The sequence below is a fragment of the Chionomys nivalis genome, chromosome 17, assembly GCF_950005125.1.
Source record: "Chionomys nivalis chromosome 17, mChiNiv1.1, whole genome shotgun sequence".
NCBI lineage: Eukaryota > Metazoa > Chordata > Mammalia > Rodentia > Cricetidae > Chionomys > Chionomys nivalis.
Genome location: NC_080102.1, coordinates 52,858,564 through 53,146,921, shown reverse-complemented (window position 1 = coordinate 53,146,921; position 288,358 = coordinate 52,858,564). Strand labels below are relative to the sequence as shown.

Sequence of the window (288,358 nt, the reverse complement as noted above, 5' to 3'; positions counted from 1 at the left end):
TTTCTTGCAAACAGCAGACTGTTGGATCCTGTTTTCGTATCCAATCTCTTAGCCTGTGCCTTTTTATTGGTGAATTGAGACCATTAATATTAAGTGATATTAATGACCAGTGGTTGTTAACTCCGGTTATTCTTACTGCTTTTGGTAGAAGAGTTTGTGTGTCTCCCTTCTTTGAGTTGTGCTGTTGAAGGGTCGCTAGATGCCTGGGTTATTGTAGGCAATGTTGGCAATGTTGGATTCCTTGGGTTGTGATTTTCCTTCTATTACTTTCTGTAGGGCTGGATTTGTGGCAACGTATTGTTTAAATTTGTTCTTATCCTGGAATGTCTTGTTTTCTCCATTGATAGTGAACGATAGCTTGGCTGGGTATAGTAGTTTGGGTTTGCATCCATGGTCTCTTAGTTTCTGTAGTACCTCTATCCAGGACCTTCTGGCTTTCATGGTTTCCATAGAGAAGTCAGGTGTAAGTCTGATCGGTTTACCTTTATAAGTTACTTGGCCTTTTTCCTTTGCAGCTCTTAATATTCTTTCTTTAATCTGTATATTTTGTGTTTTGATTATTATATGGCGAGGGGACGTTTTTTTTTGATCCAGTCTGTTTGGTGTTCTGTATGCTTCTTGAATATTCAAAGGAATATCTTTCTTTATGTTGGGGAAGTTTTCTTCCATAATTTTGTTAAAAACGTTTTCTGGACCTTTGAGCTGTGCCTCTTCTCCTTCTTCTATCCCTATTATTCTTAGGTTTGGTCTTTTTATTGTGTCCCATATTTCCTGAATGTTTTGTGATGAGAATTTGTTGGTTTTGGTGTTTTCTTTGATCAGTCCGTTTATTTTCTCTATGTTGTCTTCAGAATCTGAGATTCTTTCTTCTATCTCTTGTATTCTATTGATTATGCTTGTTTCTGTAGTCTCTGCTCGTTGACCTATATTTGCCATATCCAGCTGGTCCTCAGTTTGTGTTTTCTTCCTTGCTTCCATTTCAGTTTTCAATTCTTGGACTGTTTCCATTACCTGTTTGATCGTTTTTTCTTGGCTTCCCAGGGTATCATTTACGTATTTACTCATTTCTTCAAACTTTTTGTTATACTTCTCATCCATTTCTATGAGGGCGTTTTTTACATGTTGTTTAAGGGACTCTATTGCTTTCAAAAAGTCAGTTTTTTCCTCTTCTCCTGTGTTAGGGTGTTCAAGTCCTTGTGTTGTAAGATCATTGGGTTCTGGTGTTTTCATGTTGTTTTTCAGATTGTTGGGTGAATTCTTGCCTTGGCGTCTGCCCATCTCCTCTTACCGATGCTATCTATTGGGTTTGATTTAATTGTAGCGGGGCAATCTGCTCTCAGTGCAGGCTTCACTGTTTCTTGCCCGCACTATCCTGCATCCAGTGCCTCCGCCGCCCGGGCCTGCCTGCCGGTGCCTCCGCCACCCGGGCCTGCTTGCGCGCCGGTGCTTCCGCCGCCCAGGCCTGCCTGCCGGGCCTGACTGCCGGTGCCTCCACCACCCGGGCCTGCCCGCACGCCGGTGCCTCTGCCGCCCGGACTTGCCTGCGTGCCGGTGCCTCCGCCTCCCGGGCCTGCCTGCGCGCTGGTGCTTCCGCCGCCCAGGCCTGCCTGCCGGTGCCTCCGCCACCCGGGCCTGCCTGCCGGTGCCTCCGCCTCCCGGGCCTGCCTGCGCGCCGGTGCTTCCGCCGCCTAGGCCTGCCTGCCGATGCCTCCGCCGCCCGGAACTGTCTGTGCGCCAGTGCTTCCGCCGCCTAGGCCTGCCTGCCGGTGCCTCCGCCTCCCGGGCCTGCCTGCGCGCCGGTGCTTCCGCTGCCTAGGCCTGCCTGCCGGTGCCTCCGCCGCCCGGAACTGTCTGTGCGCCGGTGCTTCCACTGCCTAGGCCTGCCTGCCGGTGCCTCCGCCGCTTGGGCCTGACTGCCGGTGCCTCCGCCACCCGGGCCTACCTGCGCTCCGGTGCCTCCGCCACCTCAAAAAACCATTTTAATTTTTAGACTAAAATAGCTGAAAATTGCAATTTTACATTTCACAATATAAGCAAAAAACTGAAAAAAAATCAGCTTCTCCCCACAAAACTGTTCTCTTTAGGAAGGGCTCGGAGAAGCGTTCTTGTTATGCCGCTAAAGGCCACTCAGGCACAGTACTGTGCTCTTCGGTGAAATAGAAAAAATTATACAAAACTAATAAGAAAGAAAGAAAGAAAGAAAGAAAGAAAGAAAGAAAGAAAGCCCACCCCTCTTATCTGTCTGGCCAAGTCATGCCAAGCAGAATGGCACCAGCACGGGACCAGAGGGAGATCTCGTCGTTGGAGGTCTTCAAAGCCTTGTGGTCACCCATGAGTGACCTCATTTCAGGAGCAAGTACCACAGGCATGGTCCCAGGAAGTGGAGGCTGGCATATTGGGAGGACCTCCCGTGTTGGGTTTGGGCATCATAGCAGGGCACACCTATCTCTGTAGACAACATCAGTTTTCCTCACAAAGGCTGCTGATTCCCATACGGGCCGAGTGTGAGGACCTAGGCGCTAAACAGCTGCTTCTCTAGTCAGTGAAACCCCGGGACTCCTCTGGGGCTAAATGTTACCATTTAAATAGTTTTGTTCACTTTGTGGTTGAAAATTTGTACAATGTAGTTAGTTTTTCTGGGTAACTTGAAAAATTGAATAGCTTATTTTGTTTATGGACATTTAGGAATCTTATCTAAACGTTCTGATAAACTTGGCTCATGTTCCTGTTAAATTTTTTTAAAATTTGTCTTGCCTCTTTGTAGAATTCCCCCTTCTCCTATATACAATACAATTTTTTTAGTCTAATTTAATATTTTTAATTTTGCTTTCAAGTTGCCACCCATGCCTGCTTTTTTCTTTATGACATCTGCGCTCCTCTTGAATTTAAAAAGAAATGTTTTTAGACTGGTCTGTCATAAAAATAAATAAGGTTTAATCTCAGAAAAGAATCTAAATTTGATGTAGTCTGGGGCATACAACAATATACCATCATGTATTAAGTATTCTGCTCTTTCCCATTGAGTTGGGATGTCCTCACTTTTACTAGGAAACTGCATCTGAACTCTGCTCTCTTCCGGTTCAGTTCCATCCGTCCTCGCTGAGGCTGAAGAATTGAAATCCAGACACAGTGGGTTTATGAACAGGAGCTTTTAAAAACTGAAGGTTTAGATCCCACGTCTCCAACTTCCTGATCTCGGCCACGTTACCTCAGTGTGCAGGAAAACAAGCCGTGGGGCGGTCAGAGGGCAAAATGACTTATTCTTGTAGACTGTAGAACAGTGTCGGGCTCATGGTGGTGCCCAAGTTAACTGCGGTTTTTAGAACACCCTTCGCCATCCTTGTGTATTAGAGGTTTGGTTTTGTTTTCTTCTTGATTTTTTCATTATTGACCCTCATAAAATTTGGGGGCTTCCTATTTTTGTGCACACAGGTATGTGTCTGGAAGAACATGAGTGGTAACGAGCATGTCCTCCATAGAGGGCATTGTGTTTCAATCTCACAGACCTAAACTTTCTAAAGTGTACATTAAAAGATTAATTTAATCTTTAAAAAGTCAGTATTTTAGTGGGGCTCAGGGCTGCATTACTTTAATCTCAGCACTTGGAAGGCAGAGGCAGGAGGAGTTCTGTGAGTTCAAGGCCAGCCTGGTCTACAGAGTGAGTTCCAAAGACAGCAAGGACTACATAGTAAAACTCGGTCACAAACAAAAACCTTAAGTATTTTGATTTGGCTTGTTTTCTTGGGTGTTTTGTATCACCTAGACTGGAAAGGTAGGTAGCTAGTGTGACGGAGGTATGGGAAGCTTCATAAGCAAAGAGCTTCTTATTTAGATCTCAAAGGATAAATGGATGTTTTTTGGACCAAAAGGTCTGTAGGAGAGACCAGAGTTGGAAATGGGGCCAATGGCGATCTGCATAGACGACATTACCTGTGAGCAGCAGGCATAGACACCACCTGTGAGCAGCAGGCATAGACATCACCTTGAGCAGCAGGCATAGACACCACCTGTGAGCAGCAGGCATAGACACCACCTGTGAGCAGCAGGCATAGACACCACCTGTGAGCAGCAGGCATAGACACCACCTGTGAGCAGCAGGCATAGACACCACCTGTGAGCAGCAGGCATAGACACCACCTTGAGCAGCAGGCATAGACACCACCTGTGAGCAGCAGGCATAGACACCACCTGTGAGCAGCAGGCATAGACACCACCTGTGAGCAGCAGGTTCCTGAGTGCTGGCGACGGAGGTGAGAGGGAAAGTAGGTGACCCTAGTGGAAACTGTAGTCTTAGGAAAGCTGAAAAACTGCACTGGGAAGCATGCCCATCCCACAGCACCCAGGGGCTCTCAGGTTGGGAAAAGTCAGAACTGAGGCTGTCAAAGCACGGTGCAATTTTAATCTCCAAAGACAAGGACTGAGCTGGTCTCGTTCAGCACCCTGTTCAGACCCGTGAGCCACAAGTGTTTGCTACGTGCACATACGAGCATCACATCCAGAAAGGCGACTGTTTGACGAAGAAATGAAATCAAGTTGCAGTGGTGAGTGGCCATAAACAAACCAACGGTAGCTCAGCTAATGAGAGAGCATCACGAAGCCGTCTCCTGAGACACTAGCTGCCAATAAACGTGGTGGAGGCCGGCTAAGTCAACAAATGCATACCAAATAGGACAGTTTCGCTGGAGAAACAAAACTGAGGGGCGGTAGACACAAAGACGCAAATCTGGCCAGACCAACGTGAGTGGAACGGCTGTCGATGCCCTATGGCTTCCACTGCTACACTGTAGGTGACAGGAACCGGGCGATGGGAGGCTGCTGCTGAGTCTGGGGGAGTCAGGAGACCTGGACTCCTGTTCCTGTTCTTACTGCTTTCCCCTCAACGTACCACTGAGTTCCCAGACGGCCCTGGTCGTCTGTGATCCGAGGTCCTGGGGAAAATGGGAATCTGGTCTACTGTTTGTAATCTCCTTGACTGTCACTCACCAGTCTCGGCGGACAGGTTAATCAGCAAGTACTTGTAAGCCAGTGTGTCCGGCAATGGGAGGTTATGAAACACAGCCTCCACTTTCAGGGACCTTACGGTTAGTAGGAGATGGGGAACCAAATGAGCCTACATATTAAAACCCAAGGCGGAGTGTGGCGAGCACCGTGGCAACGAAGTGTTCCTGAGCATCGGGAGCTTATGAAGCAAGGCTCCCACACCAGCACCAAGCAGGAAAAGGACTTGGGACTCGATTTACCATCCTGTCTGTGCTGTGCCCACTCCAGGTGCAGATGGCACCAGTCCACAGAGCTGAATGTACCCACAATGCCGCAGTTTCCAGTCTGAACACACTGAAGTCCAGAATGCGGTCACGAGTTAGGCCTTGGGTGCTCAGAACCCAGGCACGATTCTCTCCTGGTGGTGAGGTGCCCAGACTAGACAATCCATGCCCATTTTAGCCACAGGATAACTGAACTATGCATTGGTAAGACAACTGCAGCATCAGTTAGTGCCAGACACTTAATAGTATACAAAATGCAGTTCTGAATCACAAGTAGGCAGCTTCAGAGAACATAGACTTCTCCAAAATGATTCTAACAAGATTAATCCAGGTACTTGGTGCACTGTACCAAATCACCCACAAGTTATGGTGTAGCTCAAAACAGCCAATTTTGTTAGACTTCAAGTTTTATAGATTTAAAAACAAAAATCTCTCTCTGTAGCAGTTCATACTTGGAGACTTTATATTAAAAACTATCTTTTTAAATGAAATACACTTACTATAATGGTTGAGATGGAATGGAAAACCATGGGTTTTTGTTTGTGTTTTGTTATTTGTTTGTTGGTTTGTTTTTTGGTTTTTTTCATGACAATGTTTCTCTGTGTAACAGCCCTGGCTGTCCTGGAACTTGCTTTGTAGACAAGGCTGGCCTTGAACTCAAAGAGATCCATCTCCCTCTGCCCCTCAAGCGCTGGGATTAAAGGTTCGTGCCACCACCACCTGGCAGAAAACAATGTTTTTGTGGGCTTTGGGGGTCATCTGTTTCTCACCATGTTGATGAGGTGGCCAGCTGGTGGAGAGTGAGGTTGAAGGATCCAAGACGGTTCATTCTTGTGTCCGGTGACTTAGCAGGGAAGTCTAGAAGCTGGGACTATCCACTACAGAAAACACATATATGCTGTCTCTTCCACATGGTGGTCACAGGGCAGTAGGATTTCTTACATGGCTGCTCAAGAGACAAGAGTCTCCAGGAGTCATATTTGCAATATATATTAACTAATATATTAGGGGCACCTCGTTTCCTGTCACCAAAGCCACACTGCACTGCTCTCCCTAAGCCAGAAGAAATGTAAATGCCTCCTAAAAAGATGAGTAAAAGAATTTAAATCCTGAGGTAAAATTGCCAGAGGAGTGGAAGCCATTAAGTAAGAGAGGCGCGTATACCGAAGGGCAAGGGCTGACTCGTTCTGTGATGGATCGTAGGGAGAGACGAAGTAGCAGTCAGCCAGAATGACTCCTTTTGCACGTGTGGAGGCATCTGCCAATTGTTTAGAAGACAATGGTAGAGAAACAACACACACGTTAGAGAAATCAGAAGCTATTATCCCCAGGAACAAATGTGCTCTAGTGCTTTCTATACCACGACTATCACAGCAAAATAATATTAACCACAATCCCTGCCAAAATTATCATCAGCGTGACATTTTTTTCAAAGCAACTTGGGCAAATGAGACATTCTCTGAAATGAAATCCATCAAATAAATAAGGCAAAGTGTGTTGAATTTCCCTAAGCGATTTGTGCGCTTGCGTCTGTAACAGGACAGGCAGTTCACACTAGAGCCGAGGTGCCCTGGTACTGTCCCTCTGAAGGCCACATATGCAGGACAACAATGGTGTGCCAGTGTTCCCTCACCCCAACCCAGAGCAGGGAGCACAGTAGTGACTCCCTGTGACTCCCAGTGCCCAGCCTCCTGCAGGCTCTGCTAACAATGGTGTCACTTTGTACCAGCTGTGGGCCCTGCGGTGCTGAGAAGGGGCACCTCATTTCCCGTGGATGAGAAAACTGTCTGCGGGTGCCAAGTCATCAGCAACCTAGACTGGATCTACGTGCTGCACAGAGACCCCTTCAGTCAGCCTTTGGAACAATGACGTTGCTTAGTCAAGAGTCACTCATCAAAGAATATATTTTTGAGGTAATTCCTATACAGAGATCCGAATGCTTGGCCTGAATACACATTGCAGAAAACGAGGAAATACAAAAATGCCTGGCTCATCTCAACCCTCACATAATAATGGTGCCCAGTAGAGGGGTAATATAGCATACTTATAATCACAGAATGGATTGTGCATTCTTCTAAACCTTTGCAGATGAAATTGGAGATGCAGACAAAAATTCATTCTGAGGAGAGAGGCAGCCTGGCTCTATAGGGCTCAGGGTTAACCCTACACACTGACGTCAGTTCTAAGTGCTAGCCAACTCGGTTGAACAGTAAGTCATTCAAACCAAATGCCTATCTATTTTTCCATGAATTAACTGATTGCTTGATGAAAATGCTCAGAAGGGCCCTGATAGTTTAACATCAGTAGATACAAGTCAGATCTTCATTGATTTTTTTTTAAATAAAAAGGGAGCCTGAACTGCCAAGTGTAGCTTATAGAGTAACTTAAAGGTGGCACGTTAGCTAAAGCAGAGCCAGGACCTCTGCTGCTTTCTTACATAGAGAAATGAGAGAAATGCAGACTTTTTTACCATCACCCCCAGCAATAGAATGGAACTAAACCACTGGTCTGACCAAAGATTATCTACTAGAAAGAGATTAGAGTAGAGCATTGTGGGTAACTCATTGTGCACTCAATTCAAGTTCCCTCCTTGGTCCCTAAAATAGTAGTTTTTGCCTATTACCAGGAAAAAGGCATATCTCTCCCTTCTCCCTCCTTTGCCACCCCCCCCTTTTCGAGACAGGGTCTCTGTAGTCCTGGCTGTCCTGGAACTAGCTCTTGTAGATCAGACTGGCCTTGAACTCAGAGATCCACCAGCCTCTCCCTGCCAAATGCTGGAATTAAAGGCGTGCGCCACCACAGCCTGACTGAACAAGGCCTTCCTTCCTCATCTTTATCATCTTCTCTGCCAGAAGGCTGCTCCACTAGGACCCCCGCAAAGCAGGAATAAAGTAGGCAAGCAACAACCTCTGCATCTTGGTCTGTTTTGGTCCTCCTGTTACTCAGAATAGCTTGACTGCAGAACAAACACATTTTCTACCCCAACATGCAGAAAGAGAGGCATGTGTGAAGGAGACTCGGAACCTGTCATGGTCCAGTGCAGTCAACGATCACATGGGCTTGTTCTGTTTAGCAGCAAGGAATAGGATGTCCATTTGGCCCAGTTCCACCTTCTAAGTTCAAGTTTGCAAACTCGGACTCTCCATGTGCCCAACGTATTGGAGTGATAGTAGCAAAGGTGGGGGTGAGGGGTTTCTAAATTGCAACTTCTAATTGGGTTTATTGGTAATTAGGTGGAGATATTGATTTTCTATCTTCCACTTTGTTTCAGGGAAAGAAAGGAAGGGAAGAGAGAAGCATTATTTATTGTTCTTTCCAGGAATCAGTTCTTTTAAATAATCTATTCCAGTTGATACGCCGATTCTTCATCAGATTCTTCCATCGTGGCAGGAATAGGAGAGTGTCATATGTTTCCCTATGAATATCAGCAGATTGGTGACCACCCAGGAGCCAGCTCTCTGAGAAGAGGAGGCCCTGTCTGCAGTATTTTCTTACTTCTGCCCTATGAATATGTCTGCCATAACTGATTGCAAATGGTCCTTGTGTAGATCCCAAACTCAGGGCAAGAAAGAAGCACACAGCTATTCCACAAAGTGGTAGCTTGGTGTGATCTGCAAAGAACGCCGAATTTCTGCAGGTACTCAGAAATCAATTCCCAAGATTATAGTGCGCCTTTGCCCATTTTGTTCTTCTGTAAAGAATAACGGAGCCTGGGGATTCATAAAAACTATAAATGTATTTCCTCACTATTCTAAAGTCAGGGGAGACCAAGATGGAGACAGGGGAATCAGGTAGAAGGCATCTGGTCGTCCCCCAGCCCCTGCAATTTTGGAAGGCAGAAGGGTAAGATGAGACAGAAACACAAACAGGAAAGACCACATTCTTCTCATCCTTTTATAGTGCCAATTGCCCTCTAGTAGGGCATAGCTCAGGGACAGAGCATTTCCTACCAAGCCCAATGCCCAGGGGTTTGACCCCAAGTGCCATAGGCAAATAACAAAAGGTCTTTTTTACTATTAATTAAGGGAGGAGCTAGAACCCAAACACCTCCTGTTTGGCCCATTTCTCACCTCTATAACACCTGGGAGAGGGGGGTTTCTCTGTCTCCTGGTTGTCCTGGAACTCGCTTTGTAGATCAGGCTGGCCTCAAACTCAGAGTTCACCTGCCTCTGCCTCCCGAGTGCTGGGATTAAAGCTGTGCACCACCACCAACACAGGGAAACTTTTGAGTGCATGAATTTTAGTGACCACATTCCAGTTATGTCACATTTGTAAACAAGGTACCATATTATTATTTATTGAAATTGTTGTGTGCATATAATCCTGACTTAACCTCCTCCTGAAGTCCCACCTGCTATGCCCAGATCACGGAGTCCTCCCAAAACCAACTAGGAGACCGAGTCTTGTGTGGAAAAGCAAAGAGCCTTTATTCTTACACAAGTTTGTAAACTCGGACTCTTCCATGTGTCTGTCGTATTGGAATGGCAGGAGAGCCCCAAGCTCAGTTAGGGTTGGGTTTTTATAGTAACAAAGGTGGAGGTGAGGGGTTTCTAAGGTTCAGGACCCCTGATTGACTGACATTTGTCTAGGGGTGGCCTGGTGAAAAGCGATGGGTGTGTGCTGGCAGGTGATCCTATCTACAATGGTTGGAACATCAGGAATTTCCTTTGGATGGTCTGTTCCTGGGTGGTGCCTTGGGTGGTCTCAGTTTGAGGTCTTTCTTAGAACCAGGGTAAGCTACTGAGACTCAGGCCTCTAGTGAGCTTGTCATGACTGGGTCTTATACCACCCATGTCAGCATCCAGTTCATGTTACAAGTTCCTTCCTGCTGTCTCCCTTTTCTTCTAAAACTCAGACCTTTGAGCTGATCCAGCAGCAACACCTCCCCAAGGACTGTTCACAGCATCTGGAGAGATGTTGTTGACAATACTGGATAAAACCAGAGATGCAGAACATGGAAAGACAGCCTCTGCTCAACTCTCCAGCTTGGAGAGAGCGTGGTGTCTTGCAAGGGTGGACTACCAAGTGAGGCAGAGCTGCGCTTGAGTCCTGGCCCTGAAGTTTGCCAGCTACCTCTTCCAGAGGAAATCCTGGGAAGGAAAGGGGACAGTAACGCTGAAACTGCCTTGAAAGCAGGGAATGGCAGCCCTCCAGGTAAACAAGCTGACAGAGGTGCCGAGAACAGTCCTTATCTAAGGAATTCTGCCAGCCAGCAGGGGAACTTGATTCACAAACTATTGAAAACTGGGCTGTTCTGGAATTGTCTCCCTAAATGATGTCATAGAGCCCACATGACCATAAAAGTGTAAATGAGATGTGTCAGGTAAGAAACAGCTGCCTCCCGCGTAAGGGCTGAGAGAGTACACATCATAAGAGAGTCCACTTTTAGGGCCAGAACTAATCAGAACCCTGCAAAAAAATCAGCTGGGGATCTATACTGGCTCCTGTGTGCCACTCAGGTTCAGGAGATGACAATGACCTTCTCTTCCTTGTCCTCCTCCACGCTCTCCTTCTCTTCTAGACAGGATCTTGCTGTGAAGCTCAGACTGGCCTCAGGATCAGAAGTCCCATTGCCTTGGCCTTCCTGTAGACTGTAGTCGTGGACTGACAAGCCGAGCAGCTGGGTGTTTATTCTTTTATTTTATTTATTTATTTATTTGGGTTTTCGAGACAGGGTTTTTCTGTAGTTTTTTTTTTTTTTTTTTTTGGTGCCTGTCCTGGAACTAGCTCTTGTAAACCAGGCTGGCCTCGAACTCACAGAGATCCGCCTGCCTCTGCCTCCCGAGTGCTGGGATTAAAGGCGTGCGCTACCACCGCCTGGTGGGTGTTTATTCTTGAAACCACTGGAAGAACTTGGAGTCGACTGGGAACGAGTGGGTCTGGCTTGATAACCTGATCCTTTGTGTTATCCCGTGCCCTCAGCTAGATGTTTCATCGTGAGGTAATAATACCCAACCAGAAGAGCAAAGCAGAGGCTGCAAGACAAGAACCCAGTATGTAGCAGTGCAGTGGATGCTAATCACAGCTTCTGCATGTGGCTTCCCGGCTGTGACGGTATGACTGTGATGGCAGAGCCTCCAGGATGCACTGACGTCTTTTGTTCAAACACCTCAGAGAGATCAGTTATACCAGGGGCTGTTGTTTGGGTTTTCTTTTTTGTTTGTTTTGAAACAGTGTCTCACAATGTAGCCCTGGCTGGCCCTGGACTCATAGAGTTTGTCTGTCCCTACCTCTAGAATACTAAGATCAAAGGTGTGTGCCCCACACTTGGTGTAAGGGGTTTAGTTAGCCACCTTGCATACACCCTATCCCCAAAGTTACAAATGCACTCAGCAGAGGGCCAGTTACAGGTGTTAAAAAAGATCCCAGCCAGATGATGGTGATGCACACCTTTAATCCCAGCATTCAGGAGGCAGAGGCAGGCAGATCTCTGTGAGTTCGAGGCCAGCCTGGTCTACAAGAGCTAGTTCCAGGACAGGCTCCAAAAATACAGAGAAACCCTATCTCGAAAAACCAAAAAAAAAAAATCTAAAACATACCAAATTTAAAGAGAAATACTAAATTTTCTGTGGCATACACAGTTCAAAGATAAATGAACTTTGTTCTTACCAGATGTGGCCAGAACCATAATCCCAACACTTGCAAGTGACCTCAAGAAGGAATGTTTCTCCTAAGCATTTAACAGGCATTCACTGAGCACCACATGCAAGGCCATGAGAGTACAGACGTGAACCAAACAGCATGACCTCTGCCTTTTTACGTGGAGCTTACAGGCTAGTGAAGGAACAGCCTTTCGACAAGCATCACACAAACAAACGGGCTAATATGCAGCCCGTGTGGTGTTCTGAAGTGAGAAACCGGAGCTTGAGAAAGTGGACAGAGTGTCTGAATGCCGGAAGCTGAGAGAGAGCAGCCTTCACTCTGGGACACTGGGGCAGACATGTGAAGGGGAGAGCCTGAGAGAGAAGAAATCCCTTTAGTGACCGGTTAAGGTTCCCGGTTAATTTTGGCACAGGGATGGAGTGGGGCATCATTTATGCCAATTGCCTCTTTCCTCTGTGCGCTGTGTTCTCACCGTGTCTCTGCCACACCATTCTTTGGGTGCTGTTCACATTTGCGTCCTTTCTAGTCTTTCTGTTGACAACTTCATAGACCCCTGACCTCAAATCCCATCTGTATGCTGGACATGTGGACACTCTTACCACCTTACAGGCTACAGAGTGAAGTATCTGCCCAGTGTGTCAGCTTCTACTCGGGCACGGGCGCAAACATGACAGAGCAACATGGAGCTCTCTGTCTCCATCTGTCTCTTTCTACAGTTTGTCCCCTTGCCGTGGTTCCTGTGTCTTGACCAACAGTCACCCATCACCTGTTTCCCACGCCAGAGACCTGTGAAAGCATTGTGCCCCCATCTCACACCTCTCTTCTGGAATCTACTCCCCCTTCACAAATACCTCCTGTCTCTCTATCTCTAACGCTACCATCCTGACTTAAAAAAATAATCAATGTGTTTGTATGTGTCTCTGCATATGTATGTGCCCATGAACACAGGTACCCTCGGAGGCTAGAACACGGTATTGGATTCCCTGGAGCTGGAGCTACAGGCTGTCAAGAGCCGTGGCATAGGTGCCGGGAACTGAACTTGGGTCCTCTGCAAGAGAGGTGTGCTCTCTTGACCACTCTGGCACCTCTTCAGCCCCCATCCTAGTTTGTGTCAGTCGCTTATCAAATTATGTTAGCACCCTGTAAAAGCCTGGGGCCCTGTCCATTATCCTTAGGAAGAAGTTCTACCCCATACCATCTCAACCATATTGCATAGGATTTTGCCAAAATTCAATATTGGTTCATTGCCACTTTGTTGTTGTTGTTGGTGGTGGTGGTGTGTGTGTGTATGCATGTGTGTGTGTGTGTGTGTGTTGCTGTCCTGGAACTCACTCTGTAGACCAGGCTGGCCTTGAACACACAGAGATCCGCCTGTCTTTGCCTCCCAAGTGCTGGGATTAAAGGTGTGAGCCACCATGCTAGGTAGGTCAATCTTGTCAGTGCAATTGAGTGTTGAAAGGTCTTGCTTTGCCTTGGGAGGCAAAAACTCCCAACCCTTAAGGTGGATGGGAGTAGGGTGAAGAGTGTGGATGAGAAGTGAGGAAATGGTGAATAAATTGAGAGATAATTCATCTCAAAACCTAGCTGTCAGCAACAGAGAGATGGTTTGGGGTTTTAGCTGCTTATACATTGAGTGGGATTTGCACCCATCTCCCCGCTGAGCTAATTTTCACTAACATGAGACTGTGGACAGTCAATCAGTTCCCTCAGGAGGAGGAGCAGTGCTTGGGAAGGGCCTGGGTAGGTAATTGGAAGTTCTCCTCTCTCACCCAGCCCTGTGTGCCCTTGATGTGTGATCACAGCCTCCTCTTCCTGTCTCCCAAAGATGCCAACACATCTCTTAGCATCACTGACTGATGAATAGGAGGGAAGAAGTAAGGGAAATGTGTTCTCTGAGTTCTTCCTCTGGTCCTCTAGTGCCCTCATGTGGCTTCCCAGGGAGCCTAGAACACACCCTCTCTTGCAGCTCAACATACCTTTGTCAGTTCTAGAGCCTTTGCTTCCTCACTGAAATTCAGTCCATTATTCACCCCTTCATCTTCCAGTCTTAATCTAGCTGGTGAACTGGAGCTAGATAAACTAATGTCGAAATAAGGCACAGCCAGACTATGTATATACATTAGCAGCCTGGATTCCTAGCCCCCCGCAGGCAGAATCAGGAGGGTCATCTTGAGCTTGCGGTCACCATGGGCCACATAGTGAGACCCTGTCTCAATAAACAAATGAAAACCCCAAACTCAAGTCATGTCGAGTTCTGGATAATATAAGTGCTTGGCTAGTGGAGTGTTTCAGACTTAACATAAGGTGTTAACTAAAGAATGCATTTCGAACCCAAGGAGGAGGAGGGAATGATCCATTTCTCTTGTAAATTACACACAGTTAAACCTGTCTCCAATCTCCTGACTTGTCCTGTGTGTGGTTTAACCACCGTTTGCCACTCTGTCTGTGACACAGCAGCAAACATATCGCATCACCTGCCTCAAAATATTTTAGAGGATCTTTTCTGTTCTCCACTCTACCTCCCTTCCAGGGCTGATGCCCCATCCAATGTCTGGGGTGGAATTATTTGAAGATAATATGTAGTCATCCCTCCATATTTGTATTACATTGTACTAGGTATTATAAATAACCTATAAATGATTTAAAATACAATAGAGATTGCAGCAGTTGCATGTCGAGTGTGTGCTATTTTATAGCAGGAACTTGATTGTCCTTGGATTTTTGGCATCCACGAGTGGTCCTTGGGCCGATCCCTCTGCATTCCAAGAAAACACTGTTTCCCACACTTCCTCCTCCTCCCTCCGAGACTAGATGATCATCTTCCATCCAAAAATATGAAGACCTCAAGGTCAGAGAAAGGTTTATATGGAAGAAGTGGTCACGATGAGAGCTGATACAAACTTTTCTCTTTATTTTAATGCTACTTCATTAATTTTTCTTTTTAATGTTATTTCATAGTTTTCTTTTTTGAGACTTGTGTTGTTATTGCTTAGGCTGGCTTTCAGTTCCCTCAGATGTCTTGTGATCCCCCTGCCTCTGACTCCAAAGAAGCTGGGTTGTAGACATGTGCCTTGTGCCTGGAAATTTCTGAGGTTATTACAGGTCATCCTGAATTTGTGAGAAATAAGGTGCTATCCCTTGGACATTCTGCCCAGGTCCCAGCAACGATGACATTCTAGAAAACTACAGATGATGTATATAGATTCTGATACCACTTACCCACTTTATTAAGACTTTCCCAATTCCCCTTTTGAGTTTTACCCATGTGTGTTTGTGCTTGCATGTGCGTGTGTGTTACAGTGTTCACAACCTTATCACTCATGTAGGTTTGTGTATGTATAAAGTGAGGGCGTGACCACTCCAAGGTATGGTCAAGGGAAAGATTTTCTTTGTAGACGTGAGGGAAGGTACAGCCCAAGGCATCTGGAAGAGTCCAGAACAGGGAGAGAAAGTAGTAGACTAAACATGGCCAGGAGACTGAACAAACCAAGTCAGATAAGGTCGGGGTGGGAGGAGAGTATGGGCGAAGGATACCAAGATAGAGAGCAAGAGAGGGGGCAAGAGAGAGGGGGGAAGAGAGGGGGCAAGAGAGAGGGGGCAAGAGAGGGGGCCAGAGAGAGGGGGAAGAGAGGGGGAGAGAGAGGGAGCCAGAGAGAGGAGGGAAGAAAGGGAGAAAGAGAGAGGGGGCAAGAGAGAGGGGCAAGAGAGGGGGAAAGAGAGAGGGGGAAAGGGAGGGGGCCAGAGAGAGGGGGCAAGAGAGGGGGCCAGAAAGGGGACCAGAGAGGGGACAAAGAGAGGACAAGAGATGGGGGGGGGCAAGAGAGAGGGGACCAAGAGAGGGCATGGTTAAAATGGCAGGGTTATATAGGAATGAGAAACTGGGGGAAGGGAAGCCCACAACCTGGAGAAGCTTAGGGTATGGGTCCTGAGTGAGTCTGAGTTCTTTGGTGTGCCAATAGGCACCCCAGTTAGCCATTTGCCCTGAATTTCTTTTGGACCTGAGAGTGCATCCACCCCCACAGTCAAGAAAAAGAAGCCGCCATATCTTGTTATATCTGCGTTAAACTCTTCGTCCATTTCACACCCCCAAGACCCAACCATCGCTAATTCGGCCTCTTCATTTGTAAAGTTTTGCCTTTTGAAGTGATCTATTAGGGGATCCTAAGCACGTGATCTTCTGGAGAGGCTCCTCCCACTCCCGGCTTCCTGTGTCGAACGCCCGGGAGATTCACCCAAGTTGTTGAATTCATGAACAAATATTTTAAAATTCGTTTAATCTAATATTTGCTTAAGGACATCTGAGCACGCTGACAGATACTCGAGTCACTGAGCAGAAAAGCAACAGAAACGTGAAAGCGTGAGAAATACAGGCGGGTTTGAACAGGACTTCAACACCAGGCCAGCGTCCTTGACGGGGAGAGCCTGGCCTTTACCGGTTTGCTGGGGTGGGTTAGTAGGAGTTCATCTCATCTGAAGGACTAGACTCTGCAGGGCTCAGAGTACCCACACTACAGCTGCAGCAAGAGCTTAGCTAGAACGACGACAAAAGCAGTCTTCAGGGACCTGAAAAGTAACCTAGGCAACTGCCACTGTAACCCATAATGTCACCTACCTCAACAGAAAAGCCAAGAGAAAACATAATTACTGCCTAGCGTTGTGGTCTAGCTGGTGAAGTTAGAGGGTTTGTTTGCATTTTCCCTGGTAACAAGTTGATTCCTTCTCCTCTGTTATTACATTAAATAACAGTATCATGGACATCTGTGTACAGATTTTTTTTTTCTTTTTAAGTTCTCTAGAGTAAATATACAAGGGTACAATTGCCGGGTCACATGGTCACTGTGTGTTTGGGTTTTAAAGAAAGTGCCAGTCTGCTTCCCAGGCCAAACCCGTTCACACTCCCACCAGCCATGTATTAATGGCTCACACATTTAGTTTTCAGTCTCCTTTTATTTCTTGCTCAGTCAGTCCATACTGTCAGAAGGTGGGTCAATGTCTGTCATTCATAATGACTCCTGCTCAAAGACTAAGAACGGAGGATTGAACCAAAGGAAACGGTTACTGTTTGGGACAATCGTGAACGCTAACTGCATGCTTGCTGTTTGCGAGGCTCTGTATTTGTATTTATTGTATTACCTATAGGCTGGCCCTATTATCACCAGTACAGGTCAGACACCCGGGGCTGTAAAAAAGAGCAGCACCTTGCTCATCATTACAGGTAGTAGATGGCAGAGCTGGGACTTCAGTCTAGGGCAGCAGTGATCCTAGCTACATGACTGTTGTGTCTCCTGTCTGATGATGAGAACAAACAAACAAATGAATAAAACCCTTCTGTGCTATGCAGGCTATGTTATAGTGAGGGCACTCTCTTTCCAAATGCCAACATTGCCTTCTACTGTCTCTGGGAATTAAGATATAGCTTTTATAATGTGTGTGTGTGTGTGTGTGTGTGTGTGTGTGTGTGTAGGAGAGAGAGAGAGAGGAAAAGAGAGACCCAACAGATATACAATGATCTTCGCTCCAAAGTTATGAATATTTCCAGCTGATGTGTTTCAACCCAGGCCTAATCTGTCACTCGGGTATGACAGCATAGCCTAAATAGTGTGGGCAAAGAATCAAGGAGAAATTACCCATAACACAACACACTAAGTAGACTGTCTCAGTAAACATGTCCCCTATTTAAGCAGAAACAAAAGGAAAATAAATAATGCAATGGTTATTCAGATAACCAAACACACACACACACACACACATATGCTCATGTATATGCATGTATATATGAGCAGATAAGAACAATCATTTAAAACACAAGGCAAAGTGAAGTATGGAAGAAACTATAATTCAGATTAAGAAAACTTCACAAAGTATAGAAAAACTTACCAAGACCTCAAAAGCAAAGAAATAAAACGAGAGGTAGCGTGGGAAACAGATGAGTTAAGAACACAAATCGAGGACCAAAATAACACCCAAGGGAACTAACGTATTGGAAAGAACAAAAGCTCGTAAGGGAACAGGGGTGCAGGGATGACAGCGAGGGGCGCCCGAGATCAGTGTCACACATTCAGAAACACGAGAAAGCCTTCAGACGGAAGAAGCCTGTAAGTCAGGCACAATTCTGCGTGGGGACAGCAGTGTCTCTTAGGTACAGAATCATAAAAATGAAGCTGAAACAGACCTCAGAAAAGAAAATTTTCTCTACAATAACTGAAGAACTAAATATATATCTATATATAAGCTATCCGAGTCCCAGAAAATAAGTGATACAGGATAATTAAAGCAGATGTATGACCTTGTTAGGCGGGTGACCTTGGGACTCAAAAGGAAGAGTTAGAAGGGCCAGTGTGGGGAAGTAAGTCCCCTGCACGGGACAACCATGCTGAAATGATCTAGACCTCTCTTCAACTCTCAGCGTTGTGATGAACAGCGGTATCCGGTACCAGCATGGTATCAAGAACTGTACATGGGTCATCCCACTTGATTCCCATACAAATTATCCATCTTCGTGTTATCAGCAAGAGAACAAGGCACGCTAAGTGATCTGAGGCCTAAAAGGAGGATGGGCAGAACCTAGATTCACATTCAGTGGGTCTAATTCCCCAGCTGCCCGTGGCATGCTCTGTTGTCTCAAATGAATACAGTACCTTAGCATGCTCTATCTTAGCATGTTTTATCTTTTTTTAAACTTTCTTATTTATTTATTTATTTATTTATTTATTTTTATTATGTATACAGTATTCTGTCTGCTTGTATGCCTGCAGGCCAGAAGAGGGCACCAGACCTCATTACAGATGGTTGTGAGCCACCATGTGGTTGCTGGGAATTGAACTCAGGACCTTTGGAAGAGCAAGCAATGCTCTTAACCGCTGAGCCATCTCTCCAGCCCTGCATGTTCTATCTTCACATGTTTTATCTTAGCATGTTTCATTTCTTGTGTTGCCCTACTTCATCTCTAGTGGGCTTCCCCAGAAGAACCACACTTGCTAAGGCCATTCATGTTTAATAAGAATGTGCTCACTGCCGTTATTGTCAAACAATGGGACCTGTTGAGTACTTTCACTTTTAATTTTATTTTGTGGTGCTCTAGGGAGTCAACCCATGACCCTTCATCTCTAGAAGATCCCACCATTCATAATGACTTCTTTAAAAAAAAAAAAAAAAAAAAAAAAAAAAAACTTTAAATTTTAAGGATGTGTATAACGTTTTCTTTTAATTGGGAACCAGTGATTAATGATAAAAAAAAACCTCAGAGCTTTCTGGAGAGGTGGACCTTCTTGTCATAGTAATGTCACTGATGCCCATGGGGAAGCAGCCACAAGAAGAGAGATTTTCACCAGTGGGCAGCTTTTGCAACTTGTACCACATGAATACACTTCCGCACTTTGCTTTCCTTTAAAAGATTAACTGAAGTTCTGCCGGGCAGTGGTGGTGCAGGCTTTTAATCCCAGCACTCGGGAGGTGGAGGCAGGCAGATCTGTGAGTTCAAGGCCAGCCTGGTCTATAAGAGCTAGTTCCAGGACAGGCTCCAAAGCTACAGAGAAACCCTGTCTCAAATAACCAAAAGTAAATAAATTAATTAATTAACTGAAATTCAATAAATATTTAAGTGACTTCCCCAGTTTCTCCATCTTTATCACAGCTTTACTATAGTTCAGTGGTGTTTGGTTTGTTCCCTCCCCCACTTACTGCTACCACCATGTTAAAATTTGAAAATTCAAGGATACTATATTGTAATACTTTAGTATAAAATTAATACAAAGTAAGGTTCCATTTTGGCAAAATTATTCCTTCTAGCGAGACATCTGAAGTGATGAGTGATGTTAACTACGGTTCTTTGTAAGTGAAATTTGGGACATGCTTAAATTAATAGTTTTCACTATTGTTCCTTATGATGGTTAATTTTTTGTTGTTGTTTTCTGGTTTTGTTTTTTGAGACAGGGTTTCTCTGTGTCACAGTCCTAGCTGTCCTGGACCTCGCTTTGTAGACGTAACTGTCCTGGAACTCACTGAGATCCGCCTGCCTCAGCCTCCCATGTGCTGGGATTAAAGGCGTGCGCCACCACCGCCCGGCTTGATGGTTAATTTTAATTGTCATCTCGACAATCTAAGATCACCTGGGCAGGGAATGTCAATTTGGAATCATTTAGACCAGGCTGGCCTTCAGAGGTGCCTAAGGAAGATTTTCCTAATCAGGTAAATCAGGTGGGAGGACCCATCCTGACCGTGGGCAGCACCATTTCCTAGGAGGGGCCTTGGGGTAAATGAAGCAGGAGAGAACCAGCTGACCGTTCCCTCTGCTCCTGATTCTAAGCGTGATGTAACCGACTCTCTCAGAGTCCTGTGCTGTGACTTCCTTACTAACTGTGAGCTGAAATTAGTGCTTTCTCCCCAAAGTTGCCTTTGTTGGGGTATTTTATCACAGCAAAATACTTAAGAAGTGCTTTAAATACCTCAATACCTTTAAAATAAGCATTATTTTAAAGCCACTGTACTAAATAAATTTCGTAACTTACTGGTTGACTAGGAATCATAGGGCTCGCCTGCCCTTCACTGTGGACTGGTCTCTGAGTGCCGGAGCCACAGAGGTTCCAGGGAAAGCTCTGCCTGAAGGAATCTATGTCCAGCTCCTGCCTCGGTGAAGACGCCAGTAAGAGGTGTTATGCCCCGTGGTGTACCTTGCTGGTTCTTTAGTGGGAGGCTGATGCAGGTCTGACCTACCCTCCAGTCAAACTGGCTATCTGTCATTTCCCAGAAGTTTTGATTTTTGCCTTTCTCCTCTCCAAGCCCTAGTCTGTGTGTTTCCTTTAAGAAACTATGCTTATTTCCCAGCCTGACTAGCTGATTTCCTTCTCTGAATCCCCACGGCACTGTTTACAACCATCTTGCAGCCATTCACCCAAGCGACACGTTCACTGAACATGAACTATATGCATTATGGCACCAATGTCTGTCTGCATTTCCCATCCTTTCTCAGGCTAACTCCCCGGGAACAGGAAGTGTACACTGTACTCATCTGGCAGGTCTATAGTATCTAGCGGACTGCCATTCAAAGACAAGGGCTTCAGAAGAGGCTCATTGGGTGGCCAAATGATTGAACGCTGGTAGACATTTGGTGAATTGGACTCACTGCCTTGTCTTTAGCTTTGGAAGCTGGGGCCTGGGGAAATAGCCTGATGACTTAAGTACTTGCTGTGCAAACACAAACACCTGGTCTGATCTCCAGCACCCACGAAAAAAGTAACTATAACCACAGTGCTAGACAGGTTCAGCCTGATCAGGTCCCAGGTCCTGAGAAAAGCTCTGGGCAATGAACAGGCTGAGGACCAGAGAGATGGAGCAATGAATAAAGACACCTGCCACTTAGAAACCTGAGTTCACTTCCCGGGATCTGCATGGTGGAAGGAAGGATCTGACTCCTGAATGCTGTCCTCTGACCTCCACATGCAACACATACACACATACATATACACCACACATACCTCACACACATGCATACATGCACACACACACATACATACACACATCACACACACATACATATACACCAAACATACCTCACATACATGCACACACACATACACACATATGTACATGCACACACATAGACACACCACACACATACCACACATACACCACACCATACAGTCACACACCCACATACACATGTCACACACATACATACATGTATACACATACACACACCACACACACAGACACACATACAACATATCACACTCACACACACCCCACACCACACACACAGGCACACACACCACACCATACATAGACACACACCACATACACATGTCACACACATACATACATGTATATACATATACACCACACACATACACACACCATACACATACCACACATACACTACACACACACCACACACACATAGTACACCTCACACACATACACACACCATACACATACCACACATACACCACACCACACACACACTTACTTTTGGAAGCCTGTAAATTTTTAGTTTTAAAATACAAATGAGTTTCCTTGAGGAATGTCTAATCTTCCTCTCTCCGAAGACAAAGGCACAGACATAAAGTCCAATAGGCTAAGTGGTTTTCCTTTCTGTTCTGTGGTGAAGTGGTGCCCTGTCTTGAAAGTTAACACAGGAAAGAGGTTCTCCTTAGTTTTCCAATATGGCTCAGAGGCAGCTTTCCAAAATAAGCCTCCTCTCCATGGGGTTCCAAGCTCCTAAGCTGTATTGCTCAAAAACAAACAAACAAATAAACAAACAAAAAAGCTATTTTAGCACACATAATGGCACACAGTGATATTGTGAGTGGATCGTGAACAAATATAAAATAATGCCTAGAATTAAATGGACGTTCCTGCGAGACAATTTGCATTCCCCATGGGAAAGGCCGTGCCCTTTTAAAATCATAAAGTGGGATTGTTGAAGACAACCTCGTCCCCAGTGAGCTGGGAGGAGAATGCTGCCACCTACTGACAACTGAAAGAAAGCGCAGCTCAGGACATTCCATTTTTGAAACCCTTAGAGCCTACTTACTTGAAATAGGAACTTGAAATGCAAACATTTTGCACCTGAACGATTCTTCCCCGGAAGTAGACCATCACACATGTTGATGTAGTTGGAAAAGGTCCTGCTGGCCATAGTGACCCTCACTTGTGATCTCAACTCTGGAGAGGCTGAGGCACAAGGATTTAACTTCAGTCTTCATTTGGGGAGTGAGGGAACTTTTGATCAACCCATTAAGAAGAGCCGCGACAAGAGGGCGGGAGCATCCCCAAACTGAAGAAGTCTGAGTTCTGGTCAGCACTACTGTGAATGAAAGATATGGTTTGCATGCCCCTCCTCCCAAGAATAGGACCCTTTCTCAAGCTCTGCCTGCGGTCACTCTTCACATGTCTAGTGAAGGAAGGAGTCTTTGCTGAGAGCCCCCTGCAGCCCTCGGTGAGCAAAGTTCCATCATCACCACTTGGAGTGCCAGCAGCGGAGGAGCGAGGCAGGGGCTTGACTTTAGTATTCTCCAGTGTCTCCCTCCTGTGTACTGTCCCCAACACACAGCAGGGTAACAAACAGAACCTGACTGAAGACGTAGATGTTCCGCTTGTGTCTTTTCCATTTTCTTAGCTCGAACTCCAAGGAGTACACGGGCCTCTAGCATCTCAAGACTCAGTGTGTATGACTCTGGTTCATGTTTCGTTACTTGTTTAGACTCTCAAAGTGAAGGATTAGCCTATTCCTGAATCGGTGGCTAGCCTCTGGGTGTTCCAACTCACTTGAGTTATTTATCAATTAAAGTTCTACTCTACTGTAAGTTGAAGGGTAAACTTGGCTTGATGCTGAAGGTTAGCTTTTCAGGAGCTAACCCCGGGGAAAGTTGGAGTGGAGCCTACACCTAGTGAGGATTAAGAAAAGCTTGGAAGCCAGGTGGTGGTGGCACATGCCTTTAATCCCAGCACTTGGGAGGCAGAGGTAGGTGGATCTCAGTGAGTTCGAGGCCAGCCTGGTCTACAAAGTGAATTCCAGGATAGGCAGGACTGTTACAGAGAAACCCTGTCTCGAAAATCCAAACCAAAGAAAAGGGGCGGGGGCAGGCTTGAAAAAAACCGGCTTAGATTTCCTTTCTAAGAAAGTTATTCAGTTTGGAGAGATACTTTACCCTTTTATTCATCCATAAAAATGGTATTCACGTAGCCAAGAAATGGGAGCACACATGCTAGTCACCCATTTCCATTGTTAGAGGTCCAAAGAAAGTGCAGCCCGGGCGTCTGTGTTGTGTCTACTCTACTCAGATCTATAGGCAAGGATGTGATTGGTGAAGGGCCTGTGACCAGAAGCAGAGCCTAGTAGCTTCGGCCACAGTAGTCCTTCTGGTGACTTTGTATCCAGTCATCCAATCGAATGCACTTCACAGTGTGCATGAGAGAAAGCTCCTACCTTGGAAAGCAAGCAAATGCAACACTGGAAGATCCAGGTGCTGGTGTACTGACTAGTACTCTGGACCCCAAAACTTCCTAAGTTTAAAGGGATCATCAGGTTGGTGGGATTGTAGCCAGGTTTATTTGAGTGAGGGACTTTGAATGTGTCTACAGAGGTAAATAGCTTTATACTGGGAGTGGAATGGTCTAAGCAGGGATAGTAGGAGTGGGGGAAGACGGGTCAGGAAGTTAACCAAAATTAGGGATATATGAAAAAGCTTTATGGAAACTACCTACATTGTAACGTAATTAAAAATATAATTTTAAAAAGAGTTTGAGGAGCTGGATAAACGACTCAATAGTTAAGAATTATTCCTGCTCTTATAGAGGACAGATGTTTCTAGCAAACACACCGGTTGGCTCACCACCATGCCCAGAAGATCTGATGCCTTTGGTGGCCACTGGCCATAACACATATGTGCCCATACACACACATAAGTGAATAATTAAAGAAATCATTTTTAAAAAGTTCGAACAGAGGTACCCTGCATGGATGGATAATAGTGGTCCCAGAAGTCATGGTTTTTAAAGGAAGATCTCAGTGTCAGGCATGGAACATCTCCTCTCTTTGAACTGTTGGTCAGGAATTATCCAAGGCCCCCAAAACAATACAAACTAGCTAGACAGTAAGCCCCTACTGCTGAAGACACCACATACTTTGGTCGCAGGGCGTGAAGATCCTGTGCTGAGATGGATGCTTCTCCCTACCGACTCTGTTCATCAAGCAGGACAAGGCTACACAGGCTGCTGAAGGAGAAAAGTCATCGTTGGTTTTACTCTCCAGGGAAGATATGACCACTGGTGCCATGGTGGCGTGACTGATACGGGGGATAGCCAACCACTGTGTTTGGGAGCGAGGCTTCCTCCACAGGAAGGAATTCATGCCTGGTGCTGGAAATCTCATGAAAAGTTCAAGGCTGGGGAGGTCATAGGCCGTATTGTGGAACTCAACACTAAATGAACATGTCGTCAAACTGCCGAATGCTCGTGTTTATGTTTTTACACATAGATTTGTGTTGCTCACGGCCTTGGTCAGAGAAGATTCTTTCTACAGTGGGCCATGAATGCAAAGATCCATAACTGGTCAAACGGCTAAGTAATAAGTTACTGTTAGTTCTCGGCCTAAGCACAGCACCTAAAGCAGCCCCGTTCCAAGGCTCAGGAAACATTCAAAGAGGGGTTGGGAAGACTGTAAGGGACAATGACAGGGAGGAGCTGTGATATGGTGTGGGGGTGGGGTGGCTGTGAAATGCTGTCTTCTGGACATGGCACAGTCTTTGTGCTCATGACCTCAGAGCATCTGTGGTTACCTGCACACGACTGGACTCTTCAGCCTTCTAGTAGGTATGGGAGTGGGGTTCGCCAGGCACCCCTAGTGAGGAGCAAGTGGTAGGTGGGAAGAGTCATTCCATCACTATGACAACATACTTGACAACAGAACTTAGGAGGAGAAAGATTTGTTTTGCCCACAGTTTCAGAGATCTCAGTCCATATGTGCTGGTTCTATTGACTGAGTTTGGATAAGGTGGAGGTTCATGCCAGGGAGGGTTGGAAAACCAAATTTGGTCAAAGTTGGTCACTTCATAGTGGCCAGGAAGCAGAGGGAGAGAAAGAGACAGAGAGAGAAGGAGAGGGAGAGGGAGAAGGAGAAGAAGACGACAAAGAGGAAGAGGAAGATGAAGAGGAAAAAGAGAGGAGAGAAGGGAGAGGTCTAAAAAAAAGATCGACCAAGAAAAACTATACATGCCCCGTCCCCATTTGTTTCTTTCTCTAGATAGGCTCAACCTCTGAAATCCTTGGGCACCTCCTAAAACAGTACCAACCATCTGGGGGAGCAAGCTTCAGAACATGAATCTGGGGTGGGGGCATCTCCTACTCAAGTAATAATCAGTGTGTGTGTGTGTGTGTGTGTGTGTGTGTGTGTGTGATTGGAAGATACTGAATGTCTGTGGACAGGGCACATTTAACTTGGCCGTCATAAAACATGTACCAGAGAAGGAGAGTCAGGAGTCATTTGGTGCATGTGGAGAGATTCCACATAGCCCTTGCTAGCCCCACCTTAGAATCCTTCTTCCTTCTCCCAAGTTGGGGGTTACAGGTGTGTGCCACCATGCCCTGCTAAACATTATTCCTTTACCTCCCTCATGAATTCTCTCATTTTGCATTTTGTTGTTCACAAAAATTCTCATCCTTAAACGACATCTAATCTCAATGTATTAGTCTCAGCATACATAAGGGCTGTCAGTTAAACCACACCCCCAAATACAGTTAGCATTCCTTATACTCTAACACACACACACACACACTGCCTGTGCAGAAGAAAAGCTATTGACCTCTAGTGACCGCAGAGTCAGTTGGACTGTTGGGCTGGTCTCCCTCTCCTCTCCTCAATAACATCCTCTCAGCAAGTGGGTTTTCCATTTGTTTAATTTCACAGGACTGACCCCAGGACCCCCGGAAATCTATGATTTCTATTTGTACGATAGCTCAGTAGCTGCTTCCAGGCTTCCTGTGAGTGCTCTACACCAGGACGACTGTCAGCTTCCAGGAAAGCCAGAAGGCTCTTCTGTACTCTTCCAGCAGTGAGCTATCATTTGAGCAGCTTTGGAAGCCTGCATTTTGGTTTTCCTGCCCATTCATTAGCCTGACAAAGGCTTGTAATCACCTGAAGTATTTACACTCCAGGCCTGCTGTCAGTTTCCGGGGAACATCTCTTTGCCCTCTGGAAACCTTCTGGGTCCTCCGAATGGATTTTTCTAGAAAAAGAGCCCTAGAGTACATGCAGCCCAGTGGACTCCCAGGTTCTCACTGCAGACTTCAACAGCAGCATTGACAGTGTCCTTGGCACATATCCTGCACCATACTGTAAGTGGCACAGCTATCGCTGGATACCCAAGATGTACCCCATGCTACAGACTGGGGTGAGAGATTCAGAAACAGAAGTAAAGACCATGTGTTGTTGTTGTTTTGAGGCAAGGTTTCACTCTGCACCTTGAGTGAAAAGGTCACTCTCCAGGTTAGGCAGGTCTCAAACTCACAGCACGCTGCCTTCAGAGTGCTGGGGTTAAAGGTGTGCTCCACTATACTGAGGGGCTACCTGCTTTGAGCATGACTGTATGCAGCAACTAGGTCTAGGATCTGGCACAGAAGAAAACATAAAACCAATAAAAAATAAACCATGGACTAAGCAAACCGAGCTCGAGAAATCAGACACAGGAGAAGCTACAGGGGGTGACTCAACCTGATTTATATATGTGGGCATCCTTAGACGGGGTATACCCCAAGGAGACTCTGTTCTCGTTCCTACGCTCTCAAGGCCACGTATCTCCCCACTTCTCAATGCTAACCACTTGCACTTGCCTCTCTTAGACCTTCCAAGCCCTGGTCGGATTCCTCAGGCTGTCATAGCTTCTAATTGACCTAAGAAGTGAATGAGCAATACAGGCCCAAGCTGCTGTGGATACCCCGTGGGCTATATTAAACACTGTCCTCCTGCTCTGACAAGACACCATGACCAAGGCAACTTACAGACCACTTTATCTGAGTTTATGGTTCAAGAGGGATAAGAGTACACCATACCAGGAGAGCATGGCCACAGATGGCAGACATGGTGGTCAGAGCAGGGAACTGAGAGCTCATGTCTTCATCCTCAATCACGAAGCCGAGGGAGCAAGCTACAAGTAAAGGAAGCTTTTCACTCTCAAAGTCACACCCAGTGCCATATATCCTCCAGCAAGGCCATTCTACCCAAACCCGCCCAGCTGGTGACTTACTGTCCAAATGTCCAAGACTGTGTGGGACATTTCTCATTCAAACCATCACACGGGTGAACGTGTGTAATCCCAGAGGCCGGGATGCTCAGACACCAGAATTGTGAGACCTGCATAGCAAGATGCTTCCTCAAAAACAGAGGGGAAGAAGGAATACATATTCACCTTTCCATGAGTGTGCTTCTAGGGAAGACACGTCCAGAGGCAGAGCAGAGTGTCTGGTGACAGACGAACAGAAGTGAAGACAGACGCAGGCCATGAAGAAACCAGCTAAGTAGAAGCCGGGAATCGCTGCAGAGTGAGAGCTGAGGTTGGAGACGTGGTGCCAGATGATAAAGCATATTAAAAGCACAGGCAATTGTCAATGGGTTATGTGCTGAAGTCTGGTCCTTACTTGGTTGTTCAGAGTGCAGACTGGTTCAGACAGAAACGTGGCTCGGGTTAACAGTGGTAGGACACTACCCACATGAGCAAATCCTGTGTTTGATTCCTGGCATCGCTCAACACACAAAAATTTCAAGGTAGATATTTTTATATAATCTTTTAAAAAATATTTATTTATTTTTATCATATGTGCATTGGTATGTGCATGTATGTCTGTGTGAGGGTGTTGGAAATCCTGGAGCTGAAATTACAGACAGTTGTGAGCTACCGTGTGGGTGCTGGGAACTCAACCCAAGTCCTCTGGAAGAACAACCAAAGCTCTTAACCACTGAGCCATCCCTCCAGTCTCAGAATAGTTTTTATTATCTGAAACAAGTACTTACATTATGATTCAATTATTGCATAGTCTTCATTGCATAGAATGTTTATTTCCACTGTGTGTATATCTATAATTGTATAGCAGAAGCATGCCTTTCCTTCTTGGAGAATTTTGGTTTGTGCTAGCCTCTCAGAAGAATGTTAGAAACAATCCAAGTTCCAGGTACAAATCAGCAACCACAGAGGAGTGTTTCATGCTGATGCAAAAGCGCACAACCCTCTCCTCGAAGGGAGCAAGAGACAGTTTATTCTGGAGCCAGGTATGAATGACCAAGGCCCAGGAACACAGATTTCAGTTGCTCCAATACAGCATTCCTACACAGTGACAGTTTAATGCTGCTTGTTGAAATAACAAACGAAAGCTTTTGTTTTCAAATATATTAGTGAAAATATCAGGTTGGCAGGTTACAGCAAAGTGTGGACATGAAGCACGATTAATAAAAACTCAGAGACAGATAATGGGGTTCAACCTGAAGACCAGAAAAACAAAGCAGCCAGCCACTGACTCTTACCTCCACCTCAGTCCGAAAATGGCGATCCTGCCTCCAGGAATCTCAGAAAGAGACTGAGTCTTGAGAGCTGTCTCCTTCGGTTTTATAATCCCCTCTAGTTCTGGGATTAAGGGCGTGCACCACTACCGTCTGGTTTACATGACAAACTAGTGTGGTTACTGGGATTAAAGGTGTATATCATTGCCTCCTGGTCTGTAAGCCTGACCAGTGTGGCTGTTTTACTTTTCTTATCCTCAAGTAAGCTTTATTTATTAAAATACAAATGAAATGCCACAACATGGACATCTCTGCTAGCAGCCTCAGGTACTGCCCAAGAACAGCCTTAGCCTTTAGTTTAGTGGAAGCCAGGGGTGTATATACGCATTTCAAAAGGAATTTTATTCTATATTCGTATTTATGTCACCAAATGTGTGGATCCTCTCCACCTCAAGAGATTCCCCAATTCTCTGAACCCTAAATTAAATTTGACCGTGGCTTACCTGGAGTTAGCCTCAGAGCCCACAAGTGGAAGGAAGGCTCCGTGTCACACAACACTCTCTGCTTCAGGAAGCAAACGCAAGCTCATACTGCCTGTGCTTCTCACCAGCTGGCCACAAAATCAGTTCCCACAATGCCCTCCTTAGATCTGATAGCTCAGTAGAATTGTTCACAGAGTTCAGCAGCCACTTACTTGTTTTTACCGTGGGTATAAGTGTAGGTCAAAGAACAATATTACGATTATTCAATTTAAAAAAAGACTTAAACTTCATTGTTTTATTTTGGAATAAAATTAATGTTCAAATGAACTGAGTTCAGGAAGTTGGTTTCTTTGCTGTTGTTTTTGTTTGTTGTTTGTTTGTGTGAGTGTGTTTTTGGGTTTTGGGTTTTTTGTTTTGGTTTTTTTGATACAGGGTTTCTTTGTAGCTTCAGAGCCTGTCCTGAAAACTAGCTCTTGTAGACCAAGATGGCCTTGAACTCAGCACAGAGATCCGCCTGCTTCTGCCTCCCAAGTGCTGGGATTACAGGCATGCGTCACCACTGCCCGGCTGTGTGTTTGTTTTTTAATTAGGGAAAATGGGGGTTGGAGAGATGGCTCAGTGGTTAAGAGCATTGCCTGCTCTTCCAAAGGTCCTGAGTTCAATTCCCAGCAACCACATGGTGGCTCACAACCATTTGTAGTGGGGTCTGGTGCCCTCTTCTGGCCTGCAGACACACACACAGACAGAATATTGTATACATAATAAATAAATAAATAAATAAATATTTAAAATAATAATAATAATAATTAAGGAAAATGGGCTGGAAAAGCAGAAGCACTGAATGGATCAATGGCGTCAAAATAGCTTTCCTCCCAAAGTCATGAAGAGAACACTAGGAAGACCCTTACCAGACATCATGGGCTACTTTAGAATCTAAAGTATTCATATTTTATATGTTTACGTATCATAGAGTTTAGATGCTCTCTTTGACAAAAGGAACTTCATGTTAATGTTGTTTGGAACTGACTGGTTTGGGGAATTTGGCTGCGACCCTGCAATCGGGAATTTAACTAACTGTGACCCTGCAATCAGCCATATCTCAGTTTTGACAAATTTTAGCAATGGAAAAACCTACTTTGGTGTTCAGCCTGGTCTACCAGTGCCCACCAAGGAGCTTAGTCTACAACAATCTTACGTAATTTTTTATTTAATGCTTACCTGAGTGTAGAGTTGTGCTGTTTATTATAAATAACACAACTCAAGAATAGCCAAGTAGAGGAATGGATGAAGTTCCCATGCTGTCTGTGGACACATGGCCCACAGGCCCTTCAAGTGTTTGTGAACTGTTATGGTTTAAATATGAAATGTCTTCCTCAAGCTCACATGTTGGAGACTTGGCTGCCATCATGGAGTGGTGGAAAGTGACTGTATCAATGGATTAATTCTCTGATGGATCCACACTATGGCACTGAAAGGTGGGAGCCCAGCCTCCTTTTTATTTGTGCCCGTTCTTGGTCCACCACCCTGTGAGCTGCTTCATTCCAGCAGCAAGCACAGCCTCCCTGTCCTAGTTGGGAGGGCGATAGATTAGAGAACATTTTGTTTTTCCCAGTACTTTGAAGCATACTGCATGAAACTGAAATACTTAGTAAATTGATGTTTGTCTGAAACACCTCACTTCTGAATCCTTATTAATATATGTGTGCATGTGTGTGCATATGTCTGTGTGTGTCTGTGTCTGTGTGTGTGTGTGTGTGTGTGCGCGCGCGCACCATAGTACAAGCATGGAGGTCATAGAACAACTTGCAAAATTCATTTGTCTCTTTCCTCCATGTGGGTTCCAGGGATCGAACTCAGGTCATCAGGCTTGGTGGCAAGTGCCCTTATGACTGAGCCATCTCCCCAGCTCAGTTATACTCCTTAATCACACTTTTCTCTTTAGCCCCCTTTCTTAGGTGGCTTGTGTTTCATTACATAAAAGACAACTTCTTTGTTATAGTAGTAACTGTTCATTTTCCTCATCTGTCTTTGCTTTTTTCTTTTCTTTTTTTTTTTTTTTTTTTTTTTTTTTTTTGGTTTTTCGAGACAGGGTTTCTCTGTAGCTTTGGAGCCTGTCCTGGAACTAGATCTTGTAGACCAGGCTGGCCTCGAACTCCCAGAGATCCGCCTGCCTCTGCCTCCCGAGTACTGGGGTTAAAGGCGTGCGCCACCACTGCTGGGCCTGTCTTTGCATTTTTAACCTTATTTTTTTTAAAACCATTATTTCGGATGCAAATTAAGAGAGCAGGCCCAGAAACAAGGGTAGCTCCTTCCCCTAGACATTTAAAAAACAGAAGCAAATAAACATCTGAGGAAGAGAGAAAAGGGTCAGGGTGCAAATTTCAGGTGTAGAATGAATCGGGAGCTGAGCGCCAAGTCAGCCATTGCGGGAGTTTTTCTGAGGCAGGCTAGGGAGCGGTTATTAGTTCAGTTAGTCTCCACAACTCCCTGGTTCTTAACTCCCCAAGGAGGAAAAGTAGCAATCTCAGAGTTCCCCCTAAGCGGAAATGCCTTTCAGAAAGACAGGAAGCAGGGGAGGAAGCCTTTCACCTGGTGATGAAAGCAGGCCACTGAGATCAAAGCCCTGGTTCTATGCCTGCATAGATTCAACACAGCTCTCAGGCTAAGAATTCCCACGTGTAGAAATGAGACCGTGGGAAGTGTTTCTCTGTGTACTCAGCCCACAAAACCAGTTTAGACAGACTCTCACAGCACACGTTATCACATTGATGACCTAAAAACACGTAAATTCAGGCAGCACTAAAAACACACAGGAGGTTCCTGCCAGACGGCTCCACAGGTAAAGATGCTTGTTGTGTAAACCTGGGGCCTGAGTTTGAGTCTCCGACCCCATGGAGATATAGAAGAAAAGAATGAAGTTGCCTTCTGATCTCCACATGTGTTGTGGATCATGCCTTGCTCCACACACATCATGCACACACACACATCACACACAACAATAATAACAAGTAATAACAATAAAACAACTAAGAAAATGGAGCTGTTTTGGTGAAAATAGGCCAGATCCCTATTGGTCTGAGATGAAAGGCTTAGGAGAAAACTACAGGCTTGGGGTTCTGTTGAAGACACAGAACTCAGCTCCTGCATTCTCCCCAACAAACCAAGACGTGTGTCACACCCGAGGGATCAGATTAGAAAGAGCAAAACTAAATTCCCCAACAGGCCTATATCACTTGTGCCATACTGACGTTTCTCTCTGCTTTAATCCTCACCTCAAAGAAATAACAATTTGACGTCACTCCCTTAATCTCGTGCCATTCTCTGACCTTGCAAGGGCTGTACTGAGCCTTCCACTGTGGGCTCTGACGCTAACTCCAGGTAAACCATGGTCAAATTTAATTTAGGGTTCAGAGAATTGGGGAATCTCTTCTGCTGTTTCTGCCTTGCCACATACCTAAAAGCAACAGAGGTGGTCAACCCTGAGCGGAAAACGCCACAACCAAGAGCCAAGATGGCTTTTCGTCTTTAAGTTGATTTGCTCAGGTAGGCTGTCGCAAAGGCAAAAAGTGACCAACAGTAACTCATGCCACTAAACAACGCGAATTCTAAGAAGGAAAAGCACCAGGTTGTCAGAAGACAAGGGCAGCAGTCGGGGATAGGAAAAGCGAAATTAGCTGGGAGTAAAGCAAATCCCAGAAACATGTTTCTACCAGGCCGTCGCTAAGGGGCGTCCCCATTCCTCCCGAGAGAAGGCTAAAATCTAAACCCAGATGGTACCCAAAGACTCCAAGGAAGTTTTGCATATTGGACATTAAGCATCTCTTCCTTTTAGTCCCCTTTCCCTTCACTTCCTAGCGTGCTGACAATCAATGCAATGTATGGGAAGAAAGAGGAAAACAGTTTCAGTGGCAGGGAAGCTTTGGAGGCCGTCTGCTGTCTGTTGTACAGGCTGGTTTTTTTTTTTTTTTTTTCTTGGTTTTTCGAGACAGGGTTTCTCTGTGGTTTTGGAGCCTGTCCTGGCATTAGCTCTTGTAGACCAGGCTGGTCTCGAACTCACAGAGATCCGCATTTTTTGTTGTTGTTGTTGTTGTTGTTTTGTTTTTACAAGCTGGTTTTGAATACACTGTTTAGCTGAGGAAAACCTTGAGCTCCTACTCTGGCCTCCCAAGTGCTGGAATTTCAAGCATGTATATTATTCCCATATCCCCCATCTCCAGTTCAAAGAGAAACTCTCAACAGTAAAAATACAGACTACATATGCAATCTGTCTGAATTCAGAAACCACAGAAGGAGAAAGAAGTCTTTTGTGGAAGGAGAGCTAGGTTTGTATAGCCATGATTGGTGTTCGAGGGAAATCAGAAAAGCTAGGCCATTGTCGTCTAAGCAGCAGCAGGGACCACACAAGACAAAGAATGTGCACACACAGGAAAAACACCCTTGAAACCAGAGTCCTGTGACCTCTTGATTAGCATCTTGAGCCTCTGGCCGTGTTGCTTGAGCAGTTCCAGCTGCCTGTAGTCAAAGCAGAGGTGGCAGAGTCCACATTCCCAGGCAGCAGCTGGAGTTGCAATAAGCATGGCCCCCTTTGTGGCCTCCAGACTCCATTTTGAAAAACTCTTTCAATGTTGCTTTCATTATAATCTCCTTCTTATTTGAGTACTTACAAGGGAAAAAAAGAATACACACTTATTAGATTGATCTACGGAAACATTCGTGGTGAGACAAAAAGTTATTCCCGTTTGCTGGGATCAAGGAGCTTCCAGGGACCCTGACATTTTCAGGGCAGCACCAAGGAACACCTTTCCAGCCAGGATGGGTTGGTGACTCTGACTCAAAGCCTGACGACAAGAAAAGTGACTTAGAAGTGTCAGTGGGAAAGGACATGTGTAATCTGTTCTTCACCGGCAAGCTCGACGTAAAGGAGTCCTCCACCTGTGGATTTGCTGAAGAGCTGGTTACGGGTGTACTGTAGAAAGCAGAGAGTTGAACCCTAAGGGGGGGGGGAGCAAGGCACAATTATGAATGAATGTTAAGCTTATAGCTAACAAAACAGTCACTGGCTGTACAGTAGTAACCCGAGAGATATAGAAATGGGGAAAATAAGTAGAAACCAGAGCGGGGTAATGAGAGTCATTTTATCTCTCCAGGGGTTGAATAAACATGCAATTATGTCAGACACTAAGACAGCATGCTAAAATTTTAGGAGTGATAAACAAAACACTAGACACAGAATGTAAAACTTCCTCATCAGTGGGGGATGGTGGGGTGGAGGCAGGGCAGATACCAAACTCATTTCAATAGGAAGATGAAGGATTAGAGGAAAATAATTCAGTTACAGAGAGAAATCGAGAAAGATATCCAACATCAACCTTGGGCCTACACACATATACATGGACACACATGCACGCATAGACACCCACACACACAAGCACATACAGACACACAGGCAGACATACACACAGACATAACCCATGTGCCCGTGCACATACGCATGCACGCATACACACACACAAGCACACACACACATACACACACACACTCATGTGCCCATGCACAAGCATATGGAAAAGAGGGAATAGCAGAAAAACCAATTCAAATGCATTACAAACTTTAAAATATGAAGGCCTGGAACAGAGGAACATATAGGAAAAGCACTTTAAGATACAGACACAAGTCACAAAGTTTTCAACAGGACTCTCAGGTTGGAAATGCCCACAGGTTAATAACAAGGTTGCATGACATTGAAAAGAAGAACAGAAGGAGAACAATAAGCAGAGTGGAGAGAAATCTTTGCTTTCTGTAGACAGGGGCTCATATCTAGAATATAGGGCCGAGATCGCTCAGCAGGCAAAGGGGCATGTGGGGAAGTCCGAGGACCCCAGTTACCTGAGGTCAGTCCCTGGGATTAACATGTTAGTAAGAGAATCAGCTTCTGCAAGTTGTCCTCTGACCTATGGTGACAGAGGTTTGTCCTGCCCTGTCTCACAGCAATTTAGCCCCAAAGAAACACACAGAGTTTCTACATTAACTATAAACTGATTGACACAGTATCTCAAGATTCTTATTAATTAATTCTTACAACTTAAATTAGCCCATAATTCTTATCTGTGTTAGTCGTGTGACTTGGTACCTTTTTCGGCAAGGCAGTCACATCTTGCTTGCTCTGTGTCTGGCTTCCTTTGCATCTGGGTCACAACTGCAGACTGAAACTTCCTTCTTCCCAGAATTCTCGTTGCCCTGCTTCTACTTCCTGCTTGGCTGCTGGCCAATCAGCATTTATTTAAAATACAGGTGACAGGTACAAACTATGGTCCCACATCAGACTTCTTCATTTTCCCTCTTCTCTCATTTATTTGAACTTGCTTTGGGTGGCCGGAGAGCTGCATCCATGGTTAAGAGCACATACTGTTCTTGTGGAAGACCTGCGTTCAGGTCCCAGTGCCAACATGGCAGCTCACAACCACCTGTAACTCCAGCTCCAGGGGATCCGATGCCTCCAGCCTCAGTAGGCGACTGCTCCTGTCTTCATAGACCTCCACACTGTTTTACATGTAACCAATAACATTAGCCAATATTTAAAAGTAATGTGGTATTTTATAGAATTTGGGATCAGGTCTTTAAGTTGTTATATGTGTCTTATATCTGGAGCACTCAGTGACAAGCTATATTTCAGGGACCGAATAGTCACACGTAACTGATGTCTCCAGATTATGAAGAGGGGTCCTGGAGAAAGTCTGACACCTGTATCTCAGGAGAGACATGTGCAAGGCGTTTTCTGAAACATTTTTCTATAAAGAGAAAACGATGTTAAAAAGAATAGATAAACAAACAATGACTTCTTTGTACAGAATAATACTACCCAGCCATCAAAATGAAAGAACCATAGCCACATGTACAGATATGGATAAGCATGTTCAGTGTGAGTTGCAGATCATCACGTGTGTGAATTTAAAACACACAAAACTCTAACCTGTGACATCTCTGACCAGAAGAAGTTGGCAGCTGTAAGTGGGATTGCAGTGCCCATAACTTCAAGAAGATCTTTACTCTGGGGAAGAGAATCGAAGGTCAGGGAAATGTGCTGGAGGCGGAGTACTTCGAGTTCAAGATCAGTGTGGGCCACTCAGTGAGACCTCATCAACAATAAATAAAGCATAAAAGGAAAACCCTTGTTGGGCAACAGGACAGCTGTGCTGTCGACTAATTGTGTGGTTCTCACCTGGCTCTTTGTCCCTGTCCCCTGCACCTCTATACAGGAGGCAGTATCCCCTCAAGGCCGGTGCCTGTGGTAGAAGAGAGGAGGAAAATAGCTGAGAGACCTCACAGGGTTCAAGGGCTTGCTTCCAGCCAGTGCGCCAGGCAAGTACAACAAACCTTCTTCTGTACTGAAGAGGGGGCTAGAGCTAAGACATCCTGAATTACAGATGTTCAAAATTGTGCTTTTCTTTTTTCTTTCCTGTTCCTTCACTTTTTAATATTTATTTATCTGCTCTCCTGTGTGTGGAGTGCATGCCGACTGTGGTGCACATTTGGAAGTCAGAGGACAACTTTCAGGCGTGAGTGTTCTCCTACTATGTGGGTTCTGGGGATTTAAGGCAGTCTGACAGGCTTGGCAGCAAGTGCTTTTACCCACGGAGCCTCTTCGCCCACGCAGAAATTGTGCTTTTCATATTAGAAATTTGAAATTGAGTTTCAAGTTCAGGGTCAGTTATTTAGAAAATTTCAATACACTAAAAAAACAAAATCTACAAACAATTCCACCCGAAGATAATTGCTTATTGGCCAATGCCAAAGAAATCTACACCCTTCCCCAAAGACTCAAGCCATTGCTTATTAACTTGAGAAAAGGAGGAGACCGAGGGAGCAGTCACATGTGTCGTTTTGTAGAAACCATGAGCCAGGACAATCATTCTGGTCCCAAAGCAAATTTCTTGGAAGACAAAGCAGGGCCATTTGCGCTGGAGGTTCCTTGCCTCACCAGTCCGCTCCTGCTGTTTGCCTTCCGGTCTCAGAACAGTACCATCCCTGCCGTCACCCTGCTCACAAGAGTAAAATTCAGTTTTCCAGTTGCTCAATTATTTATGAGCTCAGCTGCTGTTTGGATATTCTATGGAATATTTTCTAAATAAATATTTCAAGAGCAGCCAGAGGCTATCGGTATTTGACGCCTTTCAGAAAATTACAAAATGAAATTTAAACTGCACCGTACAAAGACAAAAAGAGCACAAGTCCTTGTTGATGGCACATGCATTGCACAGCCTGGATAATTTAAGTTAAAAAGGTTGCTTCCATGGATTTTGAATTTAGATAAATTCCCTTTAATAGAGAAATAAAATGGCACCATTTGCCACTCTGGTATTCAGCCCTGAGGTAGAGTGTAATGGTCTTGTGCTTTCAGAGTCAGATGCAGGTCCTGAGTTTTAATCTGCATCTGTGTTTTTGTTGGTTTGCCTTTTTAAAAGATGTATTTATTTTTATCTAATGTGTTTAGGTGTTTTGTCCACATGTATGTGAGTGTCACACATGTGTACGGCGTCTGTGGAGACCAGAAGAGAGTGCCAGATCCCCTGGAACTGGAGTTACATAGAGCTGGCTGTGCACTATGTGGGTGCTGGGAACTGAATTGGGGTCCTCTGCTAGAGCAGCCCGTGCCCTTAACCACTGAGCCGTCTCTCCAGCCACTAGCTCGCATTGTTTCAAAATCATCAAGGTAGTAGCGATACCTTAGCAACAATAAGTTGGATATTACTTTCCAAATTCCCACTACTTTAGCCCAAACGGAAAGTCTCAGTGATTTTCTGGATATGATTCGCAGTATGGAGATTCCGAGATTATGCTCCTTTGAAAAAAATGACCAAAAAGAGGGAGAGAGTGTCAAAGCCTAGAGTCCCCTAGCTCCGTGTCCGGGAGAGTACTGATGCCGTGAGATAGACAGAGGTGCCAGAACAGGGATGAGAGAGAGAGCAAGGGCAGCTGGAACTTGGGCAATGTCTACTTTTCCTATTCCCCAAGTCTTCTTTGTTACCCAGGATTCAAGGTCCCTGTGATGACCACTGAGCTTCCAAGGTGACCTGTTAGTCTTCCCTGCCTCAAGAGCCCAGGAGTGGGGCTGTGTTGTGTATACATTAGGCTGCCCTACTCCTGTTATTACTGTGACCTTTAGCCTAGTGTATGGTGTATGCTCAGACACCGGGCTCCAAGCTCTGGCTTGTTTCCTGTCTGTGGACCACAGGAAGGCTGACTCCAAAACGTACAGAAAGTACATCATAAATGTGGAATAAACTCACTGCTTCTGAGAGGAGGCCTCACTACAGCCCAAGCTGATCTCAAATTATTGGGCTCGAGCTGCCCTCTATTGCTAACATTTCGGCCAAGGGCTCGTGTTTCTGAAGCTGCCAAAATGATAGGAAATTAGACGGAGTGGCCCAAGACGAAGCCACCCACACAATCTCCAGAGAAGGAAACTGCCACATCTAGGCCACAAACATCTTCCCTGAGGTGGAGTTGGGGATTTACATCTAAAAACCAAGCGTAGCACAGACGCGCTACACGGTTGCTATGCACCTGTAAGGGAATGAAGGCAGAAGAGCTGAACTGGTAACAGAATTCTCATTGAACTCTCTTAATTAGCTCACTCCAGGGAAGCGAATGGAATCTGCTCTCCCCATGTGTATAGCCCCACAATGTGTCAGAAGTCTATCTAGTTTTATGTCATGAATTGCTTTACCGGTATCCACAGTGAGAAGCCTTGGTGCTTAGTAAACCTGCATCAATGTATCCATTTATTTAGAAGCCAACGGGAGGAAGACCCAGTTTGGAGAGCTTGTAACAGCCCAGCTTGAACTTGTCCTCACCGACACCATTGAACACCTGCTAGCGATCGTAAGGAAGTTAGAGGCTCCAGAGAACACTGTGCTGTATTCCACACCCAGCCGCCATGATTTGCTTTATGCTGAGCCCCCTATGGCTACATGTTCTCAACAAGTCAGCCTGGGAAAAGCAGGCGTTTTTACCCCCACAGGACTCCAAGATGTCCAGGGTGGGCCAAAATTGGAAAGGAACTAGGTTCAATAAGTCAAGGGATGGCAGGGCGGTCAGCACTTGGGAGGCAGAGGCAGGCGGATCTCTGCGAGTTCGAAACCAGCCTGGTCTACAAGAGCTAGTTCCAGGACAGGCTCCAAAACCACAGAGAAACCCTGTCTCGAAAAACCAAAAAAAAAAAAAATAATAAAATAAAATAAAAATAAAAATAAGTCAAGGGATGGATTGAGAAAAAAAATTAGTTAGGCAGGAATAAAAATATTTTGTGGGCCAGCAAGGTGGCTCAGGAGATAAATGTGCTTGACGCCAAGCCTGAGATCTGAGTTCAATCCTCAAGACGTATGTAGTAGAAGGAGCATCAACTTTCGCAAGCTGTCCTCTGGCCTCCACATTCATCCTGTGGTACACACGTGTCCAGCCCACCCCTAGTCAACAAATAACTGTAATAAAAATATTTTGCTTGGGAAAAGACACATTGAGCAAACTGAAAATAAAATAAGTTGAGAGAAAAAAATATTTGCAGTATTTATCACATGAAAACATTGATACATAAAGAGCTTCTAATAACAGGAAATAAATGTTTTGTTAGCTATCTAGAGGGAAAAAAACAGTCTGAAGCCATGAGAGAATGCGAATAAAAAGTCATCAATATAACCATATCTCCCACTTAGAAAAGCAGCTGTGCAAACATCTGGCAAAGGAAGACAAAATAAAGAGGAAGAAACAGCAGATTTTCGTAAAATTATAGATGATTTTTCCTTTACTCTGTACCACTATTACCAGAGATGAATCCAGAAGGAAACACTGGGGAGACAGAAGCATGTACAAGAATTCATCGCACGGCTGTTTGAGGTAGAGAGAGAATGAGCCCAGCCTGGTGTTCGTCTGGTGAAGTGTGGATTCAGCCACAGCCTGGCATGTTTCTAACCTTCATTCCGTCACAATGACCTGAAACTTTGTTCACATGGTGGTGGCAGAGTCTCCCTGCAGCCCAGGGTGGCCTCCTACCTGCCTCAATCTCCCAACCGCTAGGATTGCAGGTGCACAGCCAGCTTGCACCTGATTTTATAGATTTAATTTGGAGGAAAACAAACCATAAAGGAAAAAAAAATCCCTAAAAGTGGCATGCCGCAAATAAACTCAAATGGCAGAGCTGCACAGAGCAAGGGCGCTCCAGACAATCTTCAAGCACATTCGACTGTGCGGTCCCCACGGGGAAGATCTCCCAAAAAAAGCGAATGCAAGGAATAAAATCCAATTACCCTCGGGCTCTTTCAATGATAGTGCTGTTGGCAGCAACGTGGCTGTGATTCTGAGGGAACCATGTGAGATAAAGCTAGTACCCACTAGGTAACACTAAGATCTCCAGTCCGTCCTTTCTGCCGTCATTGGTGAACGAGACTCTTGCAAGAGGGAACAGGAAAAAGAAAAGTTTTTGTGCAAATACTGTAATCTTGAATTTGAAATGTTAGGATGAATTCATCATTGATTTTTGCCTTTTCCAGTTTGTTTTTGGAACATGGTCTAATGTAGCCCAGGCTGGCCTCAAACTTGCTGGGTATCCAAGCACGATTTTGCATTTCTGATCCTTCCTCCTCTACTCCAAGTGCTGGGGTTATTTGTGCACCACCTTGCCAAGCTTACTATGCCTTCCAAAGAACAACTTAAAACAAAACGCTTCTTAACTCTGTCTCCTAGAAAGGCCACCCAGACTCCCTAGATCCTATTTCCAGGAAAGCAGCTGAAAAACAAAAACACCCCCCCACACAAAAAGATCTATATTATAACTCAAAAAGCACTCGAGGGCCAAGTCCTACGATGTCTTAAATTAAAAAGCACCTGAGAGCCAGCAAGATGTTCAACAGGAAAAGGTGCTTGCCACCAAGCCTGACTACCTGAGTTCAATCCCTGGGCCCCACATGGGGGAAGGAGGGAACAGAAAGCTTCAAGCTGTCCTTAGACAGCTACTCAAAGCTTGAATGGGAACTTACTAAATACTTTAATGCCCACCATCACCTGCACTAGGCATTTTGTAGGCATTATCCGACAGTCCTTTCAACAACACTGGGGACAGATCTGTCACTGTCCCCATTTTACAGGTTAGGAAACGGCAAGCGAACACACAGGTTAGGATAACCCATCAGAAAAGCACAGGCAAGAATTGAACCCTCGCACTCGGCTGCAGACTTTTCAACAACGACAGAGGTTATCAGGGTGAAACCGTGGTCACTGTGACAGACTGGAGAGTGAGCACTGAAGGGGAAGGTGGTCCTCCTTCCAAACACCTGGGTCACCCTGAGTCACCCAATCTCCAGTCTCGGGCTGCTTTCTGTAAAATGGAGGTCTCTTAGGTTTTTCCACTTGGAACTTTTAACTGATAATGACTTTGATGAGGGGTGATGATCTGCTTCTCAATTTTATTCCGTTTCCAGGCTACCTACAGATTTGCTGCTTTGTCTAATGTTTAGGGACCAGATCCTTCATAAGATACCCGGGCACCAGACGCTGCATTCCGTACACTTTTCTTCCCTGCTGTTTACCCTAGAATATTTTTCCTCAATTCCATATCTTTCATATTTGCTTTCATATTTCAATCACAAGAAACATTTCGGGGCGGGGTGGGGGGTGGTTCAGCAGGGAAGAGCCTTCTGCACAAGCACAAGTAACTGAGATGAAATCTCCAGCGCCTTTGTAAAAAGGGGGCGTGGCCTCCTGTAGCCTTGTGACCCCAGCGCTGAGTGGCATAGAGAGGAGGATCCTTGGGGCTGACGGACTGCCAGTCTAGCTCCAGGTCCTGTGACTCTGTCTCAAGAGAACAAGATGAGCGTGACAGAGCAGGACCCTCTGCTGGAGCATGCGTACACGTTCAGGGGCCACATTACCGAAGAAACTGATTCTCCTTCTCCAGTAGCAACCAGCTGGGGTGGAACTTCAAAGGCTTCCCCCATCTAAGCTGGGGTTTATCTGGCTTGAGTCTGTGCAGGTCTCAGGCATGCTGCTGTGTGTCCACGTCCAGAAAACACCGCTTCACTGCGGTCAACCACCTCCCCTGGCTCTCACCGTCTTTCTGTCCAGGAAGAAGCCCTGGACAATCCCTGAGCCTCGGCACGGAGGGTACTGTTGGCACGGACATGACCTCAGACTCGTGGGACCTCACAAAGCCTTTCCTGTATGGGTCAGGCTTAGAATGGCAAAGCCTTCCTCTGGTCCAAGTGTGAACGCTGGCAAACTAATAGTCTCAGCTCCAGCCTGAGACTGCTTGCCTACAGACACTGCCTACCAAGACTAGCCAACTCCTCCCCTCTGTGTTGTACAGAACAGACTCACTGAGGTTCCGGGTCATTTCATAGTTGGTGTGGCTCTATTCGGGTGTGCACAGCCCACTTGTAAATGTGTCTGGTTTTTTCTTCATTTTTTTTTCATACCCTGACACCTCTAGTCAGGTCAAGTCCTGCCCATGCTGGAGGCAGCATGTGTTACTCCCCATCTATTGCAGAAGGAAGCTTCTCAGGTGAGCGTTGAGACACACACTGATCTGTGTGTAGACTGAGAAGCCAACAGGAGCTGGTTTGATACTGTGTACATTTAGCTGAATAGTGATAGCAGATTCTCCCCTAGGGCGTATGACATAGGCAGCCAGGGATTTTTGGTCTGGTTAACCAGGCATGATTTCCATCTTGTAAGTTCCATCAGAAAGTGGTTGGTTAGTCCCATAACATTCCTGACACTATTGCACCCGTGGGAATAGATTGCCAGGATAGTCACTCTGTATCTCTCAAGGCTCGCAGCTATATAAGGTTGTTAATTACTTTTAGTCCCTGGTAGCATCGTCTAGAGAGTGAGTTCTAGGACAGCCAGGGGTATAGAGTGAGACATGTCTCAAAAGAAGGAGAAGGAGGGAGGGAAAAAGGAAGGAAGGAAGAAATGAGAGAGAGAGACAGAGACAGAGACAGAGAAAGAAGCAAGGAAGAAAGGAGAGAGAGAAAGAAAATGAGCTGAATGGAAACCCTCTATATAGAAGCTATACAGAGAGAGAGAGTTTAAGTGGAATCTCCCTATAAAGAGGGTACAATGCCTCTCTCCTAGATACAATAGATTATTAAGTAAAGCCCCCAAGGCCAGGTATAGGACACCTCTGTTTGAATTGTCATTCAGAGGACACCGTAGGCCCCCAATTACAGGCGACTGTCGCTTTGTACTTTTACTGTCTACTCCATCACACACTGTATTATATTAATGAAGTCTCTGAGCATGGAGAGGCCCCTGATCAAGCTCCGCTTGGAGCTTTGCCTGTGATCAGCGGGTTCTCTCCAGGCCCTCAGCCAATTTTCACTGAATTGTTTTGTGGTTGCGGGTGCCTAAGTCAAATCTGAATTATTTAAAATTGCATGAGAAACCTACAAATGATTTGATAACGTTCAGATCTAACTTCCACCCCATAAGGGAACGATTTCATAATCCTATCAAAAACTCAATTGGTTTTGTCAGAAGTGATTTGTTTGTAGACGCATTGCTTATTTCAGATTACAATTCCCTTAGCCTTTTGTAGTTGTTTAAGATATATTATTTATTATGTATAGTTTTCTGCCTGCATAAATGCCTGTAGGCCAGAAGAGGGCACCAAATCTCATGATAGACAGTTGTGAACCATCATGTGATTGCTGGGAATTGAACTCAGAATCTCTGGAAGATCCAGCAGTGCTCTTAACCTCTGAGCCACCTCTCCAACTCTCTTTTAATGTTTCTGACACCATGGTGGCACTAAGGTGAGATGAATGAGTTGTGGGTGCTCAACACACCTTTGTTCCCCAGCACCCTGTTCCAAGTGTGAGAACAGCTGTCCATGGTACCCTGTTCCACGTGTGAGAACAGCTGTCCATGGCGCCCTGTTCCACGTGTGAGAACAGCTGTCCATGGCACTCTGTTCCACGTTAGAGCAGCTGTCCATGGCACTCTGTTCCACGTGTGAGAACAGCTGTCCATGGCGCCCTGTTCCACGTTAGAACAGCTGTCCATGGCACTTTGTTCCACATGTGAGAACCACTGTCCATGACACCATGTTCTTCTACATGTGAGAAGAGCTGTCCACAGCACCCTGTTCCACATGTGAGAACCAGCTGTCCACGGCACACCGTTCCACATGTGAGAACCAGCTGTCCACGGCACCCTGTTCCACGTGTGAGAACAGCTGTCCATGGCACACCATTCCACGTGTGAGAACCAGCTGTCCACAGCACCCTGTTCCACGTGTGAGAACCAGCTGTAAGGCTGAAGTCACCTTCAGTGTTCACCTGGATGTCACATTCAGAGGGTGCTGGCTAAATATGTCTTAACAACCACTGGCATTTGGATGTGTGGTTTTCTCTGGAAACTGCATGGAATTTATGCCGATTTGAGTCTCCTCTCCACCTGTAGAAGCTCAACACAGCTTGTTGGCTTTGGTTCCCAGTATTAATCCCCCAGGCTTTGCTGTTAACACTGCTTTGATTCCTTGGACACTTGCCCTCACCTGTTGCAACTGTGGGTACCCTCCTGTCCCCTGACCTCACTGTTGCAACTGTGGGTACTCTCCTGTCCCCTGACCTCATAGTAACTATGGGGACCCTCCTGTCTCCTGAGCTCACTGTATCTGTGGGTACCCTCCTGTCCCCTGACCTCACTGTAACTGTGGGTACCCTCCTGTCCCCTGACCTCACTGTAACTGTGAGTACCCTCCTGTCCCCTGACCTCACTGTAACTGTGAGTACCCTCCTGTCCCCTGTCCTCACTATTGTAAATGTGGGGACCCTCCTGTCCCCTGACCTCACTGTTGCAACTGTGGGTACTCTCCTGTCCCCTGATCTCATAGTAACTATGGGGACCCTCCTGTCGTCTGAGCTCACTGTATCTGTGGGTACCCTCTTGTCCCCTGATCTCACTGTAACTGTGGGTACCCTCCTGTCCCCTGATTTCACTGTAACTGTGGGTACCCTCCTGTCCCCTGACCTCACTGTAACTGTGGGTACCCTCCTGTCCCCTGTCCTCACTATTGTAAATGTGGGGACCCTCCTGTCTCCTGACCTCACTGTAACTGTGGGTACCCTCCCGTCTCCTGACCTCACTGTAACTGTGGGTACCCTCCCATCTCCTGACCTCACTGTAACTGTGGGTACCCTCCCATCTCCTGACCTCACTGTAACTGTGGGTACCCTCCTGTCCCCTGTCCTCACTATTGTAACTGTGGGTACCCTCCTGTCCCCTGTCCTCACTATTGTAACTGTGGGTACCCTCCTGTCCCCTGTCCTCACTATTGTAAATGTGGGTACCCTCCTGTCCCCTGACCTCACTGTAACTGTGGGTACCCTCCTGTCCCCTGACCTCACTGTAACTGTGGGTACCCTCCTGTCCCCTGACCTCACTGTAACTGTGGGTACCCTCCTGTCCCCTGACCTCACTGTAACTGTGGGTACCCTCCCGTCTCCTGACCTCACTGTAACTGTGGGTACCCTTCCATCTCCTGACCTCACTGTAACTGTGGGTACCCTCCCGTCTCCTGACCTCACTGTAACTGTGGGTACCCTCCTGTCCCCTGTCCTCACTATTGTAAATGTGGGTACCCTCCCGTCTCCTGACCTCACTGTAACTGTGGGTACCCTCCTGTCCCCTGACCTCACTGTAACTGTGGGTACTCTCCTGTCATAAGACTTTCTGCTGCTGTTGCTGCTCTTGCTGTTCTATCTTCACAATCATCACCACCAGGTAAGGTGTGTGATATCTAAATAGTCTCTTGTTTTTTGTCCTGGTGTTGAGAGGTCCAATCCTGTGTGATGGTACAGATTCCAAACTGTCTTTCCTCAGTTTCTTCCTTCCTCTATTCTGACCTCTTCACTCTCTGCCTACCTCCAGGCACAGGGCCTGAGAAGGGCTCACAGTACCACAGGCTGTGGGTTACTGCATCTGACACTCGACACCCCTCCTTGACTCGTTCTCAGATGGCCCCAGCAGACACACACCACTCTATTTGTCCTTTCCCCATTGCCCTCAGCTCTATGGTTCCAGTGTGTTAGCATCCGGGCACCTGGTCCCACCACTTGGGGACCTGGCAAAGTGCTTTGCACCCCTGTGTGCACGGCAGGCAGTACCCTGTCCGTTTAAAAGACAGAACTCCGCCTTGCCTCTTCCTCTTCTTCCTCTCTCTGCCTTCTTCCTCTCTTCCTCTCCCCCCCCTTCCTCCCTCTCTTTCTTTTTTCCTCCCTCCCTCTTTCCCCATGAGGCCACTCTGTGTTCCCTTCCCCCTTCCCTTCCCTTCTTCCCTTCTCTCTCCTTTCCTTCCCCAAATAAAGCTCCCCACATAACCTCTGTCTGCATGGCGTGTTTGTCCCTCACCTGCTGTGGTCCATCTCTCACCGCACCGTTTCATATCGCTGGTTCTGGAAGTCGGATGCTAACGCAGTGGAGCACACGAAAAGGAGCTCATCTCTTCTGGATGCTCTTAGAGAACAGATTCATGTTTTAGATTTCAGGTCAGCTCCCTTGGCCCACTCCCACATAAGATAGTTAATTTTTGGTGCATAAGAAGCATACACATCGGGACTGAAGAGATGGCGCAGGAGTTAAGATCACCGGCTGCTTTTCCAGAGGTCCTAAGTTCAATTCCTGGCACCCACGTTGTGGCTTACAATTGTTTGTATTTGTAATCTCATGGGATCCAATGCTATCTTCTGATGTCCCAACGTACACGCAGACAGAACATCCATATACATAAAATGCATAAATAAACCTTAAGAAGCATGATAGAGCAGGCCTAGAAATGAGGGGAGGTGAAAATCGGCCCTTCTGGGCATGGCATGGAGAGTATGGGGGTGAAGGGAGAGGGTGCAGCTAAAGCTTAGCCATGGAGCCTAGAAAATCACCCAAAGCAAAGGGAAAGCAAGTGGAGTCCAACAGAGGATGAGTATGGTCTTGACCACTTTCTCAGAGGCCCTATGCCTCTCCCTTAACTCTTATTATTTTACTCCCCGGTGCTTCTCATTACTTATCTAATGGCTTTGAATGTGGTTCATGAAAGTAGGAAGTTTGTTCCATAGTAGCCAATAAGCAGTTCCCTCTCCGAACTCACATTCCTGAGCCCCCAGCCTCAGTCATTGTCCCCACCCCCCCAAGGGAAGTAGGAGGTCACTTGGTTCATTACACTCCAAGGCTTTTTGTTCTGCTCCATGTCCAGTCAAATGAGTTTCCATGCAGCCTTTACCCCTCTATGGTCTCTGTTTCTTGACTGGCTAAGGATTCTCCAGGCCACAGAAGATGGTATTTTGGGGTTTGCCAACCTCATGCTCTGGCACCCTCTAGTGGCCATTGCCAGGAGTGCACTGTCAGCATTGAGTTCTTCACCCTGACCTGGCTGGTCTTGAATAGAAAGCATCACTTTCTCCCAGTAACAAAGCAGTAAGAAAGCAACCGCAGGGGGGGGGGGGAAAGAGGGAACTGAGAACTGATTGCACCCTGCTGGTGATCTCTACCCACACACAGGTGGGTCATCTCACCAAAATGTCCAGAGGCAACTATGTAGACATAAGGTAAGATCCCCTCGACTCCCTGGGGTCCTAATAAGAGGAGGCAACATATGTTGCCAGTAGCGAGGACTTGCAGTCCCTGAAAGATCTAGGCTAGCATTCAGACACGCACAGGGCTGCTGGGGGCCCTTCCTTCTGCACAGGTAATTGCAGACTCAGATATACCCAGCAGGGGACGAATCTGGTGTCCCCACCTCATCTGAAACACAGAATGTCACCTCCAACACTGTCCCCCCACGGTCTCCTTAGCACGCCTCTTGTAGAATTGTTACACAGCTTGGATACACTGTTTCCTTTCTGTTACTATAGCAAGGTACGTGAGCCATCAGCTTACAAAGAACAAAGCTGCTTAGCTGACCCATTGCTCTTGAGCCTGGAGAGACACAGCACATCGTGGAGGAAGCAAAACACCCTTGACCCAGCGAATGTTACAGTGGTTCTCTACGATCCTGATGATGCGACCCTTTAACCCAGCTCCTCATGTTGTGGTGAACTCTAATTATAAAAATGTTTTGTTTACATGAACGTAATTTTGCTATTGATATGAATCACAATGGTAATATCTGTGTTTTCCAATGGTCTTAGGTGACCCCTGTGACAGGGTCATTCGATTCCCCCAAAGGGGTCTTAACCCACAGGTCGAGAACCACAAATTTGGAATGATTTTTAACAATTTTAAAGGTTTTGGCTGTGGAAAACCCCTTCTGTACACTGTGAATATGTGATACTGTCATTGGTTAATAAAAAAAGCTGAAAGGCCAGTAGCCAGGCAGGAAGTATAGGCGGAACACCAGCCCAGCCTGCTGCCGAAGAAACAGGGCATATAGAAAATAACTTAAGAAGCAGTGAGTCATGTGGGAACACACAGATAAGAAATGTGGGATAATTTCAGTGTAAGAGTTAGTTAGTAACAAGCCTGAGTTATCAACCAAACATTTATAAATAATATTAAGCCTCTGTGTCAGTTGTTTGGGAGCAGGTGGTTAGACAGGAAAACTCCACCTACAGGGTTTATAAATAAATGAAAAGAATAAAACTTCATAACATGGAACTCCCACAAGATCAGTTTTCCTCTAGGGTTGATAAGAATGTAGCTTCACTCATTTCTTTGTCTATTATGTCTATAGCTACCTAGTGTCACAGGTACAAAGACCACAGGACTGCAAAGCCAAAATATTTACTACCTGGCCCTTTTAAGAAAAGCTGTGTTGACCTAATTTCTCACAGACCTATGCCCTCTAATTACCATGGACTGCATTGGAGCCTTCGTGGAATGTGTTCATGTTGTGAAGGTCATAAGTGAACGATTTTGCATTTAGTCTGGTATGCGGTGGAGAGCCTTCAAACTTGGTTCCAAAGCAAGGCAGCATATTCTAGAGACTCAATAGAGTATTAGTGGAAAACTAAAAGGGGAGAGAATGTGGAGGGAGGGAGATCAGAGCCCAGAAGTAGCGACTGGAGTCATTGAATTTACAGTTAAGAGCATTAGGACGAGGCAGACCTGGTGCCCAGTGGTCCACGGCAGAGACAGCAGGAGATCAAAAAGCAAAGGCATGAACGCTGAGGGCACAAACATGCTAAAAGTTCATGCCTAAGGGAGACACGAGAGCTTCAGAGAGTGTTTTTGCCCCCTGATACAATTCTTAAGAAGGCGACCTGATGTTCTTGGCTTCCTAGTAGTGTCTTCATATCTACAGCTCAGCATCGACAGATTACAGACTGTAGCAAGGGGATGTCTCTGGGACGCACACACTTCAGTGTGTGTTATTGTGTGAAATCAGTTCAGTGCGTCCACCCCTGATCCCAACCCTGATCACAGTCAAGTGTCAGAGGCTTACCCTAATTTCCTATTGGATTGACATTAACTGGTCTGAGCAGAGTAGTGGAAAAGACAATAGTTCCAAAGAAAGAAAGAAAGGCTATATGGTTATCCTTATAAAATTATGTCGTAAGAAAAACAATTATATTAGTTTACAAAGTTCTGTGAGCAGTGTGTTTACTGTGGGCGGGGGGCGTCTGTGAAGTGATTACTTTTAAGATGGAATACATTGCAAAGTGGAAACCTTTGTCACCCAGCACTTGACCTTGACATAAAGCACTATGGTGTAGGAGGGTCTTCTTTCTATGTGTTGCTTTTATTGGTCAAATAAAGAAACTGCCTAGGCCTTTTGATAGGGCAGAACTTAGATAGGTGGGGAAGACAGGACTGGATGTTGGGAGGAAGAAGGCAGTGTGGCAGACGCCATGGCTCTCCTCTCCGAGACAGACACTGGTTAGACTCATGCCGGTAAGCCACAGTCAAGTGGCAACACACATTAATAGAAACGGGTCAATTAAGATGTGAGAGTTAGCCAATATGAGGATAGAAATAATGGACCAGGCAGTGTTTAAATGAATATAATTTGTCTGTTGTTATGTTGGGGTATGAGCTAGCCAGGGAGCTGGGCGGTGGGAAGCAGCCCGCTGCTCCTTATACGACAGCACTGGTTCACTTTTCAGAATTCATGCTCAGTCCATGGGGGTACAGGATGCAGCACTCTTGCCTTCTGGCGGACTGAGAAAGGAGGTTCAGAAATCCCAGGCTAGACTAAGCTATGTAACTGAGACTCTGTCTCACACAAAATAAACAAACAAACAAACAATGTATTAGCAACTGTGAAGTCCAAATAAAGTTTGCGTTTGAGACTTCAGAATGTCAGAGAAAAGGTAGTTGATTTTTACATTCATTTTCCATTTTTAGGGTGGAGAAGATTCTCTGAAAGAATGGTTTACAGCAGCTATTTGCAATAGCACAGGTGAGGCTTTTGAAGTAAAATTCATTTTTCTAAGAGTGCATAGCACCAATTTTGGGATAAAGCTTTACTCTATATGTACAATTTTCTCATATTACCCCCATATTTCTTGTGCTACTTAATCCCATCAACTTTCTACTGTAGGAGCACCTTACTTATTATAGTGTTTTTATGTGAAGTTTATTACGGTTAAGAGTTGATAAGATAAAAAGTCTTCCTGTGGAAGGCAGAGACCACTTGTTTGTTTCCCAGCTGCCCAGACCCGAATAATAACACAGAAACTGTACTAATTACAACACTGTTTGGCCAATATCTTATGCATATTCCTAGCTAACTCTTGTATCTTAAATTAACTTATTTTTATTAATCTGTGAATCACTATGAGGCTGTGGCCTACCAGTAATGTTCTAGCTGACAGCTGGTATCTTTCTCCCTTGGCAGCTACATGGTGTCTCTTTGACTCCACCTACTCCCTCTATAAATCTCTTCCATCCTGACTATATTCTGCCCTTCTATTGGCCAAAGTAGCTTTATTCGTCGACCAATAAAAGCAACACTTATACAGAAGACATCCCACATCATTCCTGAGATGTTTTAGCCACAAAAAGCCAGCAATGCCCATAGATTACCCAATAACTGTAGCACAAATAATAAAAAACCCAGAGGCAGATATTGGGGTTCAACCTGAAGATCAGAAATACAAAGCAGCCAAGCCGCTAGAGAGCTCTTTCCTCTATGAAATCTTCAGACTGAAAGAGAGAGAGTTCCTGTTTCATCCCACCTTATAATCCTCTCTAGAGCTGGCATTAAAGGTGTGCACCACTACCACCCAGCCTCTATGACTAACTAGTGTGGCTGTTTTGTATTCTGATCTTCAGGCAAACTTTATTCATTAAAATACAAATGAAATATCACTACATTTCCCCCTTTTTGTCTAAAATAAAATGAAAGGCTATAAGAAAACTATATGCAATAAGTACCATAACTGTGTACAATATATACAGGCAACAAATAGATCAACAATATCTAGTCCATTTGCATTTGACAAATTCAGAGAAAATATTCCATATGTATCCTGTCTTGGTGAGTCCAAAGTATTGTACCTAATTTACTTTCTATCATAACTTGCTTTCTGCATCTGATAAAGAAGGAAAACTATAACTACGTAGTTTTCAGCTCTCTCAGAGACCAAAGAAGGAAATATTAACTGTGTAAACAGGAAGTGTGAGCAAGTGACTTCCAAAAATGTGTGAAATAACAGAAACAGCTGGCTGCCTGGACAGTTACCTGAAGTTCCTCTGCAACATTGGGGCATCCATTTTCAGCATACAGGCCTAGCATATCCAACAGACTTTTCTGTGAAGCAGGAAATTCTGAAAGGCTGTCTCTCCTTGTCTTGACAATGTTGGGCAGTCACTCTCTTTAGTGTCCTGCTTCTCCAATCAGGACAGCATACTGTAAGGAGTCTTACCCAGTGGTTTACTTTTGCCACAAAGAAAGTAAACTTCATGTGGAGTTTCTTCAATGTCCATTATCTTCTCTGAAGTAAACTGGTGTTGCTGGGAGCAGACAAGTCTCATTGTCATAAAAAAAAAAAAAAGAACTTACATTATCAAAACATCTTAAATATCATATCCTGTAAATCTCTGAAAGGTTTGAAGATAACCTGTATATCTAAAATATACCTTTGTTTGACCTTAAAAACATAACCTAATGTTACTATAAGTTTGATTATAATAGGTGATTAACTATTAACCTGTTTTTCCTTATTATCCTAAACAGTTGATAATAATAATTTTCAAGGACTAGAAATTTGCATTACATTGTTAAATGAGTTGTATAGGCACAATACCTTGAACAAGAGTAGAAATGTATGTACAGTATGTTCTAACAAAATTAATATCAAATTTGTATCACTATACAAAATTTGAATACAATATAGAAAAGTCCAATCCAACATAAAACATTTAAAACTTGCTTTTTAAAAGTAGATTCAATAATCTACCCTTTTATTCTATCATATATATATATATATATCCTCACTTTTTTAATTTCAAAATAAGAACTTTGAATCTAATTTCCTTTGTTTAGCTTTTTTCCTGACCATTACCAATAACAACTTGTAACCAACTCCCCTAAACAATGACAAATAGCCCTAACACATTAAACGACCAAAAATCATCCACCTCACCTCTTGGGAATGTGGTTGTCATGTTCTTAAATTTACTTCCTGTTGTCTGGGGCAACAACATCTTTAGAGGATCCTAAAAAGAAAATTTTGGGTTGTCAAGTCCTGGGAGAGGTTGCTGTATCATTTGTTGTTCAGTCTCTGAGTAATGAGAAGGTGCAGAATTTGTCTCAAGTCCTGGCTAGAGTAGTCTGTGAGGCTGGATCATCTCAGCTAGCCACCTTGAAATTGTGCTGAGAAATTTATAGTTCAAAAGTCGATCATTAGGTGGTGGGTTTTTTTTTTTTTTTTAGCTTAGTGGTTCCATTGTAGTCCTGGGGGATCGTCATTGTGGGGCCCCATCATCCTTTTGGAGACTTCAAATGTTGCTGTTAGGCATGTTCATGGTTCACTGCACAAAACTGATAGAGACTCAAACCCAAAGTCATGTATAGAAAAGTAGATGAAACCTTATTCTAGAATTAGTACTCTATATGACATTAATATCATGACAAAAGGTTTAAAACACACACACACACATCTATATTAATCTTATAAATCCTATACCTTAAGGAAAGCTGTTAAAGAGTCAATATAAAACCAAAGGATTAAGAGATTGGTGGCAATAAAATAGTCCTTAAATATTTGTGTTTCTTTGGTCTGATATCAGGTGGCTCTTCTGACATGAGACAGAGATTTTGGATTTCACTTTAATAAGCATGCTTGGGTTTAGAGAAGGAGAGCCCCACTCTAACTCTAAAGCCAGCTTTGATTTTTAATTAGACTGGGACTATAAAAGACCATTTGTATTATATGTATGTAGAGAACAGCAGAAACAAACATTTGGGAAGATTTACGAAATTTTATCCTGTTGAAAATGTGATATACCAATAGGTCAATTTACTCCTTTTCTTGAGACATTTTTTTCTGGATGATTTGTTCTTTTTTTCAGAAGTCTTATTTGTCCAGTGGTCTTCAGATTCCTTAGCTGTATATCTTTTTTTTTTTTTTTTTTTTTTTTTTTGATTTTTCGAGACAGGGTTTCTCTGTAGCTTTTTGGTTCCTGTCCTGGAACTAGCTCTTGTAGACCAGGCTGGCCTCGAACTCACAGAGATCCGCCTGTCTCCGCCTCCCAAGTGCTGGGATTAAAGGCGTGCGCCACCACCGCCCAACTAGCTGTATATCTTTATTTTCCTAAAAAGACAGAAATGAAACCCTTCCCCAACCCTAATTTTGGGGAGATTCTCCTTTAGCAAGTTATAGCTGATCAAATAAAAAGCATTTGTTAGTTTTATAGGTTAGTTTAGATTAAACGGCCATGCTGTTTGATGAATTATCATCTCTTCTAATTAGGAGGTGTCTCTTGTTCAAATTGGATCTTTATCAATTTTGATGGTATCCATAGCTTTTCTTCTCCCATGGAAACAAAAGCAAAACCCCTTCCCCAACATAAAACATTTCCTGGCTTCCATTATGAGGTCAGTACATCTTTAAAGTATATCGGCTGACTTAATTCTGTAATTTTTTTTCTACTACCCAATGTCTCTCTACAGCTGTTGTTCCTTTCTCATTAGCATTTAGAAAATTCAAAATTAATAAAGCATTTTGCATTTTATTTCTGGGGGTATTCATCATCCTACATCCTGCATGCCCTAAATGCACTTGGCTTCGGGGTTTTGCGGAGAGACTAGAGAATGTTGGCTGGGAAGTCTGAGGGAAGAAATGCAGCAAAGAGAACCAATACGAAAGCTGCAGGGGGAAAGTCCTGGGAATGAGGGAATGTGACATCTCGTGAGGAACTAAGAGACACCCAGAGAAGGAGCTCAGAAGAACTGCACAGCTTGTCACAAGCCATGCAAATGCCTTCGGGCATCGATGGTCACAGCTGTTTCCTGTTTATGTCTGGTTAGTTATTAATAACTAAACCTCTAAATCTAGAACCCTGGGCATGCTCCTCTCACCCAGTGGCCCTCGGCTCACCTGAACCTACCAGAGCCCAGGTCTGCAGAGGCGGCTAAACCATCTGACCCTTTTACCCACATCACCACGAACCTGCCTATGTGATAAGTAAGTTTCATCTTTAGAAATAACCTTATTTAGCACGGGTTTTTTTTTTTTTTTTTTAGAACATTAGCAAATCAGTATGGTTCCACACCCTAACCGTAACCCAAACCCTGTCTTTAGGTTTTGTGTGGACATAGTTTGTTGACACATACTTAGACACACAGTTGCTGGATCCCGTGGTTAGGTTTTGTTCAGCATTTTAAGAGAGTGTTGAACTTGGGGCTTATAGGTGAAGTAGACTGCTAGAGGCTGTGGCCATGAAAGTCGGTGAAGAGGAGAGATGCAGAGACAGTTTAAAAAACAAACAAACAAACATGCTCTACTCTAAAGAGAGACGCAGAGGGAAGAACTTTGAAATGAATGAAAGGGATCCTGAAGAGTCCAGAGAAGGCCAGAGACATTGGGAAGTCGGGAGAATGAAGTTTTAATCTTGCCACTCGCTGGCCGGGGGAGACAACAGCCACTTTCCAACAGGAAGCCTCTGGGACAAGCCCACAAGCCTCGAGTCAGTGGTATGTTTTGGGAGTCGTGTCTTCTCACAGGCAGGCCAGCAGTGAAGATAAGTCTCTATGACTCTGAGGGCCCGGCTCCATCCTGAGAGAGCACCAATTGTTACAGTCTTAGCTGTTCTGGGGGCCTGAAATCATGTAAGAACCGCAAGTCAGCAAGTCTGGTGTAGCTTACCACCCTCCAGTGTGAGGGAAGACTGGATGGGAGGGTACCTGGGAGAGCCAAAGAGATGAACAGCAGAAGGCACTAATCCAGCAAGAACATACGGAGATATGGCCCTCTTTCAGCTGGAATGTGTCTGAACAACTCTGAAGGTTGATAGCACCGAGCCTAAGGCCAGTGGGTAAGCCAGCCTCAGTGTGGTTCACGGATAGAGCCCAAGAACTCTGAAGCCATTAGTTCATTTTCCCTTTGCAATAAAATCCCTAAGGATATTTGGGATCACAATACCTTCTCAAAATAAAGGTTACGTTTGTGTAATCTCTATAGCCAATGTTATTCTAAATGGTGAAATCCTGAGAGGGTGGTCTCTAAACTCTAGAGCTAGGCAAAGGTGCCCAATATTTCCACTCTTATTCGATATTTTACTGAAGTCTTAGTTAGAGCAATAAAAAAGAGAAAAATAAAAGGGGTAGAAATAGAGAGGTTACCCTACCCCTATTTGCATAGTACATGATCCTATGCTTGAAAAATTGAAGACTAAACCAACATACTCTCGAACCCGATAAACATTTTCAGCATTATAGTAGGATATAACATCAAAATTCATAAAGATGTAGTAGCATTTCTGTATACCAATAATAAATATGTCAGAAGAAACCAGGGGCAGGAAATCATATAGTAACATTAGTTAATTAAAATACCTAGGACTCGCCGGGCGGTGATGGCGCACGCCTTTAATTCCAGCACTCGGGAGGCAGAGACAGGCGGATCTCTGTGAGTTCGAGGCCAGCCTGGTCTACAAGAGCTAGTTCCAGGACAGGAACCAAAAGCTACGGAGAAACCCTGTCTCGAAAAATCAAAAAAAAAAAAAAAAAAAAAAAAAGTACCTAGGACTCATGATCACCAAGAAGGTGAAAGAACTCAACAATGAAATCTTCAAGGTGCTAAAGAAAGAGATCAAAGAAAGCAGCAGAAACTGAAAAGATCTCCCAACGCTTCTGGCTTGAATGAATGAATTGAATGAAATTTATGCCCTGGTAATGCTGAAGCATGCATGGGCAGCCTGTACATGGTGGTTCTGTTGAACTTGTCCATATTGGGTTTCATGGATTAAGTTGATGAGGACGACTGACCAGATCTCATTACAGATGGTTGTGAGCCACCATGTGGTTCCGGGAACTGAATTTAGGACATTTGGTAGAGCAGGAAGTACTCTTAACTGCTGAGCCATCCATCTCTCCAGCCCTATGCTCCTGGCTTAGGAGAATTAATATTGTGGGGATGACTGCAATACTGAAAGCAGAGTCAACACAGTCTCCATCAAAACTCCAATGACATTTATTGAAGAAAAGACTGTGGTGATATTTTGTTTGTGATCTAATAAATAATTCTTTCCTGAAGATCAGTGTGCAGAGCTAAACCACTGGTTAGCCATATAAGCCAGGCCATGGTGGCACACACCTTTAATCCCAGCACTTGGGAAGCAGAGGCAGACAGATCTCTGAGTTCAAGGCCACCCTAGGACAGTCCAGTCTAAAAGAGAAACAGAGCCGCCGGGCGACTCGGGAGGCAGAGGCAGGCGGATCTCTGTGAGTTCGAGACCAGCCAGGTCTACAGAGCTAGTTCCAGGACAGGCTCCAAAGCCACAGAGAAACCCTGTCTCGAAAAACCAAAAAAAAGAGAAACAGAGCCAGGCAGTGGTGACTCACAGCTTTAATCTCAGTACCTTTAATGTGAGCACTAGCGAGGTGGAGACAGGAGTGATATGGCTGGGCAGAGAGAGGAATATAAGGTGGGAGGAGACAGGAGCTCAAGGCATTTAATCTAAGGATTTGTAGAAACAGGATCTTGCCCCTTCGGTCTGAACATTTGGAGAGGTAAGAACTCTAGTGACTGGCTGCTCTGCTTCTCTGATCTTTCAGCTTTTACCCCAATATCTGACTCCGGGTTTTTATTAAATAAGACTGATTAGGATTGTGTTACAAAAGACAGCCTCTTCAACAAAATGGTGGGGAAACTGGCTTCCCACACGAACAAAAATAAAAGTAGATCTGTATCTCACACCCTAGATAAAATAATTAAATACGAGGCCTCCATGTCTGCACCATTCTGCTTAGCACAGATATTTTCAAGGTTCATCCATGCCATAGCATATGGGTCATACTTTGTTCCTTCTTACACCTGCACAAGATTGCTTCCTCTAGACATATCACAATTTGTCTATCCCTTGGGATGGTTATTCTTGGCCATCAACTTGACTACATCTCAACTGGAATTAACTAGTGCCCAAATGACTAGGCACACCTGTGACTGATTTTTTTTCTTAATTAAATCATTTTGAGGAGGAAGACAGACCCACTTGAATTCTGGATCCTTAAGGTGAGAAGATCCACCTTCAATCTGGGCCACACCTTCCGCTGGCAGCCTATTATAAAAGGCATGGGAGGAGGAAGCTTGCTCTCTTCACCAGCTTGGACTTGCTTTCACTAGCAAATCCATTCCTCCCATTGCATTAGAGCCTACTTCTTCAGGATTCCAGAGTATACTGAAGACCAGCTGAGACATCCAGCCTTGCAGACTGAACAACTACTGGACTCTTAGACCTTCAGTTGGTTGGTAGGCAGTCATTGTTGAATTAGCTGAACCACAGCCTGTAAGTCACTCTTATAAACCCCCTTTAAATATCTATATATAAAGAGATCCACTCTCTAAGTTTTGTTCATCTTGACCAGTGGTTCTCAACCTTCCTAATGCTATGACCCTTTAATATAGTTCCTCATATTGTGATGACTCCCCAACCATAAAATGATTTTTGTTGCTATTTCATAACTGTATTTTGCTACTGTTATGAATAATAATGTAAGTAACTGATATATAAAACATTGGGTATGTGACCCCTGTGGGGTCATGGCCCATTGGTTGAGAACCACTGCTTTGGCGACTCCTAACTAATACATCCACCCCCCTGTTAATGGAGTTTGAATGTCTAGTTAATAGTGTACTGTTTTTTTTATGAAAAGTCTGTTCTTTCTCCACTGAACTGACTTTGAGTATTTCCAAAACCCAATCTGTCACATTTGTCTCTGTCATCTCTCTGTCCTGTCCCCACATAGCAGTGCGTCTATTCTTTCACCGGTAGGTCGTAATTGGCTGGGTCCCTGAAGTTTCAGAGTTAGGCTCACGAAAGGAAATCCCTCCTGTTTTGTTTTCTTTTCTAGTTTTGTGCAGGTTATTTTTATGTCTTCGTCTTTATCTCGAACATTATCTTTTCCAGACATATCAGAATAGAGCAACTGCCAAGCCTGGTGGATTCTAAACTAAGAAAAAAAAATCAATTAAATGTGCTTGAGAAAGGAAACTAAACTTGGACTAGCTGACGAAACATGAAGTGCAACAGACGGAGCTGTTAAAGACTTAAGAAAGGGTGGAAAATTTAAGAGGCTTTTTGCTCTAAATAACGGTGGGAAAAGTAGCATTATTGGTACTACCACTGTGGATCCATCTATAATTGCCATTCCAAAAGTTGAGTCAGCTACCTGCTTGGCTTGTAAAACTGTTATCCAACCTCTTATAACCCCCTGTCACAACAGAGTTCTAACTCTCCTAAAAGCAATGTGCAAAGACTTCCAAATGGGCACATGCTTTGCGAATAGAATAACCGAAGACATGGGATTTCAACTTAACGATAATGTCTGTGACGAGAATCACCACGTGACAATCTACTGCAGTCCACGTCAGCTTCATCAGTAAAATACACAATGACATCTTACTTAGTTGTAAAGAAAAATGAAACAGTGCAATGTTCAGGAAATTGGATAGATCTAGAAAGTGGATAAATTTTACAAGACACATGTTTCTAGAAAGAACGGGTGCTGAAGTGATGGAGGTTATGCTCTTTTGTCCTGATCTCACCCTGACTCCATTTGTGTCTGAGCAGGAGCTTTTCAGCCCCTAAAATCCCTGAACCTTGTCAATACAGTCAGGACTTTCAATTACCCTGACCCTGACCAGATGCATAACCAAAATACCTGATGAATGTATAGTCAAAGCAAATGTCACCATGCCCCCCTTACCTGTACCTGACGTAGTGCTTTTGTGGTTCCTGGCTTAATAAACACAGTACCCCTGAACTAAAATGCCAAGCATTATTCTGAAGCCATAGCCTGCTTTTGGTCACTGAACACACCCAACAGACAGCCCAGAAAAACAGAAAAGCTTTGTATGCCTAAAAACAGTTAAGAAGTGAAAAATGTCTATGTTCTTTTTTTTTTTTTTTTTTTTTTTTTTTGGTTTTTCGAGACAGGGTTTCTCTGTGGTTTTGGAGCCTGTCCTGGAACTAGCTCTTGTAGACCAGGCTGGTCTCGAACTCACAGAGATCCGCCTGCCTCTGCCTCCCGAGTGCTGGGATTAAAGGCGTGCGCCACCACCGCCCGGCAATGTCTATGTTCTTACAGATGCTCTAGCTCTCAGAGTTTGCCACCTCCAAAATGTCTCCCATTGAAGGTCAGTGGCCTTCTGGAGCCCCTGATGGAATGTAATCCTCAGACCACCCCTCCCCATGAACCTGTAAGACATGGGGGTGGGGGAAGGTTAAAAACTGCGAAATTCTGTCAGGTGGTGGGGGCACACCTTTAATCCTAGCACTCAGGAGGCAGAATCAGGTGGATCTCTGAGTTTAAGAAAAGCTTGGTCTACAGAGTGAGTTCTAGGCCAGCCAGGGCTACACAGAGAAACCCTGTCTCAAATAAACGAACACAACCAAAAACCCTGTAAAATTTGAAAGAGAGAAAAAGTTTCTTTAAAACTTGTGGCAACTGGTCTACAAGAGCTAGTTCCAGGACAGGCTCCAAAACCACAGAAAAACCCTGTCTCGAAAAACCAAAAAAAAAAAAAAACTTGTGGCAAAAAAAAAAAGGTTGATTGTAGCACGAATAATAAAAACCCAGAGATAGGTATTGGGGTTCAACCTGAAGATCAGAAAAGAAAAGCAGCCAGTCACTAGAGAGTTCTACCTCAATTGAAATCTTCAGACTGAAAGAAAGCTTGCCCCTGTCTCATCCTGCCTTATCGTCCTCTCTAGTGCTGGCATTAAAGGTGTGCACCACCACTACCCGGTTTCTATGGCTAACTAGTGTAGCTGCTAGGAAGGTGTGTACCACCACTGCTTGGTCTGTATGGCTGACTAGCGTGGCTGTTTTGTGTTGTGGTCTTCAGGCAAGCTTTATTTATTAAAATACAAATGAAATACCACTACATCTGGTCATCCCTTCTTGTGGCTTCCTTAAAGGCACATGGAAGAAGGAAGCTCTTGGTGGTCACCTGCTTACTTTCACCCTTTACTGGCAAGGTCATATGCCGAGGTGTTACTTTGTGGGAATTAGAACCTAATTCTTCAGGATTCCAACAAAGACTGAAGAACAGCTGAGACATCCAGCCTTTTGGACTGAACACCTACTAAATTCATGGCCTTTCCACCAGAAAACAGTCATTGTTGGAATAGCCGAGCCACAGCCTGAAGCCACAGTAATACATCCTCTTTTGGCGTATGAGCAAAGGAGTCTGTCCTGCTTCAGAAATATTTGCATAACCATGTTTACTGCTGCTTTGTTCACACGAGCTAAGACATGGAAAGAGCCCAGATAGATGTCCATCAAGTGGTGACCGGACAAGGAAAACGTGTTGCGTACACACAATGAGATTTTCTTCAGCTGTAAAGAAAGCATTACAAAAATGCAGGAAAATGGATGGAACTTTAAAAGTATTTAACCAAGTAACCAGGAGCAGAGAGTCAAATGCTGCGTGTTCTCTTGTGGATCACAACTTTGGGCCTTTGGTTTAAGTTGTGATGTCTCTAGAATCCTGTATCTTCTGCAGCCAAGATTTCATTCTGATGGCCAATGCATTGTCCATAGTTCACTAGGTGGTCAATAACAGTAGGGCTTTTGTTGTTACATTCTCAGGGCAATCAAGAACTTGACATAGCAAACTGGTTTTGCTTGCCTTTAAAGATGTCTTTGTCCCACTGCTTGACAATCTTTATCTTTACATCATGGACTAATACATGTTGTGTGATGTTTTACTCTTTTGGCTTTTTGAGGGGCCCACCACGCAGCTCCCAGATAAATCACACACACCGATGCTTATTCTTAGTTATGAATACCCAGCCTTAGCTTGTTTCTTGCCAGTTTTTCTTAAACTATCCTGACTATCTTTTGCTTCTGGGCTTTTATCTTTCTTATTTCTGTATACCTTTCTTTATTTCTTTCTTGTGGCTTGCTGTGTAGCTGGATGGCTGACCCCTGGCATCCTCCTCTCCTTATTCTCTTGCTCCTCTTCTTCCTTGTGTCTCCTGCCAGTTCCATCTATTCTTGTTCCTGCCTTGCTATTAGCAAAGAAACACAGCTTCACAGAGTTAAACAAATGCAGCATAAACAAAAGCAACACACCTTACGATAATATTCGCCAATATTCCTTGTTCTCTTGCTCCTTGATCCTCTCCTCCCAGATTTCTCCTTCTATTTACACTCTGCCTGCCAGCCCCGCCTATCCTTTCTCCCACCTCATTACTGGCCATTCAGCTCTTTATTAGACCATCAGGTGTTTTAGGCAGGCAAAGTAACACAGCCTCACAGGGTTAAATGCAACTTAAAGAACGCAACACATCTTTGCATCATGAAACAAATGTTCCACAGCATAAACAAATGTAACACATCTTAACATAAAGAATATTCCACAACAGTATCACACAGGGTATAGTCATTTATGTGTCTTTGCCAGTGCCCTGGAGGGCTTGTTTTATTGACCACAATGGAGAATGCTCATGGGATACACCCTGACTCCATCTGTGTTTGGCTATGTTGATCAGTGTAAGAGACTGTATGTATGTGGTGGTTCATCTTTCTTGAGTGGAATAATGGCTTTAGTAAAGTTGTATTATTTTGTGAAAATTCCTATAACTGTTCCTTGTAGCATTTGTTTCATTTCTTGTATGGACATTACATATTTGACCATGTGCTGTTCATGAGTCTTAATTGTATGCCTTTGAATTTGTCAATTTTACTGATGCAAACATGCCATGGACATTAAATTTAAAACTTCCTCTGTTATCTAAAAACTGAAGAGGAAAAACATGATGTTATTTGTTCAAAACTGCAAAGGCATTTGAAGTGACCCCTTTCTCACTTATTCCAAGGTCTTTATACTATGATTTCTTCTCTTAATGTGAATTTTATTTTGCATTATATTAATAAAAGACGAAGTATAGCTATTATTTCTGATAAAACTGTCAAGATCGATACATTGACCACATTCATCGTCAAAGATGCTGCTATGGGTGTCTGTTATGCTATGGAAAGTAAGTTGCTGGAAAGTGCAACAGAACAATTGTGCATTTTGATGAAGATATTTTTATGTACATCATTTGTAGTTTTTAGCAAATTTCTTTTGGTGGGTGGATGCTCAGGTGATGGAGGTGGGTCTTGTATTAATCTGTTGCTTTCATTGGTTAATTAATAAAGAAACTGCCTAGGCCCATTTGATAGGCCAACCCTTAGGTGGGTGGAGTAAACAGAACAGAATGCTGGGAGAAAGAAGCTGAGTCAGGCAGTCGTCATGATTCTCCCACTCCAGACAGACGCAGGTTAAGATCTTTCCTGGTAAGCCAGCTCGTGGTACTACACAGAATATTAGAAATGGGTTAGATCAATATGTAAGAGCTAGCCAATAAGAGGCTAGAGCTAATGGGCCAGGCAGTGATTAAAAGAATACAGTTTCCGTGTAATTATTTCGGGGCATAAGCTAGTTGTGCGGGCGGCCGGGTGCCGGGGACGCAGCCCTGCCACTTATATTACAACAGAGTGGCACCCAACGTGCTAATGAACTCCACGTAAAACCTGAGAGGGCTTAAAAAGGACACAGAGAGAATTTAAGACAGCTTTTTGCTGTTTCTGGGTTGCATGCGGCAAAGAAATTGTCCCGACTCAGCAACAGGAAAAAACTGTCTGTTTTAAAATGCCGGCTTTCTGGGCTGTGCCGCCATCACGATCTCTGTCTGGCTCCTGCGGGAGACAGAGTCTTTGAATGGAGCATTTGGAGTAAAGTGCTATGGCTTGCTTGATGGCAATGTGGACTGCTGTGTGCCTGGAACTGTGTGTGGCCAGGGGCACCAAATGGCTCTGAGGCAGGAGGGCTCAGCTCCACCAGTGGAACTCTGCTGGTCTCTGGCAGGAACTACTGTAATTACCATAATAACAGAGCAGTTAAGGTTTAGACTGGGCAGGACACAGGCAGTACCGTAATACCTCTAAATGGTGCAACTTAGGTTTTTAAGAAGTGCTTAACATTTTAAAAAATGCTCCTGGATAGTAAAAAAATTACAGACTCACAATAGAACAGATTTCAGACATAGAAGATCTATAAATGAGTCACAGTGTTGGATGAGTATACGTAGGCTTGAGAGAAAAAAAATATAGAGAAAAAATAAAGTTAATGCCCTTAAAAAAAGGGGGATAAAGTCTTTAAAGAGACAGAGTACAGATAATTATAGATTAAAAGAAATAAAGAAAAATAAGCCACGTAAAAATGGAAAATTCACAGAGAGTCTGGATTCTTTGTATTATTGTGTTTTCTTTAAAATTTTTGACTGTAAAGGAGCTAAGTGCAGAGAGACATTTCATTATATGGGCTGCTAAGCTAAACCAGAATGGATATAAGGGTATTATGATTTCAGAATATGGGTCTAAGGATATGATGCTTTGGAGAGGGTCTTCTTTTGTTTTCACAGAGGATGCGACCCTGTGGATTTCTTCTATCCCAATATGGTATGATAGACCACGCCCTCCTGAAAGGTTGCTGTGAACACCCTCAAAAAATTACTTCACTCAACTGCCAACTGAGATGACCCTGGCACACAGGTTATACCAAGAAAGACCTAATTAACGACGCCCCCATTCAGCAGGAAGCAGTTTGGAGAGAAAAAACTGCGCCCATGTTCCCAAATATTGTTTATAACTGTTCTTTTACATTTAAAGGTGGAAATGATATAGATATGAATAATTTGCATTGGTATGGATTATAAGGTCAATTTTGTTATATGTATATGCATATTTCTAATATTGATTAAGGTATTGTGATTGTGTAGTTCATTTAAAAATGTAACGTATATAGGTTGTTAATGGATAATCATCAATAATAGTCAAGCTTGTAGTCATGTTAGATTTTCTAGATGTGTATAGATATATTTCAGTTAGATAGGCATTCTTCATATCTTTCAAAGGCTACAGAATATGGCATTTAAATGTTTCAATAACTTAGGACTGTTCATGATAGTGAGATACATCTGCTCCTGGCAGCACCAATCTACTTCAAGAAGAAGATGGGCATCGAAGAGGCTCCTTATGGAGTTTGATAGCTATTTGGGTAAGAAACTGCTCTTGCCTGGACTGATGCATAAGCTGGACACAGAGAACCTGCAGGGAGAGGACTGCTGAACTTGCCTGAAGGTGAGATGGTCTTTTGGGGTTCCTGACTCATGAAAGAGTCTGTGAGACATTCTGCAGGACACAGCAGAAAGTGACTGAGCTGTCTTTGGAATTTCCTGCTTGATGAAAATGTCTGCTGGATACTATGGGCCTGAAGGCTGAAGATGGATGCCCCAATGGTACAAAAGAACTTTGGGTGACTGTCCAGGCAGTGAGATGTCTCTGTCATTTCTAGTTTTGGATTTCTTGTTTGCTTAGGTAATATTATATCCTTCTGGAGTCTTTGATGGAGTTGAAGAATGGTTAGTTATAGTTATAGTTTTCCTTAGTTATGATAAAAGATAAAATAGATATAAATATTGTAACTGTAATTCTTGCTTGATAACTGTTTTGCTATATGTAATCTTACTATGTTAAAGTGAAAGCCTTTCTTTTTTGTTTAAACAGAAAAAAGGGGAAATGATGGAGGTGGGTCTTGTATTAATCTGTTGCTTTCATTGGTTAATTAATAAAGAAACTGCCTAGGCCCATTTGATAGGCCAACCCTTAGGTGGGTGGAGTAAACAGAACAGAATGCTGGGAGAAAGAAGCTGAGTCAGGCAGTCGCCATGATTCTCCCACTCCAGACAGACGCAGGTTAAGATCTTTCCTGGTAAGCCAGCTCGTGGTACTACACAGAATATTAGAAATGGGTTAGATCAATATGTAAGAGCTAGCCAATAAGAGGCTGGAACTAATGGGCCAGGCAGTGATTAAAAGAATACAGTTTCCGTGTAATTATTTTGGGTAAAGCCATGCGGGCAGCCGGGTGCCGGGGACGCAGCCCCGCCGCTCTTATTACAACACTCAGGTCTCTTCCGGGGACCTGGGTGTGAGTCCTAGCACCTACATGGTGGCTCATAACATCTACAAATCCAGCCACAGGGTATCTGACACCTTCTCTTGGCCTGCATGGGCACTGCAAGAATGTGGTACAGATCTACATACTGGTACAACACCCAAACATATACAAATAAACTAAATTGTGTGTGCAAATCCCTGTGAGTGAAGGTATGTGTCCCGTAGTACACGTGAAGGTCAGAGGACAACAGTGGGTGCTGATTCTTGATCTGCAGGCAGGGTCTGTTGTCATTGAGAACAGGCTAGTTGACAGGCGAGTGTCTGAGGGCTCTCCTCACCTCACTGTGGGAGCACTCGAATTACAGACACCTGCCATGGTGCCCGGCTTTACATGGATCCCGGGGATTCAAGCTCAGATCCTCATTCTTGTGTGGTACGCGCTTTACTTAACTAGCTATCTCCGCAGCCCTCATTTGTTTTTTATGGTTACAATTAAATTTAAAATATTAACAAGTATGCCAAACTATATCTACTTTATTCATCCATTTAATAGTCCATCCTTTACTTAAAACTCTGACCCTCTTTATTATAAATTTAAAGAATTGAAAACAAAGAAAACAACACATTTTTATTATGTAAACACAGTAAAGAGAATACTATCTATAGAAATAGACATGGTCTCTCTTTTGGGGAGCAAGAGACAGCCTATTAGAGCGCACCCTGTTAAGTGTATTTTGTAGATGAGGAGAAGGTCGTCAAAGGACAGCTTTAGTGAGGGAGGAGGAATCATTTTTGATGCTGTTACACAAACGATGGCTATAAATGTTAAATGTTCTTTTGACATATGCACAAACAATAACGTTGAAGCAGGAGAGCAGGGTTTTGAGGGTAGATTGGGTTGAACAGTGAGATTCTGCCTCAAAAATTCATAAATATAAAATACATACAAAAGGATATTGCATTGTACATCTTCACCAGGAGCTACTCTACCGCTAAGATTCTCTAGGGTGGGTTCCGGAGCTTGGCTGCACACAGGAAGGCTAAACTTCAGCCGTTGGATGGTTAACAGGGCCTTTTATTTGATTCTGTCACGTAACCTTTTCAACAGGTTTTCAGAGTCTCCTAATCACCAGCCTTAACTGTCTTTACTACCGGGGAAAGGTCCTTCAGAGGGGTTTTGTTTCATCAGAATAAAGTATTTTTGCACCCCTAGATCACTGCTCCCTCAAAAACCGCCATCAAATCCCCAAAGCTCCTATGAAGATAACGCACGGCAAAACTGCAGACTTTGGGAGAGACAAGGCTGCCATTCACGCATCCCTGCAGCAGCATTTTACCCAGTCCCTTGTAGGTGCTCGGCTCTGTGAAGAGCTTGGTGAGACACCATCCCACTCTTCAGTGTGACGTGCCGGGCTCTAGGCAGGCAAGCAGCACAGGATGAAGGTGCTAGGGAAGCGCCCAGATCAGAGAGCTGGGGACGTGGCAGACAGCAGTCTGGGAGAACGCGGGCTCGAAGAGGGGAGGGAACAGCCCGGGTCGAGGTGACCCGGCGACAGCAGCGCGCGTGGACAGCAAGAGTACAACGAGAAAAGGCAAGATCGTGGGGGTAGCGACCGACGAGAAGACTGTAAAAACACCTCCGGGGTGGAACAAAAAATCCGAGGATGCTCCAGGGCAGGACGTCGCAGAGTGACTGGAAGCCACCACCCTAGAGCGGAGGCGCTTAAAGCCAGCCGTGCCTGTCTAGCCACGGTGACGCCAGCTCGGGACGCGGGAGGATGCCCGGGACTGGCGGGCCGCCGCGCACGTGCGCCCCGCAGCTGGCTGCATACGGCCTCCGCGCCAACAACGCACGAACTCTTCCCAGGCTCTGCTACTGCAGCCAGGATCGCGGGCTCTCAGAGACATCTTTATTGTCCCCGCGGACCCGGTCGGGATACCCGCCACGGAGAGCGGCCGAGAAGGCGGGCGGGCTGCGCACGCGCGCAGCGCTCCAGGCGGCAGCGGGGGCGGGGCGAGAGGAAGGTTTCCCAGAAGCCTCGGCCACTCGCCGCTGCCGGAGCTCCCGCTCTCGGGCCGCGCGGCGTGCCCCGCCCACCACGTCGGTCCGTCGCCTTCGTAGTTCCGGGCGCCCCCTGGAGGTCCGGTCGAGCACTGCGGCGCCCGCGAGCAGCCAGCGTGCGGCAGGTCCGCCCGCGTCGTCACCACCGCGCGCCGACCTGTGGCGGCGCGGCTGAGCCCCGCGGAGGGAGGGAGGGAGGGACGAGAAAGGGAGGGAGGGGGGGGAGGCCGCCCGACACGGCGGGGGAGGGGAGCGGCGGTGGCGCAAGCGGCGCGGAGCGGCGCTGTCCGGGTCCACGGCTTCGTGGCTGCGTGCTCCCGACCGGGCCGGCTGAACCCGCGGGCTCGGACGAGTCCATGGTGCGGAACTTAGCGGCGGACTGACTGACGGGGAGAGCTGGCCTCCTGCGCTGGCGCGGCCGCCGGAGCGACGCCTGGACCTCGGCCTGAGGTAAACACGGGGCCGGCCCGGGGAGAAGACGGACGGGGCTGGGGCGCAGCGCGGCAGGCGGGCGGGCTGGGGCGCGGGCCGGGCGGCGGGAGGGCGGGCAAAGTTTGGGGTTCGCGCGCGGCTCGGGCGGCGCCGGGCGCTGCGAGCAAAGTTGGAGCCGCGGCCCCGGGCAGCGCCGGCGGCCGCGCGGGGTGGAGGTCCCGTGCGTGCGCGGGGCCTAGGCGCGGGCTGCCGGGCCTCGGCGGAGCCAGGAAGGGGCTCCAGGCCAGGCCCGCAGCCGCTCCCCCACCCCCAGTGGAAACGTGTCGGCCGGGCTTCCGGGCGCTCCCAGGCGGGCCGCTTTACCCCGGAGTGCGCGCCGATCGCCGAGCCTCCCAGCCCGCTAGTGAAACCAAACTTCACTGCGCTGTGACCTCCCCAGCGCCTGACTGAGGAAGAGCCGGCGCCTCGGCTCGCTCGGCCTTTCCCTCAGATGCCCTCAGCTGCCGCCTCCCACCTCCCCCACCTCCACCCCGCCTCGTTTTTAAACCCGCTGCCCGGGCTGCCGACGGACTCCCCGGCTGGGAGATCAAAACTAAAGTAATCGCTCACCCCGCTTTAGACTTAGGGATTTTGTGCCAGGTCGTCTGCACGTTATTCTGAAAATTTAATTGAAAAGACACCTGGTTGTGATTGATGAACACATTCCCAGATTGAAATGGCGAGTTAAGATGTCCATGTGTCAATATGTACAATGCCGTCCTCGTGTGTGATGTAGTAAACAATGCAAAATGTAAGTTTTACACATTAGTTGTACTATGTAAAATGCCGTTCTTAGGATGTCTGATCACAGCTTTTTTCATTCATTTTGGATTACATTGACCACCGTCCTTATGTTAGCGTGAACTAAGGCATGTAGGCAAAACTGATGAAGTTTTTAGTATGCCTTGACTAATAGAAGCTCTCCCAGTTTGGGCTGTTTTCTCTGAATTTTGGGAAAGGCATATTAACAGGTGTATTTTTTTTCGTTTTCAAGGAAACGATAACTCGTGCATGGCTGTTTGCCACAGCAGCAAAACATTGAAGGTAGTAGATTCTTGGCCTTTGTATTTTACTGGCAGTAAAATTTTAATTGTAATCCTGCCTCTCCAGACCAAGTCGTTTCTATCCTGCTTTGGCACTTGGCCTGACCATTTCACTGTTTTGCTATTAAAACCTGAAGGAAAAGGTTACTGTTAATTTCACCTAATCAGAGGGGGGGAAACGAATTTTTTTTTTTTTGTTTGTTTTTTCGAGACAGGGTTTCTCTGTGGTTTTGGAGCCTGTCCTGGAACTAGCTCTTTTAGACCAGGCTGGTGTCGAACTCACAGAGATCCACCTGCCTCTGCCTCCCAAGTGCTGGGATTAAAGGCGTGCGCCACCACCGCCAGGCTGAAACGAAGTTTTGAAAGTATCTTTGGATTCGTGGTATACTAGACTATCAAAGATAATATGAACTCATCTGCCTTTTGTTTATGCAGTCAGGTTTTCAAAGATCAGCGGTTCTTCCTGTAGCTTCACTTTCGCATTAGTGTTTTTGTTTGTCGGTGCTTGTAAATAAGTAAACAGTCATTCACTTTCACTGTAGTGGACTTTGCCTTTCAAATTGAAGTACATTTTAAGTTTTCAGTTGGGTAAAACTTGAACACTTCCCTTCTGTAAATATACTCAGTCTGAAAAGACATTCTTTAATATAACAGAGGAGAAAAATGCAAAAGAAGAAAATGTAAAATTATGTTCCTTAAAAACGTGTTATAGAGGAACTTTAAGAAGAATTTTCTTCCTGGAATTCCTTCATGTGGTTATGGGCCTCCTATCAGGGGTACTCAGTTTTCTCATCATCCTTGGAGCACTGGTCGGCTTCCAGGCAGTTTTCATGAAAACTCGTCCTATTAGCCAGTGAAATGGGATAAGGTACACCTGTCGTGCTGTTGTTGATACGTCCCACATCTTTAGTAATGAAGTATAGTGGTAACCACCCATCAGCCTGGAGCACTGTGCGTTTTAGGAACTTCAGTGCAAGAGAGCTGTAAAACCACACTTAGGGGGTGTGTGTTCAGGTAATAAAAGCTAGTTTAAAAGTTTTGTACACTGTCCACCCCAGCTTCTGCTCCTGTCTTTCAGTGATGTAAATTGCTTCTGCCTTACTTTGCTGAAAATCAGATAGAGTTCATGGCCTTGAACTTGTGGTCTTCCTGTCTCTGCCTCCCAAGTGCTGAGATTACAGTTGTACCAGTTTTAAAGCCTAGATCACTTTAAAAAAAACATTTACTTTATTCTTTATTTTTCTGTATCCATGGAGGCCAGAAGAAGGTGTGGGATCTCCTGGAGCTAGAGTTACAGGTAGTTGTGAACCACCAGATGTGGGTATTGGGAACTGAATTCTGGTTCTCTGGAAGAGCAGCAAGTACTGTTAACTGCTTAGCCATCTTTCTGGTCACAAAACCAAAATCTACCCCTCCCGACCCCCCCACGACAAGGTTTCTCTGTGTATTTATGGTGCCTGTCCTGGAACTCACTTTGTAGACCAGACTGGCCTCTAGGTCAAAATAGATCCACCTGCCTTTGCTTCCTGAGTGCTGGGATTAAAGCATGCACCATCACTGCCCACCTCCAAATTTTTAATATTCTTTCTCACCTTGAGATTTACCTTGTGTCTGAGCAGTGGTGACTGTTTGTAGGAAGCCCTAGAGCTGAGAGTTAAAACAGTCAGTATGGAAGCTGTTATCTGGTGTCAGTGTGTGTGCTGTGGTCCTCTCTGCCCCAGCACAATAGTAATAAGTACGCTGGAAAAAATAGACCCGGTATCACTTGAATTTTATTCCTAAGAATTTCATTTGAATTGTTTTTTTTTTTTTTTTCCCCGAGACAGGGTTTCTCTGTAACTTTGAAGCCTGTCCTGGAACTAGCTCTTGTATACCAGATTGGCCTCTGCCACCACTGCCCTGCTTCTTTTTTTTTTTTTTTTTTTTACGTTATGGCACAATAAAATTCCAGTGTGAGAATTTTAAAAACACCAACATCTCTTGCTTGGAAAATAACTTCCTAAAACAACAACACCGCTTGCTTATCTTTGATAGCCCATAGTCTTTAACATTGAGCAGCCAGAATGAGCCATTTGTATTATTTGTATTATTAGATTGTGTTACTTACCTTCTCAAAAGGCTTTTTTCTTAGTCCTAGTAGAATCTGTAGTTCTCACTGTGGCCTTCACGTAACTCTAAAATTTCTCAAGTCTCTTGTCTGACTTCATCTCTTTACGTTTCTCCAAACCCATTTCTCCAATGTTGCTGAGGTGTTCTCTAACTCTTCCATATGAATCAGCATCCCCTCCCTTCTCCCCATGTTTCCCATTATATTTTATGTCAGTTTTCCCTGTGGCATTTTATCATTTTCTCACATACAACTGTTAATTTACTAACAAGACTTTTGTGGGTTTTTTTTTTTTCAGTCTAATGCAACTTCTATGAGAACAGAGTTTGTCTTAATCTTTTTTGTATTATATTTACTTATATTGCATGTGTATACACATCTGCAAATACAGCCCATGAATGAAGTTCAGAGGACAACTTGAGGAAGTGACTTCTCTCTTATTTTGGATCTTAGGGATCAAACTCAAATCACCAGTCTTTAGCATCAAGTTCCTTTATCTGCTGAGTCATCTCACTGGCCCAGGGTTTGTCATTTTGTCACTGTTTTATTCCTAAAAATTTGAACAGTGTCCAGCATTATAGTAGGTAAATGATATTTAGAGGATTCATATGATTTTTGTTGTAACTATTAAAACTAGTATTATGGTTTTTAAAGTTTAGTAAATTATTTACATTTGTGTGTATAAATCACGTTCAGATAGAGTCCATGTTTTTGTTTTTACTTATTATATGTGTACACATGTGTGTGTATCTGAGTGTCTGTTCATGTGGTGTCTGCTTAGGCCAAAATTGTTGTTACAGGTGTTTGTGAGCCACTTGACATAGGTGCTGGGATCTGAACTCTGGTCCTCATTATTGAACAACAAATGCCTTCTACTGCTGAGCCATCCCTCTAGCCCAGTGTTGGGGGGAGCTGCGGGCTGTGTTCCTGCCGCCCCAGCTCCTCCTGGTCGCCTAGCTAGCTTATGCCCCAAAATAACAACACACAAACTGTATTCTTTTAAACACTGCTTGGCCCATTAGCTCTAGCCCTTATTGGCTAATTCTCATATCCCGATCAACCCATCTCTAATAATCTGTGTAGCATCAGTCTTACCGGGAAAGATTCAGCATGTCCGACCTGGCGGCTTGCTTCATTGCCTCTGCTCTGGAGAGGAGTGGCATCGCATCTGCCCCAGAGAGGAGAGGAAATGGCATCTGAGCTCACTTCCTCTTCCTCCCAGCATTCTGTTCTGTTTACTCCACCCACCTATGTTCTAACCTATGAGAGCCAAGCAGTTTCTTTATTTTTTAACCAATGACCTTCCTCCATCAGCCCAGGAGTCCTTTTAAAAAGAAGAGTGACAGTTTGTGGTCTTGACTCTGTCACTTTTCAATATAGAAACCCTTGAATAAAAGCAAAGTGATGTAACTGTCTTTTGTCTTTTAAAAAAAGTTCCTTTAGAGGTTGTGTTTGCTGTATTTTTGGTAGTTCAGTAGGGTAGATAGGACTGCCATTCTGATGATATGTCTTGAATGGAAGGAGAGGCAGCAGTAGTGAAAATGGGAAGATAAATCTGGAGGCTTTTAGCAGTAGTCTGGGGAGATGAAAAACCTTGAATAGATAATTGAAACAATAGATATGTATGAAATTGTCTAGGGGTGGCAATAACTAGGAAGAAAAGAGAGATGCCCTAGAATGGAAACACAGTGGCCTTAACAAATTTACAGGAAGAATGTGAGCTCCCAAAGAGCACTAAAGGTCAGAGAAGCAGGAGTTGAGTGTGTTGTTACAGAAGCCACAGAGAAGTATCAAGGGGAGTGTAGTCAGTAAGGTCAGATGTGGATGGGAGTTGGTTAAAAGTCACATTTACTTAACGGCTTAATGATCAGGTAGGAATTGAAGTTTATTTTCTAATTGGTGTTTGGTAATTGTTCTACTAATTCTAATAGAACTGAAATCAGTTTAAGAAATTATCCACAGTAGAGAAGACACCTAATGTTAATCAAATAATTACTGTTAGGTTACTGTAGATATTTCACCTTTTAGTTGTAGATATTGCATAAATTCTGTTCAGTAGCTTTGTAATATTAGATGTATTAGTCTATTATAGAAATTATTTTTGAGTTTCTAGAGAGATTGAATATATTAGAGTATCTGCTTCATATCTGTATCTAAGGTTGGGCTATAAATAGTCATTATTATCAGTTGTCCTTCCCACCTGTAGACCATTGCCATCCAGTAGACATTTCTGTGATGCAAATACCATGTATCTCCATTGCCTACTATAGTAGCTGATAGCAATAAGAAATCTGGCCAGTGTAATTGGGGAACTGAGTATGGTGGTTATAGATGAGAAATTACTGAGAATAGTATTGGTGATTTAGTTTAGTTGTAGAGCACTTGCTTAACAGGTACAAGTTTTTTTTTTTTTTTAAATCTCTAGTGTCGGAAGAAAAAAAATGTGAAAATGTTCGCTCTTAAGCAGTGGTTTTCAACCTTCCTAATGCTGCAATCCTTTAATACAGTACAGCTTCTCATGTTGTGGTGACTTCTAACCATAGCATCATCTTCATTGCTACTTCACTGTGTGATATTTTCTTTGTGCTTTTAACAGATAGAGCTTGCCTGAACATTAAAGTGCAGAGCTAGCCGCCATACTAGTTAGCCATAGAGGCGAGGCAGTGGTGGCACACACTTTTAATTCCAGCACTCAGGAGACTTGCAGTTGGATCTCTGTGAGTTCGAGGCCACCCTGAGATTGAATAAGTCTAAAAGAGAAACAGCCAAGAGCCATGATGGCTCAGACCCTCAATCCCAGCACTAGGGAGGTGGAGACAGGAAGTGATTTGGCTGTGAGGAGAGAGAAATATGAGGTGGGAGGAGACAGGAGCTCAGAATCCAGTCTGAGGTTCTGTAGAGAGGACATTCAGTCTGAGGAGTCGTAGAGACAGGTTCTTGTCCACTTGGTTCTAAGGATTTCGTAGTGGTAAGAACTCTAGTGGCTGGCTGCTCTGCTTCTCTGATCTTTCAGCTTTCACCCTTTAATATCTGACTCCAGGTTTTTATTATTAAGACCAATTAGAAATTGGGTGCTGGGAATTGAAGCCGGGTCCTTCAGAAGAGCAGTCAGTACTCATAACTGCTGAGCCATCTCTCCAGACCTCAAAGTTTGCAATTTTTAAGTAACTTACAAAACTTACAGCATCTAAAAGTGGTATGCAATCAAAGCAGTACTTTGGAACGCTGTTTCTCAACCTATCAGTCATAACCTCTTTAGGGGGCAGAAACCCTTTTACAGGGTCAAATATCAGATATTCTGCCTATCAAACATTTTCATTACAATTCACAACAACAGCAAAATTATAGTTATGAGTACTGACTGCTCTTCTGAAGGACCCGGCTTCAATTCCCAGCACCCACATGGCAGCTCACAACTGTCTGTAACTCCAGTTCTAGGGGATCTGAAACCTTGACACCTATGTGCACAAAATAAAGTTAAATGAATTATTTAAAATTTGTAAATAAGATTTGTAAATCTACTGTAAACATTTCCCCTCACAACTACTTGAGATTCAGTTGCAGATGCATTCTATTAATCATCTCAAACAAATACAGGAACAAGGACTTTCTGTTATGTTATTATTGTGTGTGTGTGGTTTTTATTGTTGTTTTGAGACTCATCAAATTACATATATATGTATAGGTTTTTACATTTCAATTATAAGTCAATAACATAGATTTTTCAGAAGGATAAAAACCAGATAAATGTATACAACTTTCTGTATTTTCTTGGAACTTCCCTTTAAGTACAAAATCATTCCAAAAGTTGAAAGGGTTTATTATAAAAGAGTAGACCTAAGTATTACCTCCAGATCTTTGTGAGAAACTCAAGTGGCAAGAAGATTCTTCAAAGAAAGAAAGACTCCAAATGAAACAGGTCTAGACCCTGTTCTCTACCAGAGAATTCAAAAGAAGATGTGGAAAGAATGCCAGATTTCTAGGCCATAGCACTCATTCATTAAACAAATATTTATCTACCTGATATGGCCAGATGTTGTTCTCGACACTGAAAAAAATCAGTAAGCAGATGATAATGTTATTGCCCAAGTTGGATTTATAATTTAATGAAGAGACATTAAAAATCTTAAATGATTATTTTAAACACTATGACAGATGATGGAGAAAACCAAAACAGAAAAGGATTGGAGGATTATTTTGCTGAACAAGGATTGGGTTACATACTTTTTAAATGGGGGGATTAGAGACACTCATACTGAAAATGTGAAAATCTGAAGGTATCTGAGCCCAAAGACTAACCCCAGAAGGGAACTCCTGGAAGAAATTTCAAGGTTGCTAAGGCAAAGGACTTGCCTGTTAAACCCAAGAAAGGACAAGGCATTCAACAACTATAGAAAAAAGAGATCAAAGGTGAAATAAAGGGGATGTGAAACACTACCAAGGTGATGTTGAAGGCCATTGCACAGAATTTAAAAGTTTCCTTCCGTACAGAGTAAAAAGCCATGGAAGCTGGCAAGAGGAGTGTGGTCATCTGACTTCCACGTGTTTTCTGTCTCTGTCTCTCTGTCTCTGTCTCTGTGTGTGTGTGTGTGTGTGTCTGTATTGGAGGGAGGGAGGGAGGCAGGCAGGCAGGCAGGCAGGCAGGCAGTCCTGTTAGAGGACAGTCTAAAGTCCTCTCCTTTTCCCTTGTTTGAGACAGATGGGGACGTGGGGAGATGAGAGAAGGAACACAGTGATGACTTTTCTAGGGGATGTGGCTAGGGAACAGGAACACTAGGAAGCTGTTAATGATGAACATCTTGAGAGGGAGTAGTTTCTCTTTCGGGATGTTAGAAATGTTTTTAAACTTGATAGGGCACATTCTCTTTTACGTGTTGTTGGGCTTGGAATTTTTTATTTTTTTAAGGTTGAATACAAAATGCTAAGTTTTATCGTGTGTCTGCTCACTTGCTCCTGTTTCTCACTACTTCCTCGTTTCTCTCTCCTTCTACTACTGGTTTCCTTTTAGTTTTCCCTTTTGTTTTTTTTTTAAATTTCATCTATTACTTTGTTTCCTGCTTTCTTGAGATCTCTTCTATCTCTTGATTCTCTTTCTATTTTGATGACCTGTGAACACACATGTGTACACACACACACTCATTTATGTTCCATGTATGGAAGAAAACACTATTTGTCCAAGATTAATTTATATCATTTAACATAATGATTTTCAGTTGCATCCATTTTCCTTCAATTGTCATTTCAATTTTGTTAATGACTGACTGCATAAAATTCCACTGTGTATATGTACTATAATTTTTCAGTTGTTATGTTGATGGACATCATTGCTTGTTCTATTCTTCACTAATGTGAGTGGGATAGCTGTAAACATGGACCAGTAAGTATCTCTTTGGCATGTTGACTTAGGAGTATAGTTGAGAGTGGTATTGGGTTATGGGGTAGTGGTAACTCTGCTCTTTTCAAGACCGTTTTTTTTTTTTTTTTTTTTTTATGATCTTCCATGCAAAATTCCATAGTGGCTGTACATGTTTAAATTCATAGCATCAATGAGTAAGAGTTGTGCTTTTTTAAAATCTTAGCTAGTGTTGTCCTTTGTTTCCTGAATATTCTTAACTGACAAGGATGGCAAACACTTTTTTGCAAGCATTTGTTGGTCACTTTTTTTTTGAACTGTTTATTTAGTTCATTAGATAATTGGATGATTTGGATGTTTTGGTGTTTAAATGTTATATCCATGTAGTTGGCATTGATTCCCCTCCCAATTCTGGAAGCATTCTTTTCATTTCAGCGATTGTTTCTTTTGTTGTGCAGATACTTCCTACTTTCTTATGATCCTGTTTATCACATTTTGGGATTATTTCCAGTGCTTTTGTAGGCCCTTTCAGAACAATTCTTGCCCACTCCTGTCTTGAAGTTTTTGCTTATGTTTTTTTCTAGCACACTGATTCTCAACCTATGGGTTGTGAACCTTTGGCATTGTTGAATGACCTTTTCACAGGGTCAGATATCCTGCTTATCAGATATTTACACTAAAATTCATAACGGCAGCAAAATTATGGTTATGAAGTATTAATAATTTTATGTTTGTGGGTCAGCACAACACGAGGAACTGTGTAGCGTAAGGTGGCCTTGAATTCGCAGAGATCCATCTATCTCTGTCTCCTAGATCTGAGATTAAAGGATTTATTTGTTTGTGTTATATATTATATATTCTATAATTTTGTTAATTTGTAAATCCCTGAGCCAGAGCTAGGGGAGAGGCTTAATGTATGTTGGACGGTATTAGACCTGTAGCATGCTTCCCAAATCAGAACACAAGACAACTCCCCATTACCATCCTTCCCTCTTTCCCCAGTCTTCGTTGGCCTTGAATTGGTGATCCTTCCACTTCAGCCTCACAGTGCTGAGATCATAGACAAGATTCACTAAACTTGACTTTTTTTAATTAAAATATTTTTCGACATCAGATACTACAAACTGTTTTCTTTTCCATTTTCTCCCCTCTTTGCTCCCTCTGTTTTAGGCTAGTACTCTACCTCCTAGCTGCATCCTCGTCCAGTGGCTGATATCTCTCCACTATTGGTTTAGTTTTTTATGTTATGTTTTGAAGGTTCAAAATAATTGTGGTATGCCACAATTTGGTGGAACAATAATGTTTTGATTCAGTTTAAGTTACTTTTAGACTAAAAGGGTTTGAAAGTCAACAAAAACAAACCTAAGGGAATGGGACAAGCGATAGTTAGCTATTATTATTATATTACTTATGCAAAATAGTAGTTTAATAAGATACTAAGTGCTGTAGAAGCTGTTATTCTGAAATGTTGGGTGTTGATTAGTCTGTTTCCTGGTACTATAAAATACCTGAGCTGGGTACTTAATTAACACAAGAAATTTATTTAGCTCATAGCAGCATCTGATCTGCTCTGTTAGTTACTTATTTCATGTAAAATGGAGATGCCTTCTGGACAGGGTACTAAGGGAGGTCAGTGAGACAGTTTATCACCTATTAGGAAGTAGCAGCTACACAGAAATCCAGATAATAGACACTTGAGTGTAACATTTTCTTTAGAAGAGTATACTGAGTAGAACAATTTAGTATCTGTACATGCCTGGTACTAATGTATTAAGTGGGTTTTTTTTTTAAAGTTTATATGAATATCTGGGTTAGAGTAACTATTTCATAGGAGTACAATTGTCAAATACTTATTTAAGGAATGTGAAATACTGATTTAAGGACACATTTAATAAGCATCATAAAATACATATATTTTGGGATAACTAGGAAGAGGAGTTTAAGGGATTCACATAGTTAACAGTACTAGTAAAGAAGTGGAAATGTTATTTATGATGTAAAATGACTTTCTATAGTTTATTCATTGTAAGAGATAGCTGCAAATAAGGTGATCATGTGTCAAGAAACCTTTCAAAAAGTAACAGTATTTGTTTAAAAAGACACTGGTTCTGGAGTTAAAACTCAAAGATTTAAAAGTTTTGTTTAAAAAGAATAAAGTACAATCAATTCATAAACAACATTTTGAACATTTTCTTGTTCCCTTTTATTGTAGATGGAAGAGTCTATTCTCATTCCTTATAGTAGTCAAGTCTATTTGATCATGTTTTCTTTAATTTTAATCTTGAACTCTGGGAGTTTTGTTGTAGTTTGAATATGTGTGTCCCCTTCACACATATTCAAATGTGTCCCTTTCACGTTGAATCTCTAATTCCTAGTGCAGTAATGTTAACAGGTGGAGCTCTCAGGGGTGGTTAGGCCATGTGATCTTTTGGATAGGATTAGTCACTTCTTATTAAATGGCTTGAGGGGTGACCAGCCTGGCCATTTTGCCCATCTGTCTGTTATGACATGTGAGGCCACTACAATAAGGCACCATCTTAGAAACAGGAACTGGACCTTTACTAAATACAAACCTGACAGTACAGCACTGTGAGAAATAAGTTTCAGTTATTTAAGGAGAACACAATGTTAAGTATTTTGTAGCACAAGCGAAATAAGACAGATTTATTTTCTGTGCCCTGTTTTTTATTTGTTTGTATTAAGGTTGGTGGTTTGGGGGGAATTACCATTTAATTGATCATTGTCCTTTTTTGGTTAAAAGAGAAGGATTTAACAACAATAACAAAATCACGAAATCTTCTATTTCTATACTGCCGCCCACAGTACCTTTTTCTCTTGTTTTTTTTTTTTTTTTTTTTTTGCCAGGTTTGAGGGTTGAGTGCTCCTACAGTTTTGTGGTAGTGTTTGGTTATAAAATAATATCTTAGTGATCTTTGTCTCTAATAGACATAAAGTTTAATCTGCTAAATGTAAATTCTTTCCTATATATACAGTGTTTCTCTTCAGGTGACATACAAGCATTTATGGAATTAATGATTTAAAAATAATTTTAGGTTTGACTTTGTCATTTAAGTTAGTGATGTTAAGAAAAATGAAATTACAGCATTTTCAGGAAAAGTAATGAAACTGGAAATTATGTGAGAAAAGGCAAATTGAGACAGGTATCACATGTTTTCACTCATGGGGATTTAGAAAAGGTGAGGGAATATATAAAACCAGAAGGGACTATTAGGGAAGATAATAGGGTTAGTGGGAAGATCCGAGGCAGAATTCCATGATTATGGTATGAAATAGGCATATATAGGAAAATGCTGCAATGAAACTCAATTGTTTTATGCAGTTAATATATGCTGAGAAAAATAAAGAGGGACCCTTAATGCATGCATTACTAAAAGAAATAGTTTGAAAAGGATATAAACTATGATTCTAACCAGATAATATTTTAGCAAAGGCAGTATTATGCACATAGTTAAAAAGACCAGTAGTTGTCAGGGATTTGGAGTAGGAAGGAGTAAATAGGTAGAACACAGGTGAATTATAGGGCAGTGAACCCTATTCAGACTCCACAGCTGTAAATGGTTAATAGATGTCTTACATTTGTCAAAACCTAATGGGTGTACAACACCAAGAGTGTACTCTAAGTAGAAACTATGGGTTTGAGTGATAATACCGTATTAAGTAAGATTAATTGATTTTTGACAAACATTCCCCTGGTGTGGAATGTTGATAGTAGGGGAAGTTGTGTGTGGTTATAGATGCCATGTAGCGATTTTTTTTGTATAGATTTTCTGTGAACGTATTTTATCTCCCCATATTTTGCTGTTTCTTGAATATCATAAGTTCCACATACAACATCAGTTTACCAGATAATTCCATTTTAAGTTGATTTTTTTCCATATATAAGACACTATGCTTAAGTCTGTGTTAGAGAATTTATTATCTAACCCATGATAACTAATAGTTATATAAAATGTCTTATGTTAGTTACTTTTCTTGTGTTTGTGACAAAATACCTGACAAGAAGAAACTGAAGAAAGGGTTTGTTTTGTCTGAGAATTCAAGGGGATAAATACCACTTGGTGGGGAAAGTTAAGTGGCAGGAACAGGTTGCTGGCTGATCACATTGATCAGATTGTTCAGTCTGATCATGAAGCAGAGATCTGTGCATTCTGGTTGTTAGCCAGTTTTCTCCTTTTTATGTAGTCCAGAGCGTGCTGCACATTCTCATTTATTTAGGGTGATCTTCCCATTTTAACCTAGTTATATCTAGAAATTTGTTTCCAAGGTGTTTCTAGATCTTACCAGTTAAGCAGCTCTTGATGTAAGTACTATGAAAGAGTAACTGGATTTTGAGTAGGCAAGATGGCTTTAAAATGCACTTACAGCACAACCTATTAGTCTTTGAGTTCAATCCCCAGAACCCACTTAAAAGGTGGAAGGAGAAAACAGCTTTCTGCAGTTGTCCTCTGACATCGCATAATAATAGATAAATAGTTTTATTAATAAGAGTACTGGGTTGTCCATAGACTGACTGATTTGACTTATTCTTTTATGTGTGCAATGATTTCTTTCCGTTCGGAAACTTTTGCTGTGGTTGGGAAATGGCAAATATAAACATTCTCTTGTGACTTTTCTATAGGAGACTCCTTCACAAAGAGAGATGAAGAAGAAATCTTTGTATAACCAGAATGTGGGTGATCAGGAGTGTGAAGATATGGAAGGTAACTTTGTTGTTTATAAAAGCCTGTATGTTGAAAGTCAAACAGTGTCACTAGGCTTTAAAATTATGATTTCTAAAGTATTACTGTCTTGTTTTCATAGTTGTAAGAATTATACACTTTTCTTTTTCTTGGTTTCATTGATTGAGCATTTTTAGTTTAACTGCTGGCTGTATTTTTTTTTTCTTTTGGGTTAAGTGTGTCTATATATGTTTACACATTTGTGTGTGTAGGCCCAAGGACAGTCTTGGGTGTTTAGCGTGTTGTTCTTCAGGTACTCCTCACTCTTTTTTCTTTTGGAGACAGGGTTTCTTAGTGGCCTGGTACTTTTCAAGTTGGTTGGCCAGCAAGCCCCAGCAGTTGGCCTGTCTCTGCCTCCTTAGCACTGGAATTACAAGCATGTGTTACTTGGCCAACTTTTAAAATGTGTTTTCTGGGAATTGGCAAGCACATTACTGACTGAGCTATCTGGCCAGTCTTTCTTTTTAAAGTTTTAAAAGCATCAGTGTTTTCTTATCTTCTAAAGTTAATCTTTTTTATTTGTTTACTTTATGTGTATGAGTATTTCGCCTACATTGTGTGTCTGTTATTATGTGTGTGCCTATTATTATGTGTGTTTATATTGATAAGTTTAATCTGAAACCCTAAATGCCCAGTTCAGGTATTCTTTATCGAGTTTGTATTTCCTTCATCCTAGACTCATACTGGAACCATGTGAGCTCCATTTGAGTGTCTTGGCTTAATACTGATCTCTTTTTCAGATTAGTGTATTCCCATCTGGGGGGCTCCAGGTTGTATTGAATTGTATGTATTGTACAGTACCTACTGCTTGCTTATGGCCCAATATATATGCTTTTAAGTTGATTGTTGTTAGGAGTTTAAATTGGTACAGTCTCACAGAGATAGATTTGGTATATCTATTCCTGTGTTATAAATGTACATGTTAACCCAGTAATTTTTAAGAATTGCTCTGTAGATACACTTTTTGAAATGTTAGATGATTGTGTTACGATATAAGCTCATTGGTAGAGTACATGCTTCATGCATGGAGTTCTGGGCTCCATAATTGTCATTCTTTGTCATAGCTAATGGTTGAAAACAAGTGAAATGTCCATTAATAAATTATTTTAAAAAGCAGATTAGTATGTATAATATTCTGGTGTCTGTGTGAAGAAAGAAAAGAAATATGGAAGAATGTATTTTAGAGTTTACCCTAGCTTGTTGACTCACCCCTGCGACCCTAGTACCTGGGAGCCTGAGATAGGAGTATCGGGAGTTTGAAGCCAGCCTGCCTATTGAGAAGCACTTTTTTAAAAATGTTTTTTGAGGCAGGTTTTCTCTGTGTAGTCCTGGCTGTCCCGAGACTCGCTCTGTAGACCCAGGCTGGCCTTAAATTCAGAACCCCCTACCACTGCCTCCAAGTACTGGGATTAAAGGCATGTGCTACTATTACCAGTCCAAGAAACCCTGATTTAATTGTGGGAGGGTGAGGAAGGAATTTCTTCTCTGTGCATTAAAAAATAATGGAGTACCAAAAGAAACTTAGAGTTATTTTTGGTTTGACAGAAGTGGATGGGTGTATGGGTAGGTTTGTCACTGTAACCATTTTTACATTTGAACCAGGTAAATAATACTTTAAAATTAAATAATCGTTCATTTATGCCCCCATTTCCTCACTGATTAAGAAAGTTGATTGAGAATTTAGCTAAGTGGTAGGGCATGTGCTTGGTATATACAAGGTCTTTGTTAAATTTCCTAGACTCTCCCTACTCCTCCCATAAACACACACATACAGTGCACAAAAGAAAGTAATTGTTGGTGTTATTGAACTTAGAGTATATTTGTCATTTATCTAAGATCTAATTGCAGAGTAGGAGGGCTACCTTTTGAGGATATAGGCAACCATATGCTTATTAAACATAAGTCATTGGTTTTGGGGCTTTTGAAAACATGATCTTTTTCTCTTTTTCTTTACAGATGAAGAAAACAGAAATAATGCTGGTACCTCTGGCCTTTTGTACAGTGGAGCGGACAGATGTCCAATATGTCTTAGTTGCTTGTTAGGAAAGGAAGTTGGTTTTCCAGAAAGTTGTAATCATGTCTTCTGTCTGACCTGTATTCTTAAGTGGGCAGAGGTAATAAATTATTGCATTTAATTTCCTGTTATAGTTTTATTTCACTTAAAGAGTTGCTACTGCCTTTCATGAATTTTTCATATTAAGGTATTTTCCGACTACTATAGTCTGTTCAATTTCTGTCTGCATATTTCCTTCTAATTGTTTTTTACTTAGCGTTTTTATTCTTTTATATAATTAAAGAATTTGTATTTATACTTTGAAGAAAACCTTACAAGAAGAGCAGGCCAAACAGCTTTCTGCCTGCTACTAATAACATTCCTGTGTGCTTTTTGTTTTATGTTTTCACAAAGGTTTGATTTCTTATGTTAACCTATGGAATAACAAGAACAGATGTCATGGTGTCTTTTTACTTTAAAGTTTAGGGATCTTGCATGTTAATGTAATGTAATTTGGCCCAGATTGCATATCTTGGGAGGGTATTATCAATTTAGAATTATATAGTTGTTAATTTTTAATTTATCATAAACTAATTTCAGAGTTTGAGTTACAGATATTACTTTAGATTCTTTATAAAAATAAGAAACAAGATATTTTGGGCTTTGACTATCCTGAATCAATTTGGGCCAAATAAGTTGAAGTGTATATTAACCTTAAGCCCTGTTGTTATAAATTATAAAATAACAAATTTAGTGTTTTTATATCAGGTTTTGATTTATTATTTTGTGAGTATATTAAAAATTAGTAAAGAAATAAGTAAATTAGTAAAAATTAGTTGTGTCTTAAAATTGTTTTTTCTTGTGTTTGAATGTTTTTTAATACCATGAAACACTAACTTCATGTATGCAAATCCTATTTTTCTGGTTAACCTTTATAAGAGGTTCATTAGACTAGTTGAATTAATGAATATATGAAAAAACCTTTAATCTAGATTAAAAACCTAACTAGCCTTTGACAAGAAGAGACTAAGGATAGGTGAAAATGTATTTTTTAGAAAAATAATATGAATTTGGGGAGAATATTGTTAAATGTTCATATGTAACTGCAGTGCTGCTTATTGAAATAATGCCTTTTCTCTACCACTCAACTACAGATGTAAATTTTATTGAATTTAGTGCATCTGTGATATATATGTATTTAACTGGGTGGGAGTTGAGAAACCCTGTTATTGCATGAGTTGAGTTGAAGGTTTCAGTCTTTTTCTTGATTGTGTTCAGTGACTATATAATTATGAACTTCAAAATAATGTGTGTTTTTCTTTAAGACAATTAGAATGTATATACATGATTCTCCTTCCTTCCTTTACCACCTCAAGTGCATCTTTCAACATAAACTTTATCATGATGTACATGTTACAGGTTTCTCTGGGGTACGTATTGAGAAGTTGTAATGGCTATACATACATATAGATTATATGTAATTTAATGGCACTAAACAGTGGTAAATAGCTATATTTTAACTCATTTTAAATTTGAAAATACTTGGCAATATATGTAAAGTCAGCACTTTTTTTTTACATATAATGTATTCCTTGCTTTTTGTTACTTTGTAAAAACTTATTTTTAATTGTGTGTGTGTGTATGTATGTGGGAGTATGTGCCTACAAGGCCAGAAGAGGATGTCTGAGCCTTGGAGTTGGAATTATAGCTAATTGTGAGCTGCAGACATGGGTGCTGGAAACCAAACTTGAGTCCTCCTTAAGAGAATTCTTCAAGAGAGCAGTGCATGTTCCTAACTGCTTAGCCATCTCTCCAGCCCTAGTATTTTTTCAAAAATAAACAATTTATTGAAGTGAAGTTATGTGTACTGTTGTACTGCTGTCTTAAGTTGTGATTACGGGGTAGTGTGGAGTTGTCGTACTGTTTAATAAAGTAAGTAACCTTGGAAGGAGAGAAGAGAGAACATTCAGAACTAGTTCATTGTTCCTAGTGGAGATAGCAACCATTAGTAAACCATTAAATTGACCAGTAACAATAGAGAAATCATATAAAAATATTGTTCATTACAAACATGAATAAATGCAGGCTACAGAGTTACTTAGACTTCTAAATTTTCATTCAGTCTTTTGTTCTGATAACAATTAGATGCTTTTTAAATTATGTAAATGCTTTGGCAAACAGAATCAGATTTTAATTTTATTTTTTTTATTGTCACCATTAAAGGGCTTTCTAATTTTTTTCAACCTTCTGTTTAAAGAGTTATGCAGTCTGTTTCAGATTGAGTACTGGAAATAAATGCTATGTTTAGAGACCCTTGCAGGTTATGTTTTCTATTCTTTCATTTGATTCACTATTTTAATGTTTATTTTATGTACAAAGTAAGCACTCTAGAGTAATTTGCAGACATCTCAAGAATAGCCTAAAGTTAAAATAATTTTTAAGAATCTTTAAAATTTTACTAATGTCCAATTCTAGGAGAGGCATAGATATCAAAGTAAAATTGTGGTACTTGGATAAGAAAAGCATAGATAAGAAAAAGCATAGGATGCGTTCTTGGTCATTTTTCTAGATTTTTGTGTCTTTTAGAGATTCAGCTTTGCTGCAGTTTGTAGTTGAGGTTTACTGAAGTATGATTAAGAATGGGTCTCAAGGCCAGGTGGTGCGGGTGGCAGAGGCAACTGGATCTCTGTGAGTTCAAGGCCAGCCTGGTCTACCAGAGCTAGTTTCGGGACTGGCTCCAAAGCAACACAGAGAAACCCTGTCTCAAAAAGCAAAAACAAGGGGGCTGGAGAGATGATTCAGTGGTTAAGAGTACTGACTGTTCTTCCAGAGGACCCAGGTTCAATTCCCAGCACCCACATGGCAGCTCACAACTGTCTGAAAATCCAGTTCCCAGGGGATCTGACACCTTCACACCAATGCACATAAAAAATAAAGTTAAATAAACCATAAAATATTTTTTAAAAAAAGCAAAAACAAGAAAAGAAAGGGTATCAAGCACACCCTTAGCATTGAAGAAATTCTTATATGAAACTGGTTATTTAGAAAAGTTTCAATGTATTTTAGTCTAATATTTTTACTTTGTACAGACTCCTGAAATTCTTTATATTCCTAAAGTACCTATTCCTTAAATAAAAGTTAGTTTGAATTTCTTGGTACTCTAAAGTCTTGTTTCTGTGGTTAAACAAACAAACAAAATTGAAGTAGTAAAGTAACTGACAGTCTGTGGTCTCTAGGTATGTCATAGAATTCACTTAGGAAGAAGGTTTCAGCTTAATTTCCCCTGTACCATTGTCGAGGCCCCAGAATCTAAAGGCCTGCTGTAGGTGTACTAGAACAGATTGAACCTCTTATGACTATGTTCAGTTAAGAGGTTCTTTAGATGGCAAGGCTCTTATCTTAAAAGTACAACCAGGATACATAAGAGTTCTGAAAAGCCGATATGGTGTTGTACATGTGCCATCCCAGTATTGTGAAGCTGAGATTGGATTGTCACAAGTTAAGAGGGCAGGTAGCTTGGGATACATAGCAAGTACCAGGCTATGCAGGACGGTACACCAAGGCTTTGTCTTAAATAAGGGAAAGGGGGAATAGAAGAAAAAGAAATGGAATATTTAACAAAAATGTAATTGGCAGAAGTACCCTGTTGACAGTTTTAGTAAACCATTACTATTGCAGCTAAGAATCTTGAAATTTAGAAAAAACGTTTGTCCTGATAAGTGTTACAGAGCCAGTGTGCTTTTACCTTTTCACTTAAAAGATTTCTTTTTCTTACACACTGCTGTTTCTCAGCTGGAGATATGACTCGGCGATTATGAGCATTGGTTCCCAGCACCCACATGGTGGTTCACAATAGTTTGTAACTCTACTTCCAGGGGTTTTTACATCATTTTCTGACTTCTGTGGGTTTCTACGCTCACATGGTGCATGCACATACTATCAGTTACATGTGAAAACACACACACACACACACACACACACATATTGTAGGAGGCCACTAGTTAGTTCCTGGCTGCTCAGCCCTGAAATAATCACTCAGAAACTATATTATTTGCAATACTGTTTGGCCAATAGCTTAAGCATATTGCTAGCTAGTTCTTACATCTAGAATTAGCCCATTTCCATTATTTTATATTTTATCATGAGGCTTGTGGCCTACTGGCAAGGTTCCAGCTAACCTTCTTTCTCCTCTGGTGACTACATGGTTGTCTTCTGGCTCCGCCTTCTTTCTTCCAGCATTCAGTTTAATTTTCCCTGCCTAGCTCTACTCTGCCCTATCACAGTTTCTTTATTCATTAACACATAGAAGGACCTCCCACCTCTCTCTCTCTCTCTCTCTCTCTCTCTCTCTCTCTCTCTCTCTCTCTCTCGCTCTCGCTCTCGCTCACACACACACAAATATTTTTTTAAATAGAGCTTTGAGCACACAGAAGTTTAACTTCAGTTATCTGAGCTTGCCCTTTTAAAAATACAAAGGCGAAGGCTAAAAAAGTTGGATGCATCAGTGGAAGTAGTGACTGCTGATCATATTTATGATCCTCCACAGAGGAGATACCTCACCTGTATGTACTGAGTAAGAAGAGTGGCTTTCACTTTGAGTTTGGGTAGAGTTATGGATTGAGAACTTTGCATGAGAATGCTTTGAGAAGTATTGCATGGTTAAAGGTTTAATAGTTCATACTATATTTAGTGTTGGTGCTGAGGATTGAGTATACTAAGTACATCTTCTGCACTGAGCTGGATATGCTGTATTACAAGGGCGTGTGGTATTTGTGCTGTGTGTGACTAGTATAGTCTTGATAACTACTGAGGGTTCTCCTTTTTATCTTACATATTTTTAAAGTATTATTTTAAAAAATGTAATTAATTTCTCTACATAAGGAAATTGTTGAACTTACTTAACTCAATCCTCTATTCCTCTGTAATATGACAACTTTAGTCTGAGAATGAAAGGTTAATGGAGTCAAACTGGGCAGTTAACAAATGCACTCTCCTGAGAATAGAAATGAAGATACCCTCAAGATGACACACAGCTCTTAAGAGCAGTGTGCACACAGGTGCAAGTGTGTCTTTAGATAGATTAAACAGCAAAGGTTAAGAAAGCAGTTGACACCTGTTACCTAAAGACTATAAGAATATATGTGAGAATCTTCATTTAATATTTTTTTACCATTCAGATAAATTAATCTTTAGATACATATTTCTATATAGGCTAGTTGTAAATGTCATAATATTTAAAATGATTTATATAGTCAATTTACTGAATTTTCTGTTTGTATATTAGAAAAAGAGCATTAATTATTAGATGTCAGACGACATTAGAGAAAGTACATTATTACCCTAGTGTTAACAGTGTATCTTGGTGAATGTGCAAATATTCCTTTTGAGTGGGTATATTGAATGCATTCTTAGTGTTAATTTTACTGTTGACAGTCATTAATTTTATGGATATGCTTCTGAACGCTGGTGTAAAGAACCAGATGTGTGCTGGAGGTAGTGGTGCTTGCCTTTAATCTCAGCACCCAGGAGGCAGAGGTAGGCGGTTCTCTGAGTTCGAGGCCAGCCTGATCTACAGAGCAAGTTCCAGGACAGTCAGGGCTCTACAGAGAAACTCTATCTCAAAAAATTTAAAAGAAAAAGAAAGAAAAAAAACAACCAACTGCGCATTGGCAAAGGCTGTTTTGAATGAATGTTTAGATATGATAGAGAACATGTAGCATGGCTCCATGTTGGCAAGCCATGGATAGCTAACTGTGTTGGAACTATTACTGAGAAAGGGATAATGGTCAGCAGTTCTAAAATAAGCACCAACCTCTAATGGTTTGCATCCCTAAATTATCTTTGATTTTGAACTGTAATTTTGTGCATAATATGCTTTATTCCTTAGTGGCAGAGATAGGTGTTGTAGATACCCACGAACAGGAAGACCTACCTGTAAGCATAGGTATTGAGACTTAGTGTTTAAACACGTCCTTTAACACTTGCTTCTCTCTCTCTAGGAGGGGCTATCTATAGGCAGCCTATGTGATTGAGGATAGAGCAGCATCAGGAAGCAAGAAATGTTAGAAACCAAGAATCCTGAATTCCCAAATAAGGAAGGTTTCCTGTTGTTACATTTAAATATGGGTTTGTCTGAGCTGGGAATTTACAACGCTTCAGAATACTAGGGTATGTTTTACTGAAATCATTAGGAAAGATTTTTTTTTAATCAAAATTGCCTCCTATAACAGTACAGAGCATGTGCTGTAAGATGTGTGCTCTGTTTTTAGTACACATTACACTGTAAAACAGTGAGCAAGTTCTGTGAACTATAGTTGTATCATAAAGTTGAATGGTGTTCTTAGATACTTTGGTTATGAAACTAATTAGATATTTAAAATTACTTGAAGTCACATATAAAATAGGTAAATGATATTTTTGTTATATGGTAAAGAATCAAAATGGTGAACATAAAATTTTGCATATAAAAAGTTTAATAGTCTTTAAAGTTAAACTCATTTAAAATGTTAATTTTTATCTATTAGTCTTAAATAGGAGCTTTTTTAAACTTGAAGCTTAAAAATTCAGTTAATATTTGTGGCCAAACAAACCACTTTGAAAACTATACTTTGAAGACCAAAGTGTCTTGGGGTTTTCTCACTATCTACTAAATGTAAGGATGAGAATCCTTTGGGAATGCCTTAAAGTAGCCAGTCTAAGCCATTTAAAAATAAAACAAACCGTGGTGTAAACTTTTTCTATTAAAGCTGTACAATTATCACATGATGTGATTTGATACTTGTACATATTAATGAACTTGATGTCTAAGGGTATATTATGGAAAATAACAGCTCTTAATTTTTTAATGTTTTGATTTTCCCATTGACGTCTATAATTACTTTATTTACATATACTTTGAAAATGGAGACGAGACACGAGATTTCTGTTCTCTTCCTGGAGTGCTCTTCTGTAGTGTGTGTTTTTAAGATGCCGTTGGGCAGCACTGTCCCCAGCAAAGGCTTTCTTATCTTACCTTTCTGGGCTAATTTTTTTACTTAAACTTTTCCTACCTGGAGAAGATAATGCAATTTTAAGATTCTAGTGTTGATTACCTCGTCTTGAGGAAAGTTAAGTGTGTCCATATTATAACACCTACTGGTTGTTTCTCGTTACTGCTACTTTGTTTGTTTGTTTGTTTTCCTTTGTTGTGTGTTTTTGCTATAGCAGTGGAGATCCTTACTCAAATGGGTCTAGTCAGATCCAAAGCGTTAGTCACAGTAGAAAAAGGAATGGCAATCCTGCCCCAAACCTACATATTTGAAAAAGATCAAAGCAGAGTGGCTCAGGTTAAAACCTTGTACTTTAAGTTGCAGAGGAGCCAGGCGGTGGTGGCGCTTGCCTTTAATCCCAGCGCTCAGGAGGCAGTGACAGGTGGGCCAGCCTGGTCTACAAGAACTAGTTCCAAGACAGCCAGGGCTGTTACACAGAGAAACACTGTCTTAAAAACCCAAAGATAAATTAATGAAAAAAAAGCAAGGGAAAGAATGGTGGTTAACTGATTTCGAGAGGAAATTTAATAAGGAGAACAATGAGACTATATAATTTTATCCACTGATTTGGTATATAAATTTCTTTGGGTCATAGATTTATTATACTTAGCCCAGCAAAGTAAATCATTTATGCAATCGTGTTTCTCATTTTTATATGTATCACATTGCAGATTTTCCTGTTGTTAGTTTTTTTAGGTTTTTGTTAGTGTAGTTAAACTAGATCTTATGTAGAAACTAGTGTATACCACTTATTTTTCTAAGAATTGCAAACAATTACCATAGAAAGCTTAAAGCTCTTTTATTCCTATTTTCACAAGTTACATACTTAAAGCACAGAGAATCTTTAACAGGGCCGATATTTGGACAAAACAGGAAATATGAAAGAAAGTAAATACAGAGTTTTTGTGCATCTTATTTTTCAACAAACACTGAAAGAAACTTATGTTTCATTTAAATGAAGTAAATATTTTCATTTATTTGTTTAATCTTCCAAATTGCCTTTAAAATGTAAATAAAAATATTTGAATTTGAAAACTTTGGAAAAATGTACTCTATATAGTTTTAGTATAAATGTTAAGAATGTAACCTCTTAAACATTTCATAGTTAATGCCGACTAACAAGCAGTTGCATTGTTAGGACATCAGTTCATTGAGTTAAAATTATATTTGAAGCCAGGCAGTGGTAGCTCACGACTTTAATCCCAGCACTCGGAGGCAGAGGATCTCTGTGAGTTCGAGGCCAGCCTGGTCTACCAGAGCTAGTTTTCAGGACAGGCTCCAAAGCTGCAGCGAAATCCTGTCTCAAAAAAGCAAAAACAAAAAAAAAATTGTATTTGAAATACATTATTATTACGGTGCAGAGTAATTTTTTTTTTTTTGCTACTTTTAAAATATTTTGGGTAGCAAATTAATAGCATCCTAAATCGCGAGAATTTGGAAGTGCCTTAAGGTGTCTTGTCAGAAGTGGTTTATTGTAGTAAGGCCATGTTTTCTCTTTTCAGGGTGATGAAACATTCTTGTGTGACTCAGTTTATATTTTAGCTGATAAATAACTCCATGAATTTTGTCAGAATGTGTTATACAATCAGGGGCTACATAACATTTTTCAGTAAGGAATTAGTATAAGGTGAACTACTTAAATTCCACAACTATCTTTGATCTTTTAGACAGTTGCATTAAATTGTTAGAATTCTTTTTTTTTTAACCTGTGTAGCTATAGTTACTAGTAATGTCATTAGATTGTTGTTTTTCCTCTTATCCTAGTACAAAACAGTTTGTCTTAATTTCACAGTATAAATACATTCTTCTACATACATTTAACAATAGAATTATAGTTGATATATACAAACTTTTGAAAGCATAAGAATATATATCAAAATTAGGTTAATTTCTAATTCTAAAATAATTAAAAGACAAATTTCCTTACAAAATCAAAAACACTATTAAATTAGAAGAAAACTGGAAACCTAATATAAAAATTAGTATGGATAGCCGGGCGATGGTGGCGCACGCCTTTAATCCCAGCACTCGGGAGGCAGAGGCAGGCGGATCTCTGTGAGTTCGAGACCAGCCTGGTCTACAGAGCTAGTTCCAGGACAGGCTCCAAAGCCACAGAGAAACCCTGTCTCGAAAAACCAAAAAAAAAAAATAGTATGGATAGATTTTTCCTTTAAAGAAACTTTTTAATGTACTCTCTTTAAAAATAAGAAAATATGTTCAAACTTATATGAATTAAAAGAAAACTAAAGTTCATGACATATCATGATGTTAAGAAAAATTGCTTTGAACCAATGTCTGATCATTAATTTAGAAGAAAACAATGCAATTTATCATATGAATTATAATATTAAAAAGATTTGTGTATATTGGGTAGCAGCAAAAGTATGTAAGTACTTCTGGAGGGATTATTTAGAACCAACGAGACTGAAGGAATGCTTCATTCTTCCGTATTTTAATCATGTTCTCATTGCTAACAACTATTTATTCAAAATAATTTGGCAGAAATGTTAAATCATAGGGTATTAATGTAAATGGCTTCCTTAAGGCATTCTTTCTATAGCCGATTTAGAATTTCACAAGCTTAGCATTATAGCCAGCCTTATATGGCAGAGCAGTAGGTTTGAAGTATTCACTGGAGCAGCACGTCCTAATGGTATCTTAGTGAGTATGTGACAGCTCATGGTTTCTTTACTCCAGTTAGTATCGTTTAGTGAGCATTTGAGTGAGTGAAGCAAACTTGAGGTGCTTGTGCTTTTGTGGTATGGTACAGTCATTTCCTCTCTGCTTTGAAATTAGAAAAGTATATTTCTGTGGTAGTGGAAAATTACAACTATTAGTGTAGTTTAATTGTAACCTCTTCTAAATACACAATGTAAATATATAATTTCTAATCACTTCTCAGATATTGGCTTCTTGTCCAATCGACCGAAAACCTTTTCAGGCCGTGTTTGAACTTAGTGCATTTGAAGGTTGTGTTAAGGTAAGCTTAGATTTCATTTAGTTTATGAACTTCAGAATGTTAACTGGAGCTACTTTGTTTTGATAGGTCTCTAGTTAATATATTTTTAAAAATTGTTCATCTTTAGGTTTAATGTGTGTCATCATTTTTCTCTAGCATGGCAAGCTCGTACCTTTCAACACTGGTAACTAAAATACTGGACCTTTTTCCTTTGCCTTCTAGAGTGGGCATACCATAGTGGTTACCTTATTGTACAGATGTGGTAGATGAGATGCTTTAAAAGAAGTGTTGGATTTAACTATACAACTATTGGTATATTATTTGTTTTTTAATAAATAAAACTTGCCTGAAGATCAGAGGGCTAAGCAGCCATACTAGTCAGCCACACAGGCCAGGGAGTGGTGGTGTCACCTTTAATCCCGGAATTTGGGAAACTCAGGCAGACAGATCTCTGTGAGTTCAAGGTCACCTGGGCCACACAAAATTGAAACTGTCTCAAAGAGCTCACACAAAGGTGATCCCACGCCTTTAATCCCACCACTAGGGAGGTGGAGGCAAGAGCTAGGTGACTGGGCTGAGAGAATAATACAAGGTGGGAGGAGACAGATGCTCATTGCAGTCTGAGATTTGGTAGAGACAGGATCTTACCCCTTTGGTCTGAGGATATGGTGGAGGTAAAAGGTCTGTAGTGGTTGGCTGCTTTGCTTTTCTGATCTTCAATATCTGTCTCTGGGTTTTTATTATTTATTTTTTATTATTTGTGCTACAATAGAATACTTACATTTCCAAAGTACCATCAGCATGATTGTTTTCCTGTATTTTGAAACAGTTTTTAGTTGGGCAGCACTTTGAATACATATATTTCATCAAAAAAAGTTTTAATTGGAGTATTTCATTCAAAGATACGTCCATAGATTTTAAGCTCTAAATATCTAAAAACCATTCTTATGAAAAACAAAATTTGGAGACTAGCTAAATAAAATTAAAAGTAAATTCACATCTTTGTACTTCAATGCCATTGATGTTATTTAGTATGAGTCATTATTATATTTAAAAAATTTTTTTAGTTTTTCAAATTAAAATGTAGTTGGTCTTTTTACCCTCTCCTCCCTCCAACTCTTCCCAGGTCTCTTGCTCTCAAATTTATGACCTCTGGCCTCTTTTTCTTAATTGTTATTATATAGATAAGCTTGCATGTATTTATATGTATATATCCCTAAATATATAAACATAATCTACTCAGTATGTAATGTTACTGTATGTATATGATTTTAGGGCTGGTCACTTGGTATTAGATAGCCAACTGGGGGATTGTTTCCTGAGAAGATAATTTCTTCTGCTCTCAGCATACCTTAGGTAGCTGTAGTTCTTTGTCTAGGGTTGAAGCCCTGTGGGATTTCCCACCTCCATGATAGTGTATCTGTTGGGGTCATCCTTGTTTGGGTCTTGTTTAGGCAGCCATGTTGATGAGACTTCATGGGTGTAGCTTCTCTGACGTCTAGGACACTCAGTCTCATAGCACACATCCTGTTCCTCTAACTCTTACACATGATTAATATTTTTATTGTTGATTTTTGGCTTGTTAAAAAGAAGAAAATAAATAGAAACATTCCTGAGTTCATGAGGAAAAGAGGAAGATAGGACAGGACAGTGGTGAGTAAGTAAGATATATGAGAAATATAATAAATATATGACAATAAATGATAGTTTAAATAAAACCATAGACAATGTATGTGATGCATCTATGAGAAAAACTGCTGTCCATTACAGTTTAGTTACTGGTGGGGAGGGTAAAGAGAAACAACTATTTTAGTATTAGTTTTCAGTGTAGGTTTTTTTTAACTTGTTTTGATCTATTTTTATTCATGAGTCTTGATATAAAGTGCAAACAGTATTGCAGTACAAATAAAGTATGTTAGAGAAAGGTTTGTGAGCTGGGGCGATAGCCCAGGCAGTAAAATGCCTAGACGCATAAGTAGTTGAGTTCCATGTCTACATTTAAAAAATAATTGTAAGGGGTAGTGTGTGCTGCGACCTTTGCCTTGGGTCTTGCTGGCCAGCAACATAGCTTACTTAGCAACTAGTTTGAGGCCTATTAGAGACCTGGCCTTGGAAACAAAAATGTGAGTGGTGCTTGTGAGAAAATACTAAGCCTTCCTTTGGCCTTCACAAGCATGCTCATACTTGGAAATAAGCATATATACAAAACAGAAGGATCTGGTTGTTATAATTGCTTATCTGTTTACCAAATATGCATATTACCATAATTATCTTGGAGAAAAGTGTAAAGATAATAAAAGTTTTAATAGAGTCTCCGGAAGACAAACTGTTTTCACCATTTTTATAAAATTATGTTGCTAAAGATATTTGTATGCTGCCCTGACTCGTCTGGGATTCTTGGTTTGTCCTCTTCATTCTCCCGAGTGCACACTGTCAGTCTGTGACTGCACTTTTCAGTGAGATACTTCTGTCTCCTTAATTTGTAATTACAAGGAAGAGTTGAAAAGCTATGTGCAGTGTTGGTATACTTCTCTAATAGTTGTGCTTTTCTTATAGATTCAAGTAAAAAGACAGTTGAGAGAAATAAAAGACAAGGAAAGTGAAAGGTCTTTTAAGAAACAACTCTTCTATCATGAAAGTTCCAAAAGCGATAAAAGGTTAGTGATCAGCTTTACAAGTGGGATTCGGTATGACCATGAGTAGTTGAGTAAAAATAACTTTGGCAGCTTCATATAGTACATTGAGATCTGGTTCACCTTCATTTCTTTTCTCCCTCCCCATTCCTGCTAAGTAAACGGGTGCAGCAGCATTTTTGCCTATATAAAGCTCCAGTTACAGTCGTTAGAGGAGAGAATATTAAATGCATGGAAGGTGACACTCATGCATGCTTTTTTTTTGCTAGGTACTTCCAATTGCTCCTTTAAAAAAGTAATAACCTCTCATACTTCTGTTCTGCATGGCTCAGTAGCCAGTCATGATAAGTCAATAAAATTGCTTTAGTACTGAAATAATACAACTCATATTAAAATCTAGTTTTGCCTATTACTATTTGATCTGAGTTCATGAGAATATTTAACCATTTATTGTCTTCCAGTAGTATTAATAAAATTTATGCATAATAGATTTATTATGATGGGTAGTGAATTAAAAATAAATGAACATGCTGGGTGGTAGAGGTACATGCATTAATCCTAGCAGTATTCAGGAGGATCTCTTGAGTTAGAGGCCAGCCTGGTTTACAGAGTGAGTTCCAGGACAGCTAGGGCTGCACAGAAAAGTATTGTCTTGAAAAACCATTTAAAAAGAAAAAATAAGTGAACAAGGTTTTTAAAAAAATATTTTAAACTTTTATCCATATCTACAGAAAAAGGTTCCTCATTCGAGAAGATCTATTGTGTGAAAAATTTCATGACTTCAAGGTGTTGTATAGTAAGTAACTCTGATCAATTGTGTGTGTGTGTGTGTGTTGTAACTTAGTGTTTGCCAGATCCTCTCCCTCACCTTCCCCCCAAGACAGGGTTTCTCTGTGTAGCCCTGGCTGTCCTGGAACTTACTTTGTAGACCAGGCTGGGCCTCAAATTCACAGAGCTCTGTCTGCCTGTCTTTGTCTCCTGATGCTTGGGATTAAAGGTGTGTGCTACCACTGCTGGCCCTAGATTTCCTAGTAATACTTTGATTTTGAAAATAGTTGATAATGGAACTTTTTGGATCTCTTCACAATGACTTTACATCACCTTGCTTTCATGGTGGTCATTTGTGTGCTGTTCCCCAATTTTGTTCTGTGTGCTTCGGTTGAAGGGAGAAGGAAGGAAAGGAAGTGTGTGTTAAGAGAAAAGTAAAGTTTTCTAATTACTTGGTGTTTAGTAACCTGTATTATTCCACATATTCAGGGGAGGTGGTAAAATGTCCATGAATCTTAGACATTTGGAGTTTGGAGTATTTGCATAGATTGACTGAGCATTACCTTAGGGCTCTTCTACCTTGAAGTGAATTTTAAGTTTGGTTTGTTTTTACCATTCGCAAGTAAATTCAGCTTACAAAAAAATCTCAGGCATTTCCCTTTTTGTTTCCTTTTTTTTTTTTTTTTTGAGGGGGGTGTATGTAGTAACTGAGTGAGTGTGTGTGTGTGTGTGAGAGTGTGTGTGTGTGTGAGTGTGTGTGTCTTGGTGTCCTCTTTAATCAGTCTTTCACTCTTAAGGTTTTGAGACAGGGTCTCTCACTAAACCTGAAACTAGATCATCAACTCAGTTAGGTTGGCTAGCCATTAATCCCTTGGGATCTTCCTGTCTCTATTCTTCCACTCTGGGATTAGAGTCTACTCCCTTAGTTGTTATGTGGGTTCTGGGGATTCAAATGCAGATCCCTGTGCTTGTACAGCAAACATTTTACCACCTGAGCCATCTCTCCAGTTCCTTTCAGGAATTTCTCAAGGACATGCTTTCTCTATATAATTACTAATCTGTTAAATTTGGAATCAATCAATCAGACTTTGAATACCTGTTTATCACTCAGCTCACAGCTGCCTGTAATTCAGCTATGGGGAATCCATTGCCTCTGGACTCTGGGTACCAGCACTTATATGTACAGACTCATACATAGACACACCACCATATGTGCTTAAAAATAATAAAACAAATCTTAAAATAAAAAGAATATATGCTTTATGCTGCCTAATTTGAAATTACACAGAAATAATTTCCAGATGAGACAAAGCAAAAAAGAAAAAGTGACAAGCAACATGGCAGCAGCACTGATGCACCAGATGCAATGCCAGTCAACACTTTAGATTTACCAAGGTCAGCGGAAGAACCGGGTACTTGATCTGAATTGTCAGTAGCCAAAATGACTTATGGCTAACCAGTCCAAGCACCTCACTTCCCCTGGGGCAGCTCCTACTTGAGATGAATACAGTTAACTGTCCTAATAGCTGGATAGGAAGCCCTAAATATGTTAATTGCATGTAACACTTAAAGACTTGTATGTAAAATTTTTTAAAAGTTAAACATTTGCATAAGGTGATAGAAAATGTTGATTAGAAACATACCCATAAGGCTCTAAGCGTGACAGCTCTATTTATTGTAGTCTTACGCATTTTCACTTTATTTGTGGTTTCGTAAGATATTATGCAATTAGCATTTGGGAAGTTTTTTTTTTTTTTTTTTTTTTTTTTTTGGTTTTTCGAGACAGGGTTTCTCTGTGGCTTTGGAGCCTGTCCTGGAACTAGCTCTTGTAGACCAGGCTGGTCTCAAACTCACAGAGATCCGCCTGCCTGTGCCTCCCGAGTGCTGGGATTAAAGGCGTGCGTAATGCAAATAATATTAGATATGAAACACTCCTAGACACTTTGACATTCTTTATCAATGTCAAAGGTGTACAGACTTCTGAAATAAAATGTGAGGCAAGTAACCAGTAACCAGGTTCTGTTTTGTTTGTTTGCTTGTTTTATAGGAAACTTTTCAAACAATAAAATGAGGGAAAAGAAAAATGCCACAGTAAAGACAAAGGTTTGTTGAAATAAAAAAATACTTTTTTTTTAAAGATAATAACATTTATAGTTATTTAGTGTTTAAGGTGCGTACCAATACTTTAAAGTAGTTTTGTTTCTGGTTTTATTAACTTTTTATGTTTTTAGGTTCGAGGATCAAATCAGTGTACGGATCCTTGTATCGGAAATTATGTATCCAGTTTGTTTTCCTGTGGCAGCCACAGTGTGGGACCTCAAACCCATAGAGCTTCCTGGTTAGTATTTGGTCTTTACACTTGGGTTTTAATTAACTTTCGGTAGAAAATTTGACTGGGCTCAGTGAAAGTGATGAGAACTAATTTTTTTATTATTGTTATTCCTATTGAAAAACAAACTAGTTCCGGCAAAGAGAAAACTTGTTATTTTGTGATAGTCTGTGTTTTATAGTGCTTGCCTATGTCAGTGATCTTTGTTTTAGTAGTAAATTGTTGTGTATAATTTTGATATATGCTGGAGAAACAAGGTATTTGTGAAATTGTAAGAGTAGTGCCTATTAAAACAGACCTATTTTAGAGCTGATTCTGTCTTCCTTGGATGTATAGTGATTTACAGATAGATGTTGAGTATATGTTTTTGTGATTTAAATATTCAATTTAAATATTGAATTAAAATTACACAAATTTAACTGAACCAATAAAGTAGAACACAATTGTGATATTTTAGGGCTTGGCAGAGTACTCAAAAAACAGTTACATCTGAATCCCTTTGTGAAAAGCTAAGCTAAATCTAATTTTGGTTAAGATAAACCACACCTCTTTTTATTTTTGTATTTTGTTCTAAAGTAGGACATGATTGTCCTGAGTAAGAATTTCTTTCACCAGTTGGAGTTAATATCTGAACAGAAAGTTGCCTAAAGACCTCATCGTTAAGTACCCATGATGGAGCGCTGCTGTAGTCTGGCAGTGCAGCAGGTCAGCTTAGCTCCATAGTAAGTTTGAGACCATTTCACAAGGCAGACAGTATCCTGCCACACACTGTAGGATTCCAGGTGTATTGTGCATTATTTAAATGTTTTGCTTTGTAGTGTAAAAAGTCTACTTATTGCAGGGATATGCTTATTTTGAAAGTGTGGAAACTATTGCTATTATTTCATATCTCAGTTTTTACACTTGTCAATTGTTGGAATTCTAACGAAAGTTTAAATTTATTTTTTTAGTACAGAATCTGTAGAAGTCAGTGAAATCAATGCATTGATTAGGCAAAAACGACAGGAATTGCAGTTGTCATGGTTCCCTAATACATTACCTGGAATTGGAAGGTAAAAATTGTTCACTAAAATTTATATACTAATGTAAACATAAAAATATCATTAAATTCTTAAGTATATGTTTCGTATTTGATAGTATCGTATCTTCTTAAGGAGTGTCTTTTACAAATATAAATTAAAAGTACATAAAATGAAAAGTGAATTAAACTTTGGTGTTACAAATGCCTAATGAAGACTATCTGTGTAATATCTGCTGAGTCATTGTTTCTGTTTCCGTTTCCAAACATTCTCTTGTGAATAATGATTTAATCGAGTGCCTGCTCTGCCCTGGCCTTCAGACTTTCTATAATCCAGTCCGTTTTAATAGTCCCAGGGCTGGGGCAGTGCCAAATACACACTACTGACTCGAGCTGCTGCATGCATTGATGAGGAGTTCCTGACCTTTGTATTCTTTCTCTGTTAGAAGATCTTGTCACCATGATAGAATTCTGTATCTAATGCCTTCATTGTGTAGAAATGGTGAAAAATAAATATAGAAAATGCTTGAAAAGTGGATTGGGCTTGAATGCAGAAAATCTTGAGGACTCTTAACTGATCCACGCCATTCCTGACAACTTTGAAAAGACATCACTCAGTTTAAGAATTTTAAAATGTAAATGTAGCATAAAAATTCCTTCAGTAGGTGACCTGAGGGAGGGAGAATGGTTCAGAAGAATGGGAGAAAGCATACTGAAAAGATAGAAATGGTCCTTCTTATGTATGAATATACATATTGGCTAAAAGTCATCAACTATATACTTAAAGGAGCTTATCAGTTTATATTGAGTTCACCTCAAAGTTAGTATTTTTTTATAGTAGCAGAAGAGAATAAACGTTAAAATCTTTTTTTAAAGACTAAATTCTTTTATTCTTTTGAAAATGTATAATTATGTCTGCGTGTGAATGTACATATGTAAATACATGTGTGGGTGCCTTTGGAGGCCATGGGAGGGATAGGATCTCTTGGAGCTGGAGTCACAGGCAGTTTGTGAGCCACACAGCATGCATGCTGGGAACTGAACTAGAGTCCTCTGAAAGAGCAGCAAGTACCCTTAACCATTAAGACATTGTTCCATACTCCCAAGCAACATCTTGATAAAATGTTTCATTATTTAAAAGAGAAGGAACTATATTCTGAATTCTTTATCTTGTTTTAACATAAAAATATGCCTTTAACTGGGTGGTGGTGGCTCAGGCCTTTAAATCTCAGTGCTGGGGAGGCAGAGGCAGGTGGATCTCTGTGAGTTCAAGGCCAGCCTGGTCTACAAGGACAGGCTTCAAAACTACAGCGAAACCCTGCCTGACCCCCCCTCCCCAAAAAAAAACCGCCTTTAAACATTGGATTTTTTTTTGTTTCCTTTGCAAATTGTGACCATGTTTGGGTAGTGAATAACCTTGAATTTATATGCTTAGGGATTTGGGCAAAAGCATAAGCTCTGCATTTTAATATTACTAATCTAATTTGGAGAATGCTGTAGTTTTAAATTCCGAGCTCAGTTTTTAGACCACATAACTAAAGAAGCCTTTGCTTAAATTTTCAGAGTTGGTTTTGTACCTTGGAGTATTGAGACAGAAGTCCTTCCTCTGATTGCCTCTGTGTTGCCAAGGACTATTTTCCCAGCAAGTACCATGTCATTAGAAAATTTTGGTAAAGTTTGTGAATTTATTTTTTGTTTTAAAAATAATTATTAGCTCCTTTTACTTTCACAAACATGTGAGTGTTGATGATTTAGAATAACTAAGTTAATTAGAGTAACTCTTGTCTATTTCTGTAAATGGGTATTTTCTTGCTTTAAAATCATTACCACTGTGTGTGCACAGTGGATTATCATGTAGCCATTTAAAAGGGAGGAGCCCCATCTTTTGTAATGAATGAACCTGGAGGACATTATGCTAGATGATAGAATCTAGGCACAAAATGACAGTAAACATAATTACTCTCATGTGGAATTGAGATCACCATGGCAGTTACCATGAAGTGGAGTGGGCTATGGTTGAGAAGTGAGACTGGGAAGTTACTGATCAAAGAGTACAAAGTCTGAGTAAGGAATAAGGGTAGTGGATCCAGTGTATATACGGTGATTATGTTAATAGTATCATCTTGGAGATTGTGAAATTTCTATACCACACACACAAATACAACTATGGGAATGATGTGTTAATTAGCTGGATTTTTCATTTTACAGTCTGTACTTTATAATATCGTATGTGAAAAATACAGCAGACATGGAGAAACTGTCTTTGTTTAGGTTTCTAGTGTCTAAGTCATGGCTATTTAGAAATCACATCTGTGAATTCATTGTAAACAAATAGTCTTCACATTCACTCACAGGTAGCATTTCCTGATTCCTTTGCCTAGAAAGTGTTCTTAAATGGTTTCTGCCTAGAGCCACGCCTTCCTTTTTTTCTATAAAGTTTTCCACCTCCGATCTGGCTGTACCCTTATTTTAGTAGCATTAACAAAACAATGGTGACTGATTGGATGGTGTGGCACATGTCAGCACTTGGGAGGTGGAGGTAGGAGGATCCAGGAGGTCAGGGTCATTCTTGACTACATAGTTTAAGGTTAACCTGGTATATAAGAGACTGTCTCAGTCCCCCAAATATTGACGAATCCACCTATTACTCATTTGTTAGCAGAGACACTAAACAGCTTGATTTACAAATACACTGTGGTACTGTATTCAGGCAGTTGTTATTCTGATACTAACTAGAGTCAGATTATGTTTTGAAACACATTAAAATACCCTTTTATTTTTCAACATTATCAGGTACTTTTCATAAGGGATATGCATTAGCACATGCCCAAGGAGGAGGAGAAAAAAAGCAAACTTCTGGCACATCAAATACCAGAGGATCAAGACGAAAACCTGCATCAACTGTTCCTACAAGGAGGTCCACACGAAACACAAGAGCTGAGACAGTCAGTCAGCCCCAGAAGTCCCCAGTGTCAAATAATTCTGAGTGTGATGCCCCAGGGAATAGTAATTCTTCTGTAAGTATTTCCCCTCCAGCTGAATCAGAAAAGCAAACAAGACAGGCTCCAAAACGGAAATCTATAAGACGAGGAAGAAAACCACCTTCATTGAAAAAGAAACTTCGTAAATCTGTACCTCCCCCTGAAAAAACAACATCTAGTGATTCAGTAGAGGAAGAAACAGCTGACTCTGACACACCACCCATGTTGGAGAAAGAGCAACAGTCAGGTGTAGAAAGTAGTAGCATTTCTTCTGTTCAAACAGATGGAGAAAATCATTCGGTTAATTGCTTGAAAAGTTGCAGTGAACAGACAGAAGAAAATGAACAACCTAAGAATCATGAGATAGAAGAAGAAGTGGAATTTTCATATTCTGAATCTTGTACTCAGGATCCTCCTGTGCTTGTTGGAGAAGATACAGGTATGGAGGCTAAGGAGTTATGTGTAGACCATGAACTTTCTACAGATACTTCTGCAAAAGGAAGTGATCCATTAGAAAAAGAGCAGGCATCTGAAAGTTCAGAGTCAGAGGTTCAGGCACTTGTGTGCACAGAGAGCTCTCCTGATGATTTTCTTACATGTCCAACTTCTGACAATGAAGGACCTCAGCCAGGTTCCAGTCCCCTGGGTGAAGTGTCTGCAAGTACAGGGTCCACAGGTAATGATGAAAAAATAGAAGAGAGTCTTACAGTGGAAAGTACCGATTTGAAAGATTCTTCAGTAAATACAGACGGATTTGTAGTGAGCCCCAAATTGGAAACTTCTGAGGGTGAAATGACACACACATTGGACAGACACTCTGTTGCCAGCTCAGAAACTGAGTTGCCTGCGCATGTTCAGACTGAAACTACAGAAGTAGTTCCAACATGTGACACTTCAGAAAATGAAAGTTCCGGTGCTATTCAAGATTGTGAAGATAATTCATTAAAACATGATCTTGACAACACCCAACTGGACAAATGTTTAGAAGAAAGGACTGAGTCTCTGATTGAACTTCCCCTGCCTATAGAGGTATCTAACACCAAGACTGAACAGAGTGAGAAACATTTTAGTGAAGATAACAATGAAACAGTACCTATGGAGTGTGACTCATTTTGTAGTGACCAGAATGAGTCTGAAATGGACTCATCTGTAAAGACTGACTCCAAACAACTGAGTGAAGATTCTGTGGCACACAGTTCTGAAAACAATTTATCTTCTGATCCTACCGTTGAGAAGACTGAAACTGAGGCTCAGCCAACTGAAAGCCTAGTGGATAAAGCCCCAAAGCCCCGTACTCGAAGATCTAGATTTCATTCTCCATCTACAACTTGGTCTCCTAACAAAGATACTGCACAAGAAAAGAGGCGGACTCAGTCTCCATCTCCAAAAAGAGAGACTGCAATAGAGAGTAAGAGTTCTCAGTCACCATCGCCTAAGAGAGAGTCTGGCAGAGGACGAAGAAAATCTCGTTCTCTCTCACCTAAAAAAGATGTGGCAAGAGAAAGGAGGCAGTCTCGGTCTCCAAAGAGAGAGAATGCTAGGGAAGCCAAAAAGTCGGAGTCAGTGTCTCCAAGAAGAGATGCTCCTAGAGAGAACCAGAGATCTCAATCCAGAGTGAAAGATTCTTCCTCAAGAGAACAGTCTAGGTCCCGGAGCAGAGAGCGAGACAGTGATAGAGATGGGCAGAGGAGAGATCGAGATAGAGAGAGGAGAGCCAGAAGATGGTCAAGGTCCAGATCTCGCTCTCGATCACCATCAAGATTGAGAACAAAAAGTAAGAGTTCATTTGGTAGAAATGAAAGAGATAGTTACTCTCCTCGGTGGAAGGAAAGGTGGACAAATGATGGTTGGAGGTGTCCTCGAGGAAATGACCGCTACCGAAGAAACGACTCAGAGAAACAGAACGAAAACACAAGAAAAGAAAAAAATGACATCGTTACAGATACTAATGATCCAAATTCCACAGATAAGCATAGAAGTGACTGTCCCAGTTGGGTAACAGAAAAAATAAACTCTGGGCCAGATCCAAGGACCAGAAATCCTGAAAAGTTAAAGGATTCCCACTGGGAAGAAAGTAGAAATGAAAATTCAGGGAATTCTTGGAATAAAAACTTTGGCCCGGGCTGGATGTCCAACCGTGGTCGAGGTGGCCGAGGGAAAGGCAGTTCTAGAGGTGACTTTGCCTACAGTGACCAGAACGAGAACAGGTGGCAGAGCCGCACACCCCTCTCAGGGGGTGACTCCTTCAAGTCTGTGGAGCAGCAGCCCTCTAAGCGGAGAAATGAACAAGATCTCTCTTTCGGTACACCTGCAGACAGGTCAGGGTGGACATCTGCGTCCAGTTGGGCGGTAAGAAAGACTCTGCCAGCAGATGTACAGAACTATTATTCTCGACGCGGGAGGAATTCTTCAGGTCCACAGTCCGGGTGGATGAGACAAGAGGAAGAAACACCTGAACAGGGTAACATTTTCTGCTTGTTCTTGATGTTTAACTTGTAGAAAGAGGCTATTAGATAATAGCTTGAGTTGAAATGATCCTTAATGCAATGTACTAAAATTATGCTATTAAACCAAACCCTGGTTATTATAAGTCACTCTTAATTATCCAAACACATAGTAAATAAACATTTACTTTATATATATATATATATATATATATATATATATATATATATATACACACACACACATACATATACAAATAAATGTGTGTGGCCTGGAACTGACTGTAAGAGACAGACTGGACTTAAAAAATTCAGAGATCCACCTACCTCTGCCTCCTGAGTACTGGAATTAAAGCCATGTGCCATCATGCCTGGCTAAGTCAGTATTTCTTTAGCACTAAATTTCAACAAAGTCTGAAATACATTTTTTTAATTTTTATTATTTTGAAATATATATGTATAACAACAAGCTGCATTAGAGGAATTTGTAATGCTACTAATTTAACTTGTATTTCATTTATCTCCAAAAATAAAAGAAAATGCCGTGAATATTCAGTTGGTATAATGTCTATAATTTATGTGATCTTGTTAAACTATTTGGTTGAATTAATAATTCTTAATTTAATTTTATTTTTTAAAAGATAGTGTCTTATTATTTATCCCTAGCTGGAATATTGCTAAGTAGAACCAGGGTGGCCTCAAAACTCAAAAAACTGAGTGCTGGCATTAAAAGCATGAGCTACTACTTCAAGCTTTCTGTGCTAACTTTGATGTTTGTTATGTGAACTTACACTAGTAACTGTGAGCATTTCCTTTTGTTAGAGAGTGATTACATATTATTTATAAATGACAGGATTAAATAAGTAACTTTTGGTGTTGTACCGAGCCTGTTGCTATTTGGTTCTGTGTTTATGATAAGTATAACATTATTTTCTTTTTTAAACAAAGCTTTTTTTTCTTTTGACAGATTCTAACCTGAAAGACCAAACAAACCAAGTTGATGGTTCACAGATACCTGTAAATATGATGCAGCCACACATGAACGTGATGCAGCCCCCAATGAATGCTCAGCCTCAGCCCATGAGTATCTTCCCATACCCAGTGGGCGTTCATGCCCCTCTGATGAATATGCAGCGTAACCCATTCACCATGCACCCTCAGCTGCCCCTGCACCTCCACACAGGAGTGCCTCTCATGCAGGTAGCTGCCCCTGCCAGTGTACCTCAGGGACCACCACCACCACCCCCTCCCCCACCATCCCAGCAGATCAGCTACGTCGCTTCACAACCAGATGGGAAACAAATACAGGTATGTTCTTAGTAGCTTGAGTTAAATCAGCATCCAAACATTTAGCAAATAGGATAAGAAAGGGTTTCCTGGCATTTAGGAACAGGGCTATATTTGGTTGTGTTTTTACTTATTTCTAAATTATTCATCATTATTCCTTTTGTTAATTTCCATTCCTATCCCCAGACAGGAAAATTGACCAGAAACATGCATTATAAAGTGCAGGCTATATGCATGCCATTATTTACATTCAAACTTATCTGTCTGTCTGTCTGTCTGTCTGTCTGTCTGTCTGTCATCTATCTATCTATCTATCTATCTATCTATCTATCTATCTATCTATCTATCTATCTATCTATCTATCTGCTGTTTGGTTTGGTCAAATTAGTGAACTCAAGTTAGGATCAGGTTTGAGTTCACTTTTTAAAGAAATTCCCTAAAATTTTAATGATTTTTTGGGAGCAAGGTGGTTAGGAACTAGTAAGCACTTGTGATAAGGTTTGTGCTGTCTGCTTGGGTAAGCTTTGAACAAAGACATGTCCATTACCGTCTGCTTTAGTTTCATTTTGAGTTTACTGTGCTAAGAGGTGATAAATTCTTGTGCGAGCCAAAACCACGCAGATACTTTGAAAACATGGTGCCTGTAGCTTCCCTGTACTTACTTACTTTTTATTGTTGTATGTTTGTTTTGAGTGCCTACCACAGTAGGCATGTGGGTGTCAGAGAATCTTGTGGGTTCCAGGGATTGAACACAGGTCGTCAGGCTTGTATGACAAGTACTTTCACTCAGAGTCATCTTGCCATCATCACATACATAATTTAAAAGACATTTGATATACTTAAATAAGAGCTCTGTTGAAGAATATATTCACTTTTCTTCAACTGGCCCTTTGTACACTTCTAAAGTAGGTACTTCTCTTAGGAATAAGGTCGAATCACTTTGTCAGGTATTTTGTTTTGTTTTGTTGTTGTTTCTTAGAGACAGGTTTCTCTTTGTAGCTCTGGCTATCCTGGAACTTGTTCTGTAGACCAGACTGTTCTCAAACTCACAGAGATCCCTCTGTCTCCTAAGTGCTGGGATTGAAGGGGGGCGGTCGCCACCATGCCCAGCTCTTTTTTTTTTTTTTTTTTTTTTTTTTTTTTTAGTGTTGGTCCTGATAACACAGAGTAAATTTTTTTTTTTGAATACAGTATTCCATTGACAGATGTTAAACCTCTTTAAAACAGGGCCTTCCCAGTGCTTCTCATGTAAGTAATACCATGGCTACACAGGTCTTGCCTGCTCCATCGGCAGCTCCAGGAAGCACAGGACCAGTTCAGGGACCAAGTTCTGGTAATGCTTCGTCATCAAGTCACGTCCAGGCCTCTAATGCTGCTGTAAAATTGGCAGAAAGCAAAGTAAGTGTTCCAGTGGAGGCCAGCGCAGATAGCTCCAAGACAGACAAGGCAAGTTCAAGGTTGAGAGCAACCTACACAATTCTGTATATTATAAAGATGACCAAATGAGAGCTTTGATTTTATGAGAGATGGAGGGGATTTATTATTGGAAGTTTCAGATTCTAATATCTGAAGGATTGATGCTTGATATGTTACTGGTAATATTGCATAATCATTTTTAAAGATGTTAGATATATGTTAATAAATGTATTATGTCATACTTATATTTGAAAAATTATTCACAATGTCACAGAATACTGTTTTCAGTTTTATAAATTTCTAGAAAGTTTTTGAGATTAAGAGTGGCAGGTAATAATTACACATTTTCTTCTCATCAGAAATTGCAAATTCAAGAGAAAGCAGCACAGGAGGTAAAATTGGCTATTAAGCCCTTTTACCAAAATAAAGACATCACCAAGGAAGAGTACAAAGAGATTGTACGGAAAGCAGTGGACAAAGTAAGTGTAGCTGCAGCATGGAATATTTTAACCACCTCTGCTGTAATAACACTCAAGTGTAGTTAATAAATACTAGATCCTGTTCTCATCTGTTTCTTTACCTTTGAATGGTTTGCATGCGGTGTGCACATGGAAGCAGGATGTTCTCTTTTGGGTTTTCATACTACTATTCACTTGGCATTGAGCGTGAAAAACATTTCCCCCCCTTTCTTTTAGGTTTGTCATAGTAAGAGTGGAGAAGTCAATTCTACTAAAGTGGCAAATCTGGTTAAAGCCTATGTAGACAAGTACAAATATTCACGGAAGGGGAGCCAGAAGAAAGCTCTGGAAGAACCCGTGTCTACTGAAAAAAACATAGGCTGACATGGGGAACGCTATAAAGGACACTGTCAAGATATCTGCAAAGTGCAATTCAACGTGTACCAACTGTGATCAGAATCTGGTTTTGATAAAATTATTTTTTTTATTGTAGGATATAATGTTTTGTTTTAAATATAGCTGTGCACTGCAACTTCTATATCTAACCCCACCCCCCAATAAAATAAATTCAAGGGAAAATTAAGGGTGTAATGGAATGTGCGTTTTTATCAGGAATGTGTTCTAATGTGGATACTGAAAAGATGTACAACTTCTTAAGTGGAGTGCATACATCAGAAACTTGTAGACATATCTATATATCTATGTATAATACATTTATTCTGTCAGGCTGAAAAGTAACATATGATCTTCATGACTCCCCCACCTGACTGTAGAAATTGAAACAATGTATTGCAACTAATATTTCTGATATTAATAGAATAAACCAATTACAGGTCCCTAATGTATTTTTGAAGCACATGTCTGAGTAAATGCTTAGGTAAAAAGTGGACCATCATGAGACTTAGCTTCAAGCCTGCAGGTGCTCCTCTCCTGCTGGCACCAGCTCAAGGTCACACTGTGTGTATTGCTTTTGTGCTCTTCTCTCCCACCCAGAAAAAACAATAGCAGTTTGATTTGCTGGATTACAACTTTGCCAGGTCAAAGCTTTGTTGAATTTAGAAGACCAATATGGGAGAAAGCTAGCTTTTAAAAACTTTGTTCTTTCATTTTATCTTCTGTCTATCAGTGATGGTGAATTATTTGTGTCAATTGGAGAATTGCTCAGAGATAGCGACCTTCTGTTTTTGGGACTAAGAATACTTGACCTGCTTCTCTGGCTTCAGGCTGTTGGTCAACTGTCCGAACACTTCAGAGGTCTCCTAGTGCTTACAGTGTATGAGGTGTTAATCTGGTAATTGATAGCCATGCTGCAGAAATCTAGGTGTAATTGTGTCTGACAGAAGGAGAGAAAAATAAAATAATGATGTTTTTGCTTAGGATATCAGGGACAAGAGGTTTTTGGATTTTTTATTTTTATTTTTTAAAGCATTGGTATATGTTAATGTTTATGAAAGGTAAGTTCAGACTGCTTTGGCACTGTTATTTTCATTGCCATCTAGAAAGAAAAATTTTATGATAAACTTTGATTCCACTTAAAATTTTGAGGACATTTTTTATCTGAAAAGATGTCCCATAGCATGGTGATATATCAAGGTGAACACACGCTCAGTGAGGCCTACCACTCCCCACTCATGGGGGCAGTGTTTTGTGAGTGCAGGTACCTGATTCTCAGCTCCGCAGAGTGCCTCCTGTCTAGTTTTGGTAGGCAGAACCGTTCTGAGATTTCAACCCCAGAGTGATCGTACTAGGTAGATAATAAGTTTTGTTAGGTTATGATTACAGTCCTATACATATTTCCAAAAAGCTTTGATCTTCATTTTTTATATTTCTGGGCATTTATGACGCAGTATTTTACAGACATTTTTAATTTGTGTTTAGATTTTGATGGCAGAAGAAGTTTGGAGATAGTTTCATATACCAGTGGCACACTGTACTCATTTCAGTTTAGAATCCCATAAACAGGTGTGGAACTCTGATCCTGCTTTGACATTTGCGGCAGATTGCTGTTTCCTTGCTGACTAGTGGTGTGCCGTGCGCTTCCCTGCATTGTTTTCACTGACTCCTGGGAAGTAAAGAACACTGTAAAATCTGTTTATACAATTTAGGTCTTGCAAACAAGTTTTAAAGCTTAGAAGAAAAGGTAGGTGATGTGGTGAAGTGTTAAGGTCTTACGTCTTTGGGAGAACTCCACTGTTCTTGAAATTAACAGGTGTGTGTTCCATATCGGGTAGGGCACTGGTTAGAGCGCTTTAAAGTAGTGAATGTTTACTATTCTAATATATTCTAATACTAGAATATATTCTAACTGGATTAAAATACAAACTTTTAAAGAATGGGTTAGAAAATGCATGCTTTGAGTTAAGAAATAACTGCTTTTACATTCTTGGTTTTTCTTTCTTTTTTTCTTAAATTTACATTAGTTTTGCATGTGTATGATGAACTTAACACAGTTAAGTTGCAGGTTCCTCTTGATCATGACTCAGTATTGACTTGACCTTTGGAACCGTGGGCCCTTTAACTTACTAGTCACATTGATCCATGTTTCAAGTTGTAGAAATGCCCAATAGTAGTTACTCATTATTTTAACATTCCAAAAGTTTTGTATTTGTTGCTGTTCTGGTAACGACCACCACATCTTCTCCATTATCTGCCTTTAAATGGCCATGGTGTGTACTGCTGACTGTTCCATCCAAAGAAATGTGGCCTCAGAAGCATAGTGGCTGCCTAAGTCCTGAGACATTGCAGTGTGAGTTGCGGTGCTGTCTGCTGAAACAACACTCTAAGCCAGATTGTGGTCTGTAGTATATCCTAATAAATTCTTTTGCTAAACAAAGTAGTGTCAAAATTTTATTAAGTTTTCTTGGAAATGATGACTTTTATATCATTTAAACCATTTCCAAATGTGTTGAATTATTTCTTGGATTTTTACCAAAGTAATGAGTATCGTGATTACATTAATAGCCAGGCAATAAAGTCAGAGTTAGCTATAAGCATATATTTTAATAGTAGTTTTCCTAAATATAATCACTTTAGGAAATTTAAAACTTTTAGTAATTTCTAAAGATAGACTGGAAACAAAAGGAAAAATCATCTGTAATTCTACCAAAGTTAACCTCTTTCAAGGCTGGCTACAATGCACATTGCTATGTTATAATCCGTTCTTTTCAATTCATGTACTGAGAATATTCCATTTTAATAAAAATTAATTTGACAGCATGACTTTTGGTGACTGCATAGTATTCTATTACACAGATGTACTCTTAAAACAGACCCTTACTGTTGGGTATTTGTTTGTTTGATGTTTTGTTTTTGGAGACAGGATCTCACCATGTAGTCCTGGCTAGGCTTAAACAGATTGGCCTCACACTCAAAGGTCCTGCTTCTGTCTCCTGAGTGCTGGGATTAAAGGCCACCATGCCCAACTTGAGTTGTTTTTACAAATGTAGATAAAGTAAATTAGTGGAGTGTATAAAGTTTAACTAACTTAAAGATGTTTTACCCAGGTGTAACTTATATTCCAGGATTTGGGAGGTAGAGGAAGGATGATCAGGAACTAGAGATGATCGGCTGAGTTTGAGGCTGGCCTGGCTTACAGAGCACTCTCAAAAACAAGACACAAAACAACCTAAAGATGTTAATAGGGAAATGTTTTTATAGATAAATTTTTATACCTAAATCTTTATGTTGTTATTTATGAGTAATTTCTTGAAGAATTGGTTATTCAGTCATTTTTGCTAAACATTCAAAAATTATATAATTTTTGAAAATTGAGTTATTACTAGTATGTAAAACTTGTTCACTTAAAGTCTGTAGAGAGCCACCAGAAAATGTTTTTTTTTTTCCATTGTCAGACTAGTTTTGTAAGACAAAGTACATTTCCTGTCCCTTCCCTGGTGTGAGCACTTCTCTGAATTGCTGTGTCTGCCTCCTCACGGCAAAGACACATCCTTGTCAGTCTGTCTCCACTGCATTCTGTTAAAGCAGGGTTGCGTCCTAGACAGTGTTGGTTTCTGGCTGTCTAGAGAGCACCCTTTGTGACTGACCACTATACCTTCTATTTTTGTGTACTCAAGTGCGTTGAATTTCAGGATATTCATATTTTAAATCTGGATACTTCGTTCTCTGAGAGGAGTTTAAGTTATTAAACCTCTCGTGTCTGTGTTTACATCTTTTCTTTCTGCACATCATGCTATGCCTGGGTCTCATGGAGACCAGAAGAGGTCATCAGATCCCTGGAACTGGAGTCACAAGTGGTTGTGAGCTGCCTGGTAGGTGCTCTGCAGGCAGCCAGTGCTGACTGCCGTGCTGTCTCCCCCGCCCTGGTTCATCAGTGCATACTCACCTCCCGGAGCTCTGAATTTCTTTGCTTCTTCACATGTTGCAAAAATTTGATCTTGGCACATTTGTGTGCCTCATTTAATAAAGCCAATTCTAGTATTTTATATGAAAATTGAGGTGTATAAAGATGAGCCATTATCTAATTTCATGGTTACTTAGTGCTAGATTCAGATGTCAGATTTGTAGACATTGAAGTCTGTGCTTGACTGAGTATGAATACTGGGTTAGGAACAGGAAGAGTAGCCAAGTGAAGGTGGTAGAGGACACAGTTCTGCACAGGTGGTGAGTGAGGGAGTGTGCCTGTCATGTCTAACTGCGCCCCTTCATCTTAGTCCAGAGCTTTGAACATGTTACAGGCAAGTTCTTTACCAACAACTCACCTCCAGGCATGTTTATTTTTAAAAAAACTTTTTAATAATACTTTTGCATATGTGAAACATTTGATCTTAAAGCCATTGGTTTGTTTTTTAAAAAGCCGTACCATTTCCATAAGAAGTTTATAGGAGGTACTGATAGATGGCTCCAGCAGTTAAGATATGTGCTCTTAAACCACAGAGAAACCCTGTCTCGAAAAACCAAAAAAAAAAAAAAAAAAAAAAAAAAAAAAAAAAAAAAAAAAAAAAGATATGTGCTCTTCACTGCTCTTCATAGGACCTGAGTTCAGATCCCAGCACCCACACCATCAGCTCACAGCTGCCTGGAACTCACGCTGCAGGGGACCAACACCTCTGGTCTCAGAGTCCCTGCACTCGTGTGCAGAGACCCACTCACTGAAACACATAATTGAAAACAAATATCTGTTTTAAAGAAGTTTTTTTAAATGAGTCAAAAATAAGCTGTCTCCCTGAAATCAACAGAGCAACTAAATTGATTCCACGTGGATCCCGTTGTTAGTCCTGTCTTTTACTATTAACTCTCTGTTACTGAACAGGCAGCAGAAAAATCTACATTTTAACAAAGGAACGAGAAAGACAGGCAGAACTACAGAAGCTTCTTTGTTGCTGAAGTGTCCTTTGCCCCTCTTCCTCCAGATGCCCAGAGCTACCTTCTGCTTGGTCCAAGGCAGGATTGTTTTGTTTCCATGGCTGCTGTGGAAATCCCTCTACATAAGGGTCAGTTGGTCATAGGCGCTACAGGCCTTGACAATTTGTGTAGTAGCCTCTTGGTTTAGGTGACTGAAATGTTTGAATTCTCTCAATGTATCAAGTCTTTTGCAACAACCCATGCTCCTTTAATTTCCAGAATCATTACATACATGGTGTTTATATGTGTTGTCTTTTGATAGTGCAGTTCATCTTAGGCACTGGAATAGTGATCTAGTAGTGCAGCTGTTTGGTGTGTTTATTAAACCATGAAGGGAAGTAGGTATATAGTATCTATACCTGGTGTGTGTGTGTGTGTATGTGTGTGTGTTGCTCCAAGGACCTGGTGGGCAAGTGATGGCACTTTAGTTAACCAGTAGACAGTGAAACCATGAGAATGATTGAGCTAGAAGAGTATATGGAAAGTGTTTCTAGCCAAAATTAGCGTCAGAGTCCCAAGCCTAGAGTGGCTGCCAGATTTGTGGAGGTTTAAAGCTAAGCTGTAGCTTCAAATTGATTTTCCTTTTGCTGGTAGCACACAGCCAGTACGCTAGAGGTTTAGCTCAATGGTAGGGTGTACCCAGCATTCATGAAGGCATCCTGGGTTTGAGTTCCACCACTGAGGGTGGGTGGTAAAACCACCGCAAGTAATTGTCTCTCAGTAGCTCAAAAGAAGTGGTTAAGTCAAAAGTGTTCAACTTTACAAGGCAATACTTAAATTGATTTTGGCAATAGCATCATAACTATGGTGGGGTGCAAGCCTGTACAACATCTTGAAATGCAATTGGAAAATACAAGCCTTACAGAGGTTATAGGTTTTTTTCCCCTGTGATTAAAATATCCTCGTCCACGTTATCCCTTTCTAGTAATGTAAAGTTGGGGGTTAGGGTTAATATAAACTATGGATTATTTGTATTAAGCTATTTGGGGACTATTTTAAATGTGTGCAGAAATTGGTGCTTTTGTAACAGTAAATGGAGAAAGGGTACACCCAATATACAATACTCTTGTTTGAGATTGGACTGGACAGTCTTCCTGCCTTAGTCTCACATCTTGGATTACAGGTGTAAGCTACAGGAAAAGATTGACCATTACAAACCATAAATAGAAGTTCCTTCTGGGCTACCAACAGATGGAACTCTGTATACTTTTCCTTGGCTTCTACATTACCATAGTGGGAATAAAAAGTATGATCAAAATATAATGCTTCCCTCCCAAAGTACAAACTATGGCTTGGAGAGGCAGGGCAGAAGACTGGAGGCATTCAGAAGAGCTGCCGTGCTTTCCCCTTGAGTGCCTGGGACTTGGTGGACTTGGCGGCTGATGGTTTTGACTCTCGATAGGTTTGTGGCTGAGAAAACTGTTTGTTAGTGGTCAGGTAATAGTCCCAAGTCATAAGCAGGTGGAAGTTATTCCCAGTCCTTTAAGTATTAGGGAAGATCATCTGTAAGTGAAGGCAAGTGGGGAGTCTTGGTTTTAAAACTTTAGAATGAAGGTGTCACCTCCCAGCACAAATTGTCTCTGTGAGTTGCTTGCCTGTTCTGCAGAGTTGTGTCAGGGTTGGAAAATCCCAGCCTGTGTAATCACTGCTGGCTTTCTCAGCCCTCGCACCAACATGAAAGTGTAACTTGTCCCACGGTTTGTAATCTAGGTACACGCACATTTAACCTTCAAGTTCTAATCTTGTTAATTATCTGGGTTTAGACACCCCCTCCCCTTGCTAAGCACTGAAAAATGATGGGAAACTTTTTGCAGAGTATTTGAACAACTGGTACAAGTGAAGCGCTGTAGAGCCCAGTTAGGTGTGTACGCCCACTGGAATCTTTGTAGAAAGGAGTCTTACCTTGTAAGATTATTACATTGTTGCTTTTTAAATCATACACAGAACCTTTTCTTTATACATAGATGCATGTGTCCCAGGTGGACCTGGAGCTTGATATGTAGCTGGGAAGTGACCTTGAACATGATTGTCCTGCCCTTACCTTTGTGCACTGCTGAGTGAGATCTAGTGGCCACAGCACACACATTCTCCATAGCTCTCACATAGTTCTATGGTCACAGCAGCAGTGCATGTCATGGAGTGCTTACAGCCTGTGTTGAGTTTACTTGTCGTCTTCTAAGATCCCTGAGGAGGTTCCACCTACTAATGTCATAGGTGTGAAAATCTGCAGCGAGTTTCCTTCCCACATTAAGCCAGTGAGATTGCCTTAGGCTGGGAAGCAGGCTCTCCATAAGGAGCCAGTGGAATGCCGAGTACTTGGCTGCTGCCCTACGGCTCTGCTGCTGTAGTCATTTAGTCCTGGGACACCATTGCCTGCCCACTTGCCCTCTTCTCTTTTGTAGTCTTGGTTGTCCCAGAACTCACTCTGTAGACCAAGTTAGCCTCAAACTCAAAGAGCTGCCTGCCTTAGCCTCTGGACTGCTGGGATTAAAGGCGTGTGCCATCACACCTGACTGACTCCAATACCATTACAGACTTTTAACTATGAAAAGGGTCTGCTCAGGAGGAGGACTGCTCTGCAACATCCTACAGGCCAAATTGGATTCTGATTTGTAAATTATCATAAACCACTGCATGGCAGTAATTTTTGAGATAGTAACCACATGTCCATCCCAAGTACTACCCAGCAGAAACATGCCCAAGGGCACTAGGAGACAGTTCGCACCGTCATTTGTAATAGGCAATAGGCAAACCCCTTCAGCAGTAGTGCTGAGTTAGACTACTGTCTTTAAACTAAAAAACTAACCAAGAGACGAGTAATAAGCTGTCGAGTGACTGCTTCAGGGCAGTTCTTTCTGATGTGTGAGTGGTGCTCAGGAGAAGGTGGGATCTGAAGCCGTGGGGGACTGTCATTGTATGTGAACAGTATTTGGATCAGGGTTTGCTGCAACATAGTAACACTGCATTTTATGGTTTTTTTTTATGTATGTCTTAGTTCATTTAAAATATTGATTGTAGCTGTAGACCCGTAGTTATTTCATTGTGTGTGTGTATATCAGTCCTGGGCATTTAATTCAGATCTTTGTGTTTGTATTTCATTTTCAGACTGAACCATCCCACTCTCAGTGTGGTTGTATTACCAAAGAAAATGAGTTCATTTGCCTACATACACAATACAGCCCCTCAGTTTTTTGTTTGTTTTTAAGCAATCCAGGGAAGTTAACAGGAATCTTTGCTAGAGAAAGTTTACTGACTGTAATGGTACCAGCCAGTAATGTTGTCCCTTCTGTTTGTGGCTTTCAAAGGAAGCTACTTGTTCAGACAAGAGTTGTACAGTGCGAGAGTGATAAAAACTAACATCAGCTGGATATAAATGCCTTCTCTTTCTTTTCCTGAATTTTAAGATTGAACCAACAACAGTGTGAGGTGCCCTCTGTGGCTGATCTTGACGTCCCACTCTTGCTCCTCTGGGGAAGAGCCTCACTCTTTTCTTTGGTCTTTCAGTACTTTAATCACGGTGTAAGATCAATACAGAAGTCAATTATCCAAAACACTCATTTTAAAAATCAGTTTTATTGTCATTTTATGGTTTAAAAAAACATACATGGCATGGCTATAAAATAATGAGACAAGTTTTCATGTGTGGCTTAGTCTATGAGTCTCATTAATATATAGTCATATCCTGTCTCAAGTCGGAAGAAAAATATGCCTTCACTATATGATCATCAGTTTTGTTACTTAAAATTTATTAAGTGCCAACAGAGCACTAGGCACATATATAACACAGAATTGTACAGTCTCTATGTTGTTGACTATTATTTACATAGATTTCTCAAAGATAACATTAAAGCTTGTATTTACAGAATTTTAGACAAAAATAACAATACTGGAAGTCAGCAAGTTTCTGTCTAGCAAGGAGCACCTTTTCATGACTGCGAGGGTTAAGCAGAACCTAGAGTGCACGAGCACTTTAATTCCATTCCCCACCAAGTCCGCGTTATTCCATTAGAGTCAGATAAAGCTGAAAGAGGGAGATCCTAGGAGGGAAGCTACAGACTGGTTTCATTAGGTCAAATACATTTAGAAAATTCTGCTGAGACCATTGCTTAAAAGCACTAAAGACACATTTACACATTTTAACACAAAGTCTGCAGCTACAGGATGCAATCCAGTGAGGTGACAGGATGACAGTTACAGAAGTCATTTTCCTAACCCTGTCTTTGCTACCGAACATCAACCACCATTGCAATTTCCTGCTTTGAAGACAAGCAAACAGATGTTACAAAAATTGTAGAAAAAAAATTTTAGATAAAAACAGTGAATAGAAAATTCCCCAACTGTCTGCTCTCAGGAACTTGTCTGGATATATCTGAGGGACACGCTAAGGTACCTGGACTCGGGGTCTGCTAGGCAGCCCTAGTCTGTGGAGGGAAGTCAGATGCCATTGTCCTGAGAAATACAAAGTTTTGGTGTCATCACACATTTCTTACAGATAGAACTGAGTGCACAAACTTGGATGCCCTTGGGGAGAAATTACTTTTTGGTACTAATAAGTGATCAAGATATTTAAAATTTATGTCCAGACTGAAGCTCATCTCCAAAGAATCTGCCCCCAATTCACGGTAAACTGAACCAACAGTCACAGATTGCTAAACATTAAAAGCTTTGTCAGATGCATGACACTCAGTAAGGCATACTGAACTTTAACTGCACCAGCTGTCTATCAGTTGCGCTCTGGGATGCTGTTTGTTATATCGTAAACAAGAATTTGGTCTTCTTCCTACATTGACCATGGTGTCTGTCATGTGATATTCTCTACAGTATTAATCACAAAGGATTATAAAGTAGGTAGGTGACCATGGGACCTTGCATTCAGCTAGGTTTAGAAAACTTAATATTTTAGAATGTCTTAAGCATACTCCAGAAATAAAGGACTCAAGAAAATGTTCAGTCTTTTATTTAAAAACTATAAACAGTCACCAAAGTAAATAAAGCCATTCTATAACATAAACTGTCAAGTCTATATTTTATACTGCACATCCTAAGGACACAGCAGAAATGGTGGTTGGGAGGCCCTCCACATTTGGATGCTAATAGAACAGGCAATAGGCAGTTATAAGTGGATACATTTCACGCTTGGGGGGAAAGACAATTTAAGGAAGTGAGCAGTTTCTGAGCAGGAATGTGGTACAGTATTAAGAATGGAAGAATAATACAATAAAATTCCACACTATATTAAGATAGAAAAAGTAGTGAAGAAAATATCATACCTGCACATAATGCATATATAACACAGGAGAAAACCTGTATAAAATTCCATGTATTTAAACCAATTTACAAATACAAAAAAATTCTGTACAAGCTCTGAGCTTGCACATGACAAACGCTTACAGTGGATACATGTTAGGGAAAACCAAAAAAAAAAAAACAAAAAACAAAAACAAACCCCTTCAAATAGTTTTTCTTCTACAAAAATGACATAAGATATATTATTCCATACTCTTTCAGCCAGCAAAATGAGTTCTACAAGGTGTATAATACAAAAAAATCAAAAGGGGGGAAAATCCAAGAAAATCAAAAAAAGAAAAGGAGAAAAAAAAAATCACAGTTCCACAAAACTGTTCTGACTTTACAGCATCAGTACCTTTGCAGAAGTATTTACACAAATGTAAAGAACATCATCCACTGCGTAGAGTATATCACAATTACTTACAGTTGACAGGAAAGTCTAGAAAACTTTAGAGCCTACCAATAATGCTTCTAGGACACCACAGAATGTATTTCCAGTGGCTGCAGTGGTATGAAGGGTGTTCATTCTATTCACAAATATTTACAAGATCTATTCAGACTGGTAAATTTTTATGATAATAAATAAGTGAAAATATATTGGCTCAAGTAAGAAAACCAAGCTACTGATTCTAAACAAAACACACAATCCACAGCTAGATATTGGTGGCCCCTCTGAAGCTGGGGGATAGGTGTGCTCAAACTTTGTCTTTATTCAAACCAGCTTAAATGGTTTTGTAAATATAAAAATGTGCTCCTTTTTGGATATAGATAAAAATATTAATGCTTCTATTTCATCTGCTCACGTAGGTTTCACACTATTCATGTCTATTCCAATGTGGATGGTACTGGATTCTGATCACAGCAGTCTCCATCAGGATGGCAGACCCAAGACATCCTGCAGATAAGCTGGCTGACAATCCCACAGTAGTTTTTTTTTTTTTCCTTTTTAGAATTTTTTTTTTTAAACAGAGGAGAAAGGGATTCGTTCAGAGATCAGAATACGAAGCTTCCTCTCAGCATCATGGGAGGACACAAAATAATTCATTCTATGGTCTCTGCTCCATTAAGACTTGGTGCTTTCTTCAGTAACAGTATGTGAAATGTATCTGACTTTTGAGTCCCCGCTGTGTAAGTGGGATACGATTTACTACAGCATTTCTGAGTCTTTTTCTTGTTCTTTACTCTGAACTGTAAAATTAAGTTCATAAAGGCATTTGGCAAGGGTGGAGGAAGCTTCCATGTTACTAATGGCTAGCACTGATAAGTTGTTTTCATGTCTCTTTAACAATCTAGAAAAAAAACAAACACAACACAGATTATCAGTCTCCAGGATCATGGTTTAGATTCCTTATCACAGATTATGCAACTAAAATAGAAACATCCTACAGTTCCATATCCGGTCAGCATTAACACAGCTTTGTAGAAAGAGGAGGAACAAGCTAGACGTCAGTCAGCAGAGTTCACGAATGAGTACATTAACGCCAACTTCTGGTCCCTGAACTCAATTGACTTTCTAGCTAGGCAGGGTTTGTGTACACAAAAGGTTACACAACCTATTTCTGTATCTTCATTCAGGGTTTTAGAAATTTTACAAATCAGAAAGTTGCAGGCAAGGAACAAAAACATTTATGAACTTGAAATTTTCTGTCACAAAGGCCACAGTATTAATGTGACAGGAGTACTGAGAGGGCTGGGAAGGAAAGAGTGAACAGAAGGACAGGAGGCTAAGGCAAGCATGCTAACTCAACACGAAAAGGTGTGCAATGGTATAATCCTCACTGCACACGTCTTTCAATTGGGCTTAAGTCTGAACACTTTCATTTTAAACAAGTCGAACAACAATGAGAGAGTATCCAAGATCTTCATTATTTTCATTAGAGTGATCCTGGGTAAGGGAGACCAGAGCAGGGGCTGGAGAAATGGCCCAATGTTTAAGAGCCTGCTCTTGCCAAGGACCCATGTTTGGTTCCTACCACCAATATCAGGTGGCTCAGTTTTCTTTATTTCTGGTACCATGGGATCCGATACCTGACCTCTGTAGGCAGAGCACACATGTGGTGCACATACATGAATGTAGGCAAAATGCAGAAAATGAAATGAGTACATCTTAGAAAAATAACAAAATCAGGAGGGAAAAAATGGTGAAAATATTTCTGAAATTATAATGAAAACACTGTAGAGAAGTGGAGCATGGAAACAGAAAAATAATCTAGCTCAACACAGTGTGGAAGACTGCAGAAAGTGGCACACAATGTCCAAGGCCCTAGTTTCATTGCCCATGACTAGGAGTAAAATGTGGACACCAAGGGAACAAAACGGCAAGCATAACTCTATTCCAATATGAACAAAGTGCCGCTGCACGTAACTACAGAAACCAATCTCACAGTTTCTGCTGAAAAACCTCATTGTCTGATACAACTTCTATCAAGTCAAAGTCAGGCAAATCCCACTAAAATCAGGAACACGCCAAGGCTGTCCACTCTCCCCATACCTCTTCAATATAGTTCTTGAAGTCTTAGCAATAGCAATAAGACAACATAAGGGGACCAAGGGGATTCGAATTGGAAAGGAAGAAGTTAAACTTGCGTTATTTGCAGATGATATGATAGTGTACTTAAGCGACCCCAAAAACTCCACCAAAGAACTTCTACAGCTGATAAATACCTTTAGTAATGTGGCAGGATACAAGATCAACTCCAAAAAATCAGTCGCCCTCTTATACACAAAGGATATGGAAGCAGAGAGGGAAATAAGAGAATCATCACCTTTCACGATAGCCACAAACAGCATAAAATATCTTGGGGTAACTCTAACCAAGGAAGTGAAAGATCTACTTGACAAGAACTTTAAGTCTTTGAAGAAAGAAATTGAAGAGGATACCAGAAAATGGAAGGATCTTCCTTGCTCTTGGATTGGGAGGATCAACATAGTAAAAATGGCAATTCTACCAAAGGCAATCTATAGATTCAATGCAATCCCCATCAAGGTCCCATCAAATTTCTTCACAGATCTTGAGAGGACAATAATCAACTTTATATGGAAAAACAAAAAACCCAGGATAGCGAAAACAATCTTATACAATAAAGGAACTTCTGGAGGCATTACCATCCCTGACTTCAAACTCTATTACAGAGCTACAGTAATGAAAACAGCGTGGTACTGGCATAAAAACAGAGAAGTCGACCAATGGAATCGTATAGAAGACCCGGATTTTAACCCACAAACCTATGAACACCTCATTTTCGATAAAGGAGCTAAAAGTGTACAATGGAAGAAAGAAAGCATCTTCAACAAATGGTGCTGGCACAACTGGATGTCAACCTGTAGAAGAATGAAAATAGACCCATATCTATCACCATGCACAAAACTCAAGTCCAAATGGATCAAAGACCTCAATCTCAATCTGAACACACTGAACCTGATAGAAGAGAAAATGGGAAGTACCCTACAACATATGGGCACAGGAGATTGCTTCCTATGTATAACCCCAGCAGCACAGACATTAAGGGCAACATTGAATAAATGGGACCTCCTGAAACTGAGAAGCTTCTGTAAAGCAAAGGACACTGTCACTAAGACAAAAAGGCACCCTACTGACTGGGAGAAGATCTTCACCAACCCCGCAACAGACAAAGGTCTGATCTCAAAAATAAATAAAGGACTCAAGAAACTAGATGCTAAAATGCTAATTAACCCAATTAAAAAATGGGGCACTGAACTGAACAGAGAATTCTCAACAGAAGAAGTTCAAATGGCCAAAAGATACTTAAGGTCATGCTCAACCTCCTTAGCGATCAGAGAAATGCAAATCAAAACAACTTTGAGATATCATCTTACACCTGTCAGAATGGCTAAAATCAAAAACACCAAAGATAGCCTTTGCTGGAGAGGGTGTGGAGAAAGGGGTACCCTCATCCATTGCTGGTGGGACTGCAAACTTGTGCAACCACTTTGGAAATCAGTGTGCGATTTCTCAGAAAAATTGGGATCAACCTACCCCTGGACCCAGCAATACCACTCCTGGGAATATACCCAAGAGATTCCTTATCATATGACAAAAGCATTTGTTCAACTATGTTCATAGCAGCATTATTTGTAATAGCCAGAACCTGGAAGCATCCTAGGTGTCCTTCAATGGAAGAATGGATGAAGAAAGTGTGGAATATATATACATTAGAGTACTACTCTGCAGTAAAAAACAATGACTTCTCGAATTTTGCATGCAAATGGATGGAAATAGAAAATACTATCCTGAGTGAGGTAACCCAGACCCAAAAAGAAGATCATGGGATGTACTCACTCATAATTGGTTTCTAGCTATGGATAGGGGGCCTGTGAGTCTATAATATGTGGTCCTAAAGAAGATAAACAAGAGGGCAAACCCAAGGAAAAACATATAGTTATCCTCCTGGCTATGGGAAGTAGACAAGAGTGCCGGGCAAAAAATTGGAATCTTGGGGGTAGGGTGGGATGGGGGTAAGGGGAGATGGAGAAAGAAAAGTGTGAAGGAAAGGATGAGGTGAACTTGGGGAAACGGGATGATTGGGGATATAGGAAGGTTGGATAGGGGAGCAGGGAAACTCATATCTTAGTTAAGGGAACCACCTAAGGGTTGGCAAGAGACTTGAACTTGGGGTGGCTACTAGATGCCCAGGGCAATGTCCCCAGTTAGTTCCTTGGGCACCTGAGGATAGGGAACCTGAAATGAACCTATCCTATAGCCATACTGATGAATATCTTGCATATCACCATAGAACCTTCATCTAGCGATGGATGGAGATAGAGACAGAGACCCACACTGGAGCACCGGACTGAGCTCCCAAGGTCCTAATGAGGAGCAGAATGAGGGAGAACATGTACAACGAAGTCAGGACCACGAGGGGTGCACCCACCCACTGAGACAGTCGGACCGATCTATTGGGAGCTCACCAAGGCCAGCTGGACTGTGACTGAAAAAGCATGGGATAAAACCGGACTCTCTGAACATGGCGGACAATGAGAGCTGACGAGAGGCCAAGGACAATGGCACGGGGTGTTGATGCTACTTCAGGTTCTGGCTTTGTGGGAGCCTAGACAGTTTGGATGTTCAACTTCCTAGATCTGGATGGAGGGGGGAGGACCTTGGACTTTCCACAGGGCAGGGAACCCTGACTGCTCCTGGGACTGGAGAGGGAGGAGAAGAGGAGTGGGGAGGAGGGGGAGAGGGGTGGGAGGAGGGGGAGGGAAATGGGAGGCGGGGAGGAGGCGGAAAATTTTTTTTTCAATAAAAAAAACAAAAAAAACAAAAAAAAACAAAGTCAGGCAAAATACCCTGTAGTATATATTACTGATTAGGACAATGGGGCGGGGTGGTACTCTACTGTTGTTTCTGTGCGTTATCACTTTCCAAAAATCCAACATAATTCTGCTTTGTGGACTCTATGCATGACTTATTTCAAAATTTTATTTCACAAATTTTAAAATCAACTGAAAATTATCTAATTTTTCTAAAAAAAAAACCTCAGCTCAGCTGAGAGGCATGTACTTGGGAGGCAGATGAACCTCTCTATATTTGAGGCTAGGGTTATAGAAAAACCTATCTCAAAACCAAAGAAAACAAACTCATAATGTTTTGCGGGGGTGGTGGTCCCTGCACATGCGTTACCACCTGGACCCAGGTACATCCTGAGCCTTCATTTCCATAAGGTTAAAAAAAATATAAAAACATAACTTCTTTCTGTTTATTCTCCCCCTGAATTTTCAATTTTACATGCTGGCCTAAGTTGTATTAATAGAAACATTTTAAGATACAAATTATCTTCTAGGAAAACCAAGCAGTTTGAAGAAAGCTTATATACAACCAAAAAAACCAAAAAAAAAAAAAAAACCACCCAGCACCAAGAGATAAATCTGTCTTTGTAGAAGAATGAAAATAGATCCATATCTATCACCATGCACAAAACTCAAGTCCAAATGGATCAAAGACCTCAACATAAAGCCAGCCACACTGAATCTCACAGAAGAGAAAGTGGGAAGTATACTTGAATGCATTAGCACAGGAGACCACTTCCTGAATATAACCCCAACAGCACAGACACTGAGAGAAACAATTAATAAATGGGACCTCCTGAAACTGAAAAGCTTCTGTAAAGCAAAGGACACGGTCAACAAGACAAAACGACAGCCTACAGAATGGGAAAAGATCTTCACTGACCCCACATCAGACTGAGGGCTGATCTCCAAAATATACAAAGAACTCAAGAAATTGGACACCAAAAGATTACATAATCCAATTTAAAAAAAATGGAGTACAGACCTAAACAGAGAACTCTCAACAGAGGAATCTAAAATGGCTGAAAGACACTTAAGGAAATACTCAACATCCTTAATCATCAGAGAAATGCAAATCAAAACAACTGAGATTCCATCTTACACCTGGAAGAATGGCCAAGATTAAAAACTGATGACAACTTATGCTGGAGAGGTTGTGGGGAAAAGGGAATACTCCTGCATTGCTGGAGTACAACCCCTTTGGATATCAGTGTGGCGATTTCTCAGAAAATTAGGAAACAACCTTCCTCAAGACCCAGTAATACCACTTTTGGGTATAAATCCAAAGAGATGCTCAATCATGCCATACGGACATGTGCTCAACTATGTTCATAGCAGCTTTGTTTGTCATAGCCAGAACCTGGAAACAACCTAAATGCCCCTCAACCAAAGAATGGATAAGAAAAGTGTAGTACATTTACACAATGGAGTACTACACAGCAGAAAAAAATATCGACAGCTAGAATTTTGCAGGAAACTGGATAGAGCTAGAAAACATTATTTTGAGTGAGGTGACCCAGACACAGAAAGACAATTATCACATGTACTCACTTATAGGTGGTTTTTAAACATAAAGCAAAGAAAGGCAGCCTGCAAACCACAAGTTCTCAGAGAACTTAGACAACAATGTGGACACTAAGAGAGACTTAGGAAGATCTAATCTACATAGGAAGTACAAAATAGAAAAAGACAAGATCTCCTGAGTAAATTGGGAGCATGTGGACCTTGGGGGAGGGATAAAGGGAGAAGGAGAGAGGCAGGGAGGGGAGCTGAAAAAAATGTAGAGCTCAATAAATATCAATAAAAAATGTAGCCGGGCGGTGGTGGCGCACGCCTTTAATCCCAGCACTCGGGAGGCAGAGGCAGGCGGATCTCTGTGAGTTCGAGACCAGCCTGGTCTACCGAGCTAGTTCCAGGACAGGCTCCAAAGCCACAGAGAAACCCTGTCTCGAGAAAAACCAAAAAAAAAAAAATGTATAAAAGGGGAAATCTGTCTTGAGAAACAAAACAGAAAGGCTTAGGTTTTAGACACGGGCATTATTGGAGATGGGAAGGAGAATTAATTAGAGTGGAAAATAGGATTAAGAGACAATTGAAGGGGGGCTGGAGAGATGGCTCAGAGGATAAGAGCTGCTCTTCCAGAGGTCCTGAGTTCAATTCCCAGCAACCACATGGTGGCTCACAACCGTCTGTAATGAGATCTGGTGCCCTCTTCTGGCCCACAGGGATACATGCAGGCAGAATATTGTATATATAATAAATAAATAAATCTTTAAAAAAAAAAGAGAGACAATTGAAGACCCCTTTCAATCTCATTTCCAAAATGCAAACTCTCATTTTAACTGTCTTCAAAACTGCTTACCCACAAAAGGTGAGAGAATTAGAGGCATTTTCCATGGAGAGAAAAAAAAACAAAATTCCTCTTTACAGAACTGACACTGGGGACGCTAATGGATAAGCTAGCGCACCCAGATCACCTACAGATGTCAACGGCAAGCCGGAACTGCCAGCTCTCACAGTCTTCCTTTGCTGTATTTTGATATGGTCTTGCAATGAGGTCCACACTGACCTCCATCCAGCCTGTGACCCATCCTTCTGTGACAAGTGTCCATCGTCATGCCTGATTTAGAGATTTTATTCTTAAAATATAAAGGAATCCCTAAAGTACTCAAACATTTGAGAAAAGAATAAGTATACAAAAGAGCAGGAAAAAAATCTGAACAATATGAGCATTAGCATCCTCAGCCACCAAACTCAACATTGTCAGGATGTCATAAAACTGCAGCTGGGAACAAATAAGGCCCTCAAGGAACAGTGAAAACCCCACAAGTTTGAGGATTAAGTAAAAAAGATTTCCTGAAGAGATTAGAAAAAATTAAAAGCTAAAAGAAATAAAAAAAAAACATGAAAACTTGTCATTATCAAAGTATATGAATCCATACTCAATACATCCATTCAACTGAAGGGCTCAGTGAAATAAGCACCCAGACCCAGGGAACCCAGAACAGCATGGGACTGGCAGAAACACACAGACACAACAGTGCACCAAATCACTTGTGCATCTGTAGCCAGCTGAAGAAGATGCACAGACACTGCAGAAAACAAGTGATCCTGCAACAATGAAAACAATAAATGCAAAATGGACAAGACAGCTATGAGATATGAAAGTGTTCTGAGAAAATACAAAGGCAAACCCTTGGTCATGGAACAGGCAATGCTCTAGGAGAAAAATCTCTGCTCAGCAACGGAAATGACTATGAGGGTGAGAGAACACGGAGGAGCTACCCCTATAGAGCATGCATCTGACAGAGGAACAGCCAGGCATCTAAGGGACAGCAAAATCTCAACCTCAAAATGCCAACCACCCAATTAAAGAATGGGCAACTCGCTTAAATACTCATTTCTTTAAAAACAGATATAAAAATTGTTGAGAGCTATATGGCCTAGTATCAGTCACCAGAGAAATGCAAAAGGAAACGATACTGTCCTACTCAACAGCAATAGCTATTTTATTATCAAAAGTCAAGCTATGCGCACTGCTGGTGGGACTGTTAATCAGCAGATGCCCAGGAAAACAGTACTGATACCTCAAAAAACAGAAAAGGCAATCTTGTGGTCTAGATGTCAAGTGGTGTGCTAAAGGCTATTCTGTGCAGGGACTGAGCTTTGGGAAGGCAGTTTTTGACTTCATCTATTATCCATCAATGTGCTAATATCTGATTACATCTCCGGGGCTATGTGTGTGCAAGAGCTGGCTGCTGGGCCTGGGCTGGAGGAAAGACAGTCATAGGATGAGTAGCCTCCTGTCACGTGTTCCTGCTCATGACAGTCCTTTAGAATTATTTATTTATTTGTTTGTTTATTTTTTGGTTTTTTTTCGAGACAGGGTTTCTCTGTGGTTTTTGGAGCCTGTCCTGGAACTAGCTCTTGTAGACCAGGCTGGTCTCAAACTCACAGAGATCCGCCTGCCTCTGCCTCCCAAGTGCTGGGATTAAAGGCGTGCGCCACCACCGCCCGGCTAGAATTATTTATTTTTTTATGTGTATTGGTGTCTTACTTGCATGTATGTGTGAGGGTGTTGGATCCCCTAGAACTGGAGTTACAGACCAACGTGAGCTGCCATATGGGTAATGGGAGTTGAACCTAGGTCGTCTGGAAGAGCAATCAGTGCTCTTAAACTGCTGAGCAATCTCTCCAGCTACACTCACAATTCCAAAAGCAATCTTTTTCTTTTCTTCCTCCCTCTCTCCCACCAGGGTATCGTTGTGTAGCCCTGGCAGTGGCTTGCAACTCGCTCTGTATATCCGTACTAATGAAAAGGTAACAAAATTAAAGCACTCTGCCATTTTACCGCAGTACCATTCATAAGAGCAAGAACTAGAAACATCTGAAGTGTTCATCAACTAATGAACAAACAAGGCAACATGATCCACACATAAATGAACTGCTAATCAGCCATGAAAACAAACATCCTACCAAGTGTGTCTACAGTTCACTGCTGTTCACCATGCAGCATGAAAAGTCACTAGGCACAGAAAGACAAGGACTACATGACCTTAGGCATAGAAAGTCTGATCTCAATCAAATTGAGTAGATGGTACTTAGCGGGGTCTAAGGAGGGTATGGGGAAGAAAACTGGGGAAAGGTTGATCAGTGAGTACTAAGGCACTGTTTGGAGCCAGAGGCTCTGGTGCGACTGTATGGAATGTAAGGTGAACTACTGTAATGTAAGGTGGACTACTGGAATGTAATGTAAGGTGGACTACTGGAATGTAATGTAAGGTGAACTACTGGAATGTAAGGTGGACTACTGGAATGTAATGTAAGGTGGACTACTGTAATGTAATGTAAGGTGGACTACTGTAATGTAATGTAAGGTGAACTACTGGAATGTAAGGTGGACTACTGGAATGTAAGGTGGACTACTGGAATGTAAGGTGGACTACTGGAATGTAAGGTGGACTACTGGAATGTAAGGTGGACTACTGGAATGTAAGGTGGACTACTGGAATGGAATGTAAGGTGGACTACTGTAGATTTCAAAGAGGCAGAAGAATGGAATCTGAATGCTTTTACCACAAAAACAAAACAAAACAAAAAGATAAAAGAATGAAGATGGGTTTTACACATTATACAATGTGCGTGTGTGTATCAAAGCATCACAGAACACCGCATTAATATGTACAATTGTTTTGGTAACTGTTAAAACAACCTATAAGATACCACAGTCACTGTATCTTAGAAAGCCAGAAATACGGTAGACTTCGGAGTGGAAAAATAGATCACATGCACAGAAATGTGACCTAGAATGCCACTGAACCCTAACAGCACAGCTGGGGAAGACCTGCAGCAAAAATATTTTTCCAAATCAGAATTTCACATCTAGACAAAAGACAGGGTTTCTCTATGTATCCTTGTCCTGTAGACTCAGGCTGGCCTTGTACTCATAGATCTGCCTCCTTCTGCCTCTGTAATTCTGGGATTAAAGGCCTGTGCCACAAATACACAGATCCATAGGCATATTCTTAATAAACATTAGGAAAATACCAGAAGAATCTGCTTAAATTCATGAAAGCTACTAAGGCAGAGGCGAGGAGGCATGGGACTGCTCTTGGAAGCTCTACAATGACTTGGGATTTCACAGTTCTTCTGATACGTGGTTTATGGTTTATCATCATACACACTTAAAACAATCCATTGGTAATGGTGCAAACATGGCTATAATCACTTTTGAGTATTTTGTGCACCCCAACCAGAACCCAAGCTCATTAGCTGTCATTTCCCATTCTTTCCAAGTCTGTTTTGTTATATTACTTTTTCATTTTTATGAAAAAAAAATATATAATATGAACTTAACCAATTAGATAACATCAAGTATATTGATTCTGTAGTGTAACTATTGTTACTATCTGCAGCCCTTTTGTTTATTTTTACAACAGATCATTCTATATATCAAACAATTTCCCACTCCCCAACTCACATTAATTCAGTGGTTCTCAACCTTCCTAATGCTGCAACCCTTTAATACAGTTCCTCATGGTGTGCTGACCCCAACCATAAAATTACTCTCTTTGCTACTTCATCACTGTAATTTTGCTACTGTTATGAATCAAAATGTGAGACAGAAGTTTGCCAATGATGTTGTGACCCACAGTTGAGAACCATGGGCTTAACTGGTCTGTCTGTGCTTGTTCTGGTAGAAACCACACAGAACTGGGACACCAATCCCACATGCCTGGCTTACTTAGTCAGGACTTCCTCAAGGTTCACAGCTGTGGCCTGCATTAGCACTTTCTCCTTTCTAATGGCGCAGTAGCGCCCCACTTTAAGTCTACCCTATGATGTCTCTCTCCTTGAAGAGCTAGCTGATGCAGGTTTCCACAGCAGCCAGGACATTTGTATATAGTTTCAATAAGGATCTCTTACCAACTATGTGATTTTTCAACAATTTTCTTACTCTATGATTTGCCATTTACTGCTGACAATGTCTTTTGATGTGCAAGATTTAGTTTCATGAAGCTCAGTTTGTCCGGATTCTGTCTGCTTCACTTCTAGTGTACAAGAAGCCTTTGCCTCATGTTTGCTTCTCCTTGGTTAGTAGTGTTAGCTCATTTATGCAACTCATTCATCTATTTTGAGCTAGGATATATACGGCAATAGTAGCTGTTCAATTTCTTTTACAAATATAAGTCTAGTTTTCCAAACATCATTTGCTGAAGACAGCCTGAGACTGAGAAACTGGCAGCCTTCTTCAAGACCTCTCAGCTGTGTGGTGAGGTCCAAGCTGGGGTCTCTCCTCTGCTCTCTCGAGCTGCCTGTCTTTATACCAGGAGCACAGGCAGAATATCTGTGCAGCAAGTTCTAACACCAGGAAGTTACTAGGAGCATTCTGACTTTGTTGTTCTTTGTCAAGATTATTTTTACCTTTTTGAGTCCCTTTCAGGATGGATTAATCTATTTCCATAAAAACCAACTGCTGTCACTTTGATAGGGGAAATCTTAAAAAATAAATTAATATATATTATATTATATATATATGTTTTGCCTGCATGAATGTCTGTGTGCCACATGTGTGCCAGAAGAGGGCACTGAAGCTCTTGGAACTGAAGTTGTGAGCAGCCATACAGATGCTGGAAACTCAACCTGGATCCTCTGGAAGAGCAGACAATTCTCTTAAGCATTATTTCTCCGGTGCCTATATTGGCACTTGACCTTTCGCCCACTGAACATGGGCTATCCTCCCATTTATTCATGTATCCTTTAAATTCTCAGCAATATTTTATTATTTTCAACATATAAACTTCCTGATTTAGCTAGTTCCTAAGTGTTTTGTTCTTCTGATGTTGTCATAAGTGTGATACTTTCTTAATTTCCCTTTGGGATTGCTCATGATTAATGTATCTAATCAAAAGGACTATCTGGGGACAGCAGAGATGGCTCGGTGGTTACAGCATTTCCTGCTCTCTCAAACGATTCGAATTTGGTTCCCAGCACACACATGGAAGCTCTCAGCCATTTCCAGTTCCAGGGGACTCGATACTTTTTATTGACCTCCACTGGCACGAGGCATGCATGTGGTGAACATGTGTGTGTGTGTGTGTGTGTGTGTGTGTGTGTGTGTGTGTGAAGGAAAACCCCATACACATAAAATTAAAAAAGCACTTAGAAAGCATTAGTTGATTTTAGAATAAGATCTAAGTATTATTCAGTTATCAAAAGGAAACAAATTTTGAGACTTCACCAGAGCTGAAACTCAATGAGAAGGGATAAAATGCATCATTCAAACTATCAGATCCTGACATTAAAACAAAAACACCCTCATACACCTCCCATTTTCCATGTGCAGAGCACTGTATGTCGAAGTAAAGGTAAACTAATATCTACCTCTTAACCTAAATATTCTTATTAAGAATAGAAATATGGGGGCTGGAGAGATGGCTCAGTGGTTAAGAGCATTGCCTGCTCTTCCAAAGGTCCTGAGTTCAATTCCCGGCAACCACATGGTGGCTCACAACCATCTGTAATGAGGTCTGGTGCCCTCTTCTGGCCTGCAGACATACATGCAGACAGAATATTGTATACATAATAAATAAATAAATAAATAATTTAAAAAAAAAAAAAAAAAAAAAGAATAGAAATATGTTTTAGTATTATTTCACTAGCAAAGGGATTCCTTACATTCTCCTTCATGTACTGGGATTTCAGAAACAGAAAGGTGCAGCACAGGAAATGCTCACGGGAAGGACACAGTCAAGATGGGCTGGATGTGAAGAACTTGGTGGGCTGCTGTGAGACAAGGTCTCACCATGCATCCTAGGCTGACTTCAAATTTGCAATCCTCTAATGTACCCTTCATAATCTTGCCTGATGGTGGCTTGCATTTGTAGGAAGCCACTATCCCGAGACCCTAAGAACTGACATTCCAGAATACATTTGCATGACAACAGTCTACATGCAAAACAAGAAGTCAATCAGAAGTGAACAGGCAAAGTAATAACTTCTGGCTCTGTGACTTATAGTCAGAGAAATGGGCTTTGTCATACAAGCCCAAGCATGCAACCAGCTTCCATGAAGGAACAGCCCTAAGGAAAAGTTATCTTGGGAACTCTAACCATTACACAAATTCCAATCAGATCTCTGGCAGGAAAGGAACTTGCCAGTTCCCCTTCCTTCTGTCTATCACATACGTACTGAATGACTGTCACTACAAAGCAACAATTTAAATAAACACCCAATCTCTACCTTCAAAGAGCTCCACATGCAGCAGAAAGGACACAGAGTTATCTGAACAGGGCCAGAGGAAGGCACCAGGAATGGGGGTAGGAAGCCCGGATGTAGATTTCCTAAGCTGTGTTTGGGCAGTATTCTAATGTTCATGCTGGAACAGGTACAGTCTGAACATTCAAAATGCTTACAGAACAGAGATTAAAAATCCAAAGACAGACAGTTTAGAGAAACAGAACAAGAATAAACCAGTGGGGAATGAAATGCAACATAAGAAAGGCTACAGGGACTGGAGAGCAGGCTCAGTGAAGAGCACTGAGGACCTGGGTTTAGTTCCCAGCACCCACATGGTGCCTCTCAACCACTATAACTCCAATTCCAGAGGACACAACACCCTCTTCTGGCCTCTGTGGGTACTGCACACATATAGTACGAAGAGATACCTGCAGACAAAACTCCCATACACATGAAAAAAAAAAAAAGGCTATAGAAAGCAGTGCTCATCTGCACAGACTCACAGAGATAGCAGACACACTAACAGGAACCTGCAACAGATGTGCAGAGGCGAAGACAGTCTAATGTGAAGGGGAACGCGCATTAGTTTTTCTGTGGCTGCAAAGCAGGTTACAACAGAAAACTGAGGGTGAGAAGGAAAGTGCAGAAGGAGGAAGAACATACAAAAGACACTGGTGTTCTGACAGAGCTGTGTAAGCCTTAACATTAAAAAAGTCATTATTTAGCCGGGTGGTGGTGCAACGGGGCAGAGGCAGGCAGATCTCTGTGAGTTCAAGGCCAGCCTGGACTAAGGAGAGAGTTCCAGGACAGGTTTCAAAGCTACAGAGAAACCCAGTCTCGAAAACAAACAAAACAAACAAAAAAACAACAACAACAATAACAAAATCATTACTTAAATATTATTAATGTTCAACCTCTAACACCCAAACCAAACACTACCTGCAACAAAACTAATTTGATACTTTTCATGTTGCACATTAACAAAAAATTATTCTTGCAACATTTGTCTTACTAGGTCTGTGTTATTTCATTCCCTATATTTTCTTGTTCTATCCGTCTATCCGCTAATTTCATTTTTCTTTACAGTTTAGTACTGTTCCACAGTGAACCCCACATTCGTTACCTACTGGTCAGCGGAAGGACATTTAGATTGTTTATGTTTCCTGACGACGTGAATGGAGTGGCAATGCACATGGCAGAGCAAGTGTTTGTGGAGCAGAAAGTGTGGTTCTCTGGGCATATGCCCAAGAATGGTAGAGCTGGGTGCTATGGTATTTATTTTTGGCTTTTTAAATTTTCCACACTGATTTCCAGAAGGCCTTACCAGTTTGCAATCTGACCAACAGTGAATGAGGGTTCCCTTTCCCCCACATCTTCTCCAGCATTTGCCGTTACTTTGTTTGATCTTTGTATATGTGGAAAAGATTCTCTCCTACTTCTGTGGCTTCTTCTTTAACTCGATTGGTTGTTTCTTTAGCTGTGAAGAAGCCTTTTTGGTTTTATGAGGACCCACTTGTCAACTGTTGGCCTTAATTCTTGAGCACATAGGATCCTATTCAAAAAGACCTTTTCTATGCCTCTATCTTGTAGGTTACCACCTAGTCATTACTAGTCATTACTCTAGCACTCCCAGTGTTTCAGGTTCAGGTTTTGGTCCACCTGAGTTAGTTTTTGTGCAAGGTGATAGATGCAGGTCTGTTTCATGTTTCTGCACATGGATTGCTAGCTTCCCCAGCACTGTTTTAAAGATGCTTTCTTTATTCCAGTGTATGTTTTTGGCAGATTTGTCAAATATTAGATGTCTGTAGTTATGTGCACTCATATGTGGGTCTTCCGGTTGTTCCCTTGGTCTACATGTGTGCCAGTACCCCATACACTGGTTCTGGTTCATCACTCGGTAGCATATCCTGGAATTAAACTCTTCCAGCATCGTTCTTCTCACGTTTCCTTTGGCTATCCAGGGTGTTTTATGATTCCACATAAATTTCAGAATAGTTTTTTTTTCTGTTTCTGTGAAGAATGACATGGGGATTTTGATTGGACTTGAGGATCTGAATTGGATCTGACCTAAAAGTGTCTTCCCTGAGGACTAACTTCCATAGCACTGGAAGTACTCTGTAAGCTTCCAAGGGAGGGAAGCAACTAATAGCCCTACATGGATGTGAAGCCTATCAACCACAAAAATGGCCAGCACGGCAAGATAGTCTATAAATCACAAGGACAACCAGATATTTCTAAAGGTACAGCATTGGACTTAAGGTCTGCTCAAGAGGAGAAAACCACACCTGGTACTGGAAACTACCTAGGGCTACGGGGGCATAAACCTTAGAAGAGTACCTATTACTACAACTCTATTAGATCAGAATAATTTCTAACTACACTCTAAATGCTCACACCCACAGCTAGATGTAGCTCTAGCTCAGGAATCACTGAAGATCAGCAGAACAATTTTAGAGGCAAAGGAACAGGAAATTTGCTGTGAGGCTGTGTCTCCAACAAATGACAGGGAAGCTTCATTGATGAAGACCAACAACATGGCTGCCTAAACAAGACCTCACCAAGTACAGTACCAAGACATTCTAGTGTGCTCTATCCACAGACAAAGAACTATAGGCAACCATGGACTGCTTGTTGAGAGAGGAAATAGTCTTCCCCAGGAATGAACCCCCTTAATCTGTTATCTAGTACCAAGTCATCAGCCCTGAAATCATACATATACAAGTAACAATACTATGTGTGTGTTGAGTGTTGTATGTGTGTAGCAATAGCAATTACAGAAAATGAGGCCAGGAATGTGGGAGGGAACAGGGCAAGAACAGACATGGAGGAGCTGGGGGGAAGAAATGAAGGAGAGAAATGACGCAGTTATGTTTTAATTTCAAAAATTATCACAAAAATTTAAAGAGCTGATATAGTACAAATATCTTCTTTTGTAATTCCACAATTCTTTGAAAATCTACTTTAAATATTATAATACCTAAAACAATTTGATTGACTGTAGATAGAAGGCATTTGTAGGAGATAGGCCTATTTAGTAAGAGCAGCTTCTAGGCTGCTCAGTTGAGGATATGGGAAGAGTAGCAAGAAGATGGGCTGAGGAGAAACCCTGCAGAGGAGTATTATGACTCATAATAGCAATGAAATAATTTTATGGTTGGGGTCACCACCATATGAGGAATTGAATTTAAGGGTTCCAGCATTAGGAAGGCTGAGAACCACTGCTTTTAGAGGAATTAGCAGGACATATTCTTACAAGGATAAAGAGTCATTTCTACTTAAAAATTTATCTACAGATCATGCTGTTGCTTAAGTCCATTAGAAAGTAATTATAAAACATCAAAAGTATTACAGTGATCCTAATATTCACGGCTTTGATAGGCTTATTAAAAATGCCAAGTGTCAAATGGAACTGAATTGATTTCACGTGATGCAAATGGCCAATTCCCTCTTTTCCCCAATAAGTACTCAGGTTCTGTCCTCAAAACTTTTTTTTCTTCTGTAAATGCTGTAGCCAGGAAGAAAATTGACAATAAAATAAGTTAAAGGCTTGTTTTCTGTAGTTTCTACTTTATTTCTGGCTTTGGAGAGACTATGATACCTGGCCTTACCATAAGCTTTAGGACACATTCACAAATCAATTAAAAAAATAGCAAATAAGAGATAGGTAATATCATCAACTCACATAGAGAAATACAGTAAGTTTGCTTTGATTATGGAAACAGATTACTCACCTGCGCCCACACTCTGAATATTTACCAATATTTTTTAATATTAAGGCAGCTGTTAGTCGGATGTGTTTAGTTATTGGTCCCTCTTTTTCATCCTTAAAAAGAACGGAGAATATGAAAAAGAATAAAGACCTAAATCCACAGGGCCACACCTTACAGACGAGGGTTTAAAGAAGCACTTACTGTAAAGTCCCGGAAGACAAGGTTCCTTGAGCCTCTCCTAAGAGCCATGAGTGCGGCGCTGGGGTGACTGGCAATGGCCTTCTGTGCTCTAGGAGCTGAGCCTGTGCCCCCTATAGCTGGCTGCCTAAATTGATCAGACAGACAATGTTCACTGCACAGACAGACAACTGTGACCCCACTCCCCTTGCCAGCCCACACAAACAGGTCTCTGTTTTAGGGCTTGAATTTTCCACCCTGTTCTTTACAGGGTTTTACTACGCTCAACCTGGCCTTGAACATTCCATGTCCCTGCCTGAGGCAATACAGGAAGCACTACACACCATGCAGTCCAACAGTTTCAAAGCAAACAACAGAGGTACTGCACAATCCATCTCTAAAGTTCCTATCCCGGAAAGGAGGCAATAACAGTAACTTAACACAGCACAAAGTTGTAGAGCTCTCATCTTTCAAAGTACTGTAAAGCTATGTGTTAGGGAGGAAACATCAGCAATTTCAGATTACAAAAGAAGCTGACCTGTGGATCAGAACCTGTGTTAAGGACTGTATTCACATATGGTGCTTTCTTAACAGTCTGACTTTCAACCAGTTCTTGTCCACTATTTTTATTAAAGACATAGGATGGAAGGACTGAGAGACTATAGTATAAACCCCCAACTAAACCACTGCCTGTGTCTGTGGCCAAGCAGACCAGCTGTAGCGCCTGCTGAGCTGGAAGGCAGCATGGAAAAGGCACTGGAGGATGAAGTCTAACAACCTGGGCATCTTCTGAAACTTGTAATCCAGGGATATTTCTGATGTTTTTAAAATAAATTCTGAATTACTAAAAATATAATGTAGAGGGGGCTAGAGAGATGGCTGCTCTTCCAGAGGTCCTGAATTCAATTCCCAGTAACATACTGCACCTCCAAAATATATAATCTTCATATGTAAGCCAGAATGTATAGTATGTGTATGTTTATATGTGTGCATGTATGTGTATAAAGAAATCTCTTTCCCATTGTCAAATACATGTTTACGCCCTTTTAAAAAAACCCTAATAGTTCTTCTAATCCACAATGCTTCCTCCGATGCTATCTGTCTGCCTACTGGTGTCTCTCCAGAGTCAGGGCTGCCTCACAGACCACACAGTGCAACCTCTATGGGAACAGATACCTACGAAGAGGTAGATAAGGAGAGAATGTATGTAGTTTGAGCAGAATCTCATAGCTTGGTAGTGAGAGCTGGGTTAGAACACAGGCTTTGGATTTCCCATATGCTAAGTTTCTTTGTGTTGTTCTCATGTTTTGCCTAGCTGTTTACTTTTTCAGTGCCCTGACCACTGCAGTGACTGCTTGTTCTTTATGCCTGAAAGTAAGGAAACTAATTTTCTTTACTTGGTAGAAGATTTTTGATTTGCCACTTGTCCTGGTTCATCTTGTTTTAATCCTGCAAGCAGAGCATCCTTTGAACAGTGCTTATCCTTAAGGAGAAAAGAAAAAAAATATGTTATAACCTTTAATGTAACCAGATGAATTACTAAGCAAATAGCATCAAGAAAGTATACCTGTAAGTGGGTAATAAAAGAAAACCTCTGCCGCTGAAAAGGCTCACAACCTTCCCAAAGACACTGCCCTGGGTAGACGTCTTTTCCTCCATGTTCAGTAGCTGCATGGTAGAACACCTGTGAGGGTGTCTGAAACCACCTAGGAAAAGAGAAGGCAAAAATATCTGACACTCAGATAAATTCTTTAAATCATGTTGATATAATAGATTTTTAAAAATTCTTAAGAAATCTTGGCTACAGTTTTTTAAAAAGATTTTATTTTTGATCATGTGTAGCTTGTGTGTGCACACGCACATCTGTGCAGGCACCTGCAGTGTCCAGCAGAGGGCACTGGATTCTATTTTTGGCTATTACATAACTGTGTCTATGTTTGACTAAATTAAAAAGTATTTTTAAAGACTGACTTATGTTTCTGTGTATAAATATTTTGTCTGTACACATGTATATGTGTTATCTGTGTCCTTGGTGCCCCCAAAGGTTAGAAGAGGGTGTTGGATCCCTGGGAACTAGAGTTACAGATAGTTGTGAGCTGCCATGTGGGAGCTGGGAAGAGAACCTAAGTCTCTTTTTTAAATGCTGAGCCATCTTTCTAGTCCCGAATCAATTTTTAATGCATATAATATATCCAGCATCTCAAATTAATATCAGTCCAGGATATTGGATATTTAAAAACAGATTTAAAGAAGAATGTAATTACTGAATTAAAAAAGACAATCTTAGTACTCCAAATATCTCACACACATGAAACAAACGCAACTGGACCGCTGTCACAAGGGACATTCTTCTTCTTCTTCTTTTTTTTTTTTTTTGGTTTTTCGAGACAGGGTTTCTCTGTGGTTTTTTGGAGCCTGTCCTGGAACTAGCTCTTGTAGACCAGGCTGGTCTCGAACTCACAGAGATCCACCTGCCTCTGCCTCCTAAGTGCTGGGATTAAAGGTGTGCATCACCAACGCCCAGCCACAAGGGACATTCTTATTATGTTCAAATTTCACTGAGAGTCTATTACATTACTATCTGAAAATAATTTTTGGGCTGTATAATGATGTTTTGATTAATGACAGATTGCATACATGACTTATAAAAGTATGGTGAGACTAAAAACTTCCTGTCACCTAAGTGACATTGTAGCCATTTGGTACAGAAGTTGGTATAAACCAATAGCCACACAAAGGACAATAGTTAATGCATAAAAGACACTTGATAATGATAACATATGTAATTGCTTTATCTATTACAATTTTTTCTTTTACTTAGAGCTTTCGTGTGTAGCAGATATAGGCTTCTATAAATACAGGCTCCATGATGCCTGTACGATGAAGAATCACCTAAGTCCCCATGTCTCAGAATGTATCTTGGTTAAGGGATGCTGTTAATATATACTCTAAATGGAAATGTACTACTAGTGACTTATGAGAAGGACTGGAGTCTTAACCACTTTGCAGAACATAACATTAAACATCTCTGATACATGAAGTTGGCAAGTTGCTAATGATGCGAAAAAAGATGGCTAATTTTGAAAATTTTGCTTTGAGAACAGGTCTCACAATGTAGCCCTTGCTGCTCCAAATGGTCATCCTCCTGCCTCTACCTTTTGAATGCTGGACCACACACCACATCTAGCCAAATAGTGTTTCCTTGCGTCATTTTTTTTTTAAGCCTACAGTACCCGGTATTCCCAGGCAGTCTCCCATCCAAGTACTAACCAGGCCTGACCCTGGTTAGCTTCCGAGATCAGGCACGTTCAGGGTGGTATGGCTGTAGACCCTTGCCTCAATTTTAACTGCTGAGAGATATACACAATTGTGTGTAAATGACTTTAAGATAGCAAAGGTTTGTCACCCTACCCATTAAAGGCTGTACTTGACACTCCTCTCCAGTTCCTTCCCCACCCCCGAGTCGTGTACTGGCTGTGGTAGGTAGTTCAGGATGAAGTTCTAAGGTATCTAGTTCTAATGCAGCCAGTTTCAATGATTGTACAGGTGTGAAAATAGTGAAGGGGTCCACACTAATATGATAAATGATCTGAAGTTAAAAGTTCAAATATAATACAGGGGGAAGAGCTGGGCCTGGTGGCACCTACCTGTAATCCCAACACTTGGAAGGCTGCGGGCCAAGGCAAAACTAGGCTACCTAGCAAGTTGCTGTCTCAATACACCCTCCACCCTCCCAAATGGAGAGCTAATCTAAAGAATGAAGCAAACGTATATGGCCAATACAGATTATGCATTTTTCGGGGAAGGGAATAATCAATGACTAGTTACTGCTTGTTACCGTATCTAAAAGAACTTTCCTCACTCCTTCCTTTCTAGCAGTCACCAAGCTCACTCCTCAAATCATAAAAGCACACTCATGTAATGAACCCGGAGATTAGAGAACAGTAAAGAAAACCAAAGTTTCCTGAGATTCAGTTCCTAGGAACACTGACACCACAGTGTATTTCCTTTGGCCTTCTCTGTACTCTGCTGATTAGATGCTGGAACACTCACCATTCCCACCATAATAGGCATCTTTAGTAAACTGTAACAGTGTTTTCTTTAGCATACTGTACTGTCTTCTGCTGAAAACTAGCAGCATCAACACACATGTCAATGTGCTCCTTTTGACAGGCTTACATGGTGACGTTCTTAAACATTTCACTTACTGGAAATCTAGTCTTGATATTATTTTTAAAACCACCTGATGATAGATGGCTTTATCTATTTATGATAGATAAATAGATGGCAGCAATAATCACTAGTCATTGTGTCTGGTGATATGAGTAGCAACAGAAACCTCCTGTACTCTCACCTCCTATTTTGCTAACTCCTTTCTGTTTGAGACAGTGTCGGGCTGACCTTGAACGATCCCATGTGCCACCACCCCAGCCTGTCTTACTAACTCTTAATTCTGATATAGTCTCAGGATTCCATGACGTGCCACTAAGCTACTGCATCCATTCCTGAGTGATTCATCAGTCAGCACTCATCAGAACTGGCCCACAGTCAATGCTGACTAACTGAGCAGTGTGAACTTGTGAACAATGAATGTCCCAGTTTTACCTTCCTCTCCAAATGAGACACATTCCTGACAGAGCTTAGTGCTTCCTCTCTCCCTCCATAGCCTCTTGGAGCTCGGCTACTGTCCCCAGGCTGGCTCTATGATTTGCTCACTGAGTTCTATATTTTCTTTGACTCTTCTATCTTTCCCGTTCTACTTATCACAATGTTTAAGAAGAATATAGATGCTAGGGCCATCATGCCCGATGTGCATTATTTTATAGTCAAATGAGACCGCGTAACTGGCTGCTAAAACCAGGAGTATCAATTATCTTGGTAGAGGGTTAGGCACATTGTATTGTATCCAGTTGTAAGAGTTTAAGATGAGAGGGAGATGAACAAGTCTAATTTCACTGTTGAAATTCCTTATTCCGAAGCTGGAGAGATAGCTCGTTGGTTAAGAGGACACACTGTTATTACAGACAAGTTCAGTTCTCAGTATCCATAGCAGATGGCTTACAATTGCCTAGTTCCAGCCCTAGGAGAATCAGACGTTTCTCTCCTTGGCAGACACTTGCACTAACATGCATAGACTCGCTAATACATAATTAATTTTCTTTAAACTACAAAAATCAAAGCAGATCTCTGCAAGTGGTATATATAGTAAGTTCTATGCCAGCCAAGGGTATGTGGTAAAACCCAGTCTCAACAAACAAGCAAGCAAACAAAGATTTAGAGACATTAAGATATGTTTATTTGGTTTTTGTTTGTTTGCTTGTTTGTTTTTGAGACAGGGTTTCTCTGGGTAACAGTCCTAGCTGTCCTGGAACTAGTTCTTGTAGACCAGGATGGCCACTAATTAAGAAAATGCTCTACAGGCTTGCCATAGACCGATCTTAGGGAGATATCTTCTTACATGAGGTTCCCTCTTCTCAGATGACTTTAGTTTGTGTTCAGTTGACATAAACAAGCCAGCACAATTGACCCTTGTCCACCTGACACACACCACATCACTGTTAAGCCACCTTTCCTTTCACATCCATCCTTAAGATCTCACATTAAAAACATAATAACTTTAAAAGTCCCAGTCTTTATAAATTCCTTAACATTAAAAACTCCTGTTAAAAATGTCCTGTTAACACATTCAGTATCTTTAAAAGTCCAATATCTCTTAAGAGTTCAAAATCTCTCAACTCTGGGTTTCTGAAAAAAAAAAGTTAAATACTTCTGTATTTCAAGAGGGAAGACCCTGGACACAGTAACAATCAGATCAAAGCAAAACCAAACTCCAACATGTAAATAATGAAATGTCCATCCAGGTTCTGGCATCCACTCACAATCTTCTGGACTCTTCTGGTCACTTCTTTAGCCCTGCCCTCTGTGGCACACAGTCTGTCGTCTAAGCTAGGGCAAAGTCCACTCCACTGCTGGTGGTCATCCCAAGGTACTGGAGTCTCTAAAATGCTGGGATCTTCTGCTGCAACTGGGCTGCACTTTTACCAATAGCTTCTCATAGGCTCTCCTCATGGTACCAAGCCTCAACTTCTCTGTATGACCCCTTCAGTCCTGGGCCTTCAACTTCCACTGAGTTGCACCTTCACCAATGGCTGAGTCTCCTGGCTTCTTAAGTGCCAAGCCTCAGCTGTTCTCCATGATTACTTCATGCCTTCAAACCCAGTACCATCTGGGTCACTCTTACACAGTACCAAGCTCAGCTGCCAGCATGAGGTGCAGCCTTGGCCACCTCTGGAACACAGCTTCTGGGTGCTGACCCTGAGGAAACACTTCCCAGGACACTGGGAAGAAGAGCTCAGTGATGCTGTTTTCTTCTTGGTCACTGCTAATGGCTCAGCTCCAGGTAATCAGCATCCCAGTAAAACAAGGCTTTTCTTTAGCACTTCTAGTTTCTTGTTAATCACAGCTGAGTCTTGAGCCTCCGCTGACCAGCACCATAGACTCTTCACACAAAAGGCCTGGTAGAGTCTTTGCTTCCCTCTGAAACCTCCCAAGCCAGGCCTCCGTCCTCTGCACTGCTCTCAACAGTCTTCTCTTCCAGGCTCCCACACAACACTCAGTGGCTTTTCTAGCTCAAAGTCCCAAAGTCCTCCCATGGCCCCCCGACCCCTGTAACACGGTCAAGTCGGCCACAACTATGCCCACTATAATGGTACCACCTTGTTTTAGTTAGGGTTTCTACTGAGTGATAAAACAGCATGACCAAGGCAACTTGGTGAGGAAAGGGTTTATTTCAGCTTACACTTCCAGGTGACAGTCCATCATCAAGAAACTATCCATGACAGATATACATATACATTCCTAAATATAACCAGTTCCGTCCAGATACTTTTTCTTATATGTATGTTTTCAGAGTTGACCATTTCATATTAGAAAACCAATTGGTGTGCTCATCCCCGAGGAAAACTGTTTCTCTTCCTCTCAGCATTCTTTAGTTGCCTGTAGTTAGTTCTGTGTAGGGTTGGGGCTTATGGGTTTTTGTCCCTTTCACCTGACACATCTACTGGTGCCATCTATGTTCTCATGTTTGGGCATCATGTTGAGACTTTATAAGGTGCAGCTCCTAACATTACAAAGAGACCCAATCTCACTACAAACTCCCAGATCCTAACATTACAAAGAGACCCAATCTCACTACAAACTCCCGGATCCTCTGGCTTTTACTATTTTCCCACCCCTCTTTCTGCAATGTTCTCTGAGTCTTAGGTGCAGGGAGCTGTATGCATATTCTGAGTGGAATAAATGAAGGATCTAAATGAATTTGAATAAAATTCCAGCATGGGTACTCACTTGGTTTTCCAGAAAGTGCAAGGCACTGTGCACAACACTGTTCTTGGGAAGTAGCTCACAGCACAGAGTGCTTCTATCTAAATGTTTCTCAGTACACATAGGCACCAGGCACATTCATATCCCCAATTCCAACCCCCACTTTATGCTAAAAAGTGGGCTCCTGAACATCATTTTCCAGAATCACAGAGCTGGGATTTCTAACTATGTATATATGTTGAACACTAAAGACTGATTTTCTCCCCTAACATAACTTAATATGCAGAAATACATTACTAGGTATAAACTAAGGCATACTTTTATTTTCAGTGTATATGATACTGTAGTTTTTTTCATGTTTGTAAAAATTCTGAAAACAAACTAGATTTAAGAGATTAGTAATGGCTGATAATTTTTCTGTATTCTATGCATAATTTCCCAAGGAATAAATATTAATAAACTACAGGCTAGATTCCCAACCTAGGAAATTATATTTATAACATTTTAAATATTTAACATTAAAACCATTTTAACCCCAATTAATTTTATGTTATATGAACCTTTTGATATTTGGTAACACAGTAATTGGGCTCTTTTGTTTGTTTTTCTTTAGACAGGTTTCTCTGTAGCTTTGGAACCTGTCCTGGAACTAGCTGTTGTAGACCAAGCTGACCTCAAGCTCATAGAGATCCGCCTGACTACTGGGATTAAAGGCGTGCGCCATCAATGTCCAGCAAATAATTGGGCTCTTTGGAACTCAATGTTGAAAGAATGGAGCCTTGTTCCAAACCAACCACCACCCACTCAACCAGCTGATGCACATTATTACCACAGGTAATAACACTCCTGGTCACTATTTTCTTAGCACAGAGGTGGGTGAAGGCTTGGGGAGCATACACTTCCCAAAATAATGCTGCCCATAGCAGCGCTACATGAAATCAGTCTTGCCCTTAGGAAGACTCATTGGCTCTAAATATCAGTCAAATATCATCCAGACTTCCAGTGAATCTCACTAGTACACAGATTCTTGCATAGGCTTAGAAACAGCAAGATTTCATGACTTTCATGATAATGAGTGACACCAAGCCAGTGTAGCTCAGAACTGCTGAGTTCAAGTCAAGCTAGTGATGAAGTTGGTATCTGTTGGAATGGCAATGACATAGTTCAGCCTCAACTCAGCCATTTCTAGGTGCTCAGAAAATACTCAGTTTTCCATCAGAAAGTCAAGAGTTCCCGCTTCATAAGCAAAACAGCTTTAAATTGAAACTTTAATTGGAATAAATCTGGGAAACTTGGCATTCCCAGTGTGAGCTTTAATGATGGAATTCTCAATATAACCACATTACAGATTATGATTCTCTCAGACGGAAATACTCAAGCTTTGGCAGCGAGTGGCTTCATTACTAGTTTGCAAAAGATCAAAAATGTATAAAAAATGTATACAGACTAACAAAAATTAAACACTGCCTAACTCCTAGTCAGATAAAGACGGCATGCTAAAAGTCTGTTCCTTTGGTTCTTATTAGCTGACTTTTAACAAAAACTTAAAACTTGTCAAATGAAACAAACAAACATAAACAAGTGGTGCACACACTGAGTTTTCCATAAAGTGAATATACCTAACACAGAGTATCAAAATTTATCAAGCAAAAATGGATGGAGACTATATGGAGAAGCAGACATATTCAGTACCATAGCTGGGCACTTTAACACCCCACTCATAAGCAACACATAGAGCAGGTACAAGGTCAGTACAGAAAAAACAGAACCAGCCAGCAGCATCGATCATTTCAACCTAATTAACATATACAGAATAAGTCCATCTAATGATATTCCTATCAATCTCCCATGAGACAACCACGTTAGAATACATTTAGTACCATAATACACTCCAACAAATAGAAAAATAGAAACACACAGCATATACGGTCAGATGACTGGAGCTAACCTGTATGTGCTTGTTAACATCACAGAATCTAAAGTCACCTGAGAGAGGGAATCCCAAGCACACCTGTGGGGATTAGCTTGATCACCATTAACAGAGGCGGGATGACCTGCCCACTGTGGTCAGTACAATTCCTCAAGTTTGAGTCCTGGACTATAGCTGTGGTTATGATGTTAGTAACTGCTTACAGCTTAGCTGCTCTGACCTCCCTGCTGGAAGGTCGGTGCCAGAACAAGCCTCTCCCTGCAGTTGCTTTTATCACAGCAACAGGGAAAGAAGTTAAGATAATCTGTAAACAGCAGAATAGCTGCGAAAAACAAAACATCTGGAGAATGAAAAACACTCTTCAATATTCTGAACTAAATGAAAACATAACTCAAACTTTGAGAAATACAGTAAAAGTAAAACTTAGGAAGACCAAATGAAAATGAATATTTTTATCAATAAGATCTAAAATAAGATATAAAACCAGTAAGTTAAGCATCTAGTCTAAGAAACTAGAAAAAGCAAATAGAACAAATTTAAAAAAACATCATAGCAGAAATAAATGAAATTGAATAAAGGAAGTAAATAGGAAGAGAATGACAAAAGGTGTTTTGCATCTATAGTTTGTATGTATTAAAAAGCTCAATAAAGTTCATAAAACTCTAGCCAGCAGGAAGGAAAAAAAGGAGCTATAAATCACTAATATTAGAAATGAATAACAAAGAAGGGCCAATGAGATGCCTCAGAGGGGGAAGGCTCTTGTTGCCTGATAACCCGAATTCAATGTCCCAAACCCACATGATAGAGAAAATTGACTTTTGTTAAGGAGACTTCTCACCTTCACACTTGTTTCATGTAATGTGTGTAAGTGTGCATACACACAAATAAACGTATTAAGTTAAAGAGTACAACATATGGTATTATATTTCTAGGCTCACAAATAGCTATCTTTGAAATAATCCTCCACAACTCACAATAGAAGAAACAGGTGGCCTGAATAGGCCTATAATAACTAGAGAAATTGAATCAATAACCTGCAAAAAGAATCAGGACAAGCTGGTTTCACAAGTAGATTCTACCTAACATTTAAGAAAGAAATACCCCATCCCCATGGGCTCTAATAATGTCTGGCATAACTTAAATATGCCCACTGATGCAAGTGTGGCATGGATATCATAGTACTAACCATCCACTTTCTGCTTGAACTAAAGTTTTGCTCCACAAGATGAAACCTATACTGGTACCATTGTTAGCTAAGAACCTGTGGCTAGACATAGGCTCTAGAGGGGAAACCATTACTATTGGACATAGTAATAACTGATTCCTAAATATGTTCTCACTGTGCCCACAGATCAGGGCATCTTTCAACCCTCATCAGAGAAGTTTCTATTTGCAGTAGATGGAGATTAACATGGAGATTAACTGGTCAGGGTACAGAGGACAAGAGGCTGTGGAATGATCAGTTCTAACTGGGACATCACATCCCTTTCTCCCAAGGCTCATGAACCATTGCAAAAGAAGGGGCAAAAAGAGTCTTAAGCATCAGAGGTGACCACAAGAAAACTGTCCTCCAGACACAACAGGGCAGCTGGACATATGCACTAACAGTAACTGTGACAGCATACAGAAGCCCCATGTAAGTCTCAAGCAAGACCAAATCTCAGCATGGAAAGAGGAGGTACTCATGACTGCTGGCACTCAATACCTGCTGGGAGATGAAGAGCCAGTTTTCTTTAAAAACGTTGCTTCCAGGGGGCTGGAGAGATGGCTCAGTGGTTAAGACCTCTTCCAGAGGTCCCAAGTTCAATTCCCAGCAACCATATGGTGGCTCACAACCATCTGTAATGAGATCTGGCGCCATCTTCTGGCGTATGGGCATACAGGCAGGCAGAATGTTGTATACATAATAAATAAATATATCTTTTAAAAAAAAAAGTTGCTTCCAGGAGGCTGCAGAGATGGCTCAGTGGCTAAGGCCTTTCCTGCTTTTAGAAGACTAGAGTTTGATTCCTTGCACCACACGGGCTCACAGCTGTCTTTAACTCCAGTTCCAGTGCCCTCTTCTGGTCACTCTGGGCACTAGCATGCATGTGGTAGACATGTCATACATGCAGGTAACAAAACACTCATATATATTTGAGAAATTAAAAAAGAACGTTCTCTCTGGTAAGCTGACCACAGTCCGTTGGACTGCCACATGTTGAAGAACAAATATATGGGCAACATAAGTTGGATTTGATGGTTGGGGAGAAAAAAGAGGAGACAAAGGTTGTATGAGCTGGAAAAGGAAGAGTGGACTCGATAAAAACATAGTATGCAGAATTCTCAAAGAACTAAACAAGCAATAACCCAGAAAGGAATGGTACCACTATCCTAAACAGAGATCGTAAATGGAAGGATGTAAACTATATATCAAGCAAATGAAGAGAACACAAGCATGTATACTCTTTCATCTTGTTGCTGATACATGGTGCTATAATGGTGACTTATACATGCTTCTGAGAGGGGCAGACCAAACTGGGTTAGAGGGACAACAGAGAAGAGTACTGCTGACACACAGACCAAATGCAGACTCAAAGTCACTTCTATTTCTATAAGGGGAGGAGAGCACATAGATAGTGATATTTCACCTGGAAATATCAGTGAACTAAATAAGCTTAATTCTAAATACAGTGGGAAAAGTACTCATATTTTTGATAAAATATTACTTAAAAATTCTGAACTAGCAACTTAGTGGACAACGACTGTAACAGATAATTTTTCATTTAGAACAGAACCTGAATTTGAAAAACAAAAGTTCTTCTCTTATCCTGTGCTCTGGTACCCTAAGCTCCTCACAGTCTCCTGGAGAACGACACTTCATACTCATCACAGGAAAAAGTCATCACGATGAAGTCTCAATCCTAAACATCCATAACCCAAATTCAAGAGCACCCCTATATGTAAAAGAAACACAAAGTTTAACTTGCACATCAAACCTCAACACTAATAGTTGAAGACTTCAACACCCCACTATCTACAATGGACAGATCAACCAGACAGAAACGTAACAGAGAAATAAGAGAACAGATGTCATGACTCAAATCGACTTAACAGACATTTATAGAACATTGCACCCAAACACAAAAGAATATTACTTCTCAGCACCTCAAAGAACTTTATCTAAAATTGACCACATATTTGGTAACAAAGCAAACCTCAACACATACAAAAAAAATGGAATACCCCCCCCCCCGTATCTTATTGTATCACCATGACTTAAAGTTAGAATTCAACACCAACACTAATTTTAGAAAACCTACAAACTCAAGGAAATTGAACAGAGTGCTCAACTGAATCACCCCTGGGTCAAAGAAGAAATAAAGAAATTAAAGACTTCCTAAAATTCAAGGAAAATGAATGCACAGCATACCCAAATCTATGAAACACCATGAAAGCAGTGCTAAGAGGAAAGTTCATAGCACTAAGTGCCTACCTAAAGAAAGTGTAGAAATCTCATGCTAGTGACTTAAGATCACACTGAAAGTTCTAGAACAAAAAGAGAAGACTCACCAGGTAGAGCAGATGACAGGAAATAATCAAACTGAGGGCGAAAATCAATAAAATAGAAACAGAAAATAATACAAAGAATCAATGAAACAAAGAGCTGGTTCTTTGAGAAAAATCAACAAGGTAGACAAACCCTTATGCAAACTAACCAAAAAGCAGAGAGACTACCCAAATTAACAAAATCAGAAATGAAAAGGGGGAAATAACAACAGACACTGAGAAAACCCAGAGGATCATTAATTAGGTCATACTTTGAAAACCCGTATTCCACAAAATTGGAAAATCTAAAAGAAATGAACAAATTTTCTGGATAGGTGCCACATACCAAATTTAAATCAAGACCAGATGAACAATTTAAATAGACCTATAACATGTAAGGAAATAAAAGCAGTCATCAATAGCCTCCCTACCAAAAAAAAAAAAAAAAAGGCCCAGACACCAATGGTTTTTATGCAGAATTCTACCAGAACCTTCCTCAAAGAAGAGCTAATACCAATACTCCTCATCAACAGAAAGAGAAGGAACGTTGCCAAACTCTTTTCATAAGTATACCCTGATACTGAAACAATACAAAGATTCAACCAAGAAAGAGAATTACAGACCAATCTCCATCATGAACATTGATGCAAAATACTCAATAAAATACTGGCAAACCGAATCCAAGACTTAAACATCAAAAAAAAAAAAAAAAAAAATCCACCATGATCAAGTTGACTTCATTCCAGACATGCAGGATGGTTCAACACAGAAAAATATATTAAAAGGAATCCACCATATAAATAAACTGAAAGAAAAAAACCACATGATCATCTCATTAGATGCTGAAGAAGTCTTCGACAAAATACAACATCCCTTCATGATAAAGGTCTTGTAGAGATTAGGGATACAAGGAACATACCTAAACATAATAAAGGCAATATACAGCAAGCCAACAGTCAACATCAAATTAAATGGAGAGAAAATCAAAACGATTCCAATAAAATCAGGAATAAGACAAGGCTGTCCACTATTTCTAGATCTATTCAACATAGTACTCAAAGTTCTAGTTAGAACAATAAGACAACAAAAGGAGATCAAGGGGATACAAACTGGAAAGGAAGAAGTCAATCTTTTGCAATTTGCAGATGATATGATAGTATACATAAGTGAGTCCAAAAATTCTATGAGGGAACTCCTACAACTGATAAACAGCTTCAGTAATGCAGCAGGATACAAGATCAACTCAAAAAAATCAGTAGCCCTCCCAATCCTACTCTTAAATTCTTAAAAAAAAAGTTCACAAACAGCTTTAATAGACTACCTACTTTGTCAGTTATTCTTTACCAGAGGACACAGAAAAAGAAAACAAAAATTCATAATAAATAGATATAAAGTAGACACTAGTGAACAAAGTGTCAAATTAGCTTACTACATAAGCTAAAATAATAACAATACCAATAGTAATAATAATGAAAGCAGGTTCTGAAGGTATAGCCAAGTGGCAGAGCCCTTGTTTAACAAGTACAAGGCCCCAAGTACCATGTCAATAACAGCAAAAAGAGACAGAAAAAAATATGGTGAGTTTCACTGAATTAAAGAAGTAAGCAGACAATCTGAAGAATTTCTCTGGGACTTATGTCATGATCAAGTACACAAACATACAGAAGTAAAAACAATTCCTACCCTTACTAACATGATGAATGTGTTTTACTTTTTCATTGAAAAGAAAACAAACAAACAACAACAACAACAAAAACCACTGGTCAGCACACATTAAATTGATATTATGCACCACTGCTGGGTTGAGATTTCGAAACTGTTCTCGAAAAAACAAACAAACAAACAAACATGAAAACCAAATCAAACAAAACCAAAAAACACATAATCAAATTTGGTTTTACTTTTCTTTTTTTCTTTTTGTTTTTCAAGACAGGGCTTCTCTGTAGCTTTGGTGCCTGTCCTGGAACTAGCTCTTATAGACCAGGCTTGCCTTGAACTCACAGAGATCCACCTGCTTCTGCCTTCCAAGTGCTGGGATTAAAGACACCACCGCCCGGCTGGTTTTTCTTTTCTTTGAGATCGATCTTACAATAAACACAGGCTAGCCTCAAAACTATGGTAATCCTATTGCCTCAGCCCTTAAGTGCTGGAATTACAAGTACTAATGACTAAACACTTCGGGCTATAATGGCTTTTTTTTCCCCAAAATGAGATAGGGTTTTATTATGCAGCCTTGGTTGACCTGGAACTTGCTATGTAGAACAGGTTGGCATCAAACTCAAGACATTCATCCATTTCTGCTTTTTGAGTGCTAAGTTGTACCACTATGCCTGGCTTAGAATCAGGTTATTAACTCATTTTCTTCCAGAATTAATGCTCAGACACATTTCTTACTAGCACTGAACAGTAGAGTTCTTCCGACCACTGACACACATCTTTGAGCTGAGGCACGCCACTTGTTCCATCTAAGTGTAATTAGCAACACAAAAGACTTTTCGTTAAAAGTTACTGGTTTCAGAAAAAGAAATTATAAACTATATAAGATAGGAATGTAAATATGAAAGCACTCTAAAACAAATAACGCTTTTGTATAACAAATAAAACAGTCATTTACTTTTTACAAGACTGCCATAGACACATGAAGTTCTGCCCAGGTTTTCTCACGGCATCTGCATGCTGACTGGATGCACTGAGTGGAGAAGGCTGAGAACTGTTAGGCTGGCCCTGTACTTGTACAGCTGCTGAAGGTGGCAGAGGAGTGTTCTGTAGAAAAGGACAAACACAGTTTGTGACTTGACACTGGAAAACAGCATTTTATAGTCTATAAGTTCATTAACACATTTACGCATTTGGAATATAAAATTTACATTTTGTAATTTTAAGTTATTGATTATATTTAAAAATAATTTTTATAAAAAAATTAAGAAGTATGCTTCTTTAAAATATGGAACCAAAGAAGAAAGATTATACATTATGTTATTTCTTGACATCTGTGGGGGCTTGGCTCCAGAATCCTCATGGACATCAAGATCCGTGTACATTTATGTAAACGGCAAAGTAGTCGTATATAAATGTGCATGTTTTTATTTATATAGTTTCAGTCATTCCTAAATTATACACAATAATTCAAACAATGTAATACATAAAGGCAAACAGTTGCTGCACTGTATTGTTCAGGGTATAATAACAAGAAAAAAAGCCCATGTTCAGTAAAGAATCAGAAATGTTCTGATATTTTTGATTCAAGTTAATTTCATTCATGGATGTGGAACCGACAGACATGGACAACAGACTACATCACTCAAATTAAGACTCTTAAGCAGAAGCAACTAAATACAGTTTTAAATGAAAATGAAGCCATTTGATTTACTTGTGCCCTTCAAGAATTAATGCTTTGAATAATTCTTGTCTTTTAGATTTCATCAGTGATAAAATATGAATCAAAGCAAACTTCAGATCTGAGTTAACAGTGATGAATATAACCATGTAAGGAGAGTATCAGAAATATTAAATAATTCGCAGAAAAGTGGCTACTAACTTAATCTTTGCTATTCAGTTAGTTTGCACTGGTGCAGTTTTGGGGATCTAACCAGGACTTTTCCCACGCTAGGCAAGTGCACTACCACTGACCTACAACCATAATTCTTAGTTACGGTGCTCAGGCTGGCTGGCCTTGAATTTGCCATGTAAACCAGAATGGCTTATAACACAGTCTTTCTGGCATCACCTCGCAGATGCTGAATCTGAGACACCATGCCTGGCAGGGACAGCTTTGATGGTAACACTGGCATAAAGCAGACATACAGTCTTCTAAATACAACCTTTGTTATATTCTATACCATATGTTTTTGTCTTTAAGAAACACTAAAGTATCTTTTAAAAAAATTAAGTCATACATTTTCTTAAAATACCTTAAATCATGTAAAATTTCTTATAGAAACACTAGCATATCCTTTTCAAGAATTGTTTAAAAGTGTAGTACAATTCAGAATATATTTTTTCATTTATTGGTAATATCAGCACAGAATGCTGAAAGTACTGGGTCCCTAAGATTAAAAACAAGTTCTTTTTCTGAGCCCAAACAAAAACATATAAGGCTATAATAGTATAAAATACAAATGAAGAAGAAAATAAAATGCTCAATACTTGGCAGAAATGCAAATAGGACTTGAGTTCTAGGTCTAGCTGAGACTGTAGTCAGGGGGCAGAGTGCTTGCCTGGCATGGAGTCCTGGAGTTGATTTCTCACAGGAAGCCAAGTGTGGTAGTTTGCTACCCTGCGATGCTGGGGAGCTAATCCAGGGTCTTCCCCATGCTAGCAAGTATTCTACCACTGGGATTACATGTCTGTATTTCTAGCACTTGGGAGTAGAGGCACATGATCCAACGTTCAAGGTCATGCACAGCTATGAGTTCCAGACCAGCACGGGATATACAAGAACTTGTCCTTAATGACAAGGAAAAAAAAGCAAACAAACAGAAACAGCAAGGAAACAAACAGAAATGTTTTATTCTAAGCTCCAGGGGGAGGAAGCCTACTTTAGGAAGACAGCTCAAGTTGCTTCTGCGATTGGCTAGCATCTCTGAAATGTAGGAATGAGAGAATCAAAGTATGCGGAACTGGAGTGCCTCAGACACCAAGGAAAGGGACCTTCCAGCTCCATGGGTCAGGATTCAATTGTTCAATCTGCTTTTTAAGGAATTTCACTCTTCTGTACGTGCGTGCCTGTGTGCATGCCTAAGGCAGAGGACAATGTTAGAAGTCAGTTATCTTAACCACCATGTGCTTCAGAGATGGTTTTGTGTGCTGAGCCATCTTGTCAGTCCTCAACCCCAGTGTGTCCTTTTCCAACAGCTTATGTGACCTGGGCAATCTTGTTACCTTCATTGATCCTTGATTCTTTTTTTTTCTCTCTTTTAAGTATAGATAATACATTCTGACTGATTTTAAACCATACATGGAACACCTAGATTTTCATTCCATGACAACTGTCACTATTACCATTATAATAAAGAAACCCAGAAGGGAAACATGTTTTGAGTTCAGAGGGTAAGATGAACCTACTCCAGATATCTCTGAATGGGTTAATACTCCACATACAGATCAGTCACTGTGGGGAGAAAGACCACAAACGGAGCATGTGAAGTGTCAGACAGTTTCTTTCCTTAAAACAAGAACACTGAACAGAAAATTATGAATTCAATAATTGAAAAATAAAAGGACCAGTTCTAGCCAAGCATAAATCTCAAGAACGAGGAATTACAGCACACTGAAATTTTCTTAAAGGAAGCATCTGCCAAGGTTAATGAACTTTCTTCATTTAGTCACTACTGCCTTTCAATTGTGAGTCTTACTGACCATCCTGCCCAATGTGTGTATAAAGGCTTACTGACTTTCACAAATGGTTATGAAAGTCTTATTGGGTCACAGAAAACAGTAACAAGTAACATCATGTGAGTTTCTACTCCCAAATGTTAACAAGGGATTATGGCAAGAATGACTGAAGTTAGTCTAAGTTGTGAATTAAAAATGAATAAAAACATATTAGTCAAATGCAATGTGTAGAATATTTTAGTATCCTCATTCAAACAAACAACACAGACACAAAGGCACAGACAGACAGACAGACACACACACACACACACACACACACACACACACACTCTTACTTTAAAAGACAACTAGGGAAGAAAACCTGGCATATAAACCAGTGAAAGGAATGTAAAGGAACCATTACTTCTGTTAAGTAAAATTTGGTATTACAGTGCATGCATCCATTTAAAAGAAATAAAAATTGAAATGTAGTGAAATGAAATGTTTGTATTTGTTTTGGAGGAGAGGGGAGGGCATAAGGGAACCGAGGAATCCAAAACAGCAAAATGTGACTAATATCTGAAGGTGGCTGATTCTGTCATTAGAGAACATATACATATATATTTTTAAATACTCCGGTACATTAATATATTAAGAATTAGGTTTTGGGAGCTGGAGAGATGTTCTTCAGGAGACCAGGGTTCAATTCCCAGCACCCACATGGAGGCTTCATAACCATTCCAACCCCAGCTCCAGCTCAACCAATGCTCTCTTAATGCACCAGGCATGCTTATGGCACACAGACACACATACAGGCAAAACACCCACACTCATAAGATAAATAATAACTAAAGGCCTTTTGTACAAGAATGCAAAGCTGGCCTCCTATCCCTTGGCATGGTTTCTTTTTTTTTTTTTTTTGGTTTTTCGAGACAAGGTTTCTCTGTAGCTTTGGAGCCTGTCCTGGAACTCCCTTTGTAGACCAGGCTGGCCTCAAACTCACAGAGATCTGCCTGCCTCTGCCTCCCGAGTGCTGGGATTAAAGGCGTGTGCCACCACCGCCTGGCCCTTGGCATGGTTTCTAGTGACTACAGAAGGCTAGCCACAGCCAGAACTCAGACAAAGACACAGAAAGCTACAAGAAGGATTTCAAGATATCTGAGCCAGAGGCATATTGTGTTATCATTTGTTACTGAGAAGAACTAGGGCTTTTTCCAAATTATGCTTTTTAAAAACAGTGTGAAAAAGGCTTAATTGAACAAGCAAATAGCAAAATTAATATAATGCAAGGGATGTAAAAAATTGTTTTGTTTTGTAATATAAAATTAACAAAAATGTTCACAAATATGGCAGATTTAGTTTCTGGAAACAATACTATTCGTTTTGTTAAACTATGACCTTGTTTCCTTTTATTGTCTGTTCAAGAACAAATTATGGCTAAAAATTCTACATACCACTGATAATACTTTGATATAATTCTTGGATCTCTTTTTAATATTAGTAGTAAAAACCTTTGAGTAACATCTAACCTGAGTTATAATGGAGGGGAGTCTGGCAGCCAGGAACTGTAGCAGGCACTTCAAAGGCTCCCGAGAATTAGAGCTGTACACAGACTGTGAGTATGTGCCTGCACTTAGTCTGGATGTGTAGCTCTTCCACAGCAGAATGGAGAGAAATAGCCATCACTGGGAAAATGAGGACTCTACACCAGCTAACTTTCTTGCGGCTGTACTAATTCCATTTTCTTTAACTACAGGTTAACCGTACTGAATGTGACAATCCAAAATGTAAGTTCTAAAAATTTGAAACTTTCTAAGCACTGGCATGACAAGTACAAAATTCCCTTCTATGACCCTTCTGTACTATGCACAGTCACAAAACATATTGTATATATATGTGTATATAAGATAAATGTTTACATACAAGATACATAAAAAGGAAACATATTTTGTGTTTAGATTTGGTTCCTATCCTTAGGATATCTCATTAAGGTCTTCAAATATTTCAAAATTAAAGAGGAGATAACAGGAAAATGTGTAAAACATTTAGTCAAAGCACTTTGGATAGGGGCTTTAGCTTCTACTAAACTTTTTACTCTTATTAAGAATATATATATATTAGCCCTTGTAAGAACAGGTAGAAAGACGGTGGGCAGTGGTGGTGCATGCCTTTAATCCCAGCACCTAGAAGCAGAGGTAGGTGTATCTCAGTGAGTTCGAGGCCAGCCTGGTCTACAGAGAAACTTTTAGGACAGCCAGGGCTATACAGAGAAACCCTGTCTCGAGAGAAAAAAAAGAAGAGGAGGAGGAGGAGGAGGAGGAGGAGGAGGAGGAGGAGGAGGAGGAGGAGGAGGAGGAGGAGAAGGAGGAGGAGAAGAAGAAGAAGAAGAAGAAGAAGAAGAAGAAGAAGAAGAAGAAGAAGAAGAAGAAGAAGAAGAAGAAGAAGAAGAAGAAGAAATACAACAAAAAAGGAAGTTAGATTTCTTGGTAAAGTCTTTCTCAGTTATTGCAATATGCAATTACAATACAAATCTCAGCAATAGATTAGAAACACTGAAATGGCATCCTGTGGCTTTTGTTAAAATGATTTCTTATAACACTTAAATGTGCCCTCCTGAAGGCTAAAGATTCTCCTTCTAATGGGATGAGGCAATTCCTCAAAGTCCTTTTCAAAGGGAGGAATAAATTGAGCATGGTGGATCAGATTTGTAAACTGACTATAAACTCAGAAACCAGGAAAGAAGGTTGAGAGAGGCCAAACTGAGCTACATAGTAAGATACTGTCTCAGAAACCAAACCAAAACAGGAAGGGAAAAGGAAATAAGCAAAAAACACTGCACTATATCACATTGAAAATGTGTCCTGTGAGAACAGGGAACTAAGACCTAATACACATAAAATATGTGTTAGTCACAACTTAATAAATGATTGTGATACAAGAATTTAACAAGTTACCAAAAGCTGGGCATGGTGGCACACACTTGTAATCCTAGCAGTTCAAGGTCAACCTGTTCTACACATAGTTGAGTTCAAGGATAGTCAGAGCTATATAGTAAGACCCTGTCTCAAAAAATAAAAACAAAAACCAAAACAAGTAAGCAAACAAACAAAACACAAGTCATCAGATCATGGGATAATTAACAGATACAGAATGTTCAATACATGTTTTTGCATGATGCTGAAAAAAACTTTCATTTATTTTTAAGTCTTTTAGTCATTTTTACTTGTAAATATGTTAATGCAGGTTTTGTTTGTTTTGCTTCTAACAGACATCAATTCAAGGAAAGTGCAGAAGGTAGGCCATCTGGAAATGGTACTCCATAAGCAGCATTCAGAACTTGCAAATATAATAGATTTTAAATGAGCAGCTATAAATAAGGAAATCTGCCTTGAAGCAGGAACAACTTTAAAATTTCTCTACATATTTCTAGTTAAATATCATTTAAATGTAAAACTTATATTTTCACACCACTTATTCTCAAGTATTCTTTGTCACTTCAGACTTCTATAATTAAATTAATACAGCTGATTAACAGGAGAAACAAAATCAGTAAGAAAAAGTGGCATGATAAAGGCAGTAGGAAGGATTATCTACTGCACTGCTCGAGCCTTACAGCGCTGCACACTCTGAAAGTCTAGTTACCCCTTTCTAGGGACTATACTCCTTCTTGGCATCCCTAGATCCTTTGAAATAGTAGAGAATGCTGGCTCCATTTGAAAAAACAGCACATTTACAAATCCTCTGCCTTCTGTGCTGATGCAACAGTGGCATGAATGTTAAGGAGTAATCAAACTTCCTGATTAGATTTCAGGTTTGCTCCATAGGAGAGAATTCGGTCCTGTACTGTAAATCTGGTCGAGAGATTATAAGCTATGAAGGTCGCTGGCCCTACAGGGCGACCTCCTGCTACTACTACTTTGCTAAATATACACTGAAATGTTGACTATAACTAGACATTTAGTAAATTTGATTATTATATATGTGAGAATCTCTTGTTTCATCTTGATTATAGGCCTGACTAGATAGACACATTGTTAAGCTGCCATCTAAGTATTTGTTTATAACCATAGATTTGTGCTACTCTCAACCGTGGTCAGAGAAGTACCTCTGTGTAGTTGGCAGAAGTTAATGCAAAGACTCATACCTGGTCAAAGTGCTGGGAATAAGTCACTGTTGAGTGCTCAGACCTACTAAAAACATCTGTATGCATCTACTGCCTCCTATTCCAGGTCTCTAAGGCTCAGGGATCACTGTGGATAATAGGATAGATCAAATGTAAGAACTGGAAGATGGGAGGATGCTGTGAAATGCTGACTTCTGAACCTGGTGTGGTCACTGCACTCATTAACTCACAAGTGCCAGTTTCTGAACACAAAATCAAGCCAGTCGACATTCCACCATGGCTTGTAGCCCTGTCCCATGCTGAGGAGTTACTGGCAGTTGACGGCTGCTTGAAGGGTCATTTTTCCTCAGAAACGTGGCATCTGGAATGGGTTGCTCATACTCTGGATGATTCTATGCTCATATGCATACGGGTACTATTAATTAGACTCAGTGGGTTATAAAAAGAGATGGGTCCAAGCACAGTGGGTAAGAGATGAGACCCCTCTCATATGATATGATTCAAAAACGTATAAAATCATCAAACAATAAAAATGTTATTTAAAATGCTCTATTTTGGACTCTGTAAGCTAACAATTTAAATAATGAACAAAATGGCATTAAACCAAGGCCTAAAAATAAAACCTTGAGAGTGAATAAGGAGATTTAAGAAGCTGGGTAACAATGAGATTGGTTCCTCAGGAGTAAGCAGGCTCTTAAGATGGCCCAACAACTGTCATTAACACTGGACTTGGGTTGTAAAGTCCGTCCCATGTATCTAGCCCATACAAGTGCTTCATCTTACATATGGGGCTGAAGTGGACCTGAACCATTATGGGATGTCTACCTGAAGCAGACACTATATTAAACACCACACAAAGGAAGCATATGTTTTTGTTTTTATCATGTTCACAGACCTCATGCATACTTCATCTCTTTTCTTGCAACCAAGTATCAACTTTGGAGATAAGAGGCTTTGGGACTGTCTAAGTATTGAACCCAGGTACTTAGATAGGCAAAACAAGCCACTCACGCTACCATTCAGTTATACTCTCAACTCAGAACATAGCTTTTCTTTTTTTAATGGATTGTGTTCTCATAGGAAGTTAGTAGAGTTTAGTACAAAATGTTTCAGATCAGTAACAAAATGCATAATTTTAATGGCCTGAGCCATCTGCATATAACTAATATGGTTAAAATTTTAGTATTTGTCCCCTAAACTGATCATTTAGTAACACTAATGTCTTTTACACAATAGTTTAAATAATTAAAATGTTAGATAAGACAAGTTTCTATAGCTGTAGAGAGAAATGATGTGAACAGGAGAGCAAAGCTCATGACTTAAGAGCTGCCTTCAGTCCTGAATGAGTTATTTGGCATCTGAGATTTTACCTCTACTGCAGTGTAACAGTTCCCATGTTAACAGGAGTCTTGAAGATTTGATGAGAAAATGGTGAGGTCCTAACACCAGTTAACATTACCGTTCTTGGTTACTGAGCTTAAGAACACACAAAATGAAGGTAAATTCCGTAACATTAGAGTTCTTCTGTAATGTAGTTTGGTTCACCATCATTTTATTTAGAGTTCTTAGAGACTCCAATAGAAAAACAATCAATCAGATACATATATATATATATATATATACATATATATATATAAAATCAAGATGAACTAAGAAGTTCACATATAGTAAAAATTAAAAAAAACTCAACATTACATCATTTAAGTGAAAATGCTAACACATGGCGTTATGAGTAAAAGTGCCTTAGAATTTTCTACCAATCACTGGGCATCCGCCATCGAAGATGAACCTGCATACACATAACTGAAAAAATCCTTACGTTGAATGCTAGAGTGAAGAACTGAAAACTGTTTATAAACAAGGAGCAGGGAAGTGTGACACTTTAAATGCTTAAACTGAGACTTACATAATCATTTACCCTTCATGTTTACAGGCACCATTTTAGCGAGACAAACAAAACAAAAGGACTCACCTGTGGAACCACACTCTGTATGTAGGGTGGTGGGTGCTGCTGCTTCTGCTGAGCAGCACTTTCTATTGCCGCTTTAGCTACAGTGCTTGTATTCACTCCTGCTGGTACAGCAACCATCGTTGCACTGCTGCCAGCATTGTTGGGGTCACTGATTGTAACAATTCTAACTCCTACTTTATTTGGAATTCCTGGGACTGCTTCCCTATCATTATCTTCTGCTGGCCTCTTTACAGTTTTGCATTCAGCTGTGCCATTTGTAGACCGAACATCAGATGATAGGGCAGAATGGGACACTCTAGATCCTGAGTGGGGGACGGCGAGGATTTGATGACCCTGTATAACAGGGGTTGTAGAATGTGGTGAGACAACCACACTTGGGCGTTGCTGAGGCACATCTGAATTCAAACTTGAAGCTAGAGGTCCATTAGGCAAATCAGTACCACTGAATTGCTGTGTTGCCACACTTGAAGCTTCCTGCATACTGCTTGTGGACGGTGACCCACCCAAAGTTAACACAGGTCCATTAGAAACTCTTTCTAGCTGATCACCTTTGGCAGTATCTTGCTGAGTAGCATCTGAAGTCCCCTGCAGTTCTACTGGAGATATCTCACCATTTCCTACATGATTAGAAGTTTTGTGATTTGGAATGTTTTTGCTTAAATGAGAACCATCTCCTTTATCAAAATCACATATCCCATTAACGAGTGTTTTTTTCAAATCACTTTTTATATCCTGCATGTCCATTTGTTCTGAGTTCTGTTTTCCAGATGCTCCATTCTCACCTAATTCCAAGGATGGCCCATTACTAATTAGTGAGCACTGATTGGTCTCACTGTGAATTTTCCCTGAGTTTGAAGGAGGTAGACTTGAGTCACTGTACTTTCTTCCATTTAAAAGACTTCCCACCTGCATCTCACTTTCACTTGTATCCCCATTGCTGGTGTTTGTAGTTCCTCGTCGGCAAGACGGATTCTCCATGACTTCAATTTTCCGTTCATGAACATGTAAACCTGTTGCTTCCTTTGCTTCCTCCTCCTTTTGGCAAATTATTTTATCGCCTTTGAATGGGGGGGTAGCAGTGGTACATGGTGATTGTCCAGCTGGAAGCGTTTGCACCTGAAGTCCGGCTCCCGCCTGTGCTCCGCTCATGCTAATTCCTGCTGGAGCAATGAGCTGAGCTGCATTTCCCTGACTCACAGTCGCAGTTGCAAAACTGGTATTTGGCACAACTGTAATGGTTACCTGGTTGCCAGAAGTCCCTTGGAAAATTGTTGCTGGGCTATTTGAGATCAGTGGACCCGGCAATATTTGTAAGTTCGAAATGGGCACGGTTTGCACTCCCCCTGTTGGTGGCATTGCACTTTGGACCAACTGAACATTTTGCTGTCCAACTAATAGCTGTTGAGCTGGAGTTTGCCCCTGTACTCCAAAACCAGCTGCTTGGTTATTGGCCACCTGATAGACCACCTGAGGGCTAGGAGCTCTTGCATTGTTAGGGGGAGGAATCTGTGGTGCTGGGAGGATAAGCTTACCCCCTGGGGTTGAGGGACCCCGCTTTGGAAGCAGCAGTTGTTTTATCAGACTAGACTCATTGGATGCAGGCTGGGCAACTCCTGCATTTGTTTGCTGGGGCTGAACTTGCATCTGTACTTGTTGTGGCTGTTGAACTTGTACCTGTACCTGCTGGGTGGGAGGTGCTGGTGAATGCTGCTGCTGTTGCTGCCTCTTCACAGACAGCATTTGACTGACAGTAGGAGGTGGTCCCTGTGATTGAAGAGTGGAAGATGATGACATGGCAGTAGGGACTTGGTTATTAGGAGCTGGGACAGGTGATGGCGAAGAAGATGGAGTTATGTTTGGTTGCCCAGTTAGCTGAACTGTCTGACCAGCTGGGAGAGCTGCCGGATTAGCAAGAACAATTTGGTGAATGGCTGGTGCATAAGTCTGACCTTGTTGAGCTGGCTGGCTTACAATCACTACACTTTGCTGGGTTGGCTGCTGTGGTTGCTGAATAGGCTGCTGTACCACTGTTGGTGAAACTTGCTGAGAAGGAAGCGGTTTGGGTGCAATGTTCTGGAATCCTACCCTGGAGGGCTGCGGACTTGGAACACCAGCTATGGTAACCACCTGTCCTGTAGCTACCTGGAAATTCTGGACTGAAGTTGCTGAAACGATATTGGATGCTGAAGTTGTTACATACTGTGGGGGTGCTATGATAACAGTGTCTTGTGGCTGGCTACCAGCTGCTGTCTGTTGAGATGAAGTGTGCATAGGCTGTGGTGATGTGGTGATTAACTGTTGACCCTGTGAAACTGTAGACGTACATGCTGGTATGTTCTGTACTCTTCCAAATATATGACTCTGTGGTACAGTTTGCTGAATTACTGTAACAGGAGTGCCTGAAGGTATCTGTCCTGGTACCACTGTATGCAATGACGATGGTTGTGGCATCACAGATGAATGGTGAAGCAATGTCTGAGAATTCACAACTGTAACAGGTTGTGGCCCTGTACTATGATTCTGAACCACAGAACTCTGTGCAGGTCCTCCTCCTAGAGCAACACTCACAGGAACTGCTGTCTGGGGCATAGAATTCTGAATTACTGTTGCCTTAACAACTTCACAAGGGATTGGAGCTTTATTCTGAATGACAGTCACTGGAGTATTTTGTTGCTGGTGGGTATGAACTGAAGGATTTGGCGGAATTCTAGAAACAGTCTGTGCCACAGTATGAACACCTTGTACTGGAAAAGACATTTGTGTTGCGGTCAAATTCGAAGATTGATTGGTAACAGAAGTCCTCTGAAAATGATTTCCTACAGCTTGCGATCCATGAGGGATTCCTGTATGTATGGGAAAAAGGAAAGTTCCAAGTGAAATGACTGCAAGAAGCCAAATTTCGTTTGTCTTATTTAATACAAAAGGGCGGGTGTTATTAATGCCCCCAAAAGAGGAAACATTCGATCGAGCATGATAACACCCATGAGAAGCACTGTAAAAAACACAGGACATAGTCATCACTTAATATACATAACATGCATTTAAATTCTGGTCATACACAAGCAATATTTAAAAAATTTAAAAACTTGAGTGAGTATGCTGCCTTTTGCCTGTTAATCCCACTTTCAGGAGGATCCCAAGTTTGAGGCCAGCATGGGTTGTACAGCAAGACCTGCCTATGAATACAATAATATTAAAAATTAAAATTAATACCTGCAGGTGAAGGAGCTGGAGATATATCAGCAACAGAATCAACACGGACAACAGGAGTGGAAACTGGCTGCTGCTGATAGTACATCTGGATGGGGAGTGGAATAGCCCTCCGCTTCACTCCTATTACATGGATATGTGCCTGTCCACTGTTACTGGAATCCTCCACTCTCTTCACTGTATGATTTGGAAAAACTGTTCTGTAAAATAACACATACTCAATTATGAAAACCAGCAAAAGAACACAATACCGCCTCCAGTAATGCTTAGAGCACTGCCACTGCTACTAGTGTATGGACCAACGTGCTTCACAACGTAAGATTCTACTAGTGTATGGACCAACGTGCTTCACAACGTAAGATTCTACTAGTGTATGGACCAACGTGCTTCACAACGTAAGATTCTACTAGTGTATGGACCAACGTGCTTCACAACGTAAGATTCTACTAGTGTATGGACCAACGTGCTTCACAACGTAAGATTCTACTAGTGTATGGACCAACGTGCTTCACAACGTAAGATTCTACTAGTGTATGGACCAGTGTGCTTCACAACGTAAGATTCTACTAGTGTATGGACCAACGTGCTTCACAACGTAAGATTCTACTAGTGTATGGACCAGTGTGCTTCACAACGTAAGATTCTACTAGTGTATGGACCAACGTGCTTCACAACATAAGATTCTACTAGTGTATGGACCAACGTGCTTCACAACGTAAGATTCTACTAGTGTATGGACCAACGTGCTTCACAACGTAAGATTCTACTAGTGTATGGACCAACGTGCTTCACAACGTAAGATTCTACTAGTGTATGGACCAACGTGCTTCACAACGTAAGATTCTACTAGTGTATGGACCAATGTGCTTCACAACGTAAGATTCTACTAGTGTATGGACCAATGTGCTTCACAACGTAAGATTCTACTAGTGTATGGACCAATGTGCTTCACAATGTAAGATTCTACTAGTGTATGGACCAGTGTGCTTCACAATGTAAGATTCTGCAAGAGTGGAATGCAAACAAAGATATGTAGACGATTAATTCTCTAATTAAAAACCTTTCGTTATTAACAATGTTGGGTTTTAAGCAATTCCACATATAACCAGTTTTAAAACATATTTTTATGAATTTAGCAAAGTATCAAAAAATCTCATCATCGGTCAGATGCATATTACATATTAGAATTCAAGACTTAAGAAGAACTATGTCTTCAACATGCCAAAGTAGATAGGAGAAAAAGGAAAATTTGATTTCTTTTCTTTCTTTGATAAACCTCACCCTGCCTCAACACTGTGACTTTACTTAAGCCTCCACTGCACGAAGCCAACGTGTGGGCAAGTTCAAGCATGCACAAGTCAGCCTTGTGGTGTTTTCTCTAGTGTGCAAGAGCAACCAACATGAATGAACTTTACTTTGAAAACCCATGCACTTTACCTCAGGCACCTGTAAAACCCAGTTGATGTGAGGATGCCTCCACGAGCTAATTTACTACAAGTTGAGAGATACTCAGAATACATTTCTGCTCGCGAGACTGAACAATCTGGATTTACTTCAAAATGAGCATTTAGCCTAAAAAAGAGAGAGATTAAGGCATTATATAAAACTGGAAACCCCATCTTTAGCTATATTTAAAGATAATATGTTATACTAATACTTCAAACTAACCACATTTTACTACATCATACATCAGGAGTAAAAAATACACACTGGGTTTTTGACAGATTTAATGAAACAGACCAATTGCTTATCACACTTACTGCAGTATTATAAACAAAAGCCACAGCCACATCACAGCACAGGAAGGAAGATCTGTTAGCAGCAAATGTTCTCTAAGAAGAAGTGTTACCCAATGGTTATCTGCTGGTGTACCTGTCTTGCAATAATTCCTAATCAAAGATAACATACTATGCACTGAGATCAAGGAAATAGTGGGAAACTGAACTCACTTTTTCTTTGCTCCTGGGTCAAATTTCTTCAGCCACGAGTCACCAAAGCTTTTTTCAACTATGCCATCAAACAACGACATACTACAAACTGCCACTCTCATCTCAAAACACTTTCACTTGCTACTTGATAACAAACTAACATATACTTCTGTTTAGAGTAACTTCCATCTATAGGATTATAAGTAAGTGTGATAAGCAATTGGTCTGTTTTATTAAATGTGTCAAAAACCCAGTATGTATTTTTTACTCCTGACATATGTAGTAAAATGTAGTTAGTTTGAAGTATTAGTATAATACATTATCTTTTAATATAGATAATTATATAGGATTAGAAATCTAGTTAGCTTTATAAAATCTCTTTCTAGAACTCACTTTGCAAAATAGGCCAACTTGTTTCTTATATGTTTCATCAAATAGTAACAATGATAAAATATTTTCTTTCCTCCTTGTCAGAAAGTGGCAGGAATATAACTGGGATGTGAAAAGTCTGCACGCACGCACACACACACACACACACACACGGTTTAATGTGGTGGTGGTTTGTGTTCCTTCCAACTTTCACAATCCTCTGTGGCCTTAGAGTTCAAGAGCAGACAGAAAACATCATTTACTTTGTTTTGTACTGCAGAAGGCTAATAAATCCCACTGGCATTACAAGAGTCCTCAAGAATAAAGGGTTAATGTGCAACAATCCAGAAAGAAGGTGAAAAAAAAAAAGCAGACTGAGATATTGGAAACCAAAACCTGGTCAGAACAGAGCACAGCCGTCTGGGAGCACTCAGAAACAAGACACGAAAACGGCACCGTAGCAGTGACAGGAGTCTGGGCTGGACATGACAATGGAGGATGGGAGAGGAGGAGTTTTCAAGTGGTCACATAAACAATGTTTGCACAGCTCCTACCAGGGCCTCGGCAGCTCTGCACATGCTTTGCTCAGAGCGGCTTAGATTAGATGACACCGTCTTCTCAGAGAGGCAGTACTGTCAAGTTGTTTATCCTAAGGTAGACACATCAGCTATTCTATCATGTGATTAATTCTCCCTTATTAATCATGGAAAGGAAGCTGGACTACCTTTGAATAAGCCAGGTGTGCTGGCAGCTGCCTGTAACCTCTGTACTTGAGAGGCAGAACACATTCAAGGATACCCTGGGCTACACAGGAAGGACCTGCCTCAAACACAAAAACAAAATCAAAGAAGATATTTATCAAAAAAAAAAACAAAAAAAAAACCTGGTTCTACTTTTTCCAACACTAATCCAATTTAGTTTTAACAAAATAATTTGACAAAAAAGTACTTTCTACTGACAAATATTATTTTCTACAATGCAAAAAAAATTGTTTTAACACAAATTCTATTGCAGAGGCATTAAATGTCATAATTTAAAAACATTCCAATTAGGCTGTTTGAATTTATAAATTTTTGGTGATTTTTTTTTTTTTTTTTTTTGAGACAGGGTTTCTCTGTGGTTTTGTAGCCTGTCCTGGAACTAGCTCTTTTAGACCAGGCTGGTCTCGAACTCACAGAGATCCGCCTGCCTCTGCCTCCCAAGTGCTGGGTGACGAATTCTTTTCTTTCAAATCATGCCAAAGTCTAGGTGAGAATGCTTACACACTTAGACCTGACTAAATTACAAACTCAGACTTACTCTTACTAAGAGCTGCTGGGTCACTGAGGAACCCATTTCTTTCCTGTTGCTTTGTTCTTCCCAAGGACTTTAAAGCTGTGACAGGAACAAGTCACTTACCACTGACAAGCAAACTTTTCACTATCTATTTCCACTATTCCTGGGGGTGGAACGGCATGCTGTGTTACAACTGTTCTGGAAGCTAAAGAAAAGATACATTAGTATATCACTTAAAAAATGTAGTCAGTATATGCTACATTCATAGGCACTGAACCAGTTCTTATTTATAAAGAATATCTTCTACAAAGGTATGGAAATACATGGGAAAAAAACACAAAAAAATTAGAGAAAGAAAGCAAAGTGAGCATATATTATATCAGATATTGTTCTAGATTCTTCCTATTTCGCTTAGCCTAATGGATAATTAGCTACTAGCAATATAAACTATTTTTCTCATCTTCAGAAACTGAATACTTTTTTTTTTTTTTTTTGGTTTTTCGAGACAGGGTTTCTCTGTGGTTTTGGAGCCTGTCCTGGAACTAGCTCTTGTAGACCAGGCTGGTCTCGAACTCACAGAGATCCGCCTGCCTCTGCCTCCCAAGTGCTGGGATTAAAGGCGTGCGCCACCACCGCCCGGCTCTGAATACTTTATATATTTATTATTTTCCCAGTTCTTTGTTGTGTAGGTACAGGGAAGAAAATCAAGTCACAAAGTGATTAAAATAGAACCAGGCCTGAGTAAAGCAGCAGACCTCCATGGAAGGAGTACAGTCTGGTGGCAGTGTGCTTGCCTAACCTAGGTACAATGCCTTCATTCAGTCTCAGCACTGCAGTCAATAAATAAACAAGTGAACAAACAGAAAGGCTAACACCGCCAGCTTGATAAACATCTGTCAGCTGCTGCACAATGCACTAAAAACAATAAATTCATTTTTTAAAAAGATGAGTATTAATTCTATAGAATTTCTAGATTAAGATGGAACAAAAAGCAAGAGAGTTACCAATTCAAGGCTAGCCTTGGCCTCATGAAAAGACCTATTTCAAAAAACAAGCACAGAAATTTTGCTTCATATAAATAATAAAAATTAGCTTTGTGGGGGTAGACCCCGACTGTGTGCTGGCACATTCACAGCCAATGCTTGAGCCCAAGCACCACCAGCAGCACGTTCTACCCCAGCTTTATTAGTTTGGTTTTGTGGCACACATTTTCATGTATTAAATGAGGGAAATCTGTACCATCGAGATTTTTAGAAGAATGGAATCAAAACATATGATACAAGGCACTTTATAAATATCAGAAGCAGCACACTGAAATATAGTAATGTTCAATATTGAATACTACTTCAATTTTCTTAGCCCAGTGATCCACATCAATAGCATCAGCATCTCACATGAACTTGTTAGAAATGAAAGTTCATAGGTCCCACCTGACTAGAAAATTCAGAACTCTGTGCTGTACATATGGCCTTCAGATGATTCTAATCAGCATGATTTATAACAATGTCTTGTACATACCTTTTTAGAAATAAAACCTATCTTAAGAGGAAGCAACAAGTCAAGCATTTCATAATTCTTTGGTTTTTAACAAGAAGAAAGAAAGCAAAAAAAAAAGGGAGAGTGGGAGGGAGATAGACAAACAACAAAAAAGAAGAGAGCTATAGTTGCCAGATGAACAAAAAAAATAAGCTTAATACTTTTTGGATGATTGTTTAAAAAAATTCAAAGGTTCCAAGTTCTCTCCTTGTCCATTCATTGACATGACCTAGATTGTCAACTTGTATCTTTAATGCAAACTCAGGGGTCATACAGGTGGCCCAGGCTAATCTACATGGGTCACAAAGCACAACCAAGTCTTAAATGGGAAAGGGACTGCTAGTGATGAGAGAGAGAGGGTTGGAAGAATGGAAGGAGAAAAAACAGGGAATAGTCAGAATACATTGTTTACACAGAAAATGTCATCAATTTAAAAAGAAGAGAAAACAGGATTAATGCTGGTTCCACTCCATTCTAGCAATAACAGTACGCATCCACACATATGTTGCATGGATAGCTCTAGGCCCTGAGAACACTTCCAACCACCTCACTTTGCACTTAAAGATTATTTAGAAATAAGGCCTGTGCTTACTATTGTCTGATGTACTACTTACTACTGAAACTTATCATTATAAAACAAACTTCTAAAAAAGTTTTATAAAGAAACAAACATTTACCAAGTGTACTTTAAGGCTGGGAACATGTGAAGTGATGGAAAGAAACTCCCAAGCATAAGTCATTACAGTAGGAAAAGGATTAGGAGGCCACGGGGATGAGGACAAAGTAAAGGAGGGCTTTCCACAGTAGGCGACACTGTGAAAGCACTTCTATCTTTCTGGCAAGGATGTTAGGATTGAACTCAGGTTGTGCTGCCATGGATGTGCTTTGACAGTGACCCAAATTCTTAGTCTATACACATTTGAAAAAATGCTTTATGGCATCAAAATTCTAATAGCTATAAAGAACACGGTATTATTTTTAAAAGTCAGTTTAATATCCATCAAGAAAATATACTTTTTGCAATTATTTAAATTATGATGAAATAAAGATGCTGACCTAAAAACAGATAAAAACTTTCATAATGATGAAGAAGGCAAAGTTTCAAGATAATCATTCCGTAAAAGAGCAGTACTGCACCGCAGAAGTGTCCAGCTACAAAGAATAGCCAAGTGAATGCACTCCAGCTCAAAGTTAATTCTCTCAGTCTCTAAAGTCCTCCTTCCACCTCTGTGATGAGTTACTACCTAAGTGAATAATCTACAGGTCATTAATGCTTAACTGTCTTCATTAGACAAATGAGAGAGCTAGAAGGTAATACACAAATAACCTGCTCAGGAATATACAGATCCCATGAATAAAACCACAAAAAATAAGCACTGATTGCTTATACATCCCTCATATTTCGTTAATTGTTCTGAATCTGCCTCCTCTATTTTATCTAGTCCTCCCTCAGTGCTCACCTTGATCACCTATAATATAGGCTAGCTATGAAATCCGAAGTAATATAAGTCTTCTTTAGCCAACTCTTTGTAAACATTACTTCTTTGCATTGCACATTTGAATTTACCCTAAGTATTAAATCTTACACACCCATAAGCATATTGAAAAAGAACATATGAAAACACTAACCTGGGCCAGATGCTACATGGGCCTGGGTTTGGACCTGCTCTATAGCTTGGGGCCTAATTTCAGATAAAACTTGATGACTGGAGCTTGGATGTTCGACGAGTTTCACTGCAGCTAGTGCATCAGGGCCAAACATCTGAATGTCCATAGAAACCAGACACACTAGCATGTCTAAAATTAAAGGAGAGGAATTAGTTAATAATATTATAAATCAATGCCAGAATTAAGAAAAGAGAAGCAGCCTAATCTCTAAAAATAATTTAGTATCTGAGGAAGAAACTAGATGTCTTCATTTTTAAAATGTTTCCAAAGTAATTCTGATATGTGTCCAGATTTGGGGATCACTGATTCACTGATAGGGAAACTGACCTTTTAATTTCTCAATAACATCATTTTTAAGTTAAATCTTTATTAACTTTGATCTAAGTGTTCATCCCTACGAAAGGCAGAATGCTAACACAGCATGTCAGTGAGTATATCTAAACTAGTGAGACTGCAAGGGTCAACTCACTGCTCTTTAAGGCAGTGCCACTGTGAGCACGTGCAGAACCAAAAGGAAACTTGTCTCATTTGAGCCACTTACTAACCATCGCTGATGAGTGTCTACATAGGGAAGTTCTGAAGGCGTTGGGCACAGCGGCGCTGTTAGCTTAGATCTGACTTACAATAGGAACATGCTGACAACTACAAAATCAAGTTTGTCATATAGCAGATGTTCCTTATCCTCTCAAAGGTTTACGTAAAGTTGCATGTCTGAGGGAGTAATAACTTTTCAAGTACACAGTAAATCCTCAACGCCAAAGTTTCCACACCACATCGTATTGGATTTCCTCAATAAAGAAAACACTCGTGCCAAAGATGTGGTTCAGTTGGTAGAGTGTCTAGCATGCACAAAATCCCGGGTCTGATCCTCAGCACGGTGGTGGCTCACACCTGTAATGCCAGCATTCGGGAGATGGTTTTGAGCCCAGCTCAGGCTACATAAGACCCTGTCTCAAAAAATAAAATAAAACTGTTGATGTAGTCTTACCTATGCTCTTTTCTACTTTTGCAATTTTTGTGCAGGCAATATCTCCCATTTCAGTGAGCATGTACAGCACCTCTAGTGTTGAGGTTACAAGTAGCACATCAGGCAAAGTGAGGTGACAAATTATCTCTCTGTATGAGTCTTGATCCACATATTCACAAATCAACACACCATTATCTTCTGCTTTGCAAAGATTTCCCAAAATTTCCATGCCTGCAAGAACACATATGTTTTGTTTTTGAAATAAATAATAAAGTCTGTTCACATGAAATAATGAAAAAAAAATTGAGTTCTCACCCCTCATCTTTAAAAACCTATCCCTTGACATTAGGCATTTCGTAACAGTATGGAACATCAGATGAGTAGTTTTGAAATCAACAGGGTCCAATAAAAGCTGGAAAAAAGAAAGGACACCATCACTGAGCTATGCTTCTTCCCAAACTGTGCATTTTAAACTTAATAAAAATGAACAAGACAATGTTGTATTACTTTAAAAATATGTGACATGGAAACAGTTATCATTAAATTTGCAGTATCATTCCAAATGTTCCCCCCAGAAATATGACTCTCCTACACCACCTTTCAGCCACAAATATACATAACCATTTAAAATCTGGCAAATATAGGCAGATACAGAATGTAACATTTCAAAATTTTAAAGTAAATGTGGATAAAAACAAAAAGCCATGTTAAGGAAATGCCACATGCTTACCTCAGCTGCAATATTTCCTAATGTGTCAAGGCCTAATTGCCTTAATGAAATAAAATGACTATGAGCAGAGAGTAGGAGGAAACGAAGACAGGTGCGATTAGCTGCCAAGAGCTTCACATTGCCCTCCTCAAAGGAAAGGTTCCGCAGAATCACTGCAATCTGAAGTACCCGCTGTCCTTCAATGTCATTAATACCCAGCTTTCGAGGTGGATGAAATAAAGATTCCCAAATCCATTCTCCTGATGTATCTTCTGCAACAAAAAATACAAATTTCCCTGAAGCTGCTATTTCATTTATTATTGTTATTCTAAAAGTAAGTAATAAATTGACCTGTGCTGACTGACTTACCATGAGACTTGTTTCTGTCAGAAATTAGGTCACGCACTTCATTGTCATCAACAATGTCTTTCCAAAACTGTAATGAGAAATGCTGATGATTTAAAACAATTATTATATTACTTTGATAAATGTTACATAAAACAAAACTAGATTTTTATACTGTTTTTCCATTCCTGTGGATTGTGTTACAACCTATGGATTTTTTTTTTTGACATAACCACTTGCTTTTCATGCAGCTTAATATAAATTTTTTTTTTTTTTTTTTTGGTTTTTCGAGACAGGGTTTCTCTGTGGTTTTGGAGCCTGTCCTGGAACTAGCTCTTGTAGACCAGGCTGGTCTCGAACTCACAGAGATCCGCCTGCCTCTGCCTCCCGAGTGCTGGGATTAAAGGCGTGCGCCACCACCGCCCGGCTAATATAAAATTTTTATAGACCAAAAGTTCTTAATCTGGGTCCACAGAATCTTGCAAGGTATCTGGGAATTTGAATGGGAAAGAAAAATGGCATCTTAATATTCTTAAGTGGATTCAAGCACTTCTTCAGTGGTTTCTTCCCCTACAGGTATTATCTACCAATGCACAGCAAGATTAGAAGTACCTGTGATTTCTCACCCACAGGAATCGCACATATTTTCAGGTTGTCTTACAACTATGCAAACTGTGATTTATGCAGATCAACACATGTAAAGTGCATCTATAACTTGTGTTATTATCACAGTGCCCATCTTTACAGACTCTTCTGATACACATAGTACACTGGTAGGGTGGATGTTTAAATTGCTTTCCAGTGTTTCCAAACGGTCTTTGAACTTTACATAGAAAGAGATGAGTCCAAACCTACAAACTGTTAAGACAGTCTTTCAGGACTTACACTGTTCTATTTTACAAAATTCCAGTTTGTCAACGCTTGTGACCTTAACGTAAGTATAACAGTGGAAGTGGTTCATGTTCCATTCTAAAAACTGAAATGCACACATTGAGGTAGCTTAGTTTTGGAAACAAAGTTCTTTTGATTTTGAGGTTATCAGTGTGAATAAAGGCTTCCAGGCCGCACCAGACCACTGAGGGTCTACTACACAAACAAAAGGTCTTGCGGTATTTGGTAACAACAGAAAAGAACTAAGTTATTAAAGAAATACAAAGTTCAATAGTCAATTAAAAAAAAAAAAACAAGAAACAGTAAATAATGAAGATACCAGATGTGGAAGTCAGAATGATCATGGATAGTAAGTAGCTCCAAAGAAATAAAAGACTGAGCACTTTGGCAAAGGAATGGAAACTAAAAGAAACAAACAAATTCCAGAACTACAAAACAATAACTGAGTTTAAAATTCAAGAAATGGGCTTAACAACTAGCAATTGTCAAAAGTGAACACAGAAAGTTTGAATTTTAAAGAAAAAAAAAAAGATGACCATAAAAAGGTCTGTGAGAAACTACCTTAGCGGGAGGAAAGTGAGAACAAAGTACGCTGGGAATTAAGGAAAGATGATTTTCTTAATAAACTAAAGTTCTAAGCTGCAGAATGAAGAAATACTATCTCAAAGAAACTAAATAAAAGTGTAGGGATGTAAAACTTCTTAAAAAGAAAGACAAAGAAACAATCAATACAGGCAGACAAAAAAGACAGAGAACTTTAAAGTGACAGCAGAGTTTGTGGAACCCAGAAGACTTAGGGAACAGAAAAGTAGTGGAACAAGGATTTTAGGGGAAATGGTCTGATGGGGCTTCTGGCCAGGTAAGTAATGGAGCAATGGGTACTGGTGCACCAACTTCCCATAAACTAACATGCATGGTAAGTATTTTCACGATTGGACAACAGGTATGCAAGACTGAGAGTACTGAAATAAAGGGAGCAAAGGGTTGCACACCGATCACCCACAATTCTATTTGTACTTTATTTCTGGGCTAAGACATACAAACAGAAAGAAACTCAAGAGATAGTGACTGCTAACATGAGCAGATTGTTTAGGGCTTACTTCAAACCAATGCAGACAGCATCTGAAAGCCAATCTCTAGCAATGAGGAACCATGTAGCAAAAGCTCCACAAATCTAGTAGGGATACCAAAGTTGTACATCTGTACGGTAATATTCCACACAACAGGAAAAACATGGAAACAACACTACAGAGGTACAATAGAAGTTCAGAGAACAGAGAAAATATGTAAACCGAGCTAATTCAACAGAATTCCTACAGACACCAAACACTGGGTAAGATTAATCTACACATATTATGGTACAAGTCTTCAGTGGCCCTTAATCTCCATGTATTCAAGACTTGGTCCTTGCAGGGAGAGGGTGGTACTGGCAGGCTGCAGAGAGCTTTGTGGGATGGGGTCTAGTAAAAGCTTTTTAAATCACTGTGAGCATGCTCCCAAAAGGGACTGCGGTACCCTGCTCCTTTGTGTTCATTCTTAGTTCCTGGAGATGAGGAAGGAAATTTGCCCCACATATTATACTGTGCAGATGTGTTAAATTAGCACAGCACCAAGGCCACTCAGATGTCATTCAGTATAAACTAAAATAACCCTGTTCCTTATGAGGTCATTATCTCCAGGGTCTCACACATGTTAGGCATTTTACTACAGCCATTCTTGGAGGTAGAGATGATACTGTAGGGATACAAAGCTGACTTTTAAAAACAAAACAAACAAAACCTTGCTGCAACAAAGCTAAAACCAATGCAGCTACAGAGTTAAACCAAGTAACAGCTAAGAATCTCTAGAAGAAAATTAAAATTCTCTAAAAGAAACCAAAATGTAGACTTCGTGATGTAATACACATAAATATCTGTAACTGAAAAAAAAAACTTACTAGACATAAGAAACTAGGAAACCTAAGTTTCAAGACCCAAAGAAACAAAAAAAATTTTTCAGCAAGACTAGTTCTTAAATAAGAAAGTTTAAACTTACTAGATATAAGAAACTAAGAAACTTGACTAATTATCAAGACCCAAAGAAACAAACAAAAAAAGTTTCAGCAAGACTAGTTCTTAAATAAGAAAGTTTAGAGAATAGACGAGGCTTAAAAAAAAACTATATTAACAAATATACTTGAAAGGACGTGAAAAGATAAAGGAAAAAATAATGAAAATGATAAAAACATGATAAGGAAAAAATAGATAATAAACCAAATGGAAACTTTAAAACTGGGCTGGAGAGATGGCTCAGTGGCTGCTCTTCCAGGCTCAATTCAAGCACCCATACAGTGGCTCACAACCGTAATAACTCTGGCGCCCTCTTCATAGGCAACACACACACACACACACACACACACACACACAGACGGAAAGCGAGAGCATAAAGATAACATTCAAGAAAACACTCATATCCAAAGAAATAAACCTCAATTAAAAATCTTAAGTTTTAACTAGAAATGAAAACAAATTACAAGATTGTCTCATCTTTTTTTTTTTTTGCCATAAAAGCATTTATTAAAAGGGGAGAAAGGGAAGGAGGGAGGGAGGGAGGGAAGGAGGGAGGGAGGGGGAGGGAGGGAGAGAGAGAGAGAGAGAGAGAGAGAGAGAGGGAAAAAAGAGAGAGAGAGAGAGAGCGCGGCCACGCTGAAGAAAACAGAAGGAGAGACAAGATCAAGATTGTCTCATCTTGAGAAGATAAAAAGTTGACAAAAATACCATCCATATTGAAGTACACATGGGCTAAAAGATTTAAAAATTAGAATAGAATATTAGATGTGTGAAATATTACTGTTTAATATACCCAATAAAATTTGAGGGGAATGAAAATAACTTGACAGTTGTTAAACACTTTCCAAATTTCACATAAAATATCAAACCATAGATTCACAAAGCTAAATGAACAATAGGGAAGGCATGTAATGAAAAATTCAAGACACAACCCAATGAGACTAAAAAGAAAATCAATAATAAAGAAAACATCTTGAAGTCAGAGAGAAACTGCACCAACAAAACTGACTGACTGGTGTGGGATTCTCCTCTGTATGCTGTGAATACCATTGGTGACTAAATAAACTGTCTTGGGCCTGTACAGGGAAAACTAAACTGAATGCTGGCAGAAAGGAAGCAGAGTGAGGGAGAAGCCATGTAGCCCTACTGGAGACAGCCACCGGAACCTTTAGCTGGTAAGCCACAGCAACGTGGCAATCAATACACAGATTACTAGAAATGGGTGAAATTAAGATGTAAGTGTTAGCCAATAAGAAGCTAGAGCTAATGGGCCAAGCAGTGTTTTAAATAATATAGTTCCCGTGTGATTATTTCGGGGCTGAGCAGCTGGGAACCCACAAGTGGCCTTCATTACAACAACTGGCTTCTTGAGAATAATGTTAAGCAATGAAGTATCATCTTCAAAGAACTGAGACAAGACCCCAAAGTCTACTATACATGAACATACAAATCTCTTAATTTTGGAGGCACAACCAAAATTTCAATAAAATAAAATAAGTTCAAACTCCATTATATCATTAACATCATGAAATGTACTTAGTTGAAACATAATTTAAAGACAGAAATTGCATTCTGTGAAGAGGAAGAAATCAAGATCCAACCAGAAGCAAGCAAAAAGAAACACTGAATTAGAGGAAGGAAAAACTGTGGTACAAAAACATCAACCATAAGAAAACTGTAGTGGCCAAACAAGCAGCAGACAATGTTGAATTCAAGGCAAGAGGTATTAGCCGACATGTTAGGAAGTATTTCATAATGGCACAAAATGGCACAAAGATCCGTCAAGAAAACATAATGATTGTTAACTATAGGAGTGATTAATAAGTTTGAATACTTGAAGAAAAATCAGACAATTGAAAATGGATACAGGGTCTGGAGAGATGGCTCAGTGGTTAAGAGCTTTGCCTGCTCTTCCAAAGGTCCTGAGTTCAATTCTCAGCAACCACATGGTGGCTCACAACCATCTATAGTGAGGTCTGGTGCCCTGTTCTGGCCTTCAGGCATACATACAGACAGAACATTGTATACATAATAAATAAATATTTTTAAAAAAAAAAGAAAGAAAATGGATACAAATGCTTGTATCATAGCTTGCAATTTCATTACTTCATTACTCAGTGAATCACAGAATAACAATTATTAATAGACACCATGTCCAATATAGCAGTATAAAAAATCCTTTAAGGCCCACTGCAACCACTAATGAACAAAGACCACACACTGGATTATAAAACAAACTTTCCTAAATGTTAAAGGCCTGAATCATAAGGAGCATATCCTTCAAAAACAACAGAATTTGACTGGAAATCAGTATGACTGATGATGATAAAAGCCATAAGGAAAAAAATCTACCTTATAGAAATCAAAAGTATTCTTCTATGATACTTAGGAATCAAAAGTCACCAGGAACACCAGAAACTACTCTCGAACTAAATAATAATGAAAAGTGAACATAAAAGGGGTGTGCATGTGACTAAAGCAGTTTGTAGAATACAGTGCATAATAAATAAAGATACTGATAATAGAAAGACAAACAGATAATCTAAAAAAGAACAATTTAACTTATACATAGTGTGTTAACAACAACTGTACACAGAAATGGAATTGTTCTAGGATCCCTGCGTTATCCACGAATTGTTAATAACAATTTACTGAAAGAGTTAATATGCAAATTGCTCTAGTATAAACAATTAGATAACAGAAAGGGACATACGACCTCAAGTTACTAGTGAATAAACATTTGTAAAATTAACAGGACTTAGAGCTGGGTGTGATGCCTACCTATAAGCCTATCTCTAACAAGGTGATTACAGAACTGCACAGGAGAGGCTGAGACAAGATTTTGAGTTTGATGCTACTCTGGGATACACAGTAAAAATTTGTTAAAAGAAACACCCCCGCCCAACACATCCACCCACACACCCCACCAGCACTATTCAGTCCTGGGGGTAAGACCCAAACAAAACCAAAACAGGCTATAAATTCAAGAAGCTGCCAGGAATCAGGTAAACTGAAAATCAATTAACAAAGTTATTTGGTTTCTGGGAACCAAATCCCTTTCTAAATTTAAGTCAGTACCAAAAAGGAAATTAGGAAATATTTTTAAACTGAAGTATAATGAAAACAAGACATCATAAATACATATTACAAGGCTAAAAGTGTACTGAGAGGGGACTTCACTGCCTTAAATGTATTTTATACATTAGAAAACCAACCTTCAAGCCTTAACTTGTTAGAAAGGTGCAACATACCAAAGCCAAAGAAAACAGCATAAAGATTTATGAATAGCAGAATATAAATGAACAGCAACAGTCGGCTTCATCAAATCACCACACTCATGTCTTTGTCTGCACATAATTAGTAATTAATTATACTACTGCTACTGTGACTGTGTGTAAAAAAATATTTTGTGTAACTTAAAATTTCAGCATCAACTCTCCTGAATTAAGAAAATTATCTAATTCCATAAACAACAGGTATGGTTTTTTAGGGGGTAAGGTAAGAATATGAGACGGGATCTTTGTTTAGTTATGAAGAAGGAATTAGGAATAAAGCTCTATCATAGCAAGAAATTTACAGGCTTAATATTCTCAGTATCCCTGAATTTGGGGTTTTTAAAGCATGCCCCGAGGAAGTTGTTCAGCACTGGCTGGCTCTTAAGTTTCCATGGGCTTGATTTCTACTCCTGAGTCAATGGGCACTAACACAGTGACTTCAGAACAGTATTTATTTGTCTTTAAATGTCTTGCAAATTTAAGATAGTAGCATAAGTAAATGAAATAAAGAAATAATAAAACAAGACTGGAAAAAAATACAAGGGACTAATCCTGTGAGCCAGTAACATCTGGCTCACAAGTTTTATTAGGGTGTTGTGGTCTGAATAAGAACGGCCCTCATAGGCTCATATAGTTGAATGTTTAAATACCAGGGAGTGGCACTATTTGAAATGATTAGAAGGATTAGGAAGTGTGGTCTTATTGGAGGAAGTATGTCATTGGGGGTGGGTTGTAAGGTTTTAAAAGTCCACGCCAAGAGTCTCTCTTTGCCTACAGATCAGGATGTAGTTCTTAGCTACTGCTCCAGAGCCATGCATGCTGCCATGTTCCCTGTCATCATATAGGATTAACCTCTGAAACTGTAACAAACCCCTCAATTAAATGCTTTCGATTATTATAATTGCCTTGATCATGGTATCTCTTTAAAGCAATAGAACAGTGACTAAGATACCAGGTTTATGCGTATTACATAAACTATCCTAAACTAAATAAATTTAAAGATATTTTTAAATATATAGATGTTCATATTATTAAAAGCAAAAGAGAATATAAAAAGATATTGTATCAAAGTACCAAAGAATCAAAAGAATAAAATTACAAAAAAGGATCTTCAGAAATTAAAATAAATTTCTAAAAAAAAATTCAACAAATGGGTAAAATGACATATTAGACACAACTAGAAAAGGATTAAGTGAGCTGGGGAAAAAAAAAAAACAAGTAACAAGCAAAAGAACAAACAAAAAACAGAGAAAGGATTTCTTTAAAGCCAGTATCCAGGAGGCAGAGACGGGTAAGATTTCTATGAGCTTTGAGCCCTGACTATGGTGGGAGTTTCGGGACAGCCAGAGCTGCAGAATAGAACCCCGTCTCCAAAGATAAAACAAATACACAGAAAGACTCCACAAATTCAATTATGGGATTCCAGAAGTCAAGGAAACTTTTATCTTGTCACATGGTTCCAAAACATCAAAGAGATTATCTAAATTAATAAAAATATCAGAAAAGAAAGGTAGAAAGCAAAATAGCAACAATAAAATAAAAATACAATAATTCTATGATTTAAGATATTGGTAAAACAGAGACAAAAGTGGAGAATTATTTGAATATAGTACCTAAACTGACAGATCAATTCAGGGTGTTTTTATATAATATGGAAAGAACATAGATTCAGAAGGGAAAGGAAATATGCACACCATACTAGAGACTAACAAATCACAAGACTGCTTTCCAAGGCTTCAAACTATACCGAATCATAAAATTAGAGAGAGCATAACTCTAGAGGTAGACCCTGGATAACAAAAGACAAGTATTTTAGAAATATATCAGAATATATATATTTTGAAATTAATTTATTTATAATTTTTTTTTAGCTATATGACTGTTTTGCCTGGTTGTTTGTATATGTACCGTGTACAGCAAGTGCCAGAATAAGTCAAGAGGGCTCCAGATCCCCTGGAAGTGAAGTTATGGATGGTTGTGGGGCACCATGTGGGTGCTGGGAATCAAACCCAGACCCTCTACCAGCAGCAAAAACTTCTTTTACCTGCACAACCATCTCTCTAGCTGAGAAATTCAGTGACACACCAAAGCTGTAAACAGATCAACATATAGGACAGAGTGCAGAAATTGACCCATACATATGTAATCACTAAATCCATACAAAATGTGAAATGGCAACGAAATGATGAAAATACAGCAAATACACGAAAATGAACAGATTCCTAACTTCCACACAAATACTATACAAACTGTATATGTAAATGTGAAAGGTCATACAGAAAAAATTCTATTTGTGACATCAAAGTAGGCAGAATTTTGTAAAAAAAAAAAAAAAAAGAGGACACACACACACACACAAAGTTAACTTAAAGCAAGAACTGACTGAGCTGCACTGCACTACGATTAAGTCACCTCGTACAGCTGACAGCAGAGGCTCACCCACAACTAATACCGGGGAGGCCGAGAGAGGACAGCTGCATGTGTGAAGTCAGCCTGCTCTATACGTAGTAAGTTCTAGGAAGTCTGGGCTAGAGTAGACTCTGTCTCAACTGACTGACAGACCCATCAACCAACCAGTCAGATAAATAAACCTTTCCACCAAGGAACTCCTTTGAAGAAAGGAAAGCAACAAAAAAGATACTTTTAAGACATATATTTTAAAAAGAACTTTACTGGGAAACATACAGGCCTCTAAAAAATCAGTAATGTTAATAATATCAATTTTAAAATGGCCAAAGAAGGGCACTCACTACCTCAAAGAAGCTATCAAAATAGTCAAAGGTATTTCAATTTTCACTACTCATTGGGGGGAAAAGGAAACCTAAACAGTGAAACCATATATTCATATATATGGAAAGGATAAAATCATAGACCAACCATACGAAACCCTGACAACAATGAACAACTGAAACCCTGATTTATTGATGTTGAAAATTATGACAATAGCACTATTCTGATAGCCTGTCTGGCAGTATCTAATAACAGAATATACAGCCTTTGTTTGTAATCTAGCAACTGCACTTCCAGGTGTATCACCCAATACATGTACAAAACAAAATTTTCTGAAACACCAAATCCTGGCAGCTTAAAACTTTAAATATTTCCTATTATTACATATTTATTACTTCAGAAATCAAGTAAAGAATGAAGAAATTTCATTTCTGTTCACTAGAGCCCTTAAAAGAGTTTTCATTCAGTCACAACCTCGAAACAGGTGTATAAACAATTCTGACAAAGATAAAGTAGTAGTATGGAATACACACAAAGCCGGCAACCACTGACTTCAGGGTGGCTTGGCTGCATGCACCCCATGCATCACCATTCAGTTTTTAGATTACCTTAACAAAGTCTCTATCAGTCTTCTCTCTCCATTCTTCTCCAAAGACAGTAGAGAATGATCCTAAAGCTAAAACAACAGTACAAATGCAATCAATTAACTCTCAGTTCTTAATATAATGTATCTTTGAAAAATAATAAAACTACATTTCAATATATCATGTTTGCTAAAAACATTTCCTAATAAATCACATTATTAAATATAAATGTACTGTAGTAAACGATAATCTTTTAAACAGAGCTTCAAAACAGCTTAAGTCTCTACACTACAAACACACAACTCTAACCTGGAGATGTCTTACTGGTAGAGCACAGATGAGGCCCTGAGTTTGATCTTTAGCAACACAAAACGAATGCATTTTTTAAGTGGCTAAAGAGGCAGCTTGGATTTCAAGACTTTGCATTGGTTTTCCAGAGGATCCTTGTAGGATGGTTCACATGTATTCACTCCAGGTCAGGGAACTTGACTTTCCTCTTCTGGTCTCTGTGGACACTGCTCTTGTGTGCATGTATGCCACCCGCCTATCCACCCACACACACACACAATCAAACATAAATCTTTAAAAACTAGCCCAAATTTAAAAAAAAAAAAAAAAAAAAACTATATACACCATAAAGAAAAACAGTGTTCCAACACAAGCTTCCTTTTGTAGGGAAGAAAACACAGTAAAGAGCTAAACAGATGCGGCTGCTGTGGAGTGCCAGGAGCCAACATTGAAAATCCCGGCATAGATTTCAGAGATGACTGTATGAGTCATACTTTAAAAAACAAAATGCAAGACATTCGTTGTAAACAATTCTAGTAAAAAAAAAAAAAAAATCCCTGTAAGGAAAATTCTCTATAATTGTGTTCAATAAATAAATAGATAAATGAATAAATGCTACTGTGCTGTGTGTGTTCCACACTGTGTCATTCTCCCCTCCCACTTTCTTTGAACAGGGTCTCGCAGTCGTGTATGAGGAGGACCACTGCAGATGTGCTCTGCCACACACCAGCTTTATGGAGGGCCCGGGAACACCAGCTCACACACACCAGCTTTATGGAGGGCCCGGGAACACCAGCTCAGGCCCCAGTTTTGGCAAGTACCTTGCTCACTGAGCCATTTCTCAAGCCCTGAGGCCTCTGTGTTTGTTAGTGCTTGTTTTTTTTATCTCAAACAACTTTTGGGGATAAGGTCTCACTCTGCAGTCAGCTGGACTTAAGCTGAGAGGGCCATCTGTCTGCCTCCTCAGGAATGATACCACGCCCTGTTAAAAGCACCTTCTTAGCTGATGAGACGATAGTATTTGTTAAAATTAACATTCCAGATCACAGAACTACAAGTACAATGTGCTTACAGAATGTGAGAAGACATGCCAGACATGAGAATGCCATGTCTTCATTCATCAAAACTAGCCAAGTTACTTCTATCCTATGCATTTTAAGTCACTATTTACACATATTCCATTCAATGGCCAGATTTTAAGTCTTCACTAATATTCTGATGTGAAAAAAAAATGTTCTTTACAAAGTTTTTGTTTTACAGTTTCAAAAAAGGGATAAAAAACTTCAAATTCCATTCTATTTTAAGTGCCAAATTGTATTTGAAAGAATAAAAGAAAATATCACAAAAAAACCCCACATGAAAATGGGATGGAAATCTACCTAATTCAGAGATTTAAAATTACAAAAATATTAACAATCTTTGTTCCTTCCTCTTCCTCATATAATTGAAAATAGTTCAGGCAGCGGAAGAAGCTAACTTTTATGCATGTTTACACTATTTTTAGTTTTCTTCATATAAAATAAGTCTATCGCAAACTCCCAACAGTCTTAGCTAGATAATCCCAAATTCAATAGTTTGTAAAGTTTGCAAATTGATGCAAAGCAAAATGCACTAAAATGAATTCATTTCCAAATAATCTGCTACATAATGGTAAAAAACCCACAAATTTCTACAACACTACGTGAATTGTCTCCCAAACTGTGTGCCACACACACACACACACACACACACAGCAAACGTGTTCTACTGGTGGTTTTTAGAAACTATGAGAAAGCTTTAATGCTTATCTAGCACTGCACCTGACGTTTGCTGGAACTTACTGTCATCAAACACCCCAGCGTTAGCGAGCAATAAAGTGATGATTTTGGGGTCCTTCTCAAGCTGCATGGCGTGCTTGCTCTCATTTGATAGCAGAGTACACACGTTAATAGCAAAGTCCACCTCATTTGGGAGTCCAGATAACAGTGAAAGCACCAGTTTATTATAATCATTTGGCGAGTTAAAATCCATAGATAACCCATAACTTTGACGTAGATAATCTAATAAAAAAGAAAAAAAACCTGTAAGTTAACCATGGACGGGATACTTGTGGCTGTTCTATTCTATTCTATTCTAAACACACAGCAGATCCAGCTCTTTCTTCAGAATAGACTATAAGCTTACTAAAACTGTTCAATTTTTTTGACTTTTCAGGCTAATTGTTTAAAATTACATTTTTATATATTAAAATGCAAAAATACACTTACCTTCTTGGACATCACTGACGAAGAAATAGCAAATGATTATTTCATTGGATTTACTGAGACAACAGTAAAAGCAATAGTTTTTAGCATTAGAATCCTAAATTTTTTTAAAAATATACAGTTTTCTAACCACAAACATAGACACAACAATTCTGCTCTTTTGCTGCTATCTTACCCCATCACTATTAAGCCAACGATCTTATTTCTTGTCCCTTGGTTCTGCTTTATTTTGAAATATCAGATAGGTGGAATTACATAACACATAGGTCTTTGTGTTTATTTTCTTTCATTTAACAAAATATTTTTGGGATTCATATTGATATGTGAATCGATAATCTAGACATAGTTCATCATACACCAAATCAAGGGAATTTCTATTTTTCTTTCTTTTTTTAAAATTATTTATTATGTATATAGTATTCTGTCTGCATGTGTGCCTACAGTCCAAAAGAGGGCACCAGATCTCACTACAGATGGTTGTGAGCCACCATGTGGTTGCTGGGAGTTGAACTTAGGACCTTTGGAAGAGCAGGCAGTGCTCTTAACCACTGAGCCATCTCTCTAGCCCCAGGAATTTCTATTTCTATTCTAGTTTGAAATACCCACCTACAAACATGGTTGTTATATTCCCGAGAAAAACTTTGGGGGAAATTTCTACTGTTTCTAGTTTGGGATATCCACTTACAAACATGGCTGTCAAAAATTCCCCGTGAAGGACTTTGGGGACCCACCCATTTTTGTTGCCTAGACATCCCCATGAAGAACTTTTGGGGGAATTTCACTGTTTCTAGTTTGGGATTCCCACCTCCAAACATTGCTGTTATAGATACCTCATGGAGGACTTGGGGACCCACCCATTTTTCTTGTCTAGATGTCTAGAAGTGAAAGTGTTGGGCCACACGCAAATCGAGTGCTTAACTTTCTAAAATCTTCAAAGCCACAGTGGCTGCAGCATTTTGCACTCCCATCGGCAGTGCACTAAAATTCCTTTTGTTCACATCCTTACTAGCACTTATCATCAGTATTAAATATCTTCAATAATAACCATTTATTCAATATTTTCCCCAAAATTTCCCAGTCAGTGAATGGCTTGTGTTCTTTTTGTGCCTCCCTGGTGGTCCTGGAACTCGCTCTGTAGATCAGGCTGGCCTTGAATTCACAGAGATCCCTTGTCTTTGCTTTCTGAATGCTAAGAATAAAGGTGTGAGCCACCACTGCCTAGCTGGTTTGTGTTCTTGTTGTTTCAAAGAGAAGTTTTAATTGTGATTAAATTTAATTTATCAAGTTTTACTTTTATGCTTCATGTTTTTATAACTTAAAAGAAATAATTCAAGAGAAACATGACAATTTTTTGTGCAAGAACTGATTTTAAAACATTCATTTAACAAAACTTTGAGGGTTAGAAGACAGACATACAGGGCAAACAGAAAGCACACAATCACAGTATGTGTGGGCCTTGGCAGCCATTACCTGAGACAAATACCCTAAGACAACTTTTCAAATAGAGCTGACACTAGTCTAAGAAAATAAGAGTTGGAATATCTCCAGATCAAAACTTTCAGATTACTTCAGAATGACTTGGATTCTTAAAAGTGTAAAATAATAATAACAATGAACTCTAAAACCTTTCTATAAAATATAAGTAAAAATCTGTTACATATTTAGCAGAGAAATAATTTCTGAGGAGTGGGTATGAGATGTGGTCTTCATGTGCTGCCCCGACTGGCTCTGAATTCACACTGCTCCTGCTTCACACTCTCCAATGTTAGAATTACACTTTTAGTACCATATCTGGCTCGACATCAGCATCTGAACAGGTAACTCTTCAATTCTAAAATATTCTAGGAACATCACTACTATTGGTGAGGTGCATAACAGAGTTGACAAATGACTAAGACACAGATTCTTTGAACAATAATTCACTGAACAATAATACAAAGTAGAGCTCCTAGGGCATGGCTCAGCTGGTCAGTGTTTGTGGTACAAACAGGAGGACCTAATTTCAAATCCCCAGCATCAAAATAAAACAGCCATGGTGTCATATGACTGTAATCCTAGCACCGTGAAGGCAGAGACAAGAAGGTCCACGGAGTTTGCTAGCTAGCTAGTCTTGCTCACTATGTTTGACTAAGGTTCAGATAGAAATCTTGTCTCAAAAATCAAGGTGAAGAGTGACTGAGGGAATCACCCAGTGCCAATCTCTGGTCTACACCCACACACAAGTTTACTTTTTATAACTTTGACAAATGAAGTTGCTCAAATATCTTAAAAAGTGGACAAACAATCTAGGGCTACAGGAGCAGATTTAGATGTTTGTATATTGCAACAGTAACTGATGAGAAGGAAAGTTAATTTTACAGGTGCCATCACCCAAACCTCCTGAGAGTAAACCTGGAACTCACACTCAAAACACCTGCCACACTTCGTCGAGTTAATATAATTCTGGAATTCCTTTGTTGCTGAAAAATAAGAATCTTTACATTCTTACCAGTAACTTTGATAACCATGGAACAAACAAATACGAACTATCTTTTTAATCATACTAGGTTCGGTAAAGATTCCTAAAGAGAATGTACGATAAAATACAGGACATTAGATCCAGATGGGGACTTAGCAAGATGGCTCAGCAGATAAAGGTTCTTGTTGCCACGCCTGATGACTTGAGTTTTGGTTACTGGATTGCACATGATAGAGAGAATATCATCTAACACCCACATCTGCCACGGCAACCCCCTTTCAAAGACAGAAGACAGAATAAGTGGTGCATACCCATAAGCCCAAGTACCTGGAACCCTGGGGACAGAAGGACTATTTCAGTCCATGTGTTTCAAGCCAACCTGAACAACTACTAAAATGTAGTCTCACTAACAAAACAACACTTCACAGGTCTTAAGGTCTTCCTTTTCCTTGCCAAGCAAGCTATGTTATTTCAAAATGAGATTGGCAATTTATTTTTAAGAATTGTGATTTAAAGTTTACTGAACTGCATTACTGTTAACAAATTAAATTTGAGGTAACCAATTCTTTCCTTTCAATTTAGAAAAGAGAGGACTCCACCTAACAGGCTGTTTAAGACTCTTGCAGGGATTTTGTGGGATATTCTTTCTATTAATGTTGGCAGTGACTGTAATTGCAGTCCAAATGTCTGTTAGATTATAGAACATTTAATCAACAATCAATGTAACACTGACTAGCTCTAAAACAGTAGAGTTCTATTAATTTTAATGAGTTGTCTTCTGAATATTTTCACACTTATTAAAGTTAGAAAGCAGCTGGATGTGCAGTGATTGAACACTTGTTCAACACAAAGTCCTGCCTGGTTTGCTCCTTAGCAACCTTCACCCACATAAACTGTAAAAAAAAAAAAAAAAAAAACTATGCATAATTCAAGCAAAAATATTGATATCCGTGTTAAATAATCCAAATGTTCAAAACAGAAACTTCTCAACATTTTTTACAGTTTAAAGAAAAGAGGCAATACCCTCGAGAAATTCAGACACCTGTTCCCTTACTGTATGACAGTTACATGTATGGGTATGCACGTGGCAGGTGGAGGCCTAACGCTGAGGTTAGGGATCACCCTCCATTGTTCTACCTTAGTCATTCACAAAGTCTTTCAATCAAACCCAGGGTTTGTCTACACAGCTAGAGAGCCCATCTTCATCTTCTGAGGCTAGAATTACAGGGGGACTGCCTTGCATTTGTATGGGGATCCAAACTCTGGCATTCATGGTTATATGGCAAGCACTTTAACCACTAAGTCATCTTCCTACTCCCTGATTTTATTTTTAAGGTAAGGCCTTGTTATGTAGCACAGACAAGCTTCCAACTCAGAATCATCCTGACTTCACCTGCTGGAGTATGGTGTTTGCTACCACATCTGGGATTATTTATGGATACTGGAAAAGGGATAAAGGCCTTCTCCTGTGCCGAGCAAATACTCTGTCCTTGAGTACTTGACTTAGGCCTCAGCCCTAAATAAAAATTTTCAAGGTCTTAATTAATCAGTAGGTAATTCCATTTTGGAACGTATTTCACACACACACACACACACACACACACACACACACACACACGCTAAAACAAATACATAACGGAGTTTACTCAGCTTTTCTACTGACAACTTAGAAAGACTCATCAGTGTAGGGCTTTCATACTGATGGATAATCATAAACATTTGTATAATACTATCATGAAGTTTCAATATCTCTTTTGATAAAAAGAGACCTGCAAAATTCCTAAACATTATTCGGAAACAACATCTCTTTTCAGTTCCTTCCTCTCTAAGAATCCCTTGTGTAGATTTTGTCAAAAATGTTACATCTAAGATACAACTGTCCAGATTCCCATTAAAACAAAACAGATACTTTTGTGAAATATTCCTTTGCACTGTGTGAAGATACATCATTGTTATTCATTTAATAAAAAGCTAAATGGCCACCAGCCAGTCAAGAGGTGTAAGTGGGACTTCTGGACAGAGAGCATAGAAAGAAGAAAGGTGGGGTTGCCAGCTGACTTGGAATAACCAGATGGGCATAATGGAAAAGAGGTAAGGAGTGTGTGGAAGAACATAGGAAAACAACAACAAACAAACAAAAGGGTTAATTTAAGTTATAAAAGCTAGTCAGAAACAAGCCTAAGCTAAGGCAGAGCTTTCATAATTAATAAGAAGTCTCAGTGTGGTTATTTGGGAGCTGACAGGCGGGACAGAGAAAGACAAGTTACAAGAAACATTATATTAGTTGATGAGCCTTCCATTTCTTTTTCTTTTCTTTCTTCCTTTTTTTTTGGGGGGGGGGGTCCTGAGACAGGGTTTACATGTAGGTTTGGAGCTTGTCCTTGAACTGGCTCTGTAGACCAGATTGGCCTCAAACTCACAGAGATCCAGTCACCTGCCTCTTCCTCCTGAGTGCTGGGACTAAAAGCATGTGCCACAACCGCCCAGCTGAGCCTTCCATTTCTACAATATGTAACTTAGCTACTTCTGCTGCAGGCTTCTGAGCACGTCTAGCTCCACTACAGTTTCAGCACAGGCTTCCAAAGACGCCAAAGGATACTTCACTCCTTAAAGCTGAAGTGTTCTAGTAAAACAAAGCTAATCCATGTTAATCAGACAGATGTAGGGAATATAATATAACCAAGTAGATAGCAGGGTATGGTGACATACTGCTGTAATCTAACACTGAGGGAAGAGGATCACAATTTTAAGTCAAGCACAGCTGCAGCCTGTCTCAAAAAAAAAAAAAAAAAGCAACAAAAAGAGGTGGTCTTAGTTTGCTTCCTGTTACTATGATCAACTACTAACCAAAAGTGATCTGGGGAGGAAAGGGTTTATTTCAGCTTACAGCTTGTAGTTCATCAGGCCAGAAAGCGGAAACATTCACTGTTCCTCCCTCATCACAGTTTTTTAAACAGGCACATGATGAAGCCTCTTCCAAGGGAAATCCGAGATATTAAGAAGGGACTCTATTTCTCTAGTTATTACTCATTGGGGATGAAACTGAGGTAAATCTGACATGAAAGAAACTTTGGAAATAGAAGTAAAAATAAAATATAAGAACTGTAACTGCAAAATGAGCCAAATTAAATCAAAGGGCTACCCATTAGAGATTGGCACTAGTACCAACGACTGACACAGTAAGTGCAAAAAACCGCACTTTTTTGTAAAGACCACTATCTTAATAAGTATCTCTTGCTTTGTGTAGGCCAAATGCTAAAGACATTGATCCATGTGTCCCCAGCTCATCTTCACAGAACAGACAACTAGAACCTCAATCAGTTCTATTCCAATCCCTTTATCAGACTTTCAAGATAATTATCTCCTAATCCAGTACAACTCTTTGTAGCTAAGGAATTTATTTATAATGATGCCACTTGAATGAAAAAATTCTTTAGTATCGCATTAGGAAATTATAGAATAATTCAGAACATTCCTGACATTCTAGCATACCCAACATTAGCTATAGGAATTGTAGAAGGACTTCAATAGCAAGGTTCCTGGCTTCCCTAACACCTGATACTTCCCTCCATCCCTCTGAGCCCAGGTTTATCTTAACTCAGTTTATAGTTAGCTCTCAGATCGCTTTTTTGTTGTTGTTCGTATTTTGTTTTATGAGACAGGGTTTCTCTGTGTTTCCTGGTTGTACCTGAAGTCAGAAATCCATCTGACTCTGCTTCCAGAGAATTCTGGGATTAAAGAAATGTGTTACCACCACCTAGAGTATCTCTAATTTTAAATGAACCTTTCTCTTCTCATTTTAGTGGCTATTCAGGATAAACTAATGATTAGCTAATAAGGAAAACTGTTTACATTCAATAACAAATTTTACTTGAAGATACTCTGAAACTTTATAAAATCTGTGAAGCAAAGGGGCTCAAATACCAAGTAAAGCCAAACTGTGGAAGTTCCATCTCTCTAATGCCTTAAGCGTGCGCATGTGCAAAGTCTGGAGACATTGGATGATGTCTATTTCCCAATTCAAAACTCTGAATGCCCAGCTAATTTTAAGTGATATTTACCTGACACACTGTGTTGCTGGTAATTGTAGGAAGATGGGATTGCACCAATAGGAAGCTGTGGCTTTGGATTGCCTGGTGGTACCTCATCATCATCTTCCCCAAAATGATGAACTTTCTCGTACTTTTCTAGATAACTGAAAGAGAAAAACAGCAGAGCAAAAAAATGTTTAAATATGTGTATGCGTTATTTTTAAACTTCTACCACACATGTCTTTTTTGGATACCTAAGAATCTAAGTACCATTCACAATCATAACGGTGACCTCAGCTCATCAGGAATACTGCTATAAACAAACTCAAAGCAAGTTAAAATAGTGTTTTTCTTTACAGAAAAGATCTTATAATTCCATAAAGTTATTTTAGCAAAATACAACTATCTGTCGGTAAATAGCAGTACCTCTTATGCACTGTTTTTAATCAAGTTATATTAACTACAACAGCTGCTCTCAGATTTTAAGGCAACTATGAGCAAGGCCACCATGAACAAAGACAGTGAAAGAGGTTGGCCGGAGAACTAATGTGCGGCTAGTTATATGTCAACTTGACACAAGCTCAAGTCATCCGAGATGAGGGAAACTCAAATGAGTCCATAAGATCAGGCTGTAGTTCTGACTGATGGGCGAGGATTCAGCCAATTGTGGGTGGAACCACTCCTGGGCAGGTGGTCCTGGCTTCTATAAGAAAGCAGGCTGAGCAAGTCATGAGGAGCATACCATTAAACAGTACCCCTTCATGCCCTCTGCATCAGCTCCTCCCCTGACTGGGTTTCTGAGCTCCTTTCACTGATGAACAGTGATAAGGAAGTGTAAGCCAAATAATTCCTTTCTTCCCCCCACTCCCAGTACCCCTCAAAGACAGGAAAATTAATGTCGGAGTAATTGAAAGACAAGCTCTAGGAGTTAACAGACACAGACATGTTAAGCCTCAGGTACACCACTTCTGACAAAAAAAGGTAATTCAGCTGATTAAGTTTCAGTGACCAGGTCTGAAGCTAACTGAAGAAACGGTGCTGAGCATTAAATGGTGTAATATGCTAACTATACTGTAAAAGTCTATTAGGTCACCACTGAGAAGCAATATAAAGGTAGATTCATATGGTAACAATGGGGTTTTTATTGTAGTAGCAGTAGCTATACTCATACCAAGAAAGCTTGTAATATTTCCAATGGCCAAATGAAAGAAATTCGACACTTGTTGTCCTATATAGAGATAACTCTATTGAGTTCTATTTTCTGCAATGATATAATGGACTCCTTTTAATAACTACGGAAGACTGATTTTGATTATTTTACAAATTAATTTTTGTATTTGGGATTGAGTCATCAGATTTTTCAACTCACTGTTCCTTTACCAACATTTCAGGGGGAAATGGTGTAACTGGAAAAGTATTTTAGGTACTTGGATCTGGCCTATATTCTTGATTCAAAGTGAAGCTTTTTTCCCCCTTATTTTTTAAAAGCTATATAGTCACTGTAAACATAAATAAAAAGATGATTCCCTGGTCTTGAAGTCTACCACAGGCTCACTCCATATTTCAAAATATTTGTGATACTTTTATTTATCAATATGTAACAGCAATGCACCAATTTACTCAATTGATAGCAATTCAGTTCTCCAGTGACACATATAGGCTATTTTGTTTTACAGTTGCTGTCAACAAATCATGCTAGAATTATGTATGTATGAATTATTTTATTTCTTTTATTTGCAATCGTTCACAGCCATCTGTAGGCACATATATGGTGCATAAAAATGTATACAGATAACACATACACATAACATAAAATAAATCAATCTTTTAAAAAAAACTTTTAAAACTACATGGAAAACTGTCACTAGTTTATCTTCCCCTTCTAGGTCTCTCTGAAAGTTAGTGGGTAGGGCTTCCAGGGTGGGCTAGAAAGACGCTCTACCATTGAAACCCACCCCGTCATACTCAAATGACTGACATCTTACAACAGTCAAAAGTTTTGAAAAGTTGCAAGCTATTAGTTAACATTTGAAAAGGAAAAGTTTTTTCCCATGTAATCAAGCCACACTTCTGAAACTGTACAAACAGGTGGAAGCAATACATAATAAAGTGTGAGCCCTTAGCAAGCAGTGGCATTTTATTTCAAGGAACTTGTCTTCCTTGATATAATCTACATTTCAATGAAAAAAAATTAAAATAACTGCAAAAACAATACCAATTTACTGCCTGAAAAATAAGGAATTAAATTATCTCCTTTCACTCATCCCAAGTTCTCCATTTAAGCTCAAATAGGTCAGAACTTTGATAACTAATAAGCCCAACACATCTCTACTGCACAGGTAGAACGTCTTCAGTTTGATCCTGGAGATGTCCCAAGCAGTAGTTTACAGTCTAAAAGAATGAGAGAATGACTGAGAATAGACAGTCCCACATACACCAAGCTACCACAGAAAGAATATGCATAATTTAGACATAAAACTATGTAGCAGGGTAACAAAAGAAATGTTTGGGCTGCTAAGGACGATTTCGGACTAAATTTTAGGTATTAGGCTTGCTGAGGTAGAGCAGCTGTGAAAGGATGTACAGGGAAGATGGGTGGGTGGGCCAGTGTTACAATACCTTTCTGTCACCTCTACTCAGCTCATTTACTTTAGACTATAATTTTCAGTGAGATTATTATGACAGGACATAACCCAGCATGCCATCTTCCACTTGTGTGTTGTGATACCCAGTAAATGTTAGCGTGTACCAGGAAATATATATTGAGTGGACAATAGGAATCTTCTATGTCTAGAAAGTTTAAAGGTCATGATTTTCAGGCTATTCAGAAGGAACAAACCCAGATAAAACAAAAACAACACAAATAGGTTCTCCTGGAATGTCTGAAACAGAGTAAACATACCCATCAGCAGTATTAGCATTTCTCCCTGTTACTCCTCCTCGTCTTGCCTGTGTGAGTTGATTCATAACTACCCTGTCTTTGGTTTTATTTTCTCTTTTTGTGCATTGTGAAAATATGTCACTCTAATTGGTTTAATAAAACGCTGAAGAGTCAGGCAGAATTTCCAGGCACAGAGATCACCCGGGGGAAGAAACAGGGACACCAGGGACACCAGAGCAAGCAGGATGAGCATTACAGAGATAAGGTAATAAAGCCACTAGGCAGAAAGTAAATTAATAGAAATGGGTTTATTTGAGTTATAAGAGCTAGTCAGAAACAAGCCTAAGCTATTGGCCAAATTTTTACAATTAGTAAGAAGTCTCTGTGCCATTACTGGGGAGCAGACAGTCCTGATGAAAAATCTTCTTACACCCTGTAATTTTTGCTTTTATTTTGATACCTCTTTATTACCTACCAATGCAAAGACAGACAGTTTTTAACAACTATATCCAAAGTATTTGCCTGTTGTGGAAGGAGCCTGTCTCCATTCATACAAGATTTCAATAGCTGTTTCCCTAACAAATACATTTTCTAGGAAATTTTATAATAGTCTTAATATATATTTTAAAAACTTGATACTATGGATTACTTTTGTGAACAGCCCTATTGGGGATCTGATCTCTCAAAATACAAAAGTCTTTATTAAATCATGAATGTGGCACTGGAGAGATGGCTCAGAGGTTAAGAGCACTGGCAGTTCTTCCAGAGGTTCTGGTTTCAATTCCCAGCAACCATATCTTCTGGCCTGCAGGCAGACATAACACTGTATACATAATTTAAAAAAAAAAAAAAAAAAAAAAAAACACACACACACAAATGTGGAGGCAAAACTAAAATAACAATAACAAAAATACCAGGAAGGCTTGGAATTAGGCTTTATAAGCTCCAAAGACAGTAATTACAACCCAGACTATTATACCCAACAAAACTTTATCTCACAAGAAAAAGAGAGTGAAATTTCCACAATAAAGACAAGATTAAAAGCAAAAAAAAAGCATGTAGGGTCTCTATGGCAGTTCTACAGAAGACAACCGAAGGAATCCTTTATCATGGAAAGAAAGATAAATACATGTATGAGGCTATAGGAAAGAATAAATGATGCTAAAGCAAACAGGAAACAGGAAAACAAAAAGTACTATAAAATTAACAATAATGACAGGAATGAATACATCTCTCTAAGTAACAAATCTGTGAAGCTAAAGTAATAACCACCACATTACAGAAACCCATTCAACACAACTCTTAATGCCAATGGTCTCGATATTACAACCCAATAACGAAGTTAAAGGATCAGACTTACAAACAACAGTTGTTCATACTGAAAAGAGAAGTCCAATAGTGATGTACCTAAAGGCCTTGGAAAAGCAACAAGCCAAACTCAAAACCAATAAACTGAAGGAAAATAAAATAAGAACAGGGTAGAAATTAATAAAATACAAATGAAAAAATTAAAAGAATTAATGAAGTCATTGAAACGATAAATAAGATTAACAAACAAACCATTTGCTAAGTTACCCAAAACAAAGACTGATTTAATGTTAGAGACGTAAAGACATTACATATCCAGTATTACATATACTTAAAAATTCATAATACAAAAAACTAGAAAATTTAAAAGAAACAGATCAATTTCTAGACACACATGCCCTATCAAACAAAGTTAAATCAAGAAACAATAAGCATTTTAAACAGACCTATAGCAAGCCATAATTCTGAAGCAGTAAGAAATAAACATTAAAAAGCCATGTCCAGATGTATTCACTGTTGAAGTCTACAAGACCTTTAAAGAGAACACCAACTGGTTTTTTGTTTTGTTTTTTAATTTTTTTGTTTTTGTTTGTTTTTGAGACAGGGTTTCTCTGTAGCTTTGGAGCCTGTCCTGGAACTAGCTCTTGTAGAACAGGCTGGCCTCGAACTCATAGAGATTCACCTGCCTCTGCCTCCCGAGTGCTGGGATTAAAGGCGTGCGCCACCATTGCCCAGTGAGAACACCAACTACTTATAAAACATTAAAAAAACAAGACAAAACCAGGATGCTGTCAAGCTTTTTTGAAGTTTGGTGTGGGATTCCTCTTAGTATGCTGTGAATATGTTTTATTACCATTTGTTAATAAAGAAGCAAGGTGGGAATTCCAAAGAGATAGAGGAGAAAAGAAGGCAGAGTTAGAGAGACGCCATGTAGCTGCCACAGGAGACAGGGGACCAGGAGGAACAGAAACTTCTGTCAACAGAAGTTAGTTTTCCCCAAATACCAAAACAAGATAAAGACACATACAGATGACACTCTGCTGAACATACAAAATCTGATGAACATAGATGTGAAATTTCTCAATAAAATCTTGCAAATCTTAACTCAAGAACACATGATCACGTTGGCCTCATTATGAAAATGGAGGTATGTTTCAACATACATACAGCAATAAATGTAATGATCAAATAAAATGACTCAAAGACAGGCAAGACACGATCATCTCAGAAGATTCAGGAAAGGCTTTTGACAAAATTTATCACTCCTTCTTGAAAAAAGCCAGGCAGAAACTAGGGACAGAAGGAGCATATATTTCAATATCCTAATGGCAATAAACTAAAATCCTAAAGTCAGTATCATACAAACAGGAGAACTTTATGGCATTTCTAAAGTGACAAGACAAGGGTCACTTTTCCCACCTGTATACAATATAGTAATTACAGTTTGACTTTGATCAAAAAGACAAAAGCAGGGCTGGAGAGATGGCTCAGAGGTTAAGAGCACTGGCTCTTCTTCCAGAGGATCAAATTCCAGCATCCACATGGCAGCTCACAACTGTCTGTGACTCCAGTCCCAGGAGATCTGACACCTTCACACCAATGCACATGAAATAAAGTTAAATAAATTATTTTTTTTAAAAAAGACAAAAGCAGGAAATAAAAGGGAAACAAAGAGGAGCCTTCCTATATACCAAATAGTTACATCTGCTGAGAAAAAATAAGTCAGAATTTATCTTCCAATTGTGTAAGTAAGTAAGTAAAATTAAATAAATAAAACTAAAATAAGGTTTGGAGCAAACCTTAGCAAGAAAGCAAAAGATTTATACAATAAACCTTCAAAACACTGAAGAAAAACTGTGAGACACTACAACAGGAGCAACAGCTCCAGCTGGTAAAGTACTTGCTATAAAAGCATGAGCACCAGAGATTAGATTCCTAGTGCCATATAAAAACAGAATCCCTAGCGCTTTTTTGTTGTTGTTGTTTTTCGAGACAGGGTTTCTCTGTGGCTTTGGAGCCTGTCCTGGAACTAGCTCTGTAGACCAGGCTGGTCTCGAACTCACAGAGATCCGCCTGTCTCTGGCCCTAGCGCTTGGTAACAAGTGATCTAGACAAATGAATGAGCTCCAAGTGCACTAAACAAAACAAGGTGGAGGGTTGGAGATATAGCTCAGTGGTAGAGTGTTTCCTTAGCTGCATACCACTCGGGGCTCGAAACCCAAGCCACAAAATATGGATTTTTAATGAGAGAGAGGAACTGAGCACACTACCAAATGTACATGCATGGACACACTCTCTCTCACACACACACACACACACACACACACACACACAGAAAAAAGCAAGACAGAAGAAGTTGGCAAGACTTTCATATCTATAGCAAGAGAGTCCACATAGACATAGACAGAGCTACCTGCACATCAGTTTGTTACAACAAATGTTACGAAGCCAGCCTAGTGCCCAACAACAGTAGGTGGGTAAGGAAAATATGCTAAGCACAAGGAAACCATTTCTGCCACAAATAATGAAGTCATGTCATTTAAAGTTTGGTTTAATTTCTTTTTCTATCTATGTATTGTGGGTTGAAAGAAAATCACCCCTATATGCTCACAAGGAGTCGTACTATTAGGAGGTATGGCCTTGCTGGAATAGGTGGGGCTTTGTAAAAGGAAATGTGTCACTGGGGTCAGACAGGCTGTGGGGTCTCAGACTCTAAAACCAGGCCTAGTGGTATGCAGACTCTTCCTGCTACCTGCGGGTCAAGATGTAGAACTCTCAGCTCCTTCTCCAGCACTAAGTCTGCCTATGTGCCTTCATGCTTCCCAGAATGATGATAATAGACTAAACCTCTGAAATTGTAGGTCAGGCCCAATTAAATGCGTTCCATTACAAGAGTTGTTGTGGTCATGGTGTCTCTTCACAACAAAAGAAACCCTGACTAAGACACTATGAGTTTACTTCCAGGAAATGAAAGATACTTAACAAATGAGAGAACATAGTAGAAACATAAACACAGCTCTCCTCCCTTCTTTTATTTTTTGTTTGGGTTTTGTTTTTTAAGTCAAGGTTTCTCTGTGTATTCCTGGCTGTGCTAGAACTTTTTCTGTAGATCAGGCTGGCCTCGAACTGAGATATCTCCCTACCTCTTCCTCTCACAGTTTTATTTCAATATCCAAATCATCATATTTTCAGTTTGTATGTGAATTCGAAGTGCATATGTATTTCTTGAGTGTCCACATGATGAATATGTGCGCACGCACGTGTGTGTGTATGTATGTGTGTGTGTGTGTGTGTGTGTGGTGGTGGTGGGGGAGCACAGGTCAGTATCAGTTGCTTTCCTCTGTTGGTATCTACCTCATTTTTTAGAGACAGGGTCTCTTAGTGAACATGGACCTCACTAAAAGATTAGCTAGCCAGCGAGCAATAGGGTTCCTCTGGTCTCTGCCTACTCGGATCTGGGATTACAGGTATAGCTCACTATGCTAAGATTTTTTATGTGGATGCTGGCAATTCCAACAAGTCCGCCTACTTGTATAACAAGTACTTGACTGTCCCCATTCTGCTAACTTCTCTGCATTTTCCAATATGACAATAAGTCTATTCAACAGATCAACATGTCCACTCATTAAACTACAAATGCAGGATGGAACATTCTCTTCTTGTTCTCAGTGACATAACTTGAACAGTTAATATTGATCAAGCAAGTATATTTTGAACTCTTACAATAATCTGCTTGGTATAGTATATATTCACCTCAAAACTTAACAGAATCCAGATGACAATAACCGATCAGGCAAACAGAACCAAGTTCAGATCACTGACATCTATGCCTTGACTTGACACTAATTTCCTACAGGTGGTTCTTTACACCATGCACTTTCATGACCTGGAGGAAGGTGTGAAGTATAACGAGCATGGTAGTTTGAAAATGATCATGTGGTTTTTGGAGCAATGTGGAAAACTTTGAGACTTTAGACTAGAAAAGTGGTTGAATGCTGTAAGCAGAGCTTAGTGGGACATCCTAGTAAAAGTTTGGAAGACAGCAGTGCTGAGAGCAGTGTGGACTATGGAGGCCTGACTCAATATGTTTCAGAGGGGAGCAGTATTAACAACTGGGCTACAGACCTTTCTCGTGATAGTCTGGCAAAAAATATGGCTGCTTTATTGCCCTTGTCCTAAGAATTTGTCGGAGATTAAATTGGAAAAATAATGGGCTGATTTCTTTGACAGAAAATTCAAGGCAAGCATATATTTGACACTATGGCATGGTTATTAGTAATCACTCTTAAGCAGATACTCAATAAAAAAGACCAAGTAGATGTCTCAGTTATTTTTCTATTGATGTGAAAAGATAGAATGACCAAGACAACTTTGAAAAGAAAGAGTTTATTGGTGCTTACAGCTTCAAAGGGTGAGTCCAGGACTATCACGGTGGGGAACATGGCAGCAGGCAGGCATTGCGCTAGAGCAGTTACTGAGAGCTCACATCCTTATGCACAAGCGGGGGAGGGGGGTAGAGAGCTAACCAGGAATGGTATGGGCTTCTGAAATCTCTAGCTCCACACTTGATGACACACCTCCTCCAATGAGGCCCTACTTTTCTAAACCTTCCAAACAGTTACACCAACTGGGGACTAAGTATTCAAATATATTACCCTATAGGGGGGAAAAGTTTGAAGAGAGAACAAGCATCATGAAATCAAGGAGAGGCCTGATCTCAATTGGAATAAAGAGAAGATGGCCCTAGCCCAAGACACCACCCAGTCAGCTTCCAACTTGAGAAAAAAATGGGGGGAGGCGCTCAAGAATTTGCTGCTCCTAAAAAGCAACAACAAAGAAAACGTACTGCAAATGTGATTCAAGGAGGGGAAGCCAGGCTTCATATTAAGTGGGGAGCCAAACTTGGCAGTATTTGCATGCATTTCTCACTTTAGAGTCAGGAAAGATACATGAGTAAAGGGTCGTGGACTCTCCCTCCACATTAATAGTGAGCCACTAAGGTTAGGCGTGTCAGGGGAGTGCCATTACATGAAACTTTGAAAATGAAGTTTAGGTAGTGCTAGAGACCTCAAGATGACAAAGAATGTTTGCCTAGGAGAGCTGCAGATGGGACAGAATCAGACTGAGAGAAGTAGGCTGCAAGCAACAAGTTATTTAAGCCCTCTGACATTAGACATGGAGCTGTAGTATTTGGTTTGTTCTGCTTGGTTTTGGCCTTGCTTTGCTTCAGTATTCTCTTATTAAGCCCATATTCCTCCCTTTTGGAGTGGAGAATGTATATTCTGTGTGACTGTATGTTGAAGTATGTGATTTGCCTTTGAATTTACAAGAGTTTAGAACTGAGAGATTGCCCTGAGTCTCAATAGAGGCTTTAAAATTTTGAGTTTTAAACAGTGTAGAGACTGAAAAACTATAGTGATTTTTTGAAGTTGTTGCATTTTGTATTGATGTGGCCACGAGTCAAGTGAGCTAGAAATATGGTGGCCTGAATGAGAATGTCCCTTTATAGGCACATGCTTGAATATCTGGTCCCTGGTTTGTGAAGGATTAGGAATTGTGGAGGCGGTATGAAACTGAGAGCAGACTTTGAGGTTTTAAAAGACACACACCAACAAAAACAACAAGGTATCAAATTAATATAGAATTCAATGGTACTTTTCAATTTAAGCCTTTATTTGTGAGTGCCGAGGCTTTAGCTCAGTGGTAGAGGACTTGCCTAGCACAGGTCAGAATCAGTTTCCATCCTCAGCATGCTAAGAAAGCACATATTATGATCAACACAACAGAGACAACTGCTGGTTTAAAACAGCACCAACTAACATTATAAAGAATGTAGAAAAAGGTACTAGTCTTCTAGTCATATCTAATAAATTAATTAGAAAAGCTGGACAGGGTTTCAGAAGATTTGACTATCATTACCAATATGGCTGGTTTTATCTTCAATCTCCAGGGAGGTAAATATAATAAATAAGCCTAATCAAATATCAAATCACATAGAAAATAAAATTAAATTTAACATCATATGTCTCATAATGTATATTTTGTAACCATAATGCAATTTGGATATTTTCTTTCTTAAACACTGGAAAAACTAAAACAACTTTTGCTGTGGGACAATGGTCATGTACCCTGTAACGATTTGTCACTTCTACTGGTTTAATAAAATGCTGATTGGCCAATAGCCAGGCAGGAAGTAGAAGCAGGGTGACCAAAACAGTAGAATTCTGGGAAGAAGAAAGACTTAATCTGCAGTCATCACCCAGACACAGAGGAAGCAAGATGAGAATGCCTCACTGATAAAAGGTACAAAGCCATGTAGCTAACACAGACAAGAATTATGGGTTAATGCAAGTTATGAGTTAATAAGAAGTCTGAGCTAAAAGGCCAACCATTCTAAAATTAATGTAGACCTCTGTATGTTTCTTGGGGACTGAACAGCTGTGGGACCAGGAGGGACAGAAACCTCTGTCAACAAAGTTTTAATTATGTTGCAATCCTATTCCATGCACAAAAGCACAGAGAGTAATACAATTCATGGTTAATCTTTCAGTCAGTCAATCTGTGTGATGGAAGAGATGGATGAAGCCTTCTGAAACATGGTAGGAAAAGATAGCAGGACTCACAGCTGTCTCTACTCCTGAGACCAAAATAAATAAACTTCTAAGAAAAAAAGTAGTTTCCAGAATCAATTACTAATTAGAAGCCTTCAGAAACTTGGGTACTATTTATAGAAATTTAAAGGATTAACAGATTATTCTTACAAAACACTTTTTGAGAGAATGGTATAGTGGGAAATACAAGAGAAACTAGGTTAAATAAACTACATGAAATGGCAATTTGTAACCCCTCCAGGTACTGATGAGCTATGAAAGTCATCTGCATGTTTGTTTCATAATAGGAACCAGCCCTCTACAATGAAAATGACATATTTCTGAAGAAAGAGATAGAAACACTAGAAATGATAAAATATCTCATGTTCATGGACTGGTAGAATATTATCAGATGACCATTTAACCAAAAGCCACATAAAGATTTAATGCAATTGAATCAAATCCCCATCTCATTTTCCATAGAAATAGGAAAGGAAAAAACTATACTAAAATTATCATTGAACCACAAAAGACCCTGGATAGTTAAAGCAAACCCGGGCAAAAGGAACAATGCTGAGGGGACTGGTCATTTCATTCTTCAAAATACATTGTTGAGGCACAGTAATAAAATCAATATGGTACTGACACAAAAACAGACATTCAGATTAATGGTACAAAACAGAAGACCCAAACATGAATACATGCAATTATAACCATCCGGTATTGACAAAGATGTTAAAAACATACACTGGAGAAAGAAAGCATCTTCAGCAAAAGTCAGAAGGTGCCAGCAAAACTGGATGTTTACATATAGAAGAAGGAAATTAGATTAATATCTAATGTCTTGCACAAAAACTAACCCCAGATGAATCAAAGACCTAAATGTGAAGCACTGAAACTCCTAGAAAAACCCAAAGGCAATGCTCTATAAAACATAGGTGAAGGAAAGAAAGGACCTTCTAAATAGGAACTCCTTTGTTCAAGAATTGAGGCCAATAATTGACATGTAGGACTTTATAAAACTAAAAAGTTCTGCAGAACTAAAGAAACAAGCAATTGTGTTAAGATGAAGGTTACACAATGGAAGAGAATCTTTGCTAGCTATACATCTGACAAAGGATCAATATTTAGAATATGTAAGAACTCAAAAAATAAAGAATCAAAACATAAAAGATACGTTTGGGGGAAAAAAGGGCCTGGGATCTGAATAGAGAGTTCTCAAAAAATAACAACAAATGGCTAAGAAATATCTTTAAAAGTATTCATAACCCTTAGCAATGACAGAAGCAAATCAAAACAATTTTGAGATTTAATCTTACATCAGTCAGAATGGCAAAGATAAGAAAACAACTAAACATGCTGGAAAGGACGTGGGGAAAGCGAAAAGGGAACCCCCATTCACTGTGGTGGGAGTACAGACTGGTCTAGTCCTTCTGAAAACAACAGTAGAAAAAAAATCTCAAATAGCTAAAAATAAATCTACCATATGACCCAGCTATACCATTCCTTGGCACATGCTCAAAGGACTTGACATCACATTCCAGTTACTTGCTCATCCATGTTCATTCACAATATAGGAAATGAAAACAACATAAACACCCTTCAAAAGACTAATGGATAATGAAAATGTGGTACATATACGCTATAGGATACTACTCACAAAGAAAAATAAAACCACAAATTTTGGAGATAAGCGGGTAGAAGTAAAAAGGATCCTATTGAGTCAGGAAGTCCAAATCCAGTAAGACAAATGTTGCATGTACCCTCTCAATTTTGCTTTCCAGTTTCAAATGCTCAGGTGAATATGCAACTTGGAATAACCACAAAAACTAAAGTATAAAGGGACCTAGGGAAGAGAGTAGAGAGGGGAACAGCAGTGTACAAGGAATTTGAAGAGGGAAATAGGAAAATGGGAGAGAATAATTTGAGTTTGGGGAGGTCAATACAGAAGGAGAAGGAAGTTGAAGGATAAAATAACTGCAAGAATGTCTGGAAAAGTCATAAAGAATCCTATTATCTGCTTACCTAAAACTATATCTTTGTGTATGCATATAGATATATAGTTTAAATGAACTTTTCCTACCTGAGCTGCCAATGCCCATCCCCCATAAATCATAAACTATTTAACAAAAACCTTAACACCAGGTATTTGAAATCCCCTATCTAGCTGTTGGTCACATGAGATTTCCAAAACATTATAGGCTATTGCTGTTTCCCTTGCTTGCATCCCAGAGGTTGAAGGTAAGTAAATCCCTACTGCTAAAGACATAATGTACTTTGTACACAGGCCAGATCTGACCCAAAAGCCTCTTTTCTGTGGTCTACCTTTCATAGAACCAGAAGATACCATGGCAGGCTTCCAAGGGAAGGAAGCAGCCAACAGTCATACCTAGCTACGATGGACATCAACTACAACAATGATCAGCATGGCAGGATATACTAAGGATACAGTAGTGGCATACATACCTTGGAGGTAACCAGAAGCTCTCTAATTGTGGTATATTTCTCTGTGTGTCATAAAAACACTCGATTACTGAAGATAAAATACCACACAGTTCAGAAACAGTTCTTGGAAGAATTGAACTGGTACTAACATGGAAGCCTTCTCCCCCAGGGTTAGCTTTCCTCAGAAGGTGCCATGTAAGCTGACAAGGGAAAAAAGGAATCAATAGTCCTATCCAGCTGTGAGGTATGAATGCAAACCACAATGATGAGGGGCTTGACAAAACATCCTAATGATACAACAATGCCACCTACATCCTGGGGTAACAAGCAGCTGTCTAACTAAACTTTAAAAGAAATTTATGAGTGGTACTGCAAACCTAGCCAGCTAAGAACGACTGGAGAGGTCATAGACCCTAGGAGAACTTAACACTGCCATTTTGCTAAATCAATATAGCTACTAAATACATTCTAAATATTTATTCTTTTATCCACAGGCAAAAGCAGTTCTCACCCTGAAAGCAGCTTCTTTTTGCAACACACATAGGCAACTAAAAGCTCTATAATTGGTCAAAATGCAAAGAATAAGAGGGGTGTTGCTTACTGCCTTGATCCTCATGGCTTGCTCAGCCTGCTTTCTAATAGAACCCAGGACCACCAGCCCAGGTGTCCACAAACTGGGCTTTCCCCTATCATTCACTAATTAAGAAAATGCTCTACAAGTTTGCCTACTTACAGACAGTTCTTATAGAGACAATTTCTCAACTAAGGCTCCCTCCTCTCAGACGACTTTAACATGTGTCAAGTTGACATAAAACTAGCCAAAACAGGGGCTAAAATTAAATAATAAGGCATGGTGGTACATGACTTTAATCCCAGCTCTTGGGAGGCAATGGCAGGCGGATCTCTCTGAGTTTAACGCCAGCCTGGTCTATAGAGTGAGTTATCTGAATAGCCAGGGCTACACAGAGAAACCCTGTCTCAAAAAACTTAAATAAATAAAAGTGATGAACTGATTTAAAGTTACAATAGTTGAAACAGGAAAAGATGAACCCCTAGAATAGTACATAACAAATCAGATGTCTAGCATAAAAATGAAATATTTCAAATATATGTGAGACATAGCATTTCAATCATTCATACTAAGATAATCATTTGGGAGAAATCATTTTTATATTATACTATACTGGTCAAAGTAATTTTTAACTGAAGAATGTTTAAATTAATATATACAATAGTTACATGTATAAATGTGTACTACACTTAACACAATAATAAGGAATAAGGAATAATTTTCTCAGCATGTAGACAATCAACAAAGAAAGACTTATCTCACTATCTCACTAGAAGTTTCAAACTTTTTAGGCAAAAAGCAACAAAATGCTACAAGACAAAAAAAAAAAGAAAGAAAATGTATTACATAGTATAATCAAAGATGTATTCCCAAATTCCATTATCATTTTTAAGGATTAAAACCAGACTAGCTGCCTAATAGGGAACAGATATATTAAATTTTATGGATGATAGATCCATGGAGCCCATAAAAATGATGCTGTAAAGAATACTTATTAATACGAATGTATAGGATAATAAAAGTTAGAAAATACAGTATTTTAATTTTTATAATGTAATAAGTAGATATATGCAAAGAAAAATAGTTAATGTGTCTACAACAAATGCTGACAATTATTGCTATTAACTACGAATTTTTATAGAAAATGTTTTACTCAGAATTTTCTTTATCAAGAAAAGAACAGACACACGTAAAGAAGATATTTCTTCTAAGACTAGAAATAAAGAAGAGTTTTGAATTATTTTGAAATAGTAAGAACAATTTAAAGAATCGTAAGTTGAGTTTCTACTTTTTCATTATACTAGAAGGCTGTACAAGAGGAGTCCAGCAGGCAGGAGTGAGGACCCAAGTGAAGTGATAAATCTTCAAGATGGTTTTTGTTGGTGGTGGTTTTTAGAAAAAGAAGAAAAGTTAGGATTTTTTGAGACGGTGCCCTAATAGTAGTAGTAGGATAAATACCTGGAGACAGACATTAAGTGGATGGGCGGCAGCCAGGGTAAAGGAACACGTAAGAGAAACAAAAGAGGGCTAGTGGGCCTGTGAAGGGAAGGAGAGGAGAGGAGCAAAGAGGATAAAGATGGGAGTGGGAAGAGCAAATCAAAGTAACTGGGAGGGAGAAAAAGGGAGGAAGAAGTAAGGGGAAGGAAATAAGGAAACAGGACGGAGGGGGAGGTGCAGCAGAGAGACAACCTGAGACTGATGCTCTGCAGCAGTGCTGAAATCAGCTGCAAGTAGCAGCCTCATGAGTAGAGAAGCAGACAGGAGGTACGTACAGGCGGTTTTAGAAAAGGGTCTTCTTTAGAGGCTCAAGGTTCTAGGTGGGATTTTGACAAAAGTACATGAAATATAACTCTATAGTAAAATGCACCCATCATAAGCTTCATAAAGGTATGATTAATGTCTCAATTACTGCAAAAGATAAAATTTACTTACATTTCTTTAAAAAAAAAACCCAAAGGACTTAAAAAAAAAGTCTAATAATACATTTAAAACCCAAGGGGAAAGGAGAACAGGGGTAAGAAATCACAAGACAGTATAGTTTGACTGAAGTGGTAAGGGTGGCACTTGTAGTAACAGACTTCTGGAACACTGAAAAGAAATCAGGTAAATATGCTGAATTATTCAAGTTACACATAGTGGCTATGGAGGCAGAATATTATGAATCATTTTCAAAGTCAGTTCCATGACATATGTATATTGTTTCACTACTTAGCAGCCACAAAAACAATAAAAATGGACTCTTGAGCAGTATAACACCAGCTTCTGCGACTGGTTCTTTCTAATTTCCTTATTACTCCTTCTTTCAAAACTACTCCAGGTCATTAAATAAAAAACATTTTCTAAATAATTTTTAAACAAATAGTAAGCAAACTATAAAAGCATATCAGTGCTAATCAATACAAGGTCAAGTATTCTCTTATACACACAAGATGCAATAGACTAACATAACTATATGGTCAGCAAAGTCTATCTAGAAAAAAATAAACTCACCTTTGAATTTTTCTATCAAGTAGCTACTTTTACAAAACTAACTCTCAGTTGTTTTTCTCTCATTCCAATCTGGAAACTGCTACAACTATTTCATTGCTTTAATCCTATTTTCTTACACTCATCTCTTTTAAAAGTCATCATATTAGGACACTTTCCAGAAGCTATGTACCCAGCATGAAGTGAAAAGTAACAAGATTTCTCTAAAGCATAATGTAGAATCACTAAGTCGAACTACTTTAAATTTCGGAAATAACTGACAGTAATTTAGGAGAGAAAAGAATGGTAGTTTGTGTTGTAATATTTATAATGTACACTACAGATTGAGCCATAAAACTATAAAAACAAACTGGGATTTGAGTTTGAATGCATGACTCTAAGCATCCCAACAAACATGGTTTTAAAAAGATGGTTCAAGTACGTTGAGACCACTTTACAGACAATTGCTCATTCATGGTATTAGTAGCAGGGGACAAATAATGATCTTCAAGGTCATTGTTTCAGCTCCAATAGCTTGTCAAGAGACAGAATCTTTCTCTGAGGTTATTGGTCCTCTGTAAAGGGGGTTGGTAGTGGACCCAATAGCAGTTTCTTCTCACCTGTTGAGAACCTGTTTATCTAAAAGTATTTATAATACTTTTATTATTATAAATAGTACCTAGTGATATAAACGTTTTAAATCATAACTGATACTTTCATTACCCAGTCATGTTTTCTGTTTTTAAATCTTGTTAATTAGCACCTGTTCCCTTGAGGGCAGAGTAAAACTTAGGAGTTCAGAACCCTCTGCTGGAAAGTACAGACTGTAAAGAGGTAAAAGGAACTGAACCAAATCCGTCTATCCCTCCGCTCCCACTGTCATCTCCCTCAAGGCCCAGGGTACCTTAGTAGAATAATGTGCGGCTCTGCACAGCAGTCTGAAATGCTACTGACTTAAGAACAGGACGCTATGGGGTGTGAGAGACGGCTCAGTGGATAAAGCACATACCATTCTTACAGAGATCCTGAGCTGGGTTCCAAGCCATCCATGCCAGGTGGCTCACAAGTCTCTGTGGACATCTGCACTAAAAAGCACTCACGCGTGCAAATGCGCACACACACACACCATTTTAAAAACAAAAAGATCTTTTTTTTAATTTTTAAAAAAAGAATGAGCATTTAAAGCTGATTCTTGACAAAGCATCTTAGTAGATAATGAACAGAACAAATTAGAGTTGAAGGTGCCAGCATGGGCAACTAAGGAAAGAGCTACCCTCATTCATTTACTGATTTCCAGTGAAGTAATGCCACTCCAGACAATCTGAAGTGCAGGTCCGTTTATTTCTCACAGTGACTAAGGAAGCACTAAATCATGATTCATAAGGTGATGCCAAGGGTACAAAACATGCCACATGCATGACAAACAACTGTAGCATCTCAAGGGCCAGTATTTCATCAACTGAAAATATTAAATGAATTCAATAAAAATAAGAAGCAAGCCGGGCGGTGGTGGCGCACGCCTTTAATCCCAGCACTCGGGAGGCAGAGGCAGGCAGATCTCTTGTGAGTTCAAGGCCAGCCTGGTCTACAAGAGCTAGTTCCAGGACAGGAACCAAAAGCTATGGAGAAACCCTGTCTCGAAAAAAAAAAAAAAAAAAAAGAAGCAAAACTAAACAAGATACTTCCAGTAAGTTGAGAAATACCCAATGAATATTTGATCCACCAATATTTTCTTTCTAAACAAAGGACATGGAAACTCAAGAGTAGAGAGGCCCTGCCACCAACAGAAATAAGTGTTTGAGCAAAATCAAATCATACCATCTAGAAATTGACTATATATTCTTTGAGGCGGGGATTAACAAGATGCAGCCACCTGGAGATATTGCTTGCCCAATCCACTTACAAAACAAAGCAACAAAACCAAAGACAGAAAATCAAGCAACAAATAAAAACAAAGAAGAGAAAGGAAAAGATATATCAACTAGGAGACGTTTAAAACATTTTTAGCATTAGGAAGAATATAACTGTGATTCTAGAATTTACTGGAAGGCAAAAGTGAACACTGAAAATCAACCTAGAGAACAGAATGGCATTTCTATGAGAAACTTCACATTCATTTTCATGCAAGCTGTAAGTATTGTTACCAAATAAAACTGACTTATAAATTAACTGCTATCCAGCAAAGCCAAGAGAAATGGCCCTGATTTTACAATGATAGATTTTTATGTGTAATTCTTGAGTCAGAAGAACAAACATTTACCACATGCTACTCTAAATGAGGTTATCTTATTCAATTGAAAGTGTACTTAAATATTTAAACAGACATTTTGAGTGTATTAAAAAATATCATTAACTACAGATTATGTGGCTACAAAATAGTAAAAAATTGAATGCACGGCTAGAGAGAGGGCTGAGCGATTAAGAGCTCTTGCTACTCTTCCAGAGGACTGGAGTTTGATTCACAAACACCTAGAATTCTAGTTCCAAGTGATCTAATACTCTCTTCTAGCCTCTACAGGCACCCCCACCCACATGTGTTATTTACATGCACACACGTAAAAATAGTCAACATAAGTCTTGGAGCTAGAGAAATGACTTGGTAATTAAGGGTTCAGTTCTTAGCATCCACATGGCAATTCCAGTGGATGTAGCACCTTCTCTGGATTCCACGGTCACCAAGCACAATGCAGTGCACATGAGTATATGCAGTCAAAACTCATGCACATAAAAAAAAATTTAAAGCTATAAAAATTAAATTCAAGGGTCAGGTAGTGGTGGTGCACACCTTTAATTCTGCACTTGGGAGGCAGAGGCAGGTGGATCTCAGAGTTCAAGGCCATCCTGGTCTACACAGTGAGTTCCAGAATAGCCAGGGCTACACAGGAAAAACCCTATCTTGAAAACACACACACACACAAATAGAAATTAAATCCAAATGGTTTTCTTATAAACTATGAACTATTAACAATATTTACATAATACCTATAAAATCAGCAGAAAAGACTGTACCTTGCCAGAAAACACTAAATTCCAATATCATTTCCCATACCATCATATTGGTAAATCAATACATAATCATCTTAGGAACAAAAAATCTGATAAAAACAGACCAACAAGTACACACATGTACCTTTCCACTGAGTTCTACACTTCAAGCTTTTCAAAATAGGTAATGAAAGGTTATACTACATAGAAAGTAGAGACCATGATCTAGTAAGAGAGTTCAGTGTTACTTGAAATATGGATTTAAAAAAAAGCCTTGCAAGATATTTTTAAATAAGCATAAGGTCTAAAATGGCTATTTTTTATTTTTTAATATTTATTTATTCACTTATTATGTATACAATATTCTGTCTGCGTGTATGCCCGAAGGCCAGAAGAGGGCACCAGACCCCCTTACAGATGGTTGTGAGCCACCATATGGTTGCTGGGAATTGAACTCAGGACCTTTGGAAGACCAGGCAATGCTCTTAACCTCTGAGCCACCTCTCCAGCCCTAAAATGGCTATTTTTATCAAGAGATGTCAGAACAGGTAGGTCATTTAGTGCCATCTTCTTATTGGGAAAAGCTAAAAATACATATAACTATGCATTTTACAAGATTTTCCCGAGCCAGTGAAATGACTCAGTGGGTAAAAGTGTTTGTCACTAAGATGACAACCTGAGTTCGATCCTGGAAATCACATGTGGGAAAGAACTGACTCCTTCAAGTTGTACTCTGATGTGGCTTTGTGGTGGATGTATGCATGCCTGTGCACACACATACTCTAAATAAATGCGCAAAACAAAACACAAAACAAACAAACAAAAAAGCAAAAAACACCCTAAGGCATGGAGAATAGTGACACTTACTGCACCAAAAGTAAGAAGAAACAAACTCGGGCAATATCTAACATAAGCACTGGGAAGGAGGAGGCTGCAGCCAGCTAGTGTGACTAACAACCTCGAACACTAAAGGACAAGTAAGCAAGCAAACAAAAGCAGCTACGGCTTTGATAAAGACCCTGAAAATTTTCACAGCGGTAGTAGGAGTGAGCAGAAGGTCACGAGGGCTGGGGATACAGCTCTGTGGTAGAGTGTGGTGGTTCCTACAGTCAGTCCTCGGTGATGGTGGAAAAGAGGAGGAAGGGGCCTACCTCACACAAGTTTTGTGCTATCTAGGAGACTGAGAAAACTTCTATCCTAAAGCTTAATTAACATGATTCCAGACCACTAATACCCCTAAATTCTTCTTATGTGCCAACATTCAAAACAACAATAGAAAAAGACGTAAGTCCAAGTTCTAAAGAGTATTCAAATACAGTCAGAGAAAAGACAAACCAGGAAATAACAGAAACAAAAATTGAGAAAATGTACTGAGGTGCTTTGGTTTCTGGCTTCTCAAAGACTCAATTCTCAGGCAATGTTAAGAAAAAGAAGTCTATCCCAGATTGTTAAACACAAACAGCAAAACACAACAACAAAAAAGACGATTTTAAAATAAAAACAACTAGACTTTTTCTTTAAAGGAGCAATACAGGAAGCACATCAGAATGTACTAGAAACTATGGAAGCCAGGAGAAGAAATTACATTTTCACTGTTTTAAAAATTCAACTCAAAATTTAAAATTCAACAAAGAAATGATGGTATCCCAAAGTAAAACAACTAGGAATAGCTAGACACTAATTTACACAGGTTTAACCATAGCCTGATAGACCCAGCTTACCTGTAATCCTAGCACATGGGTGGCACAGAAAGGCAGGAAGGGGAGAAGTTGAAAACAAGCTTGGGACACATAGCATGTCCCAAGGTCAACATCGGCTTACTAGCAAGACCCTGACTCAAAAAACATAGCAAAAGAAAAATTTAACCAACAATGCTGAACTAAAAGGCATACTTAACATCTAGAGGGGATTGATTAACATTTAGAATATATACAGAAATGGAAACATAAACACCAAACAAAAAAATCATCTGTGCGATAAATGCATAAAATAAAAGAACTGAAATGTTTTCTTTTCGGTTTTTGTTGTTTTTTGAGAGATAGTCTTAAGTTGTCCAGGTTGGTCTAGAACTATCTTCCCTGCTAAAAACAACCTCAAACTCACAGAGATCCTTCTGTCTCTACTTTCCAAGTGCTGAGATTATGTTCAAAGCTTATAAAACTTGTGTCAAAATTACTAGCGTGTATGTGTGCCTTTCAAGAACCATGCATCTTCTAGGATTTACAACAAAAACAAGACACTTGTGACATATATGGTATATATACTAGAGGAAGTGACATATGGAATATTCCTTTACACTGTGATTGGTTTAATTTTTAAAAAAAGCTAAATGACCAGTGGCTAGGCAAGATTTCCAGGGCAGAGAGAATGCTAGGAAGAAGGGTGGGGAGGGGCAGGGTGCCAGGCAGATGAGGAAGAAGCAGCATACGAAGTACATAGATGAGGTAAAGACCTCAGGGTAGCGCACAGGTGAGCAGAAATGGGACAATTTAAGTTATCAGAGCTAAAAACAGGTCTAAGTTATTGGCCAAGCTTTCATAATTAATAAGGAATCTCTGTGTGGTTACATGGGAGCTGGCAGTCCTAAAGAAAAACTGCCTACAGTGACAGAGTTTTTCAATTTATGAAATAATATAGGACCAAATATTTGACTTTAATGAGGATGGATGTCATTATAATAAATATACAAACATTAAAACATGATAGAGATAAATCTGCATTTAATTTAAATGAGGCAATGAGAAAAAAGTAGAAAACTTCAGGCAAAAATGCAAAATAAGAACAGGCAGTGGTGGTGCACGCCTTTAATCCCAGCACTCGGGAGGCAGAGGCAGGCGGATCTCTGTGAGTTTGAAGCCAGTCTGGTCTACAAGAGATAGCTCATGAATAGGCCCTAAAAATACTGAGAAATTCTCTCGGGGGGAAAAAAAAAAGAAAAGAAAAGTTAGATTTAAACCCAAATATATTGCTAGTTGTATTAAATATAAAGACTACACTCTAACTAAGAGAAACAATGACTTTTCAACTTTATATTACATACAACAATATATTAACTAATTATATGCTACTTATCCAGGGGGTTAAACTGAATAACTAAATGTAAGCTGATACAGTTATGGTTGTAGGAAACAAAACAATCAGCATATAGCAGCCCTGCACACCACTCTTAGGAAACTCCACTCTACCTTCAAGAACACTGCAACAGCTGCTACCTCAGGAGGCTTCGCTCCAGTCAGGAGAACTCCAAGCAACTTGGAAGAGATTTGGATGACTGTGCTCCAGGCCACACAAGCCTCAGTGAACTCTGGGTGACCCTGTTCCCCTTGAGACTATTCTTAGTTAGGACAAGTGTGTAATGGGGAGCATTTCCCCAGTGCTTCAGCTAACAGCTCACAATTGGCGCAATGTGAGACTCAAGACTGGTTTGTAAGCAAAGCTTGTGAATGGTGTTTGTGGAAGGTTTTAAGTTGGGAGTTGGAGGAACTGCAAGCCATGCACATGCAAGGCTGACGGTAAAATTATAACAATGGCACTGCATTTCAACATCTTTCTAGCCATATAATAAGTTTCTTCTGCATTGTTGGGTTTGTCTGAGATTCTCCTTCTCCCACCGTGTTGCAGTGTTAGGCTCAATAAAGTTCCTGAATGGTCAGTCTTTTTTTTTTTTCTTCCGAGACAGGGTTTCTCCGTAGCCTTTGGTTCCTGTCCTGGAACTAGATCTTGTAGACCAGGCTGGCCTCGAACTCACAGAGATCCGCCTGCCTCTGCCTCCCGAGTGCTGGGATTAAAGGCGTGCGCCACCACCGCCCGGCTGAATGGTCAGTCTTAATGTTGCCTATTTGTCTTTTTCACAGAAAGAGTGGGTTGAGGTAGTAACACAAAGAGATGAAACCCTGGACTTACAGGCCCAGGCAGAAGCAGCAACATCTAGAAGGCAGTTGTCCCAATACTAAATGCCTGCAGGACACCTCAGGCCTCCTCAGTTGGTTCAAGAACAAAGAGGTCCGCCGGGCGGTGGTGGCGCACGCCTTTAATCCCAGCACTTGGGAGGCAGAGGCAGGCGGATCTCTGTGAGTTCGAGACCAGCCTGGTCTACAAGAGCTAGTTCCAGGACAGGCTCCAAAACCACAGAGAAACCCTGTCTCGAAAAACCAAAAAAAAAAAAAAAAGAACAAAGAGGTCCATAGAGCTTCCAGGACCAGAGTCTGTACAAGGACCTAGAGAGTGAGAGGTGGCACAACACCAAGCTAAGGAAGGCAAGCGGCTATGACGAGTCCCAGTCACTAGAAAATTCCCAGACAGCTAAACAGGAAGAGGCAAGCAAGGGTCACAACAGCTGAAACTCGCAGCTATCAAATCTAGTTACCACAGGTAAAGGTCTGACCTGCAGAGCAAGAGCTAACTTAAGAGCGCGGAATGATAAGCCCAGAGCCTCCTGCATGCTTATAAAGCTCAAGTTCCTGTACTCAGGAATGCAGAATGCCACACGGAGAACAGTTTCTGGCCTATTTGCAAGTTCCAGTTGAATAGAGCAAAGAATTCTCAGCCAGACACAAAAACAGCCCATAAGCTTTTGCACGCGTAGCCATTTCCCAAAGTGGAAGGAAGAGTAACACTTAGGGGTGGGAGAAGGCCAAAGAAGATAGTTAACACTTACTCACACTGAGAAAAACTGTTCTACTTTCAATTCTTATTTTAAAAGGGGAGGGGAGGGGAGGGGAGGGGAGGGGAGGGGAGTGGAGGGGAGGGGAGGGGAGAGGAGAGGAGAGGAGAGGAGAGGAGAGGAGAGGAGAGGAGAGGAGAGGAGAGGAGAGAAACGGACCAGGTTTTATGAATGTTTCTTTGGCACCACTATGTAACTCTAATCTTCCTTTGAAAACAAAACAAACCACATGGGTAATGGGCCCACTATCTCCTTCTCATTATACTGCTTTTTAAAGGGTTACTCCTTTCCTGACGGACATTAATATTAGTGTGTTATTTACGTCTTAAACGGTATTTAAGAATTAAGAGATCTGGCCGGGAGGTGGTGGCGCACGCCTTTAATCCCAGCACTTGGGAGGCAGAGGCAGGCAGATCTTTGTGAGTTCAAGACCAGCCTGGTCTACAAGAGCTAGTTCCAGGACAGGCTCCAAAACCACAGAGAAACCCTGTCTCGAAAAACCAAAAAAGAATTAAGAGATCTATCAAAAGAAGAACACAAAGAGGGCCAGATTATAAACGATTTGTAAAGCAGTAACAAGAGTTTTCCAAATAATAAACCCCTCCACTTTTTACTGAGTATATGTCACCAGAATAAAAACTATAGTTAAGCTTCACTAAATTCTGTACATCCAAGACCTGAACGGAACGTTCAGGGGCAGCTGTCAGGAGCCCTGGCCCTGAGATAGCTAGCTCATGCCTTAGCTTTTGCATTGTTTTCCCTGATACCAAGAGAGAAGCTGATGCCCAAACTACAACAGCTGTAGTGTCTGGTTTGTCTGGCAGCCTTGGCAAAGGAGAAAATCCATAGCACAAGGCATGAGGCAAAGGAGCACGAACCCTGAGCACCATAGGATTCAGTGTCTGCCGTGTTCATATACAACCTCACTATAAAACACGGAATGTGAAAAAAAGTCACAGTTATGTATGAGTGACTGAAACTTGCAAACAATGAATTGAAGCACTTAAACATCTAGGCTGGGTCACCATCATTTCCTCAAGTAAACCACAAGGCTGTTGGCAGTTTGAGACAAAAAAATGTGTGTGTGTGTGTGTGTACACATAAGTATAGATAAATAAATATATTTTAGAATGTAAATTCGTATTTTCACTGAAATTTTATTATGTATTCAAAGGTTGTATGTTATAGTACAAAGACATTCAAATCATATTCATATTTTAAAAATTCTTATCTGCTTAAATGTGTACCTTTTCATTATTTCCATTATGTTTCATCATATTCCCGATTCATTAAATTGCTTTCTAAAAAATTATTTACCGAAGTAGAAAAACATTCCTGAAAACAGTACCAGAACTGGCCATTGGGATTAAAATAGTTGACAGTGACAGTGAAATGAACACAGTGACAGAAAACATGAATACTGCTGAGATAAACAAGTCTGTGTGATGATTTAATACACATTGAAAATGAAAAATGCAAAGTAGAAATAAAATATAATCACTTTCATACATGAGATCATCAAAACAAACATCCAACCTGAGATTCACTGTATTATACTGTAATAAATACTAACACTTACACAACCCCCCCCCCGTGAGGTACTGAAGTACGTACAATGGCTTACACAACCCCCAGCACCCTCGTGAGGTACTGTAGTATGTACAATCGCTTACACAAATGCTGATACAAAGATACTAGAGTCTTAGGCTTTTCCAAAGTAGGGAAGTCTTTGAAAAGTCACATCAATTTTAACAGCATCCCACCCCTTAATCCTTTACATGGAAATTAGCACATTTTATTTCAAACCTGAGAAGAAACAAAGATAAAAGATTTCAAGTTAAATCTCTCACAAGAAGTACAATTTATTCAATTGCCAAAAATGCTTATGAACTATTAATAAGCTTCTTAACAAATATACAATGGCTGAAAAGAAAGTAGAAACTACTACTGGCAACAATCTACCTATCAAATGACAGAGTGTCAGATAGTGTCGGTCAGTGATAACTGAACTGGAAGTACAACTACGTAAATACTTAGAACTGAACAGAAAACTAATGATGAACAGAAGAAAAGCCAATTCAGCAAACATTGGCAACTATACATGAAAGAAAGAAAATCAACTAATTTCCATCCTATTTATTGATAAACTCCCAGCTACTGAATTAGCTGGCATGGGTTTGACTGTAGCATTATGTAGAAGTACATCAAGAATACTCCATAAGAATCCAATTCCACAGTCTTCTTCCATAGGGTCAAATGGAAGAAACCAAGGCATCTCCTTTCATCAACATAAAATTCATATAGAGCTACCGATCTTTAAGTGTATATCGATGGCATTTGGAACACCATTTTTACTCACCATTGTCTCCATCTTCTTACTATGTCTTCACGGCAAATGTGAAACTACACCTTCACTAAGACTCTAACCACTAATCTGTTACATGCCTAAGATTTTTTCTATTATTGATGTTGGATATAAATTGGATCCAAACCTCTTTTGTTTCGGTGGTGATGGTGGGGGATACTTAGCTGCTTCTACTTAGTATATGAGCTTTGTATATTTTGTTTTAAACAGAATAATATTGTATGTATATGGCATATTTTGCTTATTCATTCTTAAGTTGATGAGCATGTGACTTATTGCTACCTTCTGGCTACTGTTGAACAGACTGCTTGGTACCAATTTTCAATTGTTTTGAGTACTATCTAAAAACAGAATTAGTTGGTCACATACATTTCTCTTCTGGAAAGCAGTTAAAGAGTATTTTTAAAATTATCTATCACTGTTGGTGAAAATAGAAAATCTAACCAAATAGTATTAGTAAAAACACACATCAGTATTGCTTTAATAAGACTTACAGAAATGAACAGTGATATCTCCTTTTGAAAAGACATGTGGCATTCTGTATCCATGCCATTTTATATTTTCAAAACTTGGTTAAAGACTATGTATGTTCAAGAAAGATCTATACTCCTCTTTCCATGCACCTTTCTCAAGGACTCCTAAGAAAAAGCAAGATATGTTCCTTTACCAAAACCACCAAATATACTTATCATCTTATGTTTTCACTACCGATGAACCAGGAATAGAAAAGCTACATCTAGTACAGAAAAAATAAGGACATTTACAGGCATGAATTATGATAATATGTGCTTATAAAATTTTAACTTTAAGGATTTTATAATATTTCTTCACAGAGTTTTATATTATTTGGTATGACATAACAATTTAAGATTGGTCTCATGCAATCAAAAGACAAAAGAGATGCTCGGTAAAGACAGATCAAGATTTAAAAACCTTTAAACGGGTTACAGTGTGTTTAAAAATATAATAGGCTTGGGGAGAGAAAAGAAAAAGATTATATACAGTTTTTGTGATATTTTGTTTGTGCTGTAACAAATGAAGCTTGCCTGAAGATCAGAGTGTGGAGTTAGCTGCACTAGTTAGCCTAAGAGGCCAGGCAGTGGTGGCACACACCTTTAATCCCAGCACTCAAGGGACAGAGACAAATGGATCTCTGTGAGTTCAAGGCAACTTTGGGTTACAGTCTAAAACAGAAACACATCTTTAATCCCAGTACTTGGAAGTCATACACCTTTAATCCCAGCACTAGGGAGGTGGAGAAAGGAAGGAATGTGGCTGGGCAGAGGGGGGAATATAAGGCGAGAGGACATAGGAGCTTGTTGCATTCAGTCTGGGAATTCAGTCTGAGGACTTGTAGAGACAGGACACCATTTTTTGGTCTGAGGATTTCATAGAGGTAAGAACTAGTGACTGGCTGCTCTACTTCTCCGAACTTTTAGCTTTCACCCCCTAATATCTGACTTCAGGATTTTAATTACTAAGACCAATTAGAATTCATGCTATATATGGTCATTGTATAAAGCATAATAAAGTCCTTTAAAAAGGAATAAGGCAATAAAAATAAAATAAGCCACATGAAGATGGGCAATACACAGTTTGGATCCTGTATGTTATGTGTTGTATTTGAATTTTTTGACAGCTGATAAAGGAGCGATAGCTGCTAAAAGACATTGGATTATGAAGCCTCCTAGATTAAACCAACCTATATATTTTTAAAAATTCTTGGCTTTAAAATGGAAGTCAAAAAGTATGTTGCTTTGGGGGAGAGGTTATGTTTTTATTTCCACATGAAACGAGAGGCTGTAGATCAGGTTTGATCAGGGAAGACGCTCCCCAACCCTGAAAATTCTGGCTATAGATATAAAGAAATAAACCTAGAAAAACTAAAAAACATGTAACATATATTTTACCTGCTCAAACATAAAACAAACAAACAAAAAAAAAAAACCATCATCTTTGGCTAACTTGCATACGGCACACAGTCTATACTTGTACCAATACAGGTATGTATGTTACCTTTAAACATTTACGTATTTTCAAAACAAATGGATCAGATGCCAATAAAAACAGATGGCCCAAATGATCCAACACCTCTGTTATAGTCAGAGTTCTGCATCTAGAACAGCTTCACAGACTACTCCAGCCAGTAATTAATAATTATCCTGATTCTTCTCAAGATTCTCCCAAAGAGTCCAGTATCACCATATAACAGGAAGCAGTCTAGAAAAAACAACACCCACATTCCCAAAAGATATGTTAAGAATGGTTATCATTTAAGTGGGGGTTGGTTACAAGTTGTTATTGGTCAGAGTAATGAAAAAAGCTAAACAAATAAGTTAAATTCAAAGATCTCTTTCTAAAAAAAAAAGGCAGATATGATATAGGAATGATAGGAAAATAGGGCAGATTATTGAATCTACTCTAATCCAAAAAAAAAAAAACTATTAATCTCAACATATGTTATATTGCTATAAATTTTGGTTCACTGACACAAATTCAAAGTTATTTTTGCTATACTATATGTATGTTTCCACTCTTGTTTGGGGTACTATGTTTATCCAACTCTTTTAAAAATGTAATGTATAATTTTAAATTACAGGTTAGTAGTTAGTCATCTATAATAATCAAACTTGCAGTCAAATTAGGTATGTTTCAAGGTTAAACAGCTGTAGATAGTCTTCAAACACGTCAAAGATCTGCAGAATATGGCATTTAAAGTATTAATTAAGTGAAGGCTTTTCATGATAGTGAGACACGTCTGCTCCTGACAGTACTAATCTACTTCAAAACATTATGATGGGCATTAAAGAAACTGTATGTAGTTTGCTTTCGTTATGGAAAAAGTTAGCCATTTGGACAAAGAAAATGCCCTTGCCTAAACTGCTGGCAGTATACTATCCAATTGGACCAGTGGGAGACAAAAGAAAGTGACTGGGGCTGGAGAGATGGCTCAGAGGTTAAGAGCATTGCCTGCTCTTCCAAAGGTCCTGAGTTCAATTCCCAGCAACCACATGGTGGCTCACAACCATCTGTAATGAGATCTGGTGCCCTCTTCTGGCATACACACAGACAGAATATTGTATACATAATAAATAAATATTTAAAAAAAAAAAAAGAAAGTGACTGGCAAACTTTGCCAAGACAAGGTAGGACAATCTTTCAAAATTTCCTGCTTCTCAAAAATATCAGCTATATATCAGATATACAAGGCTTGTAGGCCAAAGATGGATGCCCCAATGCTGCAGAAGAACTCTGTGCAACTGTCTAAGCTGTCAGATGTCGCTGTCGTTAGGTAGCATCTCACTCTTCTGGGGTCTTTGATGGAGTTAAAGACTAAATCATTAGACTTAAAGTTTTCCTTAATTATGGTAAAAAGGTAAGTTATGTATAAAACTTTAGACTCACAGAGATAAGATATATAATCTAAGTCTGCCAAATACAAATTGACTGGATATTATAACTGTAATTCTTAACTTGATAACTGTTTTTGTTATATATAATTTTACTATGTTAAAACCTTCCTTTGTAACTGGACAAAAAGCAGGAAATGCTGTGGAACAATCTTTGTAGACTGTAAATATGTATTACTCTCATTGGTTAATAGAAAACTGACTTATAGCTGGGTGTTGGCAGAGTTTTCCTGTTTCACATCCACTCTCAAATAAACACATTGAAGCTTATATTAATTATAAATGCTCGGCCTATAGCTCAAGTTTATCACTAACTAGCTCTTACATTTAAAGTTAACTCATATCTCTTATTTATTTATGCTCTGCCATATACAGTACCTTTACTAGCTTGGCACATTCACCTCCTGAACCCCGAGTCTGGCTGGCAACTCCAGACTCTGCCCTTCTTAAATTGCAGAATGGGAAACCATGAACTAGGAGGGAGCCCTGAACCAGAAGCGCTGGTAGTTCCAATGTTGGAAATATTATTTAAGAAACGGAACTTTCACTTGCACTTCAATTGTCTTCTATCTGACAATGACACTGATTATTAGTATACAATGCCTTAGTTTTGCTATCGTCTTTTAGTTTTACCAAATCACCAAGATTTAACAAACTATTTCAACGATGGAATTAATATCAAAATAATGGTCTACCATAAGGGAAAATATATACTGAAGTTATATTATAGCACGAATAATAAAAACCCAGAGACAGATATTGGGGTTCAAGATGAAGAACAGAAAAGCAGTCAGCCACTAGAGAGACCTTTTAACTCTACCTAATCTTCAGACCAAAAGGGTAAAAATAAGTTCCTGTCTCCACGAATCCTCAGATTCCACACTCCATTGAGTTCCTGTCTCTTCCGTTTATATATTCCTCTCTCCACCCAACCACATCCCTACTGTCTTCACCTCCTTAATGCTGCGATTAAAGGTGTGAGCCGCCACCACCACCTCGATCTGTCTCTGGATTGATCTTGTGTAGCCCAGGGTAGCTTTGAACTCACAGAGATCTATCTGCCTCTGTCTCCAGAGTCCTGGGATTAAAGGTGTGTCCCAACACTCTCTGGTCTCTAGTGGCTCAGCTTTGCATCCTGATCTTCAGGCAAGCTTTATTTATTCAAATACAAATAAAATATCACTACACTATACTTTTCTACTGTCAAAAAATAGGTTTCATATTTTATCAAGTTTTAGAAGTAGACTTTCCAGCATCAAAATTAAGAGTGCTGCTTTCAGATTATACTCTTTAGGTTCTAAGAATGTGTTTTTATGTTCCCAGATTTTATAATAGACAAACTGCTAATTCAGATGTCAGTTTCCTTATATATTAAATGAAATATTTAAAAAGTTTTATTAAGAGTTGTAAAATGGCTGGTAGGATGACTCAGTGGGTAAAGACACTTGCCAACAAGTCTGAAGACCTAAGTTTGATACTTAGTACCCACTAGGGGAGATAGAAAACCAACTCTCAAACATTATACCTTGACCTACACATGAGCCCCGTCTCTGCAAATAAATGAGTAAACAAAGCTTATATTTTTTCTTCTGAGATAGGGTTTCTCTGTGTAGCTTTGGAGCCTGTCCTGGAACTCATTCTGTAGACCAGGCTGGCTTCGAACTCACAGAGATCTGCTTGCCTCTGCCTCTTAAGTGCTGGGATTAATGGCGTGTGCCACCACCGCCCAGCTTCTATTTTAAAGCATGTACTTTTGAAAATGTCTATGGTGTGGAGAACATACCACATTAAATGTGATTATTTCTGAATTAGAGTCATGAATGATTTGTAGTTTCTTCAGTTTTCCAAGGTTCTCTGTAACTAAAAATATCAGCTTTATTATGAAAAAATAAAAAAAAAAACCATTACTCCCAAAGAGTTAAATCCATGTGATCAGATAAAATATTACTTGAGATTCAGTTCTGAAGGACGAACTATGTAAATAGTCATTTATTAAAACATTAAAATAATTCAAACAAAAATGCATTATATAGAATCCTGAAAAGATTAATTTTTCTAACTTAGATAAACAAGTATACTGAGCAATATAACATGCACTCTATATAACTTCAGAGTAGTTACTAATGATCAGTCGGGTCCTATAGGTCATTATTATTAGTGCGCTGTGCCCCCTCCACTTACCCCACAAACACATGCACAAACATAAACTACTAAATAGTCCTAGGAGACACTCAATTTATGTAGGACTTTAATAATGGTTTTGCACAGAATTGGTTCTCTACTTAGAATTATGGGAGTAAAATGAGAATGGGGTATGAACAACACACAGTTACACTCACTTGGTCATCTATCAGTCTTCATTCTATAAACCACCTTCTTTAAAAGGGTACAAAGTCTGAAGCTTTAGTCACTGCTATTAACAAAATTACTAAACTAGATTTTCAAAATCTTACTTGTTAAGTATAATATAAAATCTCTATGCATGACAAATTAATATGTAAGCTAACATTTCATATATAAATAGGTCCATCAAAATGAATAGTACATGCAAACACTGGTATTGAAAGAATATTTGGGATCAGACTCAAGAGTTAAGTAAAATATAACATGAATACAAAAATACTATAACTCACAGACAGAAATACTTTAATAATAATATGCTACTTGTATAAGAAGAAGCAAGGTTTGGAATATACAGATAATAGCATTGTAATATTAACATTTTGACAGGAATTAAACCATAATGGGCACATTAGTCAGAGTATTAATACTTGCTACACTATATTACAGAAGAACCTCTCAAACAGACTAGTAATACTACTCTATAGGCATCCAAATCAGGAATTCCTTTTAATCACTATTTAAACCAGTTATTTCTAGCAATCTAGACCAAGAATTTTTTAAGAGTACCATTTGATACTTTATATGATTATAGGTTTCTAGCATATTCTCTGTGTGTGTGTGCACGCGCACAAGTGTGTGTATGCACACTAATACCCAATTAATCCCAAAACTCAAGTTCCTTTCTGGAGAACAGCTTCCAACATGGTCAAGCATCCAAATCCCCTACTGACCAGTCTGCTCAGCTCTAACCCCATGACCTCATTTAGTATGTACAACTGAAATCTGTATTTCTAACAAACTCCAAGAAAATGTTAAAATGTTAATTCTGCTATCAGAGGGACAACAATTTTTAAAAAAGACTGCTATAGAATCAAGAATCACAGAGAAACTACACTGGGGGCTGGGTGTTGTTAAATCAAATTATAAACGAAATATGTATTTCGTTGTTCAAATATTTATAAGCAAATCCTTTTTATCTACTAAAATATTAGTTAATAGTTGGAAGTAAATTTAGAGAAAAATAGCAACAGTAGGCTTTTACCAATTCATTGTCTAACATTATTGGCAGAGGCCTTTTAAAGATTAAGTTTGTCTGCTAGACACTATTCAAATGATCACCAAAACCAGAAAAGGAACCTGAGTAAACTACATCCTCAGCTTCCTATTGCTTTCTATTCTTTTATTTTTATTATTATTTTATTTTATGTGGTTTTGAGACAGGGTTTCTCTGTGTAACAGCCCTAGCTGTCCTGGAACCCAGTCTGTAGACCAGGCTGGCCTTGAACACAGAGATCTGCCTATCTCTGCCTCCCAAGTGCTGGCATTAAAGGCGTGCGCCACCACCATCTGGCTCTATTCTTTATTCTATCACTTCTGGCTTGGATCTTCAGGAAAAGACTGGAAATTAGTTATAGCCTTCAAAGTAACACCTCCAGCAACCTACTCATTTCAGACAGGCCCCATCAACTAAAAACTTTTACCACTTCCCAAATAGTGCTGATAGTCAAGGACCAAGAAACTAACACTACACCCAACAGTGGGCATTTCATTCTCAAACCAAAAGGAAAAACACTGATACAGGGAAAATATGCATTAATCTCAGACAAACTGAGTATTTAAAAGGACTATGATTCCATTTACATGTTACTCTGACAGCAAACATGGGGGGTATAAAAAAGATGGCTAAAGACAGAAAATGAAAATTCTGGTTGCCTACAAAGGACATAGCAAAATTTGGAGATATATATATATATATATATATATATATATATATATATATATTCATTCTTATGGTAAACAAAGCAAAGCTGAACGGGATAAAGTTTACTCATCTAAATTGCACATAATAAGAAAAATAGATTATGTTGCTTTAATACATAAATTAGGAGGAGACAAACAAAGATAGACAAAGCAAAAAACAAAAAACCCTCAAGCAAACAAACAAAAAAGCCCCCACCTAGCTTCAGGGCCAGAAAGATGGCTCAGCAGGTAAGGGCATTTACTGCCAGGTCCCAGTGACCTCAGTTGAATCCCACAACTCTTTTAAGTTGTCCTCTGACTTCCACACACTAGCACACACAGAAGCGCATGCACACAAATAATATAATTAATTTCTTTAGTATCAGTTTTTAACAACAACAACAAAAAAAACCTGAGAAATGCAAATAACAAACTGCTTTAGAAAGCTGGGGTTCATTGTGTAAGCACACAATGAGAAGTCTCGGGGACCATTTCTATTTGCAATTTTGTATAAATATAATATAAAATGAAATGATCCTACACAATCACTTTAAAAGCTATGAAATACATGAGGTACAAGTTCCTTAAGTATTCATTCTCTCAATAGTGGCACACTCTAGGTCTCCTCTTTCAATCGTTCTTTTCCTACAGGCAATGATTTTAGTGATATTTAGCATTATTAAACATTTTGGATAGAGTTTTCACCTGAAAGAGCCAACAGTACCCAACAATTTTTATAAAGCAATTAAGTGACACTGACTTACTGGTAAATCATATTGGTCTCACCTCAGCACAGTACTAAGGACACTGCAGACACAGAAAATGGTAACTCTTACTGATTCCAATACTTTAAAGTCAATTGCATCCCTACCATAAAAGGTTTTCAAAATATACTGTAACCTGAAGAGTAAGGTTCTACACAAGACAAAAGAGAACAGACTGTTAAAGACAAACTGGTTTCTTCTTGCTAAGGTAGCCCAGGCTGGCCTCAAGCTTACAAGCTCTGCTGCAAGGTCTACAGGCACACACCACATGGCCAGCTTGGAAGAGATGTAATCACCATGACAGGACTAACTGAAGAAGTAAGGATTTTAGATATGAAAAGATAAAAGACCAGCACCATCTGCTGGTTATTGAACCTCCTCTAAAATATACTACTAAGATGTCATTTCTATCACTGCTGCTTCTCCGAATCGAGCTCAGAAACAGTGCAGAACAGGTAGCGGTGGGATATGCATAGGAAGCACGCAGCACACCCATGCTGTTCATCTCTAGGGATTCTAGACACGCGCCCTTCCAGGGTCAGATCCTCATAGGCATATGAGTGACTAGAGAACAGCAGCAACACCTGCTTCCAGCATTAAAAATCAAGGTGGTTTTTTCTTACTGTCCTAAGAAACAGCCACATGTTTTCTTTCTGAATTGTTGCTGTCTTCTAAGCTATGGGTATCCTAGAGAGCAACTGCAACTCCCCCAGCAGCGATTCGGCTCTAAGAGCTGCAGCCTGAGGAAATTCTGTTCCCTGGGGCACCCACTCTTTCAGAGCTACAACAGGAACTTATCTAAATCTCTGTCCCCCTCAAGAACTCAAGATTCAAAGACTGAGGTAGAATTCTGCTCCCCAGAGAGGCTGAATAGCAAACAGCTCACCAGCTCACCTCCTGGCCTCTCCCAAGTTCTCCTGCATCTCCTCCAAACAAACAAACACCCACTTCTTCACCTGACTCCTCCCCTACAACTTCAGGTCAGCTAGAAGCTGACTCAGCCTCACAACCTCAAGTGAATTGTATTTAATCAAACACACGTTTGCCTCATTAAACAAATATTCCAGAACATAAAAGTAACACACCTTGAATTTCCACAACAGCTATAGGTGGGCAGACTGCCCACTAGAGGTATGCTCAAATAAGCTCTGTGTATGGTTATTTCTTACTCTACAAATGTATTACTGCCCAGGATTAAAAAGATGAGGAAGGTAAACACACACAAAGACAAATATGCACACCTGAACACACGAGGAATAACCAAATGAAGAAGCACTGTAAGGAAAAAATTTTTGTAAATCTTAACAGCCTTGAATATTAATCTTCATCAGGCGATGAAAGGAGACAGAGATCCACATTGGAGCACTGGACTGAAATCTCAAGGTCCAAATCAGGAGCAGAAGGAGAGAGAGCACAAACAAGGAACTCAGGACCACAAGGGGTGCACCCACACACTGAGACAATGGGGATGGTCTGAAAAAGCATGGGATAAAACCGGACTCGCTGAACATAGCGGACAATGAGGACTGCTGAGAAGTCAAGAACAATGGCACTGGGTTTTTGATCCTACTGCACGTACTGGCTTTGTGGGAGCCTAGGCTGTTTGGATGCTCACCTTACTAGACCTGGATGGAGGTGGGAGGTCCTTGGACTTCCCACAGGGCAGGGAACCCTGACTGCTCTTAGGGTTGACAAGGGAGGGGAACTTGATCGGGGGAGGGGGAGGGAAATGGGAGGCGGTGGCGGGGAGGAGGCAGAAATCTTTAATAAATAAATAAATTAATTAAAAAAAATCTTAACAGCCTTATAGAAACACAAGAAAAATTACAAACATGAAGTAAGAAGGGCAAGAAACAAAAGAGAAAAATGGAAGAAAGTGGCTGTAAATGCATATGCCACACATACATGTGTGTATATTTTAAAAGTCATAAAAATAACTTATGATTTGAATCACAGAATGGACAGAGACGAAGAACAGTCTGGTAGGATTCAAGACTGAATCCACAAATGTTTCAAAGACCACTGGTGAGGGATTAAAAATACAAAAACAAATGAATTCAAGGCCAGTTTAGAACACAAGAGACCCTTCTCCAAAACCACCCTGCCAAAAGACAGACTGAGGAGATGGCTCCATAGGTAAAGTGCACTTAGGTCTAAGGACCTGAGTTCAGACCTCTCAGACCCACATAAAAGTCTAGAGAGGCCATGTACCTATAAATACAATTTTTTCTTCTTGTTTTTTTTTATTTATTGTTTTTAATTGAGCTATACATCTTTGTCTGCTCCCCCTCCGTCCTCCCCTCCCTTTCTGTTAAGGGTGGAGACAGAATGATCCTGGTTCAATCCTAAGGACTCTCTGGAGAAACTGTCAGATCCAGATTCAGTGAGAGGCCCCGTCTTAAAGAACAATGTAGAGAAGCAATTGAGAAATCTATCCTGATACCAATCTCTGTCCTCCACATATGCCAATGCACTGGAGGCAGGCATTCGTGCATAGACAAGTGTACTCATAACACAAAAAGAGACAGACTAGAAAAGAAAGAAAACAAATTAATATGGAGAAAGCTATAAATGCTAATATCTGCTCAACAGTTCCATAAACAAAGAAAGGGATGGATTATGAAGTAGAACTAAAAAAGTATATATAATAATAAAATTTCACAATAGTCAAATATGAAATCAGAAGTTGAAATAGCTTAAGGTACCAAGAAAAAAAGCAGTCCATACCTAAACATATTAGTGTAAAATTTAAGCCTTTTAATGACAATAAAATGTAAAAGCTCCAAGCAATAGGATGAGAATAAAAATCACCCACAAAACAAGTTCAAATTACTGACAAATATATTACAAGCAATACCAGAGCAGCAAGCTAAGATATCCTAATCCTTGAAGTATTATGATGGAAAATCATGCTTATGGCTTAATATCATAGTAAGTACATTAAATGTGAGTTGTACGTATTAGGACTATGGTATCTCAAAAATTCACCACATAAAGATCATCTTCCAAAGGTTTGAAGAATGTGTATGTTATTGAAAATAAATGCTTTTTGTGTTTAACCAGAACGTCTACAAAAACTGGTCACATAATAAGCCACAAGAGACAGTTCAAAGTCAGATGTGGTGACTTATACTAGTAATTCCGAACCTGGGCCACCAGAAATCCTCATCTTTTGAAGAGGACCACATCTTTTTTTCTAGGAATTTAGGGCAACAACTGACAAGTGGGACCTCATAAAACCAAAAAGCTTCTTCCCAGCTAAGGAAACAGTCAATCAGGGGAAAAATCCACAGAATGGGAGAATATATGTGTATGTATGTATGTATGCATGCATGTATATATTATATGTGTGTGTGTGTGTGTATCAGATGGAGGATTAATATTTAGACTATATAAAGAACTCAAAAAACAAAAAGCAAAACAACCCATTCAAAAACTGGGCTTTGTATTGGAACAGAATTCTCAAAAGAAAAAAAAAAATCAAAAAATGGCTAAGAAATATCTTTTAAAAAAAAACTGTTCATTGTCCCTAGTAATGAGAGAAATGCAAATCATAACAACTTTGAGATCTGGCCTTACCCAAATAGGTGTCCAAGATCAACAAAACAACTGACAGCAAATGCTGGAAGGATGTGGTGAAAGGGAGCCCTCATTCACTGTTGGTGGATTGTAAACTTGTGAAGCCACTCTGGAAATCAGTGTGAAACCTTCAAATAGCTAAAAATAAATCTACCATATGATCCAGCAGTACCTACCACTCCTTGGCATATGTCCAAAGGATGCATTCCAGATACTTGCTCACCCATGCTCACTGTCACTCTATGCACAATGGCTAGGAAATGGAAACAATCTAAATGTCATTCAATTGATGAGAGGATGGAGAGCGAAAACATGCTACATATATACTACAGAATACTATTCAGCTATAAAGAAAATTGAAATCATAAAATTTGCAAGTAAACAGATGGAACTAGAAAAGATATTAAGGTAACCCAAGTCCCAGAAAGACAAATGTCCTATGTTCTCTATCATCTGTATTCCTAGCTATAAAATACTTCAGATAATCACAGAAACTAGGAAAGTTAAAAAGGGACTATAGCAACAGAGGAGGTCAATGGGAAAAACTTGGATAGGGTGGATTAATTTGAAGGGGGTGGACATAAAAACAGAAAGAGGAGGGTAAAATAACAGGAGACTTAACTGAAAAAGTCATAAGGAATCATATTATCTCTTTACACACACACACACTTTAAATGAGAATTTTCTACTTGAGATGACAATGTTTTCCCCACAGACTATATACAAAAACACCAACAGACATTAGAAGTTTCTCTTTCAATTGTTGGTCAGGGTTGTCCAAGAAACTCCCAAAACATTATAGGCTACTTCTGTTGACATTTGTTGTCTCTGAAAGGTTGAGGGTTAAGCCCCTACAGATGAAGACATTAATGCACTCTGGACACAGGATTCTGGAGGATCTATCCTGGATCTGAACTGAAAGCCTCCTTCCTACAATCTAGCTTTCATGGTACCAGCAGGTGCCATGCAAACTTCCAAGGGAGGGAAGCAACCAATAGTCCTACCCAGCTATGATGTCTATGAACTACAATGACCACCATGGCATGATATCCCTAACTATGCAAACAAATTTATATGTGTATGTATGTGTATATATATGTACACACACACACACACACACACACACACACACCTTAGGGGTTATCCAGCTCCCTGAATAGACTTAAGGACCACTGGACAAGAGGGAACTCATACTTGATACTGGAAACCCAGCCACATAGCTGGATTAGTGACATCACAGATCTTGGAGGAAAACCTACAACCACCTCTTTACTAAACCAGTATAATCCCTAGGGCATTAAAATATTTAAAAACTTAGACCCATAGGTTCTACATCAAAGAAACAACTCTGCAACAGACACAGTCCATTACAGAAAATCGCAATGGATCAAAATGCAGAGAACAATAGATTATGGGGTGACCAGCCCAAATGGATTTGCCTACAATACAGCTCCTGTCCCCTAGGCACAGAAACACAGGGAAAGAAGGAGCAAAAGGAATTTAAGAAAGCACAGGAAGATTGTTGTGAGCTTGTATCTCTTAGAAATGTTAGAGAATATACAGCCTGAAGTCTTAACAACAGGGCCACCTAAACAAGACCTGAACAAGGATGACACCAATCGACATGCTAACATGGAAGAAGGACAGCTCACCGAGCCCCACCTCTAGACAAAGATCTAGAGGCAACTATGGAGTTCTGAAAGCAAGAGAAATAGTCTTCCCCTGGGAATAACAACCCAGTTGGTTATCCAATACCAAGTAGTCAGACCTGAAGCATTATATGAACTATGCTGATTGTATTTATATATTTTGGAATGTATGTGTAATAACAATTAAAGAAAAAAATGTCATGAATTTGAGAGCAAGATAGGGTGAGGGAGACATGGGAGGGGCTAGAGAGAGAAAGGGAAAAGGAAATGGCATACTTATAGCTTAAATCTAAAAAACTAAAAACATTTTTAAAGAGGTATTTAAATTTTTATAAATTTAAGTGGCTTAGGTGCAACTTAATATAAAAAACTATGACATTATACATTTACAAGACAACTCCTGTACCCAAGGCTCAGGGATTACTGTAGAAGGGGTGGAAATATTATAAAAGCCAGAGGAACAGAGAGTTTGCTGTGACACCGTGTTTCCTAGAAATGTCAGAAGCTACACTCATACTGTCTCACCAACACAACTGCCAAATGTGAGTTAGACACAAATATAACAACGGATAACATATGCTAACACGGAGTGGGGACCCCAGGAGGTCTCAACCCTACACAAAGAACTCCAGGCAACTAGGGAAAGCTGAGAGTGAGAGAAATAGTCCTCCCCAGGGAAGAACACACCAGTAGCTTATTCAATAACAAATTGTCAGCTCTTGAACACATACATACAGATAACATTATACAGATTGAGCAGGTTGTACTTATGTATTTAAAAACAGACACACAGGCACACTTAACAATTAATGAGAAAAAGAGACCACGAATTTGAAAGAGAGCAAGGAGGGTGTAGATGGCAGGGTCTTGAGGTAGTAATCACATTATATTCTGAAAAAAGAAAAATAACTTAAAAATTTTGACACTAAATTTTGTGCTTGACTATATAAAAATGGGATCTATAAAATCAATGTATTTGTTCTAAGAGATAGATATACTTTTTTGGGGGGGAGGGTCTTTTGAGACAGTTTCTCTGTAGCTTTGGAACCTTTCCTGGAACTAGTTCTTGTAGACCAGGCTGGCCTCAAACTTAAGGCAATCCACCTGCCTCTGCCTCCTGAGAGCTGGGATTAAAAGTGTGTACCACCACCGCCTGGCTCGAGATACATATACTATTATTTTAAAGCTACGGATAAGTTTGAAAACCCCCTACACTACACTGCAACTGAAGAGCCCAAATGCAGCAATTCACTTCTTTCCCTCTCATGGAATCAAAATCACCTATCTAAAAACAAAATTACTCACTTTTTAAAAATGCACTTGACTTTGTTCTCTTTAGTATTTGTACAACCACTAGCTGCCTACCAATTGTTTCACTATTCATTTTCTCTCTCTCTCCTCTCTCTCTCTGCGTCTCTCCTCCCTCCTATCTCTTTTTCTCTCTCTCCCTCCCTCCTTCACTCTCTCTCTCTCACACATACACACACACACTTAATTAGAATATACACTCACACATCTTAGGGAAAATGAGTATTTCATACATGAAATCATTAAATCTTTAAGTTCCTTTCAGAGAATTAAAAAATAATATACATATGCACACACACAATCTTAATGGTTTTTCTTTTTGTAAATATTGCACATACTGTCAACTTTTTATTAAAATAAAAATTTAAAAAGAAATATACCATACTTAAACAGAATTTCTACCACACACAATTAATTCACTTTATAACTCAGAATGTACTTTAGCACTTGGAAAGAGATACCCGAATGATGGATGACAAAAACTGCTAACTACTTACCCACAAACCCATATCCTATAAAAATCATTTACAGTGCATTTATGTGTGTATGTCTTCTAAGAGAACAATGGACATATCTATATGTGACTTTTAGGGAACCCTTTATGGCCTATTACGTGATCAATCTTTCTGGCTGTTCAGTGAAATCCCAGATTCCAATTCCCAGCTTCCTATGTTGGTGGCACAGGAATGGCAAATGCATGCCGAGTGTCAGGTTTGCCCTAGAGCAGAAGAAGGGCCTCTTGAGTCTCTCCTGTTGGCTGAAAGCAGGGTGAGGCTTCAGATAGTGAATTCAATCAGGACATGTCCAGCCATATAGCAGACAGAAGAGTAAAGTTCAAGGGCTCCTCAGAGCTATGCAGGTCTGGACAATTTATGGAAACAAATTGTTAAATGATAGAGAAAAAAACTGCTGTCCTTAAGCCACTGTGTAACAGCAATGAACCAAGTGTCCTCCTTCAGTTTAAAAGACTTCCCTTACAGGTCATCAGAAGGAAGAAGTTAGGACTTAATGACATAGCCTCAGTGGTCTTTCTCCTATTAAAACCATCTAGGACAGACCCAATTATTTACATTTTTCTCAAAAAAAGAGAGGAGCATGTGCTGCATCACGACAGTGTACACTTCTGGTTCAGATTCCTGAAGAACAACTGTATACATCTTGCGAAAGACAGTTCTTCATGAGAACTTGCTCGGTAGCAACTTGGCATTTGTAATCTTTACATAGTCATTTAAAGGGGATATTGGAAAAACATGAGAAAGCAAGCATAGTAAAATAATACCATATGGTAAAAAGGACTAGAGAAGTAATGGACAACAGAAGCAACCACCCATTTTACGTGTTTAGGAATAATCAGATAGAATTGAATCATGTTTGTAATTTATATTCATGTGACAGAAGCAGGAGGAATTTTCATTGATATGTTGAAACATAATCCTATTCACTAAAGATCAAGGCTCCTAAATGCTTTACAAGATACTCTCAAGGCACCCTGTTCTGACTAGTACAGTAACAAGATGTGGCTGGTTTTGCACTTCTGCTTTCATCAATCAAACCAACAACAATTTGGCTTTTCTTGCCACTCAAACTCTCTGCGATCAGTCGTGCTTTCCATGCCGTTCACAATTGGAACAGCCATGGGCTTTTCCATGCATCTCAGGAAGCTAAGCATTTTTTCAAGACCAGCCCAGTTGTGTTCATTTTTACCTACCAAGTTGGTCTGCTGACAAAGCTTTTCCTATGCATAGTAATCCTGTGAGTGGATTACTTCTGAGGGCTAGTGAGGCCAGGAATGAGCAGGGATCAGATAATGTCTACTGAGGGCCAGTGAGGCCAGGAATGAGCGGGGATCAGATAATGTCTACTCGTGTGGATGGTCTCAAGGCACATTCTAAGTAACTCTTTTCAGGGAGGGTGCACAAACGAATCATGTTTAACTCATACAACAACATTTTCAAATTCCACCAGAACACAAACCACTATTTTCTACAGTCCACCCATTTCACTGTTTGAAGATTCTGAACCAAGCATCTCTGTGACGACAGCCAACCTAGTCGGCCACAGAAAATGGTACAGTGAAGGAAGAAATGCTATTTCAGGAGAAGTTTAAACATCCTTTCCTTGCAATGGTTTAATGAAAACAATGAACTAAGTTTTGCTCCATTCAAACTGCAGTTGAGCAGCACAAAGAATACAATCTCCACCCCCACACACCGCCCACCAGTATCCATACAGGCTTGTTGCCATGATAGCCCACAGACCTGCACACAGCTCTCAAATCCCTTATATAAATTAAATTGCACATTATTTTCATACAACCTAAGCACACTCCTCCACACACTTTTTTTTTTTTTTTTTTTTAATTTTTCGAGACAGGGTTTCTCTGTAGCTTTGGAGCCTGTCCTGGAACTAGCTCTTGTAGACCAGGCTGGCCTCAAACTCCCAGAGATCCACCTGCCTCTGCCTCCCAAGTGCTGGGATTAAAGGCGTGTGCCACCACCGCCCGGCCTCCTCCACACACTTTAACTCACCTTTAGACTACTTAATTTAACAATTGAATCCTATATAAATCTTTCTATATATATATATCCCCCAAGACAGGGTTTCTCCATGGCTTTTGGTTCCTGTCCTGGAACTAGCTCTTGTAGACCAGGCTGGCCTCGAACTCAAAGAGATCCGCCTGCCTCAGCCTTCCTAGTGCTGGGATTAAAGGCGTGTGCCACCATTGCCTGGAATAAATCCTTCATTGTTATACTGTGTTGTGGTGTGTCCAAGAATATCCAAAGTTAAAAAAAAAAAAACAAAAACAAACAAAAAGTCCCAAAACATTGCAGCTACCAAATATGTGCATTTATTTTCAGGCCACTTTCTCATGAGTATATTCAGTTATTCCCAGTAAGACTCTCATGTAGTTTTAGAATGCAGACAGAACTGTTAAATCATCTGCAGTTAAGTACTGAATTCTACAGCTTGTTTTTTTAAGTGAACTCCGTGAAGCTCTAAACAGTTCCTTCCAGTAAGAAACAGAAGATAGTTTACCTATATCCAAAGTTTACGTGATTGTGAACTCATGATAAACCTGCAGACAAATAAACAAAAGGCACAAAAAAGGTGGTTTTATTAAATTTCCTAGGAGGCAGAAGACTTTACTAACTGGCTCTTCTGTAAACTGAATTCCAATATCAATGTGTTCGTGACAACCATGAGGACAGTACTAGATACTGAAGTATGAAGTACTTCTCTGAATGTGACTTCCGACCTCTTAGTAAATGGTAGTTTACATGTATCTTAATATTCAGTGAAATTATATTCCATTCTCTTATTAAACCAAGCAGATTTATTCTCCTACCTTAACTCTACCCCACAAAAGAATACAAGATTAATGTTCCAAAAACATAATTTTCCTTTAGATATTGTTTTGCTAAAGAATGAATAACAGCAACACAATATCAAGCCTCACACCTACAAACAAAGTATTAAACAGGTGTGCATGTGTGTTAGACACATGTGTATTTTATGTGTGTGCAGTGCATTTTATACACCTATTCACATGCATTATAATGTGTGCATTGTACACATGTGCATGGGCATATTATACACACGTATAGATGTGTGTACATAGCTAAATACTTTGTCTGGTTTTCAAAAGAAAGAAAAATCTATCACCATCTGGTACCAATCTTCAGACCTAGTTTTGTTCAAGGCCTGTAGCCAGGTTCATTTTATAATTGAAACATGGTGCCCACACCTTCTCTTTTCTTATATCTGAAACAAATCTTCTAACCATCCTTTTTCCTCTTCCTATCTGGATCCAAGTAGGTTTTCAACACCAAGATGAGCTCAAGGCCTCATCCATATGCTGCTGTTTACTCTAAAACTAAAGTGATTTCCTTTTTTTTCTTTTTTCAATTCGAATGACTTTTCAAGCACTCATATGTTGTCTCCAATAGATACACCTATGTCAAATAACTCCTGTAGTAACCAGTACTGTATGAATACTTTGGGGCTACAAACATCATAAACCTTAAGTTCCAATGTCTTGTTTGGGCTTACCAGGTAAGAAAAAGGTAGCTAATTAACAGTAGTGTCTCTGTAGTAGAAGTATACAGAGGGCAAAGTGGCCCTGTGTGGAGAAAAGGATCACTTCAAGCTGCTGGAAGACATAAGGCTTTATACAAAAGATAATATGACATTTTAAAGATGGGTTAGGAACACCTTAGGCACAGAAGGCAGAGAAAACAGCACATTCAAAGGCAGTGGAGGAGAGCAACTTGGTGTTCTGAAGAACTATTAACAATCAAGCCATCATGGCTAGAGCACAGATCACCAAGCCTTAACACAGACTCAGAGACACGGATCTATCCTCAAAGAACTAGCAAGGCCAAATTCACAAAGCACTATCAAGTTTTCACCTTTGTGATTTCACGCCCATCAGGTTTGCTTGTTTCTAATCTTGACACCACATTACACTTTCATTTATACTTCACAAAGCACCCAGAAAAATTCAACTCATAAAAATTCACTGCTCAAAATTCCCCAACAGCTTCAATAAAAGCCACAGAATTTTACAAACCATACAAGAGCCAACTCTAGTCATATTGGCCTGTCTCCATTTGCTCTTTATTGCTGTGATGAAACACTAACCAAACCCAATTTAGGGAGGAACTGGTTCACTACTTCTTACAGGTTAGAGTCCACTACCAAGGGAAGCCAGGGCAGAAACTCAAGCAGGAACTCAGAGACGGGAGCTGATGTAGAGACCATGGAGAAACACTGCTTTCTGGCTTGCTCCTCAAGGCTGGCTTAGCCTGCTTTCTTATACAACTCAGGACTCCCTGCCTAGGCATGGCCCACAGAGGGCTCGCTCCTCCCACATGAATTGTTAATCAACAATAAGCCCTATAGACATGCCCACACACCAGTCTGACAGTCAATACTTCTATTAAGGTCCAGTCTTCCCAGGGGAGCCAAGTTTATGTCAAGTTGACAAAACTAACCTAAACAGCCTCCATAATTATTCCCAGAAGACAATTGGCATGCCTCTTGCTGTCTGTCAATCCTAACCCAGGCATGTACCTGGACTGTCTCTATCTTTGCTGTCTGCACTCAAATGTCACCCCCTCATAAGGCTCATCTATTTAAAGATGTAACCCATATCCAAAGACTACTTCCCTTTCTCTGTTTTATTTTTCTCTCTGTCTTATTTCATATGCTGCTTGATTTTGTTTTGTTTTCCTTTGGTCATTACATTAATTCTAAAGAGTATTTTCCATTTTCATCACTGATCCATGTTCAGTGAGTGGAACAGTCCCAGCCTGTAACAAAAACCATAAACGGGCTCTGTCTCTTCAACTAAAACCTTAGTTTCTGTACAGTATGACTTGTGCTTTTTCTATTAATCATTTATTCTGTGGCTAAACAAAGAGCAATATTCTGCATGGCAGTTTCACGTTTGATCCCTGGAAGCAGACGGGTCCACTGCTTTGTATTTTGTGCTATTGCAAAAATTACGAAACCTCTTCTAAACCTTAGTTCCCTATCATAGGATGATAATAGGAGAGTGCTAAGAACTAAAATAATGCAGACAAGCACATTACTACCGTCCAGGCAGACAGCAAGTGTTGGTTAGATAGCAAAGTGACGGCAAGAAACACTCCGACTCACAAACTGCTTACACCAAGTTCTCACATCATTTCTAGTACCCATTTCTTCTGAAAGTAGATATTTTCAGAAAAATTCTGGATCTGCATATGCTGGCTTAATATATCAACTCTTCTCTACCAAAATTGTATTTTCATGCTGTTAACTTATAAACCGAGACATGGAGAGAATAATGTATGTAGTTTTACTTAATATTTTTTGAAAGCTAGGAATGTAGCTGAGTTGGTAGAGTGGTTGCCCTGCATGTACCATGCCCTGGGTTCAAGCACCATCCCCACCTGAACTAGGCAACGGAAGTACTCATACTCTCAGAGGCGCTTCTGAAGAAGGTAAAGAAAGATGAGGAGTACACAGCCATTCTTGGCTACAAAAAGTTAAGAGGCCAGCCTGACTACATGAGACCGTGCCCCGCCCTCTTAAAGGAGAGAGAACAAAGTTACGTAAGTGATAAATTATACAAAAGCCATATTTATCATAGATGTTAATTTATATTCTTTGCTAAAACTGAGTCTTGGTGTCTGTTTCATAAAACCTCATAAAAAAAAAACAAAAAAAAAAGTTTAACCTTAGAGCCAGATCACTAAATAAAATGTTATACTTCTAATTCTGTATTATATAGATTTCAATTCTTTCAGACTATACCAAATTAGACCTCCCATTTGTTGAGAGAGCCACCACGAGTTCCCAAGAAACTAGCAAGTGACAGGATAGTCTCACAGAGTTAAGCTACTACACGTATCAGGAACTAACTGGGGGCTTTAAATACATAAACAGTTTTGTTAATAAACTGTCCTCCACCTAAGGCTTATGCTGACAAACAAAACAGGACTAGCATCAAGCTAAATGTCAACCCTACCTTGACAATGGAACTTGAAAGTACTGTGGCATTCATCTGTAAGCCCAGTGCTTGGGAGGCAGGAGGGCCTGGAGTTCCAGTCAATTTTTAAAGAGCTTTCTTCAGTGATCTAGAAAATAGGATAGGTCCTATCTTGTAGAGGAACTATGGAGCTCCGTTCACATCAACAGAAGTCAACTGTTTTGCAGCACCAGTTTTATAGGAAAAAAGGATGCAGCAAAAGATTTGAAAACTGCTAAAGTCATCACCCCACAACTACCCCACCACCTCCATGTTCTGCTTACTCCTCTCAAACCAATTTTTATAAAGTTATAATCACATGTGTTTGGTAACAAATGCCACACATACACATACACACACACACACACGTGTGTGTGTGTGTGTGTGCGTGTATATGTGGTTTGAGTATGATAAATGTGTAAACGAAGAGGACAACCTCAGGTGTGGGTTTCCACCTTGAGACCAGGTCCCCTGGTTTCCCCTGCTTCTTTTTCTGTTTTGCCTCTCATCTCCCCGTAGGGCATCAGAACTATAGACACTCCTGCAACACATCTGGCTTCTCCATGGATACTGGGGATCTTATGCTTGTAAAGCAGGTGCTCTTACACACGGAGTCACCTTCTGCACTCTAGAACACCATCAAAAAAGCTAGATAGCACCAGGTTAAATACTAGCCCAACTTCTGTGTGACCCTGTACAATGTTTTAAACTCCTTTGTCCTATTTCTGAACTCACATAATAACAAGTTATGTCAACACGGATATGAAGGAGAGTGCACTCATGACAGAGCTTTATGTGAGGCAAACTGAATGTGTTACATAAAATACACAGCTCAACTGTGATGTCTTAAGTCAGAGGTATGCTACTAAAGTGTAATAAAAACATATTTTTTTAAAAAAAATATTTTTATTGTATGTGTATGAACGTTTTTGCTTGCTTATTTCTGTACACCATAGGCATGCAGTACTTTCAGATGTTGGATCCCTGGAACTGGAGTTATGGAAGGTTGTGAGTCACCATATGGGTGCTGGGAACTGAACTTGGGTCCTCTGGATGACCACCATGAGTCATTTCTCCAGTGCCCATAAAACATAAAAACCTATTTTAAAAGAATTTTCTTATACTGATGTTTTAAAATAATCTGTCTAAACTATAATTCCTCATTATTAAAAGAAAAACTTAAAACAAAAATTAGTGGCCAGCTTTATCAACTATGTAAGTTTAAGTTTTTCTAACAAAACATTTTTAATAACTGATAATCTATATAGTAAGACTTTCTTGTGTTGAGCCCTCCATTATCCCCATCTGTATTACAAATACAATTCTTTAGGCAAAAGAAAGCCAAAGGACAATGCTAAAGTGACCTATCACCTCCAATGGCCACCAAACCAATACCTATGCCTTACAGATGCCTCCATCCAGGAGACCATCTCAACACTAACAGAAAGGTCATATTTCTATAACAAAGAATCTCCAACAATCTTCTCCCTGTATTTCTTTAGAGAATGGAGTGAGCAGTGAAAAACAGATAGTTCTGAACTATGTCTTCTTGTAATAAGAATATAGATAGCTGTTAACTTCATGTAGGCATGCCAGGAACAACAGCTTCCTTTTATCACACAGCCTGAGCTAAGCTGTTCTTAAAGCTCATCCCACAACTACGGCTGATGGCACTATGAACTAAGAGGTTTGGTAGACATACTGAGCTGCAGCTATCTACGTCGTTCTTGCTTCCACCTTTATGATACTGAAATTTCAGGCTCCGTAAGCTATTCTACTAAAGCTGCTATAAAATATTAAATGTGTACACAGCATCTAATATCCATTCCAACATAGCCCTTTAAACTTTTTAAGACTTGTCAAATTCCTACAATTTTGGTTACATCGAACTGATCAAGAGATTATTAAGTGAATCACTCTAAGAGATAAAGAGAACCACATTCTGCATACATACATACTTAGGGCATGCCACACGATTTATAAGGAGGATAAAGGCATATCTGAGCAGCTCCCAGGACAACAACACTTTTGAATAACCAAATTAGGCCTAAAGGTGAAGGTCAAATACAATATACAAAGTAAACAGCAACACTTCAGTGATACTGGACCAAATAAATATACGCAAATACATAAGTAATGGGATGAATTTGCTTTTCTGGTCTATGAGGTAGATACCTACAGAAAATTCTTAAAATCAAAATTAACCTTGACCTTTATAATACAAATGTCATACAATGATTTAAACTGCTGTATCTTGCATATCAAGTACGGCAATGGCCAACAAAGACAGCAGCAATGGAGTCTGTTTTGTTTTCTTTCCATACTGGAGATTAAAAACTTGGTGTGTGCCAGGCAAGTTTCCACAAAATGAGTTACAGTCCCAGCCCTGAAGACTTTTTGTTTAAATTTTTATTTTACGTAGCATTTTTTTGTTTGTATTTTGCCTGCCAGAAGAGGGCTACAGGTGCCCTGAAACTGGTGTTACAAGTGGTTCTAAGTCCCTATGTGGGTTCTGGGAACCGAACCCAGATCTTCCAGAAGAGCAGTTAGTGTTCTTCATCACTGAGCCATCTCCCTGAAGACTTTTTCATAGGTAGACTATATAATAGGAAAATTTTCTCCAAAGTTACCATTTAATATTGTAACTGATTTTTTACTTACATATTAAATTCCCAGTACATGAACAATTCAAATATAGGCTGTAAACTGGGATTTAATAAATATAACATGCATCGGCTCCTCACTTTAGAGATAATAATGGCCTGTCGGTAGTGGTGCTTGCCTTTAATCCCAACACTGGGCGGGCAGAGACATTTGGACTCTGAGTTCAAAGCCAGTCTGATCTACGGAGCAAGTTCCAGGACAAGCAGAACTACACAGGGAAACCCTGTCTGCTCCTAGCCTTCCCCACTACCAAAAAAAAGCAAAAAAGTTAATAATGAAACAACTACAGATTTGTGTATTTGCACATAAGAATGTGGGTATGTGTGTCTGCACACGTGTATGTATTTAGGCCAGAGGTTGGTTTCAGGTATCTACCTCTGTCACTCTTATTTTCTGAGATAAGATTTCTCACTAAATCTGGAGCTCAGCACTTTTTGCTAGACAGACTAGTCAACAAACCCCTAAGATGTACCTGTCTCCACAACTTCTCGATCCCCACAGTGATGGATTTACAGGTCACACTACCACACCTGGCTTTTACACGGGTGCTGGGATCCAAACCCGGGTCCTCATGCTTGCACAGCAGATGCTTTATCTACTGAGCCATTTCCCCGGCCCCAATTTTAAAAATAAAACCAAACTCTAGTAGGTAAAAACATATACAGCATATCTTGAAATCTGACTTAATAACCTCGCACTATTGCTCATTCAATAAACACATTTGTGAATATTTTCAGATGTAGGATCGCATCAAGAACACACAGCAGGAGGTGTCTCAGTGATGAAATGCTCAGCATAGCAAGGCAGTCAGAATTAGGGCAAGGGAAAATCTGCTATCTCCCTACTACTTAAGTTATACTGTTCAAACCAATTAGAAAAAAAAGGAAGAGTCAATTAAAGACATGAAAAGTTGAAATTAAAATATGTATTTCCAAAAGACATGCTAGTACAAAATCCTAGAAAAAATATTATCAATGATAAAACCAAGCCACTAAAACTTGTTGCGGGACCTTTGTTCACACTGACACTCCGAGACTGCCAGTAAAGCTGACTCTGAAGCAGTAGGTGGAGTTAGCAACTAGTTGACCAGAATTAGCCATGGAGGTTTTGGAGGACTCAGGATACAGATAGAGAGAGACACAGGAGGTAGGAGGGAAGGGTTTAGAAAGATTCACAGGCCCTTCTGGATCAAGGAAGGAGTGAGAGGTTACTGGTCGCTGCTCTGATCAATTAGGGTTTTACCCCTATGTCTGACTCCTGAGTTTTATTTAATTATGGAACAATATAACTAAATGCCTCAAAAACTGACACACACAAAACAACAGAAGTGCAACCTAAAAGAGCAATGGCCATTTAAAAAAGCATATAAAAACCATATCAGCAAGAGCAGCACAAAAGATGATCCCTAAAGAAGGAACTTTTAGGACCTAGAATGAACAGCCCTAAAATTAACATGGAAGAACAAACACAAAGAAACATCAGAGAAAACCTTTAACATAAAAGTCACTGAGCGACAGGAACAGCAGCACCAAAGGCTAACACAGACTCTGAGGATGCCGTCTCTGAATCCTTCCGCCTGGTGAAACGCGCAGTTAACAGCACAGGGCAGGACTGGAAGAAGACAATTTCATGAACTGCTAGTTAGTTTTTTTCAAAGTTCTCTAGTCCTAAAAAAATTTGGCAATAATTGACAAAACTATACACCAGCTTTCCTTCCCTCTGCTGCCTCACCTCCACCACTTTGACGACGGCTCCACAGCAGCTGCGTAGTGGGTTCGGCAAAAGACTACGTGTGAAAGCATGACTCGTCTGGCATCATCATTAGTGTGATGTGTTGCAAACAATAACCTGAGTGTCACTATGTGAGGCCCTTGTTTAATAAGCTAGCGGAGAGAAACACAATGGAATACAATGCAGGTGCGAAAAAAGAAAAAAAAAGGCTTCTATGAATAGATGAGTAATTTTCAAGTGAAAAAAAGCTAAAATACAAAAAAGGGGTTTCTAAATTTAAAAGAAAATTAAAAATATATGCTCTATTTTTTCAAAAAGAACAAAGATAACCTAAAACTAAGGAAACTAGTTAGTCACACAAATAAAGCATGAGAATGAGGTAGAAGATACATGAAGCCCTCAAGTGTATTTATCTCCTAAACCTTAATTTCAGAATTTTACCAAAATTGAATCTTTGAGTAAAGATGGGAGATAAGCACAAAAGTAATAAAATAGGGGATACAGGAGTTGCGTTATAGTTCATACAAGTAGTAAACATCTAGAAAAATTCCAATCACCGTAAATTTTTTTTTCTTTCCTTTTGAAATGAAATAGGGTTCTCATTTTGTTGCCAGGTTAGTCCACATTAAAAGACTCAAACGATCCAAAGTGATCCTCTACCTAAGTAGCATGTGCCACCAAAGCCAGTTTCATTGAATGTTTTAACCTAATATTTCAATAACATAACATATCTTCAATAAAAACAAAATGCATTTTTGTATTGAAAAGAAAAGCCTATAGTTCTACTTGATAGTTTTGTTTTTGTGGTACAATGGGTATAGTAGGAAATAATTATGCTGTAGTAAATGAATCCCCACTGCAAGTAGAGAGATATGGATAATGTAAGAAGGCAAGAAGAAACTTAGATGACTATGACTGGAGCTGTTAGGATAACCTCACACCTCATGATTTATATAAATATCTATGTCATCGAACCGTTAGAGACACATGTGTATGTGCCAATATGTATGTATGTTTCTCCGGAAAGGGTCTGGAAGAAAAAAAATCTAATAGTAATGAAAACATATATCACAGTATCTATACACTACTCCACACCAGGAATCTAAGGGAAATAATGATGATTCTAGAGCTAAAAAACAAAACTAAGCTGAACCTAGTTGATGTTTTGTCAGAAAGTAAGGAAAAGTTAAAATCTAATGTAGACACATGAAAAAGTCAAGGAACCCACTTGAAAGGGCTCCCACTGTCAAAATGTATGAGAACAGATTATGGACCCTTGTAGAAATAAAAATCTCAAAAATAAATAAAATGAAAATACTTCCCTTACCCAGTGACTTATTTAGCCACAGGCTTATCAAGACAGATGGGATGACTAAATCAGAGAGTGTATACATGTATCACAGCAATAATTCAAGGCAGAAGCAACAAGAGTCATTAAACTTACTAGGTAAAGGGTAATGGTCAGCAAGATGCTTCCGTGGTCTCAAAATGTCTCACAGGTTCCTTCATTACAAAAGACAAAATACAGTGCAGAAACCAGGACACCTTAACCAAAATTAACTCAGCAATAAAGGCTCAAAGTGACATCTAATGAATGCCTCCTGCCAAAATGCCTAACCTAAATCTGACCCTGAACCACTCAGACAACCAACTTTAGAACACATTCAACCTACACTTTGGTTGCTGTTGTTATTTAGGGTTATTCAAATAACTGTTATTTGCAGCAGGGCCTCACAATACTTCCTAGGCTGACCTGAAATGTACTATGTCTATTAGCCCAGGCTGGTCTTGAAATTGCACAGCAGTGTTGTTGGCTTACAAGTATGTACCAATATGCCCAGCTTTGACAGCACTATTTAAAATGGTAATATTCTAAAAAATGTAGGACAGCTACAATTGGAAAAAAAGGTAGGTAAACACGACACATAATCATGAATAGCATGAAACAATTGCAAAATTTGAGATAAGGTCTGTATATTACACACTACAATTAAATTAAATTTTCTGTTACATCTATGTAAAGGTTTTGTTTTCATATGTGTGCATGAGCATACATGTGACATGTAGGTAAATATGCATGCCAAGGAACAGACTGAGGTGTCCTCAGAAATATCATCTAGCTCCTGTGAGACACTGGCCTGCTGCTCACCAATTAGGCTGGCAGTCAGCTGGTCCTCCCATCTCGGCCTCTCCAGCACTGGTATTCCAAGCATGCTACACTTCTACACGGATTCTGGGGATCGAACTCAGTTCTTTTACTTAAAAGACAAATGTTCTGCTGGCTGAACCGTCTGTTCTTTGAAACAAGCTCTCACTCAGTAAAGTTGTTTAAGAATTCACTGTGTAGTTCATACTGGTCTCAAACCCTGGCAATCCTCTTGCCTTAGCTTTCCAAATGCTGAGAGTCCCAGGTAAGAAGACTTTTATTCCAAGGTAGCATATGACTAAACTAAACACAGTCACTACTCCTGTAAAGGCATCAAATGATTAAACAGTGCCTACTACAATGTACTATGTCTACATGCACCATCAGATACAAAAAGAAAATCATAAAAATACAATAAATAACCTAGATAAGGTGTGAATAAGAATTTATGAGGGTGGTGGCACAGGCCTTTAATCCCAGCACTCGGGAGGAAAAGGCTGGTGGATCTCTGTGAGTTTGAGGACAGTCAGAGCTGCTACACAGAGAAACCCTACCTCAAAAACTAAACTATCTAGCTAGCTATCTAGCTATCTAGCTATCATCTAGCTATCTAAGCAAAAATAACAACAACGAAGAATTTACATATTTGTAGCAAAGCATTTTCAAAAGAGAAAACAAAAAAAAGAAAACTGGTATGTTCACTATTCATGTTATTTAAGGTAACCTGAAAGACCAATGTGTAGCAACATGGGGTTATATAGAAAAGGGAGTCAGAAATGTGATTCTCTAATGATATAAACTAAAAAGAATACATCAAACTCCATAAGCACTCTTGACCAGTCACCCATTATCAAAGAACACACTTGGAAACACAGGCTACCAAGGTACTAACTTCAATTAAGAATAAACTCAGGGGCTGAAGAGATGGCTCAGTGATTAAGAGCACTTGCTGTTCTTCTAGAACTCCCAGCACCCATGCTCACAAACACATGCAACTCCAGTTGTAGGGGATCAGACACCTTTGAGCTTTGAGGGCACCTGTACTCATGTGTGTGCACAACATACACAATTAGAAATTTTAGAAATTAAAGTTTTAAATTTAAAAAAAAGAGCATAACCTAAAGCACATGGGAAATCAACTTAGCCCAATAGCAATCAAGGAAAACATCCTCAAGTCTGGGATGACAATGGACACACTAAGGCAGCCCTTCCTCTAGAGGACCAGGAGTCAGGACCCCAAATCTATGCTCTCTGATATTTACTTATTTGTTTATCTACTTATTATGTGTTGCTAGAGAGAGAACCCAGAGCCTCATGTGTACATTTTCACAGAATATTCCTACTGACCTCATGTAAGCTTTTATTAACATTGTACTTCCTTAACTACTGGGCTAGGAGAGAGACAAAATAAAACTTGACCCAAAAGACTTCACCATAAAAAATGTTATAATTATAGGATAAAGAGTATCTTTGTAAAGCAACTGATCACTGGACCCACAAAGCAAACATTACATATAATGCTAAGAACTCAAAGACTAGAATTACCAACATTTGCCATCCTTCACAATAACACGAACATCCAAACAACAGATTAACAATGTCAAATTCCATTCCGTAAGAAAACTTTCCAGTTTAACCTTCACTACATGGTAATGAAATTTACTGATACACAAAATTTAAACACACCTAGAACATGGAATGTACATGAAATATTTAGCAACTGTACAGGGTGGAGAGTTATGAATAATGTTCTGTAAAATAAAAAGCAGGTCTACTACTAAGGACAAAAATGGGAAGGCAAAAGGGAAAAAGTGTGCTCAACATATGAAACACAGTTCCTGACTGGTATGTGATACTGCGAGTTGAGGCTGGAGAATATTACTCAGGAGCAGAGTGCTTGCCTAGAAGGTACAAAATCCTAGGTTCAATCCCCAATATGAACAAAAACAGGGAAGGAGGGAAGGAAGGAGGAAAGGGGAATACGGGAATACAAGCAGAGCTATGCCTCTCACTACTTAAAAGTAACCTACAAGCCTCTAGAAGAAAAGGCTCAGGAATATAAAGAATTTTTATTGTTGTTTTTTCCTAGGATTAAATAACAATAAATGCTTCTAAAATTTGAAATGTTATATGCGAGCAAATTAAAACACTGGGGCTGGGGAGATGCTTCAGTCAGTAAGGTGCTGGATGTGAAACTATGAGGACATGAACTCAGACCCCAGCATTACTATACAAAGCAGGCCGTGGGGACTGGAGAGCTGGCCCAGTGACTAAAAGCACTGGCTGCTCTACCAGAGGACCAGAATTCAATTCCTAGCCCTAGACAGTGCTCACAACCACAATTAACTCCAGTTCTAGAGGATCCAACACCCTTTTTTGGCCTCAGTGGGCATAAGGCATGCATGTAAGTGGTATAGAGACAAAACACTCATACACATTAAAAAACAAAACAAAGAAAGCAGGATGTGGTGTAACCCCAGTGCTGAGGGAGTAGAAATGGTGGATCCATAAGCTCATTCGCCAGTCAGCGAACCTGAATGTATGAGCTCCAAGTTCAAAGATAGAGCATCAAGATAAAAAAGAATGTGGATAGCTATATAGGATGGGATCCAAAGTCAACCAGTTTTCAACACTCGTGCACACTGACCACATGCATGCAAACATACACAAATAAGTACATGTGTACACACCACACACCCACACCCACACACTCATATACTGCATTAAACAAAGTATCACAGTAATACAGCTCTGTTTAGTTTTGGTGCTTTGAGATGAGGTCTTTCCTGACCTCTCCCCCACCCCATAGGTAGTACTGTTATCCTCACAGTAATTTACATATGAGCTCTCCTAAGAGGAATCTGGATGGAAAAGAATCCTTGCCAAGATGATAAGCACTAAAGAAATTCGGTTAAACCAATGGTTTCTCATTTGGGAAAAATAATGTGAAGTCCAAACAGGTTAAAACAACAAATATATGTTAAGAAATTCTCCAGTTAGGAAAAAAAAACTAAAGGAAATCTTGTTTTTAACTTTTTTTAAAGCCCAAGCTAAATAACTACAGTTAGGGTGAGGTAGGAGTCAGTGGCTTACTCATGTCTTCTCCCTAAGTAAAACAGTGCTCTCTCTCTAAAACTCAAAGTGCAGGGTGTGCCTTGACTCTGCTTGGTGACAGGTGTAGCTTCAGCAGGTGCCCAGAGCAGATGCCACTCAGAGGCTTTGTTCTGGATGTGACCCTGGCCAGCACATTGGTGCCAAGTTAAGTCAGTTATCTCAGCAACTAAACTGATTTCATTGGTACTTAGATCAACTGTTCTCAAACTCAGACCTACTAACAACAACCTGGGGGCATGCTTTTTAAAAGTACAGTTTCAGCCTACTAACTACTAAACCCATGGGTCAGTCTTACCATTGAGATCTACACACCATATGAAAACTCGGTTAGCAAAGCACCACTTATGTAGCATGCTTACATACTAAAGCTTTGGGTTATCAACCTTTAGATCCAGCCTTTTCCAGGATAACAGGATGGAAAAACCAGTTAACTGGTTTCAGGAGGAAGTCATCAACCAAGTCCATAAGTTAGGACCTTCTAAAGGACAAATTACCTCATTACTCTAATAAATAATGACATATGGGAAAAAGAACAAGAACTGATTTTTAAGAGGTAAGACCCAGCAGCCAACACATCAAAAACATCGGCTTTTTCAGGTTCCATCACAACACACTATGGGGTAAGTGGTAGAGTCCTGCACACACTGATGGTGTGTTCACAAAACTACAGTTCTGTCACTGGGCAGCAACATGGATTGTAGCAATTACTCCTAGATATCACTAAGAGATTTCAGTTTCAACAACAGGATATCACAATATATTTAGACAAAAGTAAGAGCATGCATTTTGTAAGAGCAAATTTCCTCAATTTACAACATATTTGCAAAAACTATAAGCTCAGTGATAGATCTACCATTTTAACAGAAAAAAACATACAGTTAACCTTTTTCTTGAAAATCACATTAACAAATAACCTAAAGACTAATAAATGCAAAGACACATGGACATGAAACATATCTGAAGATAGTAACTATGAATAATGGAGAATTATATATGATAAAGATTTGTAAAACATAAAGGGCTTAAGGTGTTCTTTGAAAAACAAAATTTATTTCCAAACTGGCAATCATAGCAAACACTTAAAAGTGAGAGTGAAAATTTACACCTAGGTCTTTCTTACAGGATACCATATATCCTATGTAGATGTGTATTAATAGACGGATCTTCAAGAGGTACCCTGAACTCGTCATCTTCTATCTACTATTGTATGATTCTGACCAAATAAAATTGCCAACATTTTGGTTACACTATGAACCAGTGCACCAATGATGTTACATATGTTTATCTTAACTTCGAAAACTAGTATCTTTTATTTTTATCCAAAGCGCACACAGCATGCTGGTGAGGTAACTAAAGCACAAGCCAACAAAGCCCAATGACCTGAGTCATCCTGAAGGCCCACACCATGGAAGACAAAACTCTCAAAAGTTGTCCTCTGGCCTCTACACATCTGCTATGACACAAATGCACAATGAACAAACAAACAGAACCTTAAGTATACTTATAATTTCAAGTCATAAACTAACTAGAGATAGCTTTAATCCAAACACCTCCCTTCTAAGTTCAATAAAGTCTGGCCTTAAAACTGTATCTACTGATAACAACTTTTTCCTAATATCAAAACTCAGGATATAGCCTCCCCAGTTTTCAAAGTCACCAGAACTGAAGAAAAACACAAATTTTTAGCAGAGCTAGCGTCAAACTCAACACAATCACTAGTCTATAAACAATAACTACCACAATTTGCCAGGGAAACTTATACAAATTTTTTAAAACTCAAATTTTCAACACAAGTATCATGTTTTTTTCTTAAAAAGCAAGTTAGAATAAACAGGAATTATAGGGACAGCTAAATCAACTAAAAACCTAAATATAAAGACTCAACAAAATTAAAGTTATTATAAACTTTTTCCTAAGAAGGATGAACCATGCAAATAAATGAGTCTGAGACTCAATTTTCTTTGGCATTATTTATTTACTTTGTGTCTGTGGTGTGGGCATGCCATGACACACGTGTGGAGGTGAGAGGACACTTCTGGAAGTTGCTTCTATCCTTCCACCATGTGGGTCCCAGGTACGGAACCCAGGTTTGGTGGCAAATATCTCTACCCACATCTCATTGGGCTTCAAACTTAATCTTTTGCCATGGGGATAAGACACAGCTCAGGCAGAACACTTGCCCTGAAGGAGGCCCCGAGTTCCATTCCCAACACTACCAAAAGCAAAGATAAAACACCATTTTTTCTTTTCTTTTTCCTTTTTTTGTATTTGGCCTCTATCACACTGACATCTGAGCTGTAGTTCAAATAGTAGGAAAACCCACTTTTTTCCTATTATCTTTCCCCATTTGAAACTAAGGCCGCTGCTTATCTTCCAGGCTCAAATTTTCTTCTAAGATTTTAAAACTGCAATGTGTCTTTACTCTTCTTTTCCCGTCAATGAACGTGCAATACTCTTAATAGTCCCCTGCAAGAATTACTGTTTAACTAGAATAGTTACTAATATAACTTTGTACAACCATTTATAATATGGAAATAGCAGCACCACAAAATAAATAAATAAAAAACCATAAATCTAGGCCAGGAGAAGTGGCACACACCTGTGGCTATAGCACCTGAGAAGCAGAGGCAGGGAAACTGTGAGCTCAAGGCCAGTCTGAGCTACAGAGTGAAGCTCTGTCCCAGCTGTTTTAAGTTAAATATATAGAAACTACATGAGTGTGATACAGAAATAGTCCACGTTTTACCTATTCTTCTTCCTAATCTCGTGTCTTCGAGGTTAGAATTCCCAAACTGTGCTCCAAGAAACCTAGTAAGTCTACCTCAAAAATGACATTTCACACCATACAGCATTATGGTGGTACTTGGAGTAAGGACAGAGGAAAGACAGTGATCCTGAAGGTGTTAGAGAGTCACACCCCAAAACACAACCTCTGAGTCCTAGATAAAATAGCAGTAGTCAACTTTATATTTATGATTCAAAATCATTTGACCTTTTCTAAGAGGCACATACTATATTGCAGGAAGACTGGCTTTTACAGCGCACAAATACAAGTTTCTGCCTTGACCATGAATATCAAATCAAAGAACACTGGGATGGAAGTGGAGGCAGACAGAGGGAATCCACCAGCTCTCACCCTACCAGGCCACATGTCCCCTCTCAACTCTTACAAACTCATTTTATTATTAATCTCTAGTAAGCTTGGGAAAGGCACAATAAATAGCCTTCACAAAGGAAAAAACTGTTCCAAAAATACTTTACCTAGATTTATACATTAGGTATCTGCATGTTGATGAACTAAAATGTCTTTACTTGTCCCCCTTCCAATTTTGCTTAGTTTGAGAATACAGAAGAGCTTACAGGAGTGCCAAGCTTTACTAAGACATAAAAGTGGATCTCACCTAAAGTTCACCATGATAACGCCTATCCCTCAAGAGCTGCTCTTATAAAATGGTACTTCTAACCAGAAAAAAAAAGGTATTTCTAGTTCACAGCTGAGGCCTAAGATTTAAATAATAAAGGCATATGTGTATGTTAGGAGGGCTAAGGATGTAGCTCAGTGCTAGACAGAGTTCTTGACTTGTACTGTGCTGGAGGCAGCAATGGGGGAGGGGTATTATGAAATTCCCTAGTGAGTAACCTGGGTCAACGTCTATCTAGGAAAGTAAATTGACTTCCAGTTTGAGCAAATGCATGCGGCTGAAAAACATGGATTCTGCGAGCTGACACCAACCTGAATGTGATCAGGCTTTCAACTTCCTTCATCCACTTTCTACTTCCAGCAAGTCTACAAACCTCTCAGAAATGGCACACACTGTCACAGAACAGCAAGCTCAGGTCTGTTCAAAACAAAGGACACAGCTTATAAAATTAAAGTTATAATTCTCACTTAGTACCTTACTAAGGATTTAGTTATTCTCCCTGTCCCCATTATTATTTTATTTACTCTTAACTAGGAGTAATCTGGGTTCTTTTTTCAGCTGTTTAGCAATTTATACTCAATGTGCTACTTTACTCACTTACTGAATAATACTGAATTCTTTCCCATCACCTCAAGTGATTCATAAAATGCTTCCTCAATGACCTACATCTGACAATCCCTAAATGTGTTTATGTCACTTAACTGATAAAAGTTAACTGCTGTAAAACAGCTACTCATGTAACTAAAGGTCTTCTACCCAGAATTGACAATGTGACTCCAGAGTGGCTACTGTAAGCACGGATCTAGCCAAGCTCTCAACTGTCCCCAAATGCATGCACACTAAAGAAGCAGTACTGCAAGGTTCAAATACAAAACAAACAAACAAACAAACAAACAAACAAAAAACCCCAGAAATTTGGAGTTTTATACAATAAAATTTCAATGTCTAAGATAGTTCACCTCCTATCCAAGTTTTATAAAGAACACATCAAGGTAACCTACAGCTGTACTATAATTATAGTTACATTCCTGGTATCTATAAGTGAAAAGATTCTCAAATTAAATGTTTACTTAAACCTTATAGCAAAACTACAAAATCTTTTTTTTTTCTTAGACAGGGTTTCTTTGTGTAGCCCCATCTGTCCTGGAACTCACTCTATAGACCAAGTTGACCTCAAACTTAGAGTAACTGCCTCCCAGTTACTGAAACTAAAGGCATGTACCACCACACCTAGCTAGAACTTCAAATTCTTAATCCAAGTAAGAATAGCAAATTGTTCCTAAATCTTAGTACCATCATACGGCAAAAAATAAAATTCATCAAGTAAATAAGTATCACACTGTTTATAGATATACTCAGGCACAGAATTAGCCAAACTTCCAATTATAATCTATTCAACTCATTTGTAAATGACAAACTGAAACCATAATAGCATAAATTTTACCAAGTGCATACAACAAATACAACTTTTTGATATTTGAGTTTCTCCATAAACAAAATGTGGAAATAATACCTTATCCTTTTTCACTTATATAGACAATCTAACAAATATTCATGGAACACACTGAGATAAATAAGCCAAGAAGGTGCTAACTGAAAAAAAAAGGGGGTTACAAGCATAAGAATTTATTAAAATATAACTTTAAATATAATAAATGTTAATACTTCTATACACTGTCAGAAGGCACTTAACATTTTCAAAAAAACTAAATACTAGTGTTAAATAATCAACTGTATATTCAATTTTAGGCTGAGAAATTTTGGGTAGATAATCTACAGTTGAATGAATGTGTATTTAATAGATTCAACCTAACTTTTGGCAGACTACAATGTCTCTATACTTAATGACTATATTTGTACCAAAAAGAACATAGAGGTGTTAGAACACGTGCATGATTAGCACAGTCTGCTCTTGTTTGTCTGTAAGAGTGTGTGGCTGTATCAAACGATACTAGTCTAACAGCCGCCCATTCCAGTAACTGTACAACTAACTACAGGAGGACATAGGCAAGTATGAAACTTGTAAAGAGAGCTAACAATAGCATCGACAGTCCCACAATATGTCCAAAGAAAAAGCAGCTCGAATTAAGTATTATGTAGACTATCACTCTGATATTAAATTCTTATTTCTCGCTCTATTACTAAATCAACAGTTTGGGAAGCATTTTTATCTACTCTTTTATTTAAAAGGTTTTTTGACACACATAGTAACACACACACACACGCCTGGTATTTTCTAGAGTTCCTATGGAACTCAGTGACTGTCAAGTTCTAGGAACTCTTTAGTGTCAAGCCTGAAGTCAATCTCTCCAACTTGTGATTAGAGAGAACATTGCAAAGCCAAAAACAAAAGAAACCCACCAAAAATACAAAGTATTGCTTTCCTTATCAGGAAGGATGGTATTAAATCTGATATGGCAGGTTAATTTATCAAGTCACTTCATTAGCATATCTGGCTGAGAAGGCACTCTTATGGCTAACTAGTAAAATTCCTGTTAGAGTCTGGCATTTGGTCTGCCAATTAGATTTTTTTTTTAGAGAAAGGTGTATAACACAACCCAGTACACACATCCTCTCAAGGTACAGTACACCACTAGGGAAAATTCTATCAAGGTTGGTAGTACCCAGTTTTTGATTATCCTATTTCTTTTCAAGCCATGCAAATCTTCACATGGTTTTATTTTCCAAAACAAACAAACGCTTTAACTTTTTCTCAGTATCCTAGCTACAGCCCTACAAAAGCAAACCTGGAGAGTGACATATGGAGGCAAACAAGTCTAGCGGAGGACACAGATCAAAGCAGCTTCTAATAGGAGCATAAAGCCCAAGTTGACCTAAGAACAATGTAAATACTTAAAACAACCTGGAAAGTATCCAGTCAAAAAGACTAGCTATAAGGACAATTACTGCATGGCATAATCCCAAGATAGAAAAGACAACAAGAAGCAACCTACTTATAATTAAACTTTACAAAAGAAAACAGTCCAGGTATTTTATTAATTATGCTGATTGTTAGTATGAAAGCAAATTTTACAGAAAAATACACATCTCACCAGCCATATATACCATTCAAAATTGAACACAGAAATGTAATCTATAAACTTAAAAAATACTAGGCATAACTTTAGAATACACAATTTAAATATACAAAATGCTACAAATGTTTTAAATTGATTAGTACAAAAGCCTAGCATGTATTAACATGATTCTCTCAGGTCCTCTATCAGAAACAGAAATCATCAAGTGACATCACTCTAAGTATTAAATTCTTGTTTCCCGCTCTATTACTACATCAACAGCTTGAAATGCTTTTTATCTGCCCTTCTATTTAAAAGGTACTCTGACACACATATTAACACACACAGCCACCCACGCCTGGTATTTTCTAGAGTTCCTATGGAACTCAGTGACTGCCAAGTTCTGTGAACTCTTCAGCAGCGGCAAGTCTGAAGTCAATCTAAGGCAGCCAATAGGAAGTACACCTGTGCAATTACCCTATTTCCTATTTCAGAACCCTGAGCCCTGTACAAAGTAACTAGTGCATCTGAAGCAACACAAAACTCAAATTATACAGAAGCTACATTACAAAAATAAAATAAAGGCATATTATAATATCACAATTACCAATATTTATTACAAAGAACTATTAAGATCATTATTTTAATTTTAAATAACTAAGAACACTGGGTAATCAAACAAAAATAAAGGTTGATTTCAAAACAAAGTACAATATGAACGGATCTATAGAGGAAAATCTACGAGGAAAAAAATTAAAAGTCACAAAGTACATTATCTAGACTAGTCGTACACCAACTAAGTAAGAAATTTACTTTTTTTTTTGAGCAAACAGTCAAAATATAAGGAAAAATTCCAACCACAGTACCTGGTTTCACGCCATCCCCATTTTCCTAAAGATACTGAATATTTCCAAGTTTCTCAGAAATCCAATAACAAGAGCCCCAAATGAAATCCTCGCCAACCAAGGTATCTCTATTATATTATTTATGTAAAAATAATATAATATTGGGAGTAACAGTCCCAATAAATTCCCTTAAAAAAATCCCGAAAGTCAAATTGTAGAGGATTAAGGAGTTTACGATGAAAGAAAGAAGGAAGAAGGAGAAGGAGAAGAAGAAGAAGAAGAAGGCGACGACCACGACAATGACAATCTTCCCACAGGTTACAAAGTTTCCTTAAGTAAGTCTTTTACTAAGCATCATCATTTCTGGTCCTCAGTGGCTATCAAGCAGTCAATAACAATGTCACAAAAGAATGTTTACAAGATAGGACATGGGGTGTCACCTGTAATGACTTTGTATGAAAAATGTAAATGGCCGTATTTTAATGTGAGGAAAACTTCAGCCTCCTAGCATCTCACTTTATTGACAGTAAATGGTTCCCAGGCTGAAATAAACAAGGGACTGGAAATTGTTTACAGGGTAAATTTCGTTGCTGTTTAATCTCCCCTAAGTCCCTCGTTTCCAAACACTGAGGAAAAGTCACCACTACTCACCGCAAGTAATACTGTTTTAAAGCAAAGGCAGCGTTAGAACAACTTCTGGGAAAGTTGAACTCTTCAACAATTTCTCCCCACTGATTCTTCTCGGAAACCTGTTAAAAACACAGGCACACTTGTCTGAAAGTGCCCAATCCAAGAAAAACCTACCCTAACTTGGGAGCTAAATGCCCATTCTGCAGCGATCTGGAGACACATAAGGCACCAGTGGGTGTCTGGGGTCTAGCCACAAGAGCTACTAAGCCAGGGCTGCCTGAATCACTGTGTTTTCACCAGAGAGCCCTGTATTTAGCAGCACTTGTTTTGTTTTGGGGGTGGTGGGGGGGTGGTGGGTTTGTTTTGTTTTTGAAGCCCGGACAATAACCAATCGCAAGTCCCTCTGTCGCCCCCTTTTAAATCTCAACGCGGTCCGTTTACACTAAAGAAAGAAAAAAAGTTCAAAAGGATCAATACTGCTCCGGACAGCGACGTCCGCGAGCTCTGGGGGGGCCGGGGCCGGGGCCGACTCCGATCCCTCTCCCAGATCTATCCATCTCCATAGGCCCTTCTTTGAGGCCTACAGCTTCTGCCTAGCCTTGAAGCCTAAGATGGCTATTTGCAGACAGGTCCTGCTTTCTTTTGTTAGCTGCAGAAAGCCAGGGCGAACGGGCCGAGGCTGTGCCCCCGGCCGCCGGGATCATTTCGCAGCCGATTATCGATGTTAAACCTGCCCGCGCTAATTTTGAGTTGCACGAAAACTGCTCAGAGTCTGTGTGTCTCTGTGTCTCCGCCTGTGCTAGAGCGGCAGCAGCGGCGGCGGCGGCGCTGACTCGCGGGCGGGCGGGCGGGCGAGCGGCGCGGGGCGGGCGCGGGGCTCGGCGGGCGGGCACCCCTGCTCGCCCGCGCTCCCCGCCGCGCCGCTCAGACCCCGCGGGGCCGGCCGGACACCGGGCAGGACGCTCCCCGCCGCCGGGCCGCCCGCCCGCCCAGCCCCGCGCCCCGCCGCGCGCACGCGAGCCACCAGGCCGAAAACAGCCCCGCCGCCGGCCGCCTCCGTGCCACCGCCGGCTGCGAGCGCCGAGAACGCCTTGTGCCCCGCCGGCCGGCCACCCCCCTCCCCCCGGGCCCGGGCGCCCGCTCCCGGGCCGGAGCAGACTTTTTTTCGGAGCAGGCCAGCGAGAGGGAAATACAAATTAAAACTTCCACTCACCTTCGCGAATCCGCCTAAAGTAGTGACTCTGGTGTAGAGCCCGTGAAGATCCAGCTCCTTCCCACCCACCGCAGGGATCTTCTTAAACGGCGACCTGCGGGCGACAGAAAGCCCCGCACTTGTCACCGGGACCCCGCGCCCGCCGCGGGCCCCGTTCGCCCCGGCTCGCCCCGGCGCTGCCCCCCCGGTCCTGCTCTCACCCTCTGCTGTGGTGGAACTGCCGCAGCTCGTCCAGGAAAGCCAGTCCCTTCCTCCGCTCGTCCGGAGGCGCCTTCCCCGTCGAGTTTGCCATTATTTTGCCAAAGGAGGTCTCCCGAAAACCCAGATCGCGGTTCAAACGCGGCCCCCGCTCCCCGCGCTCCCTACCAGCGCCCGGAGCCCATTCCTCGGCCGGCGGTGGCGGGGCTCAGTCATGGGCCGGCGGTGGTGGCGGCGGCGGCGGCGGCGGCGGCGGCGGCGCAGGGAGGGAGGAGGGAGGGGGAGGAGGCGAGGAGGAGGGGAAGGAGGGAGCGGGAGGCCAGGGGGAGCGCAGGGCCGGAGGGAGGGGAATTTCTAAAAAAGTTTAAAGAAACGGGAGCGAAACTAGAGGGGCAGGCGACGGGCGGCCGGGCGCGGAGCCGCGGGGCGAACGCGGCCCCCACCCTGCCTCGCCGCCTCCCGCGGGCCCGGCTCTGGCCGCCTCTCAGCGCCGCGGGCCTCGGCGGCTCGGCCCGGGGACGCGATTCAACATGGTGCTGCGGCCGGGGGCGCACGAGCCGGCCGGGGGCCGGGCGAGCCGAGGCGAGGGGCCCGGGCGGCCGCAGGCCTGGGAGTTTCGGCGGCGGCGGCGGCGGCGGCGCGGCGGGGCCGGGGCAGGCGGGGCCGCGTGGGGAGGGGGAGGTCTGTGTGGTGGCTTGTGGAGAGCGGGGTGACAGCGTGGATCCGGGCCGCGGCTCCGCGGGGCCCTCGCACACATTCACGCGCGGCGGCGGTGGCGGTGGCGCCGGTGGCGGCGGCCCGGGAGTCCCCGGGCACAGGCTCCGGCGGCAGCCGAGCCGCTGCGCGCCGCCCGCCGGCCTGCCTGCCTGCCCGCCAGCCTCGCTCTCAGCCGCCGCCACGGCCGGGCCGCCAGCGCCCGCACAGCGCCCCCCGAGGGCCGGCCGCGGCACTGCGTCTGGCTCCACACGGTCGCGGCTGCTCCTCGCGGGGAACAATAGACTCCGGCTCGCCCGGCTTAGGGTTCATCTGCAATGTGCAGCACATTTCACACGCACACAAAGCGGGCGGAAAGGGGGGCGGCGCGGGGAAACGGCCACTACCGGTTGTTCCGGGGTTAGGGGTGGAGGCGATGTTCGCGGCCTCCGGGTGCCCGCCGGGCCTCCCGCCGCACCGAGGGGCCCGTGGCTCGCCCGGCGCAGCCCTCGCCGCCCCGGGGAAAGTCCTCTCGCAGCCTCTGCCAATGTTTAGGGCGGGAGGAATCGGCCCCTCGGCTTTATGCGACAGTGCTGGGGCCCGAGGAGCACATTCCCCACGGTGTGGCCATCAAGTCACTTTGACAAACTGTAGAGCACACCCAGGGTGAACTGTCTGCCCTACTTCTGTGCGGACCCGGAGCAAAGGCTCTGAATTCGTCTCGCCTTCGGTCGGTTTCGGGCACCGAACCGGAGTTATGCAAACAGTCACCGCGCCGGTTAAGAAACCACCTCTGGAACTTTGAGGATAACGTTTATATGTTTGCACTGATGAGCTGAAAATAGAAGGCAAAAGGTTTCCCCTTTCCATTTTTCCGTAGTGATCCTGAAATGTGTAAATAGGGAGCTAAAAATTTTATCTCAACCCATACCCCCCCCAAATTTGCATTTACGAGGACGTTGGAGCCCTCCCCTCGTCCACAAACGTTGAGCCCCGTGTTTCCCCGACGGGTTAGCGTTCCCATTTTAGAGACCGCCACCACCGGCAAAGTCACCAGCCCAAGGTCACAACCCAGAGTCCGGCTGGGTTGACTTCGGGGTCGTCTTTCCAACGGCGCACGGATTGGGTGGCGACCAAAATAAAATTATGTAACGCAGCGGAGCACGCTTCCGGTACTCGGTCGAGGAAACGGATTTATTTCCCAAGTAAAGTTTATGTCTTAAATGGGGTCGGAATAAGGTGTGGCTAGGAAATTCCTGACACCCGAGGACCAGTGAGTGCCTCGCTAGCCTGTGAGGGGCGGAGACCCTGCCCGTGGAGGAGGAGGAGGAGAAGAAGCCGGCCGGGCCGGAGGCGAGGCGCGAGTGGGCCGGCGGGGCGGACGGGCGAGCCCGCGGCCCCTTCCCTCGCCGCCTCAAGGGCAGCGGCGAGCGGGCGGCCGGGCGGCCGGGCTGTGCGGCTTCCCTACGCGCGGCACTTGCGCACGGCCCCTTGCGTAACCGTCAGCGCCGGGGATTCCCTAGAGGGGGGTCACTCGCTGCAACCATTACACACCAGCCTGCTCCTCCGCGCCTCACAAAATGGCGGCGCCCATGGAGCCGGCGGCGGCCGCTCCCCGGCCCCATTTTGTGCGAGGCGAGAGATCTGTCAACGTGGAATACCTCCGCCGAGGATGCAGCTGACTGGAAAGCCTGCGGGAGGGAGCCGAGCCCGCGGGGACCACGTTACACGAGAGGTCGACGGCGCACCCCACCCCACCCCCGGCGCCGCGTCCTCTCCGTCTTCTCGAATGGAAGCCTCCGAGGCCGCGGGGGTGATGGCGGCGGAAGGCAGACGCGGCCCGCGGCTGGCTGCTCCGGGGACTCGCGGCGGGGTGACGGCGGGCCGGGGATCCGGAGGGATCGAGGTGTCGTCAGGTGTGAGGCGGCCTGGCCCCTCGTGCGTGCCGGGGGGGAGCGCGGAGGCTCGGGCTCCGGGAGCGCCGAGTCGCGACGCCGGCAGCGGCGGCCCAGGCGACCCGGGGGCCCACGGGGTGACCGTGGGGACAAAGGCAGGAGCCTGGCATCTAAGTCGTCGGAGCGGCGACCTGGGACTGTATGTTAATGGCTCTAGGTGGACATCGGGACGTCCTTCTGTCCCACTGTGCGGTGGGCAGGCCTGCTTGGCTTTAATTGCCAAGTCCAGGGGCAAATGGAGGGAATGACATGTTTGCACTTTAGAAGGGAAGGTTGTCACTTCGAAGCCAGCGAGTGCTATTAGTGTGTACGTCCATCTCACGTACCGTGGAGCGATTTTGCTTTTCAGAGCAAGTATCAAAGGCTAAGTTCTTGGAGGGAATCTAACCTTTTAAAGCTTTTTTTTCCCAGGAATTTTAGATCACTGAAGAGGTATAGTCTTTAAAATGAAGTCCTAAGTGTACTGATGGATAGAATTTCAATTCTTTAACACTTTGGCTATACTCTGATTAAAGCGAAAACAAACATAAAAGTTGATGTTATCAGGTCACTCAACAGTTCAGTTTTATTGGGTTTAGAGAAGACAGTGTTGAGACAGAAATTAACCAATGGTTATTTGCTTGAAAAGGAAGGACTTAGATCTATCTGAGGGGACAAATATACTTTCCACGACTTGAGTTTGTCATCTTCCAGTTGTGCCGGTCACTGTGCTTGCATGTTTCTGCTGTGTGTCGGGATGTTCTGGATGCTTCCTTCATCATATTTCCTTCTGCGGCTGCTGCGCACTGTGGTTCCACACCCTGTCCTCGCCCTGTCATTGCTGCTGTCCTGTGCTACACCAAGATAGCTCCTGGTCTTGTCTGTTCCTCCTGATGGCCTTTATATTTAATAAGTTTAGTTCCTGCTAATCAGTCTGTATCTCTTGCAAGGATGGCATATCTTAGCACCCACTCAGGCAACCGGGGATGTTCTTCTGCTTTTGTACTAAAGCAACCCCAGTGAATAGTATCGTGTTTCTCATTAGCATAATACATTTCCAATAGTGGGCAGCACAGAGCAGGTGGAGCCTAGAGGAGACCTGGTAGAGGCGTGCTGACAGTTTGACAACAGCTATTCTCTAACTAATTTGATGTAAAGTACAATATAGCTCCGAGTTTCCAAGCATTAATGAAAAGCATTCCTTTACAATTACAGCAAGAGTGAGCATTGTCCAAACCTTTATATAGTTTGCTGTTCTGGTGAGAAATGTGACAAAGACTTTATCCTGGAAAAAAAGACAAAGTGTTGTTTTTAATAGTGACTGCAGATCTTGGGCAGAAACTCCTGTCATGGTGAATCTTTGTCTTGTACCATCCATTTGCTCCATCGAGAATTATAGTTAAAAACTCCCTTTTGGTGCTGCTTCACAAAACCATACCCAATTTCAAATCAAGCATGATAGGTATGTGACTTCAAGGAGTGAAATAATTTAAGTGGGGAGTTGGCATGTCAACTCAGTTCTGGATTTTAGGTTTCTCTAAGGTCTACGGGAATACCAGTTTGGTTGGCTGAACAAGGCTTTTGCAGTCCAGTTGGTATTTCTTTGAAGATGACGTTAAGAAAGTACTGTTAGTGAGATGGGAGAGCGCTTTGGGGGCTTGCTGCCCTTGCTGGAGTCAGCTGCAGTTTTCCATGTGTGCCAACTTGTCTCCTTTGAAAATTTGACTACAACTTCACATAATAGATGTGTCCTTCCCCTTCTGATGGCGAGACTTGGCAGAACTAATACCAGTGAGGTAAGGAAAGAATTTCTTCCTCCGAGTAGGAGAGTTTTAATGTAGACAGGTGATACTCTTGACTCCTCAGTTGATGGGCTTTTAGGTGATTTGACCCAGAAGGATCTGGTAAGCTTTGAGAGCTTTTTACTCCTTTTAGTGTATATACAAAAACAGTGTGGTTTTATTTCAAAGTAAATGATCGTTTTCAATTTGAAAACTTTAAAAGATTTAATTAGAATGTTAAATTATAGGCAGTTATAATAATACACCCTGGAGGTAGCATTGCCCTGTGCTTTGATAGAGAGCATTGGCCTCGGATGTTTAGGTCAACTTCTCTAATCTTGAATTTTTTCAAATAGTTATGGGTTTAATGTGATACATTTATCATCCTTAATTATTTCCTTTTGGATCACTGAAACTAACTTATACAGCTTAGCATTTCAACAGTCTGTTTATATAACAGCATCTACCTTTGGGAAGGTATAAACACTAGGCCAGGTAGCTATTTAGTTTTGTCAGTGTAGATTGCAGGCTCACTAAGTAAATAGCTATTGAATGCCTGACTTGGTCAAGAGGTGGAGAGAGAAGGACTTGACCCTCCAGGAGATCGTGTTCAGGCACTGTGTGTTCTAAACTGCTAGCTTTAGAGGGCTGTGATGAAATATTTAGATCATAGGGTTCTTAATTTTTAATACTTCGGTAGAATCTTTAACATGGAGTTGCATTCTAAATTTGTTTTCGGGCAGGCCTGTGCCTCTTAACTGTAATCTCAGCCTAGGACACTGACCCAGGGTTTTGAGTGCCGTGACAGTCAGAGCTACAAGTCTGTCACAGACAAGACAAACCAGAATTCTGTTTAGGGACAATTAAATATGATTCTGTATGAAATAGCATCATGGCATCATATCAGCATTGGGATCACAGTTGGGGCTAGTAATTACTCAAAATGCTATGGTGTTCATAAGTGCTTAAATCTTAGTCTTTGAAAACAGATCTGTAAGACTCTAATGATTAACTTTATTTAAACTTTATTAAAAGGACCGACTGCTCAGTGAGTGTTTTACACACACACATACACACATGTGCGTACGCACACACCCTACTGAGCATTGTTTCAGTGAATTTTTATTTTCTGTTTCAATTTTTTGGTACATTGACTCCTTTCTATATTGCACTTTGCTGTTAATTTTAAAAATTAAATCCAAAGACATATTAATTTTGTATTTAATTCAGACTTAATTCTTGACTAGCCGTAAAGCTTAAGGAGTAGGAAGTCATGTTGGCACAACAATAAAACAAGGATTAAGCTGAAATGCAAAACTGTGTAATAGGTTCCATAAAGCTCTATAGTTTTTCTGTTACTGCATGAGTCAGAGTGGTGCTGACTTGGTAATAATTGAATCTATTTAACTCTTCTGTTTCTCTGAGACTTGACCTGTTCATCTACAGCATCAAAATGGAAACTCAGTGAAGTCCACTGTAAACAAAAGTGTAGATCTCAGAGTATTGTGAGATACTTTTAAGTCAAGCTCCCTCTTACCAATACTGATGGCAGTAACAACTAGGATCATGATTGTCGATGTGTTTGTTGGTCCTGTTTCTAACATCTATTTTTTTGAACCACATTTAAAGACATTTCTTACTTAGGGTGCTGGGGTTATTTTTTTTTTTTTTTAAGTCTTTTATTTTCTAAGCTTTGTTCCTGGGTGTTTTTTTTTTTTTTTATTAGAAAAAAAAACTATTTATTTTTTATTTCATGTGCCTTGGTGTTTTGCCTGCATGTATGTCTGTGTGAGGGAGGGTATCAGAAGCCCTGGAACTGGAGTTGCACAGGTATGAGCTGCTGTGTGGGTGCTGAGAATTGAACCTGAGTCCCCTGCAAGAGCAGACAGTACTCTAAACCATTGAGCCATCTATCTCTCCAGCCCCAGAGTACTGGGGTCATTGAAAGGTCCAATGATGACTCTCTTTCTATGGGAAATAAAAAGCAATGTCCCTTTCTTTGGAGTATTTGGGACTTTACTGTCTTCCCACTGAATTCTGCCGTTAACACTGCCATTTGTTAATCTTGGTTGTTTTTCTGCTCCATTAAGTTGGGTTACCAAAATTAGTAGTGAGGCCATGACTACACTGCCTGTCATTGCACATAGGCTCCTTCCTTCCCCATCTGTTTTCTGTGTGGATTTCTAAAGACTTGAGCTAGCAGTTTCTTCCCAGCTAGCTAAGAGGTTCTTATGATATGGGCGTAAGTTGGGGGTGTCCATGAGCCCTGTGAAACAAGACACTGTCATTTGCATTTTCCTAGGGAGAAGGGATCCATGGGCATTTTAGAGGAATGCAGAGTTCACTACTTACTAAAGACAAGGACACGCATGGGAAGCTTAGATCACCTCAAATGCCCCTTTCTGTTTTAAGTGGTGTTGGTTGGCCTCCTGCAATAAAACGTTTTGAAGCTTTAGCTGAAGATAACCACTTAGTTTACAGCATTGAAATAATTAGAACTAGCAGAAGTGAGTTTGTAGAAAAGTACGTACAATAGACTATTGAAGGTTAATTTTAAAGGCACCTAGCCATTATTTTGGTTTTCCCTCTGGAAAATGTATGTATATAGGATGGCACCAATTAAAAATTCATTTCACATATCATTCTTTAACTGGGAATGTGTAAAGAAATAATGAATGCATGAGTAGTATATATTGTGTTCATAGATAATGTTCGGGTGACATTCAACAAAATGCTTCTAATGGTGTGGCCAGGTCACATTGCTTTTATTGTTTGTGCAACTGCTGTTTACTGTTGTATCTGAGGATTGTGTTGGGGCATTAGCCGAGATTTGCTTTTGTAGCGTCTTTGTGGCCCAATGTATAGTTAAAGCCTTTTTTGGCAAGGTCTCACGCTATATAGCTTTATCTCTCCCATCCTCTCAATTGCTGCATTGCAGAGGTGCATCAGCACAGCTGGCCATAATTGGCACTATGGCTATAGTGATAGTAATTCAAAAAAGATGCCCCCCACCCCACATTTTATCTCTGGTGTGGGTGTGGGTGTGGTACATGTTTACAAGGCTTTGTGATGTATCTGCTTTGGTATTTTTGTTTTCCGTGGTGCTGGAGTGTGAATTACTCAGAACTTCATACCTGGTAGTGAAGCACTCTGCTGGTCTATACACGCCCTAACAGTTTTTTGGTTTTTTTTTTTGTTTGTTTGTTTAGGTTTAGGTTTAGATTGATTTTTGAGACAGTCTTTCTCTATAGCCAAAGCTGACATGAAAGTTTTGATCTTTTGCTTCATCTACCCAGGTGCTAGGCTTACAGGTGTGCACCACCATTCCTTTTAAAAAACATTCAAGTTCAAATGTGAGTGAATTTGATGTGCCATTTGGTAGTATTTAGAATAAATAATTTTTGATTCTTAAAATCAACAACTCCATGCATTTATTTGTAGAGGAATAGTTAGCATCTACCATATCTTATATAGAACATTAAGATTTTCTTCTTTGATGCCTGGCACGCCTTTAATCCCAACACTCAGGAGGCAGAGGCAGGTCGGGTGGATCTCTGTGAGTTCGAGGACAGCCAGGGCTACATAGAGAAACTCTATCTCTAAAAACCAGGAAAAAAAAATTCCTCTTTGTTCCACTCCTGCTGAGGAAGGAGAGGGCGTAGTTGGGAGGTAATGTGCACTGTCTTCCCATTGTGTTACTTAAGCTTACACATTTGACTTGACTTACACTTTGAGCTTATTCATAAAATGTAAACATTCTACTCTATGCCTCATGGCTTCCAATCCCAATGCTTTTTCTACTGAATGTTCCTTCTGTCTTGCTAATAACATCCAGTTCCTATAATCAGATTAGCTGCTAAGTAAATATGCACTAATGATGTATTTATCTAAAGCATTTCTAATTTAAAGGAAAAGATAAGAAAGATTTAAGCAGAATCATTGATCCATGAAAGTGACAGAAAATAAAATCAAAATGGAATTATGGGAGAGTAGACTAAAAGATTTTTAAGGAATTATTGAATAATTTAAAATTTATTAGCTGTACAATATTGGACTTCTTCAATAATACTTTATCTTAGACTCGGCCTAGACACTGTTTATTAAGGCTTCCTCTTCCAGTGTGCCAGGAAAACCATTTGAATCCAGACTACAAACTACGTGACATCTTTATGCTCTTACTCCCACGACTGAATAGGTTCACGTTTTTAGCCTTACTATAGTACCATGTACAATTATAACTTCTGAGTCCCCTGTCAAAAGACAGCAGTCCATAGACTTTAAAGTCTTAGCTTTACTCCAGTGCAAGTTAGCAAAAAAATAAAATTGTTTACTTTATTGTTTGTGATAATTAGGGGCCTCAGCCCTTGCCAGTGAGAGCATGCCTGTTTCCTTGTCTGGCTGCGTTGAAGTCTATAGGATTGTAGTACAGTGACCATATATTAGGATCTGGCAGATCCAGAGAAAAAACCTTACTAACCTTTTTGTTGCCTTGCTTATGTTTTTTCTAACCTTGCCATGATAGTATATACCCTTACATGATGAGAAGGTTATTTTCCCCAATCCATGGTGCTTCCCAACCCTCCTTACCCGCAAGGAGGACCTAAGGTCCAAATGTGTATGGCTATAGTGAGCGTGGGCTCAGCAAATGAGATGGGTAACTTTGTAAATTACACTGCTATTTCTTAAAAGGCTGGAATGGTTTCTCACAGGAGATCAAAGTGCCAGGCTAGCAGAGGCAGCTCAGCTCACATAAGCACAGGACAAGAATTCAGAAACATCAAATGCTAAGTATAAGACGGGTCCTTTTGTGTTTTCCAGTAAACACTATCTTGAAGCCAGTGCCATATTCTGAGTATAAAAGGGTTTAGTTGCAGCTGTCCAAGCATGACACCATTCAGGAAAGGTGCTGGTACGGTAAGGGAGTGTGCATTGTTTTGTGGTAATCAATAGCAAGTCCAACAACTAGAGGAGTATTATTTTAACTTAAGATTCTGTAGCCAATACCATAAGCAGCGTCTAGGTATAGGTCCTTCATTTTTAATAAAGTCAATTTTACTTAGACTTATCAATGCTTAATAACAAGCCCAGAATGTTCAGGAAGGCAAAGGTAGTGTAGACTTAAAGTTTGTGTGTCCGTCCATCCCCCACACCCTAAATTCATAAGCTGATAACCTAGAGGTGATGGTAGGAGGCATGTGGGGATGTCCTCGGAAAACTGGGTTACATGAGCAGGCCTCTTGTGAAATTGTGCCCTTCCCCAAGAACCCCTGCAATGACTCACCCCTTCCCTCATAAGTTACACAGCAAAGAGACTGCCTCCTGGAAAATTGGTTCTCGCTGGACACCAGGCTACTCCTGTTCTGATTTTGGACTGCCAAGCCTTGAAAACTGAGAAAAACAATTTTCCATTGTTTACAAGCCACACAGTCTATGGCATTTTGTCATAGCAGCTCCAGTAGTCTAAGACTGGTGGCAGGAAGTAGCCCTCTGTTAGCTCAGCACCCTGTACATGCTGCTCTAGTACTGATCCATGCCAGTGTCCACTGATGAAAGTGATCTGAGATCTCACTTTCTCTTGTACAGTGGCAGATCTCAAGAATGGATTAATTTTTCAACAAGAAAGTGACTAAGTTCCTTACAGAAAGGTTTCAGAGTCATAGATCTGCCATAGCCTTTGGACTTCATTTAGAAGTACAATCGGCCTCAAAACATACAAACAGGTTGGACTACACTTACTGTATGGCAGAGGCAAGACTTGCTTGTGCTCAGGCACGTTAAAATTGTAGCTGATTCTTGGTGGACTTCCTAAAAAAGATCTGGAAACATTTGGTCGTGTATGAAACATGGGGTGGGCTCTTCTATACCAGGAGGTCCAGAAATAGGTCTGCCAGCCCTCTGGTTAGTCTTCAACACTACCAAAACTGCATGCAAATGGGACCACATCTGGTGAATCTGTGCTGAATGTCAGGGAGTGGTCTAGATTGACGATAAATTTCTTAAGGATGAGATGACATCTTAAAACACAGATCAGGCCTTCGTGCCTGAGTAGTAGTCCTGAAAGCTTGGAAAGCCTCCTTTATGTGGGATTCAAGATATATTTTTCAGTAATGAGCCATTTAAAAAGAAAGTTCATTCTAGTTGCTGAAGTTCCTGTTAGTGTGTGCACATGTATGCAGTGAACAACTGTTCATTTAAAATACCCTACTTCCACCAAATATGGAGCATAATAACACAAGAATACATGTTATTTAATAATGATTAATTTCAGTTTCAGTAGAATTCCAACTAGATGTTATAATTTATGGTTTTTTAGACAGATGCATGACAAGGGCTTTGAGTAGTAATCTTTCAAACTATATTCCTTGATTAGTCTTTTTTTTTTTTTTTTTTTTTTTTTTGGTTTTTCGAGACAGGGTTTCTCTGTAGCTTTGGTACCTGTCCTGAAACTAGCTCTTGTAGACCAGGCTGGTCTCGAACTCACAGAGATCCGCCTGCCTCTGCCTCCCGAGTGCTGGGATTAAAGGCGTGCGCCACCACCGCCCGGCTCCTTGATTATTCTTAATGACTAAATGTTGTTCCAAACCTATAATAAAAGCTGGTCCAATATCTTTGAGTCATGCATACCTTTGTTTCTGCTAGCCTATGAAAGTACGCATGGCTACCAAAATCTCTATTAGTTATACTGAGATACTTAACCTTGATCTTTACCGAGGACTGCCAAGTGAGGTGATTTTATATACTCACTGTCCTCCTTTGTTTAGCTTGCAGCCTAATTTGGAAGAAGCATAATATTTGAATGAGTTAGCAGAGGAAGCCAGTTGGTTAATAAAGATAAGAGCAACGACCCTTGGTTGAACAAAAACTTGCTACAGCCTTAGTAAGAATAACAGTATTGTGTAATACACATAGCAGAGGAAATGTAAAGGACTATTGGACATTTTAGCTCCTCCAAAAGTGAGCATTTTTACGGGTATTTGTGATCGAGAACTAGCCAACAGCCTGAGAAGACTCATGTAGTTAATGGTTTTGAGGAGGAGACAAGGATAATCATAAGTGAACACAGCAATTTCTACTACCGAGGAAGAATCTAGAGAAAGCAAAAGGTTCCCTCTAACTCGGTGGTTCTCAACCTTCCTAATACTGCAACCCTTTAATACAGTACCTCGTGTGGTGACCCCCAACCATAGAGCTATTTTCGCTGCAACTTCATAACTGTAATCTTGCTACTGTGATGAATGGTAATGTAAATCTGATATGTGATCCCCGTGAAAGGGTTGTTCTACCCCCCCACACACATTGAGAAACACTGCTGTAATGTGTTACCCATCTGTTTTATCTTAGCAGTTATCTTAAATAATACCTAGTGCATAAATAATATGGAATAGTATTCCGTTCCAAAGGGGGAAACACAAAATGGATAGACTTAAATGTATGTGTTAGGCAAGGACACCCAGTCTCAGAAAGAAAGCATGTTCTGCCTCATATATGGTTTCTAATGTATACATGTAGACAATTGCCTCATACATGGATCCTAATGTATGCATGTAGACAAACAGGTGGGTATATGTGTTGCGGGAGGTCCTTCCGCTCCTCCAGCCAATAGCCGCTGAGATACCAGCCTATTGGGGCGTGGTCTCTCTCCCTTTAAAAAAGCGACCACTTCCTTCCTCGCTCTCTTACTTCCTGCTCCTTGATTGCACAGAGGGCTGTTGTCTGGGATGGTGATCTGTAAGTTTTTTCCCCTTTAAATAAATAACCATTCTATTAATCATAATTCCAAACTGGTGTGGGATTTGTTTGTGACTTACGCCTTCGCCTTCATATATGTAGTAAGGAAAACAAGGGCAGGTAGTATTTCATAAGGTAAATGACACATGAGTCATTGGGAAAATACAGAGCTGATTCTTTTTTTCTAGTTTTACACTGTCATGAATTGGGGTGGGGTTGTTTTTTTCTTTGTGATGGGTAAGTACATAAAAATGTAATTGATAGCGTGAAATCCAAAGCGAAACTCCACAGCTCCAGAATGATCGTTCTAACTAAACGTTCGTTGAGATGCATAGACTTGGAGTCTGGGCAAGTGCTTGTTTGAATGGCTGTGTTAATCTAACTGAATGGTATCTTTCATCTACAAGTTCTTTATAATAAAGTGATTTTTTTTTAAAAAAAAAAAAGTGAAATAGTCTAAAGTCTTTAAGAAACAAGCCAAGAATGTGTATGAATGGCTATGCATTTGTAAGAAGGATGTGTGGGTGTTTTTTTTTTCTCTAACACTAGATACGTTTGCCAAAGACATTTTCAGAATAAGTTAATTATATTAAATACCAACAAGGCCACAGAGTTACTAAGTCAGACAACTAACTGGAATTATGGGCCTTTAAATCATGTTATTTTCATAGGATATAACAACACCCAAATTCAAGTATTTGACAAGACTTCTTGGTTTGACATACTATGGAAAGGGCGGTCTTAAAGACTACGACCCTGTCTGCTTTTTTGCAGCTGTAGGAAAAGGGAATTTTGTACCCTTTTGATCTTGCTTTTTTAATTCCCCATTATCAGTTTGTGTGAAGATGGAGTTGCATTAGCTCGCATCAAGAGAGAAGACAGGCGCCATCCTAAATTTTAGAGAGGGCAGAAAGGTGACATTAGTAGAAGGGATGGAGGGGCTGGCAGCACCTGCCTTCAAGAGTAAGAATTCAGTAAGCAAACTTTATCTCAGACTGAGATGTCTGACTTTATTCAGGGAAGGCAGATTTTAATAAAACAATTGTTTTGAATCTGTCTAAATTTTAGGGCAATTTTTGGTCTTCATAAAATCCAATTCGCATATAGCTGTGACTTTGGAATGTCAACTCTTAACCCCACACTTCAAATTATTCTTTAAGAATGTGCAAGTTCAGTCTTCCTTACGTTTTCTAAAATGTTCAAGTGTTAGAAGTGTTCCATGCCTGTTGTACATACGTGAGAATGCGCTTCTCATCAGATGGATGTTTCTCATCTGTTTCTAAGTGTTAAAGGAAGATAGGTGGTTGCATACGTGGGAAATAACAAACCGAGTAAAGCTCCACTTATTATCTACAAAACTTCTCAGAACAGTTACTGTGCCCTTTAAATATGCCCTTCCTTATAGGATGGGCATTTCTGGAAAAAGCTGGCCTGGGTTTTACAAAAATTAAACACTCATATCAAGAAAGAAAGAGAGAGGGAGAGAGAGAGAAAGAGAGAGAGAGAGGCTCTCTCCATCCTTTACTGGAATGGCCTCTGCTCATCCTTTATAATCACTGCGTATAGCCAATATAATGTTAAGCATATTCATACATTCTTAAGTAGGTTAGTGTAAACCTAATATCCTTGGAAGTCCAGTTCTCAGACCTAATAAGCTCCTGTTTGCTGAAATTAATCATGAAATATCAAGTGTTTTTGTGTTTAGCCTACTGTATTTCTGTGCCTTATGCCCAAGGAAGCCAGAAGAGGGTGTCAGATTCCCTGGAAGTGGAGTTAGAGATGGTTGTGAGCCACTGTGTGGATACTGGGTGTGTAACCCAAGTCCTCTAGAGTTAACCATGGAGTCACCTCTCCAGCCCTCCAGGAGCAGGATAGTTTTCAGTGAACAACAGTTTCACAGTTAGGACGATGATCACCTGCCCTTCCCTGTTGAGCTGTAAACTGACAGATCTGCTCGTCAACCACAGACACATTGCAGAGGCACAGGATGCGGAAATAGGAAGTGGCCTGATTTGTTGCACACACTTAACATTTACTCCCTTAGAATTGTAAATGCTTTTATATTGTGAGTGTGTGTGTATATATTATTTTTCTCTCTTATGTGCCTGTCAAATTGTCATGACCTCAGACTTTTCGACCCAAGTAACCTCCCAGAATCCAGGAAATACTCCTCTATGCTTGTCTCACCGCCCCCCCCCCCAAGACTGTGGAGCTGCCTCCTGTGCTTCCCACAGATAGTCCTGCTTGTCACGGTAAGGGGTAAGGAACACCACGTACACCTCCAGTGAAGGGACCCTGCAGAGAACTGTCTCTCTGCCACATGCGCTGTGTACACAGGGCCTAGAGAACTTTGCGGTCTTTCTTCCTGAGGTAAATGGGAAACTCAGGTATTTGGGGAGACTTGGAAGCTCCTAAGAAGACCACATAGTTTTATGTATTTCCGTTGGGCAATCTGATCAATACTGAATACCTTAAACTATATATAAAAAAAAAATGCTAGAAGAAAACAGAGAAAAGTAAAAAAGATGAGTGAATTCTTGAATCACAGAAAAATATAAGCAGGAATGAATCCTATGATTAAATCAGTTTGAAGATGGACACATGGATTAATTGAATTATACGACTTTTTGAATGATATTTAATGGGAAGTATGAAATTGTTACTAAGATCACCTTTCTTTTGGTAAAATTTTATGAGAATTCCCCAAGTAAAAGAAAAGTTTGGACAAAATCTAACTTATAGATTTAAAGTGTTCCTAATAGTAATTACAGAATGTCCGTGCTTGAAGGCATTTTGAGATAGAAGATAGTCAGGGTTAGTTTATGTGAATTGACCTTGTAAACAACCAGATGTTTTCTTACTATTTGAAAGTACTTGGCATGTTGGTAGGCCACCCACTGTGCATAAGCCCATTTTGGTAAGGATGAAAAGAAAACTAGAAGCCAGAAAGCTGTGGACTCCAGTCTGAGACTTGATCCTCTTTCCCTATGGCTGTTAGCCTCAGCATCTCCCTGTCCAAAGGCTAACTGCACATGCATGCAGGCCCTCCCTGTGGTCTGCTCTGCCCCATTTTACACACAGCAATGCATGAAAAGGAATGGCATTGTTACAGATCATTGGAGACAGATGTTTTGACTCTATAAGTGTATGTTTGCCTTTTAAAATTCTTATGCACAGCTGGTGAAAATAGGTGTCTTGCCATAGGCCAAGAGAAGGAGGTGACTTGTCATACAGAATATCCAGAAGCCACTAGCATAACAGGAAACTGGAAATGGGTTTCATTTCTGGAGTGGAGGGAAAGGATGGATGTTAAAAGATGCTAAGAAATCCAGTTCATAAGACTTGACTGAGCACCACGATTTATATTGACCATAGGTCAATTCTAATAATACTTCCAGACACCCTCCCCCACTCCTGTCTTACGCACAACTTTTTATTAATCCTTTAAGTTGCTTTGAAACTAAGATCAAGAGAAGTTAATATAGTTGCCTTGACGACAGCAGGTTAGACCTGAAAAGTGAGTTGACTCTGTGCCTGTGTCTTATGTTCTCTTGTCTCATGTTACAGCAGAAACATATTAATTGATGGTCCATAAATTGTATGGATATACTTCTGTAATAGAAAGTTCAGTATAAATATCTCAAGGTCTCCTCTGGCCCTCTCCCATCACAGCCTTTCCCTAGACAGTATTCACTGATTATTTAATACATTCCATTAACCACTTTTTCTGCATTTGCTTGTGTGATTTATATGTGTGTGTACACATGTCCTCTAGGAGATGGAGATTCCTAGAGCAAGCTGGCACCTAGACTAGCCAAATGGTACCTCTAGGTTCATTGAGAGATCCTGCCATCGTAAAGAAAGTGTGGTCAAGGAAGGCCCCTGCCATCAACCCTGGTCTCCATGCACTTGTACATGTACCACACATGTATCCACTCCACATGTACACATGCACATGTACCACACATGTATCCGCTCCACATGTACATATGCACATGTACCACACATGTATCTGCTCCACATGTACCACACATGTATCCGCTCCACATGTACACATGCACATGTACCACACATGCACCCACTTCTCACATACACATGCTTGAACCTACGAAGGGTTGAACAAGAATGGCCCTGTAAGCTCGTATGTTGACTACTTGGTCCCCAGTTGATGAAATTGTTTGGGGAAGGTTAGGAAATGTGGCCTTATTGGAGGAGGTATGTCACTGGGAGCAAGTGCTGAAGTTCCAGAGCCTTATGCCTTCTCTGCCTCCCACTTTGCAGTTGAGATGTGAATTCTCAGCTGCTGTTCCCCATCATGTTTGCTGCCTGCTGCTGTGTCCCCTGCCATAATGGTAATGGGCTCCTATTCCCCTGGAACTGAGTCCCAAATACACCCTCCTCTATCAGTCGCCTTCATTGTTTATCAAATGATAATAGAGAAGTATCTAGTACAAACCCTTTTGGGAATGAAGACAGCTCCCCACCACCACCACATAATGTAGTCTCAAGGTCTTGCACTCAAACTAAAGAGAAAAGTAAGTGTTGTTGGATAACTTGAATATAAACTATGTACAGTCTGCTTGTAATCATTTCTACATATTTTGCTGACTTATGACAAACTCCAAACCCCAGCAACAGTTGTATAATTTCAAGCATGTAGACATTTTTAAGTGAAACCTTTCTTCATGGAGTAAGAAGAAAGTCAGGATGTTGTTATAAATGAAATGGAAACAGGTAAACATGGAGACTGCTATAAATTATTGAAGAAACTAAAGTGGGAGGTGTGAAGTTTGTCAGAAGGAGATAAAGAGAAAAGTGAAGGAAGAAAAGGAAGAATCCACACTGACTGCTCTGGCTCCGTGGTAAGAGCTGGCCTAGGTTGTCGGTTCCATCTCTAGCACTGGCCGGGGTGTTGGGGGTGTCTTGAGAGGTCAAGATGCAAAAGAAAATTAGGTCATAGCAAATTGTCGTGCTTTTTCCATTGTTTGTGGAAGATTTTTTAAATTTTTTGAAAATGTTCCAGTCACTTTAAAAGCTAGTAAAGAGGTAGGAAGCAATTTCTGTGGAGAATTTAGTTTATAGGGTATTCAGAAAGGAACAGATTTTTTTTTTGTTTTTTTGTTTTTTTTTTTTGTTTTGTTTTGTTTTTTTGCTTGTGACAAGGTGTCACTCTGTAATCCAGAATGCTTGGAGCTCACTCTGGAGCCCAGATTGACCTCATTCTCTTGACACTTTTGGGTTCAGCTTCCCGGTTGCTAGGTAACAAGTGTGAGCCAGTCCACCCAGCTAGGAATAAATCTTTTAAGTATTAAGTAGTCAGAGTCAAAAGTTGCGCTTGAGCCTGGATGTGACACCCTCTTCTGGCCTCTGCAGGCACCAGGCATGAATGTGGAGAAAATACATTCTTGCAGGCACTCACATGTGCACATAAAATAAAAATAAATAGGTTTTGAATTGCTCAAGTGCCCCCCCCCCCAGGGGACCAATAACTGAAAAGTTCAGAAGCTCAAGATGTGACCACTGTAAATGCCCTTTCAGTTTTGCTCTGTCCCACCCTTGCCACAGCCTCTCTGGACATCTATCTAAAATGTGTATTTTTATTTATTTTTAGTTTCTCAAGACGGGATGTAGAAGGAGCAGTGGGCTGTGTTCCTGCCCGGCTCCCGCATGGTTAGCTTTATACCCGAAATAACAACACAAATTATATTCTTTTAAACACTGCTTGGCCCATTAGTTTCTGCCTCTTATTGGCTAACTCTCACATCTTGATTAACATTTCTATTAATGTGTTTAGCACCACGAGGTAGTGGCTTGCCGGGAAGATCTTAACCTGCGTCCATCTCGGAGAGGAGAGCTATGGCGTGTGTCTCATTGCCTTCTTCCTCCCAGCATTCTGTTCTGTTTACTCCACCTACCTAATTTTCTGTCCTATCAAAGGGCCAAGGCAGTTTCTTTATTAACCAATGAAAGTAACACATAGGGCTGGAGAGATGGCTCAGCGGTTAAGAGCATTGCCTGCTCTTCCAAAGGCCCTGAGTTCAATTCCCAGCAACCACATGGTTGAAATGAGATCTGATGCCCTCTTCTGGCCTGCGGGCACACAGACAGAATATTGTATACATAATAAATAAATATTTTTTTAAAAAAGTAACATAGACAGATGACCCTCCTCCTTCAATGGGGTTTCTCTGTGTATCACTGGCTGTCCTAGAACTAGCTCTGTAGATCTGCCAGCACCACTCTGAAATGTGTATTATGTATAACATCCATTCCCTATTGGAATGGAAGTTCCTTTATTTTTTTTCTAAGTGTCTCTTTTACAGTTAGGTCATCAGTGCTGGCACTGTTTAGTAAAGGAATTCTGGTATAATCATCTGAGTTGAAATTCACCGTCTTTCTGGGTATGGTGGTTTATGCCTCTAACTTCAGCACTTAGCAGTTGAGCTGGGAGGATTAGAACAAGTTCATGGATTACATACTGACTTTGTGACTAGCCTGGGCTATCTCAAAAACACAAATATGTGTAACCTTTTAATGTAGTGCTTGGGATCAGTTGACAAGGATCCAGTCAATTTCGCAGGACCCCAGAGGTCATGCTGCTTACTGCTGTCTGTGGGTATTTTGAGGTTTTTACTGCTTTAGTCTTTCCTTGGCCTTGAGAATGACAATTTATGTTTTTCTTTAATTAATAACATTAATGAAACAGTTTTTCAGTGTAACAATACAGATGTGGTCAGTCTCCCACTGAATGCAGTAGTTCTTGTAAGGTCTTTCTGTAGTTCCTAGGGGAGTAGAGAACACACTCCTGGCACATGCCTCTGCCCGGGTGAGCTAATAAGTATTTCCTAAATGGCTACTGTGTTCAAAGCTAAGAATTCTATGATTAAACAGGGCATCTCCTGCTTCACAGGGATTAGTCTGGTGAATTGTTTTTTTTTTTTTTTTGGTTTTTCGAGACAGGGTTTCTCTGTAGTTTGGGAGCCTATCCTGGAACTAGCTCTTGTAGACCAGGCTGGTCTCGAACTCACAGAGATCCGCCTGCCTCTGCCTCCCAAGTGCTGGGATTAAAGGCGTGCGCCACCACCGCCCGGCCTAGTCTGGTGAATTGTTACTTGTAGCAGATGAAGCCCTCATGTGCTGTTATCACGGTGCTCTTTGGGAAGGAAGGCAGAGTCATTTGAAGAAATAAAGAACAAGGGAGTTAAGCCTCCACTTAAAAAAAAAAAAAATCAAGACTTTAGTTTGTAGATTTAAAAGTTCAATCTGATTCCATTCAGCACAGCCTTGCTGAGTGTGGTAGCCCTGGCTGAGTTCTGAGGACCAGAGCTGATGAGACGAGGAGGCCTGCAACTGCACGAATATGGCGACGTGCAGTAGGCGTGCCTCCACGGCCCAACGGGCGCACAGAAGCACGGCGCAGTTCCCTCATGGCTTACATGCCTTCACTAAGTGCTGTGTGAACAATTGTGCCGTGCTATGGATGCATCTTTTTTTTTTTTTCAAGTAGTTTTTCCTCACAAGTTCCTTTTGGAGGAGGAGCTGGAGGGTTCAGAAGGCCAACTGTTAACTGTGGGCGTAATTTAAACTAAAACCCAATGTTGTTTAATTTGTCAAGCTTCCTTTAACTTTAAATAAACCAGACACCTGTCCTTTGACCTCCGGAATCTGTGCCATCTCTCTTTGACTCTTCGCAGCTTGTGGGAAGGCAGTTTGGAGGCATGTCTTCCTCACTGGCTTCCCAGCCACTCCACGATCCCTCGCAATCTAGATTCTGGTGCCTTTACTACCTCAACAGCTCTTACTCAATGATTTCCTTTTATTTAATCCAAAGAACAATTTTCTTTTATTCTCCTCAAACATATGTGATGGTTAACTGACTCTCCACTCTTCATCCTGTTCTTGATTGCTAACATAATGTCGCATTCACTTTCAACTGACCTTACAAGTTACCCAATTATTCCGGAATGCCCATCTTCCTCTACAGTTTGCATGGTGGTTCAAACTAGCTAGCATCTGTCAATAAATCCAAATTGGCAGGACTAGTCCATTTTTAAATTCCTGACTCTGTCTCATTGTGTGCATTGATCTCAGCTGCGGCGTCCACGTCTTCTGTGGGCTAACCTCAGCCCATTTCAGTCATTTACCCAAGGCAGTTAAGAGTTACCTTAGATCCCTTCCTTCCCTCCCACAGCTCCTCCTGAATGGATAGTAAGTCCTGATTCCTTCTTCAATCAACCCCCTGCTCTGCCACCTCACTTCCTTAATTCGAGGGCACTTAGTTCAGAAGCCAGTGTTGGAGGAAAATTTATGTCAGCACTGGTTACCCCTCAGAAGAATGAGACACTTAAAAAGTCAAGAATTCAAAAACTCGTAGACTAGTTCCTGAAGTAAGTTCAGTTCAGTACCAAACAGGAGAAACTTAGTAGAAAAGTGTAGGCCTGCTTTTAATGTCATATTAGGAGTCCATTGGGTACAAATGGCACAGACATCAAAGGAACAGCCATTGTTCCTAACTGTTGGCCTGGAATAAAAGTTAGCAGTAGATTATGTTCTGCAGAGCTATTGATATTATTTTCTCACCCTTTCCTATTACCAAATTTCTGGGCAGCGGACATGTATGTTGACACCCTAGTCCCTTACAGCTATTGGATTTTGTCACTTTTTACTTTCCTTTACCATTTATCAGGCTCAGCCAAAATGATAACCAATCACACTGATCTCATAAGAGCTGCTTTTTTTTTTTTAATTGTTGTCTTGGTGTACAGCTGTTGGCTTGCATTGAGAGGTCCCCTGCTAAAATCATCTTTATATAGAAGCATGTGGGTGTGATTCCTAGACGCAGCGGTAGAAAAGACATTTTCAGTTTGTAACTTTTCCCAACACAATATCAATATTTCACCTTTCACTCAGTAAAACAGGTCACATTATTTTTATGCCCATAAGGTTATCTTCATCACACAGTGCCTCTTTACGGGCTCCTGTATGTGGCACTTTTTATCCTGTTCACGAGGCCTCTGTTTTGAGCAGCTGGATCGTTTTTTATCCAGTGGTGACTTGTTAACGCTCAGGTTTCCCTTTCTGAGCTGTGGCTAGAAAGCTTAGCTCCAAATTCGCCACCTGCCTTACAGGAGACGCACGAAGTCCAACTTTTAAATCCTAATCTTAGTCTTTTGTTGTTTTTTCCTTTGTTCCTTTCTCCCCTGCCTACTTCTAATTGGTTTCTTGATATGTGTGCATCCTTGCCAGACATCTTAAATTCTCTTTGAAAAGAGGAGTGGATAAAGAAACCCACAACAAACGTTCCGCTTCCAGTCCTGGATGACTCAAGAGGAACTCTTGTTCAGGTTGACTGTTCCCTGTTCCCTGTTTTGTTTGTTTCTTTGATCCATGATAAAACTTTTGGATGAGTTGTCAGATGTGGACCAAATGAGGTGAATTATTGACGGTATGAAGATAGCCGGTCAGCCAGCGTTAAATATAGCTAGCATAACTTTTCAGAGCTTGGGAGAGAAGTGATGTGGTTCAGTGAGAAACACTAGGAATTTGTAGCCAGGCATACTTATCTCTGCCTCGTATGGCCTCAGGAAGATGACTCAAACTCTCAGGTGAGTGCCCTGTGGCTTCAAGTCACTGCAATACAGCCAGTGAGATAATATGCGTAATGTGCCTGGCCTTCCGTTAGATGCCCGGGACCTTTATACTCATGATTAGTAACTTGTCAACCAATCATGACCACTAAGGATTTTGCCCTTAGTAAAGACTGTATATTTTCCTTTTTGAAATGAAATGATAAAGGGCTTTGGCCCTAGCAGTGTAAACCAGCTGGGCAGTTAGCCCCTCCCATAGCAAGTCTCCTAAAATCTGAATAAGGTGCGAAAACAAACTTGCGTTTCAGTGTATAGTAGAGTCTTCAAGACACTGCCCCCCATATTTACCACCTCCCTGCCCCCCAAAAGAAAAGAAGCTGGAAGCTGAAATCAGTGAATATGACTCTTGAGGACACGTTCTGAGATCAGGAACCTCAGGTTCCAGACACACTACAGATTTCAGAGGTTCAGGAAATCACCAGGTCTCTGAGCATGCGCAGAGCTAATTCTGAGACACCTGAAGAGGCTCCAGGCTCAGCAGATGAATAATGGAAGAATCAGCCTTCCATAGAGTACATAAGGAAACCCATTTATCCTCATCATAGCTTTAAGAGGAAAAGCCAAGACTATAATGTGTTCTAGGGTTTAAATATATTCCCCGTGGCCAGGACAAGAAATTAAATGATGCCTAACAGAAATAATCAGAGATCTTTTCTGTAGAAAAGCACTCCTTATGCCCTTTGGGATTTTTTCAAATTCAGCCTAATATGAATGCACAGTAAAAAAAGATTAGTTGTTAGGCCAGCAAAACGGCTCAGTGGGTAAGGGTGCTTGCTGTCATGCCTGCTGACCTCAGTTCAGTCCCTGGTATCCACATGGTAGAAGGAGAGAACCAACTCCTACAATTTTCACTGCGTGAGCACAAATGTACGCATGCACACAATAAACCCTGCACAAGTACTAAGAGAAAGCAGAGTTCCATCCGTAAAGACTTGAGACTTCAAATACTAGCATACTATGATGTGCAGAATGTAAAAGATTGGAATCAAGATAGGACAAAAAACAACAAATTCACATTTAGACACATTGTAATAAAAATGAGCTACCTCAAATAGAACACATTGATAGGAATCATGAGAATCACTAAATTAAGAAAAAGAAACAGGCTCAGTATACAGCCGTGGCTGTCCTGAACTTGTTATGTAAACTAAGCTGGCCTCTAACTCAGAGATCCTCCTGCCTCTGCCTCTGAGTGCTGAAATATCAATCCAACAAGCAAACTTAACAATGGCAAGAGAATCCAGAGGCAGTCAAGTAATACTTGAAAAGGGCTAAGAGAAAAATAGCATTAAACTAAAAAACTACATTTCAAAAATGGTAGTGAAATAAGGATGCTTTCAGGTAAAAACTCTATGGTCATTGTGTTCTGTGCATAAAGTATACCAAGCAAAATAAGAATAGCTGCTTCCCTGTAGGTCCAGAGAGTTAAAATCTAGTAATTGCCATCTTCTTTACTAGATGAAAGGCTACCACTAAGAGTCGTTGTTTTAAAGAAGCAATGAAAGTGAGAAAGAAGAGAAAACTCTGTTCTTTAGGACGTATGTTTCCTATCACATTTTTCTACAGTGTGCTTCGGGGTGATATAAATAGGGCTGTAATACTCCCTTTTAGACATCTCTTCATGAGTGCTCGACAATTACATTTTTGCTACACTAAGAAAAAATATACCTGAGGAACAATGGCAATCAGAAATTAATTACCTATTGCCATATTGGATAAACTATTTAAATTAGTTCTGCTAGAATTATTAAGTAGTTAAATACAACATTTCATAGTAAATGTGGCAGATGGTTCATTTGAGATAAATTATTTCAGTATTTTTACAAAACCATTTAGCCATTTATCTCATATTTTTATAGCTAGATTCTTTGTAATAGCTGAAACTATGTTGTCTACTCAGAAATTAAATTAGGCCCTCTCAAATATCCTGCTGGATACCTTTGTTGAAATGATTGGAAAATGTAAAAAGAATAAAAAACTATGTTGCCCCCAGCTCGAATTCTATTCCTGTCTCAGTAGGACAGAAAACCACAGGCATGACTTTATGTCATTTACATAGAACAACTTTTTCAACGGGTGTGTGATGCGTGGAGACGTTTTGTAACGACAAGGTGCATACACAGTGCTTCTGACATATCAACATTGTCGATAAAGACTAGGTTTTGCTTTGCAAATGTCCTTGTATTGTGGACAAGAACTTAGGGAACTTAACAATGAAAAGCTTGACAGTAGCAAGAACAAGCACCTATAGTGTAGCAATGTTCAGCACATGCAGTGAGTGTTCTTTCAAATTCCAGATCCCCACTGTGGCTACAGCTATCTGTTGGGATCCTCAACAATTTCAACAAAGTACATCAAATTTAGGCCTTTTGGATGGAAGTTCTGTGATACTGTATTGTTCTTGCTTGAAGAGTATTGGCACAAGGTAAACAAGTACAAGCAGTTAAGCCTTCTGGATTTAAGCTCTGTTGTCCTGTATTATTCTCCTGTGAAGGGTATTCACACTCAGTAAGCAGAATTGAAGATGATGGTCTTGCTTTCTGAAACAGCCTAGTTTCTGACTAAGCCGGAAGCATTAGCATAGCCCTGAACAACGCTCACCATAGAGGCACTAAGAGATGCATCAGGAGGCCATAGTCTTGCACTTTATTTCTTTCCTCTTAAAATGACAAAAAACTTTACCATTTGTTAATCAGCCAGAGTCACTGTGACAGTTTGAAGGGCTTGATAGAGCCTCCTCCCCCACAGAACAGAGCTACCTGTGTGAGGAAAGACCTAAACTAGTCAAATTTAGATTGCGCCTTAACAAAACACCCTTAAGAATCAATTCAGATTTAAAAACAAAACAAAAAAAATGGCACCCGGTTACAGTGCAGTCACATGCCCTAGAAGTGTCAAAACTTGGTGACAAGGAGGAAGAAAACTGAGGTGCCGTCACCTACTCCAGAGCAGGTGGTGTTCCTGCTATTTGGAATGTGGCTTAGAGGAATTTTGGGCAATTACAATTTCTTTCAGCACGCTGCTGAATGAATGGCTGGGTGTGGTGTTTCCAGGTCCCCACCTATTATGTTCATAGCACACTAAAAAACTTAAATTGGGAACCTCCTCTGGAAATTTTTGCAAGTCAGCACTGTCTTCGAAATCTTTTTTTTATTTCTTGTTTTTTGGTTTGGGGGACAGGGTTTCTCTTTGTAGCTTTGACTGTCCTGGAATACATTCTGTAGACCAGGTTGGCCTCAAACTCACAGAGATCCATCTGCCTCCCAAGTGCTGGGATTAAAGCCTTGCACCACCACCACCTGGTTGAAATCTCTTTTTTTAATCCTTCTCAGTCACTTCTAGCCAACCATGATAATGTTTACACATTAAAGTGGGACAGAGGTGACTGACAGGAGAGCCATGTCCATCTAGCTCCTGCAAAGGCTAGTCTGCTCTCCTCTAGGTATTCAGCAAAGAAAAAGCTCCGCACACCGAGCCCTGTTGGGGTCCATCACCACAGTCACCACAGTCTTGAAGGAATGACACTCTTCACTGGACAGAAATTGGCGTCAGAAGCAAAGTCAAGCCCTCCCATACTTTGCAAACTTGAGCCTGCTTTTTGGAGTGCTGTCAAGTTACCGTCACCTACTCTAAAAGTTTGTGCAGGGAGGCCCAGGTGGCAACTACAGCAGAGCTGGCCACACGGTGGAGCATCAAAATGCTCTTTTACCTTATCACAGTGGCTGGTGCTTTAAGCTACTAGCTGCCAGCTACTAAGGTCTTAGCCTAGGGGGGTGGGGATTCTGTCCTCCCAGACAAAGGCAGCTTTAACTAAAACTCTGTGGTTATAATAAAACTCAAGATTCAAAGGCTAGAGTGAAAACCCGTGAGCCAAGAGAGTTAGCGTAGAAACTGGTTAACTTTCTCTCAGCAGGCATCCTTGGAAGCCACCCTCCTTCCACACCACCCCAACTAAAAACTCCTAAGCTAGGTTTCTCTCTGCTACTTCCTTTTAACCAGTTGCTAACCCCACCTCTTTGAGCACAGGTTAACTTTAATTAATGCAAACGCAACAGATCTTTGCATAGTCAAACAAATGCAGTATAAACAAATGTAACACCTCTTTGCCTAGTTCAACAAATATTCCACAAGAGAGAGGTAAATCTTAGTCAAGGGAGTGTGTGTGTGTGTGTGTGTGCGCGCGCGCGCGCGTGCACATGCATATGTGTACATGTTCCTCTGAAGATAACTGTATCATCCCATGGGTGCCATCCATCTTGTTTCTGGAGACAGTCATTCACAGGCCTGAAACCTGCTGAGTAGACTAACTGGCCTGCAAGCCCCAAGGGTCCATTTGGCTCCCCAGAGCTGGGATTACAAGTACATAGCACCACACCTGGCCTTAAAAGTCAATAAATTAAAACATGGGTTCTGAAGCTTCAACTCAGGCCCTCAAGCTTGCAAACCATGAACTTTCCGAGCTGAGCTATTGCCCTAACCCTTAGCCAAGTGGTGTTGTTTGTTTAAGATTTCTTTTAAAAATATTAATTATGTGTTTTTGTGTGAGTCTGTGTTTGGTTATGTGTGCATGAGTACAAGTGCCTAGGGAGGCCAAAGAAGCCTCTTGGGTCCTTTGGAGCTGGAGTTACAGATGTTTGTGTATCACCTGATGTGGGTGTTGGGAAGCAAACTTGGCTCCTCTGTAAGCGCACAATAGGATCTTAGTTGTTGAGCCATTTTTATAACCTAGCTTGGCAAAGAATTTTTTTTAAATAAATAAGGAAAATTCATTTTTCTAAACAGAAACAGTCTTTAAAAATTATTTGGAAGTACAAAAGACTCTGGATAGCCAATGAAAGTTTGAGAAAAAAATAATAACGGAGAAGGCATCCGTGCGCCTGATTTCAAGGTAGAGCACAGAGCCAACATGGTAGCCATGGTAACAACATGGCGCTGGTGGAGCACGGAGCCATAGTGACAGCGTGGCGCTGGTGGAGCACAGAAAGAACCCAGACATAAAGTCAAGCAACTATTACTACCTGAGCTTTTTAAAAGATCCCAAAAATATACATTTGAGAAAATATAGTTTGTTCAGCAAGTGGCGCTGGAAAACCTGTATTATCTACATGTGAAAAAATATAACTAGATCCTTCCCCCTTATTCTGTATAAAAATCAACTCCAGCAAATCCAAGAGCCCAATGTGAATCCCGACCTCTGAAACTGTTACAAGAAAATGTACGGGAAACACTTCAAGATATAGGCACAGGCAAGGAATTTCTGAGTAGAAATCCAGTCTCTTAAGAAAACGGTGCCAACGAAAGGGATCTCATGCAATTACAAAGATTCCATATGTCAAAAGAAATAGTTAATAAATGAAGAGAGAGTTTACGGAGTTAGGGAGATGCTTCACATCGGTGTTTGCTGTAGCTCTGTTCACAATAGGTAAGTCATGGAACGAGCCTTGGTGTCCAAGAACAGGGATGGATAAAGAAAATGCCATCACGCATGCATGTACACACATGAATAGATGCACACACACATGTACACACACACAAGGGAATTTTTTCAGCCATGACATATTTACAAAAAACAGATGCAACTGGAGATAATCATGCAAGTGAATTTGTGAAAGACAAATAATTTTTTCTTTTAAGTGGTTACTAGATTTTCTACACAAACATAAAATTATGGGTGTGTATATAAAACAGGAAAATAGAAGCAAAGCTGTCTAAAGGATTGACATGAAGGGGCAAGGGGGACAGTGAAGAGCATGCCTCAGTGTGTGATGTGCCCCTGTAAATGACTTCCGGTTGTGTAGAGACGCCCAGCGGTTATGAGCGTTTGATGTTCTCTCAGACGGTCTGAGTTTGGAGGTAATTCCAGCTGTAGGGGATCTGACCCTGTCTTTCTGGCCTCATAAATGGCATCCACCCACATGGACACATACACATACGTATACATAATAATTTGAAAATCATTTAAAATAGTTTTTAAAGGTCTGTATGTAGAAAAGTCCCATGTATAATGAATATGTGTAAAAAAATTTTTTAAGTAAAAATAAATAAAAAACTGTGACTCTTATAGAAATCCATTTTAAAGCAATAAAATTAATGGTATGTAAACATCTTGATGCGCACTGTATGTACAGTCTTTTGGAGGGAGGTTCCATAGCTTTTATTGATTCACAAATGAGTATCTTGGTGCCTGTACCCCATTCCTTCACCCCACTGTTCATGTGTTATTCATGTAGAGTTTAGAATACCCTTCCGGTAACACAACCCTTCCTCTGAACTCTCAATAACCTGCTTGTTATCAGCACACTTTGGGTATTGGGTGTCCGTTTGTGGCTTATTTCTTCACTGAGGATTATGCATTTGAAGGGTGAGAAGATCCCTCGTCTCCTTATTCAACTGACTACACACAGTAACCTTTTTTATATTTGTTTAATTTTTAAAGAGTTTTATAAAAATGAATTAATTTGTATGTGTATATATGTACATATATATGTTTACATATGTTGCAGAACCAGTGTGGAGGTCAGAAAACAAAATAACTTATTACACCTGTTGAGGCAGGGTCTTTCTTGCTCCTGCTGCTGTGCCGTGTACTTCAGGCTAACTGACCTTCATGCTTCCAGTCAGTTTTCCTACCTGTCCCTCCCATATCCATATAAGAGTGCAGGGGTTACAGATGTGCACCACTGTACACGGCTTTCTATGTGAGTCTTGGGTCTCAAACATGCATCTTCATTGCCACTCCAAGTGCTTTTACCTGCTTAGCTATGTCCCCAGCCCAATTTTATGCTAGCTTAATTTCTAAAAATCTTATTTTAGGATCAAATAACATTCTGATTTATTAATATAGTATATTATTTTATAATCACATAATTATATATAATTTATATATTATATTTTATATTATATAATAATTTATTGATATAACAGCCCATGTACTATACTGATCAATATAGCATACCACAAATGTGAGATACCCCAAATACAGATTGGATCCTCTGCACACCAAAATTATTTCTCTGCATAGTCGATATGTAAGCGCTAAGCTACATACCTTTTGCTGCGCTTTTATAGTATATGTTCCTATTCAATATGCATGAGAAAGGAAACTGAGACTTTGTCCAAATTTCCTCTAGCACCAGGGTGTTTTCTTGGCATGAATAAGTTAATAATTACTTGTTGAGTATGCTGTGTAAACTTTTCCTGAGCAGACATTGACAAAATGTCTATTCATCCCAGAAAGAGCACCAATGATCAAAGTAATAATCCTATTCAAATCTGACTAGGTAAAACAATGAATTTATTCAGCTTACATACAAAAGCACAAAAAGCCTCCCCTGGACAAGTTATATGAAAATTCTCATGCCAGCAGGATGACACTTCCCCGTAGATGTGTGGTCATCTTCAGTTAACCTTCCAGACTCCATATACTAAACCTCCCAAACACTTGTACCTGGGGAAGAATTACATGCAGCTGGGAGGTGAACAAGGGGAACTGGCTAAGATGTTAATAGGTGAACTAATGACATCCCCAGCCCCTTCCTTTTATGGAGGACCATCAACAGGAGAGACCTTACTTAGGGCCCGTTGAGAGCAACCACAGCTATATAATGATATTTTATTTGTATTTTAATAAATAAAACTTGCCTGAAGATCAA

At 40.4% G+C, this 288,358-nt stretch overlaps 2 protein-coding genes and 1 pseudogene across 4 annotated transcripts; 1 reads left to right on the top strand and 2 right to left on the bottom strand.

The window, feature by feature from the left end:
* The first annotated feature begins 68,242 nt into the window (after positions 1–68,242).
* Positions 68,243–112,248, top strand: Scaf11 (SR-related CTD associated factor 11). Of its 3 annotated transcripts, none has more exons than XM_057791408.1 (15): positions 68,243–68,455; positions 81,619–81,700; positions 83,675–83,832; positions 93,642–93,719; positions 96,255–96,355; positions 97,063–97,127; positions 99,147–99,202; positions 99,331–99,437; positions 100,379–100,480; positions 102,010–102,116; positions 103,240–105,888; positions 106,839–107,179; positions 108,431–108,604; positions 108,934–109,053; positions 109,270–112,248. In XM_057791408.1, exons 2-15 carry the CDS (start codon positions 81,640–81,642, stop codon positions 109,414–109,416), a joined length of 4,266 nt encoding a protein of 1,421 aa, XP_057647391.1. In that variant the 5' UTR covers positions 68,243–68,455; positions 81,619–81,639; the 3' UTR covers positions 109,417–112,248. The 3 variants fall into 3 exon arrangements, with proteins under 3 accessions (XP_057647391.1, XP_057647392.1, XP_057647390.1); XM_057791409.1 differs by having other exon boundaries at positions 108,386–108,556; XM_057791407.1 differs by having other exon boundaries at positions 108,386–108,604.
* A 7,086-nt stretch (positions 112,249–119,334) lies between these two features.
* Positions 119,335–259,565, bottom strand: Arid2 (AT-rich interaction domain 2). The gene is made up of 21 exons (XM_057791755.1): positions 258,926–259,565; positions 258,726–258,819; positions 257,534–257,631; positions 192,393–192,526; positions 185,451–185,669; positions 183,367–183,434; positions 173,839–173,905; positions 173,491–173,741; positions 173,076–173,172; positions 172,782–172,991; positions 171,755–171,922; positions 168,713–168,794; positions 166,455–166,589; positions 165,021–165,217; positions 161,808–164,650; positions 153,014–153,162; positions 139,186–139,324; positions 139,016–139,101; positions 137,643–137,766; positions 137,463–137,554; positions 119,335–120,971 (listed from the first exon to the last, which is right to left on the bottom strand). Exons 1-21 carry the CDS (start codon positions 259,015–259,017, stop codon positions 120,830–120,832), a joined length of 5,487 nt encoding a protein of 1,828 aa, XP_057647738.1. The 5' UTR covers positions 259,018–259,565; the 3' UTR covers positions 119,335–120,829.
* Positions 140,840–140,948, bottom strand: LOC130889219 (5S ribosomal RNA; annotated as a pseudogene).
* Positions 259,566–288,358: the final 28,793 nt, after the last annotated feature.

Excerpts from the sequence above, each read along its gene's own strand:
- Scaf11 (XM_057791407.1), top strand. The coding sequence starts at position 81,640 with ATGAAGAAGAAATCTTTGTATAACCAGAATGTGGGTGATCAGGAGTGT. Across the intron at positions 97,128-99,146 it reads TGACTTCAAGGTGTTGTATA|GAAACTTTTCAAACAATAAA; the intron begins GTAAGTAACTCT and ends CTTGTTTTATAG. Across the intron at positions 108,605-108,933 it reads ATAGCTCCAAGACAGACAAG|AAATTGCAAATTCAAGAGAA; the intron begins GCAAGTTCAAGG and ends TCTTCTCATCAG.
- Arid2 (XM_057791755.1), bottom strand. The coding sequence starts at position 259,017 with ATGGCAAACTCGACGGGGAAGGCGCCTCCGGACGAGCGGAGGAAGGGA. Across the intron at positions 183,435-185,450 it reads CGCTGGGGTGTTTGATGACA|CTTTAGGATCATTCTCTACT; the intron begins GTAAGTTCCAGC and ends CTGTTGTTTTAG. Across the intron at positions 173,906-183,366 it reads CTGATAGAGACTTTGTTAAG|TTTTGGAAAGACATTGTTGA; the intron begins GTAATCTAAAAA and ends TTCTCATTACAG.